This window comes from Mauremys reevesii, linkage group 9 (assembly GCF_016161935.1).
Source record: "Mauremys reevesii isolate NIE-2019 linkage group 9, ASM1616193v1, whole genome shotgun sequence".
Taxonomy (NCBI): Eukaryota; Metazoa; Chordata; order Testudines; family Geoemydidae; genus Mauremys; species Mauremys reevesii.
The window spans coordinates 58,320,643-58,606,009 of record NC_052631.1 but is presented as its reverse complement, the minus strand read 5'-3'; the positions used below and the strand labels follow the sequence as shown (position 1 = coordinate 58,606,009).

General features: G+C 52.0%; 3 protein-coding genes and 1 non-coding gene across 8 annotated transcripts in view; 2 read left to right on the top strand and 2 right to left on the bottom strand.

Moving 5' to 3' along the window:
* Positions 1–64,429: 64,429 nt before the first annotated feature.
* DGKK (diacylglycerol kinase kappa) lies at positions 64,430–257,851 on the top strand. Of its 5 annotated transcripts, none has more exons than XM_039488323.1 (30): positions 64,431–64,670; positions 65,479–65,754; positions 170,649–170,759; positions 174,888–174,968; positions 181,850–181,954; positions 186,255–186,387; positions 187,019–187,125; positions 194,627–194,752; positions 195,513–195,615; positions 214,531–214,693; positions 216,499–216,607; positions 217,137–217,276; positions 217,839–217,920; positions 219,292–219,383; positions 220,091–220,190; positions 220,553–220,799; positions 232,206–232,307; positions 233,514–233,613; positions 235,235–235,342; positions 237,409–237,505; positions 238,440–238,547; positions 239,699–239,812; positions 241,243–241,377; positions 242,001–242,167; positions 242,421–242,538; positions 245,573–245,659; positions 248,402–248,518; positions 250,338–250,449; positions 253,057–253,187; positions 257,449–257,851. In XM_039488323.1, exons 2-30 carry the CDS (start codon positions 65,557–65,559, stop codon positions 257,521–257,523), a joined length of 3,468 nt encoding a protein of 1,155 aa, XP_039344257.1. In that variant the 5' UTR covers positions 64,431–64,670; positions 65,479–65,556; the 3' UTR covers positions 257,524–257,851. The 5 variants fall into 5 exon arrangements, with proteins under 5 accessions (XP_039344258.1, XP_039344257.1, XP_039344253.1 ...); XM_039488319.1 differs by having other exon boundaries at positions 64,432–64,670; positions 248,399–248,518; XM_039488320.1 differs by lacking the exon at positions 64,431–64,670 and adding an exon at positions 64,892–65,002 and having other exon boundaries at positions 248,399–248,518.
* LOC120372718 lies at positions 110,164–110,356 on the bottom strand. The gene has a single exon (XR_005585143.1). It is a non-coding gene; the product is annotated as a U2 spliceosomal RNA (small nuclear RNA).
* A 19,631-nt stretch (positions 257,852–277,482) lies between the features above and the next one.
* On the top strand, positions 277,483–277,927 carry LOC120372112 (myosin light polypeptide 6-like). The gene has a single exon (XM_039488851.1). It carries the CDS (start codon positions 277,499–277,501, stop codon positions 277,925–277,927), a length of 429 nt encoding a protein of 142 aa, XP_039344785.1. The 5' UTR covers positions 277,483–277,498.
* A 725-nt stretch (positions 277,928–278,652) lies between these two features.
* Positions 278,653–285,367, bottom strand: part of CCNB3 (cyclin B3) — a 16,269-nt gene continuing 9,554 nt past the window's right edge. Inside the window, exons 7-12 of the mRNA XM_039487156.1 lie at positions 285,056–285,148; positions 284,133–284,270; positions 282,183–282,338; positions 280,999–281,148; positions 279,881–280,011; positions 278,653–278,945 (exon numbers count right to left, since the gene is read on the bottom strand). Of these exons, the coding sequence (XP_039343090.1) occupies positions 278,876–278,945; positions 279,881–280,011; positions 280,999–281,148; positions 282,183–282,338; positions 284,133–284,270; positions 285,056–285,148 (738 nt within the window). The 3' untranslated portion in view covers positions 278,653–278,875. The remainder of the gene's footprint in view (positions 278,946–279,880; positions 280,012–280,998; positions 281,149–282,182; positions 282,339–284,132; positions 284,271–285,055; positions 285,149–285,367) is intronic.

Genomic DNA, 285,367 nt, shown 5'->3' with positions numbered 1-285,367 from the left:
ACAGGAACAGGTGTGGAGGTCAAAGGGCCAAAACTAAGGAACCAGAAGGGGACACCAAGCAGAGAGCCCCGGACAGCGCCCACTGCTCCTCGAAAACATCGAGAGAGCCGGCAGACGCTGCCCAGAGGAACTCTGCCTGGATACGTGAACGGATGAAAGAACGAAAAATGGCCCCACAGTCGCAGGTCCCCTGGTGTTACGGACGGCCACCTTGGCCATGGCTAGGAGGAGGATGACGAGGTGGTCCCGTGACTTTGTGAGGTCTCAGATTGGGTGTGCATAAAGAAATAAGTGCAGGGAAAAGTGCAGCCAGAACCTCAATAAGAGGTTCTGGAGGAGCCAGAAAAGGGGCTGCAGCCTGGCATACTGAAGGTACGTGTGCGCCAGGGTCTCCTTCACGCCACAAAAGGGACAGGCTTCAGGGACAGTGGTAAACCGCGCCAAGTACACACCCGTGCTCACAGCTCCATGCAGGAGCCACCAGCTGATATCCCCGGCGGGCCGTGGGACTAAGGTGGAATAGAAACTGGCCCACTGGGGTTCCTCTCCCTCCACTGCTGGTAAAAAGTCCCGCCACTTGGTGTTTGGGTGGGACACGAGGGTGGGGTAATGAAGCGTGTGCAGCACAAGCGCGTACAGATGATCCCTTGGCACGGTTTGGAAATGAACCAGCTGCATGACATGTAGCTGGCTTGAGATATTGCGGGGGGGGGGAGGTCTGGGAAGGCTCACGGGGCCGATGGAAAGATCGGAGGGCCTGGAGTGAGGGGCGGGCAGGGCGTACCCTCTCGCAGGTCCCACTCGAGGAAAAACCGAGCTGCAGGAGGCAGGGCTGCCTCCACCTCCTGGAGTACGTGCCGGGGGTTCATAAGGGTGGAGAGCCCCATGCGCCGACCAAGCGCCTGGGGATCCACCCAGCCCCCCAGGTTGTAGTTCAGGAGGTCTCCGATCTTGGTGACTCCCGCTAGGACCAACCTCCGGCACACCAAGGAGGTTGTGCTTTTTCGCCCCACTCTTCTTCTCCAGGACATAGAAGAAGCGGGAGCTGCGATCCATCTCCCGCACGAGATGGATGCGGGATCGTACGAAAGCACCCCGGGCCCGAAGATTGTCAAGGGCCCGGAGCTCTTCCCGCTTCTCCCGTTTACGCTCCACAGGCTGTAGGTGCGGGGAGAACAGGGTCCGACCTGACGGGCTGAAAGGTGGCTAAAGTAGACCCTGTCCCCCGACTCCAGCTGCCAGCTCACTTCGGCGGCTGGGTCCATGTGGGTCTCCTGCAGGAAAATAACTGAGTACCCCCCCTCCCGAAGGAAGGAGAGCACCTGGCACCTGCGGAGACCTGACCTACAGCTGGGGGTGTTCAAAGTGGCAAAGATGGACGGCGACATAAGGAGGGCTGGGGATGATCCTCGCGGTCCGGGGCGCTAGCGGCGCCCACTGGACCCAGCAGCAAACCATGACCAACCTCAAAAGCCAGCAGGGCGTCATGGAAGCCGCGGGCCCGCTGGTAAGCCACAGCATCCCGCTTCCCGGTCCCATTGCCCTCCCCCATAATGGCCCTCACGGTCTGGAGAACAAGATGGAAATCTCCCCAGCGCTGAAGAGCGAGATGCACTCTGTTTGTGGAGCCACAAGTGTCCTCCAAGAAAGAGCGCATCTCGCTCCTCTGCACGGCAGGGACCAGGGTCACAGACCCCAGGTCATCCCCCAATTGGAACCCCCTCTGCCAGCCCCATGGCCTATCGAGACGGGTGCGCAGAGATCAGAGCCCCGCCACAGCGCCCATCCCTCTGGCACCGCGCCACCCGATGCAACACTCAGCCCCAGGGACAATGGTGGAGGGAGAACTGCAGCCCCAAATGGGCCAGAAGAGGGAAAAACAAAAACCGCCTCCCGGGGGCCTCCGTAAAAAGAAAATGAGGCAATCCCGGGGGCGGCAGCAACAGGAGAGGGGATGGAAAAGAGGTTAAGGACAGGAACCAGGGCTGGAACAGGGTCAGGGACAGGGACAGGACATAGATCTAGGATGGGAGCAGGGTCAGGGCAGGAAGCGGGGACAAAATCTAGGGCCAGAGTGGCAGAGCCACCGGGGCAAAGTGCCTCTTGACCTGACATGGTAATCAAAGGGGCAGCAAGGGAGTGGGGCGCCTCCACAGTGCTAGGCTCAGGTGCCCCACTAAACGAGGCACCCACGATTACAGCGCTGGGGGGAGGTGAAAGCTGCGGCCCCAACTCATGGGGTAGGGCACCCATGGGCTGAGAGCCTGGCTGCTCGGCATCGGCCACCGCCACAATGGGCACAGTGGCATCAGCCAGATTACCATTCGCAGCTGGGCAGGTGGTCAGGGCCCGGGGCATTGCAGAGGCCAAAACGGGGGCAACCACCTGAGGCGGGGGGAAAGGGCGGGGGGGTGCCAGATAGCAATCACCCTTACCAAGGCCCTCCAACAGGGGGCAGCCACTCTCTTGGTGGTTGGGGTCAAGCCCAGGGTCTCGATCTCAGCAAAAATGGAATCAAAGTCCCCACCTGCCTCTACAGGTTCCTCCTCGACAGCAGCCAGGGCAGTAGCCATTGCGGTGCCTACAAGGGGCATAGATGGTAACGGGGCAGTGGGGGTACCGTCCGTAACTCCCTCAGGGAGGGACTCCATAGGAGCGGTGGTACTACTCACCCCCGCGGCTGAAGCGACCTCGGCCGACTCCAAACGATGAATGTCAGCAGGGGAGCCAACGGAAGGCCCAGCACCAGCAACCCCCTTCATAGTTTTACAGTGGGTCCCTTCCCCCTTGCCAACAAGGGGTGCGGGGAGTGCTGGGCCCCTGCTCCCCGCTTGCGGCATCTCCTCCGCACAAGCTCCCAGCTCCCCGAAGAGGGGGCTGGTCAGCTGGGTCAGGGCCTGGGAGCGAGGGCAATGACGGAAGGGTAAGGGAAGACAAGGGCAGGACAACAGGGAAAGGGACAGACTCCCCCTGAGGCATGCCCCACTCGAGTCCTGCTACTGGCCCCGTCACCCTCCCCTCCACGGGCCCCGGTCTACTACCCACCTTAGCGGTGGGGCCCGCATGCTCATCTGGGCACTTCAGGGGGGCCTCTCCTGAGACCCAAGCGGAGTTGACAATGGTCACGGATGGAGGAGGGGTGACCCCAGGGACTGGACAATCAGGGCTGCTGCCAATGATAGAACCGACGCCCTTCCAGGTATTGGGGGTCCCAGATGCCCCTCCGAGCTGGGCCAGGGGGCAGTCCCTCCCAACGTGTCCCTGCCACCCAGCAGAGAAAGCACCGGGCCACCTCCAAAGAAGAATAAACCCGGTACTGGACCCGTCGATGGGGCACCAGAAAGGACCCCTCCAGAGCCTCCCCATCACGTGCCTCCGGCGGAACTTGAACCTGCATCTGCTGGTGGAATGACAAAACGTGGCGGAGAGCGGGGTCCTTACAGCCCAATGGAAGGGGGCTGAGGACAGACAGGGGCCTCCCCAGGGTGGAGAGGAACGGCAAAAGGGCGGCATTGGGGAGGAAGGGAGGAACAGAGGAGAAAACCACCCGTACGCCCAGGTCCTCCAAAGGCTCGAGGGGGACGTGAATGCCCCCCACCACCAAGCCCCTCTCCACTGCCTCCTGGGCAGTGGCCTCCGACGCCAGGAAAAACACCACCTTCCCAAACATCTTAGAGGCCACCACATGGCTGTGGGCCATACCACCCGTGCCAATGCCCGCACGTGGGTTTCCACGTGGGGTGAGGCCAGCACCAGGAGGCAATGCACCCCGTGCTCCCTGGTGAGGGTGGGAAAGGGGCCCCGGCCGCCGGGAATGGTATTCCGGGAGGCAGCTGGAGCAGATGGCGAGGCAGCGAGCAGAGGGGTCGCAGCTACCTGGGCGTACGCCCTGGGGGCCGAGGGAGCGGCACCCCCAGAGCTGGTGGAGGGAACGGGCAAGGGAGAAAGGGGAGCTGCGGCCATTGACAGGGCTGCAGCGGGAGAAGGAACCACTGTCACGGGGGGTTTCACCTTCCAGGCAAGGCCTTTGCCCTTCTTCGTCCCCCGGCCCTTCCCACCGGCCAAGGGAGCAGTTTCAGAAGTGGATGCTGCCGAGGTCGTGGTAGCAGCAGCAGAGTCTCGGGAGCCCCTATCCGTGCCTGCCAGTGCCTCAATGGTAGCGATGGCAGACAGCCCCACAGCGGCAGTCAAGGCAGCCATCGCAAGGGAGGGTGTGGGGAAGGGGACTGAAAGGGAACCACAGAGGCGTCCAGGGAAGTCCCACCCCCTGAATCACCCACCACAGAGAGGAAGGGAAGGGGACAGCCACTAGGGCAGGGAAATAGAAGGAAGGGGAGGGAAGAGTGGGGAGGTGGGGAGAACGGCTACCACACCCCGCCCGCTAGGCTGAAAGCAGGGTGGAGGGGCACCAACAGAAAGGAACAAAGGGAAACAAGGAACACAACACCAGCACAAGACGAAAAAGAAACCGTCTCCCCCAGCAGCACTAAGGAAAGGAAGGGAAAACTAAGACATCATGGGGGGGAGTGCATCAGCGAAGGAGTCAATGAAAAAAAAAAGAGGGGGGGGGAAATCTCAAACACCAACAGTGAAACGTGGGCACGCAGGCAATGAGGGCTGACTGGGAGGGAGGGCAAGAAGCAAGGGGGCAGAATGCAGGGGAGGGCTAAAGCAGGTGTGCCTCAGGCATGGTACAAAGAACAGGTGGGTTCAAAAACAACCAGACCAAAAAAAGGGGGAAATGGGGCTGGCAACCAGGCCTGCACCGCGGGGCAAGGGCGGGGCAAACAAACTGATCAGGACCAAAAAACACAACAGGGCAAATCAGAGAAAACAGGGCAGCTAAAAGGGGGACGGGCGGGGCAAGCAGCAAAGGGAAAAGGGGCAAGCAGCTGCAAAAACAGGGCAGTGGATGAGGTAGAGGAAAAGGGGACCCACCAGCCAAATGCAGCAGGGGAGGGAGGACAAAGGGAAGGGAAGGGAAAGGGAAAGGAAACGAGCACCCATGGGCGTCTGAAAAACAAATGCCTGTTTGCTGCCGCTATGGCCTCTGGATGGTTAGAAGGGCAGAGCAAACTGCTGGGCCAGGGAGCAGAGAACAGAGCCAGAAGGAAGATGGAAAGATGGAGGGGCTTGTGGTGGTGGTAGTAGGGGAGTGGATGGACCAGGGGGAGGGCTCCAGGCCACTCCCCCAGCTCCCCACAGCAAAGGTACCTACCACCACAGAAGCAGGAATGTTACAACCCCCCGCCACAAAACAAGGCCTCCTCTACTCCCTCCTCAGTACCAGCAGCAGCAACAGCTCCCCAGCCGCGGCAAGGGCAGCAACAACCCAGCCAGGGGAGGGCCCAAAAATGATAGAAAAAGTGGGGCCTCACATTCCCCTCTGACGGTCTCACCAGCAGGGTCCTCCCCACAGCAGCCGTGGGGACAACCGGCCAGCAGTACGGCCTCAAAAGAGTGGAAGGCAGGTATATCAGCCCTCAGAACAAACAGGTCCCTTGTTCCCTAGGCAAGGTAACAGGGAAGGTTCCAGAACAATCAGGAGCTTTCTGGAAACAATTAAGGCAGACAGGCTGATTAGAACACCTGCAGCCAATCAAGAATATAGCCAGATATAGCCAGAGGGGGGCAGGCAGGTGTAAGGAAGAGGGGGGGGACGGATACTAGATCTACAGGTCATGCTGGTAGTACTGTGTCCCTACCGAGTTGGGTGAAAAGAGTAAGAGGAGCCCAACAGCAAAAATTAGGATGTTTGTTCACCAATGCAAGAAGCTTAGGTAATAAAATGGAGGAACTGGAGCTCTTGGTCCGAGAATTGAAGCCGGATATCGTAGGAATAACCGAAACATGGTGGAACGGTAGCCATGACTGGAGTACAGGTATGGAAGGGTATGTGCTGTTTAGGAAAGACCGATGCAAAGGTAAAGGGGGGGGAGTAGCATTGTATATCAATAATGAGGTGAAATGTAATGAAATAACTAGCAATGCAATGGATAATACGGAGTCTGTCTGGGCAATGGTCACATTGGGGAAGAAAACTACTAGAGCCTCACCCGGGATAGTGATTGGGGTGTGCTATAGACCGCCGGGATCTACCCTAGAGACGGATAGAGAGCTCTTTAATGTTTTTAAGGAGGTAAACACTAATAGGAACTGCTTGATCATGGGGGATTTTAACTTCCCGGATATAGATTGGGAAACAAATGCTAGTAACAATAATAGGGCTCAGCTTTTCCTAGACGTGATAGCTGATGAATTCCTTCATCAAGTGATTGCTGAACCGACGAGGGGGGATGCCATTTTAGATCTGGTTTTGGTGAGCAACGAGGACCTTGTTGAGGAAATAGTTGTAGGGGACAACCTTGGCTCGAGTGATCATGAGCTAATTCGTTTCAAAATAAATGAGAGGATAATCAATAGTGCATCTGAGACTAGGGTTTATGATTTCAAAAGGGCTAACTTTACTAAACTAAGGCGACTAGTTAGGAAGTAGACTGGCCTAACATATTTAGGGATCTAAGGGCAGATGACGCCTGGGGTTACTTCAGGTTGAAGTTGCAGGAGATGTCAGAGGCATGTATCCCAAGAAAGGGAAAACGGCTCGTAGGTAGCAGTTTTAGACCGAGCTGGATGAGCAAGCGTCTCAGAGGGTCATTAAGAAAAACAGAAAGCGTACAAGGACTGGAAAATGGGAGGGATCAGCAAAGAAACCTACCTTATTGAGGTCAGAGGTGTAGGGAAGCAGTGAGAAAGGAAAAACGACGGGTGGAGATGGACTTAGCGAACGGGATTAAAACCAATAGCAAAAGGTTTTTTAGCCATATAAATAGGAAGAAAACCAAGAAAGAAGAAGTGGGACCGCTTAAAACTTTGAACGGAGTGGAGATTAGGGATAATCTTGGAATGGCACAATATCTGAACGAATATTTTGCCTCGGTCTTCAATGAGGCTAATGAAGGGCTAAGGAATAGTGATACAGGGACCGATGGGAATGAGGATATGGGGGTAGACATTATGGTATCGGAGGTGAAAGCCAAACTTGAACAGCTTAACGGAAGTAAATCGGGGGGCCCGGATAATCTTCATCCTAGAATATTAAGGGAACTAGCGAGTGATATTGCTAGCCCGTTAGCGATGATTTTTAATAAATCTCTAAATTCGGGGATTGTACCGTTGGACTGGAGATTAGCTAATGTAGTTCCTATATTCAAGAAGGGGAAAAAAAGTGACCCGGGTAACTACAGGCCTGTTAGTTTAACATCTGTAGTATGCAAAGTCATGGAAAAAATTTTAAAAGAGAGAGTGGTTACGGAGCAGGAGGCCGATGGCAACTGGGATAGTTTACAGCATGGATTTACGAAAGGTAGATCGTGCCAAACCAACCTGATCTCCTTCTTTGAGAAAGTAACAGATTTTTAGACAAGGGAAATGCAGTGGATCTAATATATCTAGATTTCAGTAAAGCGTTTGATACGGTACCGCATGAGGAATTACTGGTTAAATTGGAAAGGATGGGGATTGAAATGAAAATCCAGAGGTGGATAAGGAGCTGGTTAAAGGGGAGACTGCAGAGGGTAGTATTGAAGGGGGAACTGTCAGGTTGGAGGGGGGTCACTAGTGGAGTTCCTCAAGGTTCGGTTTTGGGTCCAATTTTATTCAATCTATTTATTGCTGACCTGGGAACCAAGAGTAGGAGTGGGCTGATAAAGTTTGCGGACGACACCAAGTTGGGAGGTATTGCCAATTCGGAAAAGGATCGGGATATCCTCCAGGGAGATTTGGATGACCTTGTAAGCTGGAGTATTAGTAACAGGATGAAATTCAATAGTGAGAAGTGTAAGGTTATGCATTTAGGGATGACTAACAAGAATTTTAGTTATAAGCTAGGGACGCACCAGTTGCAAGTAACGGAGGAGGAGAAGGACCTAGGAGTCCTGGTTGATCGTAGGATGACCATGAGCAGGCAATGTGATGTGGTCGTTAAGAAAGCAAATGCGGTATTGGGATGCATTAGGCGAGGTATTTCTAGTAGGGATAAGGAAGTGCTAGTCCCGTTATATAAGGCGTTGGTGAGACCTCATTTGGAGTATTGTGTGCAGTTTTGGTCTCCCATGTTTAAGAAGGATGAATTCAAACTGGAACAGGTACAAAGAAGGGCCACTAGAATGGTCCGAGGAATGGAAGGCCTGTCATATGAAAGGAGACTTGAGGAGCTCGGTTTGTTTTCCTTAACCAAAAGAAGGATAAGAGGAGATATGATTACACTCTTTAAATATATCAGAGGGATAAATACCAGGGAAGGAGAGGAATTATTTCAGCTCAGTGCTAATGTGGACACGAGGACAAATGGATATAAATTGTCAGTTAGGAAATTTAGGCTAGAAATTAGACGAAGGTTTCTAACTATCAGGGGAGTGCAATACTGGAACAGCCTACCGAGGGAAACAGTGGGGGCGAAGGACCTCCATGACTTTAAGACTAAGCTAGATAAGTTTATGGAGGAGATGGTATGATAGGATACCGGGCTTAGTCAATAGGTTAATTAAGTGCCACACTGGTAAATAGTACAATGGGTCAATGATATGTTATTCTTAACCTTTTTCCAGAGGGTATGGCTGGAGAGTCTTGCCCGCATGCTCGGGGATCAGCTGACCGCCATATTTGGGGTCGGGAAGGAATTTTCCTCCAGGGTAGATTGGCTGTGGCCCTGGAGGTTTTTCGCCTTCCTCCGAAGCATGGGGCAGGGGTCGCTTGCTAATGGAGTGGGGAGATCGGCTAATGTGGCCTGCATCTTGCAGGAGGTCAGACTAGATGATCATATTGGTCCCTTCTGATCTATGATTCTATGATTCTATGATTCTAAGAAGCTGCTAGAATCAAGTAAGGCAGTCTAATCAGGGCACCTGGGTTTAAAACGGAGCTGGGAGCAAGAGGTGTAAGGAGCTGAGAGGACGTGCTGCTGAAGGACTGAGGAGTACAAGCATTATCAGATATTAGGAGGAAGGTCCTATGGTGAGGATAAAGAAGGTGTTTGGAGGAGGCTATGGGGAAGTAGCCTAGGGAGTTGTAGCTGTCATTGGAGGCACTATAGACAGTTGCAATCCACAGGGCCCTGGGCTGGAACCTGGAGTAGGGGGCGGGCCCGGGTTCCCCCCAAACCTCCCAATTCCTGATCAGACACAGGAGGAGTTGACCCAGGCTGTGGGTTCCACCAGAAGGGAAGATCTCTGAGGCGAGCAAATCCACCAATAAGCACAGGACCCACCAAGGTAGAGGAGGAACTTTGTCACACATCGTTTTGCTTAATGTTGCATTTTTCAGGAACATAACTACAATGTTAAGCAAGGAGTTACTGTATCTGCAAAAATGTTATAATTTGCCAGGTATGATCATCTCATTAATATTTTTATATTACCTTTGTATTATAAGTTATATATATGGTATGTCAGTAGTCCCAAACTTGTGCTGTGCATCTGGGTGATGCTTCCAGACAGATTGGTATTAGCACTGCCTGGCCTGCTTGACGGGCCATCAAGGGACATCAGTATACAATTGACCCATTGAGAGAAGGCAGATACACGTTATGACTGAGCAAGGCATGCAGGGACATGCCTATGGACAGAACTTTCAGGCTTCCAAGCTATGTGCTGGGCAGCTTGTGTTTGGAACAAAGGAAATACAAGCTGCGTGGCAAAAGACTGTAAAAGGCAGCTGCATCTTCTCCATTTTGTGTTCATTCCTGCTTCTTGCCTCTGGAGTAACCTTTCTACAAACAAAGCTCTGAACAAAGGACTGAATGACCCATCCAAACTGTGGATGTGTTCCAGATGGACTTTCAAGCTGTTGGTGTCACTAGGCATGACACCAACGATAAGCTGCCCCTTTGATTACCATGTCTAGGTAACTCAGGAGGGTGGAAAACCATATGTGTCAATGAAGCCTTCCTGTACTAGGCCTGAATGAACTAAAGTCACTCCATGTCTGACCAAAGCCTTTCCATGTTTGAACTTTAATTGACCTAACAAGCTAGCAACATAGAATGGAATGTGTAACAGCTAGTTATCAGGTGCAACCCCACTCACACCGGTACTAGGAAATAATAATGAGGCCTGTATGCCTCTGGCTAAGGGGCAAAATAACAGATCAAAAGAAATAAAACAAGATAACAGTTCAAAGAAGAGTTACTAACGAGCTAGGTTGGTTTTTGCCAAGTATGACTTAACTGCTTAATGTAATTGCTATTGCAAAGTGTATTTGCTGCATGGGAATGAAAGGTGGGGAGAGAGGGGGAGTGGCGGGGGATAGAAGAGGCTTAGTTAAAGTTATGTATAAAGAGAGAAAAACGGCTTGTATCTGTGTGCTTGATTTGAGACATGTCTGTCTCCTGGCATCCCGCTTTGAGATCTCAAATAAACTTTGTCTGCTTCTCCACCTTGGTGTGTTTATTGGAGCGAAGCACACCGGGCAATGAACCACTGTTGCTGTCCTCGGGCATTCTGTGCTGGCAACAGATTTGGCATCCCTGGGTGGGCTCGAGGCAAAATTGTGCCTTGCCCGGACTCCTCCAATGGCCGGCGGACGATGGTCACAGCCGACGCCCAGCGCGCACCGGTGCCTTTACCGGGGGCCTCGGCAGAGATGCGTCAGGCCGACCTTGGAAGACACAACGGTGCAACGCGCTCGAGTAGTGGAGAAGCTGTTGTGGGCGACGGTGAGGAACCGGTCCCATGGATAAGGTAGGAACAGTCCAGTGCTGTGAACCTTTTTTTGCCTGTTAAGACCTGGGGATGCCCAGTGTTTTCCCAAAGGTATGGGGCAGGAACAGAGTACAGGCAGGGCACGGTGTACACCCTTAGAATGCATTCTGATGAATTGGAAAGTGTTTGAATCAGATCCATTGACTAAAAGCAAACTGAAAAGGTTCTGTACAGTTGACTGGCCTCAATATCAGGAAAGGTGGCCACTGAAAGGATCACTTAATTATAACACGATCCTTCAATTACTCCTGTTTTGTCAGCGAACAGGTAGCTTCTGAAGCTGTTTCTATGGAGAGCTCTTGTAAAAATCCCCCATCATATGCCCCAGAGCTGCACTGGGAGAACTGTCCGTGGGGACATCAGTCTCTGTTGGGCTCACGCAATCTGAACTTATTGACTGTGCAGCAAGATAAGATGCATTGTGGTAATAGGAAATAATGGCCTTGGTGTGTGTGTGTGTGTGTGTGTGTGTGTGTGTGTGTGTGTGTGTGTGTGTGTGTGTGTGTACCAGTGTGAGTGACTGTTACTGGAAGACGCCCAGAGTACCCTGTGAAGCGAAAGCTCGTGACCAGGACTACTCTAACGCAAGCCCAGTAACTAGTGGATCTGTAGGAGATCCGACCCACGGTGGGCTGACTCGGGCTGGCATCGTCCGGCAAGGAAGCTACCTGGGTCTAGGAGTGTGAGAACCCATCTTCCCTCCCCCACTTCCTTTCCGTGTGGGCTACTGACAGTCTGATCATCTCACTGGACGCAATCAGAGTAAGCGGCGCCGTCTCCCAGAGACTAGCCGACGCTCTTTGTTGAAGGGAGGTGTAGGAGAGTCGTGGTCATCCTCGTTAGTCTCTCCTGTGTGAGTACCCTGTAGGGAGAGATCCTTAGTTTATGAGCCGCTAGCGTAGACAGGGCACCCTCCCTGTGTATGTGAGTGGAAAATGGGTAAGGGACAGTCTAAACATTCCACCTCACCCCCTAAGGGTACCCCAGCATGTTACATGTACGTACATTATGGTCCTAAAACCTGCAGGTATTTAGAGAATTGGAATCTTTACACGCTTGAAGATCCATCTAAACAATGCCCATTAGAAGGTACCTTCAATCTAAATAAGATCATACATCTCAGAGGAGCTTTTAATCACCAAAGAAAAGCCTCTGACACAGTGTGAGCAATTTGTCTAGGAATGGGTTAATTTGAAATTCAGCTTAGCCCAGAGATAAAGAGAAAGTTGCTTAGCGTTCAAGGTCAAGAATCAACGCAGACTATGCTAAGTGCAAAGAAAAACTGCTTTCGGCCCCAGCTGGCTGTGGAAAAATAGAGACAGAGGCAAACCAAAGGCAATACAAGTTACAGAACTGAGATTGCATTTGCAAACCTTACCTGTTCAGTAAGATCCAACAGTCTTTGCAACCCCGAAGCCGGTGTGGCTTGGTGACACTGGAGAAGCCACAGGCAGCTGACCTGGACTGGAATCTCTGAAAGAGACACCGCAGGAGATTCCAGGATGTAAAAGAACAGCCCTCCCAAGAGCGGAAGCATGTTGGAAATTCTGGACAAGCTGTATACAGGATAATCTCCTGTCCACCTATTCCCCTTCTCTGAATGTTATACATAGACGTGGCCAGTCTGGACATGTGTGAGTATTGAAGTGGCTTGGGGCTTGGGGCATTCATGTTTTTTTTCCTGAGTGATGTGGGAGCGTTCCCAACACTCTCCATTGTTGTTTTATTATTTTTAATGAAGCTTTAAAATTTGGTTATATGGTGTGTTTTCTTTATCTTCCCCCAACATCCTGCAGTGTCAGCAGACAAATGGGTGGGTCTCTGGGTAAACCCCCTAAAGGGGTTTAGATTATATGGGGTCTAGGCCATGTATTTACCCAATGGCCATGTATTTTTGCCCAGGTGGCAAGCCTCACAAGGGAGGACTCGGGTAGTCTTGTGAGGAAAAAAAGGTTTTAGGGAAAAGACCAGAAGGGTGGGGGCTAGTTGAGAAGCCCACCCTCCTAGCTAAACTGGTAGTGGAACAAGTTGGTGCCCATGGAAGGGACGGTTCAGCGAGAAAAGCAGGATCGGGCCCAGGCAGGCAGGCAACAGACAGAGAGATTGGAAAACAGGTTGGAAACTTTTGAGGGTGTAGTGGAAGGAAGGAGTAAGTAAGTATAAGCATGGGGATTTCAAATACCCAGGAGGATATTTGGAATGGTGATTTGAATTGATAAGTGATTTAAGGGAAAGTGAAGAGTTAACTCTGTAGTTGTTGGAGGGAACAGCAGTTGAACTTCGTAAAAATGCTAAAGAGAAAAGTTCTTGGTGTCTTTGAAATGTTTGTAAATAAATTCAGGCAATGAAATTATTAGATTGCAATCATTTGGCTATGAACCATTTAGTTGAATTATCTAAAGAATGTATATAGTGCTATGTAATTAAAATTTTATTAGGCTCTAAGGCACTATAAGTGGTGATGTTTTCTTTTAGTGTTTTAAGCAGGAGTTAAAAGTAAAATGCAAGCCAGAAAGCATCTGTATTAATGCAAATTATCTAACTGATAAGGTAGAAGCCACTGAAACCTGGGCTGCCTATAAAACACATACAAGAAAATATGGGGTAATTCCCCTGTTTTGCCTGAAATCAACAAGGGTATTTGTATATTTTAAGCAATGATTGACTGCCCAGAAGGGGTAGACCTCTGTTTTTGTCTTTCAGATAATCAAAGAAAACTAATGCCAGCTGAACAGCATTCAACGTACCATGATTTACTGGCACAGTAAAAATTATGTTTTGTGTTCTATGTTCTGTCTTGTGGTGTTTGTCTTGTGGCCAGAATTGTTGTGTTTAATATTTTCATGGGATGGTCTGGTTTGAAATCAAGCAGAAGGGTTGGATTGAAATGCAGATACTTGTTTTGTTCAACTTAGAATACAAAGTGTTTGGATACATCAGGAAAAATGTGATATACTAAAGTCTAGTACATTTCCTTAAGTAAGAGAAAGAAACTTCATTGGCCAAATCTTTTAATTAAAAATTGTTATTAAAATTTGCATACTAACAGTCTTTGGAAGCAAGGACATGAAAAGTTAACCCACTCCCCATATTGTACATGGAATCCTTCTGGCTACCTCAGATTTCTAGCCAAAGGGCTGGGGATGGTGGGAAGCTATTGGACTAGAGGTTGTATTGAATGAACTCATCAAAGTGGGTGTGCTTGTCCTGGCTTGTTGTTCCAAAGCTCTGTAATAAGGTTATTTTAGTAAAAGGGTATATGTGGCATACATTAAATAATAAGACTAATGTACTGTATAACGGCAATGTGTATTTGTTCATTGTTAACAAAACATGTATAAGTAAAAAGTAAAAGTTTCCTTTGTAGGTTAAAAAAAAAAGCCAAGAAGGGAAAAGGAAAAAGAACGAGTTAACTGAGAAAAAAAATAGCTAACATGCTCAGTCTAAAGATAAGGCGCTGGCCCCATTCAAGGACACTGCTCACAGCTAAGACTTGGCTAACAACCAAGAAAAGGGGGGCTTGAATGTGCCCAAGCAGCTGTAAAGTCTGCAAATCACTGACAAGCACTAATGAAATGTGTTAGGTTTCTTTTCTCACAGGTAAAGAAGCACTACCCGAAGACCCTAGCAGCCCTGCCACTCCTTGGAACCAGGAGACCGGATCAATGTAAAGGTCCACCAATGAAAGACTGCTTTGGCTCCATGCTGGAAAGGCCCTTATTGAGTCCTGCTGACTACCGACACCACTGTGAAGTGCCAAAGACTGACTGCCTGGACCCAGGATTCTCACTGCAAAAAGACCCCTCCACCTCAGGAGAATTCTCCTACTGATGATTAGCCTATTCCTTTTTCTAGTTTTACTGTGCCTTCTGGACAGCAGGGAAAAAGGACAAGGTGACGTGCTAGTTAACCTCTCCCTTGTCCACGGACAAATCTACTGTGCCTTTGAATTTTTCTAAAAGAAGCAAAACCATTACAGGGTGATGTACTCGTAATCTCTCCCCTGTAGAATGCTGAACTACAACTGTTTCGGGAAAGGAGAAGAAACACTCACTCCACTGACATTGCCAAAGTCCAGGAATTCCTGACCAGAAAGGACATTGAGAACTGACCCTGGTGAAAAAAAACAAAAAACCAAGGCATTATACACTGGCAGGAAGAAACTTGTGGGACCCATGCTTGGGAATGTGGTATTGATTGGATTTTGGGGTTTATTCTACAGGCTGCACCCTGTGTTTTGAATAAATCCTTCAGTATGTATTGCCCTCCCTAATTGGATTTTAAATAACATTGCCTTTATCCAGTTTTCAGATCACTTTTACATACCCAGATTGCTCACAAGGAGCTGCCATTAGATTAGCACAACAAAGAGCCTGGGTTATTTCCTCTGGAAAAAGAGGGAATTGACCAGATCCCTGTGGGCTGGGGCCAATAGTGTAGCAGCCATTTGGAATATTCTTAAAGGCCAAGAACATGATAAGAAATTGGGCCAACTAGAAAAGGCCATTAGCCTTATTTCTGGAGCTCAACTAACTCAAGTACAGGCTGGAGTTGGTGAGTTACATGTCATTTCCGCCCTTAGTTCTGTGACCCAGAAGTTACTGACTGTCCGAAACTGATTCGGGTTCGATAAGCTTTGTATTGGGTGAGGAAAAACAGGCTGGACCAGAATAAGGTGCAAAGCCAAGTGGCTGCGTTTATTTGGGGGAAAGTTACAACTTGGGCCAAGGGAGAGAGGCAATTTTTAGCTGGGATGTTGTTAGGCAATATAAACAACCCAAAAATCATTAACAGGACAATTCTATACTGCTCACTGCACCACACTGAATAGGCAGACACACCAATCACACAAGATGGGAATCGGGTTCGTCAGAGTGGTGCCCAGTGCAACACAGAAAAAGAGACCCACAGGCCACTGCCTCAACCGCCCTTGCTTTCACACTAAGGGTAAACCCAGAGTGTGGTGCGGCTGCAGTTGGGCAGATTCCACTCACACAGACCGCGGGGACAGGAACCCCTTGGTCAGCTAATCCCCAGGTGGAGACAGCTCCCAGACACAAACACTCCGGACAAAGACAGAGCAGTGACTTACACACTTAAAACAGTTTACAATAAACAATCTACTAAAACCTTAGAACAACTATACACCTAGGCAATTGTGCAATTATGAGCTCAATACTTTAATCCTTAACACTGTGTACACACTTGGTACTGGGTTAGGGAGGGGAAAAATAGGAGGCTAGATAAGCAAACTGCCAGAAATTAGAAAACAAATACCGCACTCCAGGCGCAGCTGACCAGCAGAGCAGACACCAGAAGCATGATGAGCTGATAGAATGGATCCAAACGACATGACACGAGCTAGCTATACCGGGAGGAGACCCTGGCTGAAAGGTTGATCAGGTCCTTCAGCTGACACGCGGATACTCCACACAGATTTTGGGGGGAAATCTAGTTTTATAGAAAGGGTCTCACTCACTCGTGTCAACATCTGATTGGTCCCTGGTTCCCCCTCCCTCCAGGCTTCGAGCTGTTGCCCCCCACACCAGCAGGATTTGCACACGGCACACTGGGGTATCTGGGCAGAATTAGGTCTCTGCATACAGTACTCTGGAGTTGCTGGGCAGAACTAGCCTGACCTCCAGACGACCGGGCCCAAAAAGAGCGGGAAAATGTATACTACGGAGTTGCAGGGCAGAATCAGGTCTTTGCACACTGCACTAGCCTGACCTTTAGACGGCCCAACAGAAAAAAAAGCAGGAAAGTACACACAGCACTTTAGTGTTGCTGGGCAGGATTAGGTCTCTGCCCTTTCCTATGCAACAAGAACCTGGTCCAAGATGGAGGCTGCCTTGTCCCTTTAACAGGACAAGATGGCCGTGGACCGACAATTGGCCATACAGAGCCATAACTGCGTATCAGGTTGCGACACTGACAGAGATGGTATTGAATATCACTGAGGCTGGGAAGGCATTGCAGTGGGATCTAGTATGTTTAGAAATTCAGGATTTCCTGAATGACCAGCTGATGGCCATTTGGAGTGATCTTGAGCACCAGACTTGGCCCACTGCCCTTACAGACACATCAGGAGTACCATCTGACCTGTGGTCATGAAGACATACTTGGACACTTTCTGGATGGGAGTGTGGACATTCACAGTGCTCCTTCCAAGCATTTGGACCGGTTAGGGTGGGTGTGGGCTCCCACATACCAAATCCTGCTGGGTCCATGGGGAGGATGCATGTGGAACTAAATACCCCCTCATTAATAACCCCAGCTCCCTAGAGCTTAATTGCTTTTTTGGCCTCAAAGTTTGAGAAAACTCAGCCAAAAGGTTTGTTGAGTATTCTCAAAGGGGGGAGTTGTTGGTGTCACTAGGCATGACTCTAGGTAACTCAGGAGGGTGGAAAACCATATCTGTCAATGAAGCCTTCCTGTACTAGGCCTGAATGAACTAAAGTCACTCCATGTCTGACCAAAGCCTTTCCATGTTTGAACTTTAATTGACCTAACAAGCTAGCAACATAGAATGGAATGTGTAACAGCTAGTTATCAGGTGCAACCCCACTCACACCGGTACTAGGAAATAATAATGAGGCCTGTATGCCTCTGGCTAAGGGGCAAAATAACAGATCAAAAGAAATAAAACAAGATAATGGTTCAAAGAAGAGTTACTAACAAGTTAGGTTGGTTTTTGCCAAGTATGACTTAACTGCTTAATGTAATTGCTATTGCAAAGTGTATTTGCTGCATGGGAATGAAAGGTGGGGAGAGAGGGGGAGTGGCGGGGGATAGAAGAGGCTTAGTTAAAGTTATGTGTAAGCAGAGTCAGGATGAGCCCCACCCTGACATCTGGTGGTAAATTATGGGGAGTGCGGAAAGTGTTGCATTGGTATTTCGGTTATTTGCATGGGCACTCCCACCCCACTTAGCATACCGCAAAGCAGCATGGGATGGTTATTTTCACAGCTGTGGGAGCCCCAATTTCGTTGTTATTGGGGCAGGAGGAATGAAATGTTGTCACCCTGATTGGGTAAATGGGGAACTACAAAATTGTCTTGTGATGGGGGGTTTCATTGTCAGCTGGATAGCGCTTGCTAGATGGGGCACATGGGTTCCAAAACCCATTGAAAAAAGAGGCTGGGGACAGGTATCTGTACTTGGTGGTGCAGGCTTCTTGTGTGAGCCAGAAGCACCAGTTCCACCTATGTTTCTATCCACTGTGGAATGTCAGAGTTAATTTTTGATTCCCTTAAGAATCTAGATGCAGGTTACTGAGCTGAGAGCACTGTACTAATGAGTGGAGCTGAAATCATTCAAGAGCTGGACTTGCTGAGCTGGATTTGCTGAGCTGAGAGCACTGTGCTAATGAGTAGGGGAGCCTGAAGCAATACTGGCAGAGTGGAGTGGAGCAGTTTGTGCAGCCACTGGGTGAGTGGAGCTGAGCAGCTCGTGAGGACGGCTGGAGCGGATCACAGGACAGCTGGTGGACCAGAGCAGCTGGCAGAGTGGAGCAGCCCACAGAGTAAGCGGAGCTGAGCTGTTTGCGGGGACGACTAGTGGAAGCAGAACCCCACGAAGAGGCAGGGCAGCTGGCCCCGAACCACGTAAGGTGCCCCTTTCTACCTAGGCTGGGGAGGGGGACCTCTGCAAAGAGACTCTTGAACTCTGGGCTGCCTAACCCGGGACAGAGACTTTTGAATTGTGGGACTTTTGGGACTGTGGGTGATTTGGGGGGTTGCTGGACTCAAGGGCCCAGAGAGAAGGACACGGCCCAAGTTGCTGGGGTGGGTCTTTGCTCACGGTTTGACCTATGAACTCTAGTTGAGGTATTTTCCAAATTTCATGCTTGTTGTTGTTGATCTTATGTAATTAAACCTTTTCTGCTACACCAAGAGTCTGTGCTTGCGAGAGGGGAAGTATTGCCTCCTTGAGGCGCCCAGGGGTGTGTGTAAGATTTTCCCAGGTCACTGGGTGGGGGCTCGAGCTGGTCTGCATTACGCTGTGGGGAAGGGACCCCTAGGTATTGAACCTGGCCCTTGCTGCTATTGTTTCAGCCTGGCAGAGGGGTTACATTTTTGGGGGCTCGTCCGGGATCCTGGGTCAGTACCCCTCGCAAGCACATCTTGAGTGATCCATTGAATTGGGAAAACTGCAAATTACCTTGTTGTTTGGCCTGTTGTATTTGGAACAGATTAGAGTTTGTATAATGGCCCTACTCTTGTTAGAGGACTGGTGCAAGGGGATGAATATTGACCCCAGGAACTGTCTTCTGGTAACGGGGGTGCTGGAGGCAGTTGATGAGGGCTCAATAGAACCTACCTTAAGGTCATCCACTGAGTACCTGCATAAGTGCAAAATGCGTGGGCGCATGTTTGTGAGGGAGGAGGGGGCTTTTGCTGTACTGTGTGAGCTGCCCTCGGCTGTGGACCCTCTACAGGTTCCAGGCTCGATAGCAGTGGAAGATGGTGAGTGGAAGGTAATAACCACTGGGAGCCAGCCCTCACCAGCCCCTACCCCTGATGTAGAGTTTTTAAAGAAAATGTCGGCCTTTTTGGGGAAAGAGGGAAAAACTTTGGCTGATATGGCGGGTCTGTTGGGCCTCAAGCCGGAAGCCCCACAACAGGAGCCTGCTCCTTCACCTGATGAGTGGGTGAAGGCTTTGGGGCGAGCATTAGAGAAAGTTATGCCACCCCACCCTGAGTCAAGCCCCTATCGTAAGCTGAGGTTGTTTTCTGGGGGTCCCACCCCAATACCTGGGGAGGAAGCATTTGAGCCCTGGCTGGAGCACACCACTGAGATGCTGCAGGAGTGGGCGGTGCCTGATGCTGAAAAGAGAAGGCGACTAGTAGAGTGTCTCAGGGGGCCAACCCTAGATGTGATTCGCACCCTAAAGCTCGGTAACCCAGGGGTCAAGGTGAAGGACTGCCTGGAGGCCCTGGATCACGCCTTTGGGAGAACTGAGGGTTCAGAGGATGCTTATTGCAAGTTCCTCAATGCAAGGCAACAAAAGGGAGAGAAGGGTTCTGCCTATATCCAGAGGTTGGAGAAGTTATTACAGAGAGCCATCATGAGGGGGGCAGTAGCAGTTGAGCAAATGGACCGGACTAGATTGGCTCAGGTTGTGAGAGGAATTCAGTATCAGAACCCAATCCTTCTCCACCTTCGATTAAGGGAACGGCAAGATAATCCACCAAGTTACTCTCGCCTGATAAAAGAGGTCCGAGAGGAAGAAGAGAGGCAGGCAGCTGGCGAGGTTTGGGAGGTGCAGCAACACCAGGCAACTGGCACAACATCCATGCGGACGCCCAAGGCACTAATGGTGAATCCTCAAGAGGAACTTATCCAGCAAGTGCAGGCCCTGACACAGAAAGTGACTGAACTAGAGAATACCTTTGATTCAGCAAAGACTTCGAGGTGCAAGGAACCCTCTGGTACCATGGTCCAGAGGACTACGTTTAGAACCTCTGCACCACCCCGTCAGCAAGGGAAAGGACAATCCTTCTTCTGCTACCGGTGTGGCCAGGGTGGGCACATTGCTGCAAGGTGTCAGAATGCAGAGAATCCCATGTTAGTATATCAAAAGCTGAGGACCACCTGGGGAAAGTCGGGAAATGGCCCCAGGGCCTGGGAAGGGAGCCGCCTAGGCCTGCAGGATGTGGAGGCTCCCCTGGAAGGAACCATGCGGCCCGAATCCCCCCAGGATTGATAGGACCCCGAGCGGAGGTCACTGTAAAGATTGAAGGAACAGAATGTAGAGCAGTACTTGACACGGGATCCCAAGTGACCATCATATTCCAGTCGTTCTACCAGCAGATGCTTGGGCATCTGCCTATACAGCCCCTGACAGGACTTGGCCTGTGTGGCCTTAGCATGGATGAATACCCCTATCAGGGCTATGTCATAGTACACCTGGAATTCCCAGAAGAGATTGCTGGGGTAAGACAGGAGGTGGACACTGCTGCTTTAATATGCCCTGACCCCAAAGGAGCCTCTGATGTGTCAGTGCTAATAGGGACCAACTCCAGCCTCTTTAGGATACTTGCCGATTACTGCAGACAGCAAGCAGGAGACCAATATCTGAATACCTTGGTGATACACACACACTGTGCCGCGGCCTACAGGAAAATTGAGGACACAAGAAAAGTGATGCCTGATTTGCCAGTAGGAGCACTGAGGTATGCGGGCCCGGTCCCTTTGGTGGTGCCTGCAATGTCAGAAAAGGAGGTGATTGTCAGGAGTACCTGCCTAAAAGGTAGTAAGGGAACATTAGCTGTGGCAGAGCAGCCAACCGAGGGAGGGCTCCCAGAAGGTGGCTGTTTCTCAGTGGAGTCATAACCCTACCTGCTGAAGCCCAGGAGGAGGTGACTATCCTGGTTGCTAATGAAACACGCCGTGATGTGTTTGTAAAACCAGGGCAGAAGATTGCAGACATCTTTGAGCCTGAAAGCATTGTGAGACCGCAGTGTGAAGCTGAAGTTCCAATGATAGATCCTGCGAAGTTTGACTTCGGGAACTCACCACTGTCCGAGGAGTGGAAAGATCGCCTGAGGAAAAAGCTTTGTGAGAGATCCAAGGTGTTCTCACTACATGAGTGGGACGTGGGATGTGCCAAAGGAGTGGAACACCACATCAGGCTACAAGATCCCCGACCCTTCAGGGAGAGGTCTAGGAGGATTGCCCTCTCTGAGATGGAAGACGTGCGCCATCATCTTCAAGAGCTGATCGCAGCTGGTATCATTACAGAGTCCCGAAGCCCCTATGCTTCACCCATTGTGGTCGTTCGTAAAAAGAGTGGAAAAATCCGGATGTGTATTGACTATCGCACCCTAAACAGGCGCACTACAGTTGATCAATACACCATGCCTCGAGTACAAGATGCCTTGGACTGTTTGCTAGGTAGCCAGTGGTTCTCTGTGTTGGATCTTCGGAGTGGATACTACCAGATCCCTCTGGGAGAAGAGGATAAGGAGAAGACAGCCTTCATCTGCCCGTTAGGGTTCTACCAGTTTGAACGCATGCCCCAAGGGATATCTGGGGCCCCTGCCACATTTCAACGACTTATGGAGAAAGTTGTGGGAGACATGAATTTACTGCAAGTGTTAGTTTACTTGGATGATCTGATTGTGTTTGGAAGAACCTTGGAGGAACATGAAGAAAGACTTCTTAAAGTGCTCGATAGGTTGGAGGCATATGGTTTGAAGCTTTCAATTGACAAATGCCAGTTCTGCCAAACCTCAGTAAAGTATGTCGGTCACATCGTGTCCCAAGAGGGCGTGAGTACTGATCCCGATAAAATAGAAGCACTCACTACCTGGCCACGTCCCACTAACTACAGGGAACTCAAGACTTTTCTTGGATTTAGTGGCTACTACCGCAGATTTGTGAAGAACTATGCCACAATTGTAAAACCTCTGAATGATCTTACCCGGGGATACCAGTGCAACAAGTACAAATCTAAGACCCGGAATAAGAGAAGGCCTCCAAAGCCTCCTGTGCAGAGACACTATGGCCCCTTCGAACCATTTGGGCCACGGTGGGATGAGAGATGTGAGAGGGCTTTTCGGGAAATCATTACTCGCCTAACTCATGCTCCCATCCTAGTCTTTGCCGATCCAAGCAAACCATTTATCCTGCATACTGATGCCAGTTTGGAAGGTCTGGGAGCAGTACTGTATCAGGAAGAGGAAGGCCACCACAAACCTGTAGCCTTTGCCAGCCGAGGACTGTCTGACAGTGAAACTCGATATCCCATCCACAAGCTGGAGTTCTTGGCTTTGAAATGGGCCATTACTGAGAAATTTCGAGACTACTTGTATGGTGCTCAGTTCCAGGTGTGGACAGACAACAACCCCCTGACTTATGTGCTAACAAGTGCTAAGTTGGATGCTACAGGGCAGAGATGGGTGGCCGCCTTGGCTAGCTATGAGTTCAGCATTCAATACCGATCTGGGAGAAGCAATGTAGATGCAGATGCATTGTCCAGACGTCCGCAGACACCTGAAGTTGCTGTGATACCCACAGATGGAGTGAGAGCTATTTGCAGCGTGAGTCGCAGAGAGCCAGAGGCCCATGAGAGCCTTCATGGATGTGTTGCTGAAGCTTTGGGCCTTCCCCCTGAATGCGTGCCTTCTGCTTCAGTGAACTATATTGCATTGGACCAATCTCCCTTGCCCGTGCTCAATGCGGCTGACTGGCAGGAAGCCCAGCTGCAAGATACGGACATCCGTGATACACTACTTGCCAAAAGGGAGGGGCGAAGCCCAGCTGCAGTTGTCCCGCCCAACCCAGAAGGTAAGCTGCTATTGAGAGAATGGACCAAACTAAAACTGATTCAGGAGTGCTACACGCGTGACCACAGATCCTTTACAAAAACAACGGACCCAACTAGTGCTGCCGAAAGAGTACAGAGGCCTGGCCATGAGGGCCCTGCATGATGACTTTGGACATTTAGGAATGGAGAGGACCTTGGAACTTATTCGCAGTAGGTTCTATTGGCCCCGGATGGCTGAAGATGTTCGCAGAAAATGTGAAACCTGCTCTCGATGTGTTCAAAGGAAAACTCTGCCCACAAGGGCTGCATATCTGAAAAACATCACCAGCAACAAACCTCTGGAGCTGGTTTGCATTGATTTCTTGTCCTTAGAAGTAGACAAGAGGAATATTGGGAACATTCTAGTCGTGACCGACCATTATACGCGATATGCGCAGGCATATCCCACACGTGATCAGAAGGCCACCACTGTCGCTCGAGTACTGTGGGAAAAATACTTCTCAGTTTATGGATTCCCAGCCCGGATACACTCAGATCAGGGGCGGGACTTTGAAAGTCACCTTCTAAAGGAGGTGCTAAGGATAGCAGGAATTAAAAAGTCGAGGACAACGCCTTATCACCCGCAAGGTGATCCTCAGCCAGAGAGGTTCAACCGAACCCTATTAGATATGTTGGGGACTTTGCGGCCAGAACAGAAAGCAACCTGGAGCCAACATGTTGCATTTCTGGTGCACGCCTACAACGCCACAAAGAACGACGCTACGGGATTCACCCCGTATCTTTTGATGTTTGGGCGAGAACCAAGATTACCCATAGACCTGTGCTTTGGTGTATCCGAGGATGGAGATGGCTATGAAACTCATCAGCAATATGTATCCCGACTACGAGAAAAGCTGCGGGATGCTTATCACTTAGCGGCATCTGCAGCTCGGAAGAACGCAGACCGCAACAAACATCGATATGATGCTAGGGTACGTCTGCAAGAGCTCCAGCCAGGGGACAGAGTCTTGCTGCGAAATTTGGGTATTGCTGGCAAACACAAGATAGCTGACAGATGGAAGGCAATACCTTACTTGGTGATGGAAAAGCTAGGAGACCTGCCGGTCTACAAGATCAAACCTGAAGAGGGTCCAGGGCAGGCAAAGACTGTGCATAGAAACCTTTTGCTCCCTGTGGGGGAATTGGTGGGCAGCCCTTATGAGATGGGCCACAACAGGGCAAGTGGGCAGAATGAAGGTGCTGTACCAAAGCCACCTTCCAACATGGACAGGCGGCCCCCTGCAGCTAACCTACCCCTACTCAGCACATCTGAGAGTGAGTCTGAGGAGGAAGACACAACCATGGTGTATCCTGGGATGAAGACAAGATTTCAGTCTCGATCAGCTGAATCAAATGAGAGCACCTCCTCTTCCACCCTAAACCCCATGGCAGAAGTATTTAGGCCTATTCCTGATACCCCTGAGCCACTGGTGGGACCCCCATGTGATGTCACACCCGGGTTATTGGACAGCGGAGACATACAGGTGGAGGATGTCCTGAGCACCATCAACCCTCCACTGTTAGAACTGGAAATGCAGGGGCCTATGGCAGTATCTGAGGGGGACTCACAGGAAACTTCCCCATCCGTTACTCAAGAGGATGTCCCCCCTGCCACAGCAACAGAGATTCTCAATAGGCGAGACAGGGTAATAAGACCAGTGAAACGGTTAACTTATGATGCACCTGGGGTGACTAGTGAGGAGCCAATACATTTAGCACACAGGCTTGTGGAAGCTAAAGTGGGCTATCTGAGGCCGTTTGACGGGGGCCAATAAGTTGGTACAGTAGGGAATGTGATTTATCGGGACGACAAATTCTCGGCTGGGGGGAGGATGTAAGCAGAGTCAGGATGAGCCCCACCCTGACATCTGGTGGTAAATTATGGGGAGTGCGGAAAGTGTTGCATTGGTATTTCGGTTATTTGCATGGGCACTCCCACCCCACTTAGCATACCGCAAAGCAGCATGGGATGGTTATTTTCACAGCTGTGGGAGCCCCAATTTCGTTGTTATTGGGGCAGGAGGAATGAAATGTTGTCACCCTGATTGGGTAAATGGGGAACTACAAAATTGTCTTGTGATGGGGGGTTTCATTGTCAGCTGGATAGCGCTTGCTAGATGGGGCACATGGGTTCCAAAACCCATTGAAAAAAGAGGCTGGGGACAGGTATCTGTACTTGGTGGTGCAGGCTTCTTGTGTGAGCCAGAAGCACCAGTTCCACCTATGCTTCTATCCACTGTGGAATGTCAGAGTTAATTTTTGATTCCCTTAAGAATCTAGATGCAGGTTACTGAGCTGAGAGCACTGTACTAATGAGTGGAGCTGAAATCACTCAAGAGCTGGACTTGCTGAGCTGGACTTGCTGAGCTGAGAGCACTGTGCTAATGAATGGAGCTGAAATCACTGAAGAGCTGGACTTGCTGAGCTGGACTTGCTGAGCTGAGAGCACTGTGCTAATGAGTAGGGGAGCCTGAAGCAATACTGGCAGAGCGGAGTGGAGCAGTTTGTGCAGCCACTGGGTGAGTGGAGCTGAGCAGCTCGTGAGGACGGCTGGAGCGGATCACAGGACAGCTGGTGGACCAGAGCAGCTGGCAGAGTGGAGCAGCCCACAGAGTAAGCGGAGCTGAGCTGTTTGCGGGGACGACTAGTGGAAGCAGAACCCCACGAAAAGGCAGGGCAGCTGGCCCCGAACCACGTAGGGTGCCCCTTTCTACCTAGGCTGGGGAGGGGGACCTCTGCAAAGAGGCTCTTGAACTCTGGGCTGCCTAACCCGGGACAGAGACTTTTGAATTGTGGGACTTTTGGGACTGTGGGTGATTTGGGGGGTTGCTGGACTCAAGGGCCCAGAGAGAAGGACACGGCCCAAGTTGCTGGGGTGGGTCTTTGCTCACGGTTTGACCTATGAACTCTAGTTGAGGTATTTTCCAAATTTCATGCTTGTTGTTGTTGATCTTATATAATTAAACCTTTTCTGCTACACCAAGAGTCTGTGCTTGCGAGAGGGGAAGCATTGCCTCCTTGCGGCGCCCAGGGGTGTGTGTAAGATTTTCCCAGGTCACTGGGTGGGGGCTCGAGCTGGTCTGCATTACGCTGTGGGGAAGGGACCCCTAGGTATTGAACCTGGCCCTTGCTGCTATTGTTTCAGCCTGGCAGAGGGGTTACATATGTATAAAGAGAGAAAAATGGCTTGTATCTGTGTGCTTGATTTGAGACATGTCTGTCTCCTGGCATCCCGCTTTGAGATCTCAAATAAACTTTGTCTGCTTCTCCACCTTGGTGTGTTTATTGGAGCGAAGCACACCGGGCAACGAACCACTTTTGCTGTCCTCGGGCATTCTGTGCTGGCAACAAAGCCAGCAAACTCACCAATACTGCTAGGAACCTCATGGACTTTGAATCTTTGTATGTATCATTTAACAACTCTCTTCTTGTTCTTTCTTTATAATAAACCTTTAGTTTTAGATGCTAAAGGATTGGCTGGCAGCGTGGTATTTTGGGTAAGATCCAAACTTATATTGACCTGGTAATGTGGCTGACCCTTTTGTGTCAGAAGAACATTTTGTATATATGAGCAGAGTTTTAAAATAATTTCTCACTGTACTGGACTTAGGTGCTGATTGGAAGCCAGAGAACTGGAATGCAGTGAGGGTGTTGTGTGATTTCTTTTTGCTTCTTGATAACCAGTGCAGGGGATCGGAAGCACAGTCTGTGACTGGTTGGGGAGTTTAACTTCAGTGTTTCACACCAGTCTTGGGAGTACCTGCTCTCCCTTTTGCAGCCTGCCCTGACCTTGACATTTCCAGTGAGGGCTGCCCTGGGCACCCCAGGTCACAATGGGGAACAGAAATTTAATAATAGAGGCCTCTTCAGTCTAGCAGAGGAAGGTCTAACACAGGCCTGCACAACTCGTAAAGCGACAAGGGCCATATTACTTTAAAGAAAACAGCTGAGGGATGAACCCTGCTGACACCCCCCAAGCGCTGTCCAGCCCCCCTGAAATACCCCCCCCCAGCACCGCCCGCCCCACTGAAACAAACCCTCCTTCCCCAGCGCTGCCCCACTGAAACAGCAGTATTGAACCTTGATAGTATGTTATAGCGAGCCCCTAAGGTAGTATAGTTAAGGTAAAAGAAAAATGTCTTTTTGCTAGAAGTAGAATAAGATCTTCCCCCCACTTTGTAATCAATTGCCCTGTTGAATGAATGAGGTGTGAATGAGGAAGGCATGGAAGGCAGCACCTCCAAACAGCTGCAACCCTTGGAGAGGGGATGGGAGCCAGACCAGATCAGTAGAACCGGTCAGCCACCGACTCGTAGCTCGTCTCCTCAGCCCTCATCCCCCCCTCAGCTCACCTACTCAGCCCCCGCCACTGCTCGCCCGCTCGCCTCCCCTGCCAACAGCTCACCTGCCCCCCCGCCACTTTCCACCCACTCATCTCCTCAGCCTCCCACCCCCCCCCCCCCGGCTCGCCTCCTCACCCCACACCACTGCCCACCCGCCTCTTCAGCCCCCCTCCCTCACCCGCCGCTTGCCTACTCACCCCCCACGGGCCGCACAGTAAGCCCACCTACTCACCCCCTGCGGGCCACACAGTGATGCAATGGCTGGAAGTTGCAGCTAGACAATTTCAGACTGGAAATAAGGCATATTTTTAACAGTGAGAGTAATTAGCCATCGAAGCAATTTACTAGAGGTTGTGGTGGTTCAATCAAGATTGGAAGAATTTCTAAAAGATCTGCTCTAATTCAAACTGGAACTAATCCAGGGCCATTCTCTGGCCTGACTGATGACAATTCTTTATTCTTTGTATTCCAGTAGCTTGTTGGGGCCCAGCCATGCTCAGTGCCCATTGTTCTGAATGCTGCACAAGCCAGGCCTTGCCCCCAAGAGCTACAGTCACAATAGATGCAACTGATAAAGGGAAACAGGCAGCACCGACTGTCCCAGGGTGACCCTGCAGCAGAGCTGGGGTCAGAACCATGGCTCCTGACTCCCAGTCCTGTGCTGTATCCATTGGGTCACATGGCCTCCCTGATCCAGAGAACCATCAACCCTGAACCAGACTCAGAGCAACTCCCCTGCTTCACGCAGGCCACTGGACACCTGTGTGACAGCAGGGCCTTTAAGGGCCTTTTAAAAGTGATGTAGGCACCATGGGCCCCGACTTATATGGGCTCCTGGGGCTTTAGCCCCAGGAATATTCACAGACAGGGGCTCTGCTCCAGCAATATTTGGAGCTAGGTTTCTCCCCTGCTGTGCACTGCCGGCAGCCCAGAGCCTTTTAAATCCCAGCCGCGGCAGGGAATCAGAGGGCTCTGGGCTGCCTGCCGCGGCGGGGAGCCCAGAGCCCTCTGATTCCCGGCCGCGGCTGGGATTTAAAAGGCTCTGGGCTCCCCGCGGTTGCAGGCAGCCCAGAGCCCTCTGATTCCCGGCCGCGGCTGGGATTTAAAAGGCTCTGGGCTGCCCGCCGCAGCAGGCAGCCCAGAGTCCTTTAAATCCCAGCCGCGGCTGAGATTTAAAGGGCTCTGGGCTCCCCGCCGCAGCGGGAAGCCCAGAGCCCTCTGATTCCCGGCCGCGGCTGGGATTTAAAGGGCTCTGGGCTCCCCGCGGTTGCAGGCAGCCCAGAGCCCTTTAAATCCCAGCCGCGGCTGAGATTTAAAGGGCTCTGGGCTCCCCGCCGCAGCAGACAGCCCAGAGCCCTCTGATTCCCGGCGGCGGCTGGGATTTAAAAGGCTCTGGGCTCCCCGCCGCAGCAGGCAGCCCAGAGCCCTCTGATTCCCGGCCGTGGCTGGGATTTAAAAGGCTCTGCGCTCCCCACGGTTGCAGGCAGCCCTGAACCCTTTAAATCCCAGCCGCGGCTGAGATTTAAAGGGCTCTGGGCTCCCCGCCGCAGTGGGCAGCGCAGAGCCCTCTGATTCCCGGCCGCGGCTGGGATTTAAAAGGCTCTGAGCTCCCCGCGGTTGCAGGCAGCCCAGAGTCCTCTGACTCCCAGCCGGGGCTGGGATTTAAAGGGCTCTGGGATCCCTGTGGCTGCCAGCAGCCCAGAGCCCTTTGAATCCCAGCCTCTGTCTGCTGATTGCCCCCTCCCCAGACCCCTGCCCCAACTGCCCCCCAGAACCTCCACCCCCTATCTAATCCCCACTGGTCCTTGTTCCCCGATTACCCCCTCCCGAGACCCCTGCCCCTAACTGCCCCTTGGGACCTCAGCCCCTATCTAAGCCTCCCTTCTCCTTGTCCCCAACTGCCCCCTCCTGAGACCCCACCCAACTTCCCCAGGACCGCACCCCCGACCTGTCCCCGATAAACCTCTTAGACTCCCATGCCTATCCAATTGCTGCCTGTCCCTTGACTGCCCCTTCGAACCTCTGCCCCATCCAACTCCCCCTGCTCCTTGTCCCTTGACTGCCCCCCGGAACTCCCTACCTCTTCTCCAACCCCCAAACCGCTTACTGTGCCACTCAGACCAGCGTATCTGGCTCCATGCAGCTCCAGACAGTTGCTGCCATGCTCCCCCATGGAGCCCACAGCCCTCTCCCACCCCCAGCACCTGCCTTCCAGATTTGAACACCTCAAAATTCAGGAGTGCTCAAGCTCGGTTTGGGCAGCTTTTACTTCATTTCTCCCAAATCAGTTTCCCCTGCAAGGTGCCAACTGAAGGTGTTGGAGAACAGAGAGATCAGGTGGCCTCCTAATGCCTGGAAAAGAGACAAAGGCCGGAGGAGGGAGTGTCAGTGCCTGTGCGGACTTCTGGGAAGTGCACGGTGTGGAAGGGGATGTTGTGATGCTTTGGAACATCTCCATACAAAGCCAGTCAGGACTCTGGGGGAGCCTCCTCTCTCGGAGCATACTGTCTCCAGGGCAAGAAGCTTACACCTTCCTGGGTCTGACCTCGGAGCATTCAGCATGCCCTTCCACACCATGCACTTTCCACAGCGAGTCTGCCCAGGCTGGTCCTGGGGCAACCAGAGGTCCCTGCACCCCAACTCCGCAGTCAGATGTGACTCTCAGCCAGACAGTAAAACAGAAGGTTTATTAGATGACGGGAACACAGTTTAAACAGAGCTTGTTGGTACAGAAAACAGAACCCCTCTGTCAGGTCCATCTTGGGGGGTGGGGAGCCCAGAACCAAGTTCTGGGTCTCTCCCAATTTCCCCAGCCAGCTCCAAACTGACACTCCCTCCTCTGGCCTCTGTGTCTCTTCTGGACAAGGAGGCCACCTGATCTCTTTGTCCCCAACACCTTCAGTTGGCATCTTGCAGGGGAAACTGAGGCACCCACACAGTATTCAGAGAAAATATTAAGAACATTCCCACTTCATCACAACAGATGCAACAAAATATAATACTGTATATTGAAGTAGGCAAGTGCTGCTTCTGACTTTCCACTTTTAATTGACCCTTGTAATCTTGTGGCACTGACGCGTTGTAGCTTCATTTTATATCGGCTTACAGGGCGGGAGCGGGGGGGCACCACCATTTTGGGCCCCACCAAAAATTATACAAACCTGCCGCCTATGGTAGGCACCTAACCAGGCAGATGGGCTCTGAGTTCACTATGTAGATGCTAGTGCTACTGATATTTCCATAGCTGCAGCTCAGGTGCCACCTAACCCCTAGGCTTTTAACTCCTTTCCCCATGGTGCCTAACCCCCCTGGGTAGATAAGTTGCTTCTGGTGGGCATTTTCAAAGTCAAGTGGTGCTGCTGCTGCTCAGAGCCCTAGCTCATGCCAAAAACCTGGAGGTTTCACCATTGGATTTCTAACCCAAGCAGGGGCTTCAGGCTGCCAATGGGGGTGTGTGGCAGGTCAGTGTCTGCAGAAGATGGCCAGGGTCACAGCGTGAGACTCTGAGGTACTGAGACTGGCCAAGACAGAGGGTTTCAGCTGCCAACACCTGGGCTACAGAAGTGGCTGACCTGGCTAAGGTGCCTGACTCCAGGAGAGGGTTAGCATCTGAGGATCCGGAGTGGGGGGCACCAATCTCTGGCCTGTCAGGGGTCCCAGGTCAGCCGCTCTCTTCTCCACACCCCTGGCATTTCATTCCTAGCTAGCTCAGCCGGCTCCCTGCTCAGCTGGCTGGCTCCTGCAAAGCCCTTTCTTAGGCACTTACCCCACCCTCTATAGTGCCGCCTGACTCAGGGCTGGGGAGGTTAGGCCGTGCTGTGCCCAGCCAAGCAATGCCTCAGTCCTAGTAAGAATCCAGCCCTAGGACAGCTGCTGATGTAGCCAGTGTCCTGGGTGTGAAAGGCGTTCCGCTCCCTAGTGCCAGCCCCCAGCTAGCAGTGAGGGCTGAGGGCCGTACCCTGCCCTAAGCCGTCTCAGGCAGGCAGGAGCATATTCAGGGCATGCTGTTGGAAGTGAACAAAGATTGTAATTGGGAGTCTCCAGAGAAACTGAGTGAATTCTAACGAGCACATTTCCCAAGGCATTGATAAGCAGCAAGCACACAGTTTAGGAAGGCTCAGTGCAGCATTCATGTGTTCAGAGGGCTTCACCAACCCTAGCTAAGCTGCTGCACAAATCCCAGGGAAGGCAGGTTAGTGCTGTTAACCCGATACACTCGGCGCAACTGGCTCAAGGAAGCTAGCAGGATGAATCCACTGGAGACCCCGATCCCTGGCCCCTGAGCAGACCACACAGCTACTCCCAGCCCTAGGAAAGCCTCTTTCTTCAGGGATAGTATCAGAGGGGTAGCCGTGTTAGTCTGGTTCTGTAGAAGCAGCAAAGAATCCTGTGGCACCTTATAGACTAACAGATGTTTTGCAGCATGAGCTTTCGTGGGTGAATACCCACTTAAGGTATCTTCAGGGATAGATTTTCTCAGTGTTCTCCCCTGGGAGGAGGGTGGATTCAGGGAGCGCTGGTTGCCCCTTGTTAATGTCACTGATGATTGCATGGTGAGTGCCGACAGCCTGCTTGGTGCCACGCTGGGCACAGAGCAGCCCCAGGCCTGCCCACAAACTGCTGCTCCCTCCCCTCCGGACTTCAGCGAAGCCTTTGCAAGTGAGATCACTGCAATCCCACCACTTACCACTTGAGGGCAGTGAAATGCACTCTGTCCGGTAATTCCAGCTACAGAAACACCTGGCACTGTGCAGCTGGGCAAAGCCTGCTTCTCAGGTCTTTGGGGGCCAGAAGCCCAGCCTGCCCAAGCGACAGGTGCTGGCTGATGGTGCAGTGACTGGCTGAGCCCCGACAGTCCCATGCTGGCCGCCTCTGCCCTGACCCCACCCTGTGCTGGCTGCCACTGAGCTGCATGGTGCTTTGCCTGTGGCTAGTGCTAGAGTGTCATTAGCCAGCAGGACTCCTTGGGTCCAGTCCTGGCTCTGACTCATGAGGTGACCTGGGGTACATCCATACCTCAGTTTCCCCACTTGTGGGAGGGAGCTATCTTCCCCCCCATAAGTGCTGTGAGATCTGTGGCTGAGGAACCCAGTGGCCAGCAGGGCTTCATGTCTGTTCTTTTCTGGACACCATCACTCTGAATTTCACTGTGGCTCCAAAGAGCTGCAGTGGGGTGGCCCAGGCCAGTGTGGGGAGGGTAGAGGGGGTGGCTGGGATGAGCTGCTCAGCTCACATCCCCAGGAATTTAAGGGGTGCTGATGCCAGAGTAAAACTGCTTGATCTCTGGGTTATTGTTTAGAATGGGCAGGGCCGGCTTTAGGCCTATTCCACCAATTCCCCCGAATCGGGCCCCGCGCCTAAGAGGGCCCCGCACCCAGTGAGAATCCCTTCCCTGGCTAGAGGCGCCTTTTTAATTTTTACTTACCTGGTGGCGCTCCGGGTCTTCAGCGGCACTTCGGCGGCGGGTCCTTCGCTTGTTCTGGGTCTCCGGCGGCACTTCGGTGGTGGGTCCTTCAGTGCCGCCGAAGACCTGGAGTGAGTGAAGGACCCACTGCCTAAGTGCCGCCGAAAACTTGGAGCACCGCCCGGTGAGTACAAGCCTCACGTGTTTTTTTACATTTTTTTTTTAAGTTATCCCTGCCAGGGCCCTGCCGAAACTGTTCGAATTGGCCCTCGCACTTCCTAAAGCCGGCCCTGGGCCTGGAGCCACCCTCCCCACCAACTCTGGACTAGACCTGTGCTCTGGCTGGGGCTCCCCATTCCTCTGTGCCTTCCCCCACTGTGCTCTGTAGCGCCTCCGATCCAGCATTGTCTCTTTGGCCGGAACCCCTGCCTTGCAGCCAGGGCCTGGGCCAGATCCCAGCTCATCAGTGAGGCTTTGATGGACAGTGAGCCTGCTCCTCTTTTGCTGCTGGTAACAAAGACACAAGCCCTGTCCTGCCCTGCATGGCTGTCCAAGGGAGGTTTGCTCGGGCCTATCTGCACTTGGGATGGAGCTGGGCTGAGATCCAATGAGCCAGGCTCCTTTTCCCCAGCCATTGGCTAAGAACTGTCCACTAGGAAGCAGTGGAGGGGCTGGTGTGGCTGGCTGGGGCACATCAGGCAAGGCATGGCAAGATGTGCTACAGCTCATGCTGCTCGCCAGCCTGGCTCCATTCTTCTCCAGCTAGCAGCGAGTGCCTGTCAGCTGCTTGCCATGAGCTGGGCCCCGGCTCGTGAGGAGCTGGGAGCTGTGCAGGTGGCTGAGGAGGCGGGCATGGGCTGGGCGATCAGCCCATCCAAACTCAGCCTGGCCTCAGCTGACGAAGTCCAGCACCACTCTTGTCTTTACAGGCAGTCACCACCCCAGGGGCTGCACTGGGACCTCCTCAAGCTGCCTGTATGTTTCAGGGAAGGGCTGTCTCTGGAACAACAGGGAACCTCTTTGCAGCATGGGGCCAAGTGCCCCCTTCTCTCCTGCCTTCATCTGCCCCTGAGCCCCTGGCTTGGAGATGAGGTGCTTGGTGTAGAGACAGATGTTCCCAACCCCTCAGCCCCAGTCAGGGCACCCCCAAGCTGTGCCTGGTGGAGGCTGTGAGGTTGGGGCTCCACAGCTGTTTCTGAGAGGGGACAGATCCCCATCTCTTTACCTGGAGAGTCACTGCCCTCTGCCCTCTAGCTGAGCTGCGGGGAGAGTGCACTGGCCTGCCTCCCTCCTGAAGGAGCATGCAGCATCCTGACAACAAGAGGGGCTGGTGCTACTGAAGTAATGCCCTGGTGATGCTCACCACGCTGGCCTGGCGCTGCCCCATGGGCATCGCTGAGCAAAGCAGTGAGCCGACATGCTTGGGGGCAGCTGTTCCCTGTCAGCCTTCTCCTCTCAAATTCTGCCATTAGAAAGAATACAGCCCAACCCACTGCGCTGAGACCTAGCGGTGGGTCCCAGACCCCAGTGCCTCTGCCAGCGCTGCTGACTGGCCCGCACCAAAGGGTAGGGGAGTGGAGCAGAGAGTCCAGGGCCTTTGTGCTGTGCTGTCCCAAGGCTGAGGATGCAGTGGCTGCAGCACAGCTCAGCAATACATGCTCTGGAGCCTGGGGCAAGCCAGCATGCTGGGGCGAGCCTCTGCTTCCTGCACTCAGCACTTTGGGATCCCTGGCTTCCAGCCAGGGCTGTCTGCCCCCTGCATTGGCTGGCAGGCCCCAGCCACAGCTCTTGTGTAAACCCAAGAGCCTGTAGGGGCCCCAGGACCATCTGCCACCACATTTTGGCCTTACCTGGGCAGGACTGGCAGGGTCCCTGGGCACTGCTGAACCCCGCTTGGTGAGGGCACCTCTCCGGCATCTCCACAGGCAGCTCCCTCCCCCAACACTGTCCTGAGGGCTCAGCCCCTCCTCATCTCCCTTTCAGGGGGGCAGTTGAGCTCCCCTCTCTTGGATGTTGCCTGTCACCATGCCCCCCTCCCCTGTGACATGGCCTTGTGGCCTGGCATTGCCCCCAAGCTGCCAGCTTAGTTACCCGGGTCAGTAATATGGATCACAACATCCCAGCTCAGCCACCCACACCAGCGGAGTGCAAACAGCAGGGTGGATTTGATTTAAATCAAATTGATTTACATCATGATTGATTTGAATCATTAGTCAGGAAGACTCGATTCAATCATAGATTTCTACATAAAAGTGCATTCTTGTTAGTTGTTATAACCTTAATACATATTCTTCACAACTCAGAGATAGATGTAGGTTTCATTTTTAGAAGGTAAACACTATACATTTTTAAGGTGATTTAGTTTGAAAACTTTTTGGATTAGTTTTACAGTTATATCAGAAAAGGAATGATTGTTTGGTTGTTTCGTTTACCAAAGGTAATTGAAGCAGATATTTATGAAGTCATTGGGAGGTGAACTATCTCCAATTCAACAAGTTAATCATTAATATTTGGAGGATTTTCTTGCCATGCTGTATTAGGAGGAGAACATCACCAAACAGACATTTAAATTGTTTTATTTAACTAAAACAACAACGTTCTCTATTATGGATTTTTTTCTTCAACAGCAAACATATAATATTTTAACAAAACAAGCATATGAATTTTTGAATTTAGTTAAACATTCACGTTTTTTTTTTAAATCAGGTTTGTTTTAGTTAAAATTGTTTTTAACTAAAATAGCTCAATGAATTTTTAAAAAACAACAATTAAATTTACTATGTCAGCCAGTTCAACATGAGAAACTTAAAATATTGGCTTCTGCAGCTAACTCAGTCATTTTCACCTTCATTTTCCTGTTTGCTCATAATCTGGAAAAGAAAAAGAAACTTTCCTGCTTTTTCAGGTCCCAAACGATTTCTCAATTTGGGACTAACCAAAGGAAGAAAATATTCTTTCTACACCAGTAGAAGAAGCTACTGCTGTTAAAAGTGAGATTATCACTTCAACAGTCTCTGAATCCAAGTGTTTAAGTGACTTCCACCAGTTCACTGGTGTGACTTTTTAAAACATCATCAGCAAACATATATTTCTTGACTGGTTCACCCTTAGCTCTGAAGTTTATTAGAGTTGGCATTATAGAGGGATGATTGCTGGATGTCCATGTCATAGCCAACTCTTCTTCTTCAGCAGTTAAGGTTTGACCCTGGTGCTGAGTATTGAGAATATTTGCAAGAAAATGAGCTAGAGATAGTGCTTGTCCTATTTATTTTTTTAATGCTTATAATTTAACTCTGTCATTGCATATTTCTCTTTTTAAGATCTCACTCAGTTCCTTCCAAATGTCAACAGCATCAGCAAAAAAACAGCTATTTCCCTGCATTTTGTTCCAGGCTACATAAATAGGCTTCAGGGTACTCAGCATGTCATAGAATCATCCCTGAGGAGGAGGTCATCTAGTCCAATCCCCTGCTCCAAGCAGGACCAATTACCAATTAAATCATCTCAGCCAGGGCTTTCAACATTTCTCTTAAGCCCAACATTGAGAACTTTGGCTGTGACAGTGCCATCTATTTTTTCACGATTTTGTTCACAAACTGTCATCAGATTAGGCCAGTTCTTGATACAGTGCTCAAAACAGTCCACTACTGAGTTCCATCGCACATCTTGTGGGAGAGTTCGCTTGGTTCCTCCCATGTTTTTCAGAGCAGCTGCTGTGAAGTGTTTGTTACGGAAGTATTTTGCAATTTCAACAACATTAGCCTTTATTTCTGGAACACTGAAGTCTTTAGCTAGGAGATGCATCTGCAACTGTATGTTATTAGCTTAGGACTCTCTTCACTCTCTTCTAATTTCTTCTCATCTTGGATACATTTGCAGCATTGTCTGTGACCAAGCTGTGTACGAGACATTTGAATTGATTTTCACAGTTTGTTATAGCTTTTACTGCTACTTTTTGTAAGTATTCTGCTGTCTGTGCAGTTCCTGATGTATCAATTGTTTCTGTAAGAAAGACATTCCCTTCTTCTGTTGTCACACAAGCACATACAACAGGATCATTGTGGACATTGCACCACCCATCAAGAGTCAGGTTAACAATTTCACCCTCTAGACCTTCTGCACACTGCTCAATTTCTCTTTCATACACTTTATCCGGCCATTTGCCTACGACATCTGCTCTGATGGGTGCACTGGGAGGAGGGATAGCTCAGTAGTTTGAGCATTGGCCTGCTAAACCCAGAGTTGTGAGCTCAATCCTTGAGGGAGCCATTTGGGGATTGGTCCTGCTTTGAGCAGGGGGTTGGACTAGATGATCTCCTGAGGTCCCTTCCAACCCTAATAATCTATGATTCTTAACAACTGAACCATGTTAATGAAGTGTGGGTTCTCAATCATACAGAAAGGAGAGTTTTTTGCATAAACAAACCAGGCAATTTTTTCATCAATTACCTTTTTGCAATCTACTCGTTCTTATCACAAACTTATCTATGGCTGTTTCTGGATGATGGAGATTTTTTCTTTTTGCTACAGGTGATATACTGTGGCTATGTGATATACATGATGTGACTGAAACACTATCATTGGCAGATAACTCTGAAACTATAGAAAATGATGGTGATCTTGAAGGTGGTTAGTCTTCAGAATCCTGTATGTTGAGGATGGATTCTCCTAAACAAAATAAGTCAATGCAGTTATTTAATTATTATTACCATACTGCTCATTTAGTATTACTCATTGCATTCACTGACACTCAGTATTACATTAAAGGTGACATTGTAAAAGGAAGATCTGCCTATTTCCACTATTTATTTTTTATCACAACTGCATCTAAAATGATAATACCATAGAGTAACAACTACATTTTTTGCTCAAACATGAGAATTCAAGAATAGTCCAGAAGGAAGACAGGAAGTCCTTAAGAAAGAAGTATGAAATAAAGTTTACCAACCTGAAGATCCTGCATGTTCAGACATGTTCCTTTCATCATCTTCAACGCAACTTCCTCCTGAGAAGGAACACCTCCCATGATGTTGTTTCGTTCAGGCAACCAGGCCTTGCATTTCTTTGTTGCACTGTTTGCATTTTGCATGCATGCCTGTCTTACCCACAGGTAGAGGAACTTCATTAAAATATTCCCAAACCGTGTCTCTTTTAGGGCCTGCTGCCATTATAGGATTTCCCTTCTACTAAGAGAATGGTATGGTAGATCTCAAATCAATGAAGGCTACACTCAGAAAGACCTCAAGACTTCTGGAATATGCTGCTCAAACAGTTTCACTTTTGGTTCTACAGTCTGTCCCTTCCTTCTCACATTTATCTCCAGACTTTTTCTCCATGTCCAGATCTATTCCGTCCCCAACAATAAGAATAAGAACATAAGAATGGCCCTACTGGGTCAAACCAAAGGTCCATCTAGCCCAGTATCCCGTCTTCCGACAGTGGCCAGTGCCCGGTGCCCAGAGGGAATGAACAGAACAGGTCATCATCAAGTGACCCATCCCCTGTTGCTCATTCCCAGCTTCTGGCAAACAGAAGCTAGGGATACCATTTCTGCCATTGATGGACCTATCCTCCATTAATTTATCTAGTTCTTTTTTTAACCCTGTTATGGTCTTGGCCTTCACAACATCCTCTGGCAAGGAGTCGCACAGGTTGACTTATTTTATTTGTTTTAAACCTGCTGCCTATTAATTTCATAATTAACAATTTTTTATTCATTGAACTTTTTGAAACTGCACTTTTAGAGAGAGGTAAGGGATTGATTCTGTGTACACAAATTTGAGGAGGAACAATAGGATTGAAGTCTGTTATTTCTCACCTCTATATATCATTTATTTATTTATTTAAAAACATGTTTGCTGTTAACAAGCATGTTATCTCTGAAGACACAAATCCACAGTTTGAAAACTGCAAAACTAAGCATCTCTGATGGTATCCTCTAGACTGAGCACTGAGTCCCAGTGGGTAGATAGAAAGATTAACCTAAATAATCTATACAGAAGCCCCTGGAACCCCATAAAATTGAGTCCCTAATCCATGAACTATTGGAACTCATTTACAAACTTTTCATAAACATTACATGAATATATTGTCTCATACTATTGAATTAGAATTTATAATCCCTATTCCATGATGAGATATCTTTGAGCTATAATGTATCTTAATTAAAACTAGCTTTAGATAGGTTTTTTACTCAAAAAGCATTTTATCAAAAAAATCCGATTTAAATAATAAAATCCAATTTTTTTTTAAATAATTGATTTTTATCCACCCTGGCAAATAGGGCCTCTGCTCCTCTGCCCAAGCCAGCCCTGCTTCTCCCTCCCACTTCTCTCCCTGACTGCAACACCACCATCCCAGTAGCGTGGGGTTGTGCCTGGCTGCCCATCCTGCCCACAAGGTTGTTGCACTCTGACACCACTCTCCCGTTCCCTCCCACAGTGAGAACTCCCTGGGCTGTACCCTGGCTGACGGCTGCCACTGCCTCCTACAGCCCAGCTTTCTAGCCTCTCATCTGGGGGGTCTCAGACCAGAGGTCATGACCCAGCAGGCATTGGGGTCATGACCCCCCAGCCCTTGCTGTGTTGCTAACTGGGAGATGGATCCTGGCTGCATGGTGGTGGGAGGGCTCAGTATGGAGGAGGAGGGTTGCAGTATAGAAGGGGCAAGAACCCCGCTCCAGACCATGTGAACTGAGGCTTCCGTAAAGCCTCTGCCTGCCCCACTGCGGCGATCACGCTGCTCCCACCCATCCCCGCCCCAGAGCCAGGCACCAGCCTCTCAGCCCCACAAGTTCAAGCCTGAGGACTCTGCTCACTCCCCCCATGTCTCTGGTCTCCTTTCGTCCTGCCTCTGCCTGGCTTAGCCTATCATCCCCAGATCCCCTTCCAACATCTGCTTCCCCTCCCTTTCGCCAGGCAACACCCTCCACACAGCGCGCCTGGGCCTCCACCTACTTGGGCAGTGGGACCTAGCAGCTCCAGTGGGATTTGGGTGTCTAACTCCTTTGGACACCCCGGCCCCAATCAGCACTGCCCTGCCACCAGCAACATCACCCAGGGCTCGGTGGTACATCTACATAGACACCTGTGGCTGGCCCGGGCCACTGACTCGGGCTTGTGGAGCTTTGGCTGTGGGGCTATTTCAGCTGTTTGGGACCCTCCCTCCTGGCAGGATCCTACAGCCAGAGCCAGTCATTGGGATGGGGAGGAAGGAAAGTTCTGTGCAGCTTGGAAAGAGCCATGACCTCTGGAGCGCTGGAGACTGTCGTCACCCATCCAGGCACAACACCAGAGTATGGAGGCCCTGGCAGAACAACTGTCCCCACTTCCCCAGATCCCCCAAGGTGTTTTGGTGCCTAACTCCCATTGACAATGCTGCTTGCATTGGGAGCCTCTGGCAGAGCTGACTTGTACCTGATCTCTGGACTCCTACGTCAACTCTGTCCCCACAGACTGTCCTGCCTGGCACCAGTGGTTTGAGCATTGGCCTGCTAAACCCAGGGTTGTGAGTTCAATCCTTGAGGGGGCCATTTGGGGAACTGGGGTAAAAAAAACTGGGGTTTGGTCCTGCTTTGAGCAGGGGGTTGGACTAGATGACCTCCTGGAGGTCCCTTCCAACCCTAATATTCTATGATTGGAGGCCCCAGGGTACCCCTGGCTCAGGCTGTGTGTGACCTGCAGCGAAGGGAAGCACCTTGACCTGGCAGGAGGCCTGGCTTCTTCCTCTACTAATCCTGCCCAGGGCGCAGCACCGGAGGGAGCTCAGACAGTTCTGTCCTGATTCCTGATGGCAGGATGATGGACACAGACCTGGTCATGAGGACCCAGCTTTCTGAGTGCTCTCTCTGGGGCTGGCTACCAAGCTACAGAGAAGCTACAACCCCTGTCCTGTGTCGCAGCCTGTCCCCTGCCAGGGAGGACACCCTGGTGGGCACTGCATGGTTCCTACCAGCACCATGTCCCATCTCTGAGCACCAACGCAGTCAGTGCAGGCTCTGAGCTACTCCTCCTCAACAACTGATCAGCAGAGACTCTGCCAGAGAGACCCACCATGTCCAGCTGGTAGCCAGCCCCAGGAATAGTGCCCACTGATGGGAGGAGGAGAGAGGCTGGGGGCACCATTGCTGTGATCTTGGTCTCCCACAGCTGTGTGGGGACATGTGTGATTGTAAGGCTGAGCGAGAGTGAGCAGATGGTGGCTAGATTACACAGAGCAGAGCGAGGGGCAGGGTAACTCTAGCTGGATGCGTGTGCGGAGTAGATGTATAAATCAGAGCAATAGAAGGGATAGACGGAGAGGCTACCTAGCAGGATCACTTAAACTAGGGCTGTTCTCTCTCTGGGATTGGAGCACAGGAGAATTAACCATCCCCAGCGCCGTGGTCGGTGGTGCCATCAGAGCCCTTTCCTCCTTCCCCCGTGCCCCGGACAATGATTGATCTGGGCCCAGAAATCCCCTGAAACAGACTGCCTCAGCCGCCCCCTCCTGACAAGCTGCAAACCTGTCCACGTGCGTCACCGCCTGCCCGAGAGCAGCGTTCAGCCTTTAACCACTTTGTGCCTGTCTCGCCGGCTGGGCTGGCGCGCGCGTGTCCGTCACACGCAGCCATGGGGACATGACAGGGGTGTTTGCAAACTGGGCCTGGGGGTGGCCTGCGAGTGACAAGCCAGGTATGGACCGGAGCAAAGACTCTGGCTGTCGGCACACGACGTGGAGGGCCGTGGCGTGACGTGTGCAGAGTGGAAAATCTCCCCAGCGAGTCACACCTTTGATCCGGCTCTCCATTCAACGCCTCTCACTGTCTCTCCTTTGCCCTTTCTTTTCTTCATTCGTCTCTCCCTCTTCCCTTGCTCCCTGTCGCCACCCACCCCCCTTCTTTTCTTGTGTTCTCTCTCTTCCCCTCCCTCCCTCCAGCCAATAGCACAAGCCGACTCCTCTCCTGGGTGGAAAGTCACCGATACTGGAGCTGCCCCCTCCCCGCGTCATGCCACTGCTGTCTTGCTGAAGCTTAATATAGCTCAGAGGAAAATGATTTGCTGCGCAGGCTTGAAGATCCCCCCAGCCCCAGTGGCAGGAAGGGGTCAGAGGCAGCCGGCTCTGCAGCGCTGATGATGGCAAGTAGCATCCTGGCTACGCACGAGCCCGGCCCCAGCCTGCGGGACCAGGAGATTCTCCGCCCTGGACTAGTGCCATGCGGGAAGCCGGCCGTGGCTGAAACCTGCCCCAGCAAGGGACGGGACTCCAGAGCTGAGCGAATGCCTCTTTTCTGAATACAAACTTGGAGGCGCAGGCAGAACCCGCTGCCGCTGCCTCTTACTCCAGCGGCTCGCGGAAGCTCGGGAAGGATTTCCATTCCAGAGAGCAACACACAGCAGCTCTGCACCCAGCTCTGGGGAGGGGAAGCAAAGAATAACGTCTGGGAAGCTCCCAGGGGAGCTGAGGGAGGCAGAATAGCATCCTCCAAGGGAGAATTCAGCCTGGCTGCTAGAGCTAAACAGACATGGTCATGTGGAAAGGGCCAAGAGATCTTCATGAGCACCGTGCAGTGAGGGCCCCATTGTGCTAGGCTCTGTCCATAGGCAGTGAGAGACAGTCCAGGCCTCAGAGAGCTTCCACTCTAAACAGTGGGGCCTGATGAATGGTGGGAGGGAGACAGAGGCAGAGAGAGGGGAAGTAATTGACCCAAAGTCTCCTGATTGCCAGCCCAGCGCCCTCGCCCCTGGAGCACTAGCCTCCAAAGGGCGAACTCACATGCTCTTGGGAAAAGTGTCATCTGATCATCACTGACCACAACTAGCCAGCACCTTGGCTCTGTGCCTTAAGGAGAGATAGCAGCTCCATGTCCCTGGACACCCGACGTCAGCCATGGCTCAGACTAACTCTGAGAGCAGAAAGACACCTCCTGCGCAGAAATGCCTCGGCCACTTCCAGCAGCAGCTGGGTTTCGGTCATACACATTACAGCTAGAAAAGCCCTTCTAAAGGTGCTGAGGGATTGGTGCAGGATCCTTCCCTACCTCATACACCCCAGAATTAGGCAGCAGGGGCCAAGCTGTCCTTGAAAACAATCAAGCTTGTTGCATCTGATGAAGTGGGTTCTAGCCCACGAAAGCTTATGCCCAAATAAATTTGTTAGGCTCTAAGGTGCCAGAAGGACTCCTCATTGTTTTTGCTAATTGAGCTTGCGTGGCTGCAAAAATACCTTCCAAATAGGAGTCCGTGCTGTGCTGTATCCCAGGACTGTGAGCATCCCCTCTCGATCTTCTGTGTGCACTGGGCCAGGGCTCAGCTGCAATCAACTGACACAACTTGTCCTTAGCTGTGCTGACCACAAAGCCATGCTCAGCACTGCAGCAACTAGCTTGAGCATGCCCAAGGAAACATGACAGAGACAGGCACTGACGGCCTGGCTTTCACAACAGCATTGGGTGCTGAGTTCTGCTGAAGCTCTGGCCCTCAAAGTCGAGGACAGGGATTCCTCTCCTCCACTATGGTCCTTGTACGCTACTGAGCCCCTTTGCAGGCCGGAGAACTCCCCTGGGGCAGGCACTGGGTAGGATAGCGATAGGCTGGCTTGCAAATGCCCCCTTGGGAACTTGTCTGCTGTCTCCAGTGCCGAGAACAGAGATGGGGATTGGAGGGGTGCCCTAGAGCCTGTGTGGTTAGTGCAGGTTGTGGGGCAGTCCATAGACTGCTGCCCCCAATATCAGTGCTTGATATTGGGGGCAGCAGCCCAGAATCAGACAGTTTTGCAGCCACCAATCAACCATTGAGGCTGCACCTGGAGGAGGAGCCAGGGAGCAAAGATTAATTAGTCATGAAGCTCCGCTGGAGAGGAACAAGAGGAGCCTGTATAAAGCCAGGTAGCTGAGAGCAGAAGAGAGCTGCAGACACTTGCAGGGTAGGAGAAGGCAATGCAGGAAGTAGCCCAGGGATACAGCAGTAAGGATTAGGACTGTGAAGACCTGGACTGCTTATTGTAGGATCCTTGGGCTGGAACCCAGCATAGAGGCTGGGCTTGGGTTTCCCTACCAGCCACTGGCATAGCTTTACTGAGGGGCAATGACCTGGAAGGCTGCGTGGGATGGCAGCAAGACTTTGGTACACAAACCTCCCTGGAAGGGGAAAACTGCAGTGACCTGGCCGAAGGGCCAAGCAATGGAGAGGAAGCAGCTGAGTAGCTGGAGGACTGTGTCCAATTGTGGTCACCAATGTATAGAAAGGATGTAGCAAAACTGGAAAGGATCCAGAGGCAAACAATTAAGATGATCATAGGGATGGAAAAATGTGAGCCATGTCAGCAAAGGCTGAGGGAACTGGGTATGTTTGGCTTGGAAAAGGGGACATTAAGGGGAGACATAATAGTGGTCTTCAAATATTTGAAAGGCTGGCATAAAAAAGATGGAGAAAAGTTGTTCTCTCTTGCCACAGAGGGCAGGACAAGAGGCAAACTACAGCAGAACAGATTTAGATTAACTCTCAGGAGACATTTCCTATCTGTAAGAACAGTAGGACAGTGGAACAGATGCCTAGGGAGGTTGTGGAAACTCCTTCACTGGAGATTTCCAAAAGGATTCTGGATAGCCACCTGTCTTGGATGGTTTAATAGGTGGACTGTGGGCCAAACCTGGACCACCAAAATTCAGCTTTTGAACTGTCCATGAAATATTTTTATTTACTTATTATCATTATTGTTGGGTGTTTTTAATTATTTTCTATGGAGTCTGGCCCTTCATTAGACCTTGACCAAGAAATTTGGAGCTCGAGAAAAAACAATTGACTACCCCTGGTTTAGACACAACAAATCCTGCATCTTGGCAGGGGGTTGGACTAGCTGATCCTTGTGGTCCCTTCTAACCCTATGGTTCTCTGAGTCCCGAGAGAGAGGGGGAGTGAGCATTGGCAGGAAGGGGCATCAGATGAGCAGAGCTAATCCACAGCCAGGAGGATGTGCACCAGTGGTGAGTAGAACCTCCCGCGATGCCTGGGGACATCTCCTCATAGAAGAACATCTACTCAGGCAGAGATTGCTCAGAGCGGCATCTGTCGTGGCCTCAGTCCATTCCTGGGGCTCCTCCCTGGATCTTCTGTGGGTGCTAAACTCACACTAAACATGCTCAGAGCTGCTAGTCTCTTGGGGCCCAAAGTCCTCTCACTCAACATCCACTGTGACTAGAACCACCCAGCCAGGGGCACTTTGAAATTGGAGCTCAGGCAAACCCCAAGCCTGTAGAACAGGGTGGCCTAGTCCTGGTGAATTAGTCTGGCCCTGCCACACCCCTGTGAGGTGTAGGGTAGAAGCCAGCAGGCAGGAGCTGGCTATGGAGAGCTCTTGAGCGGGGTTAAGCCGAGCCTGGGCACTGGTACTAACTCTGGTGGTGGGCCAGGGCTGGCCCACAACATTTTGGCACCTGAGGCGGGGAGCTCAAATGATGCCCCCCATACCCCTCGCTTGGGCCAAAACTTTGAAAGGTCTCAATTCTGCCTTCTTCCTGTTCTACTCTTCTCATGGTACTGATCTGCTACCTACCCCAATAAAGGAGAACTAACTACTTAAAATGCCTTGTTCCAAAATTTTAAGTAACACTTAACTTTCAAATGCCTGAACAGCAAATGTAACTTTTCTTGTCTGCATAGTAAACACTGGCATTTTTATCTGTTTGAATAATCAAAGTGGTGCTTTCCATGCCTTCTTGGTTGCAAAGATTTGAACTGCTTCCTGAAGGTCCACGGTCTGGGCCAGGTCATGCTCTATTGAGATGCTTTCAAGGCTGACCAGCCTCTCCTGTGTAATTGTGGAGCGTAGATGTGTTTTTATTAACTTCAGCTTGGAGAAGCTGCGTTCTTCACTGGCAACTGTTACAGGAAGTGTTAGAAGTATGCACAGAGCAACAAAAGCATTTGGAAAGAGGGTGGGCATCTTATTTGTGCACATATATTCTAGAACAGCCTTTGGAGTTGATCCTGCTGAAATGTATCTTGAAAGGGCTTTCAGTTCATCACTCGCATCAATCTCACGCATGTCACCATGTGTCAACACTGTCTCTAGTGCTCTGCATTGCTGGTGTAGGTCTTCTTCAGGTATAGTGAGGAGTTTTGGAATATCATACAACATCCCAAATATATTGCTGTGTTCCTTGAGCTGCATTAAACATTCTTCAACTGACAGTATTGCACAATCCAGCACCTGGTTAAAGAATTCAACTTTGAATTGTTGTTTGGGGTCTCTTATGGGATTATCCTGTGCCTTGTAATCAAAATGTCTTCTTCTTCGGTGACTCTTGTATTCTCGAATGGGTGGGAAAATAGCTTCAGTGTGAAGTTCCTCTGCCAACTTCTGTGCACTCTTTAGAACATTTTGAAATCCCTCATCTGACCAGTAAGACTGTAGGTATGACTTTGCTTTGTCCAGTTGTTCCATTGCTCCAGATATATCAAGGTCAACACCTTGGAGTCTCTTGCTTACAACATTTATTTTAAACAGTATGTCATGCCACAACACTAAGCCACACAGAAATTTGAAGTTATGTATGTTTCTGGTGATTCCATTTCCTTCTGCCACTGTTCTCCCACGAACAGTTCCTGTCATAGCATTATCCTCCATAATGGCAACTATGGCATCATCTATGTTCCCTATTTGATAGGCTTTATTGCCTCCACTCGACTTTCCCATCGTGTGGCACTCAGTGGTTTCAGTGTCAGAGATGATGTTTCCAGATGTTGCTTCAAAATTTGCCATAGATGAGCTGATGCAGAGAAAAATATATAGATCCTTTGAATTACATTAAAAAATTCAGCAGCCTCACTAGAAGCTGATGCTGCATCACTGACCACCAAGTTCAATGAATGAGAACTGCATGGGACAAAAAAAGCTCGAGGGTTTAATTCTCAGATCCATGTTCTCTGTTCTTTCCTCTCATGTTGGCACCATTATCGTAGCCCTGACCTCTCATGTCAGCTATCACAATTCCCATATCTTCCAGCTTTCTAAGAAGCACATTTGTCATACTAGTTCCTGTAGTATCATCAATGTCAATAAATTCTAGAAAATGCTCTCTGAGAGTCACTATTGCAGGGACATTTTCACTAGGTTCTGTTGTTGTTACAAAACGCACCATTAAAGTCATTTATTCCGTATGGCTGATGTCAGGTGTGCAGTCCAGAATAACAGAGTAGTAGCTTGCTGACTTCAGATCTGCCATAATCTTCTGTTTGACTTTTGTTCCCAGTAACTGTATGCTCTCATTTTGAATTGTTTTTCCAAGGTAGTGGTGTGTGTACATTTCTTGGGTGGTAACTCTTCCTAGATGCTCCTAGAGTACAGCATCAAACTCAGCCATCAGCTCCACAATTTTACAGAAGTTTCCATTGTTTGGCACATACAGTGATATGAAGTGCCACTGTAAACAGGTCGACTCACCCCTGCGGCGTCTCCTACTGGTTGCTCTCCGAAGTTAGCTCAGTCCAGCCCTGGAGCTCTCTCTGCAGGCTGGTGATCCACCTGTTCTTAGGCCCCCCGTGGCCCTCCCTGGACCCGGTGCCCTTTTACATGGGGTGCTGCCCCCTAGCAGTAACCCCTTTCTCTCTGGGTCTCCCCTTCTGTCTCAGGGAACCCCCACCCTCTATCCCTACCTTGCCTCAGTATTTGGCTACTGCCAGTCATTGTCTAGCCCCACACTCTGGGGCAGACTGCAGTATCAGCCTACTCATCACAGGCAAAGTTGGGTTTGGACCTGCTGCCTTGGCCTACCCCTAGGTTGCCCTCTGCAACCCCCAGTACCTGTTGGCCCACTGCTAGGCCGCAGCCTGGGGCTTTCTAGGCTGGAGCTCCCCAGCTCCTCAGCCTTCCCCAGCCCTGCTGCACTCAGGTATCCAGTCTCAAGCTCCTAAGCAGCCAGGCCCATCTCTCTCTATAGCCAGAGAGAGACTGTCTGGGCTCCTGGCTCACAGCCTTTTATAGGGGCCAGCTGTGGCCTGATTGGGGTGTGGCCCAGCTGCAGCTACTTCCACAATCAGACCAGCTTGAGAGTAGCAGCTCTCAAGCCCTGCCAAGCTGCTTTCAAACCCCTTAAAACCCCGGAGCAGGGAATCCACCCTGCTACACACCTCCCCCCTTAAAACCCCCACCCCTGGGGATAGGGAGCTTTCTTGGCCTGTGCGACCTGGATGTGTCCTGCCAGCCATGCCTGCTTCTCCTCACTGTCCTTCAGTTTGCAGGCCAGGGCTTCCTTCTCCTGCCGGACTTTTTGGAGCTCTGCTAGGGCTGTTTTCCAAGCCTGCTCCGTGGCGTCTAGCTGCACCCGTAGATCTGAGTCCCCCAGGCCCTCTTCCCTCAGGGTCTGGGTTCCCTTGGTGGCCTGTCCCATAACCACCTGGGTCCATTTTGTTTCTAGGACCTGTTTCTTCTGAGCTCCCGCCTCCTGCGGGGCCCACTCCGTCTGGGTCCCTCCCTCGGTGACTGGTGGAGTGATGGTCTGGGTCCCAGCCCCCTGCGGGGTCCCCACGATTGCCATCTCCGCTGGTGTCACCTCCCCGGGATCCAACTTGGCCCCTTCTGGACCTCCCGGCACCTCCCTTGGCCGACCCTCAGCTTTCTTGAGGGGGCAGTGCCTCCTAATATGGCCTGGTTTCTGGCAGCCCCAGCAGGCTCTTTGCCTCCTCACTGCCTTGGGCCTTCTCTGTCCCTTCACGGGCCTAGCCTTTCCTGGGCTGCCCTGCCGCATACTCTCTGGGCCTGGACAGTCCCTCCAAAAGTGGCCCGTCTGCCCACAAGTCCAACATGCTGGCAGCCACACAGTGCTAGGTTTTGGGTAGCAATGATAATGAGCCTTTTCAGAACATTTTGCCAGAAAAGATACTCTGATGCAATCTTCTCTTGATGCTGATCATCTATGGTGGCCTTTAGCCTTAGTTTCATCTCAAGCTCTTTCCACCTATGGAATGCTCTCTGGTGATTTGCTGCCTTCTCATGGCATGCCATATTTCTAGCCAGATTTTTCCATTCCTTTGTTCCTGTAGAACCCAATGTGGCTGGAAGAGTTTACAACAAAAACAGTATGCAGCATTCTGGGTTTTTGAGTACATAAGCCATGGCCTCTCCACTTTGTCACCACTGGGGATTTCACGCCAGTAATGTGTTGGATGAAAACTTCTATTTTCATTGTCTTTGGGGAACATGAAGTTTTTCACTTGTTGTGGCCCATGCAGTACAAGGAAGTCCCTCAGACTACTGCTCACAGGGGCGGCTCTAGAAAGTAGGCTGCCCCAAGCAGCGCGGTGCGCTGCGCGCCCTTCCCCGGTCCCGTGGCGGGTCCCCTCTTCCCATGGCTCCGGTTGAGCTCCCGCCGGCATGCCTGCGGCAGGTCCACCGGAGCCCGGGATGAGCGGACCTGCCGCAGGCATGACTGCGGCGGGTGCCGTGGTCCTGCGGCTCCGGTGGACCTGCCGCAGGCATGCTTGCGGGAGCTCAATTGGAGCCGCGGGAAGAGGGGACCCGCCGCAGGCATGCCTCCGGCAGGTCCACCGGAGCCAAATGCCGCCCCCCCGGGAAAGGGCCGCCCCACGCGCCTGCTTGGCGCGCTGGGGTCTAGAGCCGCCCCTGACTGCTCAAGTGGGTCCACAGTCCTGGATCATCTAGACTTAAGGAACTAAACTCAGCAGCAGCTGTTTCTTGCGCCTCCACCACAGTCTTCTCAGATCTACACTTTTCTTCAGGAATGTGCATGGTTGCATCCATTTCAGATGGAGATATGGATGCTGCAGTAGCTGCCAGGTCACCTGCACTTTGACTAACTGGAAGATCAGGCATCTCCTCACCACTCACATCCTCACTGGGGCCAGAAGGCTCACCGTGAACATTTGTGTCTATATATCTCAGGAGAGCTCCTTCCTGCTTAGATAGAAAAGCTTCCTTTGCTTTCTTTCTTTTTCTGAATGCTGCCCCACAGGGGTGTTTTATTCTTTCACTCCTGACTGCTATTCTGTGCCAGCTATAGTGGCTCTCAACACTCAATTGAAGGGAAAAATAAGCAGGCTAGTTGCAGGGCCTGAGTGAGGGAAGATATCAGCATCTTAAGGGCCTAACTGGCTCCCACTACTTCAGGTGACTGCCTGTTCTCCTCAAGTGGGTTCGGGGAAGCAGCAGGAAACAGGAAGCTCCCTGAGAAGCTGGTGTTAATCAGTCCAGGCTCCGGGGGGTGCTAGAGAGGTACATAAGAGGCTCCTCCTCCAGGGGCGGCTCTAGGAATTTGGCCACCCCAAGCAGTCATGCCTGCGGGAGGTGCACTGGAGCCGCGGGAGCAGCGGACCTCCCGCAGGCATGACTGCGGAGGGTCCGCTGGTCCCCCGGCTCCAGTGGACCTCCCGCAGCTGCGGAGGATTTGCTGCTCCCACGGCTCTGCAGGCATGCCTGCGGGAGGTCCACCTGAGCCGTGGGACCAGCGAACCGTCCGCAGTGATGCCTGCGGGAGGTCGACTGGACCCGCGGCTCTGGTGGACCTCCCGCAGGCATGACTGCAGAAGGTCCGCCAGATCTGCCTGCCGCCCTGCCGGCAAAATGCCGCCCCAAGCGCGCGCTTCGCGCGCTGGGGTCTGGAGCCGGCCCTGTCCTCCTCCTCTCTCTCCCTGCAGCACCTGCTGCTTTCTGTTATTCCTGCTCACCATTTCTCCTGCCTGCCTGTTACGTCTCTTGTGCCCTGCTTCAGCATGGCACTCCACCATCTCTGTGCAGGGCCCCCGGGGTGGGGGCAAGTGGAGCAATTTGCCCCGGGCCCCACAGGGGCCCCCACGAGAGTTTTTTGGGGGGCCTGGAGTGGGGTCCTTCACTTCTTCCATCCTAAGTGCAGGACTTTGCACTTGTCCTTGTTGAACCTCATCAGGTTTCTTTTGGCCCAATCCTCTAATTTGTCTAGGTCCCTCTGTATCCTATCCCTACCCTCCAGCGTATCTACCACTCCTCTCAGTTTAGTGTCATCTGCAAACTTGTTGAGAGTGCAGTCCACATCCTCCTCCAGATCATTAATGAAGATATTGAACAAAACCGGCCCCAGGACCCACCCTTGGGGCACTCCACTTGAAACCGGCTGCCAATTAGACAAGGAGTCATTGATCACTACCTGTTGAGCCCGACGCTCTAGCCAACTTTCTATCCACCTTATAGTCCAATCATCCAGCCCATACTTCTTTAATTTGCTGGCAAGAATACTGTGGGAAACCATATCAAAAATTTTGCTAAAGTCAAGGAAAGTCCACTGCTTTCCCCTCATCCACAGACCGAGTTATCTCCTCATAGAAGGCAATTAGGTTAGTCAGGCATGACTTGACCTTGGTGAATCCATGCTGACTGTTCCTGATCACTTTCCTCTCCTCCAAGTGCTTCAGAATTGATTCCTTGAGGATCTTCTTCATGATTTTTCCAGGGTCTGAAGTGAGGCTAACTGGCCTCTAGTTCCCCGGATCCTCCTCCTTCCCTTTTTTAAAGATGGGAACTACATTAGCCTTTTTCCAGTCATCCGGAACCTCCCCTGAGCACCATGATTTTTCAGAGATAATGGCCAATGGCTCTGCAATCACATCCACCAACTCCCTCAGCACACTCGGATGCAGTGCCCCATGGACTTGTGCTCGTCCAGTTTTTCTAAATAGTCCTGAACCACTTTTTTCTCCACAGAGGGCTGGTCACCTCCTCCCCATACGGTGCTGCCCAGTGCAGCAGTCTGGGAGCTGACCTTGTTCGTGAAGACAGAGGCAAAAAAAGCATTGAGTACATTAGCTTTTTCCACATCCTCTGTCACTAGGTTGCCTCCCTCATTCAGTAAGGGGCCCTTGACTTTCTTCTTGTTGCTAACATACCTGAAGAAACCCTTCTTGTTACTCTTAACATCTCTTGCTAGCTGCAACTCCAAGTGTGATTTGGCCTTCCTGATTTCACTCTTGCAAACCTGAGCAATATTTTTATACTCCTCCCTGGTCATTTGTCCAATCTTCCACTTCTTGTAAGCTTCTTTTTTGTGTTTAAGATCGGCAAGGATTTCACTGTTAAGCCAAGCTGGTGTCCTGCTGTATTTACTATTCTTTCTACACACCGGGATGTTTTTTTCCGGCAACCTCAATAAGGATTCTTTAAAATACAGCCAGCTCTCCTGAACTCCTTTCCCTCTCATGTTATAATGACCAAAGGGAAGGCCCAGCAACAGTTGGGTGCCAACTAGTGAGTTGTTCTGGTGCTCATAGGGCTTGCTCTGGGGCTCGCCCTTATAACATCTGTCTGTTCCACTTGGACAAAGAGTTCCTAAGAACCAGCCCAGCTTCCCTCCCTGCAATAAATCTTGTTCTTCTGCGCTCTCAAGAAGGGTGCTGCTCTCTTGCACCAAACCATCTAGCAAACCATGGCAGTTAGAGACAGACAGGATCTCTCTAGACCCTCTCCTGCCTGCCAGAGCAGGTTGTTTCCCATAGCCTATTCCTTGGGGCTTTATTTAGTCTGGTTGTAATGTCCCATGGGATGTGGCTCCCACCACGGCCCTGGGAGACTAGTCCATGGTCTAGTGCAGTGTTTCTCAACCTTTTTGATACCAGGGACCAGCTTGTTGCCTTCCTAGACTGCATCAGGGAGATCTCAGGGACTGGCGCTGGTCCACAGACGGGTCATTGAGAAACACTAGTCTTAATGAACTGGCTAGCTTGTGTGTGCACTGCTGCCTCCTACTGGCTGGGATCAGAACTGCTCAGTTATGTACCAGAAGTGCACTGCCAATATTAAAGGGGATTCTACCTTTACCGAAGCAGCAGGATTCTCAACACTCAAGGCAGGAGGCTGGGGGTTTTGGTACTGTGAAGTGCTCAGCAGCCCCAGTCAGGGACTGAGTTTCTGGGTGGCCTCAGGTTTGTGATGCTATGAGTAGATTTGTAACTTTGAAAGCAGGGCTGGCTCCAGGCACCGGCATAGGAAGCTGGTGCTTGAGGTGGCCAATTCAAAGGGGCCAATTCAAAGGGGCACTCCGTCCGGTATCTGGGTGGCACATCCAGGTCCTTGGCGGTAATTTGGCGGAGGGTCCCTCATTCTCTCTCTTCCTCTTTGAGCTGCCGCCAAACTGCCACCGAAGAGGAAGAGAGGGAGGGCCCGCCGCCAAACTGCCGCCGAAGAGGAAGAGAGGGAGGACCCACTGCCGAACTGCCACAGAAGGAGCGACGTGATTGAGCTGCCATCGAAGTGTCACCGCTCTTTTTTTTTTTTGCCACTCGGGTCGGCAGAAAAGCTGGAGTTGGCCCTGTTTGAAAGGGTTCTTTTCCATTTAAAAATCACATGCAGTCAGCACAGCTGCCCCTCACTGACAGCAGAAATGGGATATGTAAAAGTGAACGACTTTTAACAATCCTGTTGCATTTTTACTATTTCTTCTACTTGTTTCCTACTTGCATTTTTCTCTGCCTGAACAATGGAACCCAATGGCATCAGATTCACTTTTGTTTAGGGTCAGTTTCACTCCTAACTTCTCAGTGCTGCAGAGTTGGCGGCTAACAACGTGGGAGAGGGGAGGGGAGGAGAGGGGATGGCAGTTTCTCGCTGTTCTTTCTATATTTCCAACTTTAAAACAAAACCCCCAAGAACCCGAGAAATACTAACGTTGTGGCTCTTAAAGGTTTCACTAATTTCAATCTACATTTGGAGACAGTATCTGTCTAGATCCTTCTTCTATAACCATCATAGTAGTATCCGAGTCTATTTAATTAACAGTTTCTCTTGCATGCATTTAGGATGTGATCCTACAAACTGCTCCTTGTGGGCTGGATCCACCCACTCAGAACAGCTTTCAAGACCCAGGGCCTTATTCTGTTACGGATCTGGTGTCTTACATCAAAAACAAATTTTCTTCAATTTCCTTTCTGACTCAGCAGCCCACAGCCTGGCTAGCAGTTGATGGATACAGCAGGACCGAGCTCCTGGTAAAACCGGGGTTGGCAGCTCCACACAGCCAGGATCAACTGCCTTATTGCACCCCCTCCCCTTGGATCTGCTTTTAACAAACTGTCTCTTCAGAAGCCTTTCTGGGGTACAATTTGCTGAAGTTCGCACGGCTCAATTCCACCTGCTAGGTTAGATGGAACTGCTGGTGTTGGAGCTAGAGCAATCAGTGCTGTCTTCTTGGAGCCCTGTTGGAAAGAAGATGGGGATCACATTTCCCATCTTCCCCAATATATGCAGGGCTGCTGAGAGCGGGTTCGGGCCTCGGTGAAAAAAATTTTCAGGCCCCTCCCAGCACGGGCGGACCGGCTAAACAGGGCTGGGGAAGCCAAGCCCTGGGCCCCCTTCTGGACTGCCGAGCCCTGGTAATTTGTACCGGCTCCCCCCACTCTCGTCTGCCATGAATACGTGACCCCTAGGCCATCACCCCAGCAAATCCCCCTTCCCATCCTGTTCTTATTCACTGAGAGTTAGGCACAGCTTGGTACTGCTTTAGTTCCTGCTGTCCTGGCACCTGTTAGTGGAAGAAATAACTGGCCAGGCTTTGAAAAACAAACCCTGGGGAATCGCTGGTTCTGGAGGTGCTATCCCCACCTCACTACCGCTTGGGGAAGAGGGGAGACTGATGGGAAGGTGGGTCATCCTAGCTCTAAAGTGCTTTGTAAAGTGACTCTAGAAATTCCTCTATCAGGCTCTGTGGCTGCTGATCAAATGCACTCAGCATACAAGTAAAAGGATGGTTTTGTGAACTACCAGCTCTGCAGAGCTACCAGCTGCAGAACTACTAGCTCTCCAGAGCTGGATTTTGTCTGCCTGGTGCATCACCACCAGTAGCAATAAGTCTATGAGCTGAATTAAGTTCTTAGCTCCCTCTATGCAACAGTGGGTTCCACACTGGTAAATGAGGGTGGAATCTGAATGACCAAGGATCTGTATGGGAGCCAGGCAATCAAGAATTTAGGCCTTTGGGTGTAGTGGTCTGCCAAGGGGAACAATTTGATGGAGGCCCTGGATAACAGACCTGTTGTTGCATAAACCTGGGGATAATCCAGCTGGCTCTCACAGAGCAGTGCTGACTCAGTGGGGCTGACAGGAGCATATGGGACAGGTAGGAATAGCTCATTTTGGACACTGAAGTGACCGGGCATGACTCTGACTAGACAGAAGGAGCAGAGTCATTCACAAATGCAGTACAGTCTGTGGTGGCATAGGGCATCATGGGCCATGAGCTCAAGCTGTATGTGTGTGTGTGCATGTGTCAAAAAGCCCCCTACATTACAGTTGCAAAATTCAGCCCCCTTGTACATATGCATCACAATACAGGTTTTAATTCCATGATCACATAGTGCTCTTTCCACACACCTCCTGCCTCATTCAGCAGGGGTAGCTCTTCCTTTTTATCCTCCTCATTCAGTGTGTGGCCTCAGCCCTTATTTCCTGCCCATTATTCAAACCCTTTACTGCCTAAAAATCTTCACTGCCTCCTGGGTGTTTCTGTGGTGCTCTCATCACAGTGCCGGAATGCTTCACAAACACGAATGAACTTATCTTCACATCGCCCCTGTGAGCTGAGGTGAGGTTAGCCCCAGTTTGCATAGGGGGAACCGAGCCACAGAGCAGGTGTGTGTGTGTATGAATTTTGGGTGCCTAACTTGAGACACATACAGCCTGGGTTTCCCTCCCACAGAGAATTTAGCATGTGATATGCTCAAAACACAGCTCCCATTGACACAGCAGCCATCAGGGGTGTGCCGCACGACTGGTGTCTCATATTGGGCACCAAGGAAATGAGGAACACACAGTCAGTGATCACCAGTACAAAGTCTGGGTTAAGTGACTTGCCCAGCACCACCTGGGAACTCTGTGCCAGAGGCAGGGCTAGAATCCAGTTCCCAGGGCAGTGCTTTAACCATGTGACCCTCCTGTCTCTGCCTGAAATCCCTTCCCTTGGTCACTGCACAGCTTCCAACTTCTACACCAAATGAAGCAGGGATCCTACAGACAACAGCCTTCTTTCCTACCTAGCCATGCTGAATGAGACGGGGGTCCTGTGGGCAAAAAATACTGTGATTGTGTAATTAATGACTGGAGCAGAATGTCTATCCATAAAGGTTCCAGATTAAAGATGTCTGGGAAACCTTAATTTTGGCATCTCCCAACTTTCCAAGGCTTCACTTTGCAATTTTAATAATGTAATTTGCAGCATGTGAAAGCCTATTGACCCCCAGCTTGGGTCACCCGCAGGGTTTGGCCCTTTAGCTCCTTGGCACAGACCTTTGCTACTTGAGCTAGCAGAGTAACCAACAGACATAGCAGGCTGAGTATGTGGACCTGGCATCAGAGGGGGCTGAGACACACTCTGCTGGTGGGTTTTACAGACATCTGCTGACAGCGGAGGACTGGAGAGACTCAGATCTCCTGGGTTCAATTCCAGGCTCTGGAGGGAGTGTGCTCTAGTGATGATCGACTTCTGCCCCAGTCCCTGCACCAAGCCTGGCTGCGTCTCCCTTTCTTGCACCCTTCTGCTCCTGTCCTCCCTCCCATCCATACTTCTGTACCCCAGATGCCTCCCCTGCCTCTACTCCTATCCAGCTTCCCTGGTGCATCCTGTCTCCCACCACTCCCCCCTTTCTGGCTACTGTTTCCCCCACTTTCTATGCTTCTCCCAACCCTCAGGCTCCTGTAATCCCTCTCCCCATTCTCAGGTGCTGAACCAAACTGTAAACCCTATATATGATGGAAACCACTTCAAGCCAGGGGGTGCAGTAGCACCACTAGAAACAGCACCTATGTCCCCCTGGTCCCCATTCTCCTCCCAAATTCCTGAGCCCTCTGCATTCAGGCTATGCCCTCCTCCATGCTGCCTGGGTGCAAGGAGGCACAGCCACCCTGCTCACAGATTTGGCACCACAGCCGGTGGGAGCAGCAATTTCAGGGAGAGTCCACCTCAGCCCCTGGAGGCTGCAGCCCCATGCTCAGTCCCTGCAGGGGATGGTGCATGTGCATATGGAGGAGCTGCAAGGGGCTGGAGCGTGTTCAGTGCAGATGGCATCTTTGGATTAGCTGTTCAACTCTAACAGGTTGTGCAATCTCCAATTTGTCCAAAGGCTCGTAACTTGGCCAAACTTGGCCAGATTTTTACAGGAATTGCAAAAGGCAGATCCTTAATACCATCTTCCTTTCCAAATGTAAACGGATGGACATCATACCTAATGGACTAAAGGTAAAAAATCCACTGCTATCTACATACTACACAGACCACAGTGAGAGATTATGCCATACTCTATCTAAGAAACTGAGGAACCACCTGATCAGCATACTATACAGCAAACAGGAAAACATCAAAAAAGAGCTCTCCAACCTAGAGACTCTCATCAATAACCAAACTTCCATACAAACGGACTTCACTAAAATAAGACAGGAGATCTACATTACCCACTTCACCTCTCTAAAAAGGAAAAAGGACTGTAAGCTGTCTAAACTCCTATCTGCCACATGGGGCCACAACCGTGATACCCCTAACCCACCCAGCAATATCGTCAATCTATCCAGCCACACACTCAGCCCAGAAGAACAGTCTGTCCTATCTCGGGGACTCTCTTTCTGCCCTGCCACCCCCACCAACATGATACAGTTCTGCGGCGATCTGGAAGCCTACTTTCGCCGTCTCCGACTCAAAGAATACTTCCAGGACAACACTGAACAGCGCACTGATACACAGTTACCCTCCCACCAACAGCACAAGAAGAAGAACTCCACATGGACTCCTCCTGAGGGTCGAAATGACAGTTTGGACCTATACATTGAATGCTTCCGCCGACGTGCACAGGCAGAAATTGTGGAAAAACAACATCGCTTGCCTCACAACCTAAGTCGTGCAGAACGCAATGCCATCCACAGCCTCAGAAACCATCCTGACATTATAATCAAAGAGGCTGATAAAGGAGGTGCTGTTGTCATCATGAACAGGTGTGACTACCAAAAGGAGGCCATCAGACAACTCTCCAATACCAAATTTTACAAGCTACTTCCCTCAGATCCCACTGAGGAATACACTAGAAACTGCACCATCTACTCAGGACACTCCCTACACTAACACCGGAACAAATCAACATACCCTTAGAACCTCGACCAGGGTTATTCTATCTACTACCTAAGATCCACAAACCTGGTAATCCTGGACGCCCCATCATCTCTGGCATTGGAACTCTCACTGAAGGACTGTCTGGATATGTGGACTCCATACTCAGACCCTATGTTACCAGCACTCCCAGCTATCTCCGTGACACCACTGATTTCCTGAGGAAACTACAATGCATTGGTGACCTTCCAGAGAACACCATCCTAGCCACCATGGATGTAGAGGCTCTCTACACAAACATCCCACACACTGATGGAATACAAGCTGTCAGGAACAGTATCCCTGATGATGCCACAGCACAACTGGATGCTGAGCTCTGTGCCTTTATCCTCACACACAACTATTTCAAATTTAATGACAATATATATCTCCAGATCAGTGGCACCGCTATGGGCACCGCATGGCCCCACAATATGCCAATATTTTTATGGCTGACCTGGAACAACGCTTCCTCAGCTCCTGTCCACTCACGCCCCTTCTCTACCTACGCTACATTGATGACATCTTCATCATCTGGACCCATGGGAAGGAGACTCTAGAAAAATTCCACCATGATTTCAACAGCTTCCACCCCTCCATCAACCTCAGCCTGGACCTATCTACACTGGAGGTCCACTTCCTAGACACCACGGTGCAAATAAGTGGTGGTCACATTAACACCACCCTATACCGAAAACCTACCGACCGCTATGCCTACCTTCATGCCTCCAGCTTCCATCCCGGGCACACCACAAGATCCATTGTCTACAGCCAAGCACTGAGGTACAACCGTATCTGCTCTAACCCGCAGACAGAGACCAACACTTAGAAAATCTCCACCAAGCATTCTCAAGACTACAGTACCCACATGAGGAAATAAGGAAACAGATCAACAGAGCCAGATGTGTACCCAGAAGCCTCCTACTGCAAGACAAGCCCAAGAAAGAAACCAACAGGACTCCACTGGCCATCACATACAGTCCCCAGCTCAAACCCCTCCACCGCATCATCAGGGATCTACAACCCATCCTGGACAATGATCCCACACTTTCACAGGCCTTGGGTGGCAGGCCAGTCCTCGCCCACAGACAACCTGCCAACCTGAAGCATATTCTCACCAGCAACTGCACACCGCACCATAGTAACTCTAGCTCAGGAACCAACCCATGCAACAAACCTCGATGCCAACTCTGCCCACATATCTACACCAGCAACACCATCACAGGACCTAACCAGATCAGCCACACCATCACCGGTTCATTCACCTGCACGTCCACCAATGTAATATATGCCATCATATGCCAGCAATGCCCCTCTGCTATGTACATCGGCCAAACTGGACAGTCTCTAAGGAAAAGGATAAATGGACACAAATCAGACATTAGGAATGGCAATATACAAAAACCTGTAGGAGAACACTTCAACCTCCCTGGCCACACAATAGCAGATTTTAAGGTGGCCATCCTCCAGCAAAAAAACTTTAGGACCAGACTCCAGAGAGAAACTGCTGAGCTCCAATTCATTTGCAAATTTAACACCATCAGTTTAGGACTAAACAAAGACTGTGAATGGCTTGCCAATTACAGAACCAGTTTCTCCTCCCTTGGTTTTCACACCTCAGCTGCTGGAACAGGGCCCCATCCTCCCTGATTGATCTAACCTCGTTATCTCTAGCCTGCTTCTTGCTTGCTTATATATACACACCTGCCCCTGGAAATTTCCACTGCTTGCATCCGAAGAAGTGGGTATTCACCCACGAAAGCTCATGCTGCAAAACATCTGTTAGTCTATAAGGTGCCACAGGATTCTTTGCTGCTTCCTTAATACCAGGGCAACCACCTGCCAATTTCCTGTCCCTGCTCCAAAGCATATGGGCACTGGAATGTCTCTGGGTACGTCTACACTACGGGATTATTCCGAATTTGCATAAACCGGTTTTGTAAAACAGAATTTATAAAATCGGGTGGAGCGCGGCCATACTAAGCACATTAAATCGGTGGTGTGCGTCCATGGTCCGTGGCTAGCGTCGATTTCTGGAGCGTTGCAGTGTGGGTAGCTATTCCCTAGCTATCCCATAGTTCCCGCAGCCTCCCCCGCCCCTTGGAACTTCCGGGTTGAGATCCCAGTGCCTGATGGGGCAAAAATCATTGTCGCGGGTGGTTCTGGGTAAATGTCGTCAGTCACTCCTTCGTCTGGGAAAGCAACAGCAGACAAGCATTTCGCGCCTTTTTCCCCTTGATTGCCCTGGCAGATGCCATAGCATGGCAATCATGGAGCTTGTTTTGCCGTTTGTGACTCTCACCGTATGTGTACTAGATGCCGCTCACAGAGGCGATTCAGCAGCGCTACACAGAAGCATGCTTTTGCTTTTGCATGACAGCAGAGATGGTTACTAGCCATATTGCACCATCCAAACCCTTCCATAAATTGGAACTGAGGATGACCATGGCTACCAGTTCTTTTGTACCATTTGCTACTAGTGCCCTTGGCCGATCAGCCAGGGGCGCAAAAGCCAAGATTGGTTACTAGCCATATTGCACCTTCCATCGTTTTGTACTATTTGCTGCTGTCATAAGTGCCCCTGGCCGATCAGCCAGGGGCGCAAAAGCAAAAATTGGGAATGACTCCCTGAGTCAATCCCTCCTTTTTGGTATCTAAAAATAGAATCAGTGCTGCCTAATATAGGCAAGTGTACTAGAGAACCACCGTATCAGAGAACCAGAGAGCACAGCTGCTCTGTGTCAGAGCCTGCAGAAATTATGATCTGAATGCTATTCACAGGGGGTGCTCCTGTAACAACCCCACCTGTTGATTCCGTTCTTCCCCCAGCCTTTCTTGGCTACCGTAGCATTGTCCCCCCACTTGTGTGATGAATTAATAAAGAATGCAGGAATAAGACACACTGACTTGTTAGTGAGAAATGAGTGGAAGGCAGCCTCCAGCTGCTATGATAGTCCAGACAGGACATTAAGCAGTGTGTAGGAGAGAAGCCCAGCATCCCACTGCTAGTCCAGGGGCAACTGAATCTTTTCTTTACACATGAAGGGTGGGGGCTGATGGAGCTCAGCCCCCTGTTGCTATGATGAGGATGGTTACCAGCCATATTGCACCATCCATCCACCAGAAAAAATTAGGGCCAATAGGCTGATGACGAGGATGGTTACCAGTCCTTTTGTACCATCAGCTGAGGCTGATGATGAGGATGGATTTCCATCATTTTGTACCATCAGCCACCCATGGCGGGGGGGGAGCAAGGATGTTGGTGTTGAGTGCTGCACTATCGCGTCTATCTGCAGCATTCAGTAAAGATAGGGTGACATGTAAAAGAGTCAGAGGATTGTTTTACCTTTCGCTTCTGGGGGTGGGTGGGGGGTGGGTGAGTAGATTGCCAAGCTATGCCCTGACCCGCGGACATGTGTTTGACCCTAGAAGCATTTGGAGCTCAGCCAAGGATGCAAATACTTTTCGGAGGCTGCAGGAACTGTGGGATAGCTTCAGTCCTCCAGTCCATGAGCGTCCATTTGATTCTTTGGCTTTCCGTTACGCTTGTCACGCTGCAGTGCGCTGAGTCCCTGCTATGGCGTCTGTCTGGAGATTTTTAAAAAAGGAATCTGAATTTCATCTTCTGTAACGGAGCGCTGATAGAACGGATTTGCCTGCCCTTACAGCGATCACATCCACATGGTCCATGCGGGAGCTCTTTTTTTATTTTGATTTCGGACTGCATCGCCACCCGTGCTGATCGGAGCTCCACGCTGGGCAAACAGGAAATATTCAAAAGTTCGCGGGGCTTTTCCTGTTTACCTGACCACTGCATCCGAGTTCAGATTGCGGTCCAGAGCGGTCACTGGTGCACTGTGGGATAGCTCCCGGAGGCCAATACCGTCGATCAGCGTCCACACTAACCCTAATCCGATATGTTAATACCGATACTAGCGTTACTCCTCTCGTTAGGGAGGAGTACAGAAACCGGTTTAAAGAGCCATTAAAATCGATATAAGGTGCCTCCTAGTGTGGACGGTTTTGGCGTTAAATCGGTTTTACGCTCCTAAAACCGATTTAAACGCCTAGTGTAGACCAGGCTTCTGTGCTAAATAAAGGTGTGTGTGGGGGAGTAGCTTCCTTTTATGGACACCCAGCCAGCCAGTAGCTACAAAATCCATTAGTAGCTGTTCTCTCCTTGCTTTACCTGTAAAGGGTTAAAAAAGCCCATAGGTAAAAGGAAGGGAGTGGGCTATAAATGGGACCTGACCATAAAAGCCAATGGGAGAGCTAGAACTTTTTAAAATTGGGAAAAAAACCTTCCCTTTGTCTGTCGTTGTTCTCCGGAGAAAGGGGACAGAGCAGAGACAGTGCTGGGACTATGCTGTAAGAAGCTTTAAGCCAGGTATGAAAAACCATCGAATCATACCTAGAAACTACTTATTTAAAACCCCAGATATGTAAGTAGATCAGGAAATGTCTAGGAAGACACAATTAGGTTTATCTCTTTTATTTCTTTATGGCTTGTGGACTTCTCTGTGCTAACCCCCAAATGCTTTTGTTTTGCTTGTAACCATTAAGCTGGATCTCAAGAAAACCATTCTTGATGCTTAATTATTATATTTAATCTTTTTAAATCTAGTGATAGCCTAACTTCCAGATGTATTTTCTTTCTTTTTGTTTTTAATAACATTTACCTTTTTTAAGCACAGGATTGGATTTTTGGTGTCCTAGGAGGTTTGTGCATGTTATTTGATTAGCTGGTAGCAACAGCTGATTTCCAGGGCTGCCCAGAGGATTCAGGGGGCCTGGGGTCTTTGGTGGCGGGGGGCCCCCACTTCAGTGGTAATTCGGCGGCGGGGGGTCCTTCTGCTCCGGGACCCACTGCTGAAGTGTCCCGAAGACCTGCGGCGGGGGCCCCCCGCCGCCGAATTACCACCGAAGACCCGGCACTTTGGCAGCGGATTCTGCTTTGGTGGTAATTCGGCGGCGGGGCGGGGTGTCCTTCTGTCCTGGGGTGGAAGGACTCCCCGCCACCAAAGACCCGGAGAGGAAGACGCTCCGGGGGTCCAGGCCTCGCGAGAGTTTTCCGGGGCCCCTGGAGCGAGTGAAGGACCCTGCTCCAGGGGCCCCGAAAAACTCTCGTGGGGGCCCCTGCTGGGCCCGGGGCCTGGGGCAAATTGCCCCACTTGCCCCCCCTCTGGGCGGTCCTGCTGATTTCCTTTGTTTTCTTTCTCAGCTCTTTCCGTGTGTGTGTGTGTGTGTGTGTGTGTGTGTGTGTGTGAGAGAGAGAGGGGGGGGCTTGAGGGTACCCCACAGGGAGGAATTCCCAAGTGCGCCTTCCTGGGCGCTAGTAGTTTGGGTGGTGGCAGCATCTACCCATCCAAGGTCAGAGAGAAGCTGTAACCTTGGGAGTTTATTATAAGCCTGGAGTGGCCAGTATTATTTTTTATAATCCTTGCGGGCCCCCACCTTCTACACTCAAAGTGCCGGAGTGGGGAATCAGCCTTGACAGCCTCCAAAAAAAAAAAAAAAAAGAAAAGTCTTTGTCCCTAATCTGCTGGGTAGAAACATCTCAGTCATTTTTGTTGAAACTTTCCAAAAATATTCAGCCTCAGACATGCATGGCATGGACAATTTCAGCAGGAAGGCTTAAAGTTTGGCAAAAGTATCAGCAATTGAAAACAGGGGCTTACAATGGGAGGTGTCAGGCAACCTTAGCAATAGGTGGTACTACTAGCGCCCCCTGTGGGAAACAAATCTACATCTTTGGAATATTAGGAAACATCAGGGCTTCCTTTGAGAGATGTATTTCATTTAGTAACTAACATCCCCCTTCCTTCTTTGGGGCTGCTGGGGGAAATTGGTTCCTTCTCATCAAGGCCCTGCTGTTGGCACAGGACCCAGATATCCAAGTGCATAAGGTGGGGAACCAGGATGGGGTGGGTAAGTGACATGCCCAAGGTCCCAGGCTCCGGATTGACATTAGGGTCAGGGGAGATTGGGCACAGTGAATGGGTGACACAGCCAGGAATGAAATTGGGAGGCCTGGTCAACCATAATGCACCTGGCCAGGGAAGGGTTCAGTCCAGGAGGCTCATGTCACAAGCGGTAGAGCAGGTTGTGCCCCAAATACCCCCCCGCCCACCTCTCCCTAAGGACCCCCCAGGGCTGGGGCTTGTAGTTCCCCTGGGCCCCAGCAGCCTCCCAGCCAGCCGGGATGTGTGATCATGAGTAGCTTTGCGAGCCGCAGACAGCAGGCTCGGGCTTGCGGTGCTGAGGGCAGAGACCGGGCCGGTTTGCACAAGCACACAGCTTCGCAGGGCTGTGGGAGGAGGGGAGGGTGAAGCCTGCAGCAGGCCGGGGAAGGACGAGCCCCATTGCGCAGCTGGTGCCAGGGGCGGGCGGATCAGGCCCAGAGGGAAGCGGCCCCGCGGCTGCAGCGGGCAGGGCAGGGAGCGGAGCTGGAGGGGGGGCCGGGACTGCAGTGCCGGGGCGCCCGAGCTGACAGGCGCGCAGCGCGGGGGGCGGAGGCAGAGAAGCAACATGTGCCGCAGATCGCTGGGCTGCCAGTGAGCCGAGCGCGGCGCCAGCCTCGGGAGCCCGGCCGCGGAGCAATGCGGCGGGGGAGCCCCGCAGCCAAGCCCGCCCCCTGCGGGGCTCGCTAGTGCCGGCTGGGCAGAGCCCGCCGTGACCCTCTCTCCTGTTCGCGGAGACTGCGCTCGTCACACGCGCTCACTGCGAGAGCCGGCGAGCGGCGGCGCACGGACGCGGGGGGCTGCAGGTAGGTGCCTGCCCCAGCCGGGATGGGGCTGCCTGGCGTGGGAGGGACCTCTCCGCCCAGGGGGGCGCTCGGAGCTCCACCTGTCCTGGCCGTGGCGCGGCTCTTTGCATTGGTACATTCCCACCCCAGCGGGCAGGGACCAGTCCATAAACCCAACCACCTGTTTGGGTCACGGGTGCCTCCTCCAGCTGGTGGGCCCCTGTCCGTGGCAGAGACAGCCCCAGCCTCCTCTTCTTGGGCTTCATCACCTGCCTCCTTGGCTGCTGGGGAAGAGAGGCTTTTCAGTGAGACCCTCCGCCCCCGCCCCCCAGCAAACACAGTAGCCGGGGCAGGTGAGTGGAGCGGTGCATTTGGGTTGACGGGGTGGGGGATTTGCTGGGGGTCCCCCGAGGGTAGGACAGAGTGTTCTTGTTTACTGCCAACGGGTGAGATGCCCTGGCTGGGAGCCCTGCAGGCAGCAGCATGAAATAAAAAGCAGCCTGAGAAGGAAGCTGGGCTTTGCACAATCATTGTGATCAGAGGGTGAAAAAAGAGGAAGAGTTTGGAGGGGGGGAAAAAGTTTGACAGCAGCTGGTTTGTATTTTGACATTGAGGGTGAATTTCAGAGGTGAGGAAGTGCCCACATTTAAAACTAGAACCTTCCCAAAGCATCCAGTTACTAACCTCTGTGTGCCCCTCCCTCCCCCTGTGATCTGAATGTCCCATGGGGACATGGAAGGGGGATCTTGCGGTGGGCAGGGGAGCTCTGTGAACTGAGGCGAATGTTCTGGGTCTCTCACAGAGCATGTCGCCTTGTCCTTTTTTGAAGGGTCGTAGGAAGTGGAAGAGCCCTGAGCCCATCTGGGATCTGCAGCTCAGTTGCACGCCTCAGTGAGACGCTCCGGAGATGGCGGAGAAGCTGGCTCCCGGGGACTTGTTTTTCAGGAAGGCGAGGGAGTCAGTGTCTTCCCTGGACTCGGACAAGCTGGCCCCGGCCTCCTCTGAAGGAGCTGGCGAGGAGTCCTCTGACAGTGAGGGCGAGCAGGAGGGCAGCTCTCACAAGCTTATCAGGAAGGTGTCTACATCGGGGCAGATGAGGAGCAAGGTAAGGGAGCCGGGGCCTATTGGTGGGGGTTGCGTGTCTGTGCTGTGGTGGGGTAATGACCAGGATGTATGTGGTGAGACCTCAGGGTTGGGGGAACCGCAGTGGCCAGGGCTTGAGGTGATGGCCAGGTTTATCAGCTCCTCGGCTGTGGGGAGTCAGGGTAACTCTCCTACAGTCAGCACAGCTGCCTGATGAACATCAGCCGAGGATGTGGCCCATCACGTGTTTGTGTAAACAACAGCTCTTGTGTAACACAGGGCAGGAATACTCTGCTGGGGCAAGACCCCGGGGAAGCAGCGAAGGGAGCTGCAGCTGGGCCCAGTCTGCTCCCAGAGTCTAGATAGCGACAGGTGCCTCCCTGTGGATACAGGAGCAGAGTGATGCCAGAACAACACAAGGGAAGCCTGCTGCTGTGGAGCTGGAGTGGGGTGGGACATTGCCCCCAGGAAGCAAGGCTAGAGATGGGGGCTGGTTCCCTTCTCACAGCTGCGTGAATCAGGAGGCCAGTGGGCTTAGGCAGGTGTAAAACTGGTGTCAAGGTATTCAGGATCAGCCCCTCTACATCCATGTGTTGAGAAACAGTGAAATGGAACCCAGATCCCACCCCAGCTTTAGAGATCCAAGAGCTGTTCCCTTCAGAGGAAGGTGTGAGGTCCCCTGAAGCATCTGGTATTGGGCACTAAATTGTCTGTGGGTATTTGGCTCCCAGGTTTTGTTTCAGCTCAGTGCAAAGATACGGACTTTTGGAAAAATGAGATCTGGGTTTGGATTTCAACACCCACATGATTTGGGGGGGTGAGAATCTGGGGGTTTGATTGTCTCCCCAAAGAGCAGAGGTCTGTGATTCAATCAGGTCATTGCTCCTAGCTAAAACTTTGAGTCCCAAAAGGAGAATTAGGTTCCTCACCAAGACAGAGAGATAGAGGGGTGTACATATGGGGATGGATAGAGGGGTGCGCATGTGGGGATGGATAAATAGATATATCTGGTGGCAGAAATTGTAAGCAAGGATATGTAAACGTGTTCTGTATTCTTATTATTTATTTGTGTTGTTGTGATGCCTGGAGATCCCAACCATACATACATAATCTAACCTCTTGTGGCTCTGGGGGTTCATAGTACATAGGCCATGTTGGATCACCTGTGGGCAGCCTCTCAGATACTTTAGCCCCTCAATTAAATTCCCCATAAACTTGTCCTGATCTCATCTGATGAGAAAAGCCTTCCAGATTTTACATATTGGCCTTTGGTGGTTGTTGCCTGGGATTCAATGAGAGCTTGGGGAACAGAATAGCAATTAATGCCTTTTTGGTAGGACCTACAACAAACAGTGTTGTGAGTTCCCCCTGCTGCCTTTGCAGCACAGCCAATGGTCTGGTAATGCTGCGGTATAAAAAGCGAGGGTAGCAAGAAAAGTAATTAGCTCTGTTTGGAACACAGGTCAGACTGAAAGAGTCCATGTTGGACAAATGGCAAAAATAAACCAATTAGTGAAAGACGTTTTATTTTATTTTTTTAAAGATCTTAGAAACAATAGAGAAAAAATCAATTATCAGCCATTTAAAAATTAGCTGATAAATGTTCTTTGAAATCCATCTCCAGGCAGCACCCAGAGACAATGATTGTTACTGAAAAAGATTTAGATGTTTATATGAGTCAAAACAGCATCTGCAATTAAACTGGGGAAGGGTAAAAATGACAAGAACTACCAAACTTCATGCTGCAGGGCATAAACCAATTACTAGCTAGGGGGTCAGGAAGGAATTGTCCCTAAGGAATAGCACTGCACAATGCGGTGTACTAGATTGTACTCTGGCCTCCGAAGCATTTGGCAGTGGAGACAGGAGCCTGGGCTCCATGGACCTTTGGTTTGCTCTGGAATGGTAGCTCCTCAATTCTTATTAAAATGTGTTATTGGCAGGACTGCTCATTGCAAATTGGCAGATGAGAAATGAAAGCCAAGCCATGCCCAGAAGTGCTGCAAAGGGGAAAACAAACATGGCGGATGACAAGAAGGTGGGACTGGAAAAGTGCTCAGGGAAGCAGCACATATTGTCTTGTTTATGTCTAATAGCATTTAAGATTTATCTTCTTTTCTTGCATATGCATAGAAGGTCAGATTCTGCTCTGATACATCAGTGTAAATCTGGGGTGACTCCATTTAAGTAAATAGAGAAACTCGTTTTACACCAAATTAACTAAAATCATAATGTGAAAGCCACAGAATCTGTCAGAAGAAAAATAAAAAAAAGGAAGATTGCTTCATGCTAATGTGGTGCATCTATACTGGAGATCTGCATTGGTATAGCTCAGGGGTAGGCAACCTATGGCATGCGTGCTGAAGGCAGCACTCGAGCTGATTTTCAGTGGCACTCATACTGCCCGGGTCCTGGCCACCGGTCCGGGGGACTCTGCATTTTAATTTAATTTTAAATGAAGCTTCTTAAACATTTTTAAAACCTTATTTACTTTACATACAACAATAATTTAGTTATATATTATAGACTTATAGAAAGAGACCTTCTAAAAATGTTAAAATGTGTTACTGGCATGCAAAACCTTAAATTAGAGTGAATAAATGAAGACTTGGCACACCACTTCTGAAAGGTTGCCGACTCCTGGTATAGCTACATCTCTGCAAAAATCCCTCCTGCGGAGAAGTCCTGAAACTAGCTGAGTCAGTTTCCCATTTGTTTCTAGTCAGTTTCACTCTCTGGTTCCCTGTCCCTAACACAGAGCCCTTGTGTTTGCAATTCCAGCATTACGGGGAAAGGTTTCAATAATGCCTGTGTGAAAAAGATGACAGGTCCCCCCGTTTTTGGGATGTTAACATGAGCCGCACAGGGAAGTATCTTGTCATATCTGGCCTTGGTATGTTTAAAAAAAAACAGAATCTAAATGTGTATCTTAGAATGAGTTGTTAATAATGTTCCTGAGGGCTGCCATTCATCCTGAAGCTGGCAGCACTGTCTCCATGCTACCCACATCCTGCGGTGTTGCCACCTGAAAATGTATTGAGGGCGAGCAAAATGCCTCCCCCGCAATCTTTTCTCCCAACTCATGGCATCACGTGAGTAAGTGAGGTGGCCCCTCTCCTCTGCGCTGTGGGGTGGGCAGTGTGGGCACTAAACCGTGAGGCAGGATTGTGCCATTCAATGGGATTCTGTTGCCTGAGTGTGTGAGGAAACAGGGGTATCTAATGTACTGGATAAGATCAGAGCAGGCTCATCTGTGCTCTAACAGGCAGATGTTCTGGGCTACTGTGTCAGGAGCTGGGTTCTAGTAGCAGTGCTCTCTGCCCGAGTGTTGCTCATCTGCACCACCTGCCTGCTCACCTGGAGTGGCATCAGCTGAGCTTTGAGGGTAGCTCAGTCCAGCTCTTTGGGCTAGAGGACAGGCCCAGGTCCATGGGGGCGAGGGGGACATCTCGATACTGAGGTATGGCAGCTCCAGTAATGCATTTAATCACAAAGAAGAAAATAAGACCTGTTGGCACAGCTTCACAGCTCTCTGGCCAGACTGACTGGGGGTGGCACCAGGCCCTGGAGAGGCCAGTGGCTGCTCTAAGTACCAGTTGATTGCCGCTGGGGAGGGAACGTGCTGTGGGAAGAGTGGTGGAGGATAGCTGGGAGATAGATGTTCATGGGCTACAAGGGCCAGGTTATGGCTGTGAGGAGACTATAGCTGGGACCAGGGGGGCTAAAATACAGCAGATCAAATGTTAAAATGTTCAGCAAGCGATTGAGAAGAGAGGGTTTTGTACAGGGTTTGTGCATTGCCCCCGGGGCAGGGAAGCCATGTGCAATGGTGTATTTGCCAGTGTCTTTGGTTGGGGCATGTGTGTTGGGGGGTCTTCCTAGGCCCTCCATTATGCAGTGTTTTTTAAGGAACTGAACCCTGATCAGCCTGAGTCTCACAAGCTCTAAGTGAGCGTCTCTGGGCTGTGGAATCAGTGACAGCAGCAGCAAGGCCTATTGTGTTACCATGCACGATTTCCCAGGATGAGTCACTGCTGCAGTCACCCACAATGAAACAAGCTCATCGCATGACGGTGTCGCTTGGCCGGGCTGGGATTCACACATGTCACTGATGCACTTGGTTCAGCGATACCGAGTAACATGTGGAGGGCACTGCCTAACTAAGCGAGCCTTGAGCTGTGTGGGGGCCACTTCCGCCCCCAGCCTTGCACTGGAAGTGGTCATTTGCTCCTATGCAAGGGAGGTGGAGAGCTCTGATACAGGGGCATTTTGGTCCCCCCATCCCCCATGGCTTGGGGATAAATGACATTGCACTGCTGGTTGAGGGGGAATCTGGCCCAGGGCTTTTCCCTGTCCCAGTAAGTAGAGACAAGAGCAGGCTCCCTGGAGACACAAGCATCTCCTGGCTCCTTCCCTCCAGGCAGGGCTGGCTTTAGGAAGTGCGGGGCCCGATTCAAACATTTTCGGTGGGTTTCCCAGCAGGGATGACTAAAAAAAAAAACGTGAAAAAAAGCCTTTCATTTCTTAGCAACCGGTTCCCTATAAAAGTTCTGATTTAAGAGATGTGCCACAGTATGTATTTTTTGTACCAGTAGGGTTACCATACACCCGTATTTTCCCAGGAGGAATTTTTAAAATTAAATCGCCGGATGGCAATTTAAGAACCAAAAAGCCTGATATGTCTGGGAAAATACGGATGTATGTTAACCCTACCTAAAGTTCTTTTTTAAAAAGATGGGCCTGAACTAGAAATGAGCTCCGTTTCACATGTGTGGGTCCCCGCCACTCCCTGGGGGTGTGCTAGGGTGACCAGATGTCCCGATTTTATAGGTACAGTCCTGATTTTTGGGTCTTTTTCTTATATAGGATCCTATTCCCCCCCCCACCGGTCTGGATTTTTCACACTTGCTGTCTGGTCACCCTAGGGTGTGCACATGTGTGGGTCCCAGGTGCTCCCTGCCCCCCCTCATTGAAGCAGGTGTGCAGGGTTACTGCCCTGGGAACTGCAGGGCACCAGTGGACATGGGGCTGGCTGGAGGTAGGGCAGGGGCTGACTGGAGGTAGGGTCTGGCTGCAGTAAGGGCAAGGAGTGCGGAGCTGGCTGGAGACAGGGGATGTGGGGTGGGCTGGCTGGCTTCAGGCAGGGCCACAGGGGGGTGCGGCATGGGTTGGCAGGGCTGGAGACAGAGGAGTGCGGGACTGGCTGGTTTCAGGCAGTGGGGTGCAGCAGGGGTTGGCTGGAGATAGGGCAGGGGGTGCAGGGCTGGCTGGAGACAGGCTGGTGCAGGCAGGGCAGGGGGTGCGGGGCTGGCTGCAGGCAGAGGCTGGTGCAGGCAGGGCAGGGGGTGCAGGGCTGGTGCAGGCAGGTGGTGTGGGTACAGGGAGTACAACCCACCATGTAGGGTGAGTGCCCTCTCCTCCTCCTCCCTCCCCCACTGGGGTAGCAGCAGCAACCTGGGGCTCGGGGGCTATTTAAAGGGACCGGGGCTCCCCTGCTTCCACCGCCCCAGCCCTGTAAATAGCAGAGGGAGCCCTGAGGAAGCGGCGGGGCTCCAGCGGCTATTTAAAGGGCTGGGGCAGTAGAAGCAACGGGAGCCCTGGACTTTTTAAATAGTCCCCAGATCCCTGCAGCCCTACCCCAGGGCTCCAGCAGTGGGGCTCTGGTGGCAATTTAAAGGGCCTGGGACTCCAGCCCCTGCTGGGAGCCCCAGGCCCTTTAAATTGCCCCCTGGGGAAGCCGGGCCACCCTGGTACAGCGCACCGGCTCTTGCCAGTACGCAGTACCAGGGCTTGGGTGCGGGGCCCTCTTGGGGCGGGGCCCGATTCAAGGGAATTGGTTGAATTGGCCTAAAGCCGACCCTGCCTCCAGGTAATGGGACGGTGCTGACACTAGTTAGAATAACACTAGCTGGTGATGGAAAACTTTATTCGTCTGCCCTGAGCCCACCGGAACAGTACAGGCGTGCTCCTCCAGACTCTCCTCCAGGGCTCTGTCTAGTCTAGTTATAACTGGGATGCTGTTCCTCAGCCCAGTAGCTCTCTCTCCTAGGGGCTTTTCCTGGTGCTCAGTCTAAATGCTGTGTTTAAGAACTGCATCCCTGTTGAACTGTCCTCCCCACACTGCAGGCTGTGTGTGTCACCTGCTGCACCACGCTGCACCTCTTTAGGTCTTCAAATCTTTCCTCCTAACTCAGTCAGTCCTGCTCTCGGGCTGTTTTGGTTGCTTCTCCCCTGCCCCCGGTTCCCTATAGTTCCTCAGTATCCTCCTGGTGATGTGGGGCTCAGGACTGAACACTACTGTCTTGATTCCCCACTGCTTTGCCCCTTGAGGCCCCCCCAATTCCCCGCTGGCCCACCCCTTGGAGATTCCTGATTCCCCGCTGGGCCCCCCGCTATCCTGCATCTGGTGCAGTCGTCTACCTCAGTGCAGAGAGCTGTGCTGGCATTAATTCTGGAGATGTTCCATGGGTGAAAAAGCTAAACAACATCAATCAGGCTGGGGAAAAAAAGGTTTCATTTGCTGACAAGCAGGACAAACTCCCTACAGGGCATCCTAGTGAGACGGAGGGGCAGAGGGAAAGTTCCAGTTGGGCAGCCATGAATGGGATGGGAATGAGCAAGCATCACTGTGGTGGTGAACCCATGACTCCCAATGCCCTGGCTGGGAAGGGAAGGGCAGGGGACTGGAGCTGGCAGTGGCTGCTGTTCACTTGGAATTCCCATGCAGGGCAAGCACACTGGTGGGTTGGCCCTAACTTTGCCTGACGGCTGGTCTGATCATCTGATATTTGCTGATGCCTGCACGAAGGAAGTACCTGATGGATCTCCCTGGCATGGTGCCATGTGGCTAGCTCTGATGCTGCCAGGACAGGCTGGGAACCTCTGCTAATCTGGGTGGCATCCTTATGCAGGGAGAGACACAGTCACCTGCCAGAAGCCCTAGAGAATCAGCAGAGTGTGGGGGTAACTCAGGGGCATCCGGCCCAGGCTGCTCCAGGGCCACGTTGGCCACTTGCCGATTGCAGCTGTGGACTGGGGCGACTGCAGATCCCAACATGCATTGCTGCATGCCAGCAGGCGAAGCATTGCATGCTGGGCCCAGTGGCTTCGGGAGTATTAATGGGAGGGCACTGCTGCGCTCTGGGAGCTGCAGATGGCATCCCGCAGTGATGCAGAGCAGGGATGGCTTGGCCTTTGCCCAAGTCAGGCTATGGCTGGGGGCTGGAAAGGTCCCAGCAAGGAGAGCAGCCTGCTCCCAGGCCCCCCTGTGGCTCTCCTTGGGATTGAACGTACCTGTTTTCAGTAAGTGGCAGCGCTTTTCCTTCTGGCAGCTGCTTTCTCCTGCTCCCTGAGTCTGCTGTGAAGTCTTGGTCCTGAATCCACTATCCCTAAGCTGGGCTCAGTGCAGTGTGTGGGGGCCTTTGCACCTCGCCTTTGTGCCGCTTCTGGGGGCTGGTTTGATCAGTGGGTCAGTGTTGTGTGTTGGCTGCTGACAGCCCCAGCAGCCGGAGATCCAGGAAAGCCCCAACCATCCCCTTCCTCCTGTGACGTGCTCCCTGCACCATGGGCTCCTGTGGGAGGTGGCGATGGCTTTTCCCCTCTCAGGACTCCCCCTATGCCCGGGCAGGGGCAGCTCTAGAGATTTCGCCGCCCCAAGCACGGCGGCATGCTGCGGGGGGTGCTCTGCCGGTCCCGCACCCTGGCACCCGAAGGCACCCTGCCTGCCACCCTCCTGGCGACTGGCAGAGCGCCCCCTGTGGCATGCCGCCCCAAGCACGCGCTTGGCGTGCTGTGGCCTGGAGCCGCCCCTGTGCCCGGGGCATTCCCGTATAACCCCTTTGTTGCAGCTGGAATGACAGTGCCATCACAGCATGTGTCTGAGTTGGAGGGATTGACCAGAAGGCCGTCGGGCTAGTGGCTGCAGGGAGCAATCCTGCATCAGCAAGAGGAAGTAGGAAGTAGATCAAGGAGGCATTGTCTTGTGGTTAGAGCATGGGCCAAGGGAGTCAAGGCGACCTGGGTTTTAGTCCCAGCTCTGGATGGAAGTGTTGTCTAGTGCTTGGAGCAGGTGACAGGGATTCAGGATTCCTGGATTCTACCCCTGTCACTGACTTGCTGTGTGAAGTTGTGTAAATCATGCCTCAGTTTCCCTATCTATAAAACAATCATTATCTACCTCTTCCCTCTATAAATTCCATAGTTCTGTCACAAAGGCAGATACTATTGCTTATTAGTAGTGAAGGATGAACCTCAAAGAGTTTGAGGTTCAATTCAGAGGAGCAGCTAGTTTCTAGTCCTCCCCTGGCACTTATTGATCAGAAATGGGCTGGTGTGTCGGAGCTGGATGGCTGGCTGTGCATGAGGCACTCTGACTAGAGTGACGCGTTCCTTGCTGTGAGGATAGGGGCTGGCGTCTGGCGGTTGGGGGGGAGCTCTCCAGCTGAGACCCAGGCAAGGAAGCTGCTTGTTAATAACCTGAGCTGACCCTTGTGTCAATTCCAAGCTGTAAAGACTCCTCTGACAAGAAATAGCTCAGCTGAGGGAAGGAGTGTGTTCTAGTGGTTAGAGCAGGCTCCTAGGAAGCAGAACTTCCGGGCTCTGATAATGACTCACTGTGCTCGGCTTTGGACAAGTCACTTCCCTTCTCCATTCCCCATTGTAAATTGAGGATAACAAACTGGGAAGCTAAACGCCTTCCTGTCCCAAAGGAGCTGGAAAAGGCTTGAGGCAGCGGATGCCCCATGGAGCCTGCATGGGACCTTTCCAGCCATTTGTCTTTCTGGTGAGCAGAAGAGGAGGCCAGGTGGGGTGAGAGCGGAGGAGCAGTCTTGCTCAGAGGCAGAAATAGGCCCAAGCCAGGACTCTCCCAGGTGACACCCCTAAAAGCCCATCCTAGGGAAGTCTGGATCTGGACCATGTGAGCAGAGGACTCAGTGCCCAATAGTGTCCTGCAGGCTACATGGATTGGCTCTCTCTCCAGCATGGCTGAGCGGGGGAGGACAGGAGAAAACTGAGCACCACCCCCCGCCCCTCAGGGAGCGTGGGCACCAGCCATGCCAGGGGCTGAAGACAGAATGTTCTGCTGCTGGCACAGGTGGGCGGGCAGGGGGATGCCCATTCGGTGTGTCTGTCTCTGGCAGGCGGCCCTGTGGAGCTGTTCATGGCACTCTGCATTTGCTCCCTTGATGAGCTGCCTTATTTATCTGGTGCCTGCTCATGTCCCTCTTGTAAAGCAGATGTGCCACTGAACCCCCACCCTGTGGTCACGACCCGCCCTTGCCTTCAGTGCCACATCCGCAGGGGGCGTCAGCTCTTTCCTTCAGGCCAGCCGTGCTAATTGGGCAGCCGGAGTAGGTGGCATTGTCACCCCCAAGCAGAGGATATCTGGCATTTGCAGCAGCATCAGGACTGGCAGCCTTGCCCCTGCCCTGCTCCTCACCAGGCTGGTGGAGCTTGGGAGGGAAGCAGTGCTGGTGGCAGCAGCCCCTGCTGGTGGGGTGGCCATGCCACTGCAAATGCCACACTCCTTGTTCTGAGGCCAGGGAGTCATGCTGTCCTAGGGACGGCTGAGGGGGGCCACCCCACAGGCCCTGCCTGGGCCGGGTGGGGGCGTTCCCATGGGTGATCAGTAAGTGTTTAAGCTCTGCTGACAGGGTGGAGGGAGACTGCCAGAACTCAACTCACCCGCCCCTTACCTGGGACATCAGAGAATCCGATTCCTCATGGGGCCCTGCTGGCTTTACTGGGCTGGTGCATCCAGGGCAGATTCACAGCCCCTGTGGTGGAGCGCTTGCAGCTCAGGAGGGCCCAGGGCAGTGGGAGGGAGGCACTGGGGGCAGGGCCGGATTAACCTTTTTTGGGCCCGGCGCCAAACATATTTGTGGACCCCAATGGAGCATGGCGTGGGGACGTTAGTCCCCAGAGTGAGGGGCCAGCCAGGGGCAATGGGGTATGGCATGGCAGGAGTGACCCTGCTCCGCCCAATGCGAGGGCACTATTTACATACCGGCAGTTGCCAGACGCACAGTGGCCTGCCCGGCCCTGTGCTGCCAGCATGCCCCTTCCCTTTGGGGGAGGACCCCTGCCATGCCTCACAGTCCCCCCGCCCAACACTGGAACACCCCCCGATTCCCTATGCCCAGACCCCCCCTGGGCCCACTATGCCCAGTGCCCCCCTCACAAATGCCCAGTGCCCTGCACAGCACCACTCTTGCCCAGTGCCCCCTCCACAGCCCCACCACAACTGCCCAGCACCACATACACTCCCTAGTGCCGCAACACACAACTTCCCTGCAACCTCACAGCCCAGCAGCCCACCAGCGACCCACTCCCCACCCCTGCCTCCTGGCCACACTCACTGGCCCTGCTGGGAGGGGACTGTGTCTGCAGGGCTGAGCCAGCAGCGCAGCCAGAGCTGGTCCTGGGACCAGGAATCACTCCAGCCCCTCGGGAGTGGCGGGATCAGCCAGGTCAGCGCCTGCCCCGGCTGGGCTCTCTCAAGATGCACTTGCCTGGAGGGGCCCAGGCAAGTGCATCTCAGGCAGCTCAGCTCTGGGGAGACAGGTGGTGGGAAGCAGAAACTGCCCGGAGCTGGAGGTTCACTGGGGTCCTGCCACGGGGCAGAGAGGAACAGGGGGGATGGGGCTGGGAGGCAGAGAGGAGCCCCTGGTATGAGGAGCAAGTGATGGGCGTCAGGGAGCCAGCAGGCTGGTGGGCTCTCAGGACCCCCTCTGAGCATGGGCCTGGCTCCATGAAGCCACTGGCACCATTGTAAACTAGCACTGCAGGGAGGAATTAACCCGGTCCCACTTGTGCCCTCACTGCCCCTGCCCTGGGAGTTAACCTAGCCTCACTCATCCCTGACCAGGAATTGAGGTATGTTCTTATTTAGAGGTCACCTAGACCTAGCCCATCCCCCAGCGCCGGGGCAGGATCAAGTAGCCCTTGGCCATCCCTGGCAGGTGTTGGGGTCCCTGGCCAGGGCTCCGGCCACGCAGACTCCAATCACTGCCTCGATGCCACAGCTGGTGGAAATTCCCTAATGGAAGAGTTTATGGCGGAAAATGCTGATTGCACAAAATGGAACCGTTTTTGTGGGACTGGGTCGATTTCAGCTACATTTCTGTAGCAAAATTGTTGCCCTGTTTGGTTTGGATAAGGTCGAAGCACCGCGTGTGAGAGAGTTACAGCCCAGACGATAACGTGGAGATGAAGCGCATCAACTGCGTTGAAGTGAAATGGGGCCATCAGGTCATTTCTGGAATTCCGTTCCTGGGAAATTTTGCAATTTTGACTTTTCGCTGGGATTTGGGTTGGAGGCAAATTTGGAAATTCCGGCATTTCCTGGGCAAAGGAAATCCCGAGTGTGGAGCAGCTCTAATAGGGTCAGAAATGTTATGGGCCATTTGACACCTAGCCTGACCGGCCAAACAGCTGCCCTGGGAGGGGTTTGAGCTGGAGCAGAGCCTTTAGAAAGACACCATGGTTTGATTTAAAGACTCTGATTCAGTGTCTGAAGTGTGCCAGCACTCGCTTGGGGAGAGTAGGATTATCAGGGAGGAGGAACTAAGAGCCAGCGAGAGGAAGGGGCTCAGGGGCGTGGGGTTGTGCATGAGAGGGAAGAAGTGCCATAGTACCTGGACGAACAGGGCGGTAAGTGGGTTACAGTGTCATTAAGGGCCAGTCCATTTTCAAGCAGACAGGTGTCAGTGTGACAGATCTAATCACTCTCCAACCAGCCCAAAGCACAATGCAGCATGGCAGGTTCTTAATCGGGAAAGGAGGCTAAGGAAGAAATTGCACCTGTCTGTGACTAGCTGTGCCCTTTGCTGCCTCTCTAGTGCATACACAGAGCTTGAAATGGGGAAGGGGAGGGAAAGGTGTTTAAAAGGAAAAGTTCCTTTGATCTGGTTTGTTTAATCATATCCCATCTTTGTGGCAGTCTGATGGGAGCACCCAGTGCAGAGAGTGGGACCTCGCTCTGCCCCTCTGGAAAGGGGAGAGCTGTCAAAGAGAGCTTTCACAAAGAGAGCTTTTGTCTCAACTGTTGTAGGGTGTTTGAGTTAAAATTGTGTGCGTAAAAATAAACAGGGTGAATAAAACATAAAAAATGACTTCCCCTGTCAACTAATCAGCGTTGTCACCGCTCTGTGAGTTCTCCCATTGACCCTTGAGTTCTCCAGCAAAAATAGGCCAGATAAGACCTGAATTTCTAAGGAGAAAACAAGCAGAAAAGCATCCTACTGTAATTTGCATTAAATTGTATCCGGTAAGGAGGAAACCAGTCCAGAGCTCACCTTTAGTCACAGCATCTAGCACTAGGAACAACTCCCCACAAAGCGATGAAAGGCAGTTACTCCAAGATCCAGCGCTGAGGTGATACGGGGAGTGTCAGTCTAATCGCAGGTTGGGAACCAGCCAGGCCTTTAACTCAAATCCTCAAGCAGCTTTCTCTTCCCCCAGTCTCTGTCTTGAGGACTAGAGATGCTGTTCCACTGCGGGGAATCAGAGGCCTCATCTACACACACATTTGACCTGGTGTATTAAACCAGTTTACCTAAACCGGTGCCAGTCCCTGTGTGAGTGCTCTTGCTCTGGTTTAGCTTAAACCTGTTCCTAATGGACTTAACCTCACCTGTTGAGGAGAACCAGTGCAGCTCTGTGTGCAGACAAGCCTGGAGGCTGAGCACTCAGGTCTTCAGCCCACTCACCAGAAGGGCTAGGACTTTGCTGCGACTCCAGGCTACGGTGCTACCCAGACTCCTTAAATACACTCCGTTTATCACTCAGACTCTGTGCCCAGGGGGTGGCGTGTGCAGTCTCTATGCTCCTGGGGGTGGTATGCTGCCAGCATATTGTCCCCTGGCACATGCCCATTAAATTTCACGGATCACAGCATGAGCCCATTGGGGCAGCCTGGGGGAAACTTGCACTGCTGTTATCTGAGCTATCCCTGGTTCTTTGGCCATGGAGAGGACACCAGCCTCCAGGGCTGTCAGTCAAGACAAGAAGTGTGTGCGTGCGGGTGGGTGTGAGCTTGTGAACGTGTGCATATGTGAGTATGCCCAGGTGTGACTGTGCATGTGCGAGTGTGTGCACAGCAAGAGCATGAATGTGTGGGTGTGGGTGTGACTGTGCGTGTATGTGTGCATGTTTGTAAAGAAGTGCCATTTAGCATCAGCACCGTGTCAGTTCCCAGCTCTTCTGAATGCCCAACTGCCTCTAAACTGGGCTCATCCTCCGGCCGGATTCTCACATGCTCCTGTGGCTTGTAGTGTCACCACTGCCCTGCTAGTTGTAACCCAGCTTGTGTCATGTCTGTGCCCAGGTCTGTACTAGCTAGGCTTTATCAGAGTAGCTGTACCAGTGTACTACGCCAGCACAGCATTTCTAGCGTGGATGCAGCTTATACCGACATAGCTTATTCCGGTCCCCTGAGTGAAACAAGCTTCACCGGTGAAAGTACAGCTTTGCCCTTGTAACGGTGTCTGCACTAGGGGTGGTGTGGCACACCCCTGTCAGTCAGATCACACCTCTTCACATCCCTGCCTGACACTGCTAAGCTCTATAGCGTAGACCTGGCCTGTTTCTGAACCTCCCAGGAGTCCCAGGTCAGCAGGGGTGGTGCAGAGTGAACACCTGCCTCCTTTGTGGGGTATTTGTGAATCGTGAAATCAATAGCTCCAGCTCTGGCAGGATCCAAGTAGGATGGAAAATGACCCACGGAGCTGAAAGTGCTGGCTGAGAATTCAGGTCCCGGTGTATGAGCAGCACACATTTGCTTTCTCTCACTCCTAATGTCTTTCTACCTGCTCCCATCTGGTGCTTGGCAGCCCAAGTCAGGAAACATAGAGCAAGCCACTGAGAGAAACCTGCTCTAATCTGCTTGCCCACAAGTTAAAGGCTCTAATAGAAAGCAGAGATCTTTCCTTAACCCCTTCCTTAGTCACCAATTTGAGCAGCCTCACTGCTATCCCGGGGCAGCCGGTGGACTGAAGCCCCTTCTGGGAGCAGTGGAGAGATGAAACTGTCTAGGTTCTGGTCCTTCATGCGCATCTATGTCAATGTCAAAGGCCTGCATTGGCCTGGTCAATGGGGTCCTTTAAATCTGTTCACCATCCTTCTGCCATGGCTGCTGAAGCAGAGGCTTGGGGGGAAGCATGGACTTCCTTTGGCTTCCCTTTGCTATCAGGAGCCTGACTCCCCATGATCAGAGGGAGTGGGAGCCAGCAGCATCAGTAAAAGCCACATGTGTCTGAAGTGGCGTGGAATGGATACTGCCTGCCTGCCTGGCAGCATCCCTGGCTGCCTGCCCAGCCTTAATAAGCATTAGCCCAGGTGGAGCCATCCAGCATATTGCTGCTTGAAAGCTAATCTGTCACACTCTACAAGATGATGCTTACCAGCTGCCAGGCCTGATGAAGTCCCCCAGCTACCAGCTTCCCACCCCACTGCCTTAGGTCACTGCTTCCCACTCCGCTTCTGCGGGGGCTCCTCTCCGTAGCCCACCAAGTTCCTGGTGATCAGTGCTGCAGACGGCGCTGTGCTTTCCTGAGGCAGCCCAAGGACGAGGGTTGCATCGGAAAAGGCAGCTGGTAGTATCACTGACGGGAGAGCGGAAAGGACTTGGGAGCTCACAGAAGGGGGAAGGGAGGGGTGGGGGAGGAGAATAGTTGTCATCTCCCAATCAGTAAGGCAGCAGGAGGGCTTGGAACAGCGCCTGGAACTGAGTGGTGGGCTGGAGTTGTATGTGAGGCTGAGAAGGCAGGGGGCTGGGTTGTTACTGGGTCATCTGATCTCAAGCAGTGGTTGCTGCTTGTGCAAAGGGAGATCTCAGCCAGAGTGCTGGCAGGGAGGTATATCGGGAGGGCTCTGGGCATGCTGTTGGTCTGTAATGTAGCTCAGCCCTGGTCTACACTATGAGTTTAGGTTGAATTTAGCAGCGTTAGATCGATTTAACCCTGCACCAGTCCACACGATGAAGCCATTTTTGTCTACTTAAAGGGCTCTTAAAATCGATTTCTGTACTCCCTGATGAGGGGATTAGCGCTGAAATCGACTCTGCTGGATCAAATTTGGGGTGTGGATGCAATTCAACGGTATTGGCCTCCGGGAGCTATCCCAGAGTGCTCCATTGTGACGGCTCTGGACAGCGCTCTCAACTCAGATGCACTGGCCAGGTAGACAGGAAAAGCCACGCAAACTTTTGAATTTCATTTCCTGTTTGGCCAGTGTGGTGAGCTGATCAGCACAGGTGACCATGTAGAGCTCAGAATCGCAAAAGAGCTCCAGCATGGACCGAACGGGAGGTACGGGATCTGATCACTATATGGGGAGATGAATCTGTGCTATCCGAACTCCGTTCCAAAAAGATGAAATTCCAGAATATTTGAAAAAATCTTCAAGGGCATGAAGGACAGAGGTTATAACAGGGACCCGCAGCAGTGCCGTGTGAAACTTAAGGAGCTCAGGCAAGCTTACCAAAGAACCAGAGAGGCAAATGGTCGCTCTGGGTCAGAGCCCCAGACATGCCGCTTCTATGATGAGCTGCATGCCATTCTAGGGGGTGCCCCTACAACTATCCCACCCTTGTGCTTCCCTCCTCCCCCACCCCTCCTGGGCTACCTTGGCAGTTATCCCCCCATTTGTGTGATGAATTAATAAAGAATGCATGAATTTGAAACAACAATGACTTTATTGCCCCTGCAAGCGGAGATCAAAGCGGGGAGGGGAGGGCGGTTGGCTTACAGGGAAGTAGAGTGAACCAAGGGGCCGGGTTTTCATCACGGAGAAACAAACAGAACTTTCACACCATAGCCTGGCCCATCATGAAACTGGTTTTCAAAGCTTCTCTGATGCACAGTGTGCCCTGCTGTGCTCTTCTAACCGCCCTGGTGTCTGGCTGCGTGTAATCAGTGGCCAGGCGATTTGCCTCAACCTCCCACCCCGCCATAAACGTCTCCCTCTTACTCTAACAGATATTGTGGAGCGCACAGCAAGCAGTAATAACGATGGGAATATTGGTTTCACTGAGGTCTAACCGAGTCAGTAAACTGCGCCAGCACACTTTTAAATGTCCAAATGCACATTCTACCACCATTCTGCACTTGCTCAGCCTATAGTTGAACTGCTCCTTATTAGTGTCCAGGTTTCATGAGCCATGGGAGCAAGGGGTAGGCTGGGGTAGGTGGGGTAGCCGTGTGGTGCTGCCGACTGGGAGAGCAGCCTGAGGCGGAAGCCTCCAGCTGGCATGATATTCCAGGCAGGACTGAATCTCCATTAGACGAAACTTAAAGAAGAGAATGAGCTGGAGTCATTCCCATTTTTGTCTAGGTGCCCCCGACTGACCTCACCGAGGCCGGCCAGGAGCATCCATGTCTGCCCAGGCGCCCTCAACCAACCTAACCGAAGTCGGCCAGGAGCACCCATGGGACGACGACGACGATGGTTAGCAGTTGTATTGCACCATCTGCCGTCCGCAAGGCAAGGCAAGGCAAGAGGATGCTGCTGTGTAGCACTGCAGTATCGTGTCTGCCAGTAGCACCCAGGAGACATATGTTGACAGTGAGCTGAGCGGGCTCCATGCTTGCCGTGGTATGTTGTCTGCACGGGTAATCCAGGAATAAAGGCGAGAAACGATTTTTTGCTGTTGCTTTCACAGAGGGAGGGAGGGGGGCCTGACGACATGTACCCAGAACCACCCGCAACAATGTTTTTGCCCCATCAGGCATTGGGAGCTCAACCCAGAATTCCAATGGGTGGAGGAGACTGTGGAAACTGGGCTAGCTACCCACAGTGCAACGCTCCGAAAGTTGATGCTAGCCTCGGCACTGTGGACGCACATTGCCAACTTAATGCGCTTAGTGGGGACATATGCAATCGACTGTATCAAATTGATTTCTAAAAAATCGACTTCTATTAAATTGACCTAATTTCATAGTCTAGACATACCCTCAGAATGTCTGGAGGGGACAAGGGGGGTCTCTAGTGATACTTCTAGGAATAATACTTCTTAGTACAGGAAGTACCTGTTGGACTACACTGCCTGGAATCTTGCACAGGAAGTTGTGTGTGTCCATGCTGGGAGAATGGATTTGCTAACCACACACCTGCTGGAAGGGTACGTCAGGCAGGAGCTGCCTTCCAGGCTCACCTTAGGCGTCTGCTAGGAAGGCAGATTGTGCTAGTCTGTGCTGCCCCTTCGTGTGGGCTCCCCAAACATGGGGCATTGAGCAGTTGTTTGTGCTTAATTTGGCTTTGAATGTTTTGTTTGACCCTTAGTCACTGCCTTGGAAGGTTCTTTGGAAATGTCCATTTAATACCTTCAGCCTTGTTAGCCTGCGGAACTCCTCGCTACAAGGTGATACTGAGTCAAACTGCTGATGTATCATAAAAGGATTATCTTCCATTGTTGTTTGCAGTGCTGTTGTAGCCTGGTTGGTCCCAGATAGTAGAGAGACAAGAATGGTGAGGTAATATCTGTTATGGGACCAGCCCCTGTTGGTGAGAGAGAATAGCTTGAAAGCTTGTCTATTTCACCAAGATAAGTTGGTCCACTCCTAGATATTCCCTCGCCCACTGTGTCTCTAGAGAAGGAATAGGCACAGATATGGGGAGAACTGCTCAGTGCCTGCAGTACACCTCTAGAACACAAGGACTTTCCTTGCTACAGGGCATGAGCAGGAAGAAATTTCCTCCCATGAAATACGAATAAACAATATGGTGTATCAAGGGAGTTTGACAACTTCTAGTGCTTGGCGCTGGCTATGCGAGACTGAGGACGCTGCATCAGCTCATTGAGCTGTTCTGCCGTGGCAGCTCCTGCCTTCCTAGAGACGCTTATCAAGGCAAATTGCTCTGGCTAGCATGTCAGCCATGTCAATAATGTTCAAGTCATCTGCATTAGAAGAGGTGCCTTTGTTGCCCTCTAGTGGCAGGTCACCTAAGAGGTTAATGAGTCAGCTGCAGGGGCTAGGTAGGTGGCTTGGGCCTTTTGCTCAAGCAACAGCGGATTGTGCTCTTAATGCCTAAGGGTACGTCCAGACTACCCGCTGTATCAGCGGGTAGCGATGGATTCATCAGGGATTGCTATATTGCGTCTCGTCTAGAGACAATATATCAATCCCCTAACATGCTCCCCATCGACTCCGGAACTCCACCAGAGCGAGCGGCGGTAGCAGAGTCGATGGGGGAGCCACGGCCGTCAATCCTGCGCCGTGAGGACGGAAGGTAAGTCGGAATAAGATACGTTGACTTCAGCATTCCCGTAGCTGAAGTTGCGTATCTTACATCGACACCCCCCACCCAGTGTAGACCAGGCCTAAGTTCCCTAGTTCAAACCCTGGTGTTGGCCCAGGTGGGGTTGGTTATATTAGCTTGGGGGAAACATGTGCAACGGGGGGTTTGTTTTGTTCCCTTCCTTGGCCACAGGGACTCTGCGTTCTCTCCTGTGGAATTCTTCTGAATGCTGTGACTCAGCCACTCTGTTCTGTGCCTCTGATTCCGTACTCTCCCTCCAGGGGGTGAGGAGGGTCTTGCCTGCCCTCCCAGCCCCTGAATGCATTCATTTGCAACCCTCCTGCATTCAGCCCAGCGGCATGCCAGGCTCATGGGTGGGGTCCGTCATGGGGCAGGTCGTGGCTGCTGCACTGGTTTAGCACATTCCCTTTGCACTTCTGCTGCCAGGGCTGATCTGGAGCAGCCAGGACAGCTTAGCGCTGCTGCCACCCCTGGGTAGAGCTCCTCAGAGCATGCATTACCTGGCTCCACCCTAGGAGCCTGCCAGGGCTAGGATCCCAGCGGGGTTTTGCTTGTCAGGTGGGCCTGGGCTCCTGCCTGAGACTGCTCCAGTTTCCTCTCTGGCTAAGATGAGGTGATCAGAGCTCCTGTGTCAGGGGCTGATCAGCCGCAGGGTCAGCAAGGAAGAATCCCCTCTCCCTGCCTCCCCGTAAAGCATTGCACAGTTGGGCACAGAGGGGGGACCTCTGCTAAAGGGGAGTCAATGGGGGCTAGTGGATGGAGCACTGGACTGGGATTTAGCAGTTCCCAGCTCTACTACTGGCCTACTGGATGACCTTGGGCAAGTCAGATCACTTTCCTGTGCCCTGTTCCTGTTCCCTATCTATACGATGGGTATTGTGATGCTGCCCTGCGTTGTAAAGTGCATTGAGACCTCCTGATGGGCAGTGCTGTACAAGAGCTAGAGATTATTAGCTCTTAGCAGGAGCAGAGGGTCTATGACATACAGTCTGAGTTCTGATTCAGTCCAGTCCAGGGCAGTACTATGCACACACAAATTCATAACACTTAAAAGGCAGAGCTCTGACATTCGCTCCCTCCACTGCACACAGTGGCCAGAGGAACGGAGCCTGGGAAAGGCTGTCATTTCCTTCGCGGGGAGCTAGCTGTTTCTGCTGTCTGCTCCCCTGGGCTTTCCAGGGGCATGGCTGTTGGCATCACTGGAGGGCCAGAGCCAAGAGGCAGCGCTAATGTGTTCCAGCCACTAGTGTGAGGCCTGGGCAGTGGCTGAAATGCTGCTCACTATTGCGCCTTTGGGATCTGGCCCTGCAGGTGCCGTGTCCGGGAGCTTCCACTGAGTGCCCGAAAATTCGGGGCCTGGAGAGGCTGCCAGAGCAGGTCCATTGTTTGCTTCCTTTTGCATGGACATTGTTGGTGATGGCAGCTGTCATGTGCTCTGGAGAAGGGTGGATTTTAGCTCCCTACTGCAGCTTAGAACAGAAGGGGTGCAAGGGGCCGGGAGAGAGTTTTTATGTAGGTCCCACCAAAACTGAGTGACTGGCCCCAGTGCAACTGTGAGTGGCCAGCTGCCTCCCAATTGGGGTTAAGAGGGCACCTGGGCCATATAAATGGGCTGACTGAGAACAGATGGGGAGGCAGGAAAGGGCAGGTGAGAATTACATGTGGAACCTCTCAAGTTACAGGAAAGCTGGTGCAGAGTTCCCTAGAGGAGCAGAGACAGCTTGGTCAGGAGGCCAATGGCTGTGCTGCTGAGGCAAGCCTCATGCAGGCGCTGGTGATGGGGCTTTGTGACGCTAGCAGTGGGATGCCAAGACCTGTCCCAACAAGGAAGGCCAGCAGGCAGAACACTGTGGGGGCTGCCTCCCACCCTGGAGCATGCTCTATGACAAGAACCTTTGTTAAAGTTCTCAAGGCAGCATGGCCAACTTCAAAACTCTGGAGATTCTTAATAAACTAACAACTTCAGGTTCTGATTCTTCGCTGGCTGGCATGTCAGCCTTTAGGCTGGACTAGGTGATGTTTTTATGCTTTTCTGTGCTGGGGGGGCTGGGCACTTACTTTTTTAATCAGAGGGGTAGCCGTGTTAGTCTGGATCTGTAAAAGCAGCAAAGAATCCTGTGGCACCTTATAGACTAACAGACGTTTGCAGCATGAGCTTTCGTGGGTGAATACCCACTCCGTTGGACCTCAGGAGGTCATCTAGTCCAACCCCCTGCTCAAAGCAGGACTAATCCCCAGACAGATCTTTACCCCAGTTCCCTAAATGGCCCCCTCAAGGATTGAGCTCACAACCTTGGGTTTAGCAGGCCAATACTCAAACCACTGAACTATCCCTCCCTTGATATTTTAGAAATATCAAGATGGGTCTGGCCTTTCCTGGTTTTGCTGTCAGACCTCTGGATCTGAGCCTTCCTGGCTGAAATGAAGGGTCTTGACTCTTTAACAGAAGCTTTCTTTCTCCAAAGTGTTCAATAGTTGCTGAGATAGACAAACTGAAGAGTTTTGCGCTAGCAGCCTGCCAGTCCCTTCCCAGCTCAGCTACCATATTACTCAGTCTACCTTTATCTGTGACCTCTCTAATCACCTCCAGCTCCGTTCCTGGTTGAGACAGGGCCCAGGTGATAACCACAGTGTGCTCCTACCCAGGGTTAGCTGACATTGGGATGATACCACTGGCAGCTGGTCTCCAGTCCCTGCCGTGGGAGCTGCTGCACTAGGGCAATGGGAGACTTTTTGACTGGTGCCAGTGTGGCTGAGACCATAGAGCAGGGGTCAGCAACCTTTCAGAAGTGCTGTGCCGAGTCTTCATTTATTCACTCTAACTTAAGGTTTCGCATGCCAGTAAGACATTTTAACCTTTTTAGAAGGTCTCTCTCTATAAGTCTATATTATATAACTAAACTATTGTTGTATGTAAAGTAAATAAGGTTCTTAAAATGTTTAAGAAGCTTCATTTAAAATTAAATTAAAATGCAGAGCCCCCCAGACTGGTGGCCAGGACCTGAGCAGTGTGAGTTCCACTGAAAATCAGCTTGTGTGCCATAGGTTGCCTACCCCTGCCATAGAGCCTTCCAGGGCAGACAAGACTGGAATTTTTAACGTAAAAACCCAAGAAGATCCTTTTTTAAAAAACAAGCAAAGCAAACCCCCTTTTGACCTATTTTTCTCCACCATAAAGGAGCATCAAAGGGCATGAGCTGCAATCCCTGCATGATGCATCACGGGGCAGGATTTGGGGGGAAGAAAGGACAAAGCAGGCTCTGAAGCTGCGGAGGAACCGGGCATCATCCTCCTGAATGGGGGCGGAACGGGAGGCTGGGTAATAATAGCTAATAGTGCTGTGGTGACTAGAGATTTTCTCTGCTTAATGAGCCCATTCCTGACCAATTGTGGACTGGTCCTGGTGTGGCTGCTGCCTGCCCCCCTGTGTCTTGCAGGAGGAGAGGTGACCCAATTAGCTGTCCTTTAATCAGAAATCCTCAGGGTGAGGTGTGGGGCCCAATTAAGTGCTCTCCAGTCAGCTCCCCCAAGCCTGGAGCAGATAGCTAATTAACAGACATTTAATAGGAGAAGCCAGAAAAGGGAGCTGCACACCTGCCTTTCTCTAGTTGACCGTGCTCCAGGCAGTGAGCTGCTTTGCAAGCCAGAGCCTCCCTGCTCATGTGCTGGGAGGTTAATTGGCTTAACAGGAGGGGAGGAGCAGAGCCTAGAGTGGCCTATTTCCCAGCCCCCATTTATCACTTAGTGTGTCTGCCCTCATGGTAGAGAGCCACCCAATGCCCTGGCTTTGAGAGCCATTGCATCTGATGGCAGGGCTGTTCTGGGCCCAGGTGGGCGCTGCAGGAGATGGTGATTGCTGGGCACAGGTGGTATGCCTGCTGCAGGGCATGGGCCAGTTCATATCTGTGTAGCTAACTGAATGCTGGGGGTTAGACCAGCAGAGAACATGGCCCATGGGGCTGAGCAGGGTCTTGACTCAGGCTGAAGTCTGTGGGGCTTGCCTATGGCTTTCTGCATTCTTCGCCTTTCCAGGCAGAATTTTTGTGATTCCCAGAATGATGGGGTTGCCGTGGACTCTGACGGGACAGTGCTGGCCCTCTACCTGTTCTTCCATTCAGGAGTCATGTGATCACATAAAAGGGATGGGGAGCTGGGAGCCTCATGGGTGAGGGTGGAGTTCAGTCTCTCTGTCATTTCTTTTGCCTGTGATTGGCTGACAGCCCTTCCCGTTGAGGCAGAGCCGGTCTGCTAGACTGTGCCTTTCACAGCTCCGTGTGGTGCTCATCTCGTGGTGATGTCAGTGGTCTCAGAGCTCTAGTGTCTGAGGCTTTTTGCCCCCACTCCTTTCCCAATGGGTCAGCCCTCCACAGCTCTTCAGTACGTTTGCTAGGACAGCACTAAACAATATTGTGAATAATTAAAACTCAACTGCAGTAGCTAAAACAAGTGAACAAGGCTCATCCCAGGTCACATTAACCTGGCTTTATTTTTGAGCTAAAAGCCTGGATCCATTAGCGCAGCCCTTGGGGAGGTTCTGATCCAGATCTGAACTTAGCAGCTCTGGCCCAGCTCTCTTTAATTTATTGTTGGGTCTGTGACACACTTGTCGTTCAAGGGGTCTGCTGGGCATTAGTGCAAAAGAGGGAGGTTCTGTTGTGTAGACAAGGAACGGGTCAGTGACGCCAGCCTGCAACTCAGCACCTGAGAGATGGTCCCAGATTGGTGGGGGTGTCTCAGGTGACAAGTCCTAGGTGAGTGGGCCTAGATGGACAGTGCTCACTGACTGAATGTGACCAAGCTGGCCTAGGGAAGTGAGGCTCTGCTCTTGATTACACAGATTTAATTTCCCCTGGAGGCAGGCCTGGCTGGTCACTGGGGTAGTTCTCTGCCAACAGTTCTGCTGGCACTTCCATCCTCCAGGGACTTTGCTCATCCTCAACCCTCCCAACTTCAGTTTGTCCAAACTTTGGTGACTTTGCCCCTCCTCTCATCCCCACCAAAACACCCCTCCCCCGGCCCAATCTCCCTGGTGGGGGAAGGGTGAGAGAGCGACTGTGTCACAGACATTGGTCCTGTCACTTACTGCAAACTAGAAGGTGCTCAGATCCTGTGGTGATTGCGAGGGGAATAGACTAGACCTTCCCTGGCTTCTTAGCCATTCCTGGCTCTCTCCAGAAGCATCCAGGTCCTGCACCCTGTGCTCTGTAAACATCAGGCTTCTCTCTGCCCCCCATCCCCCACACCTTCAGATTGCTTCTACCTTCCAGAATAGCCTCCCTGCTTCTTTGATGTGACCCACTTCTTTTGTGACCTCCTGTACAAGACTTAGCTCTGCTCCCTGGTACCTTGACTCCTACTCTTCCTCCAGCTGCAGAACCATCAAATCTCCTTTCCTAAGTCTCCGTCAATCCCTGCAGCTAATCATTCTCTCTGGCCAGTGCGTACCCGCCCCCTGCATCGCCCCCCTCTCGCTGCCATGCTACATCTACAGATGCTACTTGTAACCTACATAATTTCTTGTTCTTTGCCTCTATGGCCTGTAACAGGTTGTGAACATCATGCTGCGCTGCTTTTGTCCGGGTGGTGCTTTAGACAATGAAATGGCATTGTGCTAAGTGACAATGCCAGCTGCCATGTTCAGGTGCCTCTGGCTGGAATGAATGGATCACTGATGGCTTGAAAACTGTGTCCCAGCTCCACCTACTTATTGCTGCCTTTCATATTATTTACCAAATGCTCATGCACTCCAGGGCCCTGCAATTTCCCTGCTCCAGGAGGCCCATTGTATGTGAGTCTCTTCTTAACAATCACTCCCAAATTAGCTTCAGGAAAAAAAAGATAAAATGGTACTTTAGTGCTTTTTAAACTAAAAGTAGAAAAATCTCAATTAAAAGCTCCTTGTGATTTGGAGCCCTCATGAGCCAGTTAATCCAGCTTTTATGTCCCCACATGACTTGCTGGGATGTTTTGCTTTTGTTGCTGCACTGACCAAACATTTGTGAAGTCTCTTGTCTACCAGCCAGGGCTTGGAAGATTTCATTCATTGATTTCTTATGTAGCCTGACCAGTTAGACGACGCTCCCCTCCTATTGGGTCAATTTCATATTGACATGCCTCTGGGACGTGCTGTCTTTCCCCTGCAAGGCCTCAGTTTGCCAAATTTTGTGCATATTGTAGCGCTTGGCAAAAGGAGTTGTACAAAGAGTTGGCATTGCATTAGCAGGGATGTTACAACCCAAGGTGCCCTGTGTAGTCACTCTATTCACGGGGAGCTGAATACCTGATGGGAAATATTGGTCAGTTAGTCTGATCCCACAGGCAGCACCTGCCTGCATGGGAAACGGACAAGCCTGAGATTTCCGTAGGCCGACTCCTACTCGCTTCTTGGTGTCATTGTGACTTGTGAGCTTGGACTCCCCTGTCTCTGGGAACCCAGCTCAAGACACCTGATTTTCAGACCCTGCTGAGCACTTGCCCTCTGAAAATCTGGCCACTTTAGTGGGCTCCAGTTGGGCACCTGAACTCAGCAGTCACTTGTTTTTCAAAAATTGAAGCCGTATTTTCATTCCCAAAGGAGACACTACCTCTTCCTTAGACCACGGCTTTGCTGCCTGCGTGTGATCAGACTCAGGTCTGCTAATGTGTGTGAAATCAGAAAATCTAAAAATCAGGCAGTACTCCTGACCCCTACAGGGAGGGAGCTGAGTTTGATGCATTCTTGGGCATCAGTCCAATCAAGGACACCTGTGCAGTCCAGCGGGCATTGGGGGGCAGCACAGCTGTCACTGAGGTCAGGATATGGGCTGCATAGTTTTGTTACTGGTGATAATTCGTGAGATGGAAAGAAGCCAACTTGGGTCTTGTGTTGCGGAGTGAGTTTGCAGGCCCATAGTTCAGATGCTGTGAGAGCCTGGCAGGAGTGCAGTATGAAACCTAGGCAGACACACAGCGAGAAAACAGCTTCCAAACGTTCTGAAGAACTAGCTTGTAACCTGAGCCCATGGAGTCAGTGCAACCTAATGAACACAGGGTCCCACAGAACCTTATCGGGTCCCTTTTCAGAGCAGTGCCGCATTGTAAATCAGGAGCCGGGAAGGCAGCTTTCGATCCCTACTGTGATCCATGCTCATGACAGTGGGGCTCCAGAACTGACCTCATGGCCTGCCTGGACAGAACATCCTTCCCCATTCACCCTCCTCGGTAGCCAGCACCACGCCCAGGTGTTCATGCCCCCAGCGAGGGCGGATGGTCTGAGGCAGTGGATGGAGACTGGGATCTGAGTGCGATTTCTGACTGTGCCACTGGCTGCCCTTGTGCCCTTGGGACATGTCTGCACTGGGATAGGACATGGGCTTTCAATGAACGTGGTTTTAAATGCCACTGAGCATCTAGAGTTGCCAGAGACAGTCATGTTCGATGCCTGGGGTTAACTGGCTCACAGGATTTTAAACACTTCTGGGTGCTATGGGGTGGTTAAAAACCAGGGCTCATCTGCCCAGTGTAGACAAACCTTTAACCTCTCTGGGCCTCTGTTCCACCCTGTTAAAGGGGGACAGTGACCCTTCCTTTCTCCCAGCCTGTGTTGGTCTTTTGCTTGTATAGACGGTGAGCTCCATGGCGTGGAGGCTGTCTCCCCCAGGCCCAGCCCAATGAGGCCTGGCCAGCTACTCGAATGCCAGCAAATGCCTGTAGATATCTAGGGTGAGCAGAGTGGGCAGAGAAGACCCCCCCCCCCTCGAGCCTGCATTCAGGCAGGTCTACGTCGAGCCCTGGTAGGCAAAGCGCCCCCATGTAGTGCAGGACAGGGTAAGGCCAGGTGTCTGTGTCACCACACCACGCCGTGTGGTGCTCTGTCAGTGGCTGGGCCATGTACCGGGCTGAGGAGCCTCTTGCAGCCTGGGCTGTCGGAGCTGGTTTTCTAGCTCTGGCAATGGAAGGGTGTGGCTTTAGATCCCCAGGTTTGAACGCCTCTATTGACAATTCCCCAGGGTGCATGTGGTGTTACAAGTGAGTGGGTGTGGGTGGGGCATGGTGGGGTGAGGGGATTTGGTGCCCACTCTGCTCCTCCAGAGCGCTGGCAATTCGGGGCTGCCTTGAGTCACAGTGTTGGGGGAGGGGCCTGGGCTGTCGTCAGGTTCCTCAGCATGTGACACGAGTCTTCTACCTGCTCTCATCTCTGAACCTGAACAAAGCTAGATCTTAGCAAGCCACAGGCTGCCCACCCACTGCTGGATCTGGATCACACCCTGTCCCTGCGTGCTGAGGAGCTGAGCCACTAGGGCACAGGGGACCCAAGAACTTTTGGCTGGAGTGCCTCCATCTCATGCTAGTGGGCAACTGCTAGGAAATGCTGTGGGGCCTAATCCTGCTGCCATCAAAGTCTGAGGCACAGCTCTCATGGAGCTCAGCAGCAGCAGGATGGGCCTGGCATGTGGGCACACAGCTTAGCTCACAGTGGCGCAGATTGGTTTGCAGTAATGAGGTCTAAGAGGCGGGTCTGGTGGTCCCAAGGTTTGTTATAACCTCAGGACATTGCAATTAGCAGGCAGCCACATCCTAAGGTAATGGGGCTTATTGTATTGCTGGAAGGTTTGCTGGGCTGCAGTTTATTACGCAGTGGGAAGGTGAAGACTGAAGGAACAAGGCTGGTAATAAATAAGGTTTATTAGGCAGTAGGAGCTTGACTGATTTGTGTGGGAGTGGTAATCTTGCTTCTTGGAGCTAAGGATTTCTCTTCAGGTGGAAATTGACCTACATACTTACAGAGGAAGAACTATTTAGCTATAGATATGTCAGCATAACTTCTCAGGTGGGCACCCTGTTCTGGACTAGCAGTGACTTTGGAAGCAGAGTAACCATTCCAGAATAAAGTCACTTTTATTCCAGCATAGCGTGTCCTGATGGTGAGTTATCCCGGCATAGCCAGAGCAGGATAGATATGGTCAATTTTCCCCATTCTGACAAGCCCTTCGTTTTTTCTGTATTCCTGCAATGCCTAGAGGTCCCAGCTGATATCCAGGCCACGTTGGGCTGGGTGCTGTGCAAACCCATAGTGAGGCAGTCCCAAGAGACAAAGGGAAGGATGATGCTCATGCCTGGTCTGTAGCCTAATACGGTCAAACCTCTCGACCTGCCTCTGGGATGCAGTGCATGACAAAGCCCCGGAATAAAGGACACACAATAACCTTTCATGTAGCAAACGTAATTTAAGGGTCTTTCTGGGACTCAGGAGCTGCTGTTCTGGCCAGGAATAATTTTGACAGTCAAAGTGAGAGGACCACAGCTATTTGTGGAATGTAGGTAATTCTGGGAGGATTGGGAGTTACGCTCGCCCATCACAGTGACAGATGTTCCAGTGGGTTGAATGCAGCCCTGACTGCAGGGGACAGAAAGCTGCTTTCGGGGGGGGGGGGAGGGGGGGTAACTCTGAAGGAGACGGAAAATAAAGTGTTTCTTGGCCTCCTGGCAGAAAAGAGAGCCTACTAACAACTGTCAGCTCTTTGGGGCAGGAACTGGTTCTGTTCTGTATGTACAGCACCCAGCATAATGGGGCCTAGTCTGTGCCTGGGGCTCCCAAGGGCTACAGCAATACAGAGGATCAAGAATTGTTAGTAATTAGTAATAACGTGAACAGCTGCAGCGATTGAGTTATCAGTCCCACCCAGGCCATCGGGCCACTTCCAGTCCCTGGGCAAAGACTTGGTATATTTTTACCTGCGAAACGATCACATCTCTATTGCTCTAGATGTAAATCCTGACTTTGGTGGCAAACCTTAAAAGCTCCATGCATTATTAATGGATTATTGAGTTAACACGAGTCTCCTCCACGCTCTCACCTCTGAACCTGAACAAAGCTAGATCTTAGTGAGCCATGGGCTGCCCACCTGCTGTCAAATCCAGATCCCAGCCCTCCCTGATGGGGAGCCGAGCCATATCCCAGAATCCTGGATATGGAGTCTTGGCAGAAAACAATAGGCGGTATTAGGGGCCTGGGTGGAAGAGGGGATAGTTATAGGTCATGGGAGGGACTAAACAGTGACCTATATGGAACAACCCTGCCAGGACGGTGAGAGGAGGTCTGTGCCCCTCTTGCTCCTCTGATTTTATGGGGAAAAGTGGGTGGTTTTGGAATTTCACGTGGAAAAAAAATTGTTTTTGAGATCTAGTTCCTTGATGGAATATATGGTATCACCAAGGGGCTAGACCTCACACATGGGAGGTCATCCCAGTGAGTGGTACGTAAAGCCTTGAATGTCACTTCACCAGTAGGACTGTATATTGCAACTAAGCTAAAGGCAGCTGCATACGGATTGGCCAAAGTGCTTCTGATGTCACCATCTCACCACTGAACAATAACTGCACAATGAAAGTGTACTGTGAAAAATAACTAAAATCAGTCAAACAAAGAACATTCCCACATCCGCGAGCCTCCAGCCTGGAAGGTAATTGTATAAGAAAGTTGAGAGGCTCTGCAAATGAAGGGCTTGCAGTGAAAGCGCCATTTCAAGAACAAGCGTAATAAGAGTGGCCAATGAATAAGTGCATAATGGCAAGAATGCCTGAGCATCTGGAAGCACAGTGTGGGCAGGGCAGGGGTCCCGCTGCGCAAACCTCAAATGAAAGATTATCTCCATTCCAGTAAGAAATTGCATCAGGGGTCTCTGCATTCAGCAGCAATATGGCAATCAGCCATGCTAAAGGGGAGCTGGCTTCAATGGGAGTGTTGCTGGAACCCTCTAAAGGGAGACCCTGGTCCCCAGCAGATACAGTGTCCCTGTGTTATAGAAAATAGTGCAGCTCCTCAGCTGGCCAATCGGCGGTGCACTGTTGAAGTCAATGGGCCAGATCCACAGCTGGTGCAAAATCGATATTACTCTCTTCTCAATCAGCCACATCCCGTATTCCCTGCTCTGCCACAGACTTCCTGTGTGACCCTGGGCAAGTCACATAGCCTCCCTGGGCCTCAGTTTCCCGGCTGTGATGGGGCGTGCCAGGCCCACATGGGCCAAAAGGGTTAATGAGAGCCCCGCCCCACTGCGCCTGCAGTGGGTGTTAAGTGGGAAGAAGAGTGGGGCTCAGGTGGTGGCTGGCCAGGACGGAGAGCAGATCTCTGGCTCTCACTCAGCAGGAGCAGCCTGGCTATTGCCAGGAGTGGAGCTGGACTGTTGGCAGGCAGAGCCTCCCTGAAAGAAGGCAGAGATCCCAAGGAAGGTGGGTAGGAAAGCTGGAGAAGGGTGGCCAGCTGCATGGAGCAGGAGGCTGCTGCTGGCTCAGGGTCTGCCCTGCCAGGGTTGCAGAGCACTCTCCTCCTGCAGCAGGACCAGCAAGGGGCAGGAAGTGCTGCAAAGCTCTGCTGTGAGCTTGGAGAACAGGCAGAAAGAGGTGCTGATGCCCTGAGCCTGGAAAAAGGAGCGTGGAAAAGGCCCAAGACAGGACAAGGTAGGATGTGGTCCAGGGAGGCATCCAGGAATCTCTATAGGCAGGCCCTGGACAGGAACCAGTGTGGGAGAGAGCGAGCCTGGTTTCCCCTGCCAGCCCACTGGGGAAGGTGGAGTGTAAGCCCAGGTGGTAAGGGGTAAGGATGAGTGAGCCTGGAGTTGGGTGAAGGCCCAGTGGGAGGGGGATGGGCTGTTGTTCGTTGGACTGTTGGGTCACTCTGGGAGCGATGGCACTGCATGTGACCTGGCTGGCGCCCCAGGGTGCAAGGGGAAGCAGATTGCAGCAGGGGCAAGCTAAGCCTGCTATGCTGTGCACTGACACCAGGGGGCGCGGTGGTCAGGGTGGCACACTGACGGGGGGTGGCAGCACCGCCCTAACTCCCAGGGCCGTTACGAGGAGAAACACACTGAAGACTGTGATGTGCTCTGAGATCTGCTGAGGATAAGTGCAGGGTAAGAGCTGGGGCTTGTTGGCGTTAGTGGAACGAGGCTGATCTACGTGGGCTGGGAGATTCTGCATGCCCCTTTCCCTTCCCTCTCTGGGAGGGCTCATTCAGGTACGTTTGTACCAACCCAGTCTCCAAGTATTCAGCGACTGCCTCTCCAGTGGCAGCTGTCCACGGCCCCTAGCACCAGGGCAGCTAACTGCAGCCTGCACCTAAGGAAGAGAATGCCTTGCCACAGTAGGGCAGGGAGAGCGCTGCAGGGCGATGCTGGGCTTGTTCTCGTCAGCAGCGACAGCCACAGGGTGATCTGAGCAGGGTTTGCTCAGTTCTGTTTGTCTCCTTGGCTCGGGAGGCTGCTCCGCAGTCCTAGTGCTCGCTGTGGTCAGTGCACTGCCAGCCATTCCAGCAACGCCCCAGAGAGGTAGGGGAGGAGAGAGGGCTGAATCCTGTAGGCCTTGCCCAGCTTCTGCTTCACCGGAGTAGAAAGTCAGTCCTGGCCCCAGGACCTGGCCCGGAAGAATTCTCCCCAGTTTTAAATAAGAAAACTCTGACCTCTGCCTGTGGAGCTATTGGCCCCAGTTGCAGAGGCCAATTGGTATCCAAGCTGGGAACAGAGCATAGCAGGCTCTGGCTGCCAGCCTGGCTCCGTGCGCAGGCATCTTGCCAGATCCAGTGCTCCTGGACTGCTGTGGGGCACTTCTGTGGCCCCGTAGCGAGTTCATCCCCCACACCCTGGGGGTGGGGCAGAGCAATTATCTTGACTGACAGCTGGGTCAGCTGACACTCCAAGAGACTAAAGGACTTTCCCTAGGTCATGCAGGCAGTCTGGGATGGTGCCCTAACTGCTGGGGAATGTTTCCTCTCTTGCCCTTCTGAACGAGCCTGGCCCATGCTGCACTGCCGCGCATTCACTAGGAGAACCTGGCCCATCCCCACCTCTGAGTTCTTTGACCTGTGAAATGCAGGGGTCCTGGACATGCTGTTGCCTGCACCCCTCACTAGCTGGTGTGTGGGGAATTTCTCTTCTCCTTTCTTTAGCTCTGGACTGGTTTGCAAACAGTATCAGCTCTTCCCCAGCTCTTATCAGCTGCCTCCATTCCTGCCTAGCTAACCCCACAGCCATTTCCGGCAGGGCTTTCACCACAGCTGGTGCTTCCTCCACAGGGGGTTGCTGCCCAGCCTTCACCCCCCATTTCTGCAGTTCTGCTTGCTTTCCTGGTGGGCTGCAGGGGTGGGCTACGGGGCTGCTGCTCCCCTTTTTTCCACAGCTGCCTGCCTCTGAGACCACTGTAGCTTAACCAGAGCATTTGTTAGTATTTGCCGTGGGGCAGGGGCTATCTTCCTGTCTGTGTGTACAGAGCCTAGTGTGATGGGGCCCTGATTCAGGGTCTCAGGCAGGGACCAAAGCCCCGGCATGCTGGGTGACTATACAAAACACAGCAAGAAGACAGAGTCCATGCAAGGAGCTCACAGTCTGCATAGAGAAGAACTGGTGTGGAAACAGGTAGAGCGGATGATTCTGAACAGATAACAAGCAGTGGCCCCGGCACACCAGTGGCTTAGTGTCAGAGCTGAATCCAATGGTGGGTGGAGGGCGCTAGTGCACTGAGTTCTGGAGTTTTGACCATCGTACCGACTAGACCCCTCTGCACAGGGGTTAACCTGCAGGGTTACACTAGTGCTTCCACTGATGCAATAGTGAGAAATGGAGAGGAGAGAACATCTCGCAGAGCCAGGCTGGGAGGGTGGAGCCTTGTTGCTTCAGTTCCTTGGCCCCACAGCACGGCTGAGGTGCTGCTACCCACAAGCAGAGACTTCCTGCTGCACAGCGCCTGGCAGCCTCAACAATGCAGGGAGCCTGCTCTCCGCACACCAACCCAGGAGGTGAGGGAAGGGGCTGAGGTTTTGGTGACCTGAAAACGGAAGAGTCATTGCCTGAAAGGAAAGGAATAAACACTCTTATTCTGGTTTCTCCACCTGGCAGCAGAGCCCTGCCTGCCACGTCTCACAGGCTGCAGGGAGGCAGCAGGGAGGATTCACCTTGCTAGGATCACTTTTATCCCAGACATCTGGGGGAGCAGGCTCCTGTGCGCTGGGGACTTGTCTACACTAGAGCAATCAGTGAACTTGAGGTGGTTCACATGTTTTTAAAGGCTAGTGTGGACATTCCCCACACAATATTCCAAGGTACAAGTGTCTGTGATTTTGCCCTAAGCTGATCCTAAGGGGATGTCTACACTCCAGTGGCACAGCTTCAACACTGTATATGTTTTCCAGGGATGTAGTTAATGCACCTCCAGGAGATGGTAGCGGGTCGATGGAGTTAATACCTCGAGTTAACTGGCAATCACTCTTGCTCTGATTGAGCTAAAAATAGGGCTAGCCACTCTGAATAGGATCCCGTCAAGACCATAGGCATAGACTCCGGGCCGCTTGTGCCAGCACAGCTACACTGCTATCTGTAGTGCACTAGCTGAATCAGTGCCGTGCCAGCGTAGGCATATCTCCTTTTGCTGGAACTTCTACCTCCAGCTTGAAGCGTGGATGTGCCCTCCAAGTGAAAGTCCCTGGGAGGTCTGTGCTAATCAGCGTTTGATGAAAGCAGAAGTATTGCAGACACTGCTCCCACATCGGCTCTCAGTCCTGGCCATTGTCCCTTTATCGTTTGCACAGCCGATTTGTTGGACAATTGCAGATGGTCGTGGGTCATTTGCAAACAGGAAACGTGTCTCCCCCCAGGAGTAAAGCTTCCAGGGCACCCAGGCAGGGAATAGAAGCAAGGTGTGATCAAGAATCCACAGCAGACTAGTGGATGCTCCCAGCAAACCACAGGCCAAAATTTGTTTGCTGAAATAAGGTGCTAAAAAATTGCAATAACACCCTGCTTCAGTGAAGGCAGCATTGTCTAGTGGTTAGAGTATTGGACTGGGAGTCAGGAGGCCTGGATTACATTCTCTGCACTGGGTCTTTGGGGAAATCCCAGCCCTTCATCTGTCTTGTTGATTTAAATCAACAGCTCTTCTAGGCAGAGGTGGTCTCTCACAGTGTGTACAATAGTACCCTGCTCTTGGCTGCAGCTTCGAGATGCTACTGCAGTGGAAATAACAGCAAATGAGTAAAAATCCTGACCTGTGTGTAATACTTTGCCAAAGGAGACAGGGCTGTGCTCATTGGGTGTGTTATTTGCACATAACAATGGAACCACTTCTGCTCCCTGCTGAAGTGATTATGGTCTGATCCTAGGGTGAAACATGCCTTGATTGAGGGGAGATGAGCTGCCGTGCGTCTTCACAGGTGCTTTGGGGGCTGGGGCATGAGAGTCATGTGCTTCCGCCACAACACTCCCGAGTCTGCCAGCTCCCTGGAGTGCACGCTGTGGGGTACTGCTGCAGAGCACAGCCATGGATTTTCATTAGGAGTGGCAACAGGAAAGAGTTGAATTTTAAGCAGAGATTTATGGTGTGGGATAAGGCTGGGATGGGGGCAGGGTTCCATGCAGCGCAGGCTGTATGGAAGAAGACACTGAGGCCTGGTGTACATTACAAAGCCAGGACAGGGTATCTACAGTGTTTGGAGCTGTGAAAAATAGCACACCCTGTGTGATGTAGTTAAGCCGACTGAAGCCATGGTGGAGACATTGCCAGTGAGGAGGGATAGCTCAGTGGTTTAAGCATTGACCTTCTAAACCCAGGGTTGTGAGTTCAGTCTTAGAGGGGGGCCACACAGGGATCTCAGGCAAAATCAGTACTTGGTCCCACTAGTGAAGGCAGGGGGCTGGACTTGATGACCTTTTGGGGTCCCTTCCAGCTCTATGAGATAGCTATATCTCCATGTTTTAGGTCAGCACAAGAATTCTTCTGTCAACCTCGCTATTGCCTTAGCGACACTGCTGGGAGAACCCCTGCACTGGCTGCAGTCAGTGTTTACACAATGACAGTGCAGCTGCACACATTTCTAGTGCAGACACCCCTAGATGAGAGACATGTCATGTGAGATACGTGTAAACTCCTATAGCACCTTTATCCCCACAGGTGGGATGGGAGGGGTTGCAGCATGACAGCAGCATGGCACAGTAGTGTACTCTGAATGCTTTTCAGATGGGCATAAAATCCAGCCTGGGGTTGGTGGTGTCTGAGACTGCCCCAGGCAGTGAGGGTCTGCACTAGCCAGTGCCTGGCGAGCTGTGGAGAGGGTGGACAGGCACCAGATTTCCATGCCTGCTATGACTCAATAGTGGGAGTCATTGCAACCTGGTGGCTGAGCTAGCAGCTTGGCAACGGGGCACGCTGTCCTATACCCTCCCAGCTCCTCGTCAGCTCACCTGGCACAAGCCCAGTCAGACCAACTCAGACTTGGATGTCAGGGCCGTTCTGTTCCCTTCATCACCTCCAAACTGGAAATAAAACCCAGCTGGGCCCTTGGCGTCAGTTGGTGTCAAGGCTGAATCCCAACTCTGTGTCTTTGAGTGCAGAAGTGGGGCCTGCAAGGATTTTAAAAAATAATACTGGCCACCCCAGGCTTGTATTAAACTCCCAAGGTTACAGCTTCTCTCTGACCTTGGCTTGGTAAACACTGCCATCACCCAAATGCAAAAAAAAAAAAAAAAACCCCAAAAAACCCTTTGAACCCAGGAAGGAGCACTTGGGAATTCCTCATGTGGGGTACCCTCAAACCCTTTCACTCCCCCCCTCTGGGCAAGAGCTGAGAAAGAAAACAAAGGAAATTAGCTGTGGCTACCAGCTGGTGAAACAACATGCACAAACCTCTCATGACACCAAAAATCTGATCCTGTTCTTAAAAAAGGTAAATTTTATTAAAAGCAAAAAGAAAGAAAATACCTCTGGAACTTAGGCTTTTGCTAGATTTTAAAAGAGCAATTCCAAAAATCAAGCACCCAAAATAGCTTTCTTGGGCGTTCAGCTTAAAGGTTACAAGCAAACAATAGCATCTGAGGTTAGCAAAGAGGAGTCCACAAGGCATAAGAAAAGTTTCTTTCCCAATTTTAAAAAGTTCTACCTTCCCATTGGCTCTTTTGGTCAGATGCCCACTCCCCCCCTCCCCTTTACCTGGGGGATTTTTTAACCCTTTACAGGTAAGCAAGTAAAGAACAGCTACCAAGAGGGATTTTACAGCTAACTGGCTGGCTATCTCTCCTCTTTATTTATCACACACCCCCCAAATCACAGACAGTGCTGGCCAGCCTGGTTCAGGTCGGGTCCACACTGGCTGGGGTTTCTTCCTGTAGGTTTAGGAAACAGAGTTAATAAGATAACATGCACCTCTAATTTTACTAATAATTACATGAAGAACTAAACTGTACTTTTTATGTTTCAAGGACTACAATGATGTAGAATACATGGACATTTTTACCTGGCTGATTCTGGGAAACCTTCCTGGGAGAGTGCATCAGCCACTTTGTTAGAGGCTCCTGAAATGTGTTGTAATTTAAAATCAAAGTCTTGTAGAGCTAAACTCCATGAAGAAGTTTTTTGTTAGTCTCTTTGACTGTGTGAAGCCACTTCAGTGCAGCCTGGTCAGTCTGCAGGTGGAACCGCCGTCCCCAAATGTATGGGTGTAGCTTCTCCAGAGCATACACAATAGTGTAACATTGTTTTTCTGAGACTGACCAGTGGCTTTCCCTCTCAGAAAGTTTTTTGCTGAGAAATATAACAGGACGGAATTGTGTATTTGGTCTTTGCTGCATTAAAACTGCTCCCATGCCATGCTCAGACGCATCTGTGGTTACGACAAATGGCTGGTTGAAGTTTGGGGCCCTCAGTACAGGGTCAGACATAAGGGCTGCCTTAAGCTGGTTAAAGGCTTTTTCACACTTATCAGTCCACTGAACTGCATTTGGTTATTTTTTCCTGGTTAGGTTTGTCACTGGGGTGGCAATTTGGCTGCACTTTGGTACAAATCATTGGTAATACCTGGCCAAGCCCAAGAAGGATTGGACCTGCTTCCTGGACCTTAGGGACAGGCCAATTTTTGATAGCATTTAGCGTAGCCTGTAGGGGGTTGATAGTACCTTGACCCACCTGGTGTCCAAGGTATGTTACCCTGTTTAGGCCTATTTGACACTTTTTGGCTTTAACGGTTAATCCTGCCTCCCTTATAACGCTGGAAGACAGCTTGGAGGTGTTCTGCCCATGAATCTGAGAATATAGCCACATCAGCGAGGTAGGCGACTGCAAATTCCCCAAATCCAGCCAGAAGGTCATCTACCAGTCTCTGGAAGATGGTGGATGCGTTTCACAGTTCAAAAGGGAGCACATTAAATTAATACAGCCCTACATGGGTGATGAAGGCTGACCTCTCCTTGGCTGGGTCATCTAGCAGCACTTGCCAGTACCCCTTAGTTAAGTCTAAGGTGGAGATGAACTGGGCACGTCCCAGTTTTTCCAATAGCTGATCTGTGTGTGGCATTGGATAGTTTTGTGGGCGAGTTACAGCACTTAGCTTATGATAGTCCACACAAAAGCAGATTTCCCCATCTGGTTTGGGAACCAGAACCACTGGAGAGGCCCATGTACTCTCAGAGGGGCAGATTACACCCATCTGTAACATGTCCTTGATCTCCCTTTCTATTGTAGTTTTGGCCTGAGGAGCCATTCTAATTGGGCAAGCATCACCTGTGTCAATGGCGTGGTATGCCTGTTCTGTCCATCCTGGGGTGGCTGAAAACATTGATGCGAAGCTGGTGCAGAGCTCCTGGATTTGCTGTTGCTGCTTATGCCGAAGGATCTTGGAAAGTCTCACCTCTTCCACGCCACTGTTGCTTTTTCTGTCATAGTAGAATCCTTCAGACCATTCAGCGTCATCTCTCTCCTGGGCTGTAAACTGGCGAACCTTGATTTCTCGGGAATAAAAGGGCTTTAGAGAATTGACATGGTATACTTTAAGTTTTAGGGTAGGGTTTGGGAATGCTATGAGGTAATTAACAGCTTCCAGGTGCTCTCGGACCATAAATGGCCCCTCCCACAATGCTTCCATCTTATTGGCCTGGAGCGCTTTTAGGACCCTGACGTGGTCACCTACTCTGAAGGAACGTTCTCCGGCATGTTTAAAAGAAAGAAAATACACCTGGAACTTAGGCTTTTGCTAGATTTTAAAAGAGCAATTCCAAAAATCAAGCACCCAAAATAGCTTTCTTGGGCGTTCAGCTTAAAGCAGAGGTGGGCAAACTATAGCCCGGGGGCCACATCCAGCCCTTGAGATCCCGGCCGGGAAGGCTAACCCCCAGCCCATCCCTGGTTGTCCCCCCCTCCCCTGTAGCCTCAGCTCGCTGTGCCGCCAGTGCTCTGGGCAGCAGGGTTGCGAGAGCCGCCTGCCTGCATGGCTGGCTCTGGCTGGGTGGTCTGGCTGCCAGTCCTGGTGCTCTGAGTGGCATTCTAAGGGAGCGTGTGTGTGTGTGTGGGGGGGGGTTGGATAAGGGCAGGGAGTCCCGGGGGGCAGTCAGGGGACAGGGAGCAGGGGGTGGTTAATAGGCATGGGAGTCCCAGGGGGCCTGTCAGGGGGCAGGGGTGTGAATAGGGGTCAGGGGACAGAGAGCAGGTGAGGTTGGATGTGGGGGGTCCCGGAGGAGCGGTCAGGGGACAAGGAGCAGGGGGAGGGGTTGGATGGGTTGGGAGTTCTGAGGGGGGGGCAGTCGGGGGAGGGGAAGTGGGAGGGGTCGGATAGGGGGCAGGGGCCAGGCTGTTTGGGGAGGCATAGCCTTCCCTACCCGGCCCTCCATACAATTTTGGAACTCCAGTGTGGCCCACAGGCCAAAATGTTTGCCCATCCCTGACTTAAAGGTTACAAGCAAACAAAAGCATGTGGGGTTAGCACAGAGGAGTCCACAAGCCAATAAGAAATAACCCTAATTGCATCTAGCTAAACATTCTGATCTACTTACACATTTGGAGTTCAGATAAGTATTTCTAGGCATGATTTGATGATTTATAATCATACCTGGCTTAGCTGCTTATAGCATGGCTGCTCTGTCCCTCCATCCCAGAGAACAACAAACAAAGGCAAAGTTTCTTTCCCAATTTTAAAAAGTTCTACCTTCTGATGGGCTCTTTTGGTCAGGTGCCCACATTTTTTTCTTTACCTGGGGGACTTTTTAACCCTCTACAGGTGAAGCAAGTAAAGAACAGCTACCAAGAGGGATTTTACAGATAATTGGCTGGCTGGGTGTCCATCAAAGGGAGATACCCCCCACCACACACACTTTATTTATCACAGTTGGCCTATGGGGGTCACCCATCCATCCGCCTTTGGGTGCTGTCTCCAGAGAAAGCTCTCATCCCTGTGGCTATGGGGGGGAAGTCAGTCTGTCGTGTTCCTTCCAGTCTAGCTTTCTGGTTACTCAGGGTTTGCAGGCTTGTGTGTGGGGGATAAAGATAGCCCCGTTTCTACCAGCCGGATGTGTGTGAGGTTTGCAAACACGCTGCCCTCTCTCCACTCACATTTTCCATTATGCAAGCACAGCTCTCTCTGGCTGTAAATAGCTGGGCAGTTCACCAGCACTGCATGCGTGCGTCCGCGTAGACCTGTGTTGCTGGGTGTATAAAACACATGTGAAGAACTGCCAGACTAGATCAGAACAATGAGCCAGCTCGTCCAGTGTCTTGTCTTTGGTGGCTAGTGGCCAGGTTCAGCTGTTGCAGAGGAAGATGCAAAATGCCTTGCAGGAGGCAATTATGGGAGAACTTCCACTAGAGACTGGAGCTTGTGCTCCGAGACATGGGGGATTATGTCCTTCCAAAGCACTAGTTTTTTAAATCCTTATTACTCTAACTCTGGATTCTTTGGGTATCCCTATAATTATCCAAGACTCTTTTGAACCCATTCTAAGCTCTTGAGCTCAATTACATCTTGTGGATGTGAGTTCCACAAGCTAATTCTGCATTGTAGGAAAACTTATTTCCTTGTACCAGTTTAAAAAAACATTGTTTGGAAATAGCTCTGATTGCAAATGCCTGGGTCCCCTTGAAGCCCAGATAATGGATTCTCTATGCTTTTGCCATAATTCCTCCCTCAAAAAACCTCCGAAATCTGAGAGTGTGAAAATGATCAGTAAGAGGATGCAGCTGCTTCATTCACACACCATATATCACTGCTTCACTTACTCACTCCCTATGCAACTAACAACCTCCACCCACTCTAAACTCTTCCCCTTCCTGTCTCCTGAAAGAGTAGGGTAGTGCTGGAGACATAAGCTAGAAATAACCCTCCATTTGTTTAATTAAAACTAAAGATTTCAAAACCAGTTTACTCGCGGGCTCTGTTGGTACATGCTACAGCCTTGTGTGTCTTCTGCTATGTTGATTGAGTAGTAAGATGTTTCTTTTATGGTAAAAAGGTAAAATCTTGTCTTTTGGCCCTTCTAGAATGTGTTGAATAAAGGAGGTGGATTCTCACCTTCATAACCTTGATGTAAAGCTGGAGTAACTCCAGTGGTTTCAATAGGATGACTCTGGATTTACATCAGTGTAACCGAGTGGAAGTTGCGATGGGTGTGTTACATTTATGCAAAGCAGACCTTGCTGGTTGATGCACTGAGCTGTACTGTTCAATTAACAGTCATATGCTCTGGGTTCAGGCTGGAGTGCACTGGAAACAGACCTCTCATGTATGTTTACAAGTATGTTGCAGCAGTGCCTAGGAGGCCCATGGTGCTGGGTGCTGTGTAAATAGAAAGTAAATGGCTACCTCTGCCCCAAAGAGCTTGCTGTCTAGCAGATGGGACAGACCGCATGGCTGAGGCACACAAGTGGGTTGAGCTGGGGAGCTGGCCAGGGTTCGCTTCTTACCCAGTCAGGAGCAGTGCTCAGATCTGGTGCTTGCCTCGCAGCCATCTGGGGGTAGACATCTGTGTGCAGAGGTGAGTTCTGAGGGTGACCTGGAGGAGGCCAAGGTGGAGGCATTACGAGTCTAGAGGGAAGCTCCCACCATGTGTTGGGGGCAGTGAGGGGAGAGTGCAAAGGGCTTGTAGAGAAGTGGGTGTCTGAGGCTGGCATTGCTGATGAAGTGAAGGTGAGAGCTGAGCTGATGACAGGATACTCCATAGCTCATAGTGCAATCTGCTGGTAATCTGTTGTACTTCTATTTACATGTATTTATGCCAATCATAGGCCTGATCCAAAGGTCACTGAAGTCGCTGGGAGTCTCTCTCTTGATTGTGATGAGTTTTGGGTCAGATTCTACAAAGGGAGCTAAGCACAGCTGCGTGGGGAGGTGTAACTCACATAGAAAAAGTAAAGCAAGATTGTATGGCTGCATCCCTTGATTATAATCAATTTCCTGGGTGATCGCAGATGCCAATGATTGACATTTGCAGCCTGAACCACTTTCTAATGATGTTTTTTGTTGACTGATTCCCTGGGATTTTTTGGGGGGTGGGGGAAGGAGAGAGGGATAGCGTTGTATTGATATATCTTTATATGCACAATTAATGAGGGAAGAGTAGAACTGAAATATAACTTAAATACAACTAATATTTCGACTGTCAGTTGCCAGTAAGGAATTAGAAAATACAGAGGATCTCTTGACTGGAAGAGGGACACAGATCTTTCTGAAGTTATATTGATTAACTAATATCACAATTCAGAAGGTGAGTCACACTGAGATTAGTGCTGTCAACAAAATAAGTGTGTGGCTAAGAAAGGCAAAATCCCCTTGAAGGATCAACAAGAAAAAGCATACTTCTGTGGAAAAACTCGATTTGGTGTGCAGAGGAGGATGGGTTTGCGGTGAAGGCCCTGGCTGGTACTCAGCAGTTTCAGTAATCAGCTCTACCACAGACTTCCTTCATGACCTTGGGCAAGTCATTTAATCTCTCTGTGCCACTTATATGACCCTACTTTACCGTGGTAGCTGTGTGCCTCATAATCTTGAATGTTTGTATCCTCCACCCACCCCTCTGAGGGAGGGCAGTGCTATTATTGCGATTTCACAGAGGGGAAATTGAGGCACAGAGAGCCCACATGATTTGTACCTGTCATCCAGGGAGTCTGGGGTGGAGCAGGGAATTGAATGCCAGTCTCCTAAGTCCCATGCTAGTTCCCTGACCACTGAACTACCTCCCTCTCTAAAGGACTCACCCTTCCTTGGTTGATCATAGGATGACTATGAGTAGGCAATGTGATGTGGCCGTTAAAAAAGCTAATGCGGTCCTGGGATGCATTAGGCGAGGTATTTCTAGTAGAGATAAGGAGGTGCTAGTCCCGTTATATAAGGCGTTGGTGAGACCTCATTTGGAGTATTGTGTGCAGTTTTGGTCTCCCATGTTTAAGAAGGATGAATTCAAACTGGAACGGGTACAAAGAAGGGCCACTAGAATGATCCGAGGAATGGAAAGCCTGTCGTATGAAAGGAGACTTGAGGAGCTCGGTTTGTTTTCCTTAACCAAAAGAAGGATAAGAGGAGATATGATTGCACTCTTTAAATATATCAGAGGGATAAATACCAGGGAAGGAGAGGAATTATTTCAGCTCAGTGCTAATGTGGACACGAGGACAAACGGATATAAATTGTCAGTCAGGAAATTTAGGCTTGAAATTAGACGAAGGTTTCTAACCATCAGAGGAGTGCAATTCTGGAACAGCCTACCGAGGGAAACAGTGGGGGCGAAGGACCTCCATGACTTTAAGATTAAGCTGGATAAGTTTATGGAGGGGATGGTATGATAGGATAACGGGTTTAGTCAATAGGTCAATAACGTGCCACACTGGTAATTAGTACAAAGGGTCAATGTTGGGATATTGTTAGCCTTTTCCAGAGGGTCTGGCTGGAGAGTCTTGCCCACATGCTCGGGGTTCAGCTGATCGCCATATTTGGGGTCAGGAAGGAATTTTCCTCCAGGGTAGATTGGCAGTGGCCCTGGAGGTTTTTTGCCTTCCTCCGAAGTATGGGGCAGGGGTCGCTGGCTGGTGGATTATCTGCTACTTGAAGTCTTTAAATCATGATTTTGAGCATTCAACTGCAGAGTCAAGGGAGAGAATTAGTTCAGGAGTGGGTGGATCGGCTTATGTGGCCTGCATCTTGCAGGAGGTCAGACTAGATGATCATAATGGTCCCATCTGATCTTGAATTCTATGATTCTATGATTCCTTTTCTGAGGAGTTCCTGTCTATAAAATGGAGATGGTAATTCTTCCTTTCTCCCCACTCCGTCTGTTTAAACTGTAAGCTCTTCCGAGCAGGGGCTGTCTGTCCTGATGTGAATGTGCAGTGCCCAGCGCAAAGGGGCTGCTGGGTGCTCCCACAAATGACAGTTGGCAGTTTTTCTTCCTGGCTCTGTGGTGGCTGCCACAGGTTTGTGCTAGGAGTCCACACTGATAACTGCCTGCGTTTGGGATGTAATACTGATGCTATTACATTGTTCCAGGACCCCACATCCCCTTCCCAAAGCGAGTGCCAGTCAGAAAGGCAGCTTTGCCCAGGTTGGGTGGCTGGGTCTGAGGGGGCCTGGAGGCCAGGAGTAAAGGGTGGCACTGCAGATCAGTGTGCCAAGGCCATTCAGAAAGAAGGGCTAGGCAGCACCATCGTTAGAGGAAGCTAAGAGGATACATTTGGTGCTACACCCTCAGGACAGCCCTGTGCGGGGCGGGGATGGAATGGGGGTAAGGCTTGGGCAGGGGACATAGCGACATCCTCTGTGAGATGGAACAATATTGACCTGTGGTTTTGTTCAGATGTGGAACGAAGCCCTGGCCCAGGGCCGTCCAGCTGGTGCGCTGCCCTGGGGCTGCAGATCCTGTGAGCCTGGGCCCCAAGGAGCTGTGAACCCGCAGCAAGGGCTGCCTGCCAGCGGGCTGCCAAGGAGCTGGGTGGGTGTGGCTGGAAGCCAGGCAGGGCTCTGTGAAATGTTTCCATCAATGAATCGGCAGATTTGACCCCCACCCCCACCCCCCAGAATGCTGGCATTTGTGTTAGCCAGGCCCTTGCTTTGACATCTCATCCGAGAGACGGCAGCTCCAGGAGCCAGCACCATGCTAGGGCACATGGGAATCACCCACCACATGGCCTGCAAACACCTGTGCCCACTCCTGGGGACTGGGAGAGTTCTGAACCAGCAAGGTCCTGTTTGGCTCATGAAATCTGCCCCCATTGCAGCTGGGCAGGGGATAGCAGCCCTCGGAACGGGCTCTGACTGTGGCAAACACCCAGTGCTAACTCCATGGTTTGGCTGGGAGCCCATCCTGCAGAGCCCTGGGCTTGGCTAACCCCGCCCGTGCCCCACAGAGCACAGCCACACGAGGCTAGGCAGTGCCGTGCTGAAAGGCCGAGCTCCTGAGGCTATTTTTAGCTATTCCCCTCTGATCATATCACTCCTCTGTGTTGTTGACTGACTGTTATGAATGACTCGAAGGTGGTGGCTTGTGATCGGCCACCAGATAGTTTCGTTCTGAGGTTCACGCACTGTCCTACTTTATTGCCGGCTGAGAGCTGGAGGGCTCTCACATGCGCGCTGTGGAGCACAAAAGAGAAGCTTGGAAAGGTGCCCCCTCATGGCTATTGAGCCTGCTCCTCCTCTGGGAGTGAACCGGGTCACTCTGGAAAAGTGTGGGGTCGGCTCAGGGAAAGCCCTGGGAGTGAAAGGAGAGCCAGACCTGGTCTACAGGATGCTGAGGTCTAGCTGGGCTTCAGGAGCAGCAAGGCTACAGTGGCCAATCTGATGTCCAATTTCCCCCTCCTTCTCCCTCAGTCTCTTCACCTCAGCTGCACTCCACTTCCTGCTTGGTCCTGTGCCCCGCTCTCCTTCCCTTCCCATGGAGCTGCTCGCCTCCTGACTAAACAACCCAAACCCTCTGGCATGGGTCACTTGGCTGGGGTATTCTCCCCTCCCCCAGCCTGGCTCTGCCTGGGCTGTTTGGATCCGCAGCGCCTAGCATTCTGGAGCCCCAGTCTTGACTGGCCTTTAGGCTCTGCTGCAATATAATAAACAGGCCTAATAGTCACAACCCCCCAACCCCGTAGCTGCTGTTTGAACATTTTAGGGTCTATTTTGGGGCCCCATTATTGTCCCTTCATACATGAAGCCTGATTCTCAGCTGGGGTAAATCGGGGCCATCCCACTAAAGTCAGCAGAGATCTGCAGATTCCCACCAGTGGGGCCTCTGCTTCCCACTGAGTCTGGGTCTCCGTTCACCCCCTCCCCTTCTCCCAGGGTAATGCAGGCCAGTCTCTGCCTGTGTCTTCTATTTTCTCCCAGCATGGCTCTTGCCTTTTGCGCCTCCTCGCTGTCCTCCCAGCCTGATGCACTGGGTGATCCCAGGTCTCCAGTGCAGAGTGCCCACGGCGAGATTTTACCGTTCCTGGAGACACTGCAATACCAGGTCAATGCATGGGGTGGACAGAGCAAGCTCCTATTTAAAATTAAAAAAAAAAAAATCAAAAATCAAGTTAATATACAGTCCTCAAATAAAGGACATATCAGATATTAAACTGATAAGAACAGACACTACACTTCGATCTTAGCTCCAAGGGGTGTTGTGCTTTGCAGGCGTCTCTTGCTGGGACAGTGAATACTGAACAATAAATAATGTCGCCTTTTTTCAAATCAATGGGTTCTGTGTTCCAGTGCTATTAGCAGCTGATGAACAGAGCAAGGGCCAATGTTTTCAGATCTGCTAATCAGGCCTAAATCATCCACTCACTTGGCTGGGCCAGAGGAATGATTAAAGTGGCAGAGTTTGATTAAAACCAAGTTCCTGCTGCTACTCTTTCGGCAGTGCCTAGAGGTCCCAGCAGAGCACAGGCCCTCTCCACCTAGGAAGACAGTCCTTTCCCAAAGAGCTCACAGTTTAGGGTGATTTTATAGGGACAGTCCTGATTTTTGAGGCTTTTTCTTATATAGGCACTTATTACCCCCAACCCCCTCTCCCGATTTTTCACACTTGCTATCTGGTCACTCTGTCACAGTCACACAGACAAAACATGGGTGGGGAAAGACAGAGAGGCTACCCAGTAGGTCTCCTTATCCCATCAGGGGACGTGTTTATCCAGGGATCCCAGGAGAGGCACCGGTGTGCTAGGAGAGGGCAGAAGGGAGGCGGGGGGGGGGGGGAGGGTCAGGCATAGTCGGCTGCTGGCTCTTCTACCAGTGAGCTCTTGCCTGGCATGTACTGACTGAGGTGTTGGCTTTCAGATCAGAACTAAACCTGATGCTCTGACTGCTTGTGATCCCTAGAGATCCCCCGTGCCCTTTCTCAAGTCGAGGGGTGTGGGACTGGCCAATCTGGTGTAACGATGCTGCCCTTGGTGGGACACGTCTGAGAGTATCAATTCAGGACAAATTGCTTAGAGCAGGGCAATAACAGCCCAAGGCTGGAGTTTCTCCACCTCTAAGGGTACGTCTACACTACAAGACTATTTCGAATCAACTTAATTCGAATTTGTGGAATCGACCTTATGAAGTTGAATTTGTGTATCCACACTAAGGACACTAATTCGACTTTGTGAGTCCACACTATCGGGGCCAGCGTCGACTTTGGAAGCGTTGCACTGTGGGAAGCTATCCCACAGTTCCTGCAGTCCCCGCTGCCCATTGGAATGCTGGGTAGAGCCCCCAATGCCTGCTGGGGAAAAAAATGTGTCGAGGGTGGTTTTGGGTAACTGTCGTCATTGAACCGTCAATCACGCCCTCCCTCCCTGAAAGCGCCGGCGGGAAATCTGTTCGCGCCCTTCTCTGGTCGGTTACAGCGCGGACGCCACAGCACTGCGAGCATGGAGCCCTCTGCGATCATCGCTGCACTTATGGCCGTTGTCAACTCCTCGCACCTTATCGTCCACCTCTTCCACAGTCAGCTGCTGAGAAATCGGGCGAGGAGGCTCCGTCAGTGCGGTGAGGAGAGTGGCGCAGACCTCTCACAAAGCAGGGTATGCCGCGCAGTGGAGATCATGGTGGCAATGGGTCAAGTTCATGGTGTGGAACGGCGATTCTGGGCCCAGGAAACAAGCACGGAGTGGTGGGACCGCATAGTGCTGCAGGTCTGGGATGAATCACAGTGGCTGCGAAACTTCAGGATGCGTAAGGGCACTTTCCTTGAACTCTGTGACTTGCTGGCCCCTGCCCTGAAGCGCCAGGACACCCGGATGCGAGCAGCCCTGACTGTGCAGAAGCGAGTGGCCATAGCCCTCTGGAAACTTGCAACGCCAGACAGCTACCGGTCAGTAGCGAACCACTTTGGCGTCGGCAAATCTACTGTAGGGCTTGCTGTGATTCAAGTAGCCCACGCAATCGTTGAGCAACTGCTCTCAAAGGTAGTGACTCTAGGAAACGTCGAGGTCGTCAGAGATGGCTTCGCTGTGATGGGATTCCCAAACTGAGGTGGGGCTATAGATGGGACTCACATCCCTATCCTGGGACCAGCCCACCAGGCCAGCCACTACATTAACCGAAAGGGCTACTTTTCTATGGTGCTGCAAGCACTGGTGGACCATAGGGGACATTTTACCAACATCTACGTCGGGTGGCTGGGCAAGGTTCATGATGTGCGTGTGTTCAGGAACTCTGGTCTGTTTAGACGCCTCCAGGCAGGTAGTTTCTTCCCGGACCACAAAATAACGGTTGGGGATGTGCAGATGCCTACAGTGATCCTCGGGGACCCAGCCTACCCGCTAATGCCCTGGCTCATGAAGCCCTATACAGGCGCCTTGGACAGTGAGAAGGAACTCTTCAACTACCGGCTGAGCAAGTGCAGAATGGTGGTGGAGTGTGCTTTCGGACGTCTCAAGGGGAGATGGCGGAGCTTACTCGCTCGGACCTCAACGAAAAAAATATCCCCGTTATTGCAGCTTGCTGTGTGCTCCACAATCTCTGTGAGAGCAAGGGGGAGACCTTTATGGCGGGATGGGAGGTTGAGGCAAATCGCCTGGCTGCTGATTACGCTCAGCCAGACAGCCGTGCCGATAGAAGATCCCAGCGGGAAGCGCTGTGCATCCGGGAGGCTTTGAAAGCTAGGTTCCTCAGAGAGCAGGGTAACCTATGACTGTCCACTTGACTTACAGAGAAGCTGAACCTGAGCCTGTTTCAGTGACTGTTGACTTCTATCTGCGGTTACATACCCCGTTCTCCAGGTTTCCCCCCTTCTAACACACGTTTTAAAATAAAGTTAATTGAACACTGATTATTAACAAAGTTTTCTTTAATTATGAATTCCTGTTCTAGGGTTGAAACATGGACGCAGACTGTGGTGGGTACGGTGTGCACTGATGTACAGACTGCTTCTACACTAGAGGAATGACAGGCTCCTGCTCCTACAGTGGTCTCTGGGGGGAGGACGGTTGCGGGTGGGTGTGCAGGAAGGGGTGGGTTTGCAGGAAGGGGTGAGGGGTGCCGTCTTTGGGACGGAGTTTGGATGCAGGCTCTGGGCTGGGGGTTGGGGCGTAGTAAGGGGTGAGGGGTGTGTGGGAAGGGTGAGTATGTGTCCGTGGATGAGGGCTCTTGCTGGGGCTCAGGGCATCGGAGAGGCTCGTGGCTAGGGTGGAAGGGCATGGTAAGGGCAGCCTGCCTTGCCATTTGTGGATGGCAGGCGCTAGGACCCTGGGGCAGCATACACCTCACAGACTGACCCGGGGCAGCATACACCTCCCAGACTGACCCTGGTGCCTAGTGACTGCAGTCTGTGTGTGTCCTGCTGTTGATCCTGCCCCCAAGTCTGTACCCTGGTAATGGAGGTGTAGCAGGGTGGACCCTGCTCCGGGGTTTTAAGGGGTTAGAAAGCAGCCTGGTAGGGCTTGAGAGCTGCGGCTGGAGGCTGGGCTGATGGGGAAAGTGGCTGCAGCTGGAGGCCACGCCCCAAACTGAAGCCCTGGGGCTTATATGAGGCAGGGAAGCCAGAGCCCAGGGAGAGTCTCTCTCTGGCTTCAGAGAGGGATGGGCCTGGCTGCTTAGCTTGAGCATAGGTACCTGAGTGGAGCAGGGCTGGGGGACAGGCTGAGGAGCTAGGGAAGCTCCAGCCTGGAAAGCCCCAGGCTGCGGCCTAGCAAAGGGCCAAAGGTACTGGGGGTTGCAGAGGGCAGCCCAGGCGTAGGACAAGGCAGCAGGTCCAAACCCCCTATTGCCTGTGATGAGTGGGCTGATACTGCAGTCTGCCCCAGGGTGTGGGGCTAGACCATGACTGTCAGTAGCCACTACTGAGGCAAGGCGGGGATAGTAGCGTGGGGTTCCCCTGGGAGGGGGAGACCCAATTATAGATAGGGGGCACCGGGTCCAGGGAGGGACGCCGGGGCCAGAGAACAGGCGGGTCACCAGCCTGCTGAGGGCGCTCCAGGGCTGGACCGAGGGACATTCTGCGGCCAACCAGCAGGAGGCGCGGCAGGGGTGAGTACCACCCGTTTACAGGAGGCTATCCTATGCGATTAAAAAACCCCTCCCCCCCTTCACACAAAGTCTTCTGACAAGAAAAACGGGACGGAAACAGTGAATAACAACAAACTACTTTTAATACTCAACTACACAGTGGGGGGATGAAACTTGGATTTGGGACTGGGTGATCCAGGAAGGGAAGCACTTCTCAAAGTTTATGGCATCAGAGCTGTGTGGTACATGAGCGCTCTGCTGGGGTGCAGTGACAGTTTTCACGGCCCCTAGCGCCCCTCCTTCTTGTTATTTTGGGTGAGGGGGGGACAGGACTTTGTGGCGGGGGAGGGCGGTTGCAGATACAGTGCAGGGGGGCTCTCTCCTCCTGCCTGCGGTCCTGCAGAACATCTACAAGGCGCCGGAGCGTGTCCGTTTGCTCCCTCATTAGCCCAAGCAGCGTTTGAGTCGCCTGCTGGTCTTCCTGCCGCGACCTGTCCTCCCGTTCGATGTGTGAGCGCTGGTGCTGACATAGGGTCTCCCTCCACTGTCTCTGCTCGGCCGCCTCGGCTCTGGAGCAGGCCATCAGTTCCGAGAACATGTCGTCCCTAGTCTTTTTCTTTCGCCGCCTAATCTGCGCCAGCCTCTGTGAGGGGGATGGCGGGGCAGTTCGTGAAAGAGCCGCAGCTGTGTGATGGGAAAAAGGAAGTGATTTCCTTGAAAAGATACATGTTTGCGAACAGTGAACACAGTCTACTCAGTTTCTGTGAACAAGACCATACAGGGCACCTAGTCTCACGAGCTCTCAGGACAAGTTTGAGATTTCGGAATACGCTTTCAGTGGCTGCGGTCTTGCACCGGAGATCGGACAAGTGGGGCGGTACAGCTGAATCCGTTTATCAGCCAGGCCTGGTAAGCCCTACACTATAGGCTGCTTAACAGTTAATGGGTAGCTGTGCCCTCCCGCAGAAGGCAATCTGGAAAGCATAAAGTCCGACCCTGTTCCAGCCCCTCGCGGCTGTGCCCGGGAAAGATCACTGTATGCTTTTCCTCTGCAGCCTCCAACACGTCCCTGTTGAACGAAGGTCTTTGCTATGCAAAGTAAAAGTCAAGCAGTCACAATAGTAACAGTACACTAATTGCCCTACTTAGATGCAGCAGTCGCCGAACGACATTACCCTGAGGCGGGTCACTTGGAGAGAGAGAGAGAAGATGCTGCAGGAATCCCTGCACAGACCAGGACCGTATGCAGCCATGCTGGTGGAGGCAATGATTCCGCTTTACGTGAGGATGGCCTGGTGCGGAAGAGTGTGCTTCCACGGAGCACCAAATAAGGCACCTCTCCCCAGGAACCTCCTGCGGAGGCTTTTCGAGCACCTCTATGAGACCTTCGTGGAAGTGTCCGAAGAGGATTTCTCTTCCATCCCTATATGTGTGGACCTTCTTTTTATATAGTTTTATATGGACAACTTTTTAGCTAGTTTTTATATAGTATATATTCCTGTTTTTTAAGAAATAAATGTTTCCATGTTTATAACACTTACCGACTGATCCTTCCCCTGATTCTGAGTCCGTGTTAACGGCCGGGGAGGGTTGGTAGGGGATCTCTGTGAGGGTGATGAAGAGATCCTGGCTGTTGGGGAAAGCGGTATTGTAAGCGCTGTCGCCTGCGTTGTCCTCCACAAACCCTTCCTCATCTTCCCCATCGGCGAACATCGCCGAGGAACTGCCCCTCGACACTATCCCATCCTCAGAGTCCACGGTCACTGGTGGGGCAGTGGTGGCAGACCCACCGAGAATGGCATGCAGTGCCTCGTAGAAGCGGCATGTCTGGGGCTGGGCTCCGGAGCGTCCGTTTGCCGCTCTGACTTTTTGGTAGCCTTGTCTCAGGTCCTTGATTTTCACGCGGCACTGCATTGTATCCCGGCTGTATCCTCTGAGTGCCATGGCTTTGGAGACCTTCTCATAGGTCTTTGCATTCCGTTTGTTGGAGCACAGCTCCGAAAGCACAGACTCATCGCCCCACACAGCGATCAGATCCAGGACTTCCCGGTCTGTCCATGCTGGGGACCTCTTTCTATTCTGGGATTGCATGGACTCCTCTGCTGGAGAGCTCTGCATCGTTGCAGGTGCTGCTGAGCTCGCCCCGATGTCCAACCAGGAATTGAGATTCAAACTGGCCAGACAGGAAAAGGAATTCAAATTTTCCCGGGTCGTTTCCTGTGTGGCTGGTCAGAGAATCCAAGCTTGGACTGCTGTCCAGAGCGTCAACAGAGTGGTGCACTGTGGGATAGCTCCTGGAGCTACTAAGTTCGATTTGCATCCACACCTAGCCTAATTCGAGATAGCCATGTCTAATTTAGCGCTACTCCCCTCGTCGGGGTGGAGTACCGAATTCGAACTAAAGGGCCCTCTAGGTCGAATTAAACAGCTTCCTGGTGTGGACGGTTGAGCGATTAATTCGAATTAACGCTGCTAAATTCGATTTAAAGTCCTAGTGTAGACCAGGCCTAAGGCACACCAAATCAGCCAAACAGAGAGGACTTTGGTTGTATCCCACTGGCTAACCATAAGCTATACAAGCAATTCCCTTAGACACTCCAGTTTCCCAGTATTACCACCAGTGCCACTCATCCTGGGGATGAATGGTTATGAAAACCAATACCCCAGTAAAATAAAAAAGATTGTCCTGATCCCAAAGGACCAAGCCCCAGACCCAGGTCAATATACAAATCAGATTTTACCCACAAATCTCGCTGTTGCCAATCCTTTAGAATCTAAAATCGAAAGGTTTATTCATAAAGGGAAAAAGATATAAATGAGAGCTAGAATTGGTTAAATAGAATCAATTACATACAGTAATAGCAAAGTTCTTGGTTCAGGCTTGTAGCAGCGATAGAATAAACTGCAGGTTCAAATTAAGTCTCTGGAGTACATCCACAGCTGGGCTGGGTCATTCAGTCCTTTGATCAGAGCTTCAGTTTGTAGCAAAATTCCTCCAGAGGTCAGAAGCAGGATTGAAGACAAAATGGAGGGGTTTTCAGGGCCTTTTATAGTCTCTGCCTGTGGAAGGACCCCTTTTGTTCTTACTGTGGAAAATCACAGCAGCAAGGTGGAGTCTGGAGTTACATGGGCAAGTCTCATGTCCATGCATGACTCAGTTTGCAGGTGGCAGCCATTGCACACATGCTATCTTGAACGTTCCCAGGAAGATGTCTTATGTGGATTGGAGTCTCCCAAGGTCCATTGTTAGTTAAATGTTTCTTGATTGGGCACTTAATTTTCAACTTCCTTTCTCAAGAATCAGAGGGGTAGCCATGTTAGTCTGGATCTGTAAAAGCAGCAAAGAGTCCTGTGGCACCTTATAGACTAACAGATGTTTGGGAGCATGAGCTTGTGGGTGAATACATGCATCCGACGAAGTGGGTATTCACCCACGAAAGCTCATGCTCCCAAATGTCTGTTAGTCTATAAGGTGCCACAAGACTCTTTGCTGCTTTCTCAAGAAGCTGACCAAATGCTTCACTAATGCTATTTAGAATCAAACACATTGAGATACAAGTACATAGCCAATATTCATAACTTCAACTACAAAAATGGTACACACATACAGATAGCATAGTCATAACCAGCAAATCATAACCTTTTCATAGACACCTCACACAATAACCCTTTGTACAATATTTGCTGCAAATATATAACAGTGGTTGCAACAATGATCTATACGGTCATAGTATATGTCAAAAACATCACACCTGGTTTGACAATGGCATTCTGAGTCCTTAGAGTCCTCCCTGCAGCTTGAATTGGGTACAGTGTTCCTCTTCACCTCCTGACGCTGCCTGCTATGCAGCGCTGCTATGTGCTGCTCCACAGCTGCTGCCTTCCACCCCAGAGGTGGCTGCATTCCAAAGGGTGATGGCATATAGTGCTTTGGAATCTGGTAGGATGAAAGCTGGAAATGAAGTGCTTGTTATTCTTATGTTACCCATAGCGGTGGCAGGAAGGCAGGCAGTCTGTGGGGTAGTGCAGGAATGAGGATGCTGGTAAGGAAGGTCATTCTTAGTGCCTGCCCCTGCTGCCACTGGAGACAATGGCAGGATCAGACCCTTAGCCTGGGTCTACACTTGCAAGTTGTATTAGCATAGCCATGTTGGTCGGGGTATGAAAACCCAGCTCCCGCCTGACCTAGTTGTGTTGACCTAAACCTCAGTGTAGACGCAGCTACATCAACGGGGTCAGGGAGGTCTAATGCTGCTTGGGGGAGTGGTTTCCTACACCAACCGAAAAGCTCCTTCTGTTGGATGGCCTGCATCTGCACTCAAGGGCTGCGCTGAGGTAGCTGTGCCAGCATAGGTGCTGTCGTGTAGACATACCATAGGCAGGAGTGATTCAATCACATGTACCCCCTGGAATGCCCTCTGATTCGGGCCTCTGCCCTGACCTCAGTACACAGCCTCCCCCTGCCCTGCCATGCAGTGCTGGTGTGTGGGGGAAGGGAAGGAAGTGGGAATGGCTGTAGGGCTCCTCTCTAAGCCAAGCGGGAGGGGTTTTTGAGGGGGCCCAGTGGGGTGAAAGGGGAGACATCCTGAACCCTGGGGGGTTGTGCTGGTCTCCTCGTGGAGCGCACACCTCAGAGTGCCGGAGCAAGAGCAGCACGCGTCCTGCAAGCATCATGCCCCGGCGTCTGTGCTGCCAGGAGGAGGGGGAGATGTGTGTGAGGAGTGAAAGCTGCTGTGCAGGCGCAGGCAGGTAAACACTCCCTGAGGGATGTGGTGAGGCGGTGTGTACTCACCGCCCCCGTGTTCAGACAGCAGATCGAAGACACGATCCGGAAGAGAGAAGTATTTATAGAAACAAGGGCAGGCGAACAAGCAGAGCCCTGAGCCAGTGCCAGTTCAGTGGCTGGTGATGCCTTGTGCTTTCAGCGAAACCTCTGCTGGCATGTGCCAGCTGCTGACTGAGAATCGGGCCGCCTCCTGTGCCCACTGCAGGTCCCCACCAGGGTCGTGCAGGGGCCATGCCCTGAAAGTAGCACAGGTCAGAGGTTTTCAAGCAGAGTCCCAGAAGTGCTGCATGCCCATGTCAGTTACAGTCGGTACCTGCAGCTCTCTCTAATCCTCCCAAGGATCAGGCCTGGCACTGGGGCTCTCCTTTGATCCCCCCCATTCCCTGGCAAAGATTGTGGTTTGGGATGAAAAGTGCTGTGCAGAGCCCAAAGAGCTCTGTCAGTAAACGGGAGCTCAGACTCGCTACAGGTCGGAGGCTGGGGCGAGGATCCTGCCTGGGTTTTGAAGGCCGTTGAACTCCTGTGTGCTAGCACGCCAGTGGTAGGTGTGGCCTATGGGCATCACAATACCCAGCTGGAGATGACAGTAAGGACGTCAAGCAGGCATTTCTCTGAGAATAACAATGAGGCCTTGTCTACACCAACCGTACTGCCTTAACCCTACCGGTATAGCTAACGTGTCCGACCCCTGGCGTGGATGCAGTAAGACTGGTATAAAGGTGCTTATACTGGTATTGCTGTTACCCAGTAGAGCTAACTCCCCTTCCCTTAGGGGAAGGCACTGGGCCCACACTAGAGATTGTACTGGTGTGTGTAGTTCGGTGAATGATCACCCCCTAACCAGCGTGGTGTAGGGAGACTAGGCCCAGCCCACACTGCATGACCAGCTGCTCTCCCAGGGTTGTGGGCTCTGGATCTGGGGGTTTGGTTTGGCTGGCTGTGGAATTCAGCAGCGGATCTGGGTGCAGACTCTGACGTTGCAGCAGGTACTCTGGGCTCATCACATTGCGTGGCCTGCGGGTGTTTGGTTACAGGCTGTGAGCTCAGGATAGTCTAACAGCAGTCTGCAAGTATGCTGTGCAGCACCTTGCTCTGCTAACATTGATTTAACCTGCTCCCCCTTGGGAAGTAGCTTGGTATTAGTAGCCCTGGTTTCCAGAGGGATATATCAAGACCCAAAGAGATCCAAGTATATTTCTGAAAGTTATGTGGTGAATCACAGCAGAACTAGGAATAAACCCAGGACTCCTGATCTGCATCCCCCTTCTCTTGCAGTATCTTTCTGGGCTCTCTCCCTCAGCCTGCAGCGTCTATTTTACTAGCCCAGGAGATGTGCAGCCCTAGTGCATTCACAGTGCAGGTCCAGCCCAAGCTGTGAGCAGGGCCAGTCTCCTCTCACTGCCTTTCTGACATGCCTCCCCTCAACCTGGAGGGACCCTCTGTGGGGCGAGAAGGAGACAGGACTGTCTGTGATCTGTCCTGCCCTGGGCCTCTCTGGCGCTGACTGCAAACCAGGTGGTGGTTAGGAGACAAAGAACTGGACCAAGATCTTCTTTACTCATGTTGCATTGGCCCCACACAGACTTCACAGGGAAAGGTGATTTCCAGTCCCTGTGGTAAGTTATCTCATCATGCTGCTGGCTTGAAGCCCTGCTGGCATTTGGCCTGGAGCTCCCCCCTTCTGTCTGTGCACCTTTGTCCAGACTGTCAGGCATAGCCAGGCCGCTGGGGTTGGAACAACAGCATCATTCTGGTAATGTCGTGCTGGCAGCCCAGGCTGAGTCCTAACCCCCAGCTAGGCCCAGCTGTGGGTGCCAGTGCTAATGGTATGTGTGTGTGTGTGTGTGTCTCTGCTGTTGGATGTGGCTGGAGAATCCAAAGGGTTACAGCAAGAGCAGGACACTGAATGTGGAGCAGGCTGTGCCTGCGATGCTGTTAGGTGCATGTACATTTACTGTGCACAAAGGGACTTGTGTTGGAGACAGTGTGGTCTAGTCGGTAGAGCACTGAACTCAGGTGACCTGGTTCTGCCACTGGCCTGCTGGGTAACCATGGGCAAGTCATTTCCCCTGGCTGTGCCTCAGTTTTCCCAATGGTAAATGGGGCTACTGATCCTGACCTTCTTTGCAAAGTGCTCTGAGCTCTACTGATGGAAGTGCCACATGAGAGCTAGAGATTATTAAGATTTGCTTAACGTGAGCTCTCCTTGCATGAGTATTAGTCACACGCTCATTACCACTCAGTGTGTCCCTTCTGTACCAACCGCATACACTCTCAGCACCCTCCCCCAGCCACCAGGCTGCCCTTGGACTAGGCCTGCCATGCGTCCAAGCAGGAGACACCCCTTTGTTCTGTCTTGCTGGCTGGCCAGGGAAGCTGTTCAGCAAATATGATCAGCTCCTTCCGGTGTGTGGGTTTGGTTTTGTTCTCTCACACATAAACTACTTGGGGGGAAAAGGGATCTTAAAAACTCCAGGTGTTTTAAGGAAGTTAACAGGACCAATGGGACCCCACTTGCTTTTCCTAAGGAGGAATCACAAAAGCTAGGTAGGGATGATATCTCCATCTCCCAGGGACTAATCCCCCCAGGAGATTTACAGAAGAGCAGGGAGTCCTGACTCCCCAGTCTGCTGCCAAGGGTACTAGGCACATCTTACACCCAGACCTTTTGAAAGCAGTATCCGTTACATCCAGAAAGATGCTGCCTTGTATTCCTGTCAGGGGCAGCATGGAGCTTGCTTGCTTTTCACTTGCACTTGAGAAAAAGTGGGCATGGCTTTCAGTGAAAGGAGGGGTGTGGTCAGGACCAAATCCCGCCCTCTATAGGTTGCCTTCCAACAGCCGCAGGGTGGGGAAAACAGTCAACTGAGAAGAAGCAAGTTGGAAGCTGCCCAGAGCAGCTGTAAGGTGCCCATTGCCTACTGGGCACATAGGGGAGCAAAGCAGATGTGGATGCTGCTGCAAAACTGTGAGTGCCCGTGGGAGCTACCCCTGTAGTACTGGAGGTGCTGGGTGGAGTTCTGTCTGGTGCTTGGGGGTAGGGAGCTGAGCAGAGGACTCTGTTCTGTACCGATGTCTTCATTTTATTGGGCTGCCTTGTCTCTGACGCACAGAGATTGGTTTTGGAGCTGACGCATGTGTATGTTCCTCTGTGGCTGGCCTGTCTGACCGATTGTGCAGTATCCCTACACTGAGTCTCTAAAGGCACGTGCATTGATAACAAACTCACCCCAGAGTTTGCAGGCACACATGTCTGCAACAGCAATGACACTGCACGCACAGCCCTATGGTCAGCACCCATCCACACACACGTCACTGGAATACTTTGCCTCATGCAACCAGGACCGGTGCAAGGATGTTTCGCGCCCTAGGCGAAACTTCCACCTTGCGCCCTCCCCGAGCCCTGCGGCAGCTCCCCACCGGCCCTGAGGCGCCCCGTGGCAGCTCCCACCCCCTCCGCCCTGAGGTGCCCCCCATGGCAGCTCCCCACCTCCCCCTAGCATGGGGAGCCGTGCGGCAGCTCCCCACCCTAGCTCACCTCTGCTCCGCCCCCCTCCCCAAGCCCTGCGGCAGCTCCCCCCCGACTGCCCTGAGGCACCTCCCCGGCAGTAGCTCCCCACCCCCCCTCCACCCTGAAGCGCCTCCCCCATGGCAGCTCCCCCACCGCCCGGCCCGGGGAGCTGTGCGTCAGCTCCCCACCCCAGCTCACCTCTGCTCTGCCTCCTCCCTGAGCACGCTGTCGCTACTCCACTTCTCCCACCTCCCAGGCTTGCAGCGCCAATCAGCTGTTTGGCACTATAAGCCTGGGAGGGAGAGAAGCAGAGTGGGGCAGCGTGCTCAGGGGAGGAGGCAGAGCAGAGGTGAGCTGGGGCGGGGAGTTCCCCTGTGTGCCGCCCCCCCCCACTTGCTACAGGCGGCCTTTCCTGCGCCCCCCTGCCCCAGCTCCCTCCGCCTAAATGCCGCCGCCGACTGGGGCGGCCGAAGATCCGGTCCCAGCCGAAGAAAATGCCGCCCCCCAAATGCTAGCGCCCGGTCGCCTAATAGGTTGCACCAGCCTTGCATGCAGCCGTGACTTACTAAAATGCTGGTGACTTATGATCTCTCCCTGGCTTCTACATTACTTTCTCATTAGCCACACACCTTGTACTTGTGCACTGCCTGTCTGTCTGCTTCTGCTGATACCATCAGCTGCCCATGCTCCTGTGTTAAGCATAACAGAAATCTGTAATAGTCTAGCTCACTGCTGTAGCTACAGGGCCCTCCGGGTGGGAGAAGGAGCTTTTACAGCATTTTAACGTCTTTTAAAAATGTCCATTATGATCCGCCTGGGCTCTGGCTCTCGGTGTGAGATTTGTGCACACACTGTTCTTTCTCTCCCATTCAAATGGTCATCATATTGCCCCCTGCCACACACAAAGTGTAGACATCCCACTACACATGGAGATCAGTGAACACAACGGGCTGAGACAGAGAGAAATCAGCTGAAGAATCCCCTAGCCTTGCAAATCTCCACAGGGCCTGAGCCCAGAAAATAGAACCTTGTCTACCTTGGGGTACATGGTCTGTGCTGCAAGAGGCATCCAGGAGGACAGACCTAGATTTGGCCTCCTCCTGCAGTCCCTTGAGCCAGCTGGTCTGAAATGAACAAGTGTTTATCAATAGCCACAGTCCTTTGTGCTTCTCTAGCATCCTCCCTCTGAGGAGCTCCGCCTACACTGCAAACTTTAACAAACTGGGCACAAGAGGCTTGTTTAAGGTCACACAAGTAGTTGGGGTCAGGGCTGGGCATTGAATCTAGGAGTCCTGGCCACCAGCCCCCTGCTGTAACCACAAGACCATCCTCCAGTGAGCCTGGGGGAGCTTTGAATGATTGTCTCCACGTTCATTGCTTGTAACTCCCTTTTAGGGCTTGCAAATGAAAACCAGTCCACACCTGCTGCTCTGAGTGGCTAGAGGGTGCTAATGCTCCTCATGTAACCTTTGAACTTGGTGAATTGGACGGTTCAGGCAGGACTTCCCCTTTCCCACCCCCAAAATACTCTGTAACAGAAATAGCTCTCTCTGAACGCGTGCGTGGTCAGGGCAGCTGGCTGTGAATTCTCTGTGGTGCTGGAGCGTGGGCCCCTGGAACCTCGAGGAAAGCAGAAGTGGCTAGGGAGCATTCAGTGTGCAGAAGGAAGTTTCACTTCTGTTGGGTTCAAACAGAAAGTGAAGGAGGCGACTTGCTTTGTCACGATGAACATTGATTTTCGGATCAGTCCCTTCGAATTTCCAGGGCGGGGCTGGGGGGCATGGACGGAGCAATGTGCCATGGGAGATAGTACTGCCACTGCATGGGCTCTACCTGCTCTGTGGGTGCATGGGGGCATGGCCCCAAGCACCCAGGCAAGTCTGAATGCAGCCAGGAGGAGGCGCTGATGACCAGTCATGGTGCTCTGGAGCAGTTCCTCTCCCTCTAGGGAGCTTGTTCTTGTACTTGTTTTCTAGGCGTGCTTTGCACGGCTCCCAATTATGGGACATGGAATTGGATCGTCTTGCAGAGCCCTCTGAGATCTGAGTGCCCCAGCATGGGGCAAGGAGCAGGCTGCTGCTACCTAAGAGGGATACTGGCACCGATGTGAATGTCCACAGACTGTCCCTCAGGGTGGGAGCAGCCTTACGGCTGGCAGCGGACTCAGACAGGGCTGCCTCTGGGAATGGGAGATGGCTGGTCACCTAGGCAGTTAGTGGATTGGATTCCATTCACCCAGGGAATGGGGGCGTTATCAAACTCATCGTCCCTTTGGTCTGTCTGCACAGAATGGACCAGCCCCTCCCAAATCTCCCATCCCAGCAAGTGCTGAGTCTGGTGTCAGACCTGGACTGGTTCTTTGGGGGCTTGCTCCAAAGACCTGGCCTGCGGCTGCGGCAGGAGATCCCTCCAGGGCAGTGCAGCGGCGTCCCTGCCAAGCCTTTGACGCAGTGTGGAAATTAAGCCAGCTGGAGAATCGAACAAGTGTGCAGACCTCCCATAGACAGTGATGGCAAAGCCCACACCAGGGCTGCTGCACTAGGGCATGGTGACTGTGGAAGCTGCATCCAGCCTAGTAGGGTTTAGCCACATGTAGCGATTCCTCAGCTGCCTGCAAGGTGTTGCATGATGATTGCAAACAGGCAGCATTGTTAGGTAGCCACCTGATGGTGACAACGTGCCCTTCTTGGCTTGGCTGGGATAGCAATTCGAGTGTGTCCTTGCACAGCTATGCCACTGCAGCCACACTGCTATTTTTAGCCATGCTACAGTCACATCTCAGATTGCAGTGTAGACATACCCTGGGTATCAGGGACCAAAGAAAATTGGAATGAATCTGTAGGCTCAGACAGCAGAGTCATCAGTAATGCTCTGCACATGCAGCAATGAGGAGAGTTCTCAAGGCCTCCCACACCAAAACCTCAGGCCCCCTGTTGCTTGAGTTAAACAACCTCTGTTTGCTGCTAGTGATCTAGGGTTTAGAACAGTGGTTCTCAAACTTTTGTACTGGTGACCCCTTTCACATAGCAAGTCTTTGTGTGCGACCCCCCCTTATAAATTAAGACCACTTTTTAATATATTTAACACCATTATAAATGGTGGAGGCAATGTGGGGTTTGGGGTGGAGACTGACCGTTTGTGACCCCCCACGTAATAACCTTGCAACCCCCTGAGGGGTCCTGACCCCCAGTTTGAGAACCTCTGGTTTAGAACTACTCCAGCCTTGTCTGCATAAGAATGTCTTTTTGGTATAAACCATGGTATGAATTTAAACCAATGTAGTTCTACCAGTATATCACCTCTAGGGACACTTGTTCTGGTATCGGCGTGGCCTGTTTTCGGCTTAGCTTGTATCACTTGGGAAGAGGTTTTAACTAGGGCTTTTGATTAATTGCAGTTAACTCATGCGATTAACTAAAACAAATTAATCGCGATTTAAAAAATTAATCACAATCGCACTGTTAAACGATAGAATACCAATTGAAATTTATTAAATATTTTGGATGTTTTTCTTCATTTTCAAATATATCAATTTCTGTTACAACACAGAATACAAAGTGTACAGAGCTCACTTTATATTTTTATTACAAATTTTGCGCTGTAAAATGATAAAAGAAATGGTATTTTTCAGTTCAACTCATACAAGTACTGTAGTACAATCTCTTTATCATGAAAGTGCAACTTACAAATGTAAGTTTTTTTGTTACATAACTGCACTCAAAACAATGTAAAACTTCAGAGTTTACAAGTCCACTCAGTCCTACTTCTTGTTCAGCCAATCACTAAGGCCTGGTCTACACTGGGGGGGGGGGGTCGATCTAAGGTACGCAACTTCAGCTACGTGAATAGCGTAGCTGAAGTCGAAGTACCTTGGCTCGAATTACTTACCTGTCCTCACGGCGCGGGATCGACGTCCGCGGCTCCCCCGTCGACTCCGCTACCGCCACTCGCTCCGGTGGAGTTCCGGAGTCGACGGGAGCGCGTTTGGGGTTCGATATATCGCGTCTAGATGAGACACGATATATCGAACTCCGAGAAATCGATTGCTACCCGCCGATCCGGCGGGTAGTGAAGACGTACCCTTAGAGAAACAAGTTTTTTTACATTTAGGGAAGATAATGCCCACTTCTTAATTACAATGTCACCTGAAAGTGAGAACAGGCTTTTGCATGGCAATGTTGTAGCTGGCGTTGCAAGATATTTACGTGCCAGATGTGCTAAAGATTCATATGCCTCTTCCTGCTTTGGCCATCGTTCCAGAGACATGCTTCCATGCTGATGATGCTTGTTAAAAAAATAATGCATTAATTAAATTAGTGACTGAACTCCTTGGGGGAAAATTATGTCTCCCCTGGTCAGTTTTACCCGCATTCTGCCATATATTTCATGTTACGGCAGTCTTGGATGATGACCCAACACATGTTGTTGTTCATTTTAAGACCCCTTTCACAGCAGATGTGACAAAACACAAAGAAGGTACCAATGTGAGATTTGTAAAGATAGCTACAGCACTTGTCCCAAGATTTAAGACTCTGAATTGCCTTCCAAAATCTGAGAGGGACGAGGCATGGAGCATGCTTTCAGAAGTCTTAAAAGAGCAACACTCCAAAGCGGAAACTACAGAATCCGAAGCACCAAAAAAGAAAACCAACCTTCTGCTGGTGGCATCTGACTGAGATGATGAAAGTGAACATGCATCGGTCTGTACAGCTTTGGATCGTTATCGAGCAGAACCTGTCATCAGCATGGATGCATGTTCTCTGGAATACTATCCTGATTCATGCTGAAAAGCCAAAACCCCTGATTTCTTTTGGCAGGAACTAAATCTCAACAAACTCTATTTCAAAAACCCCCAAATGCAATGTTTTGGCTTGCTCCTGGGGCAGTTGGCTATATGAGCAAGCAGCTGCCCAGGTTGTCGGGCAGTCTGGCGGTCAAGCTGCCTGGAGTGCCTGGACCCCGAGGAGCCAGCTGGTTTGGTGGTCGAGCAGCCCGGGGAGCTGGACACCAGGAGATTGAGGACATTGGGCGCTTGATGGCCAGCTGCTTGGCACCATATAGCTAGGGGAGCTGGGGAGTGGGGAGCAGGGGAACCAGCCAGCAGGCTACCTGGCACCCTGGGGAGCTGAGGATTTGGGGAGCAAGATGAGTGGGTGTGTTTGCAGGAAACCAGGCAGGTTTCCCTCAAACACTTTGATGGAACGTTTCAATTTAACCAAATTGGAATTTTCTGGTGTTAAAACTGTTCCCTTGGAAAAGTTCTGAGCAGCTCTGTTTAGAAGTCATGGGAGGGCGCTCTTTCCTCGGCGTCAGTAATGACGGATGCCTCCACCTGGGGTGCTGGGCTGCTCGGGGTGCCTACTTTGAAATGAACCATAAAACAAAGCACGCCTGGCCACTCCTGTAAGGAAAGATCCATGGGACCTGTTAGCACAGAGATTGTAGATGATATATTCTGGCCACCTTCCAACTCACCTTACCATGTTTTCTCTGAAGTTTCAATTAGGTACATTATCTGCCTTCACTTCCACTGCGAAACTGTGATGTAGCTTTGCTGTTAAACGGTTGCTGTGCTCTACCCCAGAGGTGGCTGTGTCCAGTTACAAAGGAAGTGACCCTGGCAGATCTCTGACCTTTCTCACAGGGTGGGTTATGAGTCTTTTGATGCGGTTCTGCTCTGAAGGAAGGAAGGAAGGACTGTGTAGAACAGGCACACAGCAGAGTCCTGTTTGTGTGTGTCAGGCTTTTTACTCTTCTGAGCCCCACAGAGACCAATCAGCTGTAGGAGAGGGAGCTGAGGTCACCCTGAGAATTGGTTACTAAATTCCAGTTGCTAGGCCAGCTCAGGAGATGAATAGCAGCAGATCTTTCGGAGCTGTTGTTTCGGACTGTCTGTAGACTCAGCCAGGTAGCACTACATCTGAAGATTATCTTTGCAACCATAGGGGCCGGAGATCTAGCGCTTTTTTGCTCTGAGCGACAGCAGTGCAACCTCATGGATTGCAGTGGATTACTCCTGATTTATACAGGTGTAATGGAAAGCAGAAGATTTTTAGACAAAGAGCTTAGATTCTGCAACAATTGGAAAATAAATTGTGAGTTTGTGGTTGCGAAATTGCGTTAATACAGAGGGCCCTGCCCCCAATCTGAATTTTTTAGATTCCGAGTAAAACTACCCTTTAATTTGCTGCAGTTGAAACAGGACTTGCTCATCATTGGATCAAAATGGTTTCAAAGTGCCAAGTATTGTTCATTGTTACAGATGGGTCTTTAGTTGGTTGCTGGCTGTGTTTTTCTGGCACTGCTGAGGTGAAGGGAGGGTTTCACACCTAGACTAAGATGCATCAGGCCAGTGAATCTGCATGGTGTAAGGAGTGGCTGGCTCGGATTCTCTGCCCACTCTTATTGGAGCAGCGGCTGCCTGGGCTGTCTCACCCCCCAGCTTGTGTTTCCTTTCCTCCCATGATCTATTTTTATCTCTGCTAAGCACACAAACCAAGTCCACCTGCAGCTTCCCTGACTCACTTCCTCATTCACCTGCATGACAGGAAAGGCAGGAGCTGCTCATTTGCATGCAGCCATGCCATTGGTCTATTGATACTTTGGTTTGAGCTGGCGGCTTCCCTGGGCTGGGATAGCAAGTACAGCTTCCCCGGGCTCCAGCTTGCAACTCGTCCTGCCTTTGACTCACTTGCTCAGAAACCATGAATTGCGAGGCAGACCCAGTCCCAGGAGCGTAGCTGCGTGCAGGAGGAGAGCAGCGTTGGTTGACAGCGCCAGAGAGCAAGGTTTGGATACTGGTATAATGTCACCATCTGACGTGGACAGATTAGGGAGGTGAATATTTATTTCTGTCTCTCTTATACACACGCACACACAGCTCCCAGGTACACATATACACTCACTCTCATTCATTTTCACACTCACAGTTCCCCATTCCAGGTACAACACACACACACACACACACAGCTCTCCGGGTATGTACATGTGCACGCGTGCACACACACACCCCTACCTCACTAGTGTGTATGTGTGTGCATGCACACACACACACACACACACACACACACACAGCTCCTAGGTTCACACACTCTCTTTCTCACACACATACACACGACTCCCAGATACCCCGTCTTCCTTTCCTACAGATCCCACAGATCCACACTAACATAGGCACCCCGATGTACGCTAGACCCAAACATACAGGCTTACCACACATAGAGACAGGTACTCACAAATACACTCCTACGGCTGCACAGGAGCATGGAGGTCTCTTCTTTCTGTTTCTCACCTACATGTCCACAGGCAGAGACTATATTTAGCTCTTTCTCGGGCCTGAAACGTGTATTCCTCCGGAGGGTATCTCTGCAGAAGGGCTGAGAGAAATCTCTTCCACTGCCAGCCAGACCGGGACGGGGGAAGGGAAAGTCTGTGCCTTCTGCATATTCTGCATGTGCCTCAGACTTCCCTGGGGGAGCCCGTCCAGGGCATGTGCCTTTGGGGCCAATGAGTGGCCATTAGTTTCTCAAGCATTAGCACAGACCTTTGGAATGGCCATGGTGGAGCTGACCAATGGGCCAGGTGTCTCCAGCCATGACCAATGCAGAAGCCAGGTGTAAAACCCTGTAGTGCACATTATTATGCATTGCTCTCTGCCTCCTGCTGGCAATCGGCTCACCATTTCAGGCAGGAGTGCTAGCCCTTGAAATGTTGTGTAGCTTATAGACTAGAGCCTGACCCCACTGACCTGCCTTGCATAGACTAGGAGGGTGTTGAGAAAAGGCCTTTCTTCCTGCCAGTGTGAGATCTGTGAGCTGGGGGATTGCCTCCCAAGGAAAGTCGTGGAAGCCTCAGTCTCTTGAGTCATTTAAAACCAGAGAGTAGCTTGTAGGGACAGTCCAGGCCTGGACCTTGAGTGAATCAGATGATGATAATAGCATTTACATTGTGCTTTTAATTTTCGATGGTGTAATCCTCACAGAAGTTCTGTGGGCAAGTGAAGTATCTTTGACTAGATGACTGGGTGCCCCATGAGGCTGCTTCCATCTCTAACATCTGTGATGCTGGGACAGTAAATGGAGCAGTTGCCAGTCTGATATGGTGATCCACATCTTTCCCCCCCCCCCCCCCCCCCCGCTGCTAACATTTAAGGGTAGGGGAATGGGTTGGCAAAAAAAACCTCAAATTCCCATGAAAATGTTGACAGATACATAGCCAAATAATCCTGCTTAGTGTACATATGTGGCCATGTGTGTTTGTGCAGGAGGCAGTGGGTGTGTGAATGCACATATGTGGGTATGCGTGTCTGGGTGGAGAGGTGGTGGGTGTCTGAATGCACATATGTGAGCATGCATGTCCGGATGAGGAGGTGATGGGTGTGTGGGCATGTGTGTTTGTGCAGGAGGTAGTGGGTGTGTGAATGCACATATGTGGCATGTGTGTCTTGGCAGGGAGGCAGTGGCTGTGAATGCATGTATGTGGCATGTGTGTCTGGGCAGGGAAATGGTATGTGTATGAGAATGCACGTATGTGGCATGGGTTCTGGGCAGGGAGGTGGTGGGTGTGTGAATGCATGTATGTGGCACAGGGGTCTGGGTGGGAGATGATGGGTGTATACCCAGAGCCAGGCTTATGGGCATGTGTGCTAACAATAACACCTGCTGCTTTCTTGCCCAGATCCCTCTCCAGGGCTGACGAGCTGAGCTGGGAGCTGTCAGTAACAGATGCCCAGCTGCTCTTATGAAGGTGTTAGAGGAAGTTCAAGCCATGCCCTGGAGTACCTATTTCTTCCATTCTCATTGCCCACTGGGGCACTAACCTTCCCCCACCCCAATTTATAAAAGGGAAAAAACTGATTTGTTTGTTCCCCCTGCGTTTGGCAGAGCGACTTCCCATTGTTGGCTCAGTCCTCAGCTGCGGCTCTGCAGAGCTCCCCACAGCTGAGCATGGCAGCAGGCGGTAACAATTGCTGCAAGCCGCCTCTCTGACACCGGCTCTGGCCAGGGGCTGAACCAGTGCAGTCTTTAGTGCTCCACAAGTGAGTAGGACTGCAGTGGAGCACAGCCCATACCATGGAGGAGAAGCTGGCTGAGGAGTACTGATATAGAGCTGACTCTGCGTTTAGGGCAGTTTTACGGTCAGTGGCCACAAAGGGAGGTGACTGCAAGGCAGGAGCTATTTTAAACACCAGGTTTGGGTTTGAATTTTTAAAAATATCAGGTTTTTCACCTTGCAGAGAGGCCTCAAGGGGCAGGGGGTGGGTACTCCAGCCAGCAGAATTCTCAGTGTTCCCCGGCTGAATCAGCTTCCATTCTCTAAGTCATAACAGTGCCAACTAAGGGGTCAAAAGTCAGTACCATGCTCTCATTGCCCGTTTGTGCGAGGAGGCGAATTGAGCTGCAGTCACTTCCTGGAAGGGACTTTTTAGCCAAAGGGCATTTTTCTGACTTGGAAGCTGTTTGGATGGGACTGAGGCTGCACCACCTGTGCCGCAAATTGAATGCATCTTGAGCCATCTCTCCATGGAGACCTGCCAACCAAAGTAAGGATCTGAGTCTGTCATTGCTTCATTAGTGCTGATATGACTCAAGGAGTGCAGCTGACTCACTACAGGAGTGTTGGAAATACACCTACAACTGAATGACTAGCGAATCTGAAGGACTATATGGTATTTGCAAGGCTCTGTTGCTAAGATGATTAGCTGCTTGATTTGTAGGTTGCATGTCAAAGGAAAGGGAGACCGGGGAGGTGGTGGGTCTCTAGGATGCTGAACAAGATACAAATATAAATAATAGCTAAGGCTTTGCACTTCTAGTGTCTCCCATTCATGGGTTCAAAGCACTTCCCAAAGGGGTGAGGACTCCAGCGGGGGGTGCGAGCCCCGGGGTGGGGTGAGAAATTAGGGGTGCAAGGTTTGGGAGGGGGCTCTGGGCTGGGGCAGGGCGTTGGGTTGCAGGAGAGAGTGCGGGCTCCGGCTGGGGGTGAGGGCTCTGGGCTGGGGTCAGGGCTGAGGGGCTTGGGGTGCAGGAGGGGGCTCTGGGCTGGGGCCAAGGGGTTTGGATTGTGGGAGGGGGCTCAGGGCTTGGGCAGGGGGTTGGGGGGCAGGACAGGGTGCGGGCTCGGAGGGAGTTTGGGTGTGGGAAGGGGTTCCGACCTGGGAAAGGAGTTTCGGGGTGTGGGCTCTGGCTGGGTGGCACTTACCTCAGGCGGATCCCAGTCACCGGTGCAGTGGGGCTAAGGCAGGCTCCCTGCCTGCCCTGGCTCTGCGCTGCTCCCGGAAGTGGCCGGAATGTCTGGCCCCTAGGTGGAGGTGTGGCCAGGTGGCTCTGCACAATGCACGCTACCCGCGTCCACAGTCACCACCCCCACAGCTCCCACTGGCCACAGTTCCCAGCCATTGGGAGCTGCGGAGCCAGTGCTTGAGGCGGGGCCAGATTGCAGAGATTCCCTGGCCGTCCCTGTGCCTAGGGGCCTCCCGCAACTAAGGACATGCCGGCCGCTTCTTGGAGCTGTGCAGAGCCAGGGCAGGCAAGGAGCCTGCCTTATCCCCGGTGAGCCACCGACTGGACTTTTAATGGCCTGGTCTTGGAGTTGATTGTGTGTGTGTGTATGTGTGTGTGAAAAGGTGCTGTATTAGGGCCCTGCTGCGTCAGTAAGTGTCTGCATGTGAAATCCGCCAGTATAAAAGCGAGTGAGCCTCAGAATGGCCCCACCCACCCTTTGACAGCAGTCCTCTCTGTGGCCTCTATGAACACAGCTCCATTGTCTCACTGCTTAGGTGTGGCACAAGAGTTACAGTAAATAGCCTCTGGCTCCATGCTGTGAGTCTAGCAGCAAGGCACCTGTCCTCTGTGCTTGGAGACACAGCCTGAACCTCTTGGTGTGGACTCTGCAAGTGGGACAACAGCTGTCAGGGAGCTCCCGATTTTTATAGCCTCCCCCCTACACACACACACACACTTTGTTCTTTTCTAGGAAGGGCTGCTGACGCCCCTGCTCAGAATGCAGGAGGGCTTGGCTTAGGGCCAGCCAAGTTCCATCGCACACTCACAGACTTTACTTGGCAGGAGGACATGGGAGCTGTGCAGGCACTTCTAAAGGAGCTCAATGCTTCCCCGGGAAGGCAGCCTCAGCCCTTCTCTGTGCTAGGGGATTTGCCCTGGGTTACAGCTACTGGCACAACTGCAGAGCTGCAACCGACTGTGCAGATAGGCAAAGCCAGTTTTAAGCAGGAGGATTGCTCCATCAGTGTGGTCTAGTAGCTAAAGCGCTGGATGGGGACTCAAAGATATGGGTTCTAGTTCTCTTGCTGGGTGACCTCAGGTGAGTCACTTCCTCTCTCTGTGCCTCAGTTTCCTCATCTGTAAGATCAGGATAATGATGCTGACCTGCTTTGTAAAGCACTTGGAGATTGACTGATGACAAGTGCTACGTAAGAGCTAGGTGATATCACAGTGGGGATATGCCCCGAGGCTGAAATCACGGCAAATCACCTATGGAATAAAGGCAGAAGGAGGCCGCATTAGCTAGTGGCCAGTACAAAGAGAGTTCAAGGCCCGTGGACGGTGTGAGGCCGGTAGCGGCCCCCGGCGCGCCGGGACCGGGTCTTCTCGGAGTCGGGTTGCTTGGGAATGCAGCCCAAAGCGGGTGGTAAACTCCATCTAAGGCTAAATACTGGCACGAGACCGATAGTCAACAAGTACCGTAAGGGAAAGTTGAAAAGAACTTTGAAGAGAGAGTTCAAGGCCCGTGGACGGTGTGAGGCCGGTAGCGGCCCCCGGCGCGCCGGGACCGGGTCTTCTCGGAGTCGGGTTGCTTGGGAATGCAGCCCAAAGCGGGTGGTAAACTCCATCTAAGGCTAAATACTGGCACGAGACCGATAGTCAACAAGTACCGTAAGGGAAAGTTGAAAAGAACTTTGAAGAGAGAGTTCAAGGCCCGTGGACGGTGTGAGGCCGGTAGCGGCCCCAGCCGGGACCGGGTCTTCTCGAGTCGGGTTGCTTGGGAATGCAGCCCAAAGCGGGTGGTAAACTCCATCTAAGGCTAAATACTGGCACGAGACCGATAGTCAACAAGTACCGTAAGGGAAAGTTGAAAAGAACTTTGAAGAGAGAGTTCAAGGCCCGTGGACGGTGTGAGGCGATAGCGGCCCCGCGCGCCGGGTCTTCTCGGAGTCGGGTTGCTTGGGAATGCAGCCCAAAGCGGGTGGTAAACTCCATCTAAGGCTACAAAGAGACTGAGTGTCTAGGGGTATGTCTACACTATGAAATTAGGTCGATTTTATAGAAGTCGATTTTTAGAAAGCGATTTTATATAGTCGATTGCGTATGTCCCCACTAAGCGCATTAAGTCGGTGGAGTGTGTCTTCACTACAGTGGCTAGCATCAACTTACGGAGCGGTGCACTGTTGGTAGCTATCCCACAGTTCCCGCAGTCTCTGCCACCCATTGGAATTCTGGGTTAAGCTCCCAATGCCTGATGGGGCAAAAACATTGTCGCGGGTGGTTTTGGGTACATGTCATCAGTCACCCCTCCCTCCGTGAAAGCAACGGCAGACAATCATTTTGTGCCTTTTTTCCTGGGTTACCCGTGCAGACACCATAGCACGGCAAGCATGGAGCCCACTTAGCTCACCGTCACCGCTGCTGTTGTGGGCAAGTCTACTGTGGGGGCTGCTGTGAGCCAAGTAGCCAATGCAATCATTGACATTCTGTTATCAAGGATAGTGACTCTGGGAAATGTGCGGGCCTTTTTAGATTTTAAGTGCATCACGTTCCTGTCCTTAGTCACTGGGGAGGAAGTCTTGCAGCTGTACATTCCAGTCTGGTTGGCACTATAACACCCCATAGCACTTCTGTGGTTGACACATGTAACAGCTCCAGGGCTCTTGATCTTTTGCCTTGGCTGAGGTACCTTGCCCTACCAGGACCTCCAAGCATTCGACACAGAAGCACCTGCAGCAGCTGGCATTGCGACACAGCAGCAGCTCCTTGCCTTCGCAGCAGGTGGTGCAGTGGGACTGGTACCCATCCTCATTGGACATGTAACTTGGCCGGGGGTTCTGGGAACATCTTCCCTGCCTGGCTCCTAGCAACCTCCAGGGCATGATGTATGGCTCCACCGCTTCCGCTGCAACTTTGCTCTCCTGCAACTCAGCTCTCCTGCTCCCCAGCGACAAGCTTGGGGGATCCATTCTGGTCCTCCTGGGTGCTGCTGGCAGACGTGGTACTGCTGCTCTGGGAGGACTCCTTGGAATCCTCCTCAGTGAGGTCGTTCAGGGGCTCCTGGACAGACATGGCCATCCTCCTCTTAGAGAACTGAATGGGAGCCAGAGACTCCAGGTCATTCTCTTCTTTAAGTTTCGTCTCATGGAGATTCAGTCCTGCCTGGAATATTATGCGAGCTGGAGGCTTCTGCCTCAGGCTGCTCTACCAGAGGGCAGCACCATGTGGTCACACCTACCCCAGCCTATCCCTTGATCCCATGGCTCATGAAGCCTGGACAGTAGTAAGGAGCAGTTCAACTATAGGCTGAGCAAGTGCAGAATGGTGGTAGAATGTGCCTTTGGATGTTTAAAAGCTCGCTGGTGCTGTTGGTCAGACCTCAGTGCAACCAACATTCCATTGTTATTTCTGCTTGCTGTGTGCTCCATAATATCTCTGGGAGAGTAAGAGGGAGATTGAGGCAAATCACCTGGCATCCGATTTTGAGCAGCCAGACACCAGGGTGATTTGAAGAGCACAGCAAGGCGTGCTGTGCATCAGAGAGGCTTTGAAAACCAGTTTCATGATGGGCCAGGCTTCAGTGTGACAGTTGTGTGTATTTCTCCTTTGTTGATTTTAATTCCCTGCAAGCCAACCACCCTTCCCCCTTCAAAATAAAGTAACTATTGTTTTGAAACCATGCATTCTTTATTAATAACAAAAAAAATTAGATAACGGACAAGGTAGCCCGGGTGGGGGAGGAAGGAAGGAGAAGGCCACATTGCTTATTGTAGCCACACTAAAAATCAAACTGTTTGAATGACAGCCTTCTGTTGCTTGGGCCATCCTCTGGAGGGGAGTGGCTGGGTGCCTGGAGCCTCCCCCTCACATTCTTGGGCATCTGGGTGAGGAGGCTATGGAACATGGGGAGGAGGATAGGCGGTTATACAGTGGATGCAGCGGGGGTCTGTGCTCTTCTTGGCTTTCCTGCAGCCCCAACAGACGCTTCATCATGTCCGTTTGCTCCCCCAGCAGACGCTTCATCATGTCTGTTTGCTCCCCCATTAGCCTCAGTATCGTGTCCTGCCTCCGCTCTTCGCACTCACGTAATTCTTTCCTGGCCTCTGCCACGGAATGCCTCTATGCATTAAGCTGTATCCTATCAGTGCGGGAGGACTGCATGAGCTTGGAAAACATGTCATCGCGAATGCGTTTTTTTTGCCTTCTAATCTGCGATAACCTCAGGGACGGAAGTGATAAGGGGACTGTAGAAACATTCTATGCTCTATGATTCTGGGGGGACTGCATGGTCACCAGTGCTGCAGAGTTCACCACGCTGACCAAACAGGAAATGAAATAAAAAAGTTCCCAGGGCTTTTCCTGTGTACCTGGCCAGTGCATCGGAGTTCAAAGTGCTGTCCAGAGTGGTCACAATGGAGCACTCTGGGATAGCTTCCGGCGGACAATACTGTCCATTTGCATTCGTACTACCCCAAATTCGACGTAGCAAGGTTGATTTTAGCGCTACTCCCCTCATTGGGGAGGAGTACAGAAGTCTATTTTAAGAGCCCTTTAGGTCGACGGCACAGGGTTGGTTGTGTGGATGCAGTCATTTTTAAATCGACCTAACGCGGCTAAATTCGACCTAACCCCATAGTGTAGACCAGGCCTAGGAAACCTCATCTTATTTCTGCCAATAGCTTGTCCTGGCACTTTGGGTAAGTCATTTGCCTTCTCTATGCCTCAGTTTCCCCATCTATAGTACTGGCCTAGTTTTGTAAAGTGTTTTGAGATTGGCAAGGTGAGGCTCTATCAGTGGTGCTGTTTGGATGACAACTAGTACAAATGGCTGTGCAGTGACTTCCAAACGCACCTCCAATGGGTTTTGATTTTTTCCAGAAATAAAATACTGTTTCCATTCTGCCCCCATTAAAACAATCATGGGGCTAAATTCCTTCCTAAGCAGGAATGCAGAGGTAACTCCGGAGTTTCCTTGGTTGAGCTGGTTGCAGACTTTCCAACTGAACATTTTTTCTATGGAAAAATGCCATTTTGTTCACCTTGAAACTTTCCACAGGGAAGGTTGATTTAGATGAAGTTTTTTTTTTAAGAAAAAAAAATCCAGAACAGAATGCTTTTGATTTTGTTTGCTTTTAAATTACTTTTCAATTTTTAAATTTTATATTCCATTATACATTATAAAATAGCAAAAAGTCAAAATCAAAATGAAACATTCTAACTGACCCCAAACTAAATATTTTTGAAAATGGCATTTCATGAGAAGTTTTGAAATCTTTGGTTTTGTTCTGACTTGGAGCTGAAACAAATTTCAAAATTGCAAAATTTCCAATGACACTGGAAATTCCAAGTTCCCTCCCATCTCGGTTCCTAGGATGCTTCCCTTGGGAGGTGGGGGTTCCGCACCCACAAATCCTCAGAGACCCATGCAGAAGGGTGCTTTGGAAGTAAGGACCATACACAGAAATCCTCTACAGGCTGGTTCTGGGACCCTCCTCTGGCCCCTGGGCTGTGCGTCTGCATAGGACTGGGCACTGCTAGGCTGCAGCTGACTGGTGCTTTCCACAGCACGGTGAGTCACCAGAAGTTAACAGCGCTTCAGACTCCATGGAGCTAGAGCCCTGCTTGCAAGGGGAGAAAGGAGCACAGTATGGAGCTGGAATCCCCTCTCCCCCTGCCCTGTTGAGGTGCAGGTTCCCCTCCCTTCTGAGTGCTAATGCAGAAGGGCCTGGGTAGATTACGTGGAATGGCCATACCCAACTCCTCCCAGATATTTGGGGGCTGAAGGTTGTGCCATGCATCCCCCAAAAGATAATGTTCTCCAGCTTTGTAGCTAGGGTCTGGATTTGACCTGTTATCTCAACCTGCTGAGCCAGTAATATCCCTGGGCAGGTGATATACAGATGGGCCAGGGATTTTTAGGTTTGTTAGGACTTCTGTGATTCCCAAAGACAAAGCTTAGGAGTTAACAAAGGGAAAGACCTGTCAGGCCTCCCAGCACATCTCCAAGAAGGCCCATGTGGGACAGTTGCTAGAGTATTTGTCCAGCCAGGTGTTTTAAACTCCAAGCAATGGGGTTTCCACAGCCCAGAGCTGCCAACAATCCCCCTAGCTGCAGGGACTCCCAGCATACACCCAGGCATGCCCCAGTGCTGGAGGTCAGCATAGTGTCACTCATGCTGTGCTTATAGCACTGGAGAAATTCTCCCCCAGCTATCAGCTAGCTGTTCAGAGCCCCTGTGTGCTGCCGCAGTTGTGCATGGGTATTGGCGTGGAGGGAGAATTTCATCCTCTGGATCTTGCTCACCATTTGGAAGTTTTTCCTGCTGTTCAGCATATATTTTCTTTGGTTGGTTTCATCCCAAGAGTAGCCCTGTGCAACCACTGAAGTGAAGCATTTATGCTGACTGAGCTTGTTTCCCTAGGTGGGAATCTCCTCTAGTGAAATCAGTGCTCTCTAGCAGGCTGTAGGAAACCTGATTCCTTAGGTATTGCAGCTGATCCATCAATAGGCATCTGAATTGCCAGGTTGGGCTTTTAATTTCTCCCTCCCTTTTGCTGCCTCAGGTTGCTTGTGGGGAAGGTATAGCTCTGTTTTGAGCATTGGCCTGCTAAACCCAGGGTTGTGAGTTCAATCCTTGAGGGAGCCACTTAGGGATCTGGGGCAAAATAAGTACTTGGTCCTGCTAGTGAAGGCAGGGGGCTGGACTCAATGGCTTTTCAGGGTCCCTTCCTGTTCTATGAGATAGGTATATCTCCATATATTTGCTTCCTAGTCTGGAATCCTGCTGTTTTGAATTTGATCTCTGGTGTGACTCCACTGCAGTTAATGGCAATGCACCAGGTGTGGGGATGAATGGTCTAGTTTGTTAGTGGTGTCTGCCACGCTTTCGCCCTTGGGACTGTGATGGGTCACAGCAAAACGTCTGTGTCACACCTTGTCACATGTCTGTGTAATGTCACCATGGAGCACTGGGCAAGGTGCCAGAAATCAGGGTGGATCACTTAGTTTCACTGCCACTCTCCAGCGAGAGAATTGCAGTCAAATGGCTGTAGCTGCCCTTCAAAAGGCACTGCCTGTTTTATACGACACTTAAAGAATCAACAAGGAAGAAACCAGCTAGAAATTCAGTGTTTGCTTCCTTGTGTTTGAGGCTGTTTGAGATTGGATTTAGTGCCAGACAGACAGCTCTGGAGACAGAAGGCCACAAAGTAGGAAGAGCAGGGGCATCATCAGGACCAATACCTTGCCAAAATGGCAAAATGCCAAAACCCTGACCCAGAGGGGAGATTTGTACCTGATGTCATGAGTTGCTGAGCTCCTGCTGCTGCATAGGCATGGGTTAGAGCCACGAGTACTCAGAACCTCTGAGACTCAGTGCCCTACTGACTCTTTGCCTCTCTGCTGAGGCTGTCAACACATTATTGCCATAGCAACTCCCATGATGCACCAGTTTGGTTCATCCCAGAGGAGATGGTGGTGCATCATGGGAGATGTAGTCCTGCCAAAGAGGCCAGCCCATATCGGAGAATGAGGTGGATGCAGATTAAAGTTGATCTGATGCTAAACAAAACGGTTTGATTTGGTTCCCCAAACAGAAATGTTTCACTTTTGATCGACCCAACCCCACATAAAAACTTCTGTTTAGATTTTCCTGAGGGAAAACCAAAATTTTGTGGCAAAATTGGCATTTTCCTAAGGAAGATCTTGATCTTTGTGGAAATTGCATTTTCTATCAGAAAAGGACTTTTCAACGGAAAAGTCCCAACTAGCTGTGCCAGTGACACTGCCTCACTGAGGAAGTGGACCAAGATTCCATCTCCACCTCATTTCACATTGGCCACTAACAAGCCAATAGTCGGCAATGACATTTGATCATTCCAGGGACAGATTTTCAAAAGAGCTCTGTTCTCAAGGTGACACTCATTACCAGATTTTTAGAAGGGCTCAATCCAAGAGGCCCTCCATCTGCGAGGAGGTTGTGTCCCTTGGGGATTAGCTTTGATGATGATGAGCACGTTGAGTGCATGTTGGGTGCTGAGTAGTTCTGAAAATGTGGCCCCAATTGTGGGTGCGGATGCTGCAAACTCTGCCCTTGATAACATGGCCTGGAGGGTTACCCTCCCCCACTGGGGAGACTAACCCATGGACCCCGCCCCTTCCGCTCATGGCCCCACATGACCGGAGGAACCCCGAGCCCCTCCTTCCCACTGGAGAAGACCTGGCCCACCCACCCCATCTGCCCTGAGCCACTGGCCGGCTGGCCTCAGCTACAATGGCCGGTCCCAGAGCTGAGTCGGACTGCTGGCCCGGCCACCCAGGACTGCCCCAGTCCCTGGCCTCTGACGGGCCCGAGCTCCAGGCCGCTGGCTGGAGCTGAGCCTTTGCCAGCTTCAGAGGAGAGGGGAAGGGAGCAGGACCTCGGAGTGGAGCATAGGCAGTGCCACGGCCTGGGTTAGGGAAGGCTTAGCCTGCTCTGGCCTTTGATACCTGCCGCCCATGCTCGTTGACTGGGCAGGATACACCCAGCAGCCAGTAGAAGCGAAAGGCTTCTGATCCCATTCTCACATGAGCTGTCTAGTGGAAGGGTCTTTAGCAGTTATATCACTGTAGTGCCATGGTGTAGATCAGAGGTCTCCAATCTTTTAACACCCAAGATCACTTTTTGAATTTAAGGGGTTTAATAACCTCAACTATACATACAATATGATGCGGGCTAATTTAGCTACAACTGATCAGGAAAGAGATCTTGGAGTTATCGTGGAAAGTTCTCTGAAGATGTCCACGCAGTGTACAGCGGTAGTCAACATGGCAACAGCATGTTAGGAATAATTTAAAAAGGGATAGAGAATAAGACGGAGAATATCTTATTGCCTGTCAAGGTTTCCTCCCCCAACTCTGAACTTTAGGGTACAGATGTGGGGACCTGCATGGACCCTTCTAAGCTTAATTCCTAGCTTAGATCTGGTAACACTGCCACCAGCCAGAGATCAGTGTCTGGCACACTTTCTGTTTCCCCAAAACCTTCCCTGGGGAACACAGATCCAAATTCCTTGGATCTTAAAACAAGGAGAAATTAACCATCCCCCCATCTTTCCCCCCAGATTTTCCCCTCCCTGGGTTGCCTTGAGAGGCTTCACACAGATCCAAACTCCTTGGATCTTAAAACAAAGAGGAATTAACCATCCCCCCTCCCTTTTTCCCCCACCAATCCCTGGTGAGTTCAGACCCAATCCCCTTGGGTCTTAAAACAAGGAAAAATCAATCAGATTCTTTAAAAGAAAGCTTTTAATTAAAGAAAGAAAAGGTAAAAATTATCTCTGTAAAATCAGGATGGAAAATGCTTTACAGGGTACTCAGATTCATAGAGACCAGAGGGACCCCCCACCCAGCCTTAGATTCAAAGTTACAGCAAACAGAGGTAAAAATCCTTCCAGCAAAAGAAACATTCACAAGCTGAGAAAACAAACAGAAGACTAACACGCCTTGCCTGGCTATTACTTACAATTTTGAAACATGAAAGACTGATTCAGAAAGATTTGGAGAGCCTGGATGTATGTCTGGTCCCTCTTAGTCCCAAGAGCAAACAACAACAAAAACAAAGAGCGCAAACAAAGACTTCCCTCCACCAAGATTTGAAAGTATCTTGTCCCCTCATTGGTCCTCTGGTCAGGTGTCAGCCAGGTTTACTGAGCTTCTTAACCCTTTACAGGTAAAAGAGACATTAACCCTTAACTATCTGTTTATGACATTGCCCTTATATAAATCCATGGTACACCCACATCTTGAATAGTGAGTACAGATGTGGTCTCCTCACCACATCTGAGAGAGGGGAGGATGGAGTGAGCAGGGTAGGGCTTTGGGGAAGGGGCGGGGCTTTGGGGAAAGGGTGGGGTGGATCCTGGGTTGCCCTTACATAAGAATATAAGAATGGCCGTACTGGGTCAGACCAAAGGTCCATCTAGCCCAGTATCCTGTCTACCGACAGTGGCCAATGGCAGGTGCCCCAGAGGGAGTGAACCTAACAGATAATGATCAAGTGATCTCTCTCCTGCCATCCATCTCCACCCTCTGACAAACAGAGGCTAGGGACACCATTCCTTACCTGTCCTGGCTAATAGCCATGAACAGGGGCGACTCTAGGAATTGCACTGCCCCAAGCAGGGCGGCACGCCGCGGGGGGCGCTCTGGCGGTCGCCGGTCCCGCGGCTCCGGTGGACCTCCTGCAGACGTGCCTGCGGAGGGTCCGCTGGTCCCGCGGCTCCGGTGGACCTCCCGCAGGCACGCCTGCGGATGCTCCACCGGAGCCGTGGGACCAGCGGACCCTCCGCAGGCATGCCTGCGGGAGGTCCACCGGAGCCGCCTGCCACCCTCCCGCGGCACGCCGCCCCAAGCACGCGCTTGGCGCGCTGGGGTCTGGAGCCGGCCCTGGCCATGAATGGACCTAACCTCCATGAACTTATCCAGTTCTCTTTTAAATGCTGTTATAGTCCTAGCCTTCACAACCTCCTCAGGTAAGGAGTTCCACAAGTTGACTGTGCGCTGTGTGAAGAAGAACTTCCTTTTATTTGTTTTAAACCTGCTGCCTATTAATTTCATTTGGTGACCCCTAGTTCTTGTATTATGGGAATAAGTAAATAACTTTTCCTTATCTACTTTCTCCACATCACTTATGATTTTATATACCTCTATCATATCCCCTCTTAGTCTCCTTTTTTCCAAGCTGAAAAGTCCTAGCTCTTTAATCTCTCCTCATATGGGACCTGTTCCAAACCCCTAATCATTTTAGTTGCCCTTCTCTGAACCTTTTCTAGTGCCAGTATATCTTTTTTGAGATGAGGCGACCACATCTGTATGCAGTATTTAAGATGTGGGCGTACCATCGATTTATATAAGGGCAATAATATATTCTCCTTCTTATTCTCTATCCCCTTTTTAATGATTCCTAACATCCTGTTTGCTTTTTTGACCGCCTCTACACACTGTGTGGACATCTTCAGAGAACTATCCACGATGACTCCAAGATCTTTTTCTTGATTTGTTGTAGCTAAATTAGCCCCCATCATATTGTATGTGTAGTTGGGGTTATTTTTTCCAATGTGCATTACTTTACATTTATCCACATTAAATTTCATTTGCCATTTTGTTGCCCAATCACTTAGTTTTGTGAGATCTGTTTGAACTTCTTCACAGTCTGCTTTGGTCTTAACTATCTTGAGCAGTTTAGTATCATCTGCAAACTTTGCCACCTCACTTTTTACCCCTTTCTCCAGATCATTTATGAATAAGTTGACTAGGATTCTAGCGGGGAGGGATAGCTCAGTGGTTTGAGCATTGGCCTGCTAAACCCAGGGTTGTGAGTTTAATCCTTGAGGGGGCCACTTAGGTATCTGGGGCAAAAATTGGTCCTCCTAGTGAAGGCAGGGGGCTGGACTCAATGACCTTTCAAGGTCCCTTCCAGTTCTAGGAGATTGGTATATCTCCAATTATTATTACCTAGGACTGACCCTTGGAGAACACCACTTGTTACCCCTCTCCATTCTGAGAATTTACCATTTATTCCTACCCTTTGTTCCCTGTCTTTTAACCAGTTCTCAATCCATGAAAGGACCTTCCCTCTTATCCCATGACAACTTAATTTACGCAAGAGCCTTTGGTGAGGGACCTTGTCAAAGGCTTTCTGGAAATCTAAGTACACTATGTCCACTGGATCCCCCTTGTCCACATGTTTGTTGGCCCCTTCAAAGAACTCTAATAGATTAGTAAGACACAATTTCCCTTTACAGAAACCATGTTGACTTTTGCCCAACAATTTATGTTCTTCTAGATGTCTGACAATTTTATTCTTTGCTATTATTTTGCCTAATTTGCCCGGTACCGACATTAGACTTACTGGTCTGTAATTGCCAGGATCATGTCTAGAGCCCTTTTTAAATATTGGTGTTACATTAGCTATCTTCTAGTTGTTGGGTACAGAGGCCGATTTAAAGGACAGGTGACAAACCCTAGTTAATAGTTCCGCAACTTCACATTTGAGTTCTTTCAGGACTCTTGGGTGAATACCATCTGGTCCCGGTGACTTGTTAATGTTAAGTTTATCAATTAATTCCAAAACCTCCTCTAGTGACACTTCAATCTGTGACAGTTCCTCAGATTTGTCACCTACAAAAGCTGGCTCAGGTTTGGGAATCTCCCTAACATCCTCAGCTGTGAAGACTGAAGCCAAGAATCCGTTTAGTTTCTCCGCAATAGGTTTATCGTCTTTAAGCGCTCCTTTTGTATCTCAGTCATCAAGGGGCCCCACTGGTTGTTTAGCAGGCTTCCTGCTTCTGATGTACTTAAAAAACATTTTGTTATTACCTTTTGAATTTTTGGCTAGCCATTCTTTAGACTCTTCTTTGGCTTTTCTTATTACATTTTTACACTTAATTTGGCAGTGTTTATGCTCCTTTCTATTTACCTCACTAGGATTTGACTTCCACTTTTTAAAGGAAGTCTTTTTATCTCTCACTGCTTCTTTTACATGCTTGTTAAACCACGGTGACTCTTTTACTGTTTTTCTTAATTTGGGGTATATGTTTAAGTTGGGCCTCTATTATGGTGTCTTTGCAAAGCATCCATGCAACTTGCAGGGATTTCACTTTAGTCACTGTACCTTTTAATTTCTGTTTAACTAATCCCCTCATTTTTGCATAGTTCCCCTTTCTGAAATTAAATGCCACAGTGCTGGGCTGTTGAGATATTCTTCCCACCACAGGGATGTTAGATGTTGTTATATTATGGTCACTATTTCCAAGCGGTCCTGTTATAGTTACCTCTTGGACAAGCTCCTGTGCTCCACTCATGACTAAATCTAGAGTTTCCTCTCCCTTTGTGGGTTCCCATACCAGGTGCTCCAAGAAGCAGTCATTTAAAGTATCAAGAAATGTTGTGTCTGCATTTCATCCTGAGGTGACATGTTTCCAGTCAATATGGGGATAATTGAAATCCCCCACTTTTATTGAGTTCTTAATTTTGATAACCTCTCTAATTTCCCTTAGCATTTCATCCTCACTATCACTGTCCTGGTCAGGTGGTCGATAATAGATCCCTAATGTTACATTCTTATTAGAACATGAAATTACTATCCATAGAGATTCTATGGAACATGTGGCTTCACTTACGATTTTTACTTAATTTGATTCTACATTTTCTTTCACGTATAGTGCCACTCCTCCCCCGCACGACCTGTTCTGTCCTTCCGATATATTTTGTACCCCAGAATGATTGTGTCCCATTGATTGTTCTCCATCCACCAGGTTTCTGTGATGCCTATTATATCAATATCCTCCTTTATCACGAGGCACTCTAGTTCACCCATCTTATTATTTAGACTTCTAGCATTTGTGTACAAGCACTTTAAAAACGTGTCACTGTTTATTTGTCTGCCCTTTTCTGATGTGTCCGATTCTTTATGTGAATGTTTCTCATCTGATCTGGCCCTTACGTTATCCTCTTCCATCCTCTGCTCCTGACTATAACCTAGAGAATCTCTATTAATAGACTCTCCTCTAAGAGAAGTCTCTGTCCGATCCATGTGCTCCTCTGCAGCAGTCGGCTTTCCCCCATCTCCTAGTTTAAAAACTGCTCTGCAACCTTTTTAATGTTAAGTGCCAGCAGTGTGGTTCCACTTTGGTTTAGGTGGAACCCATCCTTCCTGTATAGGCTCCCCCTATCCCAAAAGTTTCTCCAATTCCTAATGAATCTAAACCCCTCCTCTCTCACCATCGTCTCATCCACGCTTTGAGTCTCTGAAGCTCTGCCTGCCTACCTGGCCCTGCAGGTGGAACTGGGAGCATTTCTGAGAATGCCACCATAGAGGTCTTGGATTTCAGTCTCTTCCTTAGCAGCCTAAATTTGGCCTCCAGGACGTCTCTCCTACCCTTCCCTATGTCATTGGTACCTACATGTACCATGACTACCGGCTCCTTCCCAGCACTACACATAAGTCTATCCAGATGCCTTGAGAGATCTGCAACCTTTGCACCAGGCAGGCAAGTCACCATATGGTTCTCCTGGTCATCACAAATCCAACTATCTATGTTTCTAATGATCGAATCTCCCATTACTAACACCTGCCTTTTCCTAGTAACTGGTGTTCCCTCCCCTGGAGAGGTAACCTCAGTGCGAGAGGATACCCCAACACCATCTGGAAGGAGGATCCCAACTATGGGAAGGTTTCCTTCTGCTCTCGTAGACTGCTCTGCTTCCCTGGGCCTTTCATCCTCCTCAACAGCGCAGGGGCTGTCTGAAGAACTACGAAGAACTAGATGCTCTGCTATCATCAGTTCACCGCACAGACAAGCTGATCCTGCTTGGCGATTTTAATGCAAGAGTCGGATGCGATGCCGCAGCCTGGGAAGGAGTCATTGGGAAAAATGGAGTGGGAAAGTGTAACAGCAATGGTCTGTTACTGCTGAAAACTTGTGCAGCACATGACCTTCTGATCACCAATACGGTCTTCCGCCCCCTTCCCGTAACAGGACTTTGTGGATGCATCCCCGTTCCAAGCACTGGCATCTGATCGACTATGTCATCATCAGGAGAAGGGACAGACAAGATGTCAGGATTACAAAAGTTATGTGCGGCGCTGACTGCTGGATGGATCACAGGCTCATAGTATCTAAAATGAAGCTCCGTATCATGCCGAAGAGACGACCACAAGGCTGTAAGGCTCTCAAAAGGATCAACGTGTCGAAGCTGAAGAACAGCCGCATCACTGAAAATCTAGCAGAAGACCTAGAGAATGAGCTTGCTGATCTTCGTATTGAGGATGACGCTGAGAGAGACTGGGAGCGATTCCGCAACACTGTCCATACAGCTGCATCAAAGGTATTGGGGCCCTCCACACGCAGGCAGCAAGACTGGTTTGATGAAAATGATGCAGAAATCCAGGCCTTACTTGCTGAGAAGCACCTCCTGCATCGCGCATATCAGAACGATCCATCCTCAGTGGCAAAGAAGACCGCCTTTATCAACGCTCGCAGAACAGTACAGAACCGACTGCAAAATGCGGGACTTGTGGCTGAGCGCCAAAGCAGATGAAATACAGGTGTACGTGGACAGGAACGACTATAAGCAGTTCTATGAAGCCCTCAACACGCTCTATGGTCCACAGTCTTCTGGGAGCTTTCCCCTCCTGAACTCTGATGGCACTGTGCTCCTTACAGAGAAGACGCAGATTCTCCAGAGATGGGCTGAACATTTTGAAGCAGTTCTCAACTGCCCCTCAGTCATCAATGATGAGGCCATTGACAAGATGCCCCAGGTTGCAGTCAATGACTCCATGGATGCTTCACCAGAAGAGGACGAAGTGAAGAAAGCCATCAACCAGCTGTCAAGTGGCAAATCCCCAGGGTCAGATGCCATACCAGCAGAGGTGTACAAAGTCGGTGGACCCGTGATGCTACGGAAACTCACTGAGCTGTTTCAGTCCTTCTGGAAGCAGGGATCCATTCCACAGGAATTTAGAGACGCGTCCATTGTGCACCTCTATAAGAGGAAGGGCAATCTCCAGGTATGCGACAATCACCATGGAATCTTGCTGCTCTCTACAGCGGGGAAAGTTCTTGCACGGGTTTTGTTGAACCGACTGATCACTCACCTGGAGCAGGGCTTACTGCCAGAATCACAGTGCGGCTTCCGCAAGGGGCGTGGGACTATTGACATGATCTTCGCTGCGCGTCAGCTACAGGAGAAATGTCAAGAGCAGAACCGTGAACTCTACACAACTTTTGTGGACCTCACGAAAGCGTTCGACTCCGTCAGTCGCCAGGACCTGTGGGGGATCATGTCGAAATTCGGCTGTCCAGACCGGTTCATACGAAAGGTACGTCAATTTCATCACGGTATGATGGCTCGTGTCCTGGATAGCGGTGAAACATCTGAGGCCTTCCCAGTCACCAACGGCGTCAAGCAAGGGTGTGTTTTAGCCCCCACTTTGTTTAGCATGATATTCTCTGCCACTTTGACTGATGCCTTTCAACACTGCACTGAAGGAGTAGGCCTGAAGTACAGAACCGATGGGAAACTATTCAATCTGAGGCGACTGCGTGCCATCACCAAGGTGAAGGAAACTGTACTTCGAGACTTTCTCTTTGCCGATGATTGTGCTCTGAATGCTAGTACAGAGCCAGAAATGCAAGCCAGTATGGACAAGTTTTCATCTGCATGCAACAACTTCGGCCTCACCATTAACATCAAGAAGACTGAGGTCATGCACCAGCCAGCTTCCCACACTCTGTACTCAGAACCGTCCATCACTGTAAATGGACAGAGACTTCAGGCAGTGGACCACTTCACGTACCTGGGCAGTACCCTTTCTCGAGCAGTGTCAATCGATGATGAAGTAAAGTGCAGAATTGCTAAAGCCAGCTCTGCATTTGGCCGATTGCGCTCCAACGTCTGGGAACGTCGAGGGATCAGCCTACCAACGAGGCTGAAGGTCTACTGAGTAGTGGTGCTTCCAACTCTGCTGTACGCCTGCAAGACGTGGACTGTCTATCGGAGTCATGCACGAAGGCTCAATCACTTCCACACTTCCTGTCTGCGAAAGCTTCTAAAAATCAGATGGCAGGACAAAGTGCCCGATACTGAAGTCCTTACCAGAGCCAGTCTGCCGTCAGTTCACACACTGCTGATGAGAGCCCAGACCAGATGGGCCGGGCATGTCGTGTGAATGTCAGACGAGCGCATTCCTAAACAGCTCTTCTACGGAGAACTCACCCAGGGAAAGTGCTCCCATGGAGGACAAAAGAAGCAGTTCAAGGACACGCTGAAGACCTCTCTGAAGTCCCTTGAGATTAACACCGCCACATGGGAAACCCTCGCACTGAACCGTCCAGCATGGCGCAGCATCATTCACACAGGCAGTAATACCTCTGAGGCGAGGCGTACTGCTGAGGCTGAAAGAAAGCGTGAGCTGCGCAAGTCCAGAGCTGCCCGCACATCATCGACAGTGCCATCACATGTCTGCCCGATGTGTGACAGGACATTCCATGCCCGAATCGGACTGATCAGTCATCTTCGGACGCACAGAATCCGGTCATCGAAAGAATGAGTTGTTGAGGTCTTCATCGACAACGATGGACAAACATCATCCTCCTCAACAGCGCAGGGGCTGTCTGACTGGAGGTGGGACAATTCTACAGTGTCCCAGAAAGCCTCATCAACATACCTCTCTGCCTCCCTTAGCTGCTCCAGTTCTGCCACCCGGGCCTGCAAAGCCTGTACACGGTCTCTGAGGGCCAGGAGCTTCTTGCACCGAATGCACACATATGCCACCCGCCCACAGGGCAGGTAATCATACATGCTACACTCAGCGCAATAAACTGGATAGCCCCCACTCTGCTGCTGGGCTTCTGCCTGCATTGTCTCCTAGTTAATGAAGGGTTTTGTTTAAATCAAGGAGTTTTGAATGTAGTTTATTTTACAGTTTTAAAGAACAGCAAGGGGCCCTTGCCCCCTTCCCTCTCCCCTTCCAAACTCCCTTGCGAAACTCTCTGTTAGCAGCCCCTGTTTGGAAAGATCCCTGGTCGCTTGCGCACTGCTTTATAAAGCCCTGGCCTGCTTGATAGCCCTGTCCACTGACTAAGGCTCAGCCAATTAACAGAGGCTTCTAGCTTTCAAACCTTCCTTTGAAGCTCTCAGCTTCCAACTGCCAGCCACAGCACACAGTCCTTCAAACAACCAACCAACCAAACAGATGGACAAATACAAGCTCAGCACACAGCGAGTAACCCCCCAAAAAACACAAACAAACACACACTACAGACAGTCACTTACTCAAGGGTGCTGTATTTGCTCCTCGTTCACCTGGAGAACTGCCTTGCGAAACTCCCTGTTAGCAGCCCCTGTTCACAAAGACACACAATCTACATTTTAAGTGTAGATCAGGCCTGTGACAGACTTGCAATATCTTGGACAAACTTTATGGAATTAAGTTAATCCTTATTGAATTAGGTTTAATATCTTTGGGGCCCATTCTATTAAAAATGCAACTGTGCATGTTATTGTGGAATTGTGTGAAACTTCTCTAGGAGGAGGGGGCTGCTAATATCATTCCTCCAGTCATCAGCTCTCTGGAGAGGTTCGCATCTGCTGGTTCAAACTGGATTCTCCAGAGACGAACAGACAAAGAAAGGATTTTTGGATAAATACCCTAGTTTTAAACTGGCTCTGGGTCTTCTTCCTGGTCGAGCAAATGGGCAGGATCCTTGCTCCATGGATGGGACGAATCCTTAGGGGAGGGTTAGAAGGACTTAGGGGCCCCATAAAACTGCGTGCTTGTTCTGAGCTGAAGTTGTGCTGATGATGAAACCATAAGGAAGCCCTTTGGGTGCGGTGCTGAACTGCTCCTCCCAGAGCCCATGTTAGGGTGGGGTGACTTTGCAAGCTTGGTAGTAGGCATGTAGGTTCTTTCATTGTTTTTAATTTGTTTTCTCTGTAGTGCTTTTACCTTAAGAATAAAGCAGACTTACATAGGAAGAGCTGTGTGGTGTCTATAACTGTGGGCATTCAGGCTGGTAACTGCCTCTGAGAAGAAAGCAAGGCTATCTCTGCTGTGGAGAACAGAAATATGTTGGTCAGAAGGGAGTGAGACAAGGGTCTCTACCCAAGAGAGGGGATGGCCCAGGAGCCTGAAGCGGAGGTGCTTGCTGGATCATAGGGGGAATATGGGTGCGGTTGCCCTGCCCTGTGACAAGGCCTTTGTTCTGGTAAGGTAACAACCTTTCTACTGTGTTGTCCTCACTGGCCTGTGCTGACACATGTTGCTGTTAAGGACATTAGGCCAGACTTGCTACAGGGCAGAAGCCCGCGAAACCCTGCTGAGGTCATTGGCCTTGCAGGGGCTTCCGTTGGGGTGAACTTGACAGAACCGGGTTTGTGACTGAGGCCCCACCATGAATAATTCGGCAAAGAGGAGGCGAATTGCTGTGCTAACAAATCCCTCTGTTGTGTGGGAATCGGTGCGATGGGGAGCTTGGGCTAGTTCGGGCAGGGATATTGTGCTGGGGATGTCATGACCACTTGCATCTGAAGAAGTGGGTATTCACCCACGAAAGCTCATGCTGCAGAACGTCTGTTAGTCTATAAGGTGCCACAGGATTCTTTGTTGCATTCCCCTAAGAGACATTGGCTGTGCATTACTCCTCTGCTAACAACCTGGCTTCCAGTTCAGCTTCCAGAGCCCTTCCCCTCTCCTCGCCCTCAGAGTCACTGAGGCAAACCCCGGCCAGCTCTTGATTTAGCAGCATCTGTTTTAGAGAAGGAACTTCTGCTTCCTGGTTCTAAAATAACTGTCCACTGCTCCCTCCGACTGGGCGCGCCACGTTCTTCCTGCCAGTGTTCTCAGTGTCAGCTGGGGTTTTAAGCTGCTGCGTGCAGGATATTCTGACACATCACAGACAGGGGAGTCCTCCAGCACCTCTCCCCCTCCCCCACATCCCCCCACTGCATCCTGGGAAGTTTCAAGGAGGAGATCAGGCTTGGCTAGGTTGTTCTTTCATCCCCATTTCAGATGTAGAGTGAGGGTGTGAGGAGTGTGGGGAGACTGGAGCAGGTTCAGTCCCCCTGAGTACTTAGAACAGGGGTCAGCAACCTTTCAGAAGTGGTGTGCCAAGTCTTCATTTATTCCCTCTAATTTAAGGTTTCGCGTGCCAGTAATACATTTTAACGTTTTTAGAAGGTCTCTTTCTATAAGTCTATAATATATAACTAAATTATTGTTGTATGTAAAGTAAATAAGGTTTTAAAAATGTTTAAGAAGCTTCATTTAAAATTAAATTAAAATGCAGAGCCCCCCGGACCAGTGTCCAGGACCCAGGCAATGTGAGTGCCACTGAAAATCAGCTCACGTGCCGCCTTCGGCACATGTGCCATAGGTTGCCCACCCCTGACTTAGAACTAAATCAAGTAAGGCTGGGAAATGTGTCCCTCAGCTGAATCACTGGCTTTGTGAGATGAACCTGACCCTCAGAATAAGGGGAGTGGCATTAATGGCAGCACAAATGCAGTCTGCAATAGCCCTCATCCTTAATAATGAGGTGTTGTCCATGAAGACTGTGTCCCAGCATGCAGTGCTTCATCTTGATCTGCACAGTGAGACCTGCAGGCTCCACTGTGGTATCAAAGGGCACTTGCGATGCAATCAGCTCCATTGTTTGTGTTGCGGTAGCACCTAGAAGCCTCGGTTCAGAGTTGGAGCTCCGTTATGACAGGCACTCTGTGTTTTGCAGATTAGGGTCAGCCATTATGATCTAGGCAACCTGCCATTGTGGCCCTTGACTGGACTGGGAAAAATTTAGGCAGTCCTAGTGCAAGAAAAAATGAAACCTGGGTACAGTTCTGCAAGCTGGGGATTCTGAGATCAGACTCACTTTCATCTTGAAAGTTCTAAGTCTTGCTTACACTCTGATTGTCAGTTTGAAACAGAACATTAAACTGGGAGAGCATTCCATACCCTGACATGTAAAGGGGCACTCGTGGCTCAATCCTGGAGCCTGGAAAGGGTTCCCTAGTGGTGAAGGTATTGGGACACGGTCATCTTTGCATCACTACTTAGATGACTAGATTTCAGGCCAGGTGGGACCGTCTGTTCTTGGCTGACCTCTTGCAGAGCATGGACCAGAGAACCTGCTGATGTCATAATGCAAATGTCATCATGTCGGATTGCAGTGACTTTGTCCTGGAAGACAAAATGTTACAAGAGATGTCCCGTGTCATGTTAGTGTGTCGCTCTTCAGTTGAGTACCTGCAGCAGGAGTTCTCAAGAAAGAGCCTGTTGTGAGGTTTCCGTTTGCCATAGCTGTGAAAATAGTGGTGTAGGGCCCTTTAAAGTGCTCCCTCGAGTGCTGACATTCTCATCAATTAAGATCTTCTGTCAAACATCAGCATGAGCCGCAACCAGGCCAGCAAAATGTCATCACCCTGCTGCTCCTGTTAAAGCCATACACTGTGCACTACTTCTTGTACACCAGTCATTTATGCAGTAGTAATTAATCCTCATTAAATATGTATTTAATTATTTACTGCTATCTGACACAATAACTGTCCTGGTTAATTGAAGGCAAGGAATTGCATAGGGTTGTTATTGCATCTGATTAAATACCAATCAAATATCAGTGGGTGACAATAGCCATTCTGCACACTTCGGCAACCCCTTTAATCCGCCGAGTGCTTTGCAAACGCTGATTAATGAAGCTTCACAAACACTGCTGTGCAGTAGGTAAATATTGTTAGACCATGACTCAGCAGATCTCAAACTGTGGGTCGGGACCCCAAAGTGGGTCACGGTCCCATTTTAATGGTGTTGCTAGGGCTGGCTTAGGCTTCCTGGCACCCAGGGCTGAAGCCAAAGTCTGAGGCCAAGCTGAAGCCCAAACCCCACTGCCTGGTCCAAAGCCCACTGCCTGGAGCTGAAGCCCCTGGGCTCAGGCTTCAGTCCCCCTTCCTGGGGTCGTCTACTAATTTTTGTTGTTAGAAGGGAGTTGTGATGCAATAAAGTTTGAGAACCCCTGGACTACGTTGTTCTTGGAGGTCTAGTGGCCTGGGAACAAGTGTGAGGGCCAGGAACTCCTGATTTCCATCCCTGGTTCAGGCTTTTACTCCTCTCTGTGGGCTGAATACATTTCATCACACCATGCCTCCATTTTCTGATCTGGAAATGGAGATGATAATCCCAGCATTTAGAAGCTGGGATCCTGGGCCAGTATTTGCTTGTTGTTTCCTTATGGCACCCTCTCCACCCCTCTACCCCGATCTGTTGCATCCAGTGCTTGTCGCTTGTCTTATACATAGGCTCTCTGGGGCAGTGACTATTTCTTTGTGTTATTTTGTGTGTTTGTCCAGCAGTTAGTGCAGTGGAGCCATAGGCATGACTGGGATACCAACATAAATAATATTCTCCCTATTTTAAAGGGCGGAATGCTCACCCAGCATCCAGGATGCATCGGCACTGAGTAGGAGTGAATGGCTTACTCTGGAAGAGGGTGATGTCTCTGGTAGAGAGCAAGCTCCCTGTCTTGGGAGAGGGCACATGGGCATGTCTACGCTGCAATTAAACACCCGTGGCTGGCCCCTGGCCCCTGAATCAGGCTCACGGGGCATGGGTTAATTGCGGTGGAGATGTTTGAGCCTGGGCTGCAGCCCAAGCCCTGAGACCCTCATCCTCCTCGGGGTCCCATTGAGTGTTGTCGGAGCTAGATGCAGACTCTTTGCATCTACCTTTTCCAAAACAACCCAGGAGCATGGGAGTCATATGCCGCACACTCAGCTGTTCCAGTCAGCGAAAGAGCTAGTGGGTGGAATAATGTCCATAGATATCCAGGAAGGGAGCATGAGAAAATTCCCTTTAGTTGTGTTCCCAAGACTCAACTAATAGGAACTTGAATGGCCATACTGAACAGACTGGTTCCTCTAGGCGGTTTCTTGTCTTTGACAATGGCTAACGTAGATGCTTCAGAGAAACCGTCATAATTTACCTCCTAGTGCTTTACTGTGCTGTAGATAAAAATGTCTTTCTGACCCTACTAGCATCAGGATCGAAAGCCTTGGTAATTGTCCCCAGGAAATTGTAATTGCAGCTGCTGTTCCAATTTATATAAGATGATAAAAAGGAGTCTGTAGACCTTTAATCAGATGATTGCCTCAACAATATCCTGCAGCAGTAAGTTCCACAGATTAATTACATGTCTAATTGAAGATTTGTTTCTAATCAGAGATAAATCATGCTGAACTAACTGCATCGGTCCTCCAGCTGCTGGGACAAGACAGATCATGCTCCACATCAGTGAATTCCTTTTCTGTACTAAATGTATCTCAGCAAATTCATTTTAAAGGCTGTTGGAGCCTCCTAATTGACAGTGGAGACAGGAGTTCTTATTTGTAAAGGGCCCTTGGAAAAGGTTGACGCTTCTGATGAAAAGTGTTACCTCAGAAAATCCCTTTCGTAGCCTGCTTGAGGCTTCTGAATGTGGGGCCCTCTGAGGGGAGGGAAAGTCTCTAACATGCTAATTCACCAGCCATTCTACCTCATCTTCTGTATTGGATACCTGGCCCTGTATCTAAGGAGATGAGAATTGTCAGAGAAAAACATAGTTCTCACTCTCAGGTTGGGTGCAGCAAGTCAGATACTTTATTATCTCTAGCAATTGTGTGGAGGGAGAGAGCTAAACAAGTCTCTCCCAGGTAAACAATTACAGCAAGCATTTATACCTTTGTTACATACAGTAATGAGAAACAGCTGCATTTTGTTTATACATAGGTCATCCTAATATCTTATTTTTTTCTCACCTCTATTTAGACTATAGTCTGCATTCCATACTTAGCTAACACAAGGTCGCAACAACTTTTCACACAGTTCTTTCCCACTCGCCTCTCACAATCCTCGCTTCTACAAATCTTGCATTATTAGGGTTACAGCTAGCCTGACTCTGTCTCACATAAGGAGACTGTGTGGATTTGAAATCCCCTTCAAATCCCTGTCAGTTCTTTCTCTACTTCCACAGAATGTTGCCTCTGTCTGAAAGATACCCACACGGCGGGATGGCGGCAACCATGGTAATATTTGCGGAACACTATACCACTAGAGATGGGCCCAAGTGGAAAGTTTAGATCCAGATCTGTATCTACTTGTTCCCACTGCATGGATTCCTTGTTTTGATTTAAGCCTTATTGCTAAGTTCAGTCTTTGGTTTTTCTGAGATCCAGAACTTTGTCGCAGGCAGTTCCACAGATCCTAGGCAATGCGTTCTTCCCTGGCATGCTTGCCTGAGACATATTTGTCCTTTGAGTCAGAGCCCTCCAGTGTCGTTCTCTACCCCCACCCAGCTGCTCCACATTGGTGAATTCCTTTTCTGAACTAAACGTACCTCAGCAAATTAATTTCAAAGGTTGTTGGAGCTTCCTAACTGACAATGGAGCCAGGAGTTCTTATTTATAAAGGGCTCTTGGAGAAGCTTGAAGCTTCTGATGAGAAGTGTTACCTCAGAATATCCCTTTTGTAGTTTGCTTGAGGCTCCTGCATGTGGGGCCCTCTGAGGGGAGGGAATCCTGAGGTGCCGTGGCATGTTCCCCTGCAGCAGAGGTGCTGGGAATCCCAAAGAGAAATCAGTTGGGGAAAAGAGATGTGCTGACATGCACTCCAGAATGACCGGACCAAAGCAGCTTTCTGTGCACCTGTCTTCTGGGCCTGTCTGAGCCACTCATGACCAAGATGATTAATAGTCCCCAGAGGAGTGAAGTCCTTTGCAGGAAACTGCCCAGCAGGGGACATTTGTTCTGCTAGCTCAGGGGTGTGCAAACTTTTTGGTCTGAGGGCCACATCAGGGAATAGAAATTGTGTGGCGGGCCATGAATGCTCACAACATTGGGGTTGGGGTGCGGGAGGGGTTAAGGGCTCTGGCTGGGGGTGCGGGCTCTGGGGTGGGGCTGGGGATGAGGAATTTGGGGTGTAGCAGGGTGCTCTGGGCTGGGACCGAGGGGTTCGGAGGGCGGGAGGGGGATCAGGGCTGGGGCAGGGGTGCGGGAAGGGGTGCAGGTTCCGGCTGGGGGTGCGGGCTCTGGGGTGGGGCTGGGGATGAGAGGTTTGGGGTGCAGGAGGGTGCTCCAGGCTGAGATTGAGGGGTTTGGAGAGCGGGAGGGTGATCAGGGCTGGGACTGGGGGTTGGAGTGTGGGGATAGGCTCAGGGGTGCCGGCTCCTACACGGAGGTGCAGCCAGGTGGCTCTGCACACTGCCCCATCCGCAGGCACCCCCCCTGCAGCTCCCATTTGACCACCGGAGGGGGCCATTGGAGCGCGTAGGAGCCAGAGTGGGGCCATGCTGCAGCTTCTGGGAGCTGTGTGGTGTGGCCTGGACCCTGCGCTCCCGATCCTGCACCCCGGCTGGAGCGCCGGAGCGGGGCCAAGCCATATGGTGCGGCCTGCAACCCCGCTCCCCAGAGGGAGCTTGTGGGCCAGCTTAAAATGGCTTGCGGGCCATAGTTTGCCCACCCCTGTGCTAGCTCCTGAAGAGAAAGAGTGCCTCGGCTTCTGGTCAGGCCCTCGCTAGGAAGGGGTAGCATTGGCCTCTCTTGCCAGGTCCCTCCACTCAGCCTGGCCATGGAGAATGAGGAGAGGCAACATCGCCAGGTGCCAGGCAAACAACAACAGCATTCAAAGGGCAGCCAGGAGAAGCTGCCCCAGCTATGCCCTGGCTCCCACAGTATCAGATGTTCTAAGAACCTCGCAATGGAGGAGGGTTTCCTTTCATCCAAACAGCTCGAGGATCCTCAGGGCTGCGTCTCTGCTGAGAGCACAGACAGCGGCCTTCTGGAGCTCTGCGCCTGGAGCTCAACACCCTCGCCACGCTTGCCTCAGAGCTGCTGCCAGGAGTCGGCTTCTTCTCCCTCAGGACGGTGTCGCTCAGCATTCCTTTGTCTGTTCAGCAAGGGTCAGGTTTCCAAAGCCCTCAGCCCTCATGCAGGAGCCTAAGGGCAGGTCTACACTATGAACTTCCATCGGTGCAGCTGCGCTACTGTAGGGCTTCTGGTGAAGATGCTCTAAGCCGATGGGAGATAATTCCATCTCTGCGAGAGGCTGTAGCTATGTTGTCAGGAGACGGGGGGTATAACTTTTTAGTTATACGAAGTGGGTGTGTAGTAAGGACCTGGCCATTGTGACATGGCCAGAATTACCCCAGGCAGGTTCTCGAGGTGAGCTGGTGCTGGATGCTGAGCCCTTTCGAATATCTAGCCACGTCATTCAGATGTCTCTGTGGGCGCTGAGCCAGTCAGCTCCTGACTCCAACTGGCTCAATGTGGTGTTTAGTATTGGAAGGCTTTTCAGTGTGGAGCCAGCCTCTCCTGCCCCTGTGACTCTCAGGCCTGCCCTACCCGCAGCCTCCCCTCCCCACTTCCTCTGCAACCCCTCACGAGATTGGCATAAAAATCAGGAGATTTACAACAGTGAGGTTTTGGGTTCTCTTCACTTGCCCTCTGGTGTTGGAAGGTTTGGGGATCACGTACCCAGGAGAACACGCAACTTGACTTTTCTTTGTAAATGGAAGCTGAGATTCTCCAGGAAGAACCCAGTTCATCAGGGCCTGAAGGAAAACACTGAGTAGCGTGAGATTCACAGTGACGTCACCAGAACTGGCAATGGGGAATTGAACTATCTGAATGTCTCCCTCACTCATCACTGCACCCCACAGAGCAGGTGATTGCACCAGCGAAAAGGGATGCAGATGTTGCTGTTAAGATGTGACAAGATTGCTGCTTCTTTCTACCCCATGGACCCCCCTCCTTCTGGTACTGAAGGCCAGATTTAATTCTCTTCTAGCGCTTCTGTCTGAGTGAATCATATTCCGCTGCAAGGAGCGGGGAGGGCAGGGCAGGAGTACTGGCCATTATTTTAATAGATCATCAGACTGGAGCAGATCATTGGAAGGCTGATAAGCCCAGAGTGCCATGAGCTATTGATTAGCTCACTATTGAGTAGCTCTCTATTGCTCGTACCTTTCAAGGTGCAAATGAAGGAACAAGCAATGCCAGCCAATCTAGATGCTTCAGTAAAGGGGAGATGTTAGCATTGCTCTGATTAGTGCAGCTGTTTCACTAGAAAGAAGGAACCTGTTTATATCAGGAGGCCAAAAACAGAAGTACAACATTAATCATTGCCTGGCACACCAGGAAATAAGCAGCAAAGAAAGCAAGAGTCTTTGGAAAGCTCTCATTGTGAGGGCTTTTTGTTTAAAGGGGCAGTATGCCCAGTCACTTGCAGTGGTTAGTTTTGTTGTTTGTCACCTTGCAGCCTCTTAGGGTACGTCTACACTACGGGACTATTCCGAATTTGCATAAACCGGTTTTGTAAAACAGATTTTATAAAATCGAGTGTGCGTGGCCACACTAAACACATTAAATCGGTGGTGTGCGTCCACGGTCCGAGGCTAGCGTCGATTTCTGGAGCATTGCACTGTGGGTAGCTACTCCGTAGCTATCCCATAGTTCCCGCAGCCTCCCCCGCCTCCCCTCCCCCGCCCCTTTGAATTTCCGGGTTGAGAAATTCATTGTCGCGGGTGGTTCTGGGTAAATGTCGTCAGTCACTCCTTCCGCTGGGAAAGCAACGGCAGACAAGCATTTCATGCCTTTTTTCCCTGGATTGCCCTGGCAGATGCCATAGCATGGCAATCATGGAGCCTGTGTAGCCTTTTGTGACTGTCACCGTATGTGGACTAGATGCCGCTCACAGAGGCGATTCAGCAGCGCTACACAGCAGCATGCTTTTGCTTTTGCATGATAGCAGGGATGGTTATCAGCCATATTGCACCATCTACCATACCATAAATTGGTAATAAGATGATTGTGGCTACCAGTCCTTTTGCACTGTTCCATTTGCTGCTGTCATAAGTGCCCTGGCTGCTCTTAGCCAGGGGCAAAGCCAAAATTGGGAATGACTCCCTGAGTCAATCCCTCCTTTTTGGTATCTAAAAATAGAATCAGTCCTGCCTAGAATATGGGCAAGTCCCCTAGAATATGGGCAAGTCCCCTAGAATATGGGCAAGTCCCCTAGTCCTGCCTAGAATATGGGCAAGTGTACTAGAGAACCACTGTATCAGAGAACCAGAGAGCACAGCTGCTCTGTGTCAGATCCTGCAGAAATTATGAGCTGTATTCTATTCACAGGGGGTGCTCCTGCAACAACCCCACCTGTTGATTCCGTTCTTCCCTCAGCCTTCCTGGGCTACCATAGCATTGTCCCCCACTTGTGTGATGAAGTAATAAAGAATGCAGGAATAAGACACAGTGATTTGTTAGTGAGATATGAGTGGAAGGCAGCCTCCAGCTGCTATGATAGTCCAGACAGGACAGTAAGGAGTGTGTAGGAGAGGAGCCCAGCATCCCTCTGCTAGTTCAGGGGCACTTGAATCTTTTCTTTACACATGAAGGGTGGGGGCTGATGGAGCTCAGCCCCCTGTTTCTATGACGATGATGGTTATCAGCCATACTGCACCATCTACCATGAAAAATTAGGACCAGGCACCCTTGATCGACCTAACAGATGCTGGTCATCATGGTTACCAGTCCTTTGCACTGCCCTTTTGCCAATAGGCTGATGATGAGGACGGGTACCAGTCTTATTGCACCATCAGCCATCCATGGCGGGGCGAAGCAAGGATGTTGGTGTTGAGTGCTGCAGCATCGGGTCTATCTGCAGCATTCAGTAAAGATAGGGTGACATGTTAGAGTCAAGAGAGGATTGTTTTCCCTTTCACTTCTGGGGTGGGTAGGGGGGTGTGTAAATTGCCGAGCTATGCCTGACCCACCGGACACTGTGTTTGACCCTAGAAGCATTTGGAGCTCAGCCAAGAATGCAAATACTTTTCGGAGACTGCAGGAACTGTGGGATAGCTTGAGTCCTCCAGTCCATGAGTGTCCATTTGATTCTTGGGCTTTCCGTTACGTTTGTCACGCAGCAGTGCGCTGAGCCCCTGCTATGGCGTCTGTCTGGAGATTTTTTAAAAATGATTTTGAATTTCGTCTTCTGTAACGGAGCGCTGATAGAACAGATTTGCCTGCCCTTACAGCGATCACATCCGCATGGTCCATGCGGGAGCTCTTTCTTTATTTTGATTTTTAACTGCATCGCCACCCGTGCTGATCGGAGCTCCACGCTGGGCAAACAGGAAATATTCAAAAGTTCGCGGGGCTTTTCCTGTCTACCTGGCCACTGCATCCGAGCTCAGATTGCTGTCCAGAGCGGTCAGTGGTGCACTGTGGGATAGCTCCCGGAGGCCAATACCGTCGATCAGCGTCCACACTAACCATAATCCGATATGTTAATACCGATGCTAGCGTTACTCCTCTCGTTAATGAGGAGTACAGAAACCGGTTTAAAGAGCCATTAAAATCGATATATGGTGCCTCCTAGTGTGGACGGTTGTGGCGTTAAATCGGTTTTACGCTCGTAAAACCGATTTAAACGCCTAGTGTAGACCAGGCCTTAGATGCTCAAAAGTGACATTTCTCATCCCTCCACTTTTGCTCTTACCTGTTTTCAGAGATAATTCTCGCCTTCTATTCCTTAAAACCAAGCTGCAGGGATAAAATGAAAACAGGATCAAGCCCATTCTGAATGGCTGATGACCCCTGGCTAATAAAGGCTCATAACAAAAAGAAATGCAAAGTGTGTGTGTGTTTCCTCTTCCCTCCCCACCCCCTCAAAAAAATCTCAGATACTTCCCAGTTTGATGAAAACATCCGCTTTTTCCTAAAGTCCCCAGTCCTGGAATCTTGTGTGGATTTTTTTTTCCCAATTGAAAGTTTATGGCCCTCCTGGTTACAGAGAAAAGCTTGAAAACATGATCCAAGTGCTCCTTAAAGTCTCAAAAAGCAAATAAAAAGAACGCAATGTATATTATTTTACAAACTTTATGATTTTTATGGCAATCTCCTGATTTTGGGGCCTGATTCATTGTTTTGGAGCCTTTGCGGAGCCTGTTAGCAATACATGAAGCTGCATGGCTCTCCTCGTACCTGTGTTCTCACACAATGCTATATCCTGAGATGTCTTTAACCTGAAGGATTGCACAGAGCAGAAAACAATGTTAATAAAACCACCTTAAAACTTATTTATGTGGTGAATAGCCTCATGTGTAACCTGATTAATTGGAGCATTCAGCATCTAAACCAGGGCTTCACTGAGAAGCTTTGCAGCTTCCCTGTAGGAGAACATGATACAAATTGTTTGCTTATTTTATATCCCTGTTGTCATATGCATGGTACATATGGACAGCACAGCTCTGGGGATATTTTTGAGTGTTATCTTGTGCCCCCTCTGCTGGCCAAATGGCAACTAGAGTCCCCTTGAAACAGGAGCAACTTGGGTATTAATTCCTTAGCGAACCAGCAGTGTGAATTTTCTGCAGTGTTTCGAAAGGTTTGCCCCCTTTTCCCCACCTGGCAGCACATTTTAGTACTACCCCTTCACACAGAGTCCTCTTAAGACAGATTTAAACTCCAAGTTTCCTTATTTTGGAAAGGGTAGCAGGGCTGGCACCTGCCTGAGAAAGGACAAAGGTGAGGTGTTATAGCAAACTCGGGGACAGCTGAGAGGCAAAGCATGACTGCAATGTTATCTGGAAAAACCTGATCCTCACTCCGCCTCTTTGCAAACCTGCTGTGTCAGGCTAAGTCCACAGCCCCAACCTGGGCATCTACTGTGCCTAGAGCTGAAGAAGGGGTTCCGGTCTCCTTGAGGCATTGCTGTGAAATCTAGGCACCAGAGTGTGAATCTTTTGTTACTCAGAGGCAGCTCTTTGCAGTCAACATTATGGTCCTATGCTTGTCATGTGGAAAACTTTAATTTAGGAGCACCCAGCATTTGCCAACTTCCTGGGAGCCTGTGGGCTGTCTTTTATTTGGATAAAAGTTTACATAAATGTTTCACTAAAAATAAAAATGTTGTCACGCCTAATGAATGCTGGGATTCAACTATTTCTTGGCAGGCAGGTAGCGATTGTTTGTTCGCTTCGTTCTGCAATAATGAAAACTGGCAGTTGATGGGTTTTGTCCTCACCCCAAAGTCATGGTGGGGCGGGGGGGAATTGCAAATTGTTTTATGGAATAGGAAGATTAAGTGACCTCCAAACCAAACCAGAGCACCACAGGCTGTGATCCTACATAAAGGACATGTGCCTGGCCTCAGATAGCGCTCGCTCCATCTATGATGGAGGCCTCCCATGTGCGGTGCACTCAACCCCTCCTGTGATCCTCCTCCCATCTGTCTGGGGGTTCTTTTCTCTCCGTTATACCCCCTATGTGGACCTATGCAAGGAGGTGCAGCTGAAGTTTGGCGTTCCAAGTGGACTTTGCAGGGTTAGAGCAGCTAGTCCATCTTTGCTGTGGGCCATCAGCACTGGAGTCAGACGGGATCCTGGACGCTGTCAGGAATGGTGCTCTGCCTGGGGGGCTGGATGCATTGGTGTGCCTGGGGCTGGGACTAAAGCCCATGATGCCATGTCAGTTGTGTGGTGCTGGTGCCACATCCGTTGGGTGCAGCTGAAGAATCTGTGTTGTGCAATGTCAGCCTGGTTTAGTTACAAGGATGTACTGTGCCCTGTTGATCCTGTGTATGAAATCTGCATGAAACTAATTTGATCGTATCCAGGAAAAAAAAAGGCTGTATTGGTATTTTTGGTTTTGTTTGGTGAGGAGTTGGATGGCGGGAGGATCATTTTTTCCCACTTTGTTGAATTGGTGTGTCATTCTGAGCTATTCACCTGACCATAACATGAAGATGTTTGGTACTCTGGACATCTGGCTCTCACTGCAATGTGTGAATGGAAATGTAGCATTCTAAAAAGCTACACGAGGAGCGAAGAGAGGGTAACAGTCTGAGCTCTGCCTGTTAGGAAGCTGCCAATTGTCCGCAGTTGTTGGGGACTGGGGAGTGGAAACAAGTCCATGAATAAACTGAAGGAGTAAAAAATCGATCATTCTTCAGTCTAGATCAGATACAAACACTGTCCAGAATTGTTAAGCAGTGAGATAGAAAGGGTACCATCGTGTGCATGGTAAAGAGTCAGAAAATTGGCTCCTTCAGCTTCTTGGAGATCAATTGTGTCACGGAATGAAATTGCCTATTGAGGCAGAGGAGAAGAACGCTGATGATCCTGTAAGTGACACATTTTCATTGCCGTTGTCCTCATCCAATGTTGCCACGATGATAAACTGGAATCCCTGTGCTAGGCCTTCAACAGCATCTTCATTCAGGAGCTGGCTCTCTTGCCCTCGTTATGCAACAGGTTCAACCTAAACTCATGTAAGCCAGGTTAAGAGCGTCCACACATAGAGTCACATCAATTTAGCTAAATCAGTTCAACCTCCCACCTTCAGTGAAACCTGTGTAAGTCTGTGTGCAGGCCAGCCCATAGGCTTTGATACCCAAACCAGGGCCTAGATCACTTGGGTGGGGCAGTAGCTGTGCCATGCAGCCAGAGGAAGGGGTCTCTAGGCAATAACGCTCTGGGTATGCTCTGGTCATTGCTCCATGGTGACAGGCTGGGCCAGCTCCAGCGTTTTTGCCGCCTCAAGCGGCGAAAAAAAAAAAAAGCCGCGATCAGCGGCAGCCAGGGGTGGCTCTACACATTTCGCTGCCCCAAGCACGGTGGCGTGCCGCGGGGGGCGCTCTGCCGGTCACTGGGAGGGTGGCAGGCGGCTCTGGTGGACCTCCCGCAGGCATGCCTGTGGAGGGTCCGCTGGTCCCGCAGCTTTGGTGGCACGGCTGTGGGAGGTCCACCGGAGCCGCCTGCCCCCCTCTCGGCGACTGGCAGAGCGCCCCCCGCGGCATGCTGCCCCAAGCATGCACTTGGTGTGCTGGGGCCTGGAGCCGCCCCTGGCGGTAGCTCCACCCTGCCGCTTCATTCTTCGGCGGCAATTTGATGGCGAGTCCTTCCCTCTGAGAGGGACTGAGGGACCCGCCGCCGAAGAGCCGCCAAAGAGCTGGAGGTGCTGCCCCTTTCTGTTGGCCGCTCCAGGCACCTGCTTGCTGCGCTGGTGCCTGGAGCCGGCCCTGGTGACAGGAAGCAATCTTTGCTTGGCCCCCATGCTCCACCCTGTCTGCACAGAAGGGAGAATAGCAGCAGCCCAGTGGAAGCAGGGTCCAGTGCTGTGGATAGCCCATACAAGGGAATGAACGTCTCCTTATGTTCCTCTTGCTCCCTGACATGGCATGGTGCACCACTGAGCCCTTGCTGAGTGGTGATTATGCCACTAAAAAGATCAAGACAAAAACCTGAGCCTAAAGTTGTGACCTTCTTTTGCATTAATGCCCCCTTCAGTGTCTCACAAAATGAGCAATGTAATGAAGTGATTGAAGCACTTTGCTCTAAATATACTCCTCCAGACAGGACAGATTTAAACTTCCAGACTTAGATGCTGCAAATGGGGGGGAAAAAAGTGTTGGGGGGACTGAAAGAAGCGCTAAGAGGATCAGCATGTTCATGCAAGAAGACTGATCAGACATGAGAAATGACCCGATAACATTATCCATTCAGGGAAAAATGCATTGCTGCTAAATGCTGATTGTACAGCTGAAAATAAACCTGCGCTATATTGTGTCTAGGTTACTGAAGAGAGCATCCCAAAACGCAGAGCATAATATGAGAGGATTTCTGCCATTTTGCTCAGAGAAAAGAAAATGAAAGAGATGAGAGACCTTCACAGGAGCAATCAACTCCAGCATTTGCTTTCTGCGCAGTGAGCGCACTGTTGAAACCTTCTTGAAGAAAGAAGTAGCACCTTACACAGCACATAGGGGAAGTTCAACATTTTTTCCACCCTGCTATCAGCCTCCTGGTTGATTGACTGATACCATAGGATTGATAGCCTGGCTTCCCAAAAGCACTCAGTGGATTGTGTCTCTGCGTTTTCATCCAAGTGCCATAAGGATGTTGCTGTTTGCGCTGAGCAGGAGGCCTTTGTTGGAAACACAACAGACATTTCACACAAGGGACTGTACAGAGATTCTAAACTTTTACAAAAGCAATTTCAGGAGTTTGCAGAGGCTGCAAAAAAGATTCACTGAAGGAATGGAGCTTTTCCATTACTGACCCAACATGACTGATCTGAAATACAGAAGTCATGGGCTGAGCTCCAGATAAGAAGAGTCAGGTGTGATGTAATTCTGAATTCCTTCCTTCTCTTCTAGGTTGGTGCAATAAAAGCTATTACTTGCCCACATTGTCCCTCTGATAGCCTGGGACCAGCACAGATCCAACAGCACTACAAACAACAATGGAAGATCTCGGTAGCTAGGGCAAATACAAAGTGGGTAGTTCTGACTAGTTTATAGACTGGAAGCTTGATTCTTGTGCTCCTGTGTTTTACTATCAGACCAGGCCCCCCTGCATCGTGGACATTGGTTGCCTTTTTGTCTCTGAGGAGTAAATGGGCTTATGAAGTTACTTGAAGCAAGTAGGTGCCTTGGCCTTCAGTTCACAAAACCTTTGTGCTTTCAGAGGGAAAAAGATGGTTTTCTTTGGGCTGCAGAAAATGGCAGCAAGCCTAGTATTGTCCCACATCAGGTCTCTAGCTCTGGTATTATCTGGCCCCCGTTACCAGTGCCTCTCTGTCTCCAGTGTGTTATCCTCATACCCTGGGAGGCAGAGCAGGGCCACTCTCCCCATTGCACAGCTGGTACTAGGCCCAGAGAGACCTGTCCACAGTCCCACACGGAGGCTGTGGCAGAGCAGGGAATTTAATACAGGTCTCCTGGGTCCCAGGCTAGTGCCCTAAGCACTGGGCCATCCTGTCTCTCTAAGGGGCTCCGGGGCATCTGTTCTATATGTAGGGTTACCAACTTTCTAATAGCACAAAATCGAACACCCCTGCCCCGCCCCCGCTTGCTCCATTCCCCTCCCTCCATCACTCGCTCTCCCCCACCCTCACTCACTTTCACCAGGCTTGGGCAGGAGCTTGGGATGGGGGCGGGGAGTGAGGACTCTGGCTGGGGATGTTATGCTTATACAAAACACATAAGATCTTTTATAGGGGAGAAGGCAACACGCTGCATTTATTGAAGATACAACAATTAGCATATGCTTTTTAGTTACACATACACAAACCATGCACACTGTCCTGCCAGTCAATGTTATAGTTACCAGTTTGGATCAACCTAGTGGCCAGCTAGGTTGATCACCGGTAGGAAGGTGCCAGATTCCGTTGGTCGCGACACAATGCTCCGGGGAAGTCTTGGCAGGACGAACCCAAAGTTTCATGGCAAGGCACCCTGTTTATATAGCGATTTTTTTTAATTGGGACCAGTGAGTTTTGCTTTGTTGTGCTGTAATTAATTGTTTGACGAGTACTTGTTTTTTTATTTTTTTTTATTTTTTATTACAGCTATTTTATTCCCATTGATAGGTGCCTGTTTTATTTTTTGAGTTGTTAATTTTGCTCTTTTTTGACATTTCAATAGGAGAGTGTTGCAGCCTTCTGGCGCTTTTGCATCTGGTTTTATATATATATATATATATATATATATATTATATTTGGTTTAGTGATGGCCTTTATACTTGTTTTTTAACACATACATTTTTATTTATACACAAAACAGAATTAATTTACACAGAACATTTTGAACAGGAACATTAAATTGCAATGCAAAAGACAGACAGTTATTGCATTCTTTTACTTATTTTCAAATGCTAAACCTACAACAAATTGGTGACCCTCAAAGGTGTGTTACTGCCTTGAAATCAGTCCAGACACAGATTCCGGCTGATGTATCTTTACCAATGGCCCATTATTCAAAAAGGGTAGCTGGAAGAATATGATCAAATCATACACCAATACATTTAATACATGCTACATTATTATTTTTTATTTTAAATTATATTAATACAAACATAAAATCCTACTACTACTACAGGGATGTGGGCTCTGGGGTGGGGCTGAGGATGAGGGGTTTGTGGTGTGGGAGGGGGATCTGGAGTGGGGCAGGGGATTGGAGTCAGGGGCGCCTCTAGGAATTCCGCCGCCCCAAGCAGAGCGGCGTGCCGCGGGGCGCGCTCTGGCGGTCGCCCATCCCGCGGCTCCGGGGACGTGCCTGCGGAGGGTCCGCTGGTCCCGCAGCTCTGGTGGACCTCCCGCAGGCATGCCTGCGGATGCTCCACCAGAGCCGCGGGACCAGCGGACCCTCCTCAGGCATTTCTGCGGGAGGTCCACTGGGGTTGCGGGACCAGCGGACCCTCCGCAGTCATGCCTGCAGGAGGTCCGCCGGAGCCGCCTGCCGCCCTGCCGGCAAAATACCGCCCCAAGCACGCGCTTGGCGCGCTGGGGTCTGGAGCTGGCCCTGATTGGAGTGGAGGGTCTGGGAGAGAGTTTGGGTGCAGGAGGGGACTCCGGGCTGGGGCAGGGGGTTGGTGTGTAGGAGGGGGCTCAGGACCAGGACATGGGGCTGGGGTGGGAGGGGTGTGGGGTCCCAGCGGCACTTACAGTGGCTTCCAGGAAGCGGCTGCCAGTTCCCTGCAGCCCCTAGGCACATGAGCGGCCAGGAAGGCTCCATGGTGCTGCCCTAGTGCCCGCAGGCTCCGCCTCCAAAGCTCCCATTGGTTGCAGTTCCCAGCCAATGGGAACTGCAGAGCCAGCACTCGGGGCAGGGGCAGCGCGGTGGAGTCTCCCTGGCTGCCCATGTGCCTAGGAGCTGCGTGGTGCTAGGGCTGGCAGGGAGCCTGCCTTAGCCTTGGGCCCCCACTGCGCCGCCAACTGGACTTTTAACGGCCCAGTTGGCAGTGCCGACCGGAGCACCCAAGGTCCCTTTTCAATGGGGCATTCTGGTTGAAAATCAGACTTCTTGCAACCCTATCTGTACCATGCTCTGCACTGCTCCACACTAGTCTTGTGTCATTATGGGGGTTGGATTCTACCCGTTCCAATCCAGATGTGTGTTGGACTCCATTAGCCTTGTGTAAGTACAGAGGTCCCAATTCAGGAAAGCCCTTAAGCGCATGCTTGAGTCCGTTCATGTCCAGGAAAGCATTTAAGCTTGGCCCTAGCATGGGCTTTCCTGACTCAGGACCAGACCCAGGACCATATCGGCTATGAGGGCTAACAGAGTATATAGCATGATGGCCCAGTTTGCCTCTGGGCTTTGCATGCTGCCAGGCCAAGCATGGAGCAGAAAAAAGAGAGTCCTGATTGTCTCTTCTTTGACACCCGTGTCATCCCATTGTCTTCCCAGCGTTATTCCTGCTTTACCCTGGAGGGAGGAAGATGGGAACTGGGCCCAATGGGTTTAGTCGTTCAAATCTAACAGACAAACTGAAAGCTCAGGGTGTGTGTGTGAAAGAAACGAGTCCCTCTCTGGGGAAATGGAAAACCTTAACATTGGTCTTATTCTCAGGGGAGGGTGATCTTTAATGCTGAGAGTAATTAACCATTTGAACAATTTACTGAGGGTTGTGGGGGATTCGCTGTTGCTGACAAGTTTTCAATCCAGATTGGATGTCTGTCTAAATGCTCTGCTCTAGGAATCATTGTGGGGCAGTTCTCTGGCCTGTGTGGTACGGGGTCTGTGTGTGTGTGTGTGTGTGGTGGGGGGGGAGGTGTCAGACTGAACGATCACAGTGGGCCCTTCTGGCCTTGGAATCTGTAAATCAGTCATTGGCAAGTGGGTCTGCAAAGTGGGTCTCAGCCACAGAGTGCCTGGGGCGTCTCTGCTTTTGTCTGTATGGTCATTTATCTTGGCATGAATGGCACAGTTAACTAACTGAATCCTTAATGTCTCAATGCATTTAAAAACACACGTAATTCAAGCATCCTCTGTATGTGGGACCACCTGCCGTCCCACCCGGCCTCTCCCTGCTCTGTCCAAAGTCCATTTTCTGTTACTGAAAGCGATTTGCATCAAAGATGGAGGGTTGAAATCTTCCTGTGTCATCCTTAGTATTCCACTTTGCCAGGCCCATACTCCCTGCACTGGCCTCCTCCATGCCAAAACCAGGGGGCCACACAGATATATTCTCTGTCTTGGGAAGGTGCCCCCCTCCTGAGCCCATGCACTTGGCTCAGGTTGGGTTTGAAGGTGTCTGAAATGTGCTGTCTCTTTAAGATCCCAGGCCATTAAATGGGCCAGATCCTCAGCTGGTGGAAATGGGTGTAAACCCAGTGACCTAGATTGTGCTACACTGAGTTACGCCATGCTCCGTATTTGGGCATGAACTGACAGATCACTGCCCCTTGTAATATGTTACCCCTTCTCCCTGCTATGCCCTGTGCTTCCATGGCTGCATCTCATGGGTTTGCTGGATCATGCCAGGCTCTGCCATAGAACAGTCTGTACATGGCCCACGCCTTGGCATGCAGGGGATTAAGGCCTTGGGTTCCTTTGGCCAGCCATGGGTTGGGGTGCGAAGGCTCACTGGGTTCCTGTGACCCTTTTTGCAGAAGAGCGTGAAGGAGGGGCTGTTACTGAAGCAGACGAGCTCCTTCCAGAGGTGGAAGAGGCGATACTTTAAGCTGCGGGGCCGGACGCTGTATTATGCCAAGGACTCCAAGGTAGGATAAATCCAGCAGCTCTTGGGTGTTGAGGAAGCTCTGGGAGGAGGCTCCTATAGGCCCCAGGACATCACCAGTGTGATGGTTGCCATGGCTCATGCCCTGGGAATTCAGCGGGGGACTTACGGAGCTCTAAGCATGGGCCATTGGTAAAAGATACAGCAGACTCGCCCCCAACTGATGGGGCACTGAGGGACCTGTCACACACTCGGTCTCTCATCTCCCCATCTCAGGAACAGGCCATCACTCGCCAACCCATCGGAGAGGAGCGTGTGACACGCCAAGCAAGCAGTGATTTCCTGACCTCTCTAGTGCCCAGTATGGGTCTCCCCTGGACAGAGAAGAGGGCTCTGAAAGACAGAGGATTCAGAGAGGAGAAGGAGCATTCCCTGCGGTGTGTCCTCCAGGACTTTGCTCAGCCTAGTTTGAAAGGAGGGGGAGTTTCACAAGCCCTAACTCTGATCCCAGTTGAGTCAATGAGAGCAGAGTTAGGCTGATGGGAAGGCCCAGTTCCTCATGGATTTCCATAGGACTTAGGCACTTCAGTGATTAGAAGCCCATCCTAAATAACTTCAGCAAGAGGCCTCCCAGCATATCCTCTCCGAGCCTGGATGGTGACCGGCTTGGCCCTTTCTCTCTGCTAGGGAATGTTATTGACGCCCAGATGGGCCTGCTGTAAATCATAGCTCTGGGAGGGACCTCGAGAGAGCATCAGGTGCAGCATCCTGCGCTGAGGCAGGACCCAGTAACCTAGACCAGCCCTGACAGGTGTTTGTCCAACCTGGTCTTAAACACCTGCAATGACGGGGACCACAACTTCCCTTGGACACCTGTTCCAGATCTTAAATGTCCTTGGAGTTAGAAAGCTTTTCCTAATATCTAATCTAAATCTCTCTTGCTGCAGATTAAACTGATTACTTCTTGTCCTACCTTCAGTGAATGTGGAGAATAATGGATCTCTGTCCTCTTTAGAACAGCCCTGAATGTATTTGAACACTGTGATCAGTCCCCGCTTCAGTCTTCTGTTCTCAAGACTGAACATGCCCAGGCTTTCCTCAGAGGGCAGGTTTTGAAAACTTTTATCATTTTTATTGCTCCCCTTTCCAGTTTATCCACATCTTTCTTAAAGTGCAGCACCCAGAACTGGACGCAGTTCTCCAGCTGAGGCCTCTCCAGTGCCAAGTAGAGCGGGACAGTTCCCATCCGTGTCCTTCATACGACATTCCTGTTAATACACCCCAGAATGATATTAGCCTTTTTTTGCAACTGCACCACATTGTTGACTCATATTCAATTTGTGATCCATTCTAACCCCCAGATCCTTTTCACCAGTACTGCCACCTGGCCAGTGTTTCCCATTTTGTAGTTGTGAATTTATTTTTATTCCTTCATATGTGCACTTGTCTTTATCGAATTTCATCCTGCTGATTTCAGACCAATTCTCCAATTTGCAAGATAGTTCTGAATTCTAATCCTGTTCTCCAAGGTGCTTGCAACCCGTCCCATTTTGGTGTCATCTGCAAATCTTATAAGCATACCCTCTGCTCCGTTATCCAACTTATTAGTGAAAATATTGAATAGTACCAAACCCGGTACAGACCCGTATGGGACCTCACTAGATACACCCTCCCAGTGTGATAGCGAACCACTGATAGCTGCCATTCGAGTATGGTCTTTCAACCAGTCTTGCTCCCTTTTTGTAATTTCAGCTAAATCACATTTCCCTCGTTTGCTAATGAGAATGTCGCGGGACTGTGTCAAAAGGCTCACTGAAAACAAAAAAATTGGTTTGGCATGATTTGTTCTTGACAAATCCATGGTGGCTATTTCTTATAACCCTATGATCATCCTGGTGCTTACAAACTGATTGTTTAATCATTTGCTCCAGTATTTTTCCTGCTATCAAAGTTAGGCTGACTGGTCTATAATTCCCTGGGTCCTCTTTGTTCCTATTTTTAAAGACAGGTTCTATGTTTGCTCTTCTTCAGTCCTTTGAGACCTCACCTGTCCTCCAGGAGTTTTCAAAGATGATTGCTAATGGTTCTGAAATTGCCTCAGCTAATTCCTTAAGCGCCCTAGGATGAATTTAATCAGGCCCTGCTGATCTGAATACATCTAACTTAGCTACATTTTCTAGAATCTAATTTGGCTTGTGTTTCTTCTCCCTTGCTAATATTAATTGTGTTAGGTATCTGGTCACAATCAACCTTTTTAGTGATGGCTGAAGCAAAATAGGCATTAAACACCTCAGCTTTCTTGATGTCATGAGTTAAGTTCCCTTTCCCTGCTAAGTAGAGGACCTGCACTTTTCTCTGTCTTTCTCTTTCTCCTAATATATTTAAAGAACCTCTTCTTATTGCCTTTTATGTCCCTTGCTGGGTGTAACTCATTTTGTGCCTAAGGCCTGGTCTACACTGTGGGGGGGGGGGTCGAACTAAGGTACGCAAGTTCAGCTACGCGAATAGCGTAGCTGAACTCGAACTACCTTAGTTCGAACTACTCACCCATCCAGATGCCGCGGGATCGAAGTCCGCGGCTCCCCCGTCGACTCCGCCACCGCCGTTCGTGGTGGTGGAGTTCCAGAGTCGACGGGAGCGCATTCGGAGTTTGATATATCGCGTCTAGATGAGACGCGATATATCGAACTCCGAGAAGTCGAACGCTACCCGCCGACCCGGGCGGGTAGTATAGATGTAGCCTTAGCCTTTCTGATTTTGTCCCTACAAGCTTGCCCTATTCTCTTGTACTCATCTTTAGCAATTTGTCCATGCTTATGCTTTTTATAGGATTCCTTCTTTATGTTCATGTCACTAAAGAGCTCCTGATGGCCTCTGACCATATTGGCCTCTTACTATTCTTCCTGTCTTTCCTTTGCACCAGGATAGTTTGCTGTTGTGCCTTTTAATAATGTCTCTCTGAGCTCTCCTGAACTCCCTTTTCCCTTAAATTTTCTTCCCATGGGACCTCAGCTATCACTTCTGTGAGTTTTAGTCTGCTTTTGTGAAGTCTGTCATCCTTATTCTGCTGCCCCTCACTCTGCGATCTAGAGACCAACAGCCCCAAGGAAGGATGAGCTTTATCATTGTCTGGATATTACTGATCAGACCGATTTAGTGTCATTGACAAATGGCATCCCCTCATGCCAACCTGCTTTTCCAGATGGCGAATAAATGCTTAGGGAATCTGTCCCCGTCCCATCCCCTGTAGGTCACTCCAGGACTCTCTGCCCTCTTGAGGAACATCCATTCACTAGACTCCCTGGTCTCAATTACTTTGACCAGGTTTGAATCCATTGTAAGCCTTTCCCATGGGCTACTTATGTTCCTTCACAGACTCTCATGTGGATCCTCACCCAAAGCTGCATGGAAGTTAAAGGAAATTGTGTCCACCAGGCCACCATAACCTAATAGTTAATTAATATTCCCTGAGTTCTGCTCAGACACAGAGCGGCTCTCTTTGTGGAGTTGTGCTGGCTGAGTCCTAGCAGGCTATATGATCCAAAATGGCCAGTCATTTTGGGTGCCTGGTTCTATAGATACCCAGGTGCCCCAAGCAGGGCGGCTATGTATCAATGCATTGTCACTGGCCGGCCACTCTTGGAAATGTGGTCCACCGTACTAGCCTGCCTGGGCAGAACTTTCCCTTACATAGACTCCACAGCCCAAATGCAGGCCAGGTGTAGGCCAGTGTGATCCCACTTTCACCAGGCCTGGGTCTGGCCCTCTTGCAGCTTGAGCAGAAGCAGAACAAATGGTTGCTTGGAGCATCCTGCAGCCTGTGCAGACTAGCCCCTCATGATCCAACCCTACCCCCTTTGTGGCAGCAGGACAGATTGCCACCCAGCCAGATCTCCCCCTCTGGCAGTGGGAGCAGGCAGGAACAGCTTTGCAGCCTGAGACTGCTCTTCTGGCTGCTTGGGGGTCCCATGGATCATCAGGTGAGCCCTTCTCCCTCCGTCAGTGCCCAAGGTGCTAAGGCGAAGCAGTCTCCCCAGCCTATGGGTCCCAGGATCTCCCTCCACTCCCTGGGCAGAGCTAGGCTCCATGGGTTCAGTTACCGGGCTGAAGGCTGAGGCCGTCTCTTTGCTGGTGTCTCTGCTATGTCACCCTTTCCCTCATGCCTCCCCAGTCACTGATCTTCGATGAGGTGGACCTGTCTGATGCCAGCGTGGCAGAGACCAGCACCAAGAACATTAACAACAGCTTCACGGTAAGGGACAGTACCTCACGCACTTCACTGCAGTCCTGGTCCAGCGCCCACTGAAGTCAATGGAAATACTTGCCTCGGCTTCACGATCTTTGCATCACGATCTGCCTGCTGATATCCTTGTATGTCGAGGAGCTGAGAAGGGCTGCTGCCCTCCCACAATAGGCCTTTCCCGCTCAAAACCAAGTGTCAGACTGAACTTAAGGGGTATGCTCTGGGTACTCCCGAAGGTAGGGGTCCCAGAGGAGGGATTATCTCCTGGTAGTGGAGGATGGGCAAAGTCATCCTGCAGCATGTGGTCATTTGTTTCCCGATGCAAGAGATTAATTACTCTTCTATAGCAGATGCCCAACAGTACCTTTTGCTGGGAGAGGCAGGAACAAAAGTAGTTGTGAGCCTCCAGGCAACTAGTGCTCTATTAGTGCTGCATTGTGGGGGAAATCCCACAGGGGTGCCCAGAGGGGGGGGCAAGTGGGGCAATTTGGCCCAGACCCCAGGCTCCACAGGGGCCCCCATGAGAATGGCTGAGGCTCCCTCCCCAGCCCCAGCCTGACCCGACCCCGCCTCCACCCCTCTCCCGGAGCCTCAGTGCATCCAGGAGCATCCCTGGACAGCAGTAGCGTGGCTCTGGTGGGGCCCGAGCCTCTCCCCGCTCAGAGCCGCGTGGTAAGGGGGCGGGGCTGCAAGCTCCAGGCTGAGCAGAGGCAGCTCAGGGTATGTCTACACTACGGGATTATTCCGATTTTACAGAAACTGTTTTTTTAAAACTGATGGTATAAAGTCGAGTGCAAGCGGCCACACTAAGCACATTAATTCGGTGGTGTGCGTCCATGTACCGAGGCTAGCGTCGATTTCCGGAGTGTTGCACTGTGGGTAGCTATCCCATAGCTATCCCATAGTTCCCGCAGTCTCCCCTGCCCATTGGAATTCTGGGTTGAGATCACAATGCATGATGGAGCAAAAACAGTGTTGCGGGTGATTCTGGGTAAATGTCGTCACTCAATCCTTCCTACGTGAAAGCAATGGCAGACAATCATTCCGCGCCCTTTTTCTCTGGATTGCCCTGGCAGACGCCATAGCATGGTAACCATGGAGCCCGTTTAGCCTTTTTTCACTGTCACCATATGTGTACTGGATGCTGCTGACAGACACGGTACTGCAGTGCTACACAGCAGCATTCATTTGCCTTTGCAAGGTAGCAGAGACGGTTACCAGCCCTATTGCACCATCTGCTGCTTTGGAAATTGGCGATGACGGTTACCAGTCATATTGTACCGTCTGCTGCTGTCATGGGTGCTCCTGGCTGGCCTCGCTGAGGTCGACCGGGGGTGCATGGACAAAAATGGGAATGACTTCCCAGGTCATTCCCTTCTTTATGTTTTGTCTAAAAATAAAGTCAGTCCTGCCTAGAATATGGGGCAAGTCTACTAGAGAACCAGAGAGCACAGCCGCTCCAGGTCAGAGCCCCAGATATCCCACAGAAATGATGAGCTGCATGCCATTCTAGGGGGTGCCCCTGCAACAACCCCACCTGTTGCTTCCCTCCTCCCACACCCCTCCTGGGCTACTGTGGCAGTTATCCCCTCATTTGTGTGATGAAGTAGTAAAGAATGCAGGAATAAGAAACACTGACTTTTTAGTGAGATAAAATGAGGGGGAGGCAGCCTCCAGCTTCTGTGATATTCCAGGCAGGACATCTCCATTACTCATTAAAGGGTGGGGGGGGGGGGAGAAGAGCACAGCCTCCCGCTGCTATGATAGTCCAGAATCTCCATTAGACATGAAAGGTGAGGGGGAGAGGAGCTCAGCCTCCAGCTGTTATGATGAGGACAGTCACCAGCCTTCTTGCACCATCTGCCAGGACTGAATCTCCAGGACACAAAGCTTAAAGAAGGGAATGACCGGGAGTCATTCCTATTGTAACTTTAGCGCCCTCGTGGCCAAGATGGAGTCTGCTCTGCAGGCAGCTCTGGCCAAGAGACAGCGCGTGCAGGAATGCAGCAGGAGAAATCCCTTCCACCCCAGGGGCACCTGTTCCAACCCCCAGAGTGAACACACCCACCCACAGGAAAAGCACAGTCTATATAACAAAGGGAGATATTTATTTACAGAGGGCTGGGAGGAGAAAAACAACAAGGGGAAATATAGGGGGAGCAGTAAAACAGGCTGCATTCAAACCAAGGCCCCACGGACCCAGTGGTAGCACAGTCTGACAGGGCAGATACCGAGCAATGTGTCTGTACACAGTGTTCAGGAGGCCTGAGCAAAGTTCCAGTCCGGTGGTGAGTCTTGGGTGCTCCTGGTCGTCTTCAGCGCCAGTGAACTCTCCCCAGCAAACCCCTCCGGTGCCTCTTCTGCCGCTCTCTGCAAAGCCCCACAGAGCGGCCACCTCCCCACTTAACTATCTAACAGCCTCCCTCCTTATTCCCAGTGCGGAGTCACAAGCCCCAGTACTCACAGCCCCAGGCAGCTCCGGGCAGTCATGATACTGGGTCCAGCTCTGGCCTGTCCTTCTCGGGTGATTCCCCCCGGCACAGGACTTCTCCTGGCTCCTGTCCTGGGCTGTCCCCGATCAGGCTTGTCCTCCTCAGGCCTCCAGCAGGTTCTCTCTGCTTCCTTCCCCAGGGCCAGCCATGTTGCTCTCCTCTCTCTCCCTCCAGCTCCAGCCCTGCCCCCTGGAGTTTCCCTCCTTTTTTCTTACTCTCCCCCTCCCCCTTTGGGAAAAAGATTTAAAGGGGCCATGCTCTCTAGACCCCAAAGGGGTTACACTATTTTTGCCCAGGAGCCCCCAGCCAACCTCACCGAGGCCAGCCAGGAGCACTCACAGGATGATGATGAGGACGGCTGTCAGTCATATTGTATCATACCGTCTGCCACCGGGGAGGGGAAAGGATGCTGCTGTTTAGCGCTGCAGCACCCTGTCTACCAGCAGCATCCAGTAGACATATGGTGACATTGAAAAGAGGCGAGAAACGATTTTTTTCCCTTTTCTTTGAGAAGGGGGAGGGGGAGTAAATTGACGACATATTGCCTGAACCACTGGCGACAATGTTTTTGACCCTTCAGGCATTGGGAGCTCAGCCAAGAATGCAAATGCTTTTCAGAGACTGCAGGAACTGTGGGATAGCTCGAGTCCTCAGTCCCCCCTCCCTCCCTCCATGAGCGTCCATTTGATTCTTTGGCTTTCCATTACGCTTGTCACACAGCACTGTGTTGAGTTCCTGCTGTGACCTCTGTCTATCATAGCCTGGAGATTTTTTCAAATGCTTTGTCATTTCTTCTTCTGGAACGGAGCTCTGATAGAACAGATTTGTCTCCCAATACAGCGATCAGATCCAGTATCTCCCGTATGGTCCATGCTGGAGCTCTTTTTGGATTTGGGACTGCATGGCCACCCGTGCTGATCAGCGCTCCACGCTGGGCAAACAGGAAATGAAATTCAAAAGTTCGCGGGGCTTTTACTGTCTACCTGGCCAGTGCATCCGAGTTCAGATTGCTTTCCAGAGTGGTCACAATGGTGCACTGTGGGATACCGCGTGGAGGCCAATTCTGTCAAATTGCGGCCACACTAACCCTAATCCGACATGGCAATACCGATTTCAGCGCTACTCCCCTCGTCGGGGAGGAGTACAGAAATCGGTTTTAAGAGCCCTTTATATCAATATAAAGGTCTTTGTTGTGTGGACAGGTGCAGGGTTAAATCGGTTTAACGCTGCTAAATTCGGTATAAACGCGTAGTGTAGACCAGGCCTCAGGCCCTGCTGGAGCTCGCAGCCCCACCCCCTTACCATGCAGCTCTGAGTGGGGCGGGGCTCAGGCCCCGCTGGAGCCACGCTGCAGCTGTCCAGGGATGCTCCTGGATGTGCTGAGGCTCCGGGTGAGGAGGGAGGGGTAAGGGGCCGGGGCAGTTGGATAAGTGGCAGGGAGTCCCAGGGACAGTCAGGGGACAGGGAGGGAGCCGTGGTGGGGGGGGCAGTCTGGGGCTGGGGGGTTGGATCGTGGGCATTCCGGGGGTCTGTCAGGACTCAGCGGGGGTGGGGGGGGATAGGGGTTGGGGCAGTCAGGGGGCAGGGAGCAGGGATGGGGTCCCGGGTGGTGGTTGGGGCGGTCTTTGGGGGACGGTGAGGGGACAAGGAGCAGGATGGGCTGGGGATTCTGAGGGGGGGCGGGCAGTTGGGGGGCAGGAAGTGGGTGGGGGTCGGATAGGGGGCAGGGCCAGGCTGTCTGGGAGGCACAGCCTTCCCTACCCTAAAGCTCATTCAGCAGTTTGAGGTTTGCAGAAGAGCCAAGCTGTTAGCTTTTCCATTAGGGCTACCATCCCTTTCACTTCTCAAATGCCAAATTATAGTTTATATTTAATTTCAGTGCCATAGGGAGATTCATGTCAGGGGAGGGTAGCTTCATTTAAAATTAACCACTGGGGGAGGGATCACATGAGAAGAGCAATATCCTTCCCAACCCGATCAAGGGAGACCCCCCCTCCCCTGCATTCCCTGAGGATCCAGAGGGGTTAATTCAGTGGTTCTCAAACTTTTGTACTGGTGACCCTTTTCACATAGCAAACCTCTGAGTGTGACTCCCCTCCCCCTTATAAATTAAAAACACTTTTTAATATATTTAACACTATTATAAATGCTGGAGTCAAAGCGGGGTTTGAGGTGGAGGCTGACAGCTCGGGACCCCCAGTAATAACCTTGTGACCGCCTGAGGGGTCCCAACCCCCAGTTTGAGAACCCCTCGGTTAATTTAATTTTAGCACCCTGTGTCCATTCACATGCATGTGCTACTTTGAGCATTTCAGTTTTCACAACATAGGCTCATCCCAGATTCTGGAACAAGCTCAAATGCTCAGTTCGTGGAGTATGTACATAAGCTATACTAAAGACAAACCCACAGTAACTGTCTCCAGTTTGTGAGGGACCCCATGGAGCCAGTCTCTAGGAAACAGCTAAATGCATGGAGGTTAAGTCCATTAATGGCTATTAGCCAGGATGGGTAAGGAATGGTGTCCCTAGCCTGTTTGTCAGAGGGTGGAGATGGACGGCAGGAGAGAGATCACTTGATCATTATCTGTTAGGTTCACTCCCTCTGGGACACTTGGCATTGGCCATTGTCGGTAGACAGGACACTGGGCTGGATGGACCTTTGGTTTGACCCAGTATGGCTGTTCTTATGTTCTAAGTTAAATGAACCCAAAGTTATGGAGACAGATGTGAGTCAAGGAAGCCAGCAGAGTATCAGAAACCTGGAAAAATCTCTGACTGGATGTGCTCAGACGTTTGGTCACAAGCTGAGGTGGTTCAAAAGTTTTTGATTTTTTTTAAGCAGAATTTTTTTATTGTTTCTTTAAACAATCAAACACAGCAAGCAGCAAATATTTGGCCACACACTTCTGAAACCCCAAACCATATTCAGGTTTTGGCAGACTAATTTCAGCTTTTCAATTAAAAAAACACAAAATTTTTTGAAGGAAAGCAGACATTGTCCATGATTTTGTTCTGCTTTTTAAAAACCCCTTGTTTTCGATCCAGAAAAAGTTTTGATGGAAAATATTTGTCCAACCCTTTTAATGAGCTTTAGTGCCTTTGAGCACTAGCTGATGCTGAGAACCACTGATACCTTGTAAAGAAATTTTCTCAAAACTGGGTTTGTGCTGAGATGCAGGTTTATTTTTCCCAGGGCCGCCCATGGGGGGGGGGGGGGAAGCAAGTGGGGCAATTTGCACCAGGCCCCGCAGGGGCCCCCAAGAGAATATAGTATTGTATAATATTGCACTTTTTTTTATGGAAGGGGCCCCCGAAATTGCTTTGCCCCAGGCCCCCTGAATCCTCTGGGCAGCCCTGAAATCCAGCCATATGGACTTTGGTAGGATGTGTGTGGTGCTAAAGCTGTGGGCTGCTCCTGTGCACAAGGGTGAATTTCACATACAGGGACTGCTGCTGGGCTCCAAGGTCTGCCCTCCCACCCTTTTCCCTTTAGTAGCTCCTGCTAGAACAGGACACACTTTGTATGTATCTGCAGCATGCGCTCCTGGACCATTCCCCAGTACACACAGCTCCAGCGGAGGCTGTTGCAGGCCCGCACTGGACCACTGGCCACACTCACCCTTGCTGTAACTCTGCAATTTACCCATTGCTTCTGCATTAGTGTGCACACCAGGGCCGCCCAGAGGATTCAGGGGGCCTGGGGTCTTTGGCGGCAGGGGGTCCCCGCCGCCGAATTGCTGCGGAAGATGCTCCAGGGGCCTGAGCCCTGCAAGAGTTTTCCGGGGCCTCTGGCGCGAGTGAAGGACCCTGCTCCAGGGCCCCCGAAAAACTCTCGTGGTGGCCCCTGCGGGGCCTGGGGCAAATTGCCCCACTTCCCCCCCTGGTGCACACCAAGGGCCCAGTCCTGCACCCACAGAAATCAATGGGAGCTTTGTTGCTTACTTCAGTGGGAACAGGACTGGGCCCCAGAGCCCCCTCTAGCTGGCCAGTAACATATGTGTAATTGTCTCCAGTTGGGCACAGAACTCCAGGCTGGGACTGGGATTGTGTTAGCTGAGGAGGGCTGTACCAGCCTCTTGTGGGGGGCTGCTACCTTCTGATTCCCTAGGAACTGGGGCGGGGGGGAAAGTGGAGCTTGGCTTGAGTGCTCCCCGGAATAGAGTGTGGGCACCGTGCTCCTTGCTGCCTGGAGTGAGTAGAGAAACTCTGATCTCCCCAGCGCTTTTGGTAGCCCTGCATGGTGTGAGTGGTGGCAGCATGCTTTCCTCTGCGTGTTGTAACCATTCCGACAGTGCAATCTAGGAGCAGTCTGGGTTTCCTCCTTTGCACTAGCTGTGGGCCTCCCAGCAGTCTCTGTTTTCTTTGCAGCTGTCTTAGCAGGGCAGTTTTCTTCTCTAGGTGATCACACCATTCCGAAAACTCATCCTGTGTGCTGAGAACCGGAAGGAGATGGAAGACTGGATCGGTGCCTTGAAATCCGTCCAGAAGTGGGAAATCAATGAGGTAAGGGAGGCCTGCACGCTGGTTGGGAGTCCCCAGGTGGTAGGCCCAGGACAGGGAGTGTTAGTAAAACTGTCCTGGGCACAGGGAAACAGTGAGATCATAGCAATATTCGTCTAAGGGATGAAATTCTCCCTATTCATAGGGAGAGTGTCATGAGACACAGGGTTTACAGTGCTAGTCATGCTGTGCCTCAATTGGCTGTGACCTTGTGAACACTCTGTGTGTGTGTGTGTGTGTGTGTGTGTGTGTGTGTGAACAGTTGAATGTGAACTCTGCCTTTTACTATTATTATTTACTAGGTGTAATACAGTAGCACCAAGGAGTCACGGATCGGGACCCCAAAGCACTAGGTGTTGTACAAACAGAGAAGAAAAAGTCAGCCTCTGTCCCAAAATGCTTAAATCCTCTCTGACCTCTCTGGTGAAGTGCTGTCAGTTGCATCGTGTGTCTTTGGAATGGTCACTTTCCCTGGACTAACAGTCCAGGAGCAGATTTTCTCTTTGTCGTCACAGTGGATCAGACCCTCACCTGGTATCAACTGGTGCAGCTCTGTTAAAAGCAGTGGAGCTGTCTGTTTATGCCAGCTGAGGAACTGGCCCCTTTGGTATTAATTAATGACTGGCCAAACCAATTTGTCTCCCTTTTCTTTGGAGACTTGCTGGTGTTTTGCTAATTTACAAGGATAAACCCACTGGGCTGACGTCAGATCCATGTTGAGTAGAGCTCATTCATTTCATTACAGGAAGCTCCTGACATTTGCCGGGACAGAGGATAGGAAATGGCTCAGCAGGATTGGTCAGTGAGGGAGCAGATGCTAGGTGGAAGGGGAGCGGTAGCACAGGATTTGTTATTCTAGCAGAACTGTGTGTAGAGTGAGCACTGGGCTAACAGGGCCAGAGAACATGAGATCTGACTTGAACAAAGCCATAAGTGCCCAGGTGCTGCCTGCATAGTGGTGGCACCTCTAAGGAACCAGTTTTCCAGGCATAAACGTCCCAGCAGAACTGCTCATATGGCAGGTTTCGGTTTTCAGGCTCCTTGAATGTGAATCTCACCCGCCAGCCTCACAATATCGTATTTGTCTGCTCGGGGCTTAAACAATCACACACGTGCATGTCCTTCCACCCCGCCTGTTTACCATTAGCACAGCCATGGCATGACCCCTCGCCAGTTGCTCCCCCGACTTCTGCGACCTACTCATTCATTATCCCTGTGATGTGAGGTTTTCAAATTAGGACGAGAAGACTGGGAGCTTCAGAGGAGCCAGAAACAATTAGGCTCCCAAATGCCATTAATTTCTCTCTTAAAAAATTATATTCTTATTATAGCTTCAATTCCCACCAGTCATAATGGCCTGACTCTTCAAAGGTATTCAGTTGTCTAACTCCCATTGGCCTTTGAGGATCTGGGCCAATGAGTGCAGCATGTAGCACAGAACCAGCTGAGCAGCCAGTGATGCCAGACGAGAAAGTACTTGGAGAGAATGCTAAGGCTGCCAGGGGTCAGGAAATGCCAATGTTAAGTTTGCTTGTGTAACTTGACTGCTTCCCCCTTGTGTGTACGCATTGCGCTGCAGCCTTTAGCAATGTGCGCACACCTGGGTTTCCACAAGACTCCTGGCCTCACATGTTGAGCCAGATGGAAAGTGACCAGAGAGCGAGGCTGCTGGAAGAGTGTTCTTCAGCCTCACTGAGCCATGGGCGGACCCCGCCTTGTGCCTGCCCAAGTGGTGCAGAGTGAGGGAGGGATGCACTAGTCCCTGCCTTATTCCCTGACCCCCCTGCCTTATGCGCTGCTCACTGTCCAGCCTGCCCGCCGAGGTCCCACGACACACTCATTGCTAGCCCTGCCTCATTTACTGAGTGCCGTTCAGCCTGTGCACAGGGGCTAGACCAGGGGCGGGCAAACTTTTTGGCCTGAGGGCCACATCAGGTTTCCAAAATCAAATGGAGGGCCAGTTAGGGGAGGCTGTGCTTCCCAAACAGCCAAGCGTGGCCTGGCCCCCAACCCCTATCCGACCCCCCCGCTTCTCGCCTCCTGATGGCCTCGCCCCAGGACTCCTATGCCATCCAACCCCCCTGTTCCCTGTCCCCTGGTGGCTCCCATGGGACTCCTATGCCATCCAACCCCCCCTGTTCCCTGTCTCCTGATGCCCCCCCCGGGACTCCTGCCCCATCCACCACCCCCTGCTCCCTGTCCCCGATCGCCCCCAGAACCCCTGCCCCTGACTGCCCCCGCCACCCCATCCAACCCCCCCTCCTTCCTGACTGCCCCCTGAGACTCCTGCCCCCATTCAACCACCCGTGTTCCCCACCTTCTGACCACCCTGACCCCTATCCACACCCCTGCCCCCTGATCACCACCCCGAACTCCCCTGCCCTCTTACCACGTTGCCTGGAGCACCGGTGGCTGGTGGCACTACAGCCGTGCTGCCCAGAGCACCAGCTCAGGCTGCAGCTCTGCAGCTGCACTGCCTGGCCACCCAGAGCATTGCGTCAGCGGCGCAGTGAGCTGAGGCTGCAGGGGAGGGGGCGAGCCTCCTGGGCCAGGAGCTCAGGGGCTGGGCAGGAGGGTCCCACGGGCTGGATGTGGCCCAGGGGCTGTAGTTTGCCCACCTCTGGGCTAGACTGTGCCTAGGCCTTATGGCGATGCCCTGGGGTGAGGGGCAGTAATGCTCCACATTCACTCCCCAGCTGCAGGCATCCGGTACTTGCTCCTCCCACTGCAGAGGTGGGTGAAGACTGGGGTAGGGTTGGCGGGGGGCAGCAGAGCTGACCATGCTGCCTCCCAGAGCTGAGACTAGAGGCCAGGAGTCCCAAGTCCCGTGCTTTAGCCACCGAACACACCAGGCTCTCCCTGACTACACAAAGCTCTGTGCAAACGCTGCCATTCCAAAGAAGCTGCTGTGGGTTTGATTGGGTCACAGCGATCTCCTCTCTAGGTAGTGAGAGCGCAGCCGATCAGTAACAATGTAGTGAGCAATCTTGGGCACACCACAGGGTGGGTCCCACCTCAGGCAGCACCTAGGACCCATGGGAGCTGCGGTGGGTTAAGGAAGGTGGAGGTCTCTCTCTCCTTTGCTAATCAGGTGCTGGAGAAAGGGCAGTAGAAATGTACAGAACAGAACCCTTAAATCCCATTTCGAATGGGAGGAAGGCAAGTGCCTTGGGGCAGAGGGGAAAGGGACTAGGGGGAGGAGAAAAGATGCAGGGAGGAGAGGGGGAGAGGAATCTCAGTTACAAAGGGAGGTATAAGAGGGCTAAAGACCAAGGACTAAACTCATCCCTGAGGTACCTGCACTGAGCCCAGGGCTCAGTTGTATCCATCTGGAACAGGCAGAGTCTGGCCCGTACATGGGGGAGGGATAGCTCAGTGGTTTGAGCATTGGCCTACTAAACCCAGGGTTGTGAGCCCAATCCTTGAGGGGGCCATTTAGGGAGCTGGGACAAAAAAAAACAAAAACTCAGAGACAGTACTTGGTCCTGCTAGTGAAGGCAGGGGACTAGGCTCAATGATCTTTCAAGGTTCCTTCCAGTTCTATGGGATAGGTATATCTCCATATGTTTAGAAACTAGTGGAGAATTGCTTTTAAAGGGGAGCTGTGGTGTGATCTTCCAGCTACTCTCATTGCTGCTTATCATCATGAAGAAGAGACATTGGCTGAAATATGCCTTAAGTGTCTGTTCAAAAGAATAATCAGGAATCCTGTTGGGAACTGCTGGTTGGTGAGTTCATGCTGACTAGGACACGGTCCCATCTGAATGCATAAGAGATTGAGGCTTTCATAACCGCTGCATGTGCTAGTGAATGGAGCAGTGGTGAACCAGCTCCATCTTTATGGCTGGTGCATGATGTATCTGCTGATATTGGCAAGGAGAGTGTCCATTCTGGGGAGTGGACTCCAGGGCTGGGGCACCTGCCCACTCGAATTGAGCCAAGAACCCCTGACTCATTTCACGTAGGCCTCCAAGCACTTGTCTGATGGTAAATGTGGTCAGGCCTTCCAGCAGGCTGGCTGAAGACTCCCTATCCCTGGAGGAAATCAGGTAGGATATTCCCCAGCTGGGCAAATCTGGCCTTTTGCCATCCTCTTTGCTCCCATGTTGGTTCCTCCCTCCTATTTTGGAGGCTGGCAGGGCGGGCACAGGGCACAAAGAGATGCATGGGCCATCGAGAGCTGGGAGTCCTGGAACCTTGCTACATTTGAGAAAGTCCCCAGTTGCTCTCTGGGATTTGTTGCCTGCTCCCGCTGCCTTTCCAACTCACACTAAACACACCTCAATTCTCTTTGTCATTGCAGGCCACGCAGTTCAACATGGAGCATTTCTCTGGGATGCATAACTGGTACGCCTGCTCCCACGCCCGACCCACCTTCTGCAACGTGTGCCGCGAGGCCCTGTCAGGGGTCACTTCCCATGGACTTTCCTGCGAAGGTACCAGCTCATCAACCCCTGCTCTGCAACCATGAACAGATGGAGTGGGTCTGACCTTAGGGGGGATTGGTAGGGAATGCTTGCCAAAGCCTAGCTGAGCTGGCCACAGGATGCATCTCCTGGCTGCTCATCTGGTGGGCACAGGAATTGCTTAAGCCAAGCCAGGATGCTAAATAAGACAGAGAGGAGGGGAAATGGAGGGCAGAAGGTAGGCGCTTGGGAAGAATGATTGGGGTTAGAAGGGACATGGGTGGGGAGAATGTCACGATCAGACTGGAGTCCCTCTACCCCAGTGTCCTGTCTCTGATGCACTAGTACCAGGTGCACGACCCCTGCAGAATGCAGCCAATGGGACATGGTGCAAGGAGCTCTGGTCCATAGGACTCTGATGGGATGGATGCTGGTGCCCATGCTAGGGGACAGGCACCTCTGCACATGTGTTGGTTGCTATGGGCTTCATTCAGCACTGCTGCAACCAAGCGGTGTTCCCTGTGAGAGAAGGGTCAAGCCCATGGACCAAGCGTTGGTGTCCGTCTGGGGGATTCTGGAACAGGGAGGACTGTGTGGCGAGGGGAAGCTGTCCCTGCCACCTTCCCACTCCTCCAGGCTTTTCCATCTCTCTTGCTACTAGTTTGCAAGTTCAAAGCCCACAAGCGCTGCGCTGTGAGAGCCACCAACAACTGCAAGTGGACCACGCTGGCCTCCATAGGAAATGACATCCTCGAGGATGAAGATGGGGTAAGCACTTCCTTCCCTCCCCCTCCCCTGCCAAGAAGGGCACTGCCCTCATATACCCCCGGGCCAGCCACCGAACCAGCCAACCCCTCTTGAGCAAGGATGCCAATGGCTTTAGCTCTGGACCTACCCGCGTAAAGGAAGCAGTAGGCTAAGTGGGCCTGCTTTTGTTATATGGGTGTGAATCAGGAGTAGCACCATGGAGTCAGTGCACTTTGTCCAGACTTACCACCACGTACGTGAGAGCCCAATCTGATCCAGTGTTGCATCGCAGGCGTATATGAACAAAGTTCTTCAGTCAGTTTGATTGGCAGCAAAGGTTCTTTATTTCTCTCCAGCATACATCTTTATACTCTTGAAGCAGGCAAGCAAGCAGTTGCTAATTGGTTAACAAAATTTTACACAGCCGCAGCTGTAACCCCATAGGGTAATTATCATCCTAACACCTGTTTGACTTATCATCCTATTTACTGCCTACCAGCAGATAAAAACTAGCCTCGACCTTGAAGTCTAAACACTTCAGCTCTCAAATACTTATCTGCCAAGTTCCCACATCTCCCGCCTTTTCTCAAAATAAAAAAAAGAAAAAAGGCATAAGCAAAACATTCCCAACTCATAACATCATAACACTACAATCTATCACAAACCAAAATTAAAACTTTATAAAGCCAACCTATATAACCATGCAATTCTTAACATAACCCCAACAACACCAAACAAAAACAAAGCACAACAAATAAATGGTGTAAATACTACAGGATTCCCCCCTTCTCTATAGCACACCAACTTGTGGCAAACTTCTATTATTAAATCATCCTCAGATGTCAGGCGATCAAACTGACACTGAGGAGGGGGTCCTAGAAAAAACACAACATAAACCACATAAAACGCAAAAGACAATTCTGGCCAGAAAAACAAACAAACAAACAAACAAACAAACATAAGACACAGAACATAAATTTAACTCTATAAATAAATGCATGGTACATAAAATGCTATGCAGCTAACACCAATTTTCTTAAGATCTAAAAAACAAAACAAAACTACCCCTACTGGGCAAGCAATCATTACATACAATATACAAATACCCTTAGTACTATCAGGCAAAAAAAAAATTACATCATCAATTAAATCATTTACAGTAATACAATTGCATCCTGACTTACTTCTGAATTCAAAGCCATTCACAGCTTAAGGGTTCTTACTATTAACTTCTACTTTTAAACACAAAAAAAAATCACCACTTATATGCCCGTAGCCTAATACAATTACAATTACATAGCACTATATACATTCTTCAGCTAATACAACAAAATTATTTATAGCCAAACAATTACAAACTAATATCTTTACCTAAATTTATTTACAAACATTTCAAAAACACCAAAACTTTACTCTTTAGCAACTTTGCAAAATTCAACTGCTGTTCCCTCTAGCAATCACAGAGTTAACTTTTACTCTGCCTAACATTATTGGCTAGTAGTTAATTACCTTCTCTATCAACTACACCCTCAAGGTTATCAACCAGTTTTCCAAGCTTGTTGTCTGTTGCCCGCCGCCTGGGCCCGATCCTTTTTTCCTCTTCAAGTTCTCTATCTATCGCGTGCCTGCCTGGGCCCGATCCAAAGCACTTTACATAAAGGTATTTTGGGTCACATAAATTCAAAGCCATTCTCCCAAATTACCCAAATCTATGCCTAAATAACACCATAAACTCCCCCCCCCTTTGAGAATACTCAACAAACCTTTGGGCTGAGTTTTCTCAAACTTTAAAACAAAAACAATTAGGCTCTAAAAACAGGGGTAGTAATGGGGAATACCATTTACAATCCAATTAGGAGGGCAATACATGCTAAAAAAATTCCACAACACAGGGCGCAGCCTGTAAAATAAACCCCAAAATCCAATCAATACCACATTTTTAGCAGGAGTCCCACATTTTTCCTGCCAGTGTGCAATTCTTTGCTTCTTTACTAGGGTCAGTTCTCAATGCCCTTTTAGTCAGGAATTTCTAGACATTGGCAATATCAATGATGTGAGTGTTTTTTCTTCTGTTCCACCACCATCGTGGTTCAAGTTCTGGGACGGGAAATTATCAGGATATCATCCTATACATTCAGGCAAAGCAAAAATTATTTCAATCAATTAAATCAATCAGGAGGATCAAACAAACGGGATCCTGGCACAGCTAACAAGCAGTTGTTCTCCAGGGGCTCAGGGTGTGTACATCTTGTTGCTTTCTCAGTCATTCCATCCACCATTGCAGCAGTCATCTCTAATACTGACACTGTTGCAGTTTCTTCAGTCCTACTGTTTGCAGCCTCATTACCATCCTGAATGAGCAGTGGTAATATCTTGGACTAGTTCAGGAAATAGTTTTCCAGGCACTGCTTCTAAAGGCTTTAAAGTTTCAGCTGAGGTTTTCATAGATGTTACAGTTTCTGCAATGATTTGTTCTTCAATTGCTGCAGCTGTAACAGGCACAAATGTTTTTTGAGCCCCAGAGCTTTCAGTACTAAAAATGGGTGAGCCAGTATCTGCCAGCTGCACAGCTAAATTCTCTTGCTCCTCTTCGTCTCCCTTTCCACACACAGGCAGTTCTTGAGGACACATGTTGCTCTGTAGAGGGCCCCATTTACAACTGCCCTGGGCATTCTGATACTAGGTTAGATGGCGCATCTCCTACATCATTCTGCATGGGGCCTCAGCTGCAACCGCTTCAGTGGGCTCTGATTCCAAGGTAAACACAGGATCTTCTACCTCTGTCCACAGGTGCCTCAGTTACCCCACTCTGCATTGCATCCCCATAAGAGCTTCCTGAGTGATCTGCCGCCCATCGGATCCCTGAAGCCGAGCAGTTCGTGATGTCCATAGCAAAGGCAGTGTGGGAGGGCCAGTGGATCCAAACCCTCGAGACCCACACATCCTCGAAAGGTATTAACTGAGCAAGACGTGTACCAGCAGTTATAGTCACAGGGGACAAAGGGCACGTACCATTATCCCAATATTCCCGTATAATCGGCATCAATAAGGCCAGGCAAAACAAAAATACCTTGTTTTGATGTTGGCCAATCAAAAGGGCACTCAGGCCAAATCCTAATGGACCATCGGTGTTGGAAGAAAGAACTTGAACCTCGTCAGTCTCTAAAACTACATCTGTCGCTGTGGCCAAATCCACTCCGCACTGCCACGGGTTGCTCCGTGAGGTGTTCCAGGCAGCCGGGTTGCTGGTTGAGGCAGGCGCTCCGTGATCCGCTTCCGGCAGTGGTGTTCCATCCTTCTATGTCCAAACTTATCACATCGTGCAAGCGCCAGTTGCAGCTTCAGGTAACACATCAGAGGCCCGCTGCTCATTTTGCATAGGGCAGTCGAAATGCCCGGGTTTTCTAGGTTTTCTAGCCCCGCTGTCGCCCGAGCAGGGGTTGTAATGCCACGGCCAGTGCAGAGGCCTGTGCCTTAGCATGAATTGCTGCCTTATCCGTCTCCTCAAGCATAGCGGCCCTACCACATGCCTCAATCATTTCCATCAGGGTCGCAGTCTTGGGCAAGGTGGCTAATATACGGCAAGTGGGATTTGCATTCTGGGTTGCAAGATCAAGTCCAACTGCAGTTCTGGCCTCTGGCGTCAGATTAGGAGATCTATCAATAGCCTCTCGGCGATCCAAAAGGTGGAATACGGTTCCGATGGGCCTTGCATAATTTTAGCGTAGGGAGGGCGCTTTCCTTTCCCATCTGGGGCACCGCTTTAAAGGCAGCCAAAGCCAGTTCCTGCGATTGCTGCAGGATCCGGGATCGAGGCGGGCTTGCAAATGCGGGTCAACAATCAGCAGTGGCCACGCCGAGGATCATCATCCGTAAATCCAAATTGCGGACAAGAGCCAAGTCAACTCTCTTAGCCCAATCATCTTTCCACAACAATTTCTGTGTAGGTGTAAGAAGCATGTCAGCTAGCTTAATCGCATCGGACACATTGCTTGGCCAGCAAATACCTGTTCAATGATAGACTGTACATACGGATTATCTAGTCCATAAGCCATGATCGATTTCTGTGCCTCACGGATCAACTTCCAATCCAAAGGCTATAATTAGGGTGTTGAGGGTCTGGCGTAATCACCGGAAAGGCCTCAGGTGTTAGACCTTCAAGGATGGCTTCTCTTAAAACTCCATGCCAGCGCTGTACCGGATCCGGAGGGTCCCCAGTTGGAGGGTCCCAATGAAAGCACTTGTGAAGATGCGATCGCGATGATCCAGGTGGAAGACCTTCCAATTGGTCCAACTTGTCACATATATGCTGCAGCTGTCGACCCTGGCGCTCCATCTCCTTATAGAAGGCATCAGACTGAGTAAACGGAGTCAAATCGGGATATGGCTTTGGCACATGTTCCAGGTCCCGTGGACACGGCATGGCTTTGGAGCAAGGCTGTCTCCATAGGCTCGGGTATCGGGGTAACAGGACCGTAGCAGGATCAATCATGTCGAGCCACATTGGAGGGTAGCGCAACATCATCCATAGGGTAGGGGTTGGAAGCCAAAGGTATCACCGTGTCCTCACCACGAAAAACTCTCTGGCTCCAACCGCAACACAGAAGGCATTCCGGCAAAGCTCAGAAAGGGCCACCTGCACTCCTGCCTCGGCCACGAGAGTTTCTACTATCTCCTTCGCCTTATTCCATACTGGACTCAGGGAGAAGGCCTCCTTATCGCCCTGAGCCACCGACTTCCAAAGCTCGGAGCCTAGCCGCTCCCAAACAGTTTTATCAAAAATTGTACTGGGTTGAACAGAAAGTCCCCTTCTCCGTCCCCACCGCAGCAGACGGGATAACGATCAAACATTCATGCACCGTCCTTTCTTCCGCTGATGCAGTGGTTCCCATATTAGCTGCTCACCTCTGGGCTGGGTGTGCCTCTCTTTCAGATGCCCTGCGGCTTGCCACTCGACACTGAGCTCAGGTGCGCCTCTTGACACTGAACTCAGGTGCGCGGACGCCCTGCAGCCGCCGCCGACACTGAGCTCAGGTGCGCGACACTGAGACTCAGGTGCGCCTCTTTTTCTCCTTTCAGTTCAGGCCACCAACACTGTCCTCATTCAATCATCACCATTTGTTGCATCGCAGGCGTATATGAACAAAGTTCTTCAGTCAGTTTGATTGGCAGCAAAGGTTCTTTATTTCTCTCCAGCATACATCTTTATACTCTTGAAGCAGGCAAGCAAGCAGTTGCTAATTGGTTAACAAAATTTTACACAGCCGCAGCTGTAACCCCATAGGGTAATTATCATCCTAACACCTGTTTGACTTATCATCCTATTTACTGCCTACCAGCAGATAAAAACTAGCCTCGACCTTGAAGTCTAAACACTTCAGCTCTCAAATACTTATCTGCCAAGTTCCCACATCTCCCGCCTTTTCTCAAAATAAAAAAAAGAAAAAAGGCATAAGCAAAACATTCCCAACTCATAACATCATAACACTACAATCTATCACAAACCAAAATTAAAACTTTATAAAGCCAACCTATATAACCATGCAATTCTTAACATAACCCCAACAACACCAAACAAAAACAAAGCACAACAAATAAATGGTGTAAATACTACAGGATTTTTGTTGCATCGCAGGCGTATATGAACAAAGTTCTTCAGTCAGTTTGATTGGCAGCAAAGGTTCTTTATTTCTCTCCAGCATACATCTTTATACTCTTGAAGCAGGCAAGCAAGCAGTTGCTAATTGGTTAACAAAATTTTACACAGCCGCAGCTGTAACCCCATAGGGTAATTATCATCCTAACACCTGTTTGACTTATCATCCTATTTACTGCCTACCAGCAGATAAAAACTAGCCTCGACCTTGAAGTCTAAACACTTCAGCTCTCAAATACTTATCTGCCAAGTTCCCACAATCCAGGATCGGGAGCTAATTCCTCCGGAGGAGTTAGAACAACTGCACTTAGAACGACCCCAGAACAGTTCTGCATGGGCCCCACCAGTGGGTGGATGAGACGTTCTGGTGCCCCTTCATCTCCAATTCTATTGCCTGTCTCCAAGCAACATCCCCACTGCCTGCTTTGCTTGAGCAAGGATGTGGCCCAGGAATCCTCTCTCTCGTCTTTGTGCTAGGGGCATGAATCCCCCCAGCTGCCCCTGCTGTGAGGGTGTCCCTCCTTCTGGGCCCATGTTGAGACCTGGTCCGAGTCAGGCCCTGGAGGCGGATGGGGAGGCTGTTGGGATGAGACCATGCTCCCATGCTGGCCTAGGATAGAAGAGGCACTAGTGACTTTCTCCTGTGGCGGTGGAGGTCCTTGCAGAGCCCCTGGATGCTGCTTTCCTTTAGTCAGTGCCAGGGAGCTATTCAGCGAGAAGACTCTATCTCTGAGTCATTATAATGAATGGGCGACTCTCTGGTGTCCTGGCCTTGGTGTCTCAAGGCGACAGCCAATACAGGAGAGCAGCTTTTTAAAAGCATCAGCATGCTGTGCCGAAGGCTCTCGGAGAGGAGTCTGTGCATTGTGAGCCAGGCCGGACATCTTCCAATGAGCCAGTGGCCAGGGCCCGGGAGATGGCCCAAGTGCATGGCATGGCTGCAGAGTGTCGTCATCCTCTGCCCCGCTGTCCCTGCTGTTTAACCATGAGCAGAGTGGATGTAAAATGTTGCCAGATCCAAACTCTGCTCAGTGACTCACCCACTTTGCCACAAGCCCCGCTGACTCCGCAGCCTGTGCGGCTGCCAGGGGTAAGGCAGGCACGGATTGGAGATGGTGCACTGCGATGCCCAGAGGAGGGGCTGACTCAGATGCTGCTGACGATGATTATAACTCACAGTAGAACATGGAGCGGGGTCGGGGGGGTGGGGGGGTATCTAGAGCGGTCCCAGCCCTCTCCACTATGCTGGAGCTGGCACTCCTCTGTGGCTGGCCACAGGGGGGTGCTGGTGCTCTTCAGAGTGGGTGGTGTGAAGTCTTTTCCAGAGGCTTGCTGGGCAGAGGGATGGGACTCTGAGAGGCTTTGAAAACCCAGCTACACTCCTCTCCTCCCGCCCTCCATCAAGGCAGTGTAGCCAGCTGGGCCAGACAAGGTAGGCTGGTTAGACACCATCAAATAGACAGCTGATTTTCTGGTGTGATTAGGTGCTTTGGCATCTCAGTCATTGGAATTACCCTCAGAAACAGAGGCTGGTGGAAGAAGGGCGGGCAATGAAAGCCAAGCTGAAGTGGACAAATGGTGCCCCTCCCACAATGCCCAACACAACTGGTTTCACAGGCCCTGCTGGATACTGAAGGGGCATTTTCACGCACTAGCTCCTAGCATTTATGCAGCACTTCAATCTGCAGATCTCAAAGCACTTTCCAATGGAGGCCGGTATGATCATCCCTAGTGGGGAAACTGAGGCACGGAGCTTTGGTGTGACTTGCCCAAGATGCCCCAGCAGGTAGAGGTGAGAACAGAATGTGTCTGTGGCCAGGCTGCAAGCCAGGTAATTGACCTGTTCCTTTGCCCTCCTCTCTTCAGGTAGCCATGCCCCATCAGTGGCTGGAGGGAAACCTGCCCGTGAGCGCTCGGTGTGCCGTGTGCGACAGGACCTGTGGCAGTGTCCGGCGGTTGCAGGACTGGAGGTGCCTCTGGTGCAAGGCCATTGTAAGACCCTCTCCCTCCCACCCCCTTCTCTATTCTGTTCTCTCAGACCATGCCCATCACCATGGTATCTGAGTGCCTTGGCCTCTATTATTTCTTTGGATCAGATATGGGTATTGTACACCTTCCATGCCATAGCCACGACTGTGGATGCAGACACATAGCTCTGCCTGTGCTGGGGCTCGGTGGTCATAGCGTGTTTGAAGTCCTTCTCAAACACAGCTACGTGGCAGCACCGCTGTAGCACCCACATCCAGCACGGCTACAGGCGTGTTACAAAGCCATGCCCATGGCTGCCGATGGGCGTTATCCACTGAAAAAAAACCCTACCCACGTTGCTCAGAGAAACAGGCAATGGAGCTGGGCAGCCACCACTTCCACTCAGAATAGTAATGGACATGAAAGGGTCTCCAGCCACATGATCTGCATCTGGATCCAGATTCCAACCCCCCAGGAATGGGGGTGTTGGGCTCTAGAGGCTGGCTTCAGCCTATTTTCTCATGCTCTCCACAGACACTAACTGATGGAGCCTCACACCTTCCTGTGCAGTAGATGAGCATTATTGTCCCCACTGCTACCAGTGGGGAAACTGAGGCACAGAGCAGGGATGTGATTTGCCCAAGATCACACAACAGGGCAGTAACAGAGCTGGGAAGAGACCAATGTCTTCTCGCTCCCAGCCTCTTGCTCTCACCACTAGACTAAGCTCCCACCCTTTCGGCCAGTAAGCTCATGCTCTCTCCTGCTGCTTTGTCCACCCTAGGTTCACAGCGCCTGCAAAGAGCTCTTTGGGAAGAAGTGCCCCTTAGGACAGTACAAGGTCTCCATAATCCCGCCAACTGCCCTGAACAGCATCGACTCTGATGGTGAGTACTGGAGCCAAGGACTACTGGCTGCCAGTCAGGCTGGGGCAGAGCTGGTAGGGGGACGTGGGAAGGCACTTCCTTTGAGCTTGATTAGAGTGTCCTGAATGGCTGGAACTGAGTCTCTGAGACCTTGTGGCCCACTGAGCTTGTTCATCTTTCCGGGGTGTCCAATACAGTTGATCCAGAGGACTATAGACTGGACCCTGTTGCAGCTTGTTGAAGCGCCGACATTGCTGGCAGAAATCCACCCCACGCTGCCCTGCTGCTGCAGGGGACACAGGGAAGGAGCTGGCACTCTCCAGAATGTACTGGCTGCCATGTAGGAGCCCTGGAGGCCCTATGCTGGAGCTATGCTGAGGCTGACCTCTCAATCCACTTAGCCAGGCACTTGCAGCTCCTGCTTCCCTGCAGATGGAGCCACGATTACTTCCTGAGCAGGGAAAGTGCCTTTGAATGGCTAAGAAATGGGAAAGATCAATGCAGGCAACTCGCTGCATGGTTCATGCTGGGAGCCGCCTCTCCATCCTTCCCAGCCCCATCTCTTACCTGCATCCCTTGCTGTGTTATCTATGTGGCCTGCCAGACCCCAGTCCAGAGCCGTAACGAGGTATTTTAGTTAACTGGGTAAGCAAGAATATTGGCGCCCCCTAGAAGCGATTCTGAGGCAGGGCATGTGGGGTCATGTCCCACCCAGATTTCTGCCTTTCATTTAACACAGAGGTTTTCAAACTGGGGGGACACCTCCTCCCAGGAGCCGATGGATCGGAAGTTGGTGGGAGCCCCTTAGGCCCCTGGCTCTCCACGCTGTGGGAACCAGGGTGCTGGCTGGCTGCCTGGCAACCCTCCCTGCCTTGCTCCCCAAACCAGGCCACCTCTACACGGCCGGGTGCTTCCCAGGCAGAGTGGGTGGCACAGCTCCAGGCTGCACCCCTGACATGCTCTTGGCTCTCCCCTGAAGGAGCCTGGCGCCAGCAGACGACACCCCATGGAGCTGGCCTCTGCCCGTGGAGCCCAGTTGCCAGCAGCGAGTGAGTGCCTCAGGGAGCGTCTCATGGCAATGCCCCACAGTTTGAAAATCTCTATACTAAATGGAAGGCAGAAATCAGGGGGGCACATGACCCTGCATGCCCCCCATGCTGCCCCATTTTTCTGCCCCCACGGCTTTGTACCCTGGGCGGCTGCCGTGCTCACTCTTCCCTGGTTACAGTCCTGCTCTGGTCCCTGAGCAGTGCATCATCTATGTTTCTTGCTATCTGGCAGATGGAGTCCTTATTTCCTCCTCTGCCTCTGTCCTGCCAGGGGACCAGCTGCTCCAAGTAGCTACTGAGAGGATCTCCCCTTGTGGTCACAGAGGCAAGGGAAGGTAGGATCTGTCTTCTGCAGGATCCAGGCACCACTCCTCTCCTCTTCCAGCTGCTCTGGCAGAAGCACCGTCTAAGGGTGCAAAATGAGGGACGTCTCTCTCCTGGCCTGATGCTCAGCCACTCCTATGCCCCACAGCACATTCCCGTCTCTCCTCCGATCACATATGGTGTCATTTTCTGATTTCATGCCAATGGCAGGGAGGGAGGGGACCCGATGCCATGCTCTGCAGCTCTCCCCACCCCTGTTGGCAGCTCCGGGGCCGTTTCTCAGCACAGATGGGCAGAGGGAGGAATACATTTCGGTGCAATGAGCAGCATTGCCCCAGTGGGCTACTTCTGTGATTATTTTCCTAGCTTCAAAGGGGAGGGACAATTAATCTTCGTGCTGCAGCTTTGGGAGGGAGTTCCCTCATTGTGCATATAGCATGGCACAGCACGGCAGGCATGGTGGTGTTGTGACCAAGACTCCGGATTCGAAAGCCCCTGTCAGGGTGAGAGAACACTTTATGGGTGTAATAGCAGGGGCACCGTATTACTAGTGCTTTGAGATTCTTGGATGGAAGGTGTCATAGACGGGTAAAGATGGGCAACCATCGATCCGCTGGATCCAGGTATACGCGTAAGAGATCTAGTCAGGTGCCTGATGAATCTGTGTATGGCTGACAAGCCCAATTCGAGAGCAACACAGCGTTACAAATTTCACAGATCCATGTGTTGTCTAAATTGTAATCCAAGATTAGTCCCTCGCATGAACAGAAATAACTTTGACCGAGTGTTGCGCCTGGCACACAATGCAGGCCCAGAGCATCAGCGGGAAAGGAAAGGGGCCATGGCGGTAGTGGGGAAGAGAGGCTAGCACTGGGTTTGAATTGAGATGGAGAGGAGGATTGGGGAGGGCATTCCAAGCAGCAGCTGCAAAGGAGAAGGCTCTTGCAGCAATGTGAGCATGGAGAGGATCCCGGGGTGAGGTGGGAGGAAGGTTAGAGCAGCAGTTTCTAGGTGGCTGGGTGGGAAGATTGCCCAACCAAGGGGTTTCTGCTGTAACTGTGGTGCCAGGCTGGGAGGGGTGAAAAACCCTGTGCTAGGGCCTGCTGACAGCCCCTCGGTCTGAGCTGACCATCTGGGGCAAAGTTTTCAAAAGGAGCCGAAGTCCATTTTCAGAAGGGAGCCGTTGAATGCCAATGGGATCTTGCTTGCATCTGAAGAAGTGGGTATTCACCCACGAAAGCTCATGCTGCAAAACTTCTGTTAGTCTATAAGGTGCCACAGGATTCTTTGCTGCTTCAATGGGATTTAGAGGCCTCTGGCATTTCTGGAATTCAGGCTCCTACGTCCCTGGCAGCATTTTGATGACATTCCCCAGGTCTTGAACTGAGGAGACGTTATCCCTGTCTGGGCCTCGCTGCCATCCCCAAATCAGCCGAGGAGCTTCAGCGGCTTTTTAAATCCAGGTTGCACAGTCTCCTTGTAGCTGAGACAAGCCACTCCCGTTCCCCTCTGTAGCATCCCTTCATGCACTCGCTGCCCAGAATCTTCCCTCCAGAGCCTTCGCTTGGCTGTGAGTACTGACTCTGTCCTCTGTTCCCTCCAACTCTTGATCCTTTTACCATCCCAGATGCTTTTTTTGGGGCCTGCTCCGATTCCCTGGTAGCCATCTATAGTGGACAACCCCCATGTACAACCCTCCCCCCCCAGCTAGAGGCTTTGCTTCAGCCATTATCTATTGGAGTCAGGCTGAGGATGGGATGTGACAGGGTGCTGCTCACACCACTGTGCCACTATCCCAGAGTAACAGGGGTGTTTCTGCCAGATTGATCAGCGGTGAAAGAGTTTCAGTGGAATTCCCGTCATTGGGCTTCTGGATCAGCAAACCCGCTGCTCTGTTCTTGGCACAACACTGAGCCACATCTCCCGCTGTGCACTGAAGTCAACAGGGCGATGCTGATTTACAGTTGCAACAGGCTTCTCTGGTGATTGTTTCAGTCTGTCTGTCTGCAGACGCAGGCATTGCTTCAGGCTTGGGTCCCTCGCTGCAGACAGAACCCTCTCAGAGTGAAGGTTCAGGTTCTGCAAATGCTACTGGGGCTAGCTGAGAAGCACTTAACAGTGCTGACTCTAACCCCAGGATCCAGCCAGCGCTGTGTAAATGTGGCTGTAATGGAGTTACTGCTGATTTACACTGGTGTGGGAGGAGAACTGGGCCTTGCTTCACTCCTGTGTTTCATCTCATTTCCCCTTTTAAGCATCCTAAGATTTCACTTGTCTTTGAAATAATATCCCTGCATTGGACATTGCCTAGTGATTGTTCATCAGCCACTACCCCAGGTCTTTTTCCTTCTCTCAGGCTGGCCCTGATTGCTCCCTCCACCCCTGTGTTTGTGGCTTTTCTTCTCTGTGTAGCACCCTGGACTTGTGCTCATTTTTATTCCTGTCACTTACCCATGCCAGGTTGAGTCCGTGCAGACAGTGATTTCTGAAATATTCATCATGTGCCCTCTAGTTCTCTGTCATCTGGCAATGTGGTTTCCACCCCTTCGTCCAGGTTGCTGGGAAGTCTTTGGACAGAGTTAAAGCTGATAACGAACCCTGAGGGCGGCCTGTGGACACAGCTTCCAGTCAGAACTGGCCCCTGGCCCTACTGCCGTCTGTTCTTTAGCGTCTCAGTGTCATCCTAACTCGCCTTGCTTCATTGAGGGGCATGGGATCAAATGCCTTTCCCAAATCCTGGGCATAGAATCTACGCTGTATTTGCCTTATCTATTTCTGCACAGCAGTTACCTTGTCTGAGAATGAGATTAGATTAGTTTGATATGATGGGCTGGGCTTTGATTTAGAAAACTCTGCTGCCTTTTCTGTATAGCATCAATTTCCCCAACTCTGCCCCGACAAATGCGTCTGCTTATCCATCCCTGGAGCCAAGGCTGTCCGGTTTCCTAGGTCTGCTTTTCTGCCAGTCTTCCAGAAGCAACGGGATGGGAGTGATAACAGCTCAGAGAGTTTTTATCCAAATTCTCTAATGCTCTCGGGAGGCTTCCATCTGGCTCGAGCTGAGCTAAATATATTCTCCTCCTCCAGATATTTGCTTGCTTGGTTTTTAATGATTTTGCTGCTTCTGTCATCCAGTGGCTCATCTGCCTCTCTCATTACTCACTGGGATACTGTCAGAGTAACAGTCAGGCATTTAAAAAAACATGGCTGTGCTACTAATAATCTACCTCTCCCACGTGCTGTCCCCTGTCCTTGAGAAATGGTGGCAGGGTGCTCCTTAGCATCCCTCATGGTGAGAGGGGAAAAGCATCGTGCAAACACCTGTCTCTTGCCAGCTGGAGCTGAAGTCTTTTTCAACACCGCTGTGGGCGTTGGGTTTAACTCACTCACAGCTTGGACAGCGATACCAGGCCAGCCCACTCAGTTTCACTGTCTGGTTCTCATGGGCCAAGGCACAAGCAGCTGTGGTGTTTGGATTTCAAGACCCTGGGTTTCTTCCTTTCTCCTTGAGCATCAAACACCCATTGCCACTTTACTTAGTCCTCATTGCACTCAGTGCTTTTCCCAGGGGCCCTCCTGGATTCTTCCTTCATAGGATCATAGAATATCAGGATTGGAAGGGACCTCAGGAGGTCATCTAGTCCAACCCCTTGCTCAAAGGGGGAACCAATCCCCAGACAATTTTTTACCCCAGTTCCCTAAATGGCCCCCTCAAGGATTGAGCTCACAACCCTGGGTTTAGCAGGCCAATGCTCAAACCACTGAGCTATCCCTCTCCTTGCTCAGATTTGCAATGGCCCATGGAGTCTTTCTTCCCCTCTATCACCTCCACATGCCTTTCCTTCCCCTCTGGGGACTGCAGGTTTCTCCCTCCTCCTCAGCCCTTACTCGCCCCGACTGCAGGTGCCTGTGTCTCCTTTCAGGGCCTTGTAGGTGATTTCATTTGTCCTGTGCTCTCTGAGTGTCTGCCTGGGGCTGCCCCTCTGAACCAAGCCCTCTCACCTAACAGGGCACCAAACTGGCATTCCACAAAGACTAAACCTTCCTTCTTCCTCATCCCCCAGCTCTGCTTGGCACTGGGCCACATAGCTCCCAGCTTATGGAGGTCTCTGTGAGGTCAGGACTTTCTCTCCAACCCCTTACCAGACCCTATGTTGGATCCAATTAGATTTCAAATATCACAGCGAGATTTCTCTTCCTGCTTCCTCACACCCCAAGATTTTCTGGATGGTTCAGATAAGCTGGCTCTTTCGCTTGCAACCTACGCACTGACTCAGCATCTCCTGGTGGTTTGGTTCTCACATCCGATTAATTTGTTCTCTGGCTGTAGCAGATGCTTAGCAATGCCCGGGGAAGGCAGGAGGGACCAGGCGGGTAGAGCTGACAAGCTCAGAAATGTGACAGGAGAACTACAGAGCCTTGATTTTTCACGAGTGCGTTCTCGGCAAGCTGCAGATGCTTTCTTTATTGCAGCTATTATACAAAGGTACTTGGGTGAAACCTCATGGTAATACTTGCCTGCGTCTCCGGCTCTCTGTGGGCCTCCACCAGTTATTGGTGAGGGACGTGTGCTTGTCTGCGCTGAGCTGTCACTCATTTTCATGCATTATTTAGGGATGCCAACTGGTAATATTTAAAAGCTGGACACACCAACAGGATTTCTGGAACCTCTCTTGCCCCACCTCTTCCCCCTGAGGCACCACCCCTGCCCCTCCTCTCCCCTCAAAGCCCTGTCCCCCATTCGCTCCTCTCCTCTTCCCCTCCTCAGTTGCTTGCTGCTTTCTCCCTCTCTCTCCCATCCCCCATTGCCCTGGTCGGGAGAGACTCTTGTATAGAGCTGGGACTGGGAGCTGCAGCCGCCCAACGCAGGTAGGAGGTGGCCCCAGCTTAGTAGGGGCTGGCGCGGGTGATGACCCAGCGCCTCCCCCGCCCACAGTAACTGGATGTTCTGTGTCCAGTCAGTACACCCGACTGGACACTGTCAGGTCCCCTTTTTGACCAGATTTCCGGTTGAAAACTGGGCACCTGGCAACCCTAGCATTATTTCATATATTCCAAGGCCAGAAGGTAGTACTGTGACCATCAAGTCAGATCTCCTGGATAGCACAGGCCAGAGAACTTTCTGTTCCTGTTTGAACGAAAGCAAATCTTTTAAAAAAACTTCCAACCTTGATATAAAAGCTGCCAGAATCCACCATGACCTTGGCAATTTGTTCCAATGGTTAATCTTCCTGACTGTTAAAAATGTATGCCTAGTTCCATTCTGAATTTGTCTAGCTTGAACTTCCAGCCACTGGATCTTGTTATACCTTCGTCTGCTAGACTAAAGAATCTATTATCTATTTTTTGTTCTCCATGTAAGTACTAATAAATCATGATCAAGTCAGCCCTTAGTCTTCTCTTTGTTAAGCTAAATAGATTGAGCATATTTTCCAATCTTTTAGTCATTCTCATGGCTCTTCTCTGAACTCAGTCCAATTTATCACCATCATTCTTGAATTGCGGACACTAGAACAGGACATAATATTCCAGCAGTGGTGCCTAATACAGAGGTAAAATCACCTCTCTTCTCCTACTCACTACCCCCCTGTTTATATATCCAAAGATTACTCCTGGGGGAATTCTGTACCACTGTGCACGTGCAGAATTTGTGTCCCCCACAGATTTCTTTGCTTCCCTGCAGAAAAATGACTTTCTGACGGGGAAGCAAAGGGAACCCACAAGAGCGGTCATATGACCCTCCCCAGCAGTATGTTTCGGGTGCCCAGGGCAGCTGGCAGAGAGGTAAATCACTGTGGGGCAGGGGGCGGGACTGGGGAAGATACTGCTGGTGGCTCCTACCCTGTGCCGGGCTCAGCTGCTAGTCCCAGCTGGGCTGGGGGGATGGGACTTCCTCTTCCCCTGCACAGCATCCAAGGTCATGTCAGTCACCCCGGCTGTAAGAAGCTTTGCAAACTCCCCCCTCCCCCCACCCCGGCCATGCTTCCTGCACCCATTGCTCCTCAGCTGCAGGGGGAGGGAGCACTGTACAGGCAGCTGGTACCCCATCCACCCAACCTCTGTGCATCCAGACCCCCTCATACTCAGACTCCCATACCCGGAACCCCACCTGACAAGCCGCACGCTCCCTTCACCTGGACAATTCCAATGAGTAACCAGCACTTGGATCCCCACCCTACTAAGTCCCAACCAGCTGCACCTGGATCCCCACTCCCCCAGCATCTGGACCCCCCTCCACTGAGCCCCTCACACCCAGACTCCTCTGCCGAGTTCTATCTCCCACCACATGCAGACCTCCCACCCTGAGTCCCATCCACCTTAACCTGGACCCTCCAGCAGAGTCCCATTACTGTTGCACCCAGATCCCCCGAGCCACCTACATCCAGATTGCCCCACACAGAACCCTCTCAACACACTACTGGATCCCCTCCCACTAAGCCCCTCCACACACGGATCCTGCCTTGCTGAGCCTGCCTGCCCACACCTAGTGCACGCATGGAGGGGCCGGACCCTGGAGTGTTTCTGGGGCAGGCCTGGTCCTTGCACTGTGTCAGGGTTGGGTGCAGCCCCACTGCTTAGTCTGTGTTCTGGAGGTGTGGGGGGACGACTGCACAGTGATCTCCCACCTCTGTACAAACAGTGGCTTGTGCTCCCCAATGCCATGCTGGAGCCTCTACATTTATTTGACAAATAACATTTTAAAATATTGTGCGCAGAATTTTTAATTTTTTGGCATAGAATGCCCTCAAGAGTAAAAGATCATACAGCATCACACTTGGCACTCATGTCCAGCTGATTATCCAGTATGACCCCCAAGTCTTTTTCAAAGTTGCTGTTTCCCAGGATAGAGCCCCCATCCTGTAAGTATGGTGCATTCTCTGTTCCTAGATGTATGACTTTACGTTTGGATGTATTAAAATGAATATTGTTTGCTTGTGCCCAACTTACCAAGTGACTGAATGGTTTGGACCATGCCATCTTGTGGTGTCTTAGATCCAGTCATCATAACTGGTGGAAACAATGCTTTTTGGAAAGTCACCATAGCTCATTATTGAGGTGTTCTTATCTCCTGGTGATGTAGAACCCGGAGCTGCGTGGTCCCAGGACGGGAATAGTGTGAGGGTGTAAGTTACAGCAGCAGCAGAGTTGTGTGGGGAGCCCAGGGCTGGAGTAGGCTGGGGTCTGTAGGTTGGGATTTATGTGCATTGGTAGAGTGATGAGAAAACCTCCACAGCTGAATCCCTCCTGCTAGCTAGGGCTGTCAGGTCGTTGGTGTCACACCCATATCTCTCTCTCCCAGAAGACATGCACACTTACTGGATGTGAGTCTGTGTAGTCACAAAGTCCAGAGCTGGTGAAGGAAGACCCCTCCCTTTCTGGAAGCAGCGCTGGGCAGAGCAGAGAACGAAGCTGACAGCCCTTCCCGGCACTGGGCAGCACTCAGCATGCCCTGTGCAGAATGCAGAGCTGGGCCTTTCACGAGAAGAGTAGCGAAAGAAAGCGATTCCACGGCCAAGTGAAGCGGAGGCGGCTGCGGGCTCTGGGCCAGCTATTGATCCCTGTCTGTAGCGGTGCCAGCCCTGATCCATTAGCAGATTTCATTTCCAATTTAATTTTTTTTAAAGTGCTGCACTGACTGTAAATCCTTTGTGGGCTCCCAGATTGTTCATCTGGTGTTTACTTAACAGTCAGTGCTTTGCTCAGCAAACGCCGTGCATCCTCTGCTGAGCCCTGACTGCCTCGCAGCAAAAACCCCACCAGGGATTTGCTCCTGCCTGCAGAAAACAAGGGCTGTTTTCCAGCCACACACCTGGCAGCCTTTCCTGATTTCTACACTCCATCCCCAGATCCCAACCTGGGTCAGACAGCCTCTGCTTCTGCCTTCTGCAGCATGGCTCCAATTCAGGACAGCACTTATACACTTCGAGTGCAGAAGGTGGGGGCCCGCAAGTATTTTAAAAAATAATACTGGCCGCTCCAGGCTTGTATTAAACTCCCAAGGTTACAGCCTCTCTCTGGCCTTGGATGGGTAGATATTGCACCACCCAAATGCAAAAAAACCCTTTGAACCCAGGAAGGCGCCCTTGGGAATTCCTCCCTGTGGGGTACCCTCAAGCCCTTTCATTCCCCCTCCCATCCCCCCCGGGGAAGAGCTGAGAAAGAAAACAAAGGAAATTAGCTGTTGCTACCAGCTAATCAAACAACATGCACAAACATCTTAGGACACCAAAAATCCAATCCTGTTCTTAAAAAAGGTAAATTTTTTCAAAAACAAAAAAGAAAGAAAATACCTCTGGAACTTAGGCTTTTGCTAGATTTTAAAAGAGCAATTCCAAAAATTAAGCACCCAAAATAGCTTTCTTGGGGGTTCAGCTTAAAGGTTACAAGCAAATAAAAGCATCTGGGGTTAGCACAGAGGAATCCATTAGCCATAAGAAATAAACAGAAATAACCCTAATCACATCTTTCTAAACATTCCTGATCTACTTACACATTTGGGGGTTCCAGATAAGAAGTTCTTGGTATGATCTGATGATTTATGATCATACCTGGCTTAAAGCTGCTTACAGCATTGCTGCTCTGTATCTCTGCTCTCCAGAGAACAACAAACAGACAAAGGGAAGTTTTTCCCCCCAATTTTAAAAAGTTCTAGCCCTCCCATTGGCTCTTTTTTACATAAGAACATAAGAATGTCTGTACTGGGTCAGACCAAAGGTCCATCTAGCCCAGTATCCTGTGTACTGACAGAGGCCAATGCCAGGTGCCCCAGAGGGAATGAACCTAACAGGTAATGATCAAGTGATCTCTCTCCTGCCATCCATCTCCATCCTCTGACAAACCGAGGCTAGGGACACCCTTCCTTACCCATCCTACCTAATATCCATGAACGGCCTTAACCTCCATGAATGTATCCAGTTCTCTTTTAAACGTTGTTATAGTCCTAGCCTTCACAACCTCCTTAGGCAAGGAGTTCCACAAGTTGACTGTGCGCTGTGTGAAGAAGAACTTCCTTTTATTTGTTTTAAACCTGCTGTCCATTAATTTCATTTGGTGACCCCTAATTCTTATATTATTGGAACAAGTAAATAACTTTTCCTTATTTACTTTCTCTACACCACTCATGATTTTATATACCTCTGTCATATCCCGCCTTAGACTCCTCTTTTCCAAGCTGAAAAGTCCTAGCCTCTTTAATCTCTCCTCATATGGGACCCTCTCCACACCCCTTATCATTTTAGTTGCCCTTCTCTGAACCTTTTCTAATGCCAGTATATCTTTTTTGAGATGAGGAGACCACATCTGTACACAGTATTCAAGATGTGGGCGTACCATGGATTTACATAAGGACAATAAGATATTTTCTCTGTCTTATTCTCTATTCCTTTTTAAATTATTCCTAACATGCTGTTTGCTTTTTTGACTGCCCCTGCACACTGCATGGACGTCTTCAGAGAACTATCCACGATGACTCCAAGATCTTTTTTCTGACTCGTTGTAGCTAAATTAGCCTCCATCATATTGTATGTATAGTTGGGGTTATTTTTTCCAATGTGCATTACTTTACATTTATCCACATTAAATTTCATTTGCCATTTTGTTGCCCAATCACTTAGTTTTGAGAGATCTTTTTGAAGTTCTTCACAGTCTGCTTTGGTCTTAACTACCTTGAGCAGTTTAGTATCATCTGCAAACTTTGCCACCTCACTGTTTACCCCTTTCTCCAGATCATTTATGAATAAGTTGAATAGGATTGGTCCTAGGACTGACCCTTGGGGGACACCACTTGTTACCCCTCTCCATTCTGAGAATTTATCATTTATTCTTACCCTTTGTTCCCTGTCTTTTAACCAGTTCTCAGTCCATGAAAGGACCTTCCCTTTTATCCCATGACAACTTAATTTATGTAAGAGTCTTTGGTGAGGGACCTTGTCAAAGGCTTTCTGGAAATCTAAGTACACTATGTCCACTGGATCCTCCTTGTCCACATGTTTGTTGACCCCTTCAAAGAACTCTAATAGATTAGTAAGACACAATTTCCCTTTACAGAAACCATGTTGACTTTTGCCCAACAATTTATATTCTTCTATGTGCCTGACAATGTTATTGTTTACTATTGTTTCAACTAATTTGCCTGGTACTGACGTTAGACTTACTGGTCTGTAATTGCCGGGATCACCTCAGAGCCCTTTTTAAATATTGGCGTTACATTAGCTATCTTCTAGTCGTTGGGTACAGAGGCCGATTTAAAGGACAGGTTACAAACCCTAGTTAATAGATCCGCAACTTCACATTTGAGTTCTTTCAGAACTCTTGGGTGAATGCCATCTGGTCCTGGTGACTTGTTACTGTTAAATTTACCAATTAATTCCAAAATCTCCTCTAGTGACACCTCAATCTGTGACAATTCCTTAGATTTGTCACCTACAAAAGCCAGCTCAGGTTTGGGAATCTCCCTGGGAAGACTGAAGCAAAGAATTCATTTAGTTTCTCCGCAATGACTTCATCGTCTTTAAGCGCTCCTTTTGTATCTCGATCGTCCAGGGGCCCCACTGGTTGTTTAGCAGCCTTCCTGCTTCTGATGTACTTAAAAAACATTTTGTTATTACCTTTTGAGTTTTTGGCTAGCCTTTCTTCAAACTCGTCTTTGGCTTTTCTTATTACATTTTTACACTTAATTAGGCAGTATTTATGTACCTTTCTATTTACCTCACTAGGATTTGACTTCCAGTTTTTAAAAGATGTCTTTTTATCTCTCACTGCTTCTTTTACATGCTTGTTAAGCCACGGTGGCTCTTTTTTAGTTCTTTTACTGTGTTCTTTAATTTGGGGTATACATTGACGTTGGGCCTCTATTATGGTGTCTTTGAAAAGCGTCCATGCAACTTGCAGGGATTTCACTTTAGTCACGGTACCTTTTAATTTCTGTTTAACTAACCCCCTCATTTTTGCATAGTTCCCCTTTCTGAAATTAAATGCCACAGTGTTGTGCTGTTGAGATGTTCTTCCCACCACAGGGATGTTAAATGTTATTATATTATGGTCACTATTTCCAAGCGGTCCTGTTATTATTACCTCTTGGACCAGCTCCTGCTCTCCACTCAGGACTAAATCTAGAGTTTCCTCTCCCTTGTGGGTTCCCGTACCAGCTGCTCCAAGAAGCAGTCATTTAAAGTATTGAGAAATGTTGTCTCTGCATTTCGTCCTGAGGTGACATGTTTCCAGTCAATATGGGGATAATTGAAATCCCCCACTATTTTTGAGTTCTTAATTTTGGTAGCCTCTCTAATTTCCCTTAGCATTTCATCCTCACTATCACTGTCCTGGTCAGGTGGTCGATAATAGAGCCCTAATGTTATATTCTTATTAGAGCATGACATTACTATCCTTAGAGATTTTATGGAACATGTGGATTCACTTAAGATTTTTACTTCATTTGATTCTACATTTTCTTTCACATATAGTGCCACTCCTCCCCCTCGCCCCACACACGACCTGTTCTGTCCTTCCGATATATTTTGTACTCTGGAATGACTATGTCCCATTGATTGTCCTCAGTCCACCAGGTTTCTGTGATGGGGGGAAGGATAGCTCAGTGGTTTGAACATAGACCTCCTAAACCCAGGGTTGTGAGTTCAATCCTTAAGGGGGCCATTTAGGGATCTGGAGCACAAATCTGTCTGGGGATAGGTCCTGCTTTGAGCAGGGGATTGGGCTAGATGGCCTCCTGAGGTTCTTTCCAATCCTGATATTCTATGATTATATCAATGTCCTCCTTTATCACACCCATCTTATTATTTAGACTTCTAGCATTTATATAAAAGCACTTTAAAAAAATGTCACTGTTTATTTGTCTGCCCTTTTCTGATGTGTCCAATTCTTTTTTGGGACTGTTTCTCATCTGATCTGCCCTCTAGATTATCCTCTTCCATCCTCTCCTCCTGACTAAAACCTTGAGAATCTCTATCAATAGACTCTCCTCTAAGAGACGTCTCTGTCCGATCCATGTGCTCCTCTGCAGCAGTTGGCTTTCCCCCATCTTAGTTTAAAAACTGCTCTGCAACCTTTTTAATGTTAAATGCCAGCAGTCTGGTTCCACTTTGGTTTAGGTGGAGCCCATCTCTCTGAATAGGCTCCCCCATCCCCAAAGTTTCCCCAGTTCCTAATGAATGTAAACCCCTCCTCTCTACACCATCATCTCATCCACACATTGAGACTCTGAAACTCTGCCTGCCTATCTGGCCCTGCATGTGGAACTGGGAGCATTTCTGAGAATGCCACCATAGAAGTCCTGGATTTCAGTCTCTTCCCTAGCAGCCTAAATTTGGCCTCCAGGACGTCTCTCCTACCCTTCCCTATGTCATTGGTTACTACATGTACCACGACCACCGGCTCCTCCCCAGCACTATGCATAAGTCTATCTAGATGACTCATAGACTCATAGACTTTAAGGTCAGAAGGGACCATTATGATCATCTAGTCTGACCTCCTGCACAATGCAGGCCACAGAATCTCACCCACCCACTCCTGTAACAAACCCCTAACCTATGTCTGAGTTATTGAAGTCCTCAAATTGTGGTTTGAAGACCTCAAGCTGCAGAGAATCCTCCAGCAAGTGACTGCAGAGGAAGGTGAAATACCTCCAGGGCCTCTGCCAATCTGCCCTGGAAGAAAATTCCTTCCCGACCCGAAATATGGCGATCAGTTAAACCCTGAGCATGTGGGCAAGACTCACCAGCCAGCACCCAGGAAAGAATTCTCTGTAGTAACTCAGATCCCACCCCATCTAACATCCCATCACAGACCACTGGGCATATTTAGCTGCTAATAAAGATCAGTTGCCAAATTAATTGCCAAAATTAGGCTATCCCATTATACCATTCCCTCCATAAACTTATCAAGCTCCCCTTGGAAGGCTGTTCTAGAACTTCACTCCTATAATGGTTAGAAACCTTCGTCTGATTTCAAGTCTAAACTTCCAAGTGTCCAGTTTATATCCATTTGTTCTTGTGTCCACATTGGTACTAAGCTTAAATAATTCCTCTCCCTTTCTAATATTTATCCCTCTGATATATTTATAAAGAGCAATCATATCCCCCCTCAACCTTCTTTTGGTTAGGCTAAACAAGCCAAGCTCTTTGAGTCTCCTTTCATAAGACAGGTTTTCCATTCCTCGGATCATCCTAGTAGCCCTTCTCTGTACCTGTTCCAGTTTGAATTCATCCTTCTTAAACATGGGAGACCAGAACTGCACACGGTATTCCAGATGAGGTCTCACCAGTGCCTTGTATAATGGTATTAACACCTCCTTATCTTTGCTGGAAATACCTCACCTGATGCATCCTAAAACCGCATTAGCTTTTTTAACGGCCATATCACATTGGCGGCTCATAGTCATCCTGTGATCAACCAATACTCGGAGGTCCTTCTCCTCCTCTGTTACTTCCAACTGATGTGTCCCCAATTTATAACCAAAATTCTTGTTATTAATCCCTAAATGCATGACCTTGCACTTTTCACTATTAAATTTCATCCTATTACTATTACTCCAGTTTACAAGGTCATCCAGATCTTCCTGTATGATATCCCAGTCCTTCTCTGTGTTAGCAATACCTCCCAGCTTTGTGTCATCTGCAAACTTTATTAGCACATTCCCACTTTTTGTGCCAAGGTCAGTAATAAAAAGATTAAATAAGATTGGTCCCAAAACCAATCCCTGAGGAACTCCACTAGTAACCTCCTTCCAGCATGACAGTTCACCTTTCAGTATGACCCGTTGTAGTCTCCCCTTTAACCAGTTCCTTATCCACCTTTCAATTTTCATATTGATCCCCATCTTTTCCAATTTAACTAATAATTCCCCATGTGGAACCGTATCAAATGCCTTACTGAAATCGAGGTAAATTAGATCCACTGCGTTTCCTTTGTCTAAAAAATCTGTTACCTTCTCAAAGAAGGAGATCAGGTTGGTTTGGCACGATCTACCTTTTGTAAAACCATGTTGTAATTTGTCCCAATTACCATTGACCTCAATGTCCTTACTACTTTCTCCTTCAAAATTTTTTCCAAGACCTTACATACTACAGATGTCAAACTAACAGGCTTATAGTTACTCAGATCACTTTTTTTTCCTTTCTTAAAAATAGGAACTATGTTAGCAATTCTCCAGTCGTACGGTACAACCCCTGAGTTTACTGATTTATTAAAAATTCTTGCTAATGGGCTTGCAATTTCATGTGCCAGTTCCTTTATATTCTTGGTTGAAGATTATTTGGGCCCTCCAATTTTGTCCATTAAGCTGTTCGAGTTTGGCTTCTACCTCGGATGTGGTAATATCTACCTCCATATCCTCATTCCCATTTGTCATCCTACCATTATCCCTAAGCTCCTCATTAGCCTCATTAAAGACTGAGGCAAAGTATTTGTTTAGATATTGGGCCATGCCTAGATTATCCTTAACTTCCACTCCATCCTCAGTGTTAGATGGTCCCACTTCTTCTTTCTTTGTTTTCTTCTTATTTATATGGCTATATAACCTTTTACTATTGGTTTTAATTCCCTTTGCAAGGTCCAACTCTACATGGCTTTTGGCCTTTCTCACTTTATCCCTACATGTTCTGACCTCAATAAGATAGCTTTCCTTGCTAATCCTTCCCATCTTCCACTCCTTGTAGGCTTTCTGCTTTTTCTTAATCACCTCTCTGAGATGCTTGCTCATCCAGCTTGGCCTACAACTCCTGCCTATGAATTTTTTCCCCTTTCTTGGGATGCAGGCTTCTGATAGTTTCTGCAACTTTGACTTGAAGTAATTCCAGGCCTCCCCCACCTTTAGATCCACAAGTTCTTCAGTCCAATCCACTTCCCTAACTAATTTTCTTAATTCTTTAAAGTTAGCCCTTTTGAAATAAAAAACCCTAGTCCCAGATCTATTTTTGTTTATCCTTCCATCTAGTTTGAACTGAATTAGCTCATGATCACTCGAACCAAGGTTGTCCCCTACAACCATTTCTTCTAGGAGGTCCTCACTACTCAAGAAAACCAAATCTAAAATGGCATCCCCTCTTGTTGGTTCTTCAACTACTTGGTGAAGAAATCCATCAGCTATCACATCCAGAAAAATCTGAGCCCTATTAGTATTACTAGCACTTGTCCTCCAGTCTATATCTGGGAAGTTAAAGTCTCCCATGATCGCACAATTCCCATTAGTGTTTACTTCATTAAAAACATTAAAGAGATCTCTATCCATATCCAAATCAGATCCCGGTGGTCTGTAGCACACCCCAAGCACTGTCTCAGGGGAGGCTCTAGTAGCTTTCTTTCCCAATGTGATTTTTGCCCAGACAGACTCTGTCTTATCCATTCCATCACTTCTTATTTTTTACAGTTAACCTCATCATTGATATACAATGCTACTCCACCACCTTTGCCTTTATTTCTGTCTTTCCTAAACAGCACATAGCCTTCAATACCTGTACTCCAGTCATGACTACTATTCCACCATGTTTCTGTTATCCCTATAATATCCGATTTCACTTTCTGCACCAGTAGCTCTAGTTTCTCCATTTTGTTACCTAGGCTCCTCGCATTAGTGTACAAACATCTTAATTTTTTCCATTTGGCTTCACCGACATTCTTTATCTGGTTAGGCACAGACATTCTACCACCAGTATCACCAATTAGACTGGTATCTAAACTACACTTCCTCCTTATGTCCATTCTCCTGCCCATGGCTGTATCCTCTCTTACTTTTTCTTCTTCCCTCTTAATGTTAAAATCTGGTGTGGAGATTACCTGGACATCTCCCAACCATCTCCCCCAAATTCCTAGTTTAAAGCTCTCTTAATCAGTTGTGCCAGCCTCCATCCTAGAAGTCTGTTTCCCTCCTTACTCAGGTGAAGTCCATCCTGAGAGAACAGTCCTTTGTCTATGAATGCTTCCCAGTGGCCGTACATCCCAAAGCCCTCCTTATAGCACCACGGCCTATAGCACCACGGCCTGAGCCATCTGTTGATTGTCACACCTTTGTTGCCCTTCTCTAGGAACAGACAGAATCCCACTGAAGATCACCAGAGCCTCAATTTCCTTAAGCGTCTTCCCCAGTCTGGCATAGTCTCCCTTGATACATTACAGTGAGAATCTAGCTGTATCATTTGTTCCCACATGAAGGACAATCAGTGGATTCTTTCCCACTCCCATTAGGATCCTCTTCAGCCTCAGGTCCACATCCCGTATCTTAGCACCCGGCAGACAGCACACCCTTCTGTTCTCTGGATCAGCTCTGGTTACAGGCTTGTCTATTCTTCTCAGTAAGGAGTCCCCAATCACGTAGACCTGCCTTTTCCTGGTGACAGTGTGATTCTCCGGTCTATCCCCTATTCCTTCTGGCTGCAAGTCCTCGAGAGATCCACAACCTTCACACCAGGCAGGCAAGTCACCATACGGTTCTTCTGGTCAGGTGCCCACTCCTTTTCTTTTACCTGTGGGCTTCTTAATCCTTTACAGGTAAAGCAAGTAGAGAACAGCTACTAAGAGGAATTTTATAGCTAACTGGCTGTCTGGGTGTCCGTAAAAGGGAACTACCCCCCCTTCGTTTATCACAATGCCCTTCCTGAATAGGGATGCTTCCTGAATCAGACCTAAGGGCCAAGCATGCATGTATTGCCAGGGCCAGACCTTAATAAGGTGGCAATGTATCTTGGGAAGAACATGGCATACACCCAAGCGTGGAATAAGTGTCCGTTCAGAAGGGGTGCTGATCCTACTTCCATTAGAGTCAGTGGCAACAAGATCAGCCCCAGAATGCACTAGGAGAGAATTTAACAGCAGTGGTCTGTGTGTCTCCGTTTCTGTGGCACTTCTTCCCATAGTATCCGGATGTCACATATGTCGAGGGGTTAACATAGGTTTCCCCGTATGGTTCATCTCCAGCTCCGTCCCGGGCACTGCTGCTATGGTGTCAATCTCCCTTCCCGTCCATCGTCGTTAGTACACTGGGGCAGCAGCCAGTGGCTCCCCTCCAAATGGGATCCGAGCTCTGTTGTGTTGGGCACTGCACACACGCGGACCCTGCACAGCTGTAAAGAGTGGGTGGGGCCATGCTGCACATGGAAGCTGCTTTTCTCTATTGAGTCTGGGGCCGGAGACTTTGGTTGTGACTCTCCCCGAGCCCATTATTAGTAGCATTCGTTGTGAGGTTATTAGTAGCATTCATTGTGTACATTCCTGCATGTCATGTGGGGCTGAGGCTGGGAATCTGCCAGGTACTTCAGCCAAAATCTCCCTGAGCTGTTGGCCTAAAAGGCCAAGTGAAGGCACTCTTCTACGCTCCCTTCCTCTCGGCCTATTGCAAAGCAGCTCTCTGTAGTACTTCCCTGGCCCCCATTGCCAGGTTCTGAGCCCCTCACAGTCTCTATCCTCACACCCTCTGGGGCAGGGCAGTGCTGTTGTCCCCATTGCACATGTAACCCCTACCCAGGGTTACATAGGTAGTCGGTAGCAGAGCAGGGATTTGGACCCAAGCCCCAGGCTATTGCACTGCTCACTGGGGCACTCGGCTTTTCCCCAGGCTTCTGGAAGGCCACCTGTCCCTCGTCCTGCTCCAGCCCTCTGCTGGCCTTCGTCAACTCCAAGAGTGGTGACAACCAGGGTGTGAAGTTCCTGCGCAAGTTCAAGCAGTTCCTCAACCCAGCGCAAGTCTTCGACCTGATGAACGGAGGCCCTCACCTGGGGTAAGCAACAGCGCCCCCTGCTGCCCAGCCCACTCCTTGCGCTTGTGCCCACAGCGCCCCCTGCCATACGACCCCTTCCTTGTGCTTGCGCCCATGGCACCCTCTTCCGCCCGGCCCACTCCCTGCACTCGTGCCCACAGCGCCCCCTGCCGCCCAGCCCCCTCCCTGCGCTTGCGCCCACGGCGCCCCCTGCCGCCCAGCCCACTCCCTGTGCTCATGCCCATGGCGCCCCCTGTTGCCTGGCCCACTCCCTGCACTCGTGCCCACAGCGTCTGCTGCTGCCCGGCCCACTCCACAGCGCCCCCTGCTTCCTGACGATGTCCCCTGCCACCCAGCCAATTTCCTGCACTCACGCCCACAGCCCCCCCGCCTCCTGACCCCCTCCCTGCGCTTATGCTCAGGGCGCCCCCGGCCGCCTGACCCCCTCCTTGCACTCATGCCCACAGGGCCCCCTGCAGCCCAGCCCCTTCTGTTTGCTCACGCCACAGCACCCCCTGCAACCCGGTCCCCTCTGTGCACATGCATCGGCGCAGCCCCCTGGAGCCTGGCCCCCTCCATGCACTTGCACCCACTGCGCCGCCTGCAGCCCAACCTCCTCCGAGTGCTCATGCCCACAGCTCCCCCTGCAGCCCAGACCCCTCCCTGCACTCATGCTCACACGGCTCCCTGAAGTCCAGCCCTCTCCCTATGCTTGCGCCCGCAATGTCTCCTGCAGCCTGGCCCCCTCCATGCGCTCACACCAGCAGGGCCAGGCCTCACACCCCATGAGACAGTGCGTCCCTTCCCTCCCTTCCTTTTTTGAGCTACCTTGGGGCCAGGGAAAATGAGGAAGCTGCTCAGATCCTAGAGACATGTGACTCCATCCACCCAGCCAGGCACACCCCGTATGTCCCCGTAGCTGGGAGGGCCTCATAAAGATGGGCCAAACAGAAACCTCAGCAGTTCCCACCTGCTCTGTAAGGGGCTCCAGCCCTTAATGCTCTGAACTAGATGAGGCTGGCCTGTTTGGATTGGGGATACTGTGTTGCTCTCAGCCCGGCTCCAGCCTGAGCCCAAGCACCTATCCTGCAATTTTATATCCCCTCAGGCCTAGCCCTGTGTCACGGAGTGTGGGGGAGCCAGGGCCCTGTACCCCCCACTTCCTGCGATTCACCGTGACTCTCAGCCAGTCAGTAAAACAGAAGGTTTATAAGATGACAGAGCTTGTAGGTACAGACAACCGGACCCCCCCCCCCCCCCCCGCTCAGTCAGAGAGCCCAGACCCCGGTGTTGGGCCTCTCTCCTTTTCCCCAGCCAGCTTTAAACTGAAACCCCCTCCAGCCCCTCCTCTGACCTTTGTCTCTTTCCCAGGCAAGAAGGCCACCTGATCTCCTTGTTCTCCAACACCTTCAGTTGGCACCTTGAGGGGAGAGGCCCAGGCCATCAGTTGCCAGGAGACAGGGTGTCGGCCATTCTCTGTGCAGACAGCATCACACTGGCCCTCTAGGGCTCTGCAACAAGCACACACTCTTATCCCACCACCTAGATACTTAAGAAATGCATAGGGGAAACTGAGGCACCCACACAGTATTCAGAGAAAACATTAAGAACATTCCCACTTCGTCACACTCTGCAAGCCTGAGTCAGCTGACCTGGGCCAGCCATGGGTCTAGACGTACCACTGACTGTTACTCCTGCTTGAGTGAGCTCTGCTGTCCCTCGGGGAAGGAAAAGGCCGGGGCCTTCCTTGGAGGTAGCTGAGCTACGGCAGTGTCTGAAACCCCTTTTAGCCCTGACTCCTCTCCTCTCTGTGTGTCTCTTGCCAGCCTGCGGCTCTTCCAGAAGTTCTCCACCTTCCGGATCCTGGTCTGCGGGGGAGATGGCAGCGTGGGCTGGGTCCTCTCTGAAATCGATGCGCTGGGATTGCACAAACAAGTGAGGAGGAGTGTGTCTGTCTGCTGCCTCCCCTGTCTCCATGTCTTTGAGGGATGCCCCCGCCCCCACTGCCCCTTGGGCCTTGGCAGTAGTGAAAAGCTGGCTCAGAGTGCTAAGCCTTGACAGCCAGGAGCCACATTTCCAGAACCATCGCACAATGGCAGCACTGGTGGGTCTGGCATGGGCTAGATGTGTGTCACCAGGGCCAGACATGTGCAGGTGCTGGGTGTGCTCTTGGCTTGTTTGGATAGGAGCCTGCAGCACATGCCAGCAACGTCCCAAAGTGCCAGCTGTGCCCATCGCTAGGACACCCCCAGTGACCTCCCCTTCTGAGCGTCACTGGTACTAATCAGAGTGTGAGCTGAGATCCTGCCCACGCCCATCAGAGAGATCCCAAAGGTGTGGAGGGGATCCTGCATGTGCCAAAAGATGGGGTCCATTGGACACAGCATCCCATGCCTATTGGTTTTGGCTGGGCTCTCAGATCGAGGGCTGCCCCTTGCTCACAATTCTTTCCTTACCGTGGCAGTGCCAGCTTGGTGTCCTGCCGCTGGGGACAGGCAATGACCTGGCGCGGGTGCTGGGCTGGGGCAGTCTCTGTGACGACGATACCCAGCTGCTGCAGGTCCTGGAGAAGCTGGAGCGGGCCAGCACCAAGATGCTGGACAGGTGAGCAGGGACATGGCTGTGGGCTGGGCAGACCTCACTTCTCCCCGGGCCTCTCAGGATCCCGAATGGGGAAGAGAACCAGCTCAGTCCAGATGGGCGGGCGCTCCCTGGGAAGGACTCTGAGGCTGGACGTCAGCCTGAGTCTACCATCATGTGCCTGCATTTCCAGCCACATATCCAAGACAGCAGGTTGTTCCATAGCCACCTACTGCAGGGTGTCTTCCTCTGTGCCTGGTTGCTCTTGGAGACTGGTCTATCCGGGCTGCCAGTCCCTTCCCCATTCCTTCCGGACACCAGGGCCTGGCCAGGACTGAGACAAGAGCCACCTCCCCTGCCCCTGACTTGCAGTTGCCATATCCTGTTGCCCTGGCTTTCTCAAGCCCCTCTCTGTGTCCTATGGGGAGGGCCCATCTCCCTGCAGGTCCCTGCCCCACCATGGCCCAGTGCCTGCCTTCATCTCAAAGGGGCCGCCCTGGGTTTCTGGGCAGGGCTGGCTGCCAGGCCATAGCTTGGCAAAGGCTGGGCCCCGGCAACAAGCATCTTGTCTTTGCCTTCCCCCCAGGTGGAGCGTCCTGACCTACGAGGCGCCCAAACAGTCGCCCCCTGCCATCAAAGAGGAGGAGAATGGGGATTCCTGCATCCAGGTACAGCTTCTCTGTTGCCTATCCAGCGTGGCGGGTGGGACCTGGAGTGGCAGCATGGCCCAGATGGGCTGGTGGCATGGGACATCAGCTCCTGAGTTCAGACCCCTACCTATGCATATCTGCTACATGAGCATGGGAATGGAGGGGGAAAACTGCTTGCCCCTGGCCAGCACCTAGGGCCTCAGGTAACTGGAGGGGAGAGGCTGCAGCACTGAAAGCTTCAGGGAAACCAGGATTTCTGTTCTGGGTGAAACGAGTTCAGCGGTTCTCAGCCTGAAGCCACTGTGTCAATGTTTTCCTGCCCAGCCCAGCGTGCAGCCTGCCCTCGGTGAAGGGGAAACAATTAACTGAAACAAGCCAGGAAAAAGTTGCTGGGCAGGGTGTAAGCTCCAGTTGCATGGGGATTTTCTGCCTAGGATGGAAGCTAAAAGGGCCTGGTGGGGCTTACAGAGGCCTGCTACTGCTGCTGAGTGGCCAGGCTGCCTCTGTGGCACAGTCTATGCAGGGTGGTGGTGGCAAGAGAGACAGTGTGTCCTAGTGGATAGAACACTGCACTGGGAGTCAGCAGACCTGAATTCAGTTCCTGTCTCTGGCTGCTGGGTTACCTTCCCCTCTCTGTGCCTTGATTTCCCTTCCCTTCATCTGGTCTCTGTAGCCTGTCAGCTCTTCAGACAGTCCGGTGCTGGAGTCTGTGCAGCACCATGCATGTAGCATGAGCACAGGGTCTGATTTCCAAGCACTTCCCTGACGTTTGTTTGCAGCAGGCTATGGGCATTCAGTGCTGCCACTGCTCCAAGGGTGTGTGGGAACAAACACAGGGTTTGTAATTGCACACTAGAGCATGCACCTGGCTGTCATGTAATAGCATGCACTCTGATCTTCTACCTGCCCCACCTGAGGAGCTCTAAGCATTTCACAATCTTCAAAGCAATGAAGCTTCACAATCCCACCACGCATGCAGCTGCACCCCAAAAAGGAGTCATCGGAAATCCAGGCTATCCGCACCCCACTTAGCCCTGTTGCAGGGGAGCTGGCCTTTGGTGCAGTTCTGAACAGAACAACACAAGAGGAAATGATGGATCAACAGGTTCCAGGTGTCCCCAGGCATGCAGAGAATCAGAGTAGAGCAGGATAGGGAAACCGAGGCACAGAGTGGGGCCATGACTTGCTCAGGGTCACACAGCGAGCCGGGGGTACAGCCTGACTCCCAGTCTGGGCCTTTAGGCACTGAGCTCTGCTCCCCCTCTGCTGCAGGGGCTTGCTCAGCCCTGCAGTCTTCTAGCGTGGCTGGCCCAGGAGGATCCAGAGAGGGCACCGGGAGTACTGCTGCTGTTGCTCAGGAAGTGCCCTTATTCCCTCCATGTCCCGCAGGCCCAGATCTCTCACTACGCCGACTCTGTGGCCTTCCACCTGGCCAAGATCCTGGAATCTGACAAGCACTCGGTTGTGATTTCTTCTGCAAAGTAAGGGGGCACGGACAGCAGCAGGCCAAGCTTCCCCCACCCTGCTGACCTGCCGGAGCTCAGTCTGGTGGGCTTCCTCCGAGGGTTGCGAGGGAGCTGGGGGTCTCTGGCCCATCCTGTCCTAGGCCTCTGCTGGCAGTGCCAACGGGGCAGAACCGTGCCAATGAGGTGGTGGTTCTGTGACGTGGTTGGTGGGGCCCAGATCTTCATAGGTCTTGAAATCAGTGTGAGTGACGCGCCGAGTACCTCTGAGGATCTGGGTCAGGGAGCTTGGATTGAGGCCCCCAGATCACTGCACACAGGGCTCCAAGCAGCCTTCAGCCGCTAGTGCCTTTGGCTCCGTGCTGGGCCCAAATGGTGAAGGGCATCACAGCCCATCCCTCTGAGCCATGTAATCCCAGACAGCTGCAGTTTGCATCAGCAAGATGCACGTCCCGGGGGCCCTGCACGAGTGCCATGGGCTGCCTGGCCGAGAGTGATGTCAGGGTGCTGGGCTCTCACCAGCACCAAATGCTGCTGTGCTCGCTGCAGGTGGTACAGCTTGGCCTGGAGGTGGGGGCCTCCCTCGTGGGGCTGGAGAGCGCCCTTTGCTGGCTAATGGAGGAGCAGCATTCCAGGGGCATTGTGCCTGGCTCTGTAGTGAGGGGTGCGGGAAGGAGCCCCTGTCTCACCCGGGCTCTGCCCCCGGATGCTGCTCTCTCTGACAGGTTCCTATGCGGAACGGTGAACAGCTTTGTGGCCGAGGTTGGCAAGGCCTATGAGAGGGCCATCGAGAACAAGCAGGAGGCTGACACCATGGCTAGGAAGGTAAGTCCTGGCGGGGCAATGCCTGGCGGAGATGCGTATTGTGCCACTAGCGCCCCCCCTGTGGCAGACAGTGTTGCAGGCAGCTGCAGTCTTGGCAATTGCTGGATTTAAGCCTTTGGATTCTCCATAAGGTTCGCAGCATGGATTAACCCATTGCCTGGGACCACCTCAGAATGCACTGCCACAGAGAGAATGTTCCCATCAGCCATGCCATGGAGCAGCAGCCGTGTGCTGTGCCATGCAGGCTGACAGGCTGTGACCCCCCAACACCCTCCCCGGGACCAGCCTATGGCTGCGTGCCAGCGAATGCCCCAGCCTCACCGTGGTTCATGCCCCCAGTATGACTAGCTTCTCTCTTGCAGTGTGCAATGCTGAATGAGAAGCTGGACTCCCTGGTGCGGGAGCTGAACGATGAATCACAGGCAATTGTTGTCCCCGAGGGGAGCGCACAGACTGCCCCACCCGGCCCCGAGGCCAAGGAGAGCAGTAGAGGGGGCAGCTTCAACCCAAGCCCTGTGCCCAGGATCTTCAAATCCAAGGAGCAGCTAATGCTGAGAGCCAACAGCCTCAAGAAGGCCCTGCGGCAGATCATTGAGCAGGCAGAGAAAGGTAAGGAGCCTGGGCAAGACAGGAAGGGACTGTAGTATTGGGGGTCAGCCAGACTCAAGGCCTCTGCAAGGTCACTGGCCTTGCCGATCCATTTCACATTCCATGGCTGGCCCCCTTCTGCGGCAGACTCTGCTGGGAGGATCAGTCCTCTGCTGTCATAAAGACACTACCAGCTGCAAGGCTCAGTACTTTATCAGCTCCTTGCTGGCCTCCAGGGCAGCAGGAATGCCAGCGGCCACGGACCCAGTGTCCAGGCAGGGTACAGAGACCTCCCTCCAGACACCTGCTGACCCCTAACAGGTACATTGACTAGCAGCATGGCACAGCATGGCCCAGTGCGTAGATCCAGGGGCTGGGAGCCATGTGCCAGTCCTGATCCTGCCGGTAATCTGGGCAAGGCAAGGCAAGGGCCCCATGTGTCACTGATTCTGAGTCCTTTCATTCTGAGGAGCCCAGCTGGAGAGACCCAGGACCTGCTTCACCATGATGCTAGGTTCACCCAAAGGAAGTTCTTCAAGTGCTAGCTCATGTCGATTCCATTCTAGGTGTGCGCGCCCACATGCGCGGTCGTTGGAGATTTTGCCTTAGCGGAACCCGTAGGGCCAGCTGTGTCACCCCCTTGAGTGCCATGCTCATGCCACAGTATATCAGGCACCGCCAATCTTATGCCTTCTCAGTTCCTTTTTACCGCCCATGGTGGTCAGTTGAGCGCCTTTCTTGCTTAGCAAGAGCTAGTGGTTTCTCCTTTTGAACTTTGGGCCTTAGTGCCTGTGTACATAGTTTGCATATAGTAGTGTTAAGTAGTTATTAAGTGTTAGTTAGTAGTTAGGATCCCAGTGGGGACTTTGCGCCAGGTGGGGCATGCCCCAGTCTCCTAGGTTTAAGCCCTGCTTGGACTGCAACTGGTCTATGTCTGTGAGTGACCCCCATAGCAGCTGCCTTAAGTGCTTGGGGGAGTCACACGTTAAGAAGTGGTGCTGGATCTGCAAAAGCTTTCTGCCCCGCACCCAGAAACAGCGGGATATCCGCCTCAGGACTCTCCAGATGGAGTCTACCCTCCGCCTGGCTTCTGGGCTGTCCAGGCAGGTCTCACAGAGCGCCTCAGCCTCTGTGCAGAGCACACCACCAGCACCCGCTCCTCCCGGCACCGTTCGCCATCACCGGTGCCGAAGAAGAAGGCTAAAAAGCGCTCCCTGGCGCCAAGCAAGAAGGCCCAGGGGTCACCTACCAAAGGACCCAGGCTTGCCTGCCTGGCTACTCTGGAGCCATGTGATCGTGCCTCCCCGGTTGTGGCTCCCAGCCCTCTTAAAGGTCTGCCACCGAATCCTGGGAGTGGTATGGGACCCATACCCCGGCCTGCACCGTCATCATCTCAGGCTCCCCAGGTGCAGAGAGACCACAGATCTCCACCTGCTCTGATGATGACCCTGGTGCTGCAGGACCCCGCTAAGGCTCCCCAAGAGGGCAAGCTCACCATTAAGACCCCTCAGGGGACAGGGAAACATCACCAGTTGCCAGACAGAAGACGTTGATCTTCTCCGCCACGTCGAGAATCCAGGGGCAGGTCCCAGTCGCATTGTCGGCCACTCAGGCTGGCATCCAGATCCCCTCAGTGCTACTCACTGGCACGGGGTTGACACTCCCCCAACTTTTCCCGGCACCGCTCACTCTCTCAATGGTCGTCCTTCTGGCGTTGGTTCTGATCGCCATCGCGGTGGGAACATTCCCCGTCTTGGCACTGGTCTCCCTGGCACCAGTACCGCTCTCCCCAGTACAGTCACTGGTCAGTTACACCAGGTCAATGGTCACCAGTAGTCACGACCAGTAAACAAATGCAGGCATTAATGGCTCCTCCCTGACAGAAGGCCAGTTCAGCCCATCACCCAGGTCCCACTGGCATGATTGGGCACCGGAACCCGCTCCCTTTCCTGCGGCACCGCAGTGGCAGCATGGCCAGTGGCCAACGTAATGGCTGTATTGGAGTGTGTGGGGCATACCAGTTGTGACGATGCCCCCTTCGCAGCACTCCTTGGTGGCCATGTCGGAGCATCAGTCGGCAGCCCCACCAGCACCAGGACCGGTACTGGAAGCCCATTCTGAGATCGGGGTGGAGGAACCTGTGCCCACCCCTAAGCCTCCTTCTCCAACTGTGGTCAAGACCCCAGAACCTCCATCAGTAGTCCAGTTTCCCTCCTTATCCCTAGATGAGGGGGTTGTGGGACCTTCTAGAGCTAGCCCACCAGATGACTTCAGGGAGCATCAAGCCCTACTCTGGCGTGTGGCCAAGAGCTTGGGGCTTGAGGTAGAGGAGAGGGCAGAATAGGAGGGGACACCCTCTTCAATGTCCTCTCGGCCTCTGCGCTCACCCGCGTCGCCCTGCCCTTACATGACAGGGTCCTCAAGATTGCCAAGACCCTGTGGCACACCCCCTCCTACATCCCTGCCACCTTGAAATGGGCAGAGAAATAGTACTTTGTGCTGGCCAAACAGTTCAAATACCTTTATACCCACCCACCCCAGCTTGCTAGTTGTGTCTGTGGCCAATGAGAAGGACAGACAGGTCCCCACCTCCTCGACCCCCAAAAACAAAGAGGCCAAAAATCTCGATTTTTTTCAGGAGAAAAATTTATTCAGCCCCCAGCCTGCAATTCCGGGTGGTAAACCATCAGGTCCTGCTGGGCTGGTACAATTTTAATCTCTGGGATAGTCTTAAGAAGTTCCAGGAATCCTTCCCTCGGGGTCTGGCTGAGGAGTTGGGCATGTTGGTGGAGGGGGGCACGGTGGTGGCCAGATGTTCCCTGCAGAAGGCATGGAATGCAGCGGATTCAGCGGCAAGGGTGGTCACATCGGCAGTGGTCATGTGATGTAGTTCCTGGCTCCAGACTGCAGGCCTCTCCCAGGAGATGCATGCCTCGATCCAGGACCTCCCTTTTGACTGAGTTGGTCTGTTCTCAGATCAAATGGATGCCAGGCTGCATGGATTGAACAACACCAGGGCTACCCTTCGCTTATTGAGCATGCACATGCCTCAATCAGCCAGGAAGCCCTTTTGGCCATCGCTGCCGCCAGGCAGTCTTGTCAGGGACCTACGAGGAGAAGGGACACTGGTTTTAGTCATTGTCACCTTTCTTCCTCCCATTCACTAGACCAGCCTGGGCTGCCAAACACCCAGGGGGCCAGAAGCAATCATTTTGAGGGTGCATCCGAGAGTGATACCCCAGTCAGCCAACTGGATCCTACCCGCCTTTCCTCGACCTGCACTTAGGACGGAAGAATCCCATGCACTGCTACAGACTAGGGACCGAATGGCTAGGCAGCAGTCCTGCAGAAAAGGACCTAGGGGTTACAGTGGACCAGAAGCTGGATATGAGTCAACAGTGTGCCCTTGTTGCCAAGAAGGCTAACGGCATTTTGGGCTGTATAAGTAGGGGCATTGCCAGCAGATCGAGGGACGTGATCATTCCCCTCTATTCGACATTGGTGAGGCCTCATCTGGAGTCCTGTGTCCAGTTTTGGGCCCCACACTACAAGAAGGATGTGGAAAAATTGGAAAGAGTCCAGCAGAGGGCAACAAAAATGATTAGGGGGCTGGAGCACATGACTTATGAGGAGAGGCTGAGGGAACTGGGATTGTTTAGTCTGCAGAAGAGAAGAATGAGGGGGGATTTGATAGCTGCTTTCAACTACCTGAAAGGGGGTTCCAAAGGGGATGGATCTAGACTGTTCTCAGTGGTAGCAGATGACAGAACAAGGAGTAATGGTCTCAAGTTGAAGTGGGGGAGGTTTAGGTTGGATATTAGGAAAAACTTTTTCACTAGGAAGGTGGTGAAGCACTGGAATGGGTTACCTAGGGAGGTGGTGGAATCTCTTTCCTCAGAGGTTTTTAAGGTCAGGCTTGACAAAGCCCTGGCTGGGATGATTTAGTTGGGACTTGGTCCTGCTTTGAGCAGGGGGTTGGATTAGATGACCTCCTGAGGTCCCTTCCAACCCTGATATTCTATGATTCTATGACCGCCTTTTCCCCTACTGCTGGGCCTGGTCGCAGGTTACGTCAGACTGCTGGGTCCAGGACATAGTGCCTTGGGGCTATACCTTGCAGTTCTTGGCTGCCGCTCCTTCCCACCCACCCACCGCACACTTTTCCACCCCTCTTCAGGGACCCTTCTCACAAGCAACTCCTTGTTCAGGAGGTCGAGAAGCTCCTGGGCTTGGGGGCTATAGAGGAGGTTCTTCGGGACATGGAAGGAAGAAGATTCTATTCCCATTATTTCCTAATCCCGAAGGCCAAAGGGGGCCTCAGACCTATCCTGGATCTGCATGGCCTCAACAAGTCTCTCAAGAAGTTGAAGTTCTGCATGGTGTCCCTGGCCTCCATTATCCCTTCCCTGGATCCGGGGGACTGGTACGCCACTTTTAACTTAAAGGGCGCTTACTTTCATGTTTCCATATTCCAAGGACACAGGCGTTTCCTGCGTTTCATAGTGGCCAGGCTTCCAGTTCACAGCGCTACCCTTTGGCCTGTCCTCTGCCCCCAGGGTGTTCACGAAATGCGTGGCAGTGGTTTACCTGAGACATCAAAGGGTCCAGATCTTCATATATCTCAATGACTGGCTCATCACGGGCAGGTCTCCAGAACGGGTACAACAGCCTCAATCTGGTGCGGTCCATCTGCAACGATCTGGGCCTGTTAATAAACACAGAGAAGTCCATGTTAACACTGGTTCAACGCATAGAGTTTATCAGAGTGGTTTTCAGGCCATGTTGGACTTGATGTCCCACATAAAGAGCCATCTGCTTACCTCACGTGCCTGCGACTGATAGGACATATGGCCGCATGCACATACATGGTCAGCCATGCTCGACTTCATCTGCAGCCTCTGCAAAGGTAGGTGGCCTCAGTTTACATCCCTAGCAGACATGCCCTGGACCGAGTGGTCACAGTGCTGAGTCATGTCCTCTCATCCCTGAATTGGTGGCTGAATCCAAGTTGGTGCTGCAGGGGGTTCCCTTCATGACCCTGTCTCCATCGCTCACCCTGTCTTGGATTCATCGGATCTGGGCTGGGGAGCCCACCTGTGTGAGCGCAACACCCAGGGCTGCTGGCTACAAAACTATCTAGCCCTTCATATCAACATCAGAGAGCTCAGAGCTGTTCTCCTGGCCTGTCAGGTGTTCTTACCCCACCCTGAAGGGCAGGGTGGAGGTCCTGGTGGACAATACAGCCGCAATGTTTTACATCAATAGGCAGGGAATGCCAGGTCTTCAGCCCTTTGTCAGGAGACGCTCAGCCTCTGGGACTTCTGTGTGCGGCACGACATTCATTTGGTGGCCACCAACCTGCTCAGAGCGAAGAACGTCTTGGTGGATTGTCTCAGCAGGACCTTGTCTTGCCACAAATGGTCGCTCCATCCAGAGGTGATCAGCCTAATCTTCCGCAGGTGGGGGACTCCCCAGGTGGACCTGTTTGTGTCCAGACAGAACAGTAAGTGCCACAAGTTCTGTTCTCTGCAGGGCAGGGACAAGGTGTCCCTGTCAGACACCTTCCTGATCCCGTGGTTGGGAGCGCTGATGTACACCTTCCCACTGGTACCGTTGATCCACAAGATCCTGCTAAAGGTGAAACAAGACAGATTGTCTGTTATCGTCATAGCCCCAGCATGGCCTTCTCAGCACTGGTTTGGCATGCTGCTGAGTCTTTTGACAGCCACCCTGTTGCAGGTACCTCTTTGGCCAGATCTGCTGTCCCAGAACGATGGCAACTTGCTACACATGAACCTGCTGTCGTGGCACTTTACAGCTTGGCTGCTGCTTGGCTGAGTATGGATAAGCAGGAGTGCTCTGCTAGTGTCCAACAGGTCCTGCTGGGCAGCAGGAAGCCATGCACTAGGGCTACCTATGTGGCAAAGTGGAAGTGGTTCACGTGTTGGTCCTCTGACCAACATATTCCTGCTGCAGTACCCGCTGCAGGACATCCTGGATTATTTATTTTACCTTAAGCTCCAGGGCCTGTCGCTATCTTCCATCCACCTGGCGGCTGTTTTGGTGTTCCTCTGTTTCAAGGCTGGTCAGTCTTCGCCCATCCCATGACAGCGCGGTTCCTGAAATGTCTGGAATGCCCTTACCTGCATGTCTGGGACCCAGTCCATAGGCGCAGACTTCCAGATTTCCTGGGGGTGCTCGACCCTCTGCTCCATCCTAGGCCCCGCCCACACTCCACCCCTTCCCCCAATGCTCAACCCCCACCCTACCTCTTCCTGTCCCTGCTCCGCCCCCTCCCTTTCCCCTGAGGGTGCTCCATATTCAACTGATGCCTCCCCATAGTGGGGGGGAGCATGAGTAAAAGGGCAGGTCACGTGTGTGTCCCCGGCGCCTAGCCCTGGGGCCACCGCACTCTCCTAGCCCCATGTTACCTGCCGGGGGGGTGGGGGGACTTTATCCTCCTGCTGCGCCTGCCCTCCCAGCATGTTCTGCTGCTCTCTCTGCTCCCCAGGAGCCCAGGTGGGGAGCAGGAGGGAGCCGCTTTTAACGCCAGCCCCTCCCGGTCGCTGCTCTGCAGCCCTGCCCGGCAGCTGCCTGAGGAGAAGGTGGCTTCTGCTCCCTGTCTGGCTCAGCTTCAGGGGACCCGAGCCTGGGCAGGCAGTGGGAGTCACCTCCCCAGTCAGGCTCTCACAGGCAACTGCCGCACAGGGCTGCAGAGCAGCATCTCAGTGGCTGGAAGGGGCTGGTCCTGCCCCTTCCATTCCCTGCATCTGGGCCATGCATCGCCCAGGCCTGCCCCCTGTTCCTCCCCCAGCACGCTGCCAAACAGCTGATGGCGGCCAGCGAGAGGCACTGCAGGGGACAGGGACAAGCTGATCGTCAGGGCCTGGTGCTGGGGGTGGGGGAGGAGGGGCCTGCCGGTGGGTGCTCAGCACCCACTATTTGTTTTTCTGTGGGTGCTCCAGCCCTGGAGCACCCATGGAGTCGACACCTATGACCTGGTCCCCCCTTGGGACCTGAACCTTGTTCTGTCGAGGCTCATGGGTCACCCCCTCGAACCTCTGACTTCCTGCTGTCTTCTCCTTCTCTCCTGGAAGGTCTTCTTGGTCGCTATAACTTCGGCCGGTAGGGTGTACAAGTTCAGGGCGCTCACGTCAGAGCTGCTGTATACGGTCTTCTATAAGGACAAAGGCCAGCTGTGCCTGCACCCGGCCTTTCTGCCCAAGGCTGCCTCCCAGTTCCACACTGGTCAAGACATTTATTTACCAGTCCTTTGTCCAAAGCCTCATTTGACAGATGACGAGCGAAGGCTGCATACCTTGGATGTCAGACGGGCACTGGCCTTCTACATTGATAGAACAAGGCCATTCCGTAAGTCAATGCGGTTGTTTGTTGCTATCGCTGCCAGAATGAAAGGTCGCCCAGTGTCTGCCCAGAGAATCTCATCTTGAATCACAGCCTGCATCTGCTACTGCTACAAGCTGGCAAATGTGCCCCTGCCAGCAATCATGACAGTTCATTCGATTAGCGTGCAGGCGTCATCAGCAGCCTTCCTGGCACAGGTGCCAATCCAAGAGATATGTCGGGCTGCCACCTGGTCATTCGTCCACACGTTCGCGTTGCAGTATGTGCTGACTCAGCAGGCCTGAGATGCTAGGTTTGGGAGAGCTGTGCTACAAGCTTCAAGATTGTGAGCTCAAAGCCCACCTCCATTGATTCTGCTTGTGAGTCACCTAGACTGGACTAGACATGAGCAAGCACTCGAAGAAGAAAAAACAGTTACCTTCCTTTCATAACTATTGTTCTTCGAGATGTTGCTCATGTCCATTCTATTACCCGCCCACCTGCCCCTCTGTCAGAGTTATCAGCAAGATAACTGCAGAGGTTTTTTGTCTTCCTCTGCAGCATGGGGCACGGGTCACTTGCTGGAGGATTTTCTGCAGCTTGAGGTCTTCAGACCACAATTTTGAGGACTTCAGTGACTCAGACATAGGTTAGGGGTTTGTTACAGGAGTGGGTGGGTGAGATTCTGTGGCCTGCATTGTGCAGGAGGTCAGACTAGATGATCATAATGGTCCCTTCTGACCTTAAAGTCTATGAGTCTATGAGGGCGCAGGGCTGGCAGCGCCTGATATATTGATGCATGAGCACGGCACTCCAGGGGGCGCCAAAGTGGGCCCTACGGATATCGCTAAGGCAAGAATCTCTGATGACCACACATGTGGGCACACACACACCAAGTATGGACATGAGCAACACATCTCAAAGAACAACAGTTATGAAAGGTAGGTAACCGTTTTGGTTTTTTTTAATGCTCAGCACTTCTAAAAATCAAGCCAGATGTGGCCGGGCAGGATGCCCAAAACAGAGGCACCCCACAGCATGGGTCCCTGCTGATCATTTTGGCCTGGACCCTTCTGTGCCTCAGTTTCCCCCTCTGTGAAGTTGGGACACTGAGTCACCAGTGTGAATCACTCAGAGGTGACTTTAATAAAAGTCAGAGAGCGCACTCTGGTGGCTAATCCAGGAGCAGTATCCCTGGATGCCAGGGGTCACAGGTCCTGGCAGCATGGGGTGGGGTGCAGGAAGGAGCCCAAAGACCAGGGGTCCTCATCTCCCAGATGGTTCTGTCTGCCCAGTAAACTTCTCATCATGCCAGAGCGTACGCCAGACCGCCTGGGTCTTTGGGCATGGAACCAGCCCCTTCACTTTATGCTTGGCACTAATGAAGGGCCCAATCCTGCTGCCTTTCCTCCTGTGAGCCAGACTCCAGCTGCCTCATCTAATATCGGTTCTAACTGCAGCTGCCAGGAGCACTGTGTCCATTCTTCATTGGCACCGCATGGGCTGCTGGCAGGTCCAGATAGGGTTGGAGTCCTGAGCATCCAGCCCAGACAATATCTCTAGCATTCCCATCTGTAGGCTTTAGGCTCTGTATACTCTTTAGAACGTCAGGGCCAGGTGGCAGCTCCTGCAAGGGCCTGGTTCACCAAGGGCCAGTTGCCACGACAGCCTGCAGAGGCCTCCTGACTGGGGTATCTGTGCTGGGACAGGAGACCTCTCTGCCCCCTGGGCCTCGGGAGCTCAGCCAGCCCTATGAGGTGGAATGGAAACACCTGCAAGGGTCAGACCCATCAGCAGTGAGCTGAGAAGGCATCGGGTTCATCCAGGTGCTGGCTGGGCATCCCTAGGGTATGTCTATACAGCAATGTAAGCCTGGGCTCAAGTCTAACCCCCCTTGCAGCCACGCTAACCTAGTTGCCGTACTGCGGGGCTGGAGGGTCCAAGCCCGTGTTAAGCTGGGACCTAGGGTCTGAGCCCTATTACTTTCCTGTGCACATGGCTCTGGCTTGACTCAGGTCCTGGAAGACCTCCAGATCTATCCCAGAATTCCTGGCAGCAGAGGAGCAGCAGTGCAGGAAGCCAGCGCAGAGGCTGGAAGCGCCATTACTGACTGGCCAAGCCTGCTCCCCTTGTCTGCTCTGGCTCCTCCTCACTGCTGTGCAGAGCTTGCCTGGAATGGAGCAAAGCTTACTAGCAGGAGGCGGCTCCTGGCTGCCAGGGTACTGAGAGTCATCCCTGCCTCAGCCCTACTGAGCCGGAAGCTCTGCTGCTCCTGCTCCCTGCTGGGCAGCGGCTTAGTCCTGCTCCGCTCTCTGTCCCTACCCCCACCCCCCCGAGATTCCCCGCCCTCCCTGGGGCTGTGTGTGCAGGGATGCCAGGGCTGCATGCATTGTCAGGTGGGAGAGTGGGAGCCAGCCCCCAAACTACCCCACAGCCTCCCAGGGATCCCTTATCTCTGCCTCCCATGTGTGGCGGGGACAGGGCTAAGGGATCCTGGGGGTGCTGGAGCACCTTGCACCCCAAGCCCTGGGGATGCCCTTCGCCGCTCAGCATCTGGCAGCAGTCAGGCTGGGGGCAAGTGTTCTTCCTCAGACATCTCCATTCAAAACAAACAGACAACAATAAATAAAAACCAGCCAAACAAAAACCCCGTCCCTGACCAGCCCATGATGCAGTCTGGCAGCCCTGGAGCTGGGTGCCCTAGTTACCCTCAGAACAGGGGCCTGCCCTGGGCTTTTTCCTGCCCATGAGACTCAGCTTAGTGGGGAACCCAGTTCTCAGGAGCAGTTCAGAGTAAAGCCTTTTCACACTGCCATGTGCTCCCAGGACAGCCACCACAGGAGTCATTATGTGTTTCTGAGCAGAGGCGGCTCTAGGCATTTTGCCGCCCCAAGCACAGCAGGCAGGCTGCCTTCGGTGGCTTGCCTGCGGAGGGTCCACTGGTCCCGCGGCTTTGGGAGGTCCAGGCAGGCTGCGGGAGGTCCACCGAAGCCACGTAGAATCATAGAATCATAGAATCTCAGGGTTGGACGGGACCTCAGGAGGTCATCTAGTCCAACCCCCTGCTCAAAGCAGGACCAAACCCAACTAAATCATCCCAGCCAGGGCTTTGTCAAGCCTGACCTTAAAAACCTCTAAGGAAGGAGATTCCACTACCTCCCTAGGTAACCCATTCCAGTTCTTCACCACCCTACTAGTGAAAAAGTTTTTCCTAATGTCCAACCTAAACTTCCCCCTCTGCAACTTGAGACCATTACTCCTTGTTCTGTCAGGACCAGCGGACCTTCCACAGGCAAGCTGCCGAAGACAGCCTGCTTGCCACCCTCGCGGCGACCAGCAGAGCACCCCCAGTGGCTTGCTGCCAGGGGCGGCTCTAGGCACCAGCAAACCAAGCTGGTGCCTGGGGCGGCCAAATCTAGGGGGCGGCAGGCTGGGCCGGTGGACCTGCCGCAGTCATGCCTGCGGGAGGTCCACCGGAGCCGCGGACGACCGGACCTGCCGCAGGCAAGACTGCGGAGGGGGCGCTCGTCCCGCGGCTCGGCTGGACCTCCCGCAGGCCTGCCGCGGGAGCTCAACCGAAGCCGCGGGAAGAGGGGACCCGCCGCGGGACCGAGGAAGGGCGGCGCAGCGCACCGCGCTGCCTGGGGCAGCCTGATTCCTAGAGCCGCCCCTGCTTGCTGCCCCAAGCATGCGCTTGGCGTGCTGGTGCCTGGAGCCGCCCCTGTTTCTGAGTCCCATCAATAGAATGTCACAGTTGGGAAACAGGCAGGGCAGTAGAGTTTTCCCACAGTGCACCACGTTCCTAGGGCTAGAGTGTCGATGGGGTAGGGGGCACTAGGCACTCTGGGATATGGTTACTTTGACTTGGGTCTGCGCACTGGAGTATGGGTGCCAGAGCCCTAGGTTTGAGCATGGGTCGGCAAATCCTTAACCTAGGGTTAAAATGCAGTGTAGATGCTCCAGCCCAGGGTTCCCTGACACGAGTGTGCTGACTCAAGTCCCATGAACCCTGAGCCGACACTGCTGTGTAGCCATACCCCTAGCGTTGGCTTTACGTTGCATGCCTTGCCTGTTCCCGTGTAGCTGTGGATGAGCAGAACAAGCAGACTCAAGCCTATCGGAGCATCACGGCTTCCAGCAAGAAGGACAGCTTGGAAGAGTTCAGCAAAGAGACCGAAATCCTTGGTAAGACTCTGGCTGGTTCATGCAGCCCACTCCCTGTTCGGGATCATGGGCTCTTCCACATCACTTGTTACTTAAAATGATCGGAGAAGCTGTAACCAAGGCAGGACTGGGGGTGGCAAATACACAGATTAAAGAGGCCCCGTTTTCCAAAGTGGAGGCCCCCCAGCTACATACTACAGTGCATCTGTGACTGTAACAAGACTCCTGGTTGCTGTTGTGTAACTGGCGGGGGGGTATTGGTCTTGGGCTCACCTTTGCTGCCCGCGTAGTGCCTGAAGCAATCTAAACACCAGGCTCAGAGCACAGCAGACAGGCCAAATCAGGATAATCCTGGAGATTTCCAGCCATCAGAATGCTAGGGCCGTGTGCGACGTGAGCGTGCCGTGGGATTGCACACGCTGTCTGCCCAAGCTACGCCCGTGCCCACCATTGGGTGGCTCAGAGTTGGTGATGTTTGGACAGTTAGGCCTTGGCAGTGTGGGCGCTGGCTGGAGGCCTGGGCGTTCCAAGAAAAATTGGCCAGCCATGTGCAGGGGGCTGTGGAGGCTCTAACAGACTGGCAGGCTGTGTCCTACAGAGTCCAGGTACCATAGCAGAGGAGTGCAACTCTCTGGAGTGGGGCAGGGATGGGGGTCCCCACCTTGACTCATCAGTGTGTGTGTTGGAAATCAATAATACCTGGGGTTCCCCCTGCTGGCAGAAGAACAGTAGGAACCTGATCCAAAGCTGATTGAGGTCAATGGAAGGGCTTCTGTTGACTGAGAGCCTGATCCAATGCCCACTTAATGGGCTAACAAACCCCCATGCCCTGACCCCTGCTGGTGGTAGGGAAGGAATGCAGTGCGTATTGCACCCTTCATTATCAAAGCAGGGTGAGAAGGGAGAACTGAGTGCAGACAATCAGGAGACAGATTGTCCAGGCTCTTTGCAAGGGATTTACAAACCATGTCACCAGACCTGCCCATAATCCATGTCTGTAGGGCCACACCCAGCACTCACCCCTAGGGGCATGTCCCATTTAAAGTGCCAGCATGTAAAGTGCTTAGCAGAGTGCCACACTGGGGTCCCCTCTGCACTCAGCAGTGAAGAGGTGTCTTAGTGCGGTGTTGGGGGCTAAGGAAGGCAGGCTAGGGTAGGATGCAGGGTATGCGCTTGTTAAGGGCAGGGGCGCTGCTGGCTGCTAAAGAGCATCTCCCCTTTGGCCAGGTTCCCGTCGGGATACGGTGACCTCTACGACGTCGTCTATCTTTCTGGATAGACCTGACAGCTTCAGCACTGTCCATTTCACCGAGGATCCCAACACCATGTGAGTATGTGCTCTGGGCAATGTTAATCCTCAGCACATGTCCAGGCCTCCGATGCTGCCTCTGGGACATAGGGTAAGGCTCTTATCCCCATTTGACACAGGAGAACTGAGGCCCAGGTAAGGAAATGACTTGCCGAAAACCACAAAGAACACAGGGCCTCTCCTTTATCAACACTTGACCTTAACCTCAATCTCAATCATTATCAGTCTTTCACCAGACAGTTTTCCTCCTCTTTCCCGGAGAGTCTCATATATGGCTCTCTTAATTCTGATTGGCTAACGAGTGGGGTTTTTGTTAAAGTGGAACTTTCCATTCTCACGGGTGGAGGGGTTCTCTTCACACTGCCAAAAGGAAGGGGAGGGGGGCTGCTCGCAGCCTCTGGTTTGGGAGCATCCTGTTCCTTAAAGGTCCATGTGTGTTTCCCCCAGTACTGTTAACTGACACTTGGCCACCGTCCTCCTCACTGTGACCCTCGACTTTGTCATCACCAGGGCTGGGTGACAGCCATGTGCTCTACCTGTGAAAACCAACTAGTGTAGAATGCAGCGACCAGCCAGCTTGGTGGACTGCATCATCTGGGCTTCAGGTGCTGTGGCCGTTGCTGGAACTGTAGATGTGTAATACCTTCAGGCTGGGATCTGCAAAAGCATCTCAGAGTTATGCAGTGAGCTCTCCTGTGGGGGGAAAAATTGATCATCTGTTAGCTTGAATTGATCAATTTTAGAGATTCTGGATTTAATTAAAACCAAAACATTTAGAAGTGTCTATCTCTGTCTGTTTGTCTATTACTGCAGTGTCTGAGTGCCGTCCCTGCAGTACAGATTGGTGAATGCACAGTCCTTAAGACAGCCTGCCTAACTCTCCTTGCTTTAACCTCACAAGATATTATTGATCTCCAGGAAGCAAAGATGTACCAGCTAGTTCAGCAACTGGAATCTGCTCCTTCACCTGTCCTTGTTAAATCAATGACTGAATTAAAAAGCCAGGGTCTGATTCTTCTCTGGCACTGGTGTAAATCTGGAGTCCCTCCACTGACACTCGTGGAATTACATCCATGGAAAATTGGCATAAATGAGAGCAGAATCGGCCCCTGGCTGTTTAAGATCAGCAAATTATCTGTGAGTCGTCAGCCAACAATCTGCCTGGCCAAAGCACGTCCAGTTGGTATCATTAAGCAATGCCAGGCGAGCAGACAGTATCTTTTGCAGAGTTGGTAACAGACTGTGGCGTGGCTAGCTGAAGGTTTTCCTGGCTTTCCCCACTTGAGAAGTGTAATAATAGCCTGCCCTGGGGCACGCTATTATTATTTTGCAATGGGGTCATTACACACAGAACTGTCAACCCTGTGTGTTTAATGGGGACTAGAAACTTGGCTATGACATCACTGACAGCCAATCAGACATGGCTGTGACATCGCTGATAACCAGTCACAAAGCTCCAATTGTTTCTGGCATTCTAAAGCCCCTTCAAAACCCATAATAAATCTCAAGGACTCTCATACGGATGTTTCAATAATGGGACTGATATTTTCATTCTGCTGCCATTTCCCAGTTCCACCCCTGTGATCATTGCTGCATTGTTCTGTGTCCAAACCTCACCTTCCCCATCTGCTGCTTTCAGACAATTCTCCGAAAGATGCGTCATGAATAACTACTTCGGCATAGGCCTGGATGCCAAAATCTCTCTGGAGTTCAACAACAAACGGGATGAGCACCCCAAAAAGTGCAGGTAGGCAAAAGACCCCCCCCCTACCTCCCTCAAATGGAGAGTGCCTCAGGCTAGGAGCAGAGGTCAGAACTCCTTGATTGCTGACTTCCCATTTCATGAGGGAGTCATCTATAAAGACACCCTCTGCCCCAGGGCAAGCACTCCAGGGGCAACCTGTGCAGGGAGCTGTGGGGAGCTGTCTTTGGCCAGGTCTACACAAGGAGGGCTTTACTGGTATAGCGATACCAGTGCAAAGCACTTCTAGTGTGGACACAGCTTATACCAGACAAGCTGTGCTTGCACCAGCATAGCTTATTCCAGCCGCCCCGAGTGAAACCAGTGACACCAGGACAAGCACATGTGGCCAGTCTAGCTGAGTCAACACTAGGGGCTTGTGCCTGCAACTTACGTCAGTCAGACCACACCGCTTCACACCTGGCTGACAACCATGCCGGCAGAAGTCTGTAGTGTAGACAAAGCCTACGTGATCTGCTGTTGGGCTGAGTTTCACGCTGCTCCTTATCTGTCTGCTCTGATGTGAGTCTGCGTGTCTGTGTAGCTGAAGGTGCCTATGGTGCCTGACTTGAATGGAATGCAGCCACATGGCAATAACAACAGCTTGTTTAACAAGAGCCATGCAGTGCACTGTGCCAGTGCCCTTCATCCCATCTTCTAACACTCTGCAAACATTCGTTAATTAGGCCCCAGGACGTTAACCCTTGTGAGGTGGGTAATTATAATTATCCCATTTTACAAAGGCCAGTGGGAACCAGCGGAAGTCTCTGCAAAATCAGATCCTATATATCTAGAGTAAACATACAGCAATCAGGTATTACTAGCATCTCAGAGGGTCTTGGCAAGGTCATGTAAACCTCTGGAGAGGAGCTCAGCTCACCGGACGCCCTGAGATGGAATTGAATCCTGCTACTCAGTTACCTTGAATGGCATGTCTCCAAGAAGGGTCTAGCAGAAAAAGAAGGGATGAAGTGATGGCTGAATAACAATGCTACCTAAGAGAGTTATACAGTGCTTTTCAGCTAGAGATCTCTTTACAAAGGAGGCAGTACCATTATCCCTATTCTACACATGGGGAAACTGAGGCACAGAGTGGGAAAGTAGGTCACCTAACAGGCCAGTGGTAGGAATAGAGCGCAGGTCTTCTGAGTCCCAGTCCAGTGTCCTATCCACTAGGCGACACTGCCTTCCTAGATAAAGAGGGCTGTAGAGCATTGCCTATGGAGGGAGATTCAAAAGAGTGACACTATTTCATTTGGCGAGGAGGCCAGTAGCAGCTCTATAAAATGCTGAGTGATGCAGCAAATCAGGTGTCCCTGTTTACTTTTTCTCCTACTCAATGAGATATTCAGTGAAACTAAAAGGTGCCACATTAAAAACTAATAAAAGGAAACATTTTTACATAAGACATAATTAACCTGTGGAACTTGCTGCCACTGGATATCATGAATGCAAAGCATGTAGCAGGATTCAGTAAAAGGAACAGACATTTCTGTGGAGAATGAGAACATAGACAGTTACATTGGATGGGATTTTACACCAAGGGCTACAAACCCTCCTGTTTCAGGACATCAACCAGTCATTGGCCAAGGGGGGAAGCAGCTTCCCCCATGGGCAGGTTATTCCTGGCCACTAGCAGGTTCTTGCACCTTTCTCTGAAGCATCTGGTGAGAAACAGGTTATGGGACTGGATTGTCAGATCCAGTCCTGCAATGTCTGTGTTGCCTGTTAATTACTGTGCATGTCATTATGTTAATCTCTATCTCTGTTGTCTAATTTGCATATTTAAAAGTCATTCTCATTGCACCACCGTAATAAGGCTGTTAGTCACTGTGCCAGTGGTGACGCGGGCTTGGAGTTGTCTGCAGGACTGGTTTAATGTAGATCCATGAGTTTCAGGACCATTGTGATCATGTCCTCTGTAACTCAGCCCAGAGACCCTCAGCCAGTGACTTCCACATCCCACCCAGGACTTCTGGCTGAGCTAGAGCATCTGTGTTAGACAGGCACCCAGGCTGGATTTAAAGCACCCACTCAGAGCTGTGTGTTTCTCTCCCCTTGCCCCGCTGCAGCAGTCGCACCAAGAACATGATGTGGTACGGAGTGCTGGGGACCAAGGAGCTTCTGCAAAGGACCTACAAGAACCTGGAGCAACGAGTCCAACTGGAGGTAATCAGAGGTGCTGGCCTGGTCTGGGGGCCAGAAATCACTGTGGGGAGCATAAGAGCAGGAGCAGGTGTGCTCAGCTAAGTGAACATGTGCAGGCTCCTGGCTAGATCCCTGTTCTCTGCCAGGCGTTGGGGTTTAGGTGCTGAGAGACTGTAGGAATGGGGGCCACAAATAGAGCTAGAAGCTAGGCTGTCAGGCCACAGCAATGCTCATTTCTCAGGCCCCCTGCCTTAGTGCTGGTCTCTTCTCCTGCTTTGTGTTTGTTTGTGTCATGGAAACCTCTTCCTTTTCAACACGGAGCCCAAGGAGAGGCACTGAGTCCCAGTGCAGAGCAGGTTACTGAGAGCCCAAGCAGGCATTCGTAAGAAAGCCAAGGGACTCTCCAGTTGTGTCTGTGCTGGGGGTGTGTGTGCATAGATTTCCCACCATTGCTCACCCCGGCACAGCATCACCTGGTGGTGCGAACAGGAGAGCCCTAGTGTAGACAAAGCTTCTGCATTTTATTTTAAAACCAAGTCTCCTGACCCTGCTTGGATTGGATCGGAGCATGGGTTTGCCTTGGGAATGAGGCACAATGGGGGAAACAGCACAGGGGTGAGTGAGTTCAGGCTGGCGATTCTCTGGGTGTTTCCTGTTTTCTCTTGGAGGACAGGGGCTGAATGTTAAAGGGTAGTCAGTGCCTTGAAACAGTGGTGATGCTCCAGTGGACAGTGACTTCTGCAAACCAGCCCCGTAACGTCACCCGGGGCTGCCCAGAATCCCTGACTCCCTTGAATTCTCTTAGGCCTGGGCTGTGTTTCACAGCAAAACGCGGGAGTTTGCTGGTGTTCCTGCCTGATGCCTGCTTTGCGGGCAGATCTGAGGGTGTGGCTGGGCTGGCAGGTGGTGCCTGGCACACACTGAAGATCTCAGCCTGCCTTATCTTCTCTTTCAGTGTGACGGGGTGACCATCTCCTTACCTAGTTTGCAGGGGATTGCTGTGCTCAACATCCCCAGCTATGCTGGTGGCATCAACTTCTGGGGCGGCACAAAGGAGGATAACGTGAGTGCCAGCTGCAGGGTGGGGTTGGAGGCTTCTTTGCTAATGGTGCCAATGGTAAATCTGAAGGTGCAACTGTAACAAGAGACCTGGTATCCATTTAGGAACAGAGGAATTGCCAGATGGATCTGCCCTGGTTCCACTTGGTCTGGTCTCCAAACTCCTGTCAGATGGATCAGCCCAGGGCCCATCTAGCTCAGGCCCTGATTCTGACAGCAGTCTATACCTGGGTGGTTTTGAGGAAAGGGTTGGAAGGGTGGCAGTCAGTCTCACTGGGAGGCACTGTTGTCTAGTAGCTAGAGCAGAGGGGGCTGGGGGTCAGAAGGTCTTCAATCTAGGCCTGACTCCGCTACTGACCCCTTGTGGCCTTAGCAATTCACGTCCCCTCACTGTGCCTCGGTTTCTCTATCTGTGAAGTGGGGCTACTCCCTTTGCAAAGGGCTAGAGCAGTGTAGAGCTCTGTTTTCACATGCACACCCCAAGCTCATTGTGCTGCAGTGCACAGCCCTGACCTACAGGGTTCGTTTATGGCCAAAAGCCTGAGGTCGCAAGGACCCTTTGTGAAGAGGCTGAGTCCTTAGGGGAGCCCCGGGCCCTGTCTGAGTGCCCCGCTCCCCCTCCGCCTGTGGGTGGCTGTGTGGTGTAGCTCAGGTCAGTGGCAGCTTTCCCTGTGGTTTCCTGCCAGGGCCTCTTCTGCGTCCCTCCACTCCCCACCTTCTGATCTCAGCAACTGGACCCAGCTCCCACCCTGGCTCCGCTGTCATTACCCTGCAGCTCCAACCTCTTGGATCAGCTGGAGAGTCCCTAGAAATGGAACTTAGCTTAGATATAGACAGACACAGAGACCCACAGATGGACTGACACACACACAGATGTGTAGCCAGAGAGACACACACAGCGACCCCCAGGCAGACAGACATGCAGTTGTATAGACACAGACATAGACACCCACGGACGGGCAGACACACACACAGATATATAGACAGACAGACACAGAGACTCATGGATGGACAGATATGCACACAGCTGTATAGACAGACAGACACAGAGAGCCCCAGGTGGACAGACAGACACGCAGCTGTATAGAGAGCCCAGAGCGTGGTGAAGAGGGGTCCAGGGCAGTGGCTGTCACGGGGCTGTGCTGTTCCCTGCAGAACTTCGGGGCGCCCTCCTTCGACGATAAGAAGCTGGAGGTGGTTGCTGTCTTTGGCAGTATCCAGATGGCCATGTCGCGAGTCATCAACCTGCAGCATCACCGCATCGCCCAGGTAAAGCAGTGCCACCGTAGGAGATCAGCTAACCCTTGGCTGGGCCCCACCTGGCTAGGTCCCAGGTGGCTGGAGACCCAGATGGGACCTGTCTGCAGGGGCCGACCCCCCCACCATTGCTGCCTCCCTCCCATGGGACCCACAGGGGTTGGGGAGGGAGCACCCTGGGCGGAAGAGGCTGCAGGAGGTCAGGCAAGCGCAGGTGTGGGAGTCAGACTCCTGACCTGTGAGGAGGGGAAGGGGGGTCTCCAGTAGGGCTGGTGGGCGGGAAGGGCCTCCTGCTGATATGGGCAGGGAAGGCTCTAAATTGGAGTGAGGCGGCTCTTTTGCTGGGGGGCCTGAGCAGGGCTACACAGGGGTTTTGGGGAGCCTGGGGAAAAATCTGCCTCTGAGGCCCCCCTTGGGTGGATGGGGGTTGGAAGCAAGCTCTCCCCACACTGACCCCTCCATGGCGGTACCTGTCCTGCAGGGCTGGGCCCGGCTGCCCACACTGGCCATCGTGACCTAGTGCTTGGGGTCGCAGTGCCACTCAAGTTTGGCCCAGCCACCCATCCGCAGGAGCTGTGACACCGTGTGTCAGGCTGCAGCGCTGCTAACTCAGATTCCATGGGTTGGCGGGGCTGGGGACAAACTGCCCCTTTCGTCCCATGCCCCTTGGGCGGCCCTGGGCCTGAGAGGCTTGGGACAAGGGTATTGTCCTCTGTATCTCACTGGAGCTGTCCCGTGCCCCATGAGTGTGCAGTGCCCCTGCCAGTGCGGAGTGATGAGCTCTGCTCCGGGAACATGGCACACCTCCATTGCACAGGGTGTTAGGCAGGCCGGAACTGACGCTCTGCGAGTGGTATGTCTGGGTAGGCCGCGTGCTGACGGAGAAGCACAAAGTGGGTCTGCCTATGGTACAGCTCTGCAGCAACTGGAGGATTCCCAGCTCCGGCAGAGGGACAAATGTCAGCTCTGCTTGAGCTGAGGCCTCACAATAGCAGTGTGGCCGTGGCAGCATGGGCAGGCGCTCAGGCTCGCAGCCCAAGCCCATACGCAGGGCTTGGGAGAGATTGGACTCCAGTGGCTAGCCTGAGCCATGCTGGCCACACGGCTAGCTCGAGTGAGCTAATTTGTAGACAGTGACCCAAGCTAGGAATCAGGCCTCCCAGCAGGGTCTACAATCTGGATGCACTGGTGCCCCTGGCAGAACCCAGCTACTGGGCCAGGAGACGTGGCCCTGCCAGGAGAGCAGAGTGTCAGCTGGCAGGAGACATGGCTTTGTCAGCATGCCCTGGCATCACAGACAGCACTTCCCTGGCATCAAGCCATGGCAGAGCCGCAATTGCTGGGAGAATTTCTTTAACTCGGGCTATGTGAAGCCCTTGGCTGGGCCGTGTGCCCTTCCTTGCTGCTTGGTGCCAGCCTCTTCTCCTGTGCTTGCCTGGCAGTGTCGCATGGTGAAGATCACGATCCGGGGAGACGAGGGCGTCCCAGTGCAGGTGGATGGAGAAGCCTGGATCCAGCCTCCAGGGATCATCAAAATCCAACACAAGAACCGAGCCCAGATGCTAACGAGAGACAGGGTAAGACTGCCCTTGGACTCAGGGAGAGGTGCTCAGGTTAGCTGCTGCTAGCATGCAGCCATTCTGCCTGGGGCTAGGACCTCATCAGCTCTCATGAGATAATTGGGCTGAGCCTGTCCAGTAGCTGGATGGGGTGCTGCTGAGTCAGTCAGGAGAGCCCTCTCATCCGAGCTAGCACTGAGCCAGTGCCCTGTGCGGTGCTAGCTGGGTGCTTTGCTGGTGGAGGTGCCATCTTTCAGACAAGCCTTGACTGGCTGGGCTACTTAAAGATCCCGTAGCCCTTCCTTGAAAGAACTGGGTGATTAATGAGATTCCAATGCAGATAACTACATAGAGTTGCTGTTAAACATCTGTCCCGTTCCACCTCAGAGGTGGCTGCATTTCAGCAGTCAGAGCAGTGATTGGTGCATGCTAGTATTGGGGGTTCTTGGGGATGACATGGCAGCTGCTATTGTCTTCTCCCAAAGCTGCTGCACTAAGCTCTGAGCCAAGGTTGTCAGTGTGGGGTGGCAGGGGCCGTGCAGGGGTGAATGCCAGCTGCCTGGCAGTGCCTGTGCAGGCAGTGCAGGGTCAGACACCCCCAGCCCCCATGTTAGCAGCAGCATTGCCTTTTCTCTCTGCAGGCCTTTGAAAGCACCCTGAAGTCGTGGGAGCACAAGCAGAAGGGCGAGGGCTACCGAGCCCCGGCGCGGCCCCGCCTCAACTCCCAGCAGTCCATGGAGTACCTGACCGACGAGGAGTATGGCCAGATGCAGCAGATGGCTCAAGCTGCGGAAACCCTCATCACCAGGTGAGCTGGGGTGCCTGTGGGACAAGGCAGGGGAGCAGGCCAGTCTGGAGCTGGCTGGGGTTAGGAGGAAGCACCTGCTCAGTGGTGCCCCCTGTGGGTGGTGAAGGAGCAGAGGGACGGACAGGGACTCCTTCCCAGGGATCCCCTCTCTGCATGCGGATCCTGGCCCATGGGCCAGACTTCCCGTTCCCCAAGTTAGAAGCCAAGGGAAGCTGTGAATTCCCATCAGCTCCCTTCCTTTGTTTCTCTGCAGGATCCGCGAGGCAGCCACAACCCACAAAGCCATGGAACAGGAGCTGGCCCATGCTGTGAACGCCTGTTCCCTGGCCCTGAACGAGGCCCTTCCCAACAAGAGCAGCAGCGGGCCCGAGGTGAGGGGCACAGCCCACCTGGTGTCACATCCAGGGGGAGTGAGAGGCAGGGGATGAGCACGTGAGTGCAATCCAAAGAAGAGGTGGCAGCAGGGAGCACGGTGGAGAGAGAGAGAGAAGATTGATTAAGGGGGAAGCCAAAGGTTAAATGGATATTATAGAGAGAGCCAGTAAATAAATAGAACAAGGAGCTAAGCCAGCTATAAATAGACCAGGCGAGCCGGAGACAGAGCTACATGCAGAATACAAATGCAGGAGGCTGCCTGGCTGTATGAAATGTCAGCACCCATCCCCGCATCCCACATGAAATCCACTTCTCTCTGTCTCCACCTATCCAAACATGCTGGGGCGGGAGGAGGAAGCCCTGCTCCAAGCCCTTGGTGATGGGGTCATGTGGGTTTTCGTTACTGAGCTCTGCAGGTCTGTGTAGATCAGAGATTCGTAGTTTATAAGGCCAGAAGGGACCACTGTGATCATCTAGTCTGACCTCCTGCATGGCACTGGCCCTAGTACTGCCCTGAATTAATCCCATTTGAACTAGAGTAGATAGTTTAGAAAAATGTCCAGTTGGGATTTAAAAATTGCCAGTGCTGGAGAATCCACCACGACCCTGGTAAGTTGTTTCCATGGGTTAATTCCCCTTACTGTTCGAAATTTACACCTTATTTCTTGTCTGAATGTGTCTAGCTTCAACTTCCACCCATTGGATCTTGTTAGACCTATGTAAGCCTTGGCTGCTTATGGTGACAAACCTGACATTTGTTTCCAAAACCCGACATTTTTGAAATTTGAAATTTTTGAAAAACTGACAGTTGAATCATGTTTGCAGTGGTGTAGTAGCAGTGTTGGTCTCAGGATATTAGTGAGACAAGATGGGTGAGGTAATATCTTTTATTGGTCCAACTTCTGTTGGTGAGAGACAAGCTTTCTAGCCACACTGAGCTCTTAGTGGGAGAGTTACTGCGATCGTCACTGCTAAATGCAACCTCCCCACCGACCAGGACACACCAACACAAAGCGGCACCAGACCCCACCAGAACAACAGATGCAAAACCTGCAAATATATCTCCACTGCTACAATGATCAACACCTCCACAACACTCCTTTCAAGATCCATGGGTCCTACATGTGGTTATCATATAGTGTTTCTCATCCAGTGCACTAACTGCCCCAACAACAACTGTGAGGGTGAAATCAGACAATCGCAACGCTCTCAAATGCACTCACGTAGGAAAATGATAAAAGAGAAAAATACCCTATTTATTGTGAGTGAGCACAATTCTCACAAGGCGATCACTCGCTATCTGACCTATCAGGCCCCATCCTCAAAGGAAACCTGCACAACACTTTCAACAGATGAGCCTGGGATCTTAAATTTATTACTCTGTTAGACACCAAAAATCATGGACTGACCAGAGACCCTGGATTTTTGTCTTATCACAACAATCTGTAACCCACTGACCCCTTTTTTTTGTACTATGATGATAGATGTGTTAACGAGCCACTTTACCTTGAATGGTCCCTTATAATATATGCTAAAAACTATCTGTCCCACCATGCATTTAGCTGTGATGCTTGGAGAACCTTTCCCAGACCTGAAGAAGAGCTCTGTGGAGCTCAAAGGCTTGTCTCTCTCGCCAGAAGTTGGGCCAATAGAAGAGCTCACCACCCTGACAATTTAATCAGAAAGTCATTATCTGTCAGGGCCCCGAGGAAAGTTTCTGGACAGTTCTGACCCTGGAAGGCACCTGCACAGTGTGTGTGTGGGGTGCTCCTACCCTATATACTGGCTAATGGCCCTGTCTCACCACTGCCCCCTGTTGGATGTACTGAGGCCTGTTAGAGTGTTTGCACCACCTCCTGTAGATACCAGCCATGCCTGGCAGGGCTCTGTACAGCACCTGGCACAGCGATCAATGTTATGTACATGCTGCCAGTCACTGCAGTACTGAGTGATGCAGTATGATGATAGAGGCATGCTCCAGTGCCAGAGCAGGGTCTGCTTTCCCCTTCCTGGGCTAGCAGTGTCTGTCCAGCAGCATCTGTGATGGTGTATGGATTTTCACCAGGAGTTGGTGCTGGCTCCGAATGTGTTCAGACCACAGCGCATGCTGATCTTGGCCACTAAGGCCTTGGGCCCCACAATAAACTCCTTTGCCTCTGCCACCCAACTGCCTTGCTCTGGGCAGATGTAGTTTCTTTGTTCCTGAAGATGGTATAGGTCTGAGGCCATGGAAGATGACATGGTCCCAGCCTAAATTCCCTCAAAGCTGCGCAGATGCAGTGAGAGAGGGCTGGGGGGAGTCCTCTCTCCCTGCCGCAGCTCCCAGGGCAGTCTGCACCCCAAACCCCTCATCCCCAGCCCCATCCCAGAGCCCACACCCCCAGCTTGAACTCTCACCCCCCCACACACACACTGCAACCCCCTGCCCCAGCCCTGAGCCTCCTCCCACACTCTGAATCTCTCGGTCCCACCCCCACGACACATCACCTCCATATTGGTGCACGTAACAGAATTCATTCTGTACATGGATGTAAAAAATTAGAGGGAACATTGGTCCCAGCCCCCCGAAGGCTTTGAATGCTAGGCCAGAGCCCAGAGCGGATGTGAAGCTTGGAGCAGGCTCAGGAGGCAGGCTGCTGTGTGGAGAACAAGCTGGCATCTCTGGCTTGCCTAGGCTGATGATCTAAGGCAAGGGGAGGTATGGAAGTACAGGCCTGAATTGATGAGAACTTGGGCCTCAGCCAAGAGAGTGTGAGGGGGCAGCAAGATCTGCGGTTTGTTGCTGCTTCCTGGTTGCCAGTTGTCCTGCTCTGCCGAGGGCGCTAGGGTAGCGGAAAGGACTGTGACACGGTGTAACCGGACTTGCAGAACCCAGCAGCATCCCAAAGCATCTCGGCCAACCAGGAAGGGGCAGCATACTGACTGCATTGTCCCATCAGGCCCTGGTCCCTTAGCACTGCTCGTCCCCATGTGCCTGCTTACTAACATTGCTTCTCTCTCTCCTCTTTCTTTGCACCCATCTCCTCTCAGTTTCTGAGCAGAAATGCGGCCGTGGATGTGTCAGTTAGCGTGAAAGCCCTTTACACTGAAACCAGAGCTTTTCTGGAAGGAAAATTGGTGAGTGCATGGCTGGGGAGGAGCCAGCGCCCTAGGGTGCTTAGTCTGCTCTGCCCCAGACTGCGAAGAGGGGGGGCTGGTTTGTGAGATTCCCTTGCATGAACCCCCCTTGCATTCAACATGGAGATCAAAGCTGTAGCAAATGGCAGAACATGCTCCAAGCTTCGTGCTGCAGGACAGGGAAGGGGGCTACTTCCTGTGGAAGCTCTGGCAGGGACTGAAGGATGTGGTTAGGTGCAGGGTCGGGGGGAAGCTGCGGGGAAGGCATGGGGAAGCCCAGGAGGGAAGAGAATGTAATGTGAGGTGTTGAGCTGAGGCCCTGGGGGTGACAAGACTACCCAAGTTCACATTAGATCACAAAACTAGCAATACTTTGCCTGGTTCCTCCCTCAAACCAAGCTCTGCCCTCCTGATGCCAAAATGAAATGCCTCAGTAAACTGTGCTGAACTTCATAACATGATCATCATCCCTCTCCTTGCTTCCGTGCTTTGATAAGCAGCAAAATGGATATTGTTAATGGGTGGGTTGTCATCATTAGGGCCAAGAGTTAACAGATTACCAAGACAAACAGAGCTATTAGCTAATAGAGCTCTTGTTTCAGACTGTCTGCAGACTCAGGCAGACCTCACTGGATCAGTTACTCTTGGTGCATGATTTGAAGCTTTTCTTTTGGTAATCATTGTAGAGATTTAATTTATTTTTTTAAAGCCAGCTCAGCTTTTGAAGCAGTGGGCAGCAGCCCTTCCTGCAAAGCACCCTGTTCCTGACATGCCATGAGCAAGATGAATGTGTGAAGCAGGGAGGGGACCAGTCCCACTGCCATGTACTAGGGCTGGGTGCTGACCGTCCCAGTGTTAATGGCAGAGTAAAGGAGGACATCATGCTGATGTCAGCCAGCACCACCACAACTCTAATGTGAGCTGCCAGATGGGTGGTATATAGGGAGTGGCGTGGAGCTCCTGGGTGACACAAATGCTGTGCCACTCTCCACACCTGGAGCTGACTGGATGAGGCAGTTATTTCCCAAGCAAGTGGATGGGCCCATTGTTCCTTCCTGTTCCTCTTGGAACCAGGCTGTGTTGCATGCCGCCTGTTCCCCTGCATGCCAACTCTGTGTGCCACGCTGCTCCCAGGCGCCCTGCACCACACAGGAACCCAGCCGGATATGGCATCAGAGGTACAGCCAGAGCTGTTTCCTTCAGCTCTCCCTGCCTGGGCGGGGAGTGTGTGAAGAGGGGAGAATGGTTTTAACAGGACAGTAAAATTCTTTCCCCCCCGCAAGAAGCTCCACCGGAAGTGCAGCTCCTTCCCCTGCTCCATTTCTGTACAAACTAACCAGAAGATGGAACTTCCAACCATGCACTCCCTCCTCTCTCAGTTCTGTTTAAAGTGGCGATGAGCTCGCTGCGCCTTGTCCTTGGTGTCCCCAGTTCTTGGCATGGGCGAGAGGTTCGGTTATCCCTGAGCTAAGCATCCTTCCCAGTGCATTCCAGGCTGCTGCAGAAGGGCACTTCTCTGTGGCTTTGAAGACAGCTACCAACAGGCCTCTCCCATGCCACCTGGCACCGTGACACCGCACTCCCAACGCTGGCCCCGAGGCAGTTAGTTAGCCCCATGGCAGTCTGTTCAGTTCATTGTCAGATCCTGATACTCGACTGAGAAGTGAATTCTGCGTGAATGCCCAGGGTTCCAGGACACTGCTGGAAAGACCCCAGCTGTGCTCTGGACCATGAATTTGGAACAGCCAAAGCAGAGATGGGTCCTGAAAGATCTATGCCAGGTTTTATGCACAGACTCATTCTGTGAACAGGATGCTCATTCCCAGTCTGCTTTCATAAAGCTGGGTGGGGAGTGGCAGCAGGGTTTGGACCTGGGAAGTTCAGCTCCACAAGCACAGACTGGAGCTAAGAGAGTCACTCTACTAGCTGGTAGCAATAGCAGGCTGGCTTTCTCTGTGAGCTCAAGCCATTAGAAGGGAACATGACAGCCACTGTTCTAGGGTGGATCATGCTCGTTCTTTAGCACCAAGTCTTAGTAGACACATTCAGGTCATGTTTTTAATAGCCCCCCTGCCCTTTATGAACTCTGAGTGGGATGAGAATGGAGACAATTTAACACCCAGTTTTGCTCTGCTTTTTGCATCTCTGCTCTTAGACAGGTTAGTTGGTCAGTGTCATTTGGGTTTAGTCAGTGTCACTGCGGGGCTCTCCTGTACCCAATTGTAACTGCAGGAGTAGCCAATCAAAATACTGCTGTCATTGGAGATTTTGTTTCTAAAGAGAACACTCCCAGGGAGCTTAGGTTCGGTAAAGGTGAAGTTCTGGCCTCACTGACATCAGAGGAAGTTCTGACATTGACTTCAAAAGAGCCAGGAGTTTGCCGCAGGTTTTGCAAAACCTAAATGCGGGGCCTTGACCCTGTACCTTAGCCCAGGTGCCCTCCTGTCCCAGCAACAGGGGCTGCTTGAGAGATGGGGGAATGACGGGAACGGACAGCCAAGCAATCAGTAACTTGCAGAGGCTGGTATCAATCTCACAGTGAAACCCAAAGGGGAATGGGCAGACTTCCTCCCCAGGGCTCGTCCTTGTGGTTAGCTGAACTCCAGTTCCAGGTGGATGGAGCCGTAAGGCAGGTCAGTGCTTCGCCCCTGCCCGTCCTCTCCAGCAGTACCCATGGCGCGCACTCACACGATGAGCTCTGCACAGGGCGCTCATGGCTCTCTCCCCCAATCCCTGCAGCAGCTGGACTCCCCACAGCAAGAGGAGGGGCTGCAGAGAGCCCTGAACACCGTCAGCCAGGAGCTCCAGAGGCTGCCCGACATCCACTGGCTGGCGCCCATCATCAACTCTGCTGAGGAGGTGGGTGCACAGGGCCGCTCAGAGGCAGTTTGGTCGGGTCATTCCTCCTCCTCCCCATGCTGGCAGGAGCTTGCCTGGTGCCATTGCAGCCAGTGAGGGAGAGTCAGCGAGGCAGCCTGGCCTAGTGACTGGAGCAGGGGAGCTGGGTTCTCTTTGGGTGACCCTGGGCAAGTACCCTGTTAACAAGCCTGCCGCTGTGCCCTTCGCAACCCAGCTCCTCCCATCCCACTGAGCTGGCTTTGCATTAGACTGGGCCATCCCCTCCCCCGTCCCTTCATATACATCCATCCTGAGCCCTGTGCTTCTGCAGGGGGCTTAGCACCCACAGCCCTGAGAATCAATAAACCATTACAAATAAAATGGGACTTGGGCCTGCAGACTCTTGCATGAGTCTCCCAAGAACTGCAAGATCTGTGTCTGCCTCCTCCTTCTCCCCGCCTCCCGCTCCCCCTCCCTCCTCTGCTGTCCTCACTCTGGCCCCGACCCTGCAGTCAGATCTGCCCTGGCAGACTTTGTGTGGATCCTACTAGAGTCCTGAGCCTTCTCATGGGCCTGATTGCAGCATCAGGGCCTTAAATTATGATCTCTTCATGGCAGATCCCCCACTGTATGGTGCGCCTGGAGTCTCAGCTGTGCATGTGTCAGATATTGCTATGATGATGGGGCCTGAGCCTACTCGGAGGGGGCTGGGGTTATTGGGGAATCCAGAATACTTGGAGCACTCCGTGTCTCTGGGAGACCCAGAGTGGAGAACCGGGGTTGGCGGGGAGGAGCGCTGCACATCCTGTGAGCAGGTGATGAACCAGCACTGGATTTCTCGATCTGGTCATGCAGCTAAATGTACAAGTGACTCCCATTGACTTCAGTGGCACTTGCTCATGTGCAGAAGCTGCCTTTCTTGGGCCTGTTCTGCTCTCTCCTGGTAACTCTCCTGGCGCTCTTCTTGTGGCTGTGGTCTTGGGGGCACAGGCTGTCCAAGAGGAGGGTTTATCATTCAAGGGAGCAGTGTTAAGCCGGTTTACATGGCACTTCTCAGCTGCAAAGCCCCCGGCACTTTATAGAGCTGAGGGGCACTATCACTAGCTTTGTCTTACAGATGAGGAAACTGGGGCTGGGGGATTGCCCAGGAGAGCACAAAGGTGGGTCTGGCACGCTCCGTGGCTGACAGCAGTGCGGGGGCCACATAATGTAGCCAGGGCGCAGACATTTTACCTTTCTGTCTTCTAACCCAGGGATTCTCAAACTTCATTGCACTGCGACTCCCATGACCCCAAGAGGGTCAAAGCCTGAACCTGCTCGAGCTATGTTGCCCCAGGTGTGTGTGTGGGGGGGGGTAAAGCCGAAGCCTCGCCACCCTGGGCAGGGGGCCAAAACTGAAGTCCATGGGCTTTAGCCCTGCTGTCCAGGGCTGAAGCTGAAGCCTGAGCTCCGGCACCTAGGGTGATGGGGCTTGGGCTTCAACCCCAGACCCCAGCAAGTCTAACACCAGCCCTGCTGACCTCCATTAAAACAGGGTCGTGACCCACTTTGGGGTCCCAACCCACAGTTTGAGAATTGCTGTTCTAACCCCATTCAGTGGTAAAAATATCTGTGTCCTGACTAGACTACGCCCTTCACAGACGCTAGGACTGGTGGATCTGGCTGGGGTGAATCGCATCAGCCAGTGCTGGGGATGCCAGGGCAAAGCTGGGATAGACCGAGGTGCGGTTAAGCACTGGCAGGGAGTGGTGGGCATCTGACCAGGGCACGAAGTGGCAGAGATTAAATGCATGGCTTGTGAACCTAACCCATTATCCTCTCTGCCGGCCTCGGGCACCAGGAGAGCTCCGAGAGCAGCAGCAAGGGCAGCCTGAAGCTACGGATCAACATTTCCAAGCCCAAGAAGGACAAGGATAAGTTTCAGAAGCCGAAATCCAACAGCATGGTCCCAGGTAAACCTCCCCGGAGCAGTGGGCTAGACAGGCAGAGCAGCCTTTGCCTCCCAAGCACTAGGGAGCGTCCTGGACCTGCCATGCTACCAACCAGGCACAGCACCACAGCCAGAGTAAATCCATACCATGGTGTTGTGCTGCTGGAGGGCACTTAGACAAGGTGAGCAGGGCAGGCTGTCTAGAGCAGCGCCTCAGGACTGCCTGCCCGCCCGCCCATCCGCCCACCAGGCTGGCTCTGATTGCAGCCAGGCACTGAACCGTGCCGAGGATGGAGTGACTGGTACAGGGCAGGAGGGGGCACAGCTTGCTGGGCCGTCAGCTCAAAGCTCCTCTCTCAGAGGAGGAGGGAGTTATAAAAATGGGGTTTAGAAAGAAATGGGCCTCCTGGGAGGATTTTCCAAAGTGTCTAGGGGATTTAGGAGCTTGTCCCATTGACTTGCAGTAGGACTTGTGGTCCAAACCCTTTCAGACGTGTTTGACTCCTCCCGCATTGGCACCAGCTTTGCAAACAGACCCAGTGCTGAGTCTCCCAGCCCCGGCTGCCTCACTTGCCCAAGTCTGGCTGTCAGCCCCACTCCATGTCCTGGCCTCTTGGTGCTGGCAGGAGAATCTCCTCTGCAAGTCCCAGGCATGGCAAGTTCAGGGCTTCCTCCTGATGCCTTGGTGCCTTATCAGGAGGGAGGGCTGGTGGTTGGTGCACAGGTTTGGGAGTCTGTTTTCACCTCAGCTCTGTCACATTTGCTCCGTGACCCTGAGCCCATCAGTAAATGGGCTTCCCGGGGAGCATGGGCTGGACTGGTCGATGCTGTGGCATTCTCAGATCTAGCCCTAGTCTGTTACTCCCATGCCCGCACAGGGGGCCTCCCTGTGCCCCCTAGCCATCCGCATGCAGGCTGGCTCTCAGGCCATGCCCCGTTCTTCTCTCCCAGGGAGTTTGCAGGGCTGCAGCGGCTGGAAAGGGAACGGGGACCCCTAGCCTCAGGGCTTTTGAAACAAGCTACAAGTGTCCCTAGCCTCTGTTTGCCAGAAGCTGGGAATGGGCGACGGGATGGATCACTTGATACCTGCCCTTTTCTATTCATTCCCATTGAAGCACCTGGCATTGGCCTCTGTTGGAAGACAGGATACTAGGCTTGATGGATCTTTCGTCTGACCCAGTATGGCCGTTCTTATGTTCTTATGCCAGCGTTTTGTGTGGAAACATCTCTGGAGTGCTGGGGCCATGGAGGGGAGCCTACGGGGTGGGGCTCTGCCTCCCAGCCTCTCAGAGGGGAGCGTACAGTGCGGGGCTCTGCCTCCCAGCCTCTCAGAGGGGAGCGTACAGTGCGGGGCTCTGCCTCCCAGCCTCTCGGAGGGGAGCGTACGGGGTGGGGCTCTGCCTCCCAGCCTCTTGGAGGGGAGCATACGGGGTGGGGCTCTGCCTTCCAGCCCCTCGGAGGAGAGCGTATGGGGCAAAGGGCTCTGACTCCTGGCCCCTTGGAGGGGAGCGTATGGGGCAAAGGGCTCTGACTCCTGGCCCCTTGGAGGGGAGCGTATGGGGCGGGGCTCTGCCCCAGGGCCTCAGAGGGAAGCGTAAGGGGTGAGCAGCTCAGCCTCCTGAGACCAGTGCTTGGGCTCTGTTCTCACCACACAGCTTGGTCTCTTAAAGAGATCAGAGTCCCGAGCCGTGCACTGACGTGGGCCCTGGGGGCACAACAGCTCTGTGCTGTATGGCTCTGGTACTGCGCCTTCTTCCCTATCAGAGGCACGTGGGCGGGGCACTCCTAAATCTCAGCTGGCAGGTTCAGTTTTGCTTTTCATTCCTGCGGGCCCAGGGGATCGGTTTGACCATCAGGATCCTGTCGGGCCACGTGCATCGTTCAGGCTAGTGCTTGTCGCAGCTGCTGTGTGAGCCGCGCACTGCTCACAATGGACATGAGAACTGGCCGTCCACACGTGGCCCTGGTGAACTCCAGTGACTTAAAAACACATGGGAGAAAGGACGCCTGTGTTAGGCCTTAGCTCTCTCCAGGCCACAGAGCACATTTCTAAGCCCTCCACTGAGAGGGGGAAGGCTAGATCTGGCATTCCTAATGTTTTGCAAGGAAAACAGGAGGGGAAAACCCCTTTTCGCAGCCCACTCACCTTTTTCCCTATCACTAGGCACTGCACATGATAGACTCACTGCAGTGGTTCTGTGCCTGTGCAGCATGTTAGACTGATGTTCTCAGAAAGAGCTGTGAGCTATACAGAAACAGCCATTGCAGCTCATGTGACCTCTAGGACCAAATCTGCACCCTCCAGGTCACCTACCACCCTGATCCCAGTTCTCGTGATGCTCTCCATGCTAGGGAGCAGAAATCAGTGGGATTCTGGCAGAGCCCCTCTTCTGAGTAGAGCTGCCTGGAACAGATCTTGGCTGTAGCAAGGGAGCGTTTCCATCTGGGGGTGCGGGTAGCGCCCGAGCCCCACGCATGGGATCCTGCCATGCTGGAATGCTGCTGCCTGCTGCCTGCGCTCTCGCCCTGCCTGGCTTTGTGCTTCCCTGTGTGTGTGTGTTGCTTTCGGCTGCGCCTCTGTCCACTTTTCGCTCCTGAGTCGATCGTCTTTGCTTTCCCTTTTTGCTAGTGGAGAAATGGGGCGCTGAGGAGGTGGCGGCCTGGCTGGACGCGCTTGGCTTAGGGGAATACAAAGAAATTTTTTTCCGCCATGACATCCAGGGCTCAGAGCTGATCCTGCTGGAGAGAAGAGACTTGAAGGTACTTGCATGACTTGCTTTTCTGACCGCAGCAGCATGACTCTCTCCATCAGTGCCCCATTGAACTGCCTGGGCACAGTTATGGGCAGAATGCCGCCCGATTGGTGCAGCCTTGCTCCTGGCAGAATCCCATGAACGATTGTAAGCCAGCATGGAATTGCATTGCCAGGGTTGAGTTGGCATGTTAGCCCCTCACCTGGCACCCAGTCATTGGCATGGCACTTGAATGGCATCGGCAGGGCTGCGCTTGCATACTGCACCTGCCCTATGAGTCAGTGTATTTGCATTTCGCTGCGGGTGATGCCGCTCCGTCAGAATACGGGCTCCTCGAGAACCAGAGGAGTCATGATGTCGCTGCACGGCACTGGCTTCCCGCAGCCGGGGAGTGGGATGGTGACTCCCAGCCAGGGACTCCATAGCACAAGCCACAACCTCCATTCCTCTCCTCCAGCTACCTGGCCTGGGTGATTAATGAAGCACCTGAGTGAAGGTGGGGCTTGGGAATGGGATCCAGAGCCTACCGCCCCCAGGACACGGTCACACTCATTCCTGGGCAGCCAGGTGAAATGAGCTGGGAGGAGGTTTGGGGTGGGGAGTGGGGGAATTCCCTACTGAGCAGGTGTCCCTATCACATCTGGTACCAGTAGGTCTCTTCCTGGCAGACCGGTCCAGAGCTGAATTGGGCTGTGGAGACCGCACCTTGCTTTGAAGGAGGAGCTGCGCCATTAACGTGGAATCATTTCTCTAGGCTACTGAAAACAGCTGCTCCTCCAGTTAGTACACTGAGGGCCAAATCCTTGCCGGTGCTTGACACCTGCCTGCCATTGATTCACATGGACATTAGAGCCTGGATAACTTAAAGGGCTCTTTTTTTTAATTGTTCAAATATCACATTTTTTGTGGAAAATGTTGTCAAAATCATCTTTCATAAAAAGTTAAGTTTAGCCCAAACAGCATTTTCTGACAGAAAACATCCAACTACAATTTTTCAACCTTACCCCGCTGCCCCAACCAGCCTGCCCCTTCTGCCCAGTACACATGCCCTGACCCACTACCACATCCTGCCAGCCCCTTGCCTACCCCGTACACACACCCTGCCCCACTACCACATCCTGCCAGCCCCCTGCCTGCCTAGTTTACATGCCACACCCCCTCCCCCAACCAGCCTGCTGCCTGCCCAGTACACACGCCCTGCCCCCCCAAACTGCAGCCCCCTTGGCCTGCTTGGTTCAAATGCCTTACCCCACACACCCCCATCCTGCCAGTCTCCTGCCTGCCCAGTACACACACCCTGCTCCACTCCCCCATCCTGCTAGCCCGATACACACACCCTGCCCCATTCCCCCTGTGATGAGTTGGATCACAGAAACCCCCTTGGAGCTGCCAACTGATGTACCAAGACTGCTTCTGCCCCTGCTTTCCCTGCCAACTTGGGACTCCAGCACTCTGTCTTATTGAGCCAGACACGCCAGTCTGCTCCAGCACAGATTCAGGGTCTGAACCACATGCTCCAAAGCTGCAGACTTAACTGAAAGCAACTTAAGAAGTATTCCTGTCTTTAACACTCAGATGCTCAACTCCCAATGGGGTCCAAACCCCAAATAAATCCGTTTTACTCATAAATTGTTCGCCCTCTATAACACTGATAGAGAGATATGCACAGCTGTTCCCCCCCCATTAATATGCATACTCTGGGTTAATTAACAAGTAAAAAGGGATTTTATTAAATATAGAAAGTAAGATTTAAGTGGTTCCAAGTACTAGCAGACAGAACAAAGTGAAATACCAAGTAAAATAAAATAAAACAGGCAAGTCTGAGTCTAATACAATAAGAAAACTGAATACAGGCAAAATCTCACCCTTCATGGTGTGCCAGTAAGCTTCCTTTTACAGATTAGTCTCCTTCTAGTCTGGATCCAGCAATTACTCACACCCCCTGTAGTTACTGTCCTTTGTTCCAATCTCTTTCAGGTATCCTTGGGGGTGGAGAGGCCATCTCTTGAGAAGCTGAAGACAAAATAGAAGGGTCTCCCAGGGGTTTAAATAGACTTTCTCTTGTGGAGGGAGACCCCACACCTCTCTCCTATGCAAAGTCCGGCTCCAAGATGGAGTTTTGGAGTCACATGGGCAAGTCACATGGCCATGCATGACCCAGTTTTTACAGGCAGCAGCCATTGTTTACATGCTACCTTGAACGTCCTCAGGTAGACTTCTTAGGTGGATTGGAGCCTTCCAAGATTCATTGTCCTTTAAGTGTTTCTTGATTGAGCACTTAATTTACACATTCCTTTCTCAAGAAGCTGAGCAAATGTTTACTAAGGCTTCTTAGAAATCAAGCAGGTACACAGCCAATATTCATAATTTCAAATACACCAATGACACGTGCATACAAATAGGATGAATAGATTCAGTAGATCATAACCTTTACAGAGATATGTTCAGATATGTCCAGTTATGTCATATATACATTCATAAGCATATTTCCACAAAGCCCTAGGGGTGCACAGTCACACCCCCATCCTACCAGCCCTCTGGCTGCCCAGTTCACACTCACCATCTCACTCCCCCAACCAGCCTACCACCTGCCTGCCCAGTACACATGCCCTGCCCCGCTCCCCTGAACTGCTGCTCCCTCGGACTGCCTGGCTCAAATGCCTTACCCGACTCCCGCATCCTGCCATCCCTCTGCCTGCCCAGTTCACATGGCCAGCCCCCTCCCCTGGCCTGCTGCCCCCTCGGCCTGCCTGGTTCACATATCTTGCCCCACTTCCCTGACCAGTCTCCTCCTGCCCAATTCAAACACCCTGCCCCACTCCCACAACCTATCAGCTCCCTGCCTGTCTGGTACACACGTGCTGCCCCACTCCCCTGACCAGCCTGCCCCCTGCCTGCCCAGTACACAGGCCCTGTCCTGCTACCCATGCCTGCCTTGTACACACACCCTGCCCCACTCCTGCATCCTGCCAGCTGTCTGCCTACATGGTACCCATGCCCTGCCACACTGTCCTGACCAGTCTGCCATGTTTCCCCAGTACACAGGCCCTGCCCCGCTACCCCTGCCTGCCAGCCCCTGCCTGCCAGCCTGGTACACATCATGCCCTGCCCTACTCCCCTGACCAGCCTGCCATCCGCTTGCCCAGTACACAGACCCTGACCCTGCTACCAGCTCCCCAGACCAGCCTGCACCCTGTCTGCCCAGTAGAAGCCCTGCCCCATTCCTCCATCCTGCCAGCCTGGTACATGCACACTGCCCCATTCCCCCATCCTACCAGCCCCCTGCCTTTCTAGTTCACATGCCCTGTCCCACTCCCCCAACCTGCCAGCCCCCTGCCTGCCCAGTACACACGTCCTGCCCCGCTCTCCCAAACTGCCAGCCCTGCCTGCCTGGTTCACACACCCTTCCCTACTCCCTTGACCAGCCTGTCATCTGCTTCCCCAGTACACAGGCCCTGCGCCGCTACCCCTGCCTGCCCAGTAAACACATCCTGCCCCACTCCCCAATCCTGCCAGCCCAGGACTCATACCCTGGTCAGCTCCCTCAACCTGCTGCCCCCGTGGCCTGCACAGTTCACGCACCCTGCCCTGCTCCTCTCCTTTAGCCTGCCCTACCCCCTAGCCTGGGGGAGGTGGCTATGGCATGCCTTTGGATTCTCTATTTCAGTGTCTCCTCCCATACCTGCAGCCAGGGTGGGCTATGGATCAGGCCTCAAAGCCCTCTTCAGTGCCCCCCAAGTCCCCTGTGGGCAACCCCAGACCCCAACCGGTGAATGGAAGGCAATAGGTCCCAGCATGGGGCACCATCCTGCTGCTGCTGCCAGCCTGGTAGGCGGGATACGTCATCTCTGGGCACGAGGCCCACTCTTAGCCAGCCACCTGCCCCAGCAGTCTCCAAAACGCCAGCATCCTGGCTGGATTGGACTCGCAGTTTTGCCTGGGGTGAGAGCTGCTTCCCATGGGGGGGCTGGATTCTGACCAAGGGGCAGGCAGATAGTTGGCTAGAAATCTAGCAGGGCTTTTAAGCCAGTGTTTTCCTAGCTGCATTTGCTAATGTGCTGCTGTGCTTCACATGCCGCTGAGCCCTAGAACTCAATCCTGCACACTCCACCTAGACCGCTGAGGGAGGCTGGGGTGCAAGGATTGCAGGACTGGAGCCCATGTTCATCAGTAATAAAAATGTCTGATGCTCCCCTGTGGTTCAGAGACGCTTTGTGTATTTGTCAGGTGCGCGTTTATTCAACTTTGTCCGCTCTTCTTTTATTCAGGATCTGGGGATAACAAAGGTGGGCCATATGAAGAGGATTCTCCAGGCAATTAAAGACATCAGCAGCCATCCCTAGCAAAGCATATAAAGGAAGAAGAATGTGGCCAGTGTCGGTGATGGGGAATCTTAACTCTGGATGGGCCCTCTAGAACCTGAAATCTAGAACAGGCACTCTAGAATGCTAGCAACTTCACAGTCATTCTAGAACTCTAAACACCCAGGCATCTGTTCTTGAGCGTGTTTGATCATGATGCAGATGCATCCCATCAGCAAACGGCCCAGAATGGGATGCTGTGGAATCCTTACACTAGAATATTTCTCATCACCACTCTCAAGCGTGCCCCTGAAGAGTTTACAGTTCCATGTTAGCCAAAGATTGTTGGTCTGCGTGTATTTGCCCTTGATTACCCTTGTGGTTTTGGTTTCTGTGCTTGATGGTTTCAGTTCAGCAGTTCATTTCCATACGTACCTGCGAGCTAGAAGGAAGGACCAAGCTGTATGTGTGCTGCTGGGTTGCCAGGTTTCCATAGCAGCTGACCCATTTAGTTGGCTATTTCCAGGCTTAGTGTGAAGGAGACAGAGTTACGTGAGAGCAGGCAGCCAGCAGCAAGTGGTGAGGTGGGAGCAAACTCTATGAAATGGCCAGATGTTTGAGACTACAGTGCCAGCTGTGACCCATCCAAGGCAGAAAACTTGACACAGTCAAAGGTTACACGTCCCACCTTCAGGGAGGGACAGTGCCTCTTTGACAGGGCTGTGGGGGAACAAGCACTAGGGCACACCTCGCCAGCACCATGGCTTTTCTAGTCTTCATTTCAAAGCTGTGATACGTTTGGGCTCGTGGCAATGTAGCCCATCCAGGAAGAGTATAGTGCATGCTGGGCCACCGTTCCCGCCCGGGTCTCGTCCAAAGGCCGCTCAGAGCAGCGAGTGTGTATATTGCTTTAGTTTGCCAGTTTCCTGCCTATGGAATGTAGCTGGTTCCTCCAGCAGCCCAGGGGCATATTGGGTTGTCTGCTGAGATGACTGGACAAGACGTCCTGAACCACCGGCCCTCATTCCTCTTGGCTTAGTTATTTTGAGCCAGAGGTGATGGAGCTCCCTTTATCCTCATGGCAGTACATGGGTAGCATGTTGGTTCCCTCCTCTGAACACCAAATCTCTTGGGTTCCAGAACCAGAAACCCATCGTAGGTTCTGGAACCCAAATCTCTTGGGTTCCAGAACCAGAAACCCATCGTAGGCCGTGCTGAGTGTCCCTGACTCCTATTGATCCCAGGGGCATGAGCCTTGTGAGTCCCACCTGAGATCAGGCCTCCCACCATCCGTCCCACCCAAAGGCAACTCACGTCCCCTGCCACCATTCAGTGCCATTCAAGAGGCTTCTGCGAAGTAAAAATGGGGAACTTGAGGCTCCTGCTAGACTCAGAGGAGGGGGGGCTCCTTCCAGCCATCGGGGGGGACCAGCTCATGCAGGCTCGAGAACCTTCTGACATTTCAACATGGCAGCTTTGGAAGTTGATATAGGGAACTACACCACACAAAAAAACAACAACCCAACCTCCCACCCCTGCTCTACTATTGTTGTTCAGCCATAAAATGTATTTAAATTCTGTAAATAGTTTCCAAGAAAAGATATTTATTGCAGTGAGATGTAAACCTGTAATTTATTCTGTCCTGAATTGAACTGGATTGGGTTGGTACAGCAGGTACTCCAGCCTCTGACAACGACCAGCCACCAGTAGCCGGAGGCCTCTGACCTCTTGCTCACGTTTTGATGTTAAATTGGAAAAACTGCCCTGCTCAATGTAATAAAGAGCTACCTCCCAGCTTCATTGCCCCAGACCAGTGATACAAAAGGAACAGCCAGTCATAAAGGTGGGAGGAAATAATTTGATTTTCAGAAAATCTTGAAAATCTGGTAAAAAAATTTCCCACCCACTGTGATGTCTTCTGCTCAGCTCTATAACTGACCCACCCCCTGGCCTTTCTGAGGAGCCAGCGTTAAACTCTCCCACTCACTGGGAAAGGCAAAAAATCACTTCAACTTAAGTCCAAAATGTCAAGCAATCACCCATTGTGGGTGTCCAATGTGAAAGTGATTATTCCAGAGGGGTTAACCACTCACACCTTCTGCTGACACCTGGTGGTGTGGCAGGGCCCAGCATTTGTGAGAATCAAACTCAGGGTGCTTCCTGTTAGATACCCAAAAGGAGTGGCCCCTTTTGAAGAGATGAGCCTTCCTATTACCCTGAGACATGCACATGGCACTGGCCCTGCAGTAATGGGGCTGGGAGGAAATCTAATGCTTTAAGCTTTGTCCTAAAGTTCCTTCAGCCTCAGGGGATGAAACCCAGTCCTTAATGGCTGTGTTTCGCTCTACAGTGGTGTTGACACTGGCCCACGGACAGCACTAGCAGCGCAGCCTCAATGCAAAAAGGCGTTTCCTTCCAACTAGCAGCTGGGCCCACCTGGGGCTGCATTTCACCCACTGGTGCCATATTCTGCTTAAAAGTGCCACTATGGCTGCAGGCCAAGCACTTGTGAAGCAACGGGAGAAGGCCAGCGCGGCCTGGACTGACCGGGGATACCCACCACTGCCAGGATCTTTGCATATCACTCCATGGAGGAGCCAGCCACCCTCCAGCAACGCTGCTGTTAGGACAAAGCATTAAACAGCAGCCATGGACTCTTGTGCGATGGCCCCATGTGGGGAGGGGGAGCAGTGTGTTAAAACTGGATGGCAGTGCACAGCAGTGCAATGAATCACTTATGAATGTATTGTAATATCACTGCCTGGACCAGCCCTGGTCCCTGCAGAGCAAATTATAGGACCTGGCTTTGGAGGTTGTCTTGTGGGGGTTGGAGTTGTGCCTCATCACCCATCTTTGTCCTGCTGTGTGTGCCCTAGCTAGAGCCACCCATCCAGGAGGCTGGGGCAGGTGTCTAGAGAAACAGCCTGCCTGTGCTCTCTGTGGGCTGAACTCTTGTGTGCTAGCCTGTGATCCAGTGGGTGGTGTGTATAGTGACTGTGAATGTAGGGATGGGGTGGGGGGAGGGTGTACATGGGGGGGGTGTTTAAATGACCATTTTCCCAGAGGTAGCTGCTGCCCTCTAGTCTCCATAGCAGGGGCTGGGCTAGGCTGGGCCCAGGGGGAGGGGTAAGAGCCTGGGATGGGAAAGGCCAGAACAGTGAGGCTGCTGCAGTGCTCTGTCTGTTCACCATATAATTGGGGGTGGGGGGGTCCGATGCTGCCCTTCATGTACTCCCAGGGACAGGGTGTCTCCCTCAGCTTGGTGCAAACTGAGCATAATGGTGCCAGGTTGGTTGTGATCAGGCCAACCTGACACCATTCATCTCCTTCCTGCAACGCCCCAAGAGGCAGGGCTGTAGTGGGAACACCGCCCCACATGCTGCTGTTCCTGCAGCAATCAGTCCCTGCAGAGCTCAGGTCAGCAGGTGCCGCCCATGCCTTCAAGACTGCTAAGCAGGGGCCACCTAATGGCATCACTGCCCAGCAACAGGGTTTAGGCCCGAGGCCAGGAGCAAGCAGAACTTGTCCTAGCCTCCTCACTGCACCAAGTTTAGACAGACAGGAAAGTGGGCTCCCCTCTGATCTCTGACCTCAGCCAGTGGCCCATTACAGCTGATGTGGGCCCTGCTGTGGAAGGCTGGAGCCAGCAGCAGCCTGTTTATATTAACAGGCCATTTATGTGTACCAGCATCTGGGGTAACTGAACTGGCCAGGTGCTGACAGCAGCTCCTGCCCTGCTGTGAATTAAGTCATGCCAGGGAGAGGCTCCATTGCAGTGAGACCCAGGACCTCGGCCAAAAGCTGCTAGCCACATGCACTGTTAGGGGGTGTTTGTGAAATCATCTGTGGCCTTACGCTGCTGTCCAGTGGTCGGGGGTGGGGTGAGGCAGGTACTGGCCAATGAGGAGCAGAGTGCTAGGAAGCAAGAGTGGAGGCAGCAGTAGGTGAGAGGATTAGAGATCCCTCCCTTCCCCCCCCCCCCCCCAAATAAGACCACCTCCCCTGCCCTTGAGTTTTGCTTGACTATGTCTTAGCCTGTTTGTTATTAGCTGGCTGAAGGCAGGAATGGAAGGAGGCAGTGGCCTGCAGGGTTTGGTAAATGTAAAAGATTAAAATGATAGAAACATTTGCATGTGGTTTTATTGGTGCAGCTTGGGCTAGTTGAGGGGACAGGCTGGATTCCAGGAGGAGCAGAGAAATTTCATTTCAGCTTTCAAATGAGCCACTCAGGATGGCCAACCCCAGCCCTCAAAACTCGAGCCAGGCCCCCAAAGCATGAGCTCTGCCTAAAACTCACAAAATCTTGGTATAATACATGTTGGGAGTCATTTGGTGCCTGGTCTTTCAGAAGTCACAGGTTCAAGCTTCTCCCCAGCCCTGATGACTCACCGTGAAAATGAATAGCTGAGATTCCCTTGATCCCCTGACTCCAGGAGCTGGGGCTTTGAGAAAAAAAAATCACAGCGGTTGTGGCTATTAATGATTATGGTAGGAGCAAGCTAGGCGGCCTAGTCACGGAGGAGGGCAATGTGGGGTTAGCTGCTGTATACACATACGCAACAGAAAGATGGAACAGGGCTACCATGGGCCAGATGAGGAAGGGTGCTATTGTCCCTCTGGACAGAGAAGTGGGGGAGGGGAAGCGACTGGTAGAGACCAGTTTACCTCAACCTGAATAACTCCCTGCCCAGCACACACAACAGGCCCAGGGCCTGACCCACAGCCCTTGGACTAACAGCGTTGCTCCATTTCATACACATCAGCTAAAGAGAACAGCTTCCCCCTCCCCCAGCACTGTGCTGGGAAGCCACCTGCTGATGTGCTGCTCAGGCCTTGGAGGAACAGCCTGAGTCCAGCCTTGGTGGGTGGGGTGGGGGCTGCCCAGCATTGCATGCAATCAACCTGACTGAAGTTACCACAGCCTTTAGGTTAGGAAGCATTGGGATGTTTGCATTATTGCTCCCCCCACCACTGCACTGGGAGAGGCTAGTTGAGGGCCCTACTTTGGCCCCTCCTAATGCTTCCAGCCATGGTCTAGTTTAGAAAGAATTCCAGCCATGAGTGAGCCAGGCCCCATCTTACGCCATAACTCTACCTCCCCCTCCTCCACATGCAGTGCCAGGCTGGCTGCAGCTAGCCCCAGTGGGAGGGAGCTGGGTTTCCAGTGCCACAAGCCCCATGCAGCCTTAGCAAGCCCTCTGGGGGTTACTCACATGCAGCACCAGGCTGCAAAGCAGGCAGGTTGTTTCGGGTGCTATGGGGCAGCAGGGATGGAGCTGGATGGGAACAGCATTCAGCCTGCACCCAGCAACAGCTCACGTGGTGCTGCAAGGTGTGGTCATGTGCTCAGCCCCCAATCGGCCCTGTGCTGAGCTTTTTTGAAAACCCCATCCAGGGCCTGCCCCAGCTGTACCCCATTGTCAGTGAAAGTGATGGGGCAGGTTACATATATCCCCAGCTGTGGTCGCAGAGCTACAGCATCCCTCCAATGGTTTCTGTGAGGAGTTGGTCCCCAGTGCACAGCTCTCAGAAGAGTAGTGAGGAGCTGGCACTTGGGGAGGGGGTAGTCAATAGGTTGACCGTAGGCCAAATCCATACCACCACATGCTTTTGAAGAGACCCCAAAAATCTTTATTTATTTACTATTTTCTCTGGAGTCTGGACCATGACTAGACCTTGATCAAGAACTTTGGACCTTGACAAAAAAATAATTGAATACCCCAGCAGTCAGCACTACCCATGGTGCTCTAAAGGGACAGGCAGAGGATAGGAAGGTGATTTCCACCTCTGGGACATTCATTTTATGTGACAAATCTGAGGAATTGGCCCAGATTAAGATGGCATTAGAGGAAGTTTTGGAACAAATAGATAAATTTAGCAATAAGAAGTCACCAGGATCAGATGGTATTCACCCAAGAGTTCTGCAGGCACTCAAACGTGAAACTGCAGAATTACTAACTGTGGTTTGCAACCTATCCCTATATCAGCCTCTAACACATGACAAGGATAGCTAACATGATGCCACATTTTAGAAAAGGGCCCACAGGTAATCCTGGCAAGTACAGGCTGGTAAGCCTAACTTCAGGACCAGGCACATTGGCTGAAACTATAGTAAAGAACTGAATTATGAGGGACATGGGCAAATACAATATCATGGGGAAGGGCCAAGGAAACTCAAGCCTCATGCAGCTATTAGAATTCTTTGAGGGTGTCAACAAACATGGACAAGGGTGATCTACTGGCTATAGTGTACTTGGACTTTCAAAAAGTCTTTGACAAGGTCCCTTACCAAAGGCTCTTGAGCTAAGTAAGCAATCATGGGATAAGAGGGAAGGTTCTCTCATGGATCAGTAACTGGTTAAGAGACAAGAAAAAGGGTAGGAATAAATTGTCAGTTTTCAAAATGACGAGAGGTAAATAGCAGGGTCCCCTAAGGATCTGTACCAGGACTTGTGCTGTTCAATATATTCATAAATGATTTGGAAAAGGTGACAAATAGTAAGGTGGCAAAGCTTGCAGACGATATAAAATTACTCAAGATATCCAAAGCTGACTGCAAAGAATTAGAAAGGGATCTCACAAAACTGGGAAACAAAAATGGCACCTGAAATTCAGTGTTGATAAATGCAAAATAATGCACATTGGAAAACATAATCCAAACTATCCATACAAAATGATGGGGTCTAAATTAGCTGTTACAATTCAAGAAAGATAAGACGGTTACTCACCTGTAGTAACCGTTGTTCTTCGAGATGTGTTGCTCCAATCCATTCCAGTTAGGTGTGCGCGCCGCGCGTGCACGGCATCTCGGAACTTTTTACCCTAGCAACCCCGGCAGGCCGGCTGGCGCCCCCTGGAGTGGCGCCGCTATGGCGCTAAATATATACCTCAGCCGGCCCGTCCGCTCCTCAGTTCCTTCTTGCCGGCTACTCCGACAGTGGGGAAGGAGGGCGGGTCTGGAATGGATTGGAGCAACACATCTCGAAGAACAACAGTTACTACAGGTGAGTAACCGTCTTTTCTTCTTCGAGTGATTGCTCCAATGCATTCCAGTTAGGTGATTCCCAAGCCTTACCTAGGCGGTGGGGTCGGAGTGAGACGTGGCGGAGTGTAATACCGCAGAGCCGAAGGCTGCGTCCTCTCGAGACTGCTGCACCAACGCGTAGTGGGAGGCGAAGGTGTGGACCGAAGACCAGGTGGCCGCTCGACAGATGTCCTGGAGCGGAACATTGGCCAGGAAGGCGGCCGACGAGGCGTGCGCCCTTGTCGAGTGAGCGGTGAGGCGGCATGGCGGCACGCGAGCAAGCTCGTAGCAGGTCCGAATACATGCAGTGACCCAGGAGGAAATTCTCTGGGAGGAGACCGGCTCACCCTTCATGCGGTCGGCGACGGCGACAAACAACTGGGTCGAACGCCGGAAAGGCTTCGCCCGCTCGACGTAAAAGGCAAGCGCCCTGCGGACGTCCAGGGTGTGAAGCTGTTGTTCCCGAGGCGAGGCATGCGGCTTCGGGAAGAAGACCGGGAGGAAGATCTCCTGGTTGAGGTGGAAGGCCGATACCACCTTAGGGAGGAAGGCCGGATGTGGTCGAAGCTGTACCTTGTCTGCATGGAAGACGGTGTAAGGTGGGCCCACCATTAGTGCGCGAAGCTCAGAAACTCGTCTCGCGGATGTGATGGCGACGAGGAAAGCTGTCTTCCAGGAGAGGTAAAGTAGCGAGCACGTGGCCAAGGGCTCGAAGGGGGGACCCATCAGCTTGGCCAGGACGAGGTTCAAATCCCAGGTCGGGGCAGGACGCTGCACCGGCGGGTACAAACGGTCCAGGCCTTTAAGGAAGCGGGAAACCATCTGGTTGGAGAAGATGGACCGACCTTCCAGCGATGGACGAAAGGCGGACACTGCTGCCAGGTGAACCTTCAATGAGGAGACTGCAAGACCTTGCTCCTTAAGGTACCAAAGGTAGTCGAGGATGGTAGGTACCGGAACTACGAATGGATTCAGACTTCGCTGATCGCACCAAAGCGCGAACCTCTTCCACTTCGCGAGGTAAGTGGAGCGAGTGGAAGGCTTTTGACTTTCAAGCAGGACTTGCTGAACTGCCGCGGAACAGCCCCTCTCCGCGTGGGTTAACCACTCAGGTACCAAGCTGTAAGATGGAGGGACTGCAGGTTCGGATGGCGGAGTCTGCCGAAGTCCTGGGTGATGAGGTCCGGCCACGACGGGAGGGGGATGGGATCCCGAACGGAGAGCTCGAGCAGCAGGGTGTACCAGTGCTGCCTCGGCCAGGCCGGCGCTATGAGTATGACGTGGGCTCTGTCCCTCCGAAGCTTCAGGAGCACTCGGTGCACGAGCGGAAATGGAGGGAAGGCGTAGAGGAGGCGATCCGTCCAGGGGTAGAGGAAGGCGTCGGACAGGGAGCCTGGCGAGCGACCCTGGAATGAACAAAACCGGTGGCACTTCCTGTTCTCCCTGGAGGCGAATAGGTCTATCTGGGGAAACCCCCACCTCCGGAAGATTGTGTGGACGACATCCGGACGGAGGGACCACTCGTGGGAGAGGAACGACCTGCTGAGACGGTCAGCCAGCGTGTTCTGCACTCCCGGAAGAAAGGACGCTTGCAGGTGAATGGAGTGGGTCACGCAGAAGTCCCACAGGAGCATCGCCTCCCTGCAGAGGGGGGGAAGAGCGTGCTCCGCCCTGCTTGTTCACGTAGAACATTGCTGTTGTATTGTCGTGAATACTGTCACACATCGGCCCTGCAGGTGGGGGCAGAAAGTTCGGCAGGCTAGACGGATCGCTCGCAGCTCGCGGACATTGATATGCAGGGCGAGCTCCTGGGTCGACCAGAGGCCTTGGGTGTGGAGATCGCCCAAGTGGGCCCCCCAACCGACTGCCGAGGCGTCCGTGGTGAGCGTGGCGGACGGGCGCGGAGGGTGGAACGGGATCCCGGCACACACGATCTCCGGGTCGAGCCACCATCGGAGGGACTCGAGGGTCGCTCTGGAGACCGTTACCACCATATCGATCGGGTCTCGATGCGGCCGGTACACTGACGCGAGCCAGGACTGGAACGGGCGGAGGTGGAGCCGCGCATACGCGGTCATATACGTGCATGCCGCCATGTGGCCCAGGAGGCGGAGGCAGGAGCGCACCGTCGAGGTCGGGAAGGTGACTAGGTCCATGATGAGGGTGACCATCGTCTGGTGGCGGGCGCGAGGGAGACAGGCCCTGGCTATGGTGGAGTCGAGGACCGCTCCGATGAACTCCACGCGCTGAGAAGGAATCAAAGTGGACTTCTCGACGTTGATGAGGCGGCCGAGCCGCCGAAAGAGGGACCGGATCTCCGCCATCTGGCCCATCACAAGTTGTCGAGATTGTCCGCGAACCAGCCAGTCGTCTAGATACGGGTACACGTGGATCTGACGATGGCGGAGGGCTGCAGCGACCACCGCCATGCATTTGGTAAAGACCCTCGGTGCGGTGGAGAGACCGAATGGCAACACAGCAAACCGGTAGTGGGTGTTGCCAACCACAAATCGGAGGTAATGTCGAGGAGGAGGATAGATGGCGACATGGAAGTAAGCATCCTTCATGTCGAGGGCGGCAAACCAATCTCCCAGATCCAGAGAGGGAATGATGGTCCCCAAGGTGACCATGCGAAACTTGGGCTTGAGCAGGAACTTGTTCAGCTCGCGAAGGTCCAGGATAGGACGTAGCCCGCCTTTCGCTTTGGGGATAAGGAAATAACGGGAGTAGAATCCCCTGCCCCGCCTGTCTTGAGGCACTGCTTCTATGGCACCCACGCTCAACAGAGTCTGGACCTCTTGTAAGAGGACTTGCTCGTGAGAGGGGTCCCTGAAGAGGGACAGGGAGGGTGGGTGGGAAGGCGGGGGCGAAACAAATTGAAGGCGGTATCCCGACTGGACTGTTTGCAGCACCCAGTTGTCCGTTGTCAATTGGGACCACGCCGAAAAGAAATGGGAAAGGCGGTTGTAAAATAAGGGGGTAGGATCCGGTAGGGAGAGAGATGGGCCGTCCTCGAGCGTCCCATCAAAAAGCAGACTTGGCCCCCTGGGGAGCCTTGGACGAGGCCTGCCCCTGGTTCGGCCGATTGCCTGACGGGCGACGGCGGTTCTGGGCCGGTCGCCGGCTAACATACGGCCGATAGCGCTGTTGGTAGCGGGAGGGTTGCGGCCGGAAGGGCCTGCGCTGCGTCGCCGGCGTGTGCATCCCGAGCGTACGGATGGCGATGCGACCGTCCTTCAGGGTCTGGATCCGAGAATCCGTCTTTTCGGAAAACAGACCCTGGGTGTCGAAGGGGAGGTCCTGGAGAGTATACTGCACCTCCGGCGGCAGGGTGGAGGATTGCAGCCAGGAGATGCGCCTCATCGTCACGCCGGATGCCAAGGTGCGAGCCCCGGAGTCCGCGGCGTCGAGGGCGGCCGTGATAGAGGACCTGGAGGCCTTTTTCCCCTCGTCCAACAAGGCCGAGAACTCCTGGCGAGATGTCGATGGCAGGAGCTCCGTGAACTTCGTCAGGATGTCAAAGACGTACCTGGCGAGAAGGACCATGATGTTTGCAATCCGGATTTGTAAGCCCCCTGCGGAGTAGACCTTACGGCCGAGCAGGTCCATGCGTCGGGCGTCCTTGGACTTGGGCGCAGGTTGGCCGTGCCTCTCGCGGTCGTTGACGGATTGAACGACCAGGGAGTCCGGGGTTGGGTGGGAGTAGAGGTACTCATAGCCTGTTGCGGGGGCTGAGTACTTTTACGCTCGACCCCGCGTGCTGTGGGTTGAATGGAAGCGGGGGTCTGCCAGAGCGTAGTGGCGTTTTTTTGAATTGTCCGCACGAAGGGCAATGCCACTCAGACGGGAGTGTCCGCGCCCACCACATTGGTGATCGGGTCCTCATCCTCTTGGACCTCCGCGACGGGGAGACCCATGGCCGTCGCCACTCGGCGAAGCAGGTCCTGGAAGGCCCGAAGGTCAATGGGCGGGGGTTCGTTGGCCGCAGCACCTGCCACCGCCTTGTCCAGGGAGGACGATGAAGATATGCCCTGCACGGTTGGCTCCGGCGCCGGGGCTGGTGGTTGAGCCTCCGCTGAGTCGTGCGGTGCGGCTGATTGGCGGTCCGGCTCGTGCGGAGGAGAGGGAGGCGGCCGGCTAACTGTCGCCTCGGGGACCCTAGTCCCGGTGGTCACATCCCGCAAAGGAAATGGGATGCCCTGCGCCTCATGATGCGCCCAGGGGACCCAGTAGCCCCACTGTTCATGATGGAGTCCTTGTGGGGTCGGCAACGGGTGGGCGGTATCATCCGCACCGGAGGCCACCGATGCTGGGCGGGATGGCCAAGGCGGTGCCGAGGCGCCGAGGGTCGATACGAGTATCGCCGGCGGGACGGCGATCGTGACCGTCGGCCACCGCGGTGCCGGGAGCTCGACCGGGACCGGGATCTGCGGTGCCGGGAATGACTTCGAGAGTCGCGGTGCCGTGAACGGTGCCGGGATGGAGACCTCCGGCGGTACCGACGGTACGGTGACCGGGACCTGGATCGGTGCCGGGAGTACGACCGGTACCGAGATTGAGAGCGGTACCGGGACTCAGACCGGCGTCGGGATGGTGCTCGGTGCCGGGATGAGGAGCGGCGTCGAGATCCCGAACGACGGGACGGCGACCTGCGCCGGGACCGGGAACGGGACCGGGAGCGCCTTCCGTGCCGTTCGTCCAGAGAGGGCGGCCGTGTCATTCTGGCCGGTTTCCTCACTGAGGCGACAGCCCGCACCGGCGGTGCCGGGGGCCGGAGGCTCGGTGCCTCTATGAGCCGGATTAGCTCACGCGCGGAGGTGAATGTCTCCGGCGTCGATGGCAGCCTTGGCTCAACCACGGTCGGTGCCGGGGAGCGCGGCGATGCCGGACTCGACGGCGCTTGCGGTGCCGGAGTCGAGGGCCCAGGGCACGCTTTACGAACGGCCGCAGCCACTCTTGCGGCGTCCTCCGTGCGGGCTTTTGCCAGTGCTTTCAGCAGCTGTTGCTTGTCGGAGGGCGAAAGCGAGCGGTGCCGGGTCTTCTTAGCCGCAGGCTTAGGTACCGGGGCCGCGGTGCCGGAACAGCTCGGTGCCGCGGGTGCACTCTGCACCGATGAAGCCCTCGGTGCTGGTGCGGACGGTGCCGGGGGTTGGAGGGATGCCTCCATAAGGAGCTGTTTTAGGCGAATGTCCTGCTCCTTACGGGTCCGCGGCTTGAATGCTGAACAGATGGCACACTTGTCCGTGCGGTGTCCTTCGCCCAGGCAACGGAGGCAGGAGCCGTGGGGGTCACCAACCGGCATAGGCCTCTGGCACGCTGCGCAGGGCTTAAAGCCCGGTGCCTTGGGCATGAGCCCGCACCGGGGAAGGGAAGGGAGGAAATACCCCCCTTATCCTTACCTAAAATACTAACTAACTAACTACTGAACTAACTATACTAACACTAAATAAACTACAACAAGAAGAAGCGAGAGCTAGGGTTGTGGAGGACAGAGAGCACTCCACAGTTCCAACTGGCCGTCACGGGCGGTAAGAAGGAACTGAGGAGCGGACGGGCCGGCTGAGGTATATATTTAGCGCCATAGCGGCGCCACTCCAGGGGGCGCCAGCCGGCCCGCCGGGGTTGCTAGGGTAAAAAGTTCCGAGATGCCGTGCACGCGCGGCGCGCACACCTAACTGGAATGCATTGGAGCAATCACTCGAAGAAGAACTTGGAGTTATCATGGGTAGCTCTCTGAAATCTTGTGTTCAATGTGCAGCAACAACAACAAAAAGCAGCTAAACAATGTTAGAAACTATTAGCAAAAGGTTAGATACAGAAAATAATGCCACTACATAAATCCATGGTATGCTCACACCTTGCATACTGGGTGCAGTTCTGGTCACCCCACCTCAAAAAAAAACCAAGATTATTTTAGAATTGGGAAAAAGTGCAGAGAGGGGCAACAAAAAAGGATTAGAGGTATGGAACAGCTTCCATATGAGGAGAGATCAAAAAGACTGGGGCTGTTCAGCTTGGAAAAGAGATGAATAGTGGGGGGGATATGATAGAGGTCTATAAAATCATGACTGGTGTGGAGAAAGTGAATAAGGAAGTGCTAGGGGTCACCTGAATAAATGACTAGGCACCAGGTTTAAAAAGAAACAAAAAGAAAAAGACGGTTACTCACCGTAGTAACTGTTGTTCTTTGAGATGTGTTGCTCCTATCCATTCCAGTTAGGTGTGCGCGCCGCGCGTGCACGGCTCTCCGGAACATTTTTACCCTAGCAACTCCGGCGGGCCGGCTGGGCGCCCCCTGGAGTGGCGCCGCTATGGCGCCTGTTATATACCCCAGCCGGCCCGTCCGCTCCTCAGTTCCTTCTTGCCGGCTACTCCGACAGTGGGGAAGGAGGGCGGGTCTGGAATGGATAGGAGCAACACATCTCGAAGAACAACAGTTACTACGGTGAGTAACCGTCTTTTCTTCTTCGAGTGATTGCTCCTATGCATTCCAGTTAGGTGAATCCCAAGCCTTACCTAGGCGGTGGGGTCGGAGTGAGACGTGGCAGAGTGTAAGACTGCGGAGCCGAAGGCTGCATCGTCTCTTGATTGCTGCACCAACGCGTAATGGGAGGCGAAGGTGTGGACAGAAGACCAGGTGGCCGCTCTACAGATGTCCTGGATGGGAACATGGGCCAGGAAGGTGGCCGACGAGGCGTGCGCTCTCGTTGAGTGAGCAGTGAGGCGGCATGGTGGCACGCGAGCAAGCTCGTAGCCTGTCCAAATACATGCCGTAACCCAGGAGGAAATCCGCTGGGAGGAGACCGGCTCACCCTTCATGCGGTCGGCGACTGCCACAAACAGCTGGGTCGAATGCCGGAAGGGCTTCGTCCGCTTGATGTAAAAGGCGAGGGCCCTGCGGACGTCCAGGGTGTGAAGCTGTCGTTCCCGAGGGGAGGCGTGCGGCTTCGGGAAGAAGACCGGGAGGAAGATCTCCTGGTTGAGGTGGAAGGCCGACACCACCTTGGGGAGGAAGGCCGGGTGTGGTCGAAGCTGCACCTTGTCCCCGTGGAAGACGGTGTATGGTGGTCCAACCGTTAGAGCACGGAGCTCAGAGACTCGTCTCGCTGATGTAATTGCGACGAGGAAGGCTGTCTTCCAGGAGAGGTAGAGCAGAGAGCACGTGGCTAGAGGCTCGAAGGGCGGTCCCATAAGCTTGGCCAGAACGAGGTTCAAATCCCAGGTCGGGGCAGGACGCCGCACGGGCGGGTACAAGTGGTCCAGGCCCTTAAGGAAGCGGGAAACCATCGGGTTAGAGAAGATGGACCGACCTCCCATAGATGGACGAAAGGCGGACACTGCTGCCAGGTGTACTCTCAAGGAGGAGACCGCAAGACCTTGCTCCTTAAGGTACCAAAGGTAGTCGAGGATGGTAGGGACCGGGACTACAAATGGATTGAGTCCTCGTTGATCACACCAGAGTGCAAATCGCTTCCATTTCGCAAAGTAAGTGGAGCGAGTGGAAGGCTTTCTGCTCTCTAGCAGGACTTGCTGTACTGCCGCCGAACAGTCCCTCTCTGCGTGGGTTAACCACTCAGGTACCAAGCTGTAAGATGGAGGGACTGCAGGTTCGGATGGCGGAGTCTGCCGAAGTCCTGGGTGATGAGGTCCGGCCACAACGGAAGGGGGATGGGATCCCGAACGGAGAGCTCGAGCAGCAGGGTGTACCAGTGCTGCCTCGGCCAGGCCAGAGCTATGAGTATGACGCGGGCTCTGTCCCTCCGAAGCTTCAGGAGCACTCGGTGCACTAGCGGGAACGGAGGGAAGGCGTAGAGGAGACGATCCGTCCAGGGATAAAGGAAGGCGTCCGACAGGGAGCCTGGCGAGCGACCCTGGTACGAGCAAAACAGGTGGCACTTCCTGTTCTCTCTGGAGGCGAATAGGTCTATCTGGGGAAACCCCCACCTCCGGAAGATTGTGTGGACGACATCTGGACGGAGGGACCACTCGTGGGAGAGGAACGACCTGCTGAGATGGTCGGCCAGCGTGTTCTGCACTCCCGGAAGAAAGGATGCTTCCAGGTGAATTGAGTGGGTCACGCAGAAGTCCCACAGGAGCATCGCTTCCTTGCAGAGCGGGGAGGAGCGGGCTCCGCCTTGTTTGTTCACATAAAACATCGCTGTCGTGTTGTCCGTGAACACCGCTACGCACTGGCCTCGCAGACGGGCGTGGAAGGCGTGGCACGCCAAGCGAATTGCCCGCAGCTCCCTGACGTTGATGTGGAGGGAGAGCTCCTGGGGCGACCAGAGGCCCTGGGTGTGTAGGTCGCCCAGGTGTGCTCCCCATCCCAACGCCGAGGCATCTGTTGTCAGTGTCACGGACGGACGAGGAGGGCAGAACGGGACTCCTGCACATACGACCTCTGGGTTCAGCCACCAACTGAGCGAAGCGAGGGTAGACTTCGTGACCGTGACTACTCTGTCCATCGAGTCGCGGTGTGGGCGGTACACCGACGCCAGCCAAGATTGAAATGGGCGAAGGTGCAGTCTCGCATAGGCGGTGACGAACGTGCACGACGCCATGTGGCCCAGGAGGCGTAGGCAGGACCGAACCGTCGTAGTGGGAAAAGCGTGCAGGTCTTGGATGATGGAGACCATCGTCTGGTGCCGGGCGTGAGGGAGACAGGCCCTGGCCACCGTGGAGTTGAGGACCGTTCCAATAAACTCCACCCTCTGAGATGGAGTCAGTGAGGACTTCTCCACATTGACGAGAAGACCCAGTGCCCGAAATAGGGAGAGTATCTCAGCAACTTGGTCTGTTACCAATTGGCGGGATGGCCCGCGAACCAGCCAGTCGTCGAGATAAGGGTAGACGTGAACTCGACGATGGCGGAGGTCTGCAGCAACCACTGCCATGCATTTGGTGAAGACCCTCGGAGCGGTGGATAGGCCGAAGGGTAGCACCGCAAACTGGTAGTGCGCACCGTTGACCACAAAACGCAGGTAGCGTCGATGGGGAGGGTAAATAGCAATATGGAAGTATGCGTCCTTCATGTCGAGGGCGGCAAACCAGTCTCCCGGATCCAGGGAGGGAATGATGGTCCCCAAGGTCACCATGCGAAATTTGAGCTTGATCATGTACTTGTTGAGCTCCCGGAGGTCCAGTATGGGTCTAAGGCCTCCTTTCGCCTTGGGGATGAGAAAATAACGGGAATAGAATCCCCTGCCCCGCCTGTCTTGCGGCACCTCCTCTATGGCACCCAACCTCAACAGAGTCTCGACCTCTTGCAAGAGGCATTGCTCGTGAGAGGGGTCCCTGAAGAGGGACGGGGAAGGTGGGTGGGAAGGAGGGGGCGAAATAAACTGAAGGTGGTAACCATACTGGATAGTACGGAGTACCCAGCTGTCCGATGTGATTTGGGACCATGCCGGGAGGAAGTGGGAAAGGCGGTTGCAAAATAAAGGGGTTAGATCCTGGGAATAGACTGATGAGCCGTCCTCGGGCGTCCCATCAAAATTGCTGTTTGGGCCCTTGCGGGGCCTTGGACGACGCCTGGGCCTGGTTGCGCCTGCTGCCTGAAGGTCGATGGCGGTTGAGGCCGTTGCACCGACTATTATAAGGCCTTGACCTGGCCTGGGTAAAAGGCCGGAAGGGCTGCTGTTGGCGGAAGGAGCGCCTCTGGGTAGCTGGCGTGTGCATACCCAGAGTGCGGATAGCTACACGACCGTCCTTCAGGGTCTGTATCCTCAAGTCTGTTTTCTCTGAGAACAGGCCGTGAGTCTCAAAGGGCAGGTCCTGGAGGGTATACTGCACTTCCGGCGGCAAGGTGGAGGACTGCAGCCAGGAGATGCGCCGCATAGTTACTCCAGAGGCCAGGGTCCTGGCCCCTGAGTCCGCCGAATCCAGAGCAGCCTGGATGGAAGAGCGGGAGGCTGTCCTGCCCTCTTCGACCAGAGCCGAAAACTCTCGTCGGGAATCCGTCGGGATCAGTTCCGTGTATTTCGTGAGGGACACGAAAATGTCGAAGGCGTACCGGGCTAAGAGGGCCAGCTGGTTTGCAATGCGCAGCTGAAGACCCCCCACCGAATACACCTTGCGGCCCAACAAGTCCATGCGCCTGGTGTCCTTCGACTTCGGCACTGGGGCTGGCTGTCCATGCCGCTCACGGTCATTAACGGACTGGACGACCAGTGAGTCCGGAGCGGGATGAGTGTACAGATACTCGTATCCCGAGGGGGGGACCGAGTATTTACGTTCCACGCCCCTTGCCGTAGGGGGGACGGACGCCGGCGACTGCCAAATGGTCGTGGCATTTTTCTGGATTGTTTTAATAAAAGGCAGGGCCACCCGCGTCGGGGCCTCCGCGCCGATGACGTTGGTCACCGGGTCTTCATCTTCCGGGACCTCCGCCACCGGAAAGTCAATGGCCTTTGCCACCCTGCGGAGAAGGTCCTGGTGGGCCCGCAGGTCGATCGGGGGAGGGTCCACCGTAGCGGTGCCCACCACTGCCTCATCCGGAGAGGAGGATGAAGACAGAGTCTGTACCACCTCCTCTGCCGGAGGCTGCTCAGGGGCTTGTGAGGTTGACGGAAGCCCTGCGGGGTCCGACGACGGTAGTGTCTCCCCCAGTGGTGTTGGGGGAGGGCGGCTCACCGTGGCTTCTGGTATGCTGCGTACAGCACCCACTGGGCGCTGGGACAAGGGGAGCCCTTGGGACTCATAGCCGGCCCAGGGGACCCAGAAACCCCACTGCTGGTGTCCAAGATGTTGGCTCTGGGTGGGAGCCCGGAGATCTGTCTCGCTGTCCGCCTGGGAGACGACCGATGGCTGACGCGAAGGCCACGGGGGTGCCGAGGCGCTGATGGAGTGCGCCGCTGAATGAGGCAGCTTATTCCCGGATGGTGCCGAGGAGCGGTGCCGGCCGTCATGGTGCCAGGACGGTGATCTGGACCGTCGGTCACTTCGGTACCGGAAGCCAGAGCGTGACCTTGATCGCCAGTGGCGAGAGCGGCTGCGGGAGTCGCGGCGTCGAGATCGGTACCGGGAACTGGATCTCCGACGGTACCGTCGGTCCGGTGACCGGGACCGTGAGCGGTGCCGGGAGTGCGACCGGTACCACGAGACTGAGCGGTACCGGGACGGGGTGCGGTACCGAGACTGTGATCGGTGCCGGGATCGGGACCGGCGTGACGGCGACCGTTGCCTGGACCGGGACCGGGTCCGAGGCTTGGAGCGTCGCCCCTCTCTTCCGTCAGGGGTCTGAGGCCGCATCATAGCAGGCTTGCCCAACGATTGAACAGCCCCTACCGGCGGTGCCGGGGGCCGGAGGCTTGGTGCCTCTACGAGCTGAATAAGCTCTCTCGCCGTCACAAACGTTTCAGGGGTGGACGGGAGATGCAGCTCTACCGCAGCCGGCGCCGGGGAGCAGGGAGGTACCGGACTCGACGGCTCTTGTGGTGCCGGAGTCAGCGGAACCGTGCACGGCTTGTGCACTACCACAGCCGGTGCCGGAGGTGGCTGGGTAAACTGTCCCGAAGCTGCAGGTTTTGGAGCCGGGTGCGCCGTCTTCCGCTTCCTCTGCGGGGAGAGGGAACGGTGCCGGGACTTCGGTGCCGTCTGCGTGCCTTTAGGAGCCTCGGTACCGGGACGGCTCAGTGCCGCTGGTGCGCTGCACGCCGAGGATCGTTTCGGCGGTGCCGGGGACGGAGCGGGGGGCTGAAGTGCCGCCTCCGTAAGGAGCTGTTTAAGTCGCGAGTCCCGCTCCTTTCTTGTGCGCGGCTTGAATGCCGTGCAAATCGGACACTTATCAGTCCTGTGCGATTCCCCGAGGCAGCGCAGGCAGGAATCGTGCGGGTCGCCGATGGGCATAGGCCGCTGACAAGCCGCACAGGGCTTAAAGCCTTGGGCATGAGCCCGCACTGGTTGTGGAAGAAGAGGGGCTAACCCCTCTAATTCCCTACTATCACAACTATATACAACTATAACAACTAACTTATTTCAACTAATCTTAACTATTAAACTAAGTGAAACAACTATATACACTAAAGATACGGAGAAACGCTAGGGCTGTGGAGGTGAGAGAGCACTCCACTGTTCTTACCGCCCGTGACGGCCAGTTGGAAGGAACTGAGGAGCGGACGGGCCGGCTGGGGTATATAACAGGTGCCATAGCAGCGCCACTCCAGGGGGCGCCCAGCCGGCCCGCCGGAGTTGCTAGGGTAAAAATGTTCCGGAGAGCCGTGCGCGCACACCTAACTGGAATGCATAGGAGCAATCACTCGAAGAAGAAGTATTTCTTCACACAACACACGGTCAACATGTGGAACTTGCCACCAGAAGATGTTGTGAAGGCCAGAAGTATATAAGTGGGTTCAAAAAAAGAACTAGATAAGTTCATGGAGGATATGTCCATCAATGGCTATTAAGCAAGATGGTCATGGATACAACCCCATGCTCTGGTGTCCCTAAGCCTCTGACTGCTAGAAGCTGGGACTGGATGACAGGGGATGGATCACTTGAGAACTGCCCTGTTCATTCCCTTTGAAGCACCTGGCATTGGCCACTGTTGGAAGACAGGATACTGGGCTAGATGGACCATTCATCTCACCCAGTATGGCTTTATGCTTAGGTGTGTTTTTGCCTAAAATCAAATGGCTCCATTTCTCATGTGCCACAGTAACTTGACAATGATTTAATGCCGTGGTTTTTTCCCTTACTTCCCCTGTGATCTGAGCATCAAGCTGGCTTCTTCATCAATAATGATTCAGGAGGCTACATTCAGGCCGGTGTGCGCCTGTGGAATCTCCTGGGGTTTTCAGGAGTATCTCAGCGTCCATTTGCCTCACTGATACAGGCAAAAGGAGGAAGAGTCGTTTTAAGACTCTCTCCTATTTTGCAGGGTCACCATTCAGCACGCAGCTTGCAAAGCACTACCATCCAGCGCCCACTGATGCCATGTGGCAGTCACATCCAGATAGCTCAGAACCAGAGGTTGGGAGCGGAGCTGCAGCAGCCATGTGCGATTTCTCCGAGGATCAGATGGCCGAGTTCAAGGAGGCTTTCCAGCTCTTTGACCGAACCAGGGATGGCAAGATCCTGTACAGTCAGTGCGGGGATGTGATGAGGGCCCTGGGCCAGAACTCCACCAACGCCGAGGTCATGAAGGTGCTGGGGAACCCCAAAAGCGATGAGATGAACATGAAGACACTGAGTTTCAAGCAGTTCCTGCCCATGATGCAGACCATCACCAAGAACAAGGACCAGGGCTGCTTCGAGGACTACGTGGAGGGGCTGCGGGTCTTCGACAAGGAGGGGAACAGCACCATCATGGGGGCTAAGATCTGCCATGTCCTCATGACCCTGGGGGAGAAGATGACGGAGGAAGAGGTGGAGATCCTGGTGACCGGGCACAAAGACAGCAACAGCTGGTCCGGATGGTGCTGAGCAGATGAAGAGTCCAGCCAATCTCCCCCCGTCCTGTCCTATCCCCTCCGAGGCCTCGGCTCGCCGCCAGGCGCTCAGGTTTATTCTGTTCTGTGCCTTTTCTACGCCCTGTGTAAACTTCTCCTCCCTGTGTGGACCAGAAGGAGACTTCCAGTGCTGCAGAGGGTTGTCCCAGGGGTGCCCCTGGGGGCAGGGGGAGGGGGGGGAGAGGATGAGTGATCCCTGTTTTTTCTGGGGTTCTTCCCTCCCCCTTCTAACCCCTGCAGCAGTGCTCAGTTGTTTCTCCTTCCAGCTGCTTTCACTTAATAAACAGTTTGGAAAGTGAAAAAACAAAAACCAACAACCAGGGGTTGGGCTACAAGACCCAGCCAGAAAGAATCCATCTATCGGCACTTCAGATGCAGAAAGCAGAGTCAGGAAGAACTCCACTGCGAACTGTGAGCTCCTGGGGTTGTGCAGCAGAGACTAGCACAATAGACTAGAGGAGGCCAGGTGTTACCCACAGCAAACTTCAAAGAAACAAGCCTGCTACCCCTCCCCCCAACACACTACCCCCACCCAGCTGTGTAACCATGGTCTACACCTCACCCCTCCCACCCTTTGGCATGTATTTCCACTGCAAGTTCCTCAGGGGCAGGGAGCGTCTCGCTAGGTATCCCTACAGGAAGGGGCCCTGACTTCACACCACTGCTGGTCTGGGAATACTAAACAGACTGCCAGGCGGGACAGATACACAATATTTTATTGACTTATTTTCATGTTTAGTCACCCAATAACACTTACTACATTTTTTCCCCCCTTTAACATTAAAAAAATCTATGTACAGACCCCTTTGGGTCAAGGAAGCAAATCTCTATATACAGGCTATTTACACATGGGCCGCGCATCCCTCCGAGCCAGGGGCAGGGCTGCCAGCCCCCAAGAGGGCTGCTCACCCCATCCCCTGTGCTAGCTCTTCAGAGCCACCTCCAACTTCAGCATGTCCATGGGAGCACTCTTGGCTACTTCGAAGAAGACTCTGAAAAGGTGACACAGGCCTGTTAGTGCAGCACACCCAGCGGAGGCACATAGCATAGGACCGGAGGGGGGGGGGGCGCGCTCCAGCCAGCCTGAGGGAAGTCTGCTGGGGCACTGGGCCCCAGCCAAATGCCTGCGGTCATTAGCAAAGGACTCCTTTCTCCAAAGAGTTCATTAGGCATTGGCGTTAAATTGGCTTTTGGTGCTCAGTCTAGCAACCCTGCCCGCATGCCCTATCCCTGCTGGCACGTTCTCCAGTCACCACGGAGTCCTTCTGGGCACATGGGACCCAAGCTCCTAGCATACAAGCCTTCCAGGCCCCCCTTTATGCAGAGAAAAGGGCAAATTTCTCTCCCTTTACAGGTTCTCTCCCTTTCAGGTGCTACCCGCCACCCCAGGCCTGCGGCATAAGTTCCAGACCAGGGTGACCCATAACTCCAGCATGCACGGCGGTTTTGCTGGCACTGCCCCTGCAGCAGCCACAGCCCAGCAAGGACCCCTTAGAGCACTGACAGATTGTGGAATGGAGGCAGGCCCTTAGCTGTAGTACGGCGAGCTCCTGCTGGGCCAGCCTCTGCCAGACTGTAGCTAGCCAGCCCAGGTGGCTCAGTTTCTCCCCCTGTTCTCGATGCAACAGAGCCAGGGTGTCTGAAGCCACAGCTAGCTCTAAAGAGACGAAGATCAGAGCGACTGGGGGCAGCCAGTCCTTGCTGTGCTGCAGATCAACGTTCTGCAGAGCGCAGGCCAGAATGAAGTGATCACAATGGTCCCTTGGAAGCTGGGCCAAGGCAGCAGGGCATTCACAGCTCCCACCCCAGGCTGCCCAGGCAGGTAACATGCCCAGTGCAGCACCTCCTGCTGGCCAGTGAAGACATCTCCCAGCCCCAGCCCATCAGACACACCACAGACACACCGCTGCAAGGAGAGTCCACTCACCGGTGGGAGTACTTTGTGCGCACCGCCTTTAACTTGTCATCGTGCTGGTAGGTCAGCAGGAAGTTCAGCCTCTTCACCAGTGGATGGAGCTCCTGAGAGCTGTACCCACTATAATACTCCAGCGTGGGGCTCTGCAACACATTAGAGGGACTCAGAGCCTGGACCAGCACCATTGCACATATACTCCATGCTGCTTCTTCCAGGACACTGGGGATAGATCTGACCCCTGGGATGTCCTGACCCCATAATGGCTGCTTGGCCAGACTCCAGCACAGACAGGACACGGATCACTTGCCCAATTTAGGTAACAGCTAAGTTTGCCTTCTCATCGTGACGAGTAAGGAGCAGAGACAGGCCCAGTCAGGTCCCCACACGGAGCCAAAGGAATGGCCTCTGTGCAGGTGGCCATCTGCAAACAGGGACACTATGGCCAAAGATCCCAGGGATGGGGAGAGAGCAGCCAAGCACCAGAGTCAGCTGCCAGGCAGGGAGCATTGGACAAGAATGTCACATCCTTTTCCCCTAGCCTGCAGAGCCAGCTATGGAGGATGAGAAGGCAGAGCAAACCCCACTCCTGAGGCTGCTGAGGGCCTGGCTTGGAGAGTGTGGTGAGCTGCCCCCTTCTCTAACTCTCCCTGAAGGTACCAGGGCCTGCCCAGTACAGCTGCCACTACCCCAGGCTCTGCAGTCTCTGGAAGTGGGGAGCTGGAGAGCAGACACGGGACTCAGCAGGGTTAGGAACTCGGGCCTCACAGGCTCACGTGGAGCTAGCTATTAGAGGCAGGGCCAAAGGAGAAGTCTAAGGGGTGGGGCTTCCCTGTCCATCCGAGATTGAAAGTGCATCAGTAGCTCAAGGCCGGGGGTTCCCTGCACAGACTGCAGGATCTGGGACCAACCCACCCGCAGCCACGTTTCCAGCGGCTCCAGGACGGTGGCCATCCCTAGGAACAGAGACTGGCGACTTGACCCTGGGGGAAACCAGCCAGACAACACTGCTAGAGAGACAGCGACAGCGGCCAAAGGGGCAGCTATTCCAGGCAGCCTCCTGCCCCTCGGGGCCAGTGGAGCTAACCTGGACAGCCAGGCATGGGGAAGGGCCAGGAGAGCAGGGCACTCACCCATCCACCAAGGCTCTTCATCTTGAGCGCCAGGAGCAGGCAGCTGGCGGCCAGCTTGGAGGCGCTCTCCTGGACGTAGTCATACTCCGGCAAGGTCATCTCGCAGATGAAACGGGCCAGGGTCAGCGTCTCCATGCTGGCGTGAGCACACTGGGACCATGGGAGGAAAAAGGAACTGTGGTGAGACCTCTCTGCTGAGCACCTGGTGAAGGGGAGATGCCAGAGCCAGGGCATGGTCATGGGGGAGCACCCTGTCTGCACTGGAGAGCCCTGCCCAGTGCTGACTCCGTGGGAGAGGCAGGTGGACCCACCCAGCAGATAGCTGCCAGCTCGCTGCAGTAAGGGTCCCGTTGGTGCTCAGCACAGGAGTGAGGAAGGGGGATGGGTCCAAGGCACCCCAGAATACAGGTACCCCATGGCCCCAGGGGAGAGTCACTGAGTGAGCCAACCTGGCTGCCTGTCCAGGTCACTCAAGCCCAGCAGCTGGGACTAGCCCATCTGTCTCACTCCTCTGCTGGGATAAGTCAGATCCAGACCTCTCCATGGAGGCGCCTCTGGCATCCAGGCCTGGATGCCTGCTCGTCCCCACCCTGAGTACCAGATGCTCCTGTCCCTTCTGGAGCCCACAGCCAATTCAGCACTTGATTCCCCTCCCTGGCCGGGAGAGAGCTCTTTGCTCCAGGTGTGTCGGGCAGAGCAGGGGGCACCATTAGGCAGGGGCAGAGGAGCCAGCCAGCACTTCCACATGACCGAGACAGCCAGGCCTGCATGGACCAAGAGCAAGCAGATGGAGGAGAAAGAGACATTAGTGCTCCTGGCACTGAACATCCTGCTCTGCTCCCCTCGGTGCCCTGAGTCGGGACTTGCCTCCAGGGCACTGAGGTGCAGAAAGGAATGGCAGGTGTGATAGGACTCGGTGGATGGGGAGAAGGGAGAGCTTGTTTGCTAGTTACAGCCCCTCTGACAAGCTAGCATTTTCCTTCTGACGAAGGAGCAGCCTTTGCTCTCCCTGCAGCATCACCCCCTCATAGAGCACTTTATGCCCACGTCGTGCTCATTTCCCCACCAGCAGCCCAATGTGATTGTGCCACCTGGCTAGTGGGGGAGGGTGTCATCGAGGTCCACCTGCTGGCCTCTAGCTGTGACCACCCACATCCCCCCTAGTGGCAGAAATGGGGCCCCACCTTGGCAAACCTCCGCAGGAAGCGATACGGGATGGGAATGTTGATGTCGAACTTCAGCATGCGGAGAATACTCATTTCCATGGCAATCAACTCCTCCCGCTTGTAGGCATCGTCACAGATGTAGAGGAAGTCGTCCACACACGGGGGGCAGCGCTCCTAAAGGGAAACAGCCATGGGAATGGTCAGCCCCACCTACACCCAGGCCAGTGCTGCCCTAGTCCCTAGGGGGTGCTGTGCTGAGCTGCCTGGCAGGGGCTAAACTAAAACCCTGGGGGTGAGATTTTCAGAAGCATCTAGGTGAACTTGGAGCATGAATCCCATTCACTTTCAGTGGTTGGCTCCCAATCCCCTTATGCATTTTTTTTTTTTTAATTTCCCTTCTGGCTCTTTAAAAACCCACTGGCACCTTTTGAGAGATGTGAACCCTATTGTCCTGGCTGGAGTTCAAATTGGATGAGGCCATGCTGCCCCCCAGGGACAGCCCTGCAGTCGCAAATGAGATAACAGCTCTGGAACTGCTCTGTATTGCTGCTGTTGAACAGCTGCCACGTTCTGTTCCAGAGATGGCTGCATTTCAGTGGTGGGCCAAATGTTCATTGAAGATGGGGCAGTCCTTTGCAGAGCGCTTCACTTTCATCAAAGTTTTCCATGGGAAACTTATTTTCAGCAAAAATTCAAGATGGAAAGATTTTATTTGGGAAATGCCATTGTAGTGTCTCATGGGAGTTGTAGTTCAGGTGCCTCATGCTCCTGCTCTTCTCTATAGGATTGGCTTGACATCTTGCAGGATGCCCCAAAGTTTCCCCTCTTAGAAAGGGGAGGCAGTGCATCATGGGAGATGTAGTCCAACCAGGGAGCCTAGACCATAGCAGAAAATCCAGCAGGAGACAACCCACCAACGATTTCCATAAGGCACTGCAACAGTATATCTGGATTGAAATATCACTTTAGGGCATTTGATTGATTGATAGATAAATCAAGATTTTGATTTGAAAATTTGACCAGCCCTACCCCAGTCTCCCGACCTGGGTAACCTGCCCAAACTTTCACCTTTCAGGCTGGGGACTTCCACCACAATATTCAGAAGGTGGTGGTGGGAAGAGGGGGACATCTCTCCAGCTTGGTTTGATTTTTGGCTACAGAGTGGGGTGTGGAATTCTTCTTCCTTTCTGGGCAGTGTCTCAACAAACTGCCAGCACCTGGAACAGTTGGGCTCCATTCCCAAGCACAGTGCATTGGAATGCTTTAACCAGCACTTGTGGGATCAAAAAGAATATCAGCCCTGTCACCAATGGCAGCATTTTCTCCCTGGGACTCCCTTTCCCCACTTCCTGTTTCCTCCTTCAACTAGGAAATTAAATGCAAAAACTTGAGTTAATCCTGCGTCATGGCTCCAACGCTCCCAAGTCAGGTGTAACATTAACACCACCGTGCTGCGGAGAGATCCATGCAGCTCTTCCTCCCTTGTTAAGGTTAGTTGCTCAGTGGCAGCATTGCGGCACACTTGGTCCATAGGACGTGCACCAAGGTCCAAGTTCATGGGCCAGCTTTAGCATTTGGAATGTCCCAACTGCCTGATCTTTCCCCCTTTGCTAGTACAGCCCAGTTCACACCAGCGCACACTCCCAGAGATTTGTATTAAAGGTGGGACGCTAACCAACAGGACCCGCCTAAGGGCTAACTAGGACCCAAGGTGTGAATTCCAGCCCACCACTCCCTCGATCCCAGCCTGCCCTGCACCCTCACTGCTATTCCGGCACTGGGGCCTTTCGAGCAGCAATGGTCAATCCCTGCGCTGTAGCCTTAGCCACGTGAGCTGCGTGGGGGGCTATAATGTGACTGCACAGCAAGCCCCACGTGTGTCCCCCTCTGGGCCTGTGTTACCCTCTGCCTACAAGCAAGGTTGCCCCCGACGCCCCGCAGGCTCTGCCCAAGCCAGAGCTGGGTCACCTCAAACTTGGAAGCGATGAGGATGGCCGTGGAGCCAATGAGCTGCAGCTTGTCCCTCATGCTCACCACCTCCACCAGGTAGTGATCCACCAGCTTCACCGCCAGGTACAGCGTCTCATGGTTCAGCTCAAAGTTCTCCTGTGGGGGAAGACAGATGGAATGGCACATGCCAGCCAGTGTCACCCACCCTGGGTGCAGTCACTCAGGGTTTGCTATGTTCCCAAGCTGCTCTCCCAAAGCGGGCACCCCATGCAGCAGGCTCAGGGCAAGGGGCAACAGAGCCCCTCACCTGCTCTGCTCCCGAGACTTGCCCTCATGCAGGCTGGGACTTGTTTTAGCAGCCAGGGGAAAATGCTTTCCATTCCCAGCCCGGGGGTGAAGGTCACGTCTGCTGTTTTGCCCCAGGCTGCCCACCCCGAGTGCCCAGGCACAGATCAGAGTCGTTTGGCACAAGGAGGGGTCCCCGGTGCTCCACTTGTCTGACTCGCCAGGCTGCTGCTCCTCTCCAGACTCCATGGCTGGCTTCTGACACGCCCAGAGGAGAGTCGGGGCCAGCATCTCCACGAGGTAACTGGCCCCTCCCAACGAGTGTGTGGAAAAACGGTAAGCGGCTTCCTCCCCCTGGCCTGCAGCCCCCTTTCCTCAACCCCCTTCTCCACTCACAGCCCTTTCACCCCCGCCACAAGCTAGGCTCACAGCTGCATGCAGCTGAGCCGCGTCGCAGGGGCTGAGGGGTTCCTCTCCTCCACGTGGCTTCTGCTCAAGCCTGCTGGGGAGGGAGGGCTGGTCTGCCCCACCTCCAGCTGGGTGGGCCCCCCGCCTCTTTTTTTTTTCTCCAAACAAACAAACAGCTACGGTGCACACTCTGGCACTCTCCTGGCGGTTCATTCTCTCCCCCACCACAAGGGAACCCGGGTGCGCACCTGGACCTCCACCATCCAGTCCACCAGAATGGCTCTCATGTCCCTGCTGATGTCGTACTGCTTCTCCATGTAGTTTGGGAGCAAGAACTTCTCCTGCCAAGGGAGCCGCAGAGAGGCTGTTAGTGAATGAAGCCCGCCCACTGCAGCATGCGGGTAAGGGCTTGGAGAGGCTGAGTCCATGGCTCTGCCCTCCTGTAGGCAGGCTGCTAAGCTCTCTCCATGGCACCATGGCCAGGAGCTGCTGCTGTCACAACAGGGCCTCCCTGGGACAGGCCCTCAGCCCCACTGTTGACGTAGGAGGATCCCACCCCC

Bases quoted from the DNA above. Each gene is read 5' to 3' on its own strand.
- DGKK (XM_039488319.1), top strand. From the start codon at position 65,557: ATGGCGGAGAAGCTGGCTCCCGGGGACTTGTTTTTCAGGAAGGCGAGG. The intron at 170,760-174,887 runs GTAGGATAAATC...ATGCCTCCCCAG, and splicing joins ATTATGCCAAGGACTCCAAG to TCACTGATCTTCGATGAGGT. The intron at 242,168-242,420 runs GTGAGCTGGGGT...GTTTCTCTGCAG, and splicing joins GCGGAAACCCTCATCACCAG to GATCCGCGAGGCAGCCACAA.
- LOC120372112 (XM_039488851.1), top strand. From the start codon at position 277,499: ATGTGCGATTTCTCCGAGGATCAGATGGCCGAGTTCAAGGAGGCTTTC.